We start from the raw sequence: 288358 nt of genomic DNA on the forward strand, positions 1-288358 counted from the left end.
TATTTTTTTTCCCCCCCCACAAATGCAATATTTTTTGTACATTGCATTGGAAAAGTAGAAAATGCGCCCCATATTTTATTACACTGTTCGTCCCGTGTTCGGTAATACCCCCGCTTAGGCCATATTTGGTTGCATGGCCACATGGTGGGACCCAAAAGGAGAGGAGCCCCATTTGGCTTTCAGGATATCATTGTACAAATTCTGACCCCCGGCTGCCCAGGTAACCAGCAGCACCCCACAATCGTTGTGGGGTGCTACAGGAGAAAGGCAAAGGGAGCCCCCTCTGTCAAAATTCCTTACAGCTCGCGGTCTCTTCCGACTGTGGCTGTAAGGGTTAAACTGCAGGGACCGAAGTTTTCTCCGGTCCCAGCAGTGCGGCAGGCTCCCGCCTGCCAGGGATCACACATAGCGCGCTGCGGGGTGCTGCAGGGGTGACAGAGGGAGCTCCCTCCCTCTCTCATAATACTTACAGCCTGTGGTCACTTCCGACCGCGGCTGTAAGGGTTAAACTGCCGGGACCGAAGTTTACTTCGGTCCCAGCAGTACGGCAGGGTCCCGGCTGTGTGTTACAGCCGAGTCCCTGCGGCGATCTTGTGAGGGATACCGGGCAGCACCCACGAGAACCATGGACGAGTATAGACGTCCTAATGGCCGAACGTGCAACCACACTGGACGTGATTCATCCTCATCGTTCAACATTATGATTGTTTTCTTGTGTTGTTCTACAAAGAACAAAATGGTCCAGAGAGGATATGTGCAAAAAAAATTATACATTCTCTGTTCAAAAAGCCAGCATATCACAGGAAAGGTGACACGTTTCAAGTGCTAGTGTGCACTCTTGTACAACTAAATACTGCACACTAGCACTTGAAATGTGTCACCTTTCCTGTGAGTTTTTAAACAATAGAGACTAGATCATTATTTTCTGATATCTGGGCTGAAACGTTTTGTTCTTTGTATCCTGTTCGAGTGCCACCAAGCACTGCTCTGAGTCGCGGACGGGTTTACACAGTGAGCTGTAGTGAATCCATATTTGCATTCATTGTGTTATTTTGGTCCTTGTAGTTCTATAGGCAATGTCTCATACTGTGAATTCCATTCACAAGAGGATGCGTCTTTTCCCATGATGTTTTATAGAGGGGATTGTGCAGTGTGTGTGTGTGTTAAAAAACAAACAAAAGAAAAAACCCTGTCCCCTAGTACGGGCTGCATATTCCATTATGTTGAAGCCAATCAATCCTGTTGGGGTGTGTGGCCTCGCTATGTGGGAACAGCAGCAGGAAGAGCTTGGCAGGCATATGCCACAAATTTGACATTTATAATAAGACTGGGCAGTCTAAAAATACAGAAAAAAGTGGACTGTCCCTTTTAACCCCTTAACGACGCAGGACGTATATTGACTTCCTGCGCCGGCTCCCGCGATATGAAGCGGGATCCCGCATCATATCGCGTCGGTCCCGGCGCTCATCAACGGCCGGGACCCGCGGCTAATACCACACATCGCCGATCGCGGCGATGAGCGGTATTAACCCTTTAGAAGCGGCGGTCAAAGCTGACCGCCGCTTCTAAAGTGAAAGTGACCCGGCTGCTCAGTCGGGCTGTTCGGGACCGCCGCGGTGAAATCACGGCGTCCCAAACAGCTGACAGGACACCGGGAGGGCCCTTACCTGCCTCCTCGGTGTCCGATCGGCGAATGACTGCTCCGTGCCTGAGATCCAGGCAGGAGCAGTCAAGCGCCGATAACACTGATCACAGGCGTGTTAATACACGCCTGTGATCTGTGTAAAAGATCAGTGTGTGCAGTGTTAAAGGTCCCTATGGGACCTATAACACTGCAAAAAAAAATGTAAAAAAAAGTGTTAATAAAGGTCATTTAACCCCTTCCCTAATAAAAGTTTGAATCACCCCCCTTTTCCCATAAAAAAAATAAAACAGTGTAAAAAAAAATAAACATATGTGGTATCGCCGCGTGCGTAAATGTACGAACTATAAAAATATATAATTAATTAAACCGCACGGTCAATGGCGTACGTGCAAAAAAATTCCAAAGTCCAAAAAAACGTATTTTGGTCACTTTTTATACCATTAAAAAATGAATAAAAAGTGACCAAAAAGTCCGATCAAAACAAAAATCATACCAATAAAAACTTCAGATCACGGTGCAAAAAATGAGTCCTCATACCGCCCTGTAGGTGGAAAAATAAAAAAGTTATAGGGGTCAGAAGATTACATTTTTAAACGTATACATTTTCCTGCATGTAGTTATGATTTTTTCCAGAAGTGCGACCGTTTTTCCGTTTCGCTGTGCATTTTTGGGTAAAATGACTAATGTCACAGCAAAGTAGAATTGGCGACGCAAAAAATAAGCCATAATATGGATTTTTAGGTGGAAAATTGAAAGGGTTATGATTTTTAAAAGGTAAAGAGGAAAAAACGAAAGTGCAAAAACGGAAAAACCCTGAGTCCTTAAGGGGTTAAAGGATGTATGGTTAGCCTAACAATAAACCAGGCCCATAAGCCACACCCCTCATTGTTAAAGCAGACTTGTTCCTGGAAAATATTTTCAAATGTTTGCAACTATGCATATATACAAAGACTCTGTGATCCATGTGGTTTTTTTTTTTCTCCTTCGTCTTTCCTTTCAATGTTGCTTTAGTCCATGGATGAGTGTACGTTTGCAGGAGTTGTGCTGTCCTCTGCTCCATCCTCTGTGCCAGACCGGCACCATCTAGGCCAAAAATGCACTCACTGAGCAGATTGCAGTTGCATGCAGATGTCTGGCTCTGTGGCTTTGCAACATGTGATGGACCCCTGGTCAGAAAACACTGGTTTATTGCATTGAAGGGATAACAGGTGTGTTTCAGTAGGTGGGTTGGCTGATGTGTGGGAGGGAGAAAGGTGACCTCACACTTACAAACCAAGGTTTTACAAATTTTTACATTTTACGTTACAGACAACATAACACATATAGACTATGCTAAACTGGATGTGATGGAGATCTGGCTGCGATATTTGTCACATTGTTTACAGCTAGACAGGAGTAGCTGTTCTCCATTACAGATCCAGGTCCACCTGTCAAGAAGGTAGACACTTAATTAAAGGGAGTTGCTTAAACAGAACCCTTTTTCCCTGCAAGAACCTCCAAATGGCCTCCACTGCACTTAAATTTATGGATTCATCATTATGACATAAGCAACTGTCCCAGCCGCCTTTGGACATGGGATAAGATTTATAGGGGTAGAATACCCCTTTAAATAAAAAATATATTAGGAAACTTCCCTCCGGGTTGGCATCCCCACGTTTTGAACTTTTACGTTCAGTCCGCCGAGTTTGGGCGGCCGTGGTTGTAAAGCCATGCCTCCTCCATTCATGTTTATAGTAGGGGCGTGACTGCTGTGGTTGCTGTTCACTCCATCTCCGATAAACATAAATGGAGTTGACATGGCATGACTACCACGGCCGCCCGAACCCGGGGTTCTGAACATAAATGTTCAGAAAGCCAGGGTGCCAAACCCGATCAGACATCTTTTTCCCTATGCTTTTGGATAGGGGATAAGATATCTAGGGGTAGAGTTCCCATTTAAGTGGCATTCCTATCATATACACCATATGCTAGAAATTTGTGATCGGTGCAGGTCCCACATCTAGGACAAATGACCATGGCAGCTTGTAGAGAATTTTGGGGATAAAGTGCATTGCTATTATCAGACAACAGATGCCAAACCCAGTTTTTCTACGTCTGGTCAGGCCTATAACCGCTCCTTTAGATATGTAAACCTCATTGACCCAGAAAACTGTCTAAGGCTGGGTTCACACTACGTTTTGTCCCATACGGGAGCGCATACGGCAGGGGTGAGCTAAAAGCTCGCGCTCCCGTATGTGACCGTATGCGCTCCCGTATGTCATTCATTTCAATGAGCCGACCGGAGTGAAACGTTCGGTCCGGTCGGCTCATTTTTGCGCCGTATGCGCTTTTACAACCGGACCTAAAACTGTGGTCAACCACGGTTTTAGGTCCGGTTGTAAAAGCGCATACGGCGCAAAAATGAGCCGACCGGACCGAACGTTTCACTCCGGTCGGCTCATTGAAATGAATGACATACGGGAGCGCATACGGTCACATACGGGAGCGCGAGCTTTTAGCTCCCCCCTGCCGTATGCGCTCCCGTATGGGACAAAACGTAGTGTGAACCCAGCCTTATTTTCACATAGCAACCAATCTCTGACATTTCTCGAAATACTCTGGTAAAATGGAAGCTGACCTTTGTTTGGTTGGGCAAATCAGTTGTGACAGTTGTACACAGAGTATAATCATGCTGCATCATATACCATGGAATACAGTACTTATGAAACATCAGAAGATGTATTTTATTTATTTTTTTGTTACTGATGTTTGACTGGCCCACAAAGGGCACAATGTTGTCATCAGTTGCGTCCAGTGTAATGGAATTCCATGCGCCCTGGACGATTTTGTTTTGTACCTCCCCACAGTTCTCTTGATATTGCCGGACACACAGCCAAACTGAGGAGACACACCTCCCTCAGTGAAGGGAGGAGTGAGCAGGTAGTACATGTGGGCAATTGTGGTTGACAGTATGACCCTATTCATGTTCTCACTTATGTACTGACCCCTCAGACTATTGGTTACAGGAGGGATCAAAAGCAGTTGCTGGGAACACAATTGGAAAGGACACTTTTTTTTTATTCTCTCATCATGAGACACGTTTCGCTGGATATTGGCTTTATCAGGCATGTTAAAGTGGGTTAAACAATAGGTATATAGACAGAACAACATTAACCCTTTATGTGCCCTTAAAGCAACATTCACACAAAAAATACATGGTCCCTTCATTATATCTCTTCTCTGTATGCCTCACTGATAGCCCTACTCAATACTCTGGGTTTCCTCTCATCCCCCTTTGCCCCCCAGAAAGGCATGCAACAAGGATGCCCACTGTCCCCATTGCTATTCAATTCAGCTATAGAGCCCCTGTCCAGATTCTTAGTTGCTGAACCCAGGATAGAAGGGAAAGCTGTGGGATTCTCTTCTGTGAAGCATGCTCTATTTGCAGATGACCTGCTTTTATATCCCTCTAATCCTACCACGGACCTTGGCCTGGTTTTTGACCTTTCATTTGATTTAGGGAAGGCATCTGGTTTTCAGGTTAATGTGTCGAAGAATATATTGTTAGATCTAGCATCGTCAGGGAATGCGATCTCCCCTGATGCCTTCCTTTCCCTCTCACGTGTACTAGAGAATCTTTTAGAGTATTTGGGGATATTGATTGGGCGTACCCCCACAGTCTTTATATTCCCTCAATTATCCTCCCCTTTTCCAGAAACTTTACACGGATTTGACTAGATGTAATTCTGTCTTGTTGCCTTTCTTAGGTAGGGGCCTTCTCAAGATGCTGGAATTTTCTAGGTTGCTGTACCCTTTGTCCTTTGTTACTTATGAATAAAGATTTTTTTCAGTTGCAAACTGCTTTAACAAAATTTATGTGTGCCAATAAATGACCCTGTATTGCCTTACGAAAACTGATGTTACCGCGGGAGAATGGCGGCATAAACTTTCCGGTTGTATGATTACAACCTGGCATGCTTGTATAGACATAGTATTGATTGGCTGCGAGGCTCTAGCCAATACTCCTAATGCGGCCTTGGAATCAGATATGGTTTAAAGGGTACCTCTCATCAAAAAAACTTTTGATATATTATGGATTAATGTATGCAGAATAACTTTACAATTGCATGTTATTAAAAAATATGCCTCTTTCTATTTAATTTTCCACTTTGAAGAAATGACCACTAGGGGTCTCCCTACCAGTCCTGGCAGCAAGCATTTCAGACTCATGCTGGAGTCCTAAACACTACGAGCTGCCAGTCTGCTTTGTTCACAAAGGAGAACACTCAGAGCTGCCAGCATGCTTTGTTCACAGCCTGTTTGGCTGTGAACAAAGCAGGCTGGCAGCTCTGAGTGTTTAGGACTCCAGCATGAGTCAGAAATGCTTGCTGACAGGACTGATCGGGAAAAATACAATAGAAAGAAGCATATTTCTCATTAAAGGAGATGTCCCACGGAGAAAAATTGTACAGGTTTAGGTGCATAAATTAAAGTTATATAAGTTTGTAAATCACTTACATCACCCATCCTGCATGGAAATTATGTTTTCAGCGATTCTTTTGTCAGTCAGGAAGCTCAGCAGTTACGGTTTCTGGTGACTTTCGACCCCCCATTCACCTCCGTTATACTGGGGGCCGTGACGCAACACATTCCCACGATACCCCACGCAGCCTTCAGTTCGGCTGCCCGCCCCGTGCACGGCCTCTGCCCGCCCCATCTCATAAATAATCATTTTCCCCCCTCCCCTCCTACGTGGTTGGCTGAGCAGCTATGAATATGTAATAGCTGCTTCAGCCAATTAGAGGAGCCCCTGCGCACACTTTCACTTTCATTCTTATCCCACGGCAGGTTAGAGCAGGAACTGGCAGTGTTCTGCCCTGCCTCAGTCAAAAAAACCTGTAATCACCCTCATTTGTGCCCTGTATTTGTCCCCCTGCACTCTCCCCTGTCCAGTTTAGCGCTGTGTCCTCCTGGCAGCACTATATTACCGAGGACTCAGCGCTGATTGGAACAAGAATACAGACTTCTATAGCCCAGGAGCGCACTCCCCTGCATCTGGGCTATAGAAGTATATGTCCCTGCTTTGATCAGGGCTGAAGCAGCAGTCATATAGTGCTACAGGTCAGGAGAGGGCATGAGATATATATCTTTTCTAAAGAGTTGAAAATAAATCGTGTGTGCAGAGGCAGGAAGGCACACACCCCCCCCCCCCCCCCCCCCCCCCCTGCTTGTAGTACCATTTTTTTGCAAACCAGTGTGCCTTCAGCTGTCCGGGCATGCTGGGAGTTGTAGTTTTGCAACAGCTGGGGGCACCCTGGTTGGGAAACACTGTTCTAGGCTATATAAAGTATTTTCCCCTAGGCCAGTGTTTCCCAACCAGTGTGCCTCCTGCTGTTGCAAAACTACAACTCCCAGCATGCACAGACAGCCTTCAGCTGTCCGGGCATGCTGGGAGTTGTAGTTTTGCAACAGCTGGAGGCACCCTGGTTAGGAAAAACACTGTTCTAGGCTATATAAAGCATTGTTCTCTGCTTCTATTCCAGTGTTTTCAAATCAGGGTGCCTCCTGCTGTTGCAAAACTACAACTCCCACCTTGCCCGTATAGCCTTCAGCTGTCCGGGCATGCTGGGAGTTGTAGTTTTGCAACAGCTGGGGGCACCCTGGTTGGGAAACACTGTTCTAGGCTATATAAAGTATTTTCCCCTAGGCCAGTGTTTCCCAACCAGTGTGCCTTCAGCTGTCCGGGCATGCTGGGAGTTGTAGTTTTGCAACAGCTGGGGGCACCCTGGTTGGGAAACACTGTTCTAGGCTATATAAAGTATTTTCCCCTAGGCCAGTGTTTCCCAACCAGTGTGCCTCCTGCTGTTGCAAAACTACAACTCCCAGCATGCACAGACAGCCTTCAGCTGTCCGGGCATGCTGGGAGTTGTAGTTTTGCAACAGCTGGAGGCACCCTGGTTAGGAAAAACACTGTTCTAGGCTATATAAAGCATTGTTCTCTGCTTCTATTCCAGTGTTTTCAAATCAGGGTGCCTCCTGCTGTTGCAAAACTACAACTCCCACCTTGCCCGTATAGCCTTCAGCTGTCCGGGCATGCTGGGAGTTGTAGTTTTGCAACAGCTGGGGGCACCCTGGTTGGGAAACACTGTTCTAGGCTATATAAAGTATTTTCCCCTAGGCCAGTGTTTCCCAACCAGTGTGCCTTCAGCTGTCCGGGCATGCTGGGAGTTGTAGTTTTGCAACAGCTGGGGGCACCCTGGTTGGGAAACACTGTTCTAGGCTATATAAAGTATTTTCCCCTAGGCCAGTGTTTCCCAACCAGTGTGCCTCCTGCTGTTGCAAAACTACAACTCCCAGCATGCACAGACAGCCTTCAGCTGTCCGGGCATGCTGGGAGTTGTAGTTTTGCAACAGCTGGAGGCACCCTGGTTAGGAAAAACACTGTTCTAGGCTATATAAAGCATTGTTCTCTGCTTCTATTCCAGTGTTTTCAAATCAGGGTGCCTCCTGCTGTTGCAAAACTACAACTCCCACCTTGCCCGTATAGCCTTCAGCTGTCCGGGCATGCTGGGAGTTGTAGTTTTGCAACAGCTGGGGGCACCCTGGTTGGGAAACACTGTTCTAGGCTATATAAAGTATTTTCCCCTAGGCCAGTGTTTCCCAACCAGTGTGCCTTCAGCTGTCCGGGCATGCTGGGAGTTGTAGTTTTGCAACAGCTGGGGGCACCCTGGTTGGGAAACACTGTTCTAGGCTATATAAAGTATTTTCCCCTAGGCCAGTGTTTCCCAACCAGTGTGCCTCCTGCTGTTGCAAAACTACAACTCCCAGCATGCACAGACAGCCTTCAGCTGTCCGGGCATGCTGGGAGTTGTAGTTTTGCAACAGCTGGAGGCACCCTGGTTAGGAAAAACACTGTTCTAGGCTATATAAAGCATTGTTCTCTGCTTCTATTCCAGTGTTTTCAAATCAGGGTGCCTCCTGCTGTTGCAAAACTACAACTCCCACCTTGCCCGTATAGCCTTCAGCTGTCCGGGCATGCTGGGAGTTGTAGTTTTGCAACAGCTGGGGGCACCCTGGTTGGGAAACACTGTTCTAGGCTATATAAAGTATTTTCCCCTAGGCCAGTGTTTCCCAACCAGTGTGCCTTCAGCTGTCCGGGCATGCTGGGAGTTGTAGTTTTGCAACAGCTGGGGGCACCCTGGTTGGGAAACACTGTTCTAGGCTATATAAAGTATTTTCCCCTAGGCCAGTGTTTCCCAACCAGTGTGCCTCCTGCTGTTGCAAAACTACAACTCCCAGCATGCACAGACAGCCTTCAGCTGTCCGGGCATGCTGGGAGTTGTAGTTTTGCAACAGCTGGAGGCACCCTGGTTAGGAAAAACACTGTTCTAGGCTATATAAAGCATTGTTCTCTGCTTCTATTCCAGTGTTTTCAAATCAGGGTGCCTCCTGCTGTTGCAAAACTACAACTCCCACCTTGCCCGTATAGCCTTCAGCTGTCCGGGCATGCTGGGAGTTGTAGTTTTGCAACAGCTGGGGGCACCCTGGTTGGGAAACACTGTTCTAGGCTATATAAAGTATTTTCCCCTAGGCCAGTGTTTCCCAACCAGTGTGCCTTCAGCTGTCCGGGCATGCTGGGAGTTGTAGTTTTGCAACAGCTGGGGGCACCCTGGTTGGGAAACACTGTTCTAGGCTATATAAAGTATTTTCCCCTAGGCCAGTGTTTCCCAACCAGTGTGCCTCCTGCTGTTGCAAAACTACAACTCCCAGCATGCACAGACAGCCTTCAGCTGTCCGGGCATGCTGGGAGTTGTAGTTTTGCAACAGCTGGAGGCATCCTGGTTGGGAAACACTGTTCTAGGCTATATAAAGCATTTTCCGATGCTTCTAGGCCAGTGTTCCCCAACCAGTGTGCCTCCTGCTGTTGCAAAACTACAACTCCCTGCATGCACAGACAGCCTTTGGCTGTCTGGGCATGCTGGGAGTTGTAGTTTTGCAACAGCTGGAGGCACACTGGTTGGGAAACCCTGGCACATTTGGAGGGTGCAAAAGAGAAATGTTGTATCATTCTTACTGTAATTAAAAAATAAGACATCCCCTAAAAATAAGCCATAGTGGTAGATGTGTTTTATTGAAAGTAATGAATAGGGACCCCCCTACTCATCTGCCCCAGGTACCTCAGGGATGTCACCATGTCATGAAGCGGTGGCGTCCTTATATGCCCGTGTTTTTTCCAAACCAGTGTGCCTCCAGCTGTTGCAATACTACAACTCCCAGCATGCCCGGACAGCTGAAGGCTGTCCGGGCATGCTGGGAGTTGTAGTTTTGAAACAGCTGGAGGCACACTGGTTGGGAAACACTGGCATATAAGGAGGGTGCAAAAGAGAAATGTATATATATATATATAAACACACACATGCACATACAGACACACATGTGTAAGTGTGTGTGTGTGTGTGTGTATATGCACATGCAGACATACACATGTGCAAATGTATGTATGTGTATAATATATATATATATATATATATATATATAGATAGATAGATATACACAAACATACATGGGTTAATATATATTTGTTTTCTTTGTATTGCATGTTTCACTTGTGCACATTGATTTACCATGATGGGGCTTTCTTCCTCCGACACTAGTGATGAAAGCTAGATAAGGCTGGGTTCACACTACGTTTTTCAACTACGGTTCCCGCATACGTTTTCTATCAAAAACCGTATGGGGGAAAAAACGGATTGAACAGTATGGGAAAAAGTAAACCTTATGGGTTTTTAAACAGTATACTGTTTTTAAAAGTGCATACAGTTCCGTCAGTTTTCGTAGAAAAAAAACCCATACGTTTTTGAAAATTTTGTCCATTTTTAATGGGAGGGGTCTTGGGTGGGGACTTCAGGATTCAAAAGCGCATGTGCAAAGTAAAAACGTATACGTCTTTCCCGTATGGAACCGTATACATGTGCGTTTCCCATTGACGTCCATGTTTAAAAAAACGTATGCAGTTGCAGTACGGTTTTTAAACCGGAGACAAAATCGTGGTCAACCACGGTTTTGATTCCGGTTTAAAAACCGTACTGCAACCGCGTACGTTTTTTTTAACATGGACGTCAATGGGAAATGCACATGTATACGGTTCCATACAGGAAAAACGTATACGTTTTTACTTTGCACATGCGCATTTGAATCCTAAAGTCCCCACCCAAGACCCCTCCCATTAAAAATGGACAAAATTTTCAAAAACGTATGGGTTTTTTTTTCTACAAAAACGGACGGAACAGTATGCACTTTTAAAAACAGTATACTGTTTAAAAACCCATACGGTTTACTTTTTCCCATACTGTCCCATCCGTTTTTTTTCCCCATACGGTTTTTGATAGAAAACGTATGCGGGAACCGTAGTTGAAAAACGTAGTGTGAACCCAGCCTAAGCAAACTGCTTACATAGCTGGATCACTAGCCGGGGAACACGTGCATGAGTGGGGATTGGATGACACAGGCTGCCACCTGTGCTGGGGAAGCTAGGGGGATAGCAGAACGGGGGAGGGTGGGGGAGAAGAGAAATGTGTGGGCGTTATTACATTAATGAGGGGGTGGAGAAGTAAGGCAGTGTAGGCTGGGCTGGAGCCCTGCTAGAAACGAAAGGAACTGTGGGAACCCATGTGCAGACCGGAAGACAGAGAGGTACATGAAGCAGGAAGTAACGGAGTTTCAGCTGGGATTGCGGGCGAACGGAATGGGCAATTTGGACGGGGACCAGGTCATTATGAAGGTAAGAACATGTACTTTAATATGAGCTTTTTTTGTTTTTTAAATTGGGGCATGGGATTTCTTCTTTAAGGGGTTAAGGACTCAGGGTTTTTCAGTTTTTGCACTTTCGTTTTTTCCTCCTTACCTTTTAAAAATCATAACCCTTTCAATTTTCCACCTAAAAATCCATATAATGGCTTAATTTTTTGCGTCACCAATTCTACTTTGCAATGACATTAGTCATTTTACCCAAAAATTCACGGCAAAACGGGAAAAAAAATAATTGTGCGACAAAATCGAAGAAAAAACGCTACTTTGTAAATTTTGGGGGCTTCCATTTCTTCGCAGTGCATATTTCGGTAAAAATGACACCTTATCATTATTCTGTAGGTCCATACGGTTAAAATGATACCCTACTTATATAGGTTTGATTTTGTCGTACTTCTGGAAAAAAATCAAAACTACATGCAGGAAAATGTATACGTTTAAAAAATGTCATCTTCTGACCCCTATAACTTTTTTAATTTTCCACGTACAGGGCGGTATGAGGACTCATTTTTTGCGCCGTGATCTGAAGTTTTTATCGGTACGATTTTTGTTTTGATCTGACTTTTTGATCACTTTTTAGTCATTTTTTAATGGTATAAAAAGTGACCCAAAATACGCTTTTTTGGACTTTGGAATTTTTTTGATTGCGCCTGGACCGATGAGCGCCTGGACCGACGCGATGTGATGCGGGGTCGCAGTGCGACCCTGCTTCATATCGCGGGAGCCGGCACAGGACATAAATATACGTCCTGCGTCGTTAAGTCATGAGTCTGCTCCCGATCTATAATGCGTGGCCCCGCGTCATAGCGGGTCGGGCCCGACCTCTAACAACAGCCGGGACCCGTGGCTAATAGCGCGCGGCACTGATTGCAGTGTGGCGCGCTATTAACCCTTCAGACGCGGCGATCAAAGTTGATCGCCGCGTCTGAAAACTAAAGTAAACCGTTCCCGGCAGCTCTGTCGGGCTGATCGGGACATCGCGATAAAATCGCGATGTTCCGATCAGCTGGGACGCAGGCGGAGGTCTCCTTACCTCTCTCCGCGGCGTCCGATCGTCGATTGATTGCTCCAAGCCTGAGCTACAGGCTTGAGCAATCGACCGCCTATCTGACTGATCCCTGCAAAGCTATGGCTTTGCAGGGATCAGCATAGGAGATCAGTGTGTTATCAAAGGTCATTTAACCCCTTCCCTATTAAAAGTTTAAATCACCCCCCTTTTCCCATAAAAAAAAAATAAACTGTGTAAATAAAAAAAAACATGTGGTATTACCGCGTGCGAAAATGTCCGAACTATAAAAATAAATGGTTAATTAAATCGCACGGTCAATGGCGTGTGCGCAAAAAAATTCCAAAGTCCAAAATAGTGTATTTTTGGTCACTTTTTATATCATGAAAAAATGAATAAAAAACTATCAAAAAGTCCGATCAATACAGAAATGGTACCGATAAAAACTTCAGAACACAGTGCAAAAAAGGAGTCCTCATACCGTCCCGTACGCGGAAAAAAAAAGTTATAGGGGTTAGAAGATGAGAATTTTTAACATATAAATTTTCCTGCATGTAATTATGATTTTTTTCTGAAGTACGACAAAATCAAACCTATATAAGTAGGGTATCATTTTAACCGTATGGACCTACAGAATAAAGATAATGTGTTATTTTTACCGAAAAATGCACGGCGTAGAAACGGAAGCCCCCAAAATGAAATTTTTTCTTCAATTTTGTCGCACAATGAATTTTTTTTCTGTTTCGCCGTGGATTTTTTGGTAAAATTACTAATGTCACTGCAAAGTAAAATTGGTGGCGCAAAAAATAAGACATAATATGGATTTTTAGGTGCAAAATTGAAAGCGTTATGATTTTTGGAAGGTGATGAGGAAAAAATGAAAATGCAAAAACGGAAATACGCTGAGTCCTTAAGGGGTTAAGGCCAAAATGGGCCTGGTCCTTAAGGGGTTAAAGTTTACATGTTCCTATGTGATTAAAGCCCACATAGGCTCGAATCATGTTAGCACTCATATGCATATTGGGTACATAGGTACATAGGTTATATGCTACTACCATCCCTCTCTTTTATCAGATAATAAGATATTTATATTTACTTGTGTAGAGTCATTTGATCATGAGCATTTTAACTGTTAGGTATTATTTTAACATTATTGTTTACTTATCACTAATATTTCTAGTCTTACATAATTGGAGGGTGCATATTAGAAGAGCATTACTTGCCTCTCCAATGGTCCAATTTGAAAGAACTGTTCATTAACCATTGATAGCCAAAATACATTTCTTATCATTTGTTTCTCTGTAATGTGTTTTTGATGTGCAGTGCAATAATAAATCCGCAATGTTACCCACATCTTCACATTTATTCAATATGTTTGCTTTAACATTGTTCTTACAGTATGGTCAGCAAAAAAATAAATACTTTTAGGAAAACACAGAATGTGCAACATCAACATATGTTTCTTATTCATTGAAGTCATTTCTGACCTGAAAAATATAAATATAAAAAATGTTTAAGTGATTAATCGCATGCAATTACACATACTAAAATTCATGGATGCTACATATGAACCTACTGTTGATGTGTAGAAGAACTTGAATAGTAGTCAATCCACGTGGTGGCCACAGGATAATATTATTAACTACTTACCAAAGTTCCAACTACCAATTAAATATATTTTAAAATCATTTGAAATTAATGAATCTGCACAAATGTAGTAATTATTTTATACCTGGTGATACATTAACCATACAAAAGCAGAGCAGAAAGTAGTAGCAAGACCACATGGACAAACAGGTAATTATAGTAGCTGACGGCAAGAGAAGATGACTGTGAATATTATTATATGTAGGTAAGATCAGAAATTTGTTGTCAGCCATAAATTATATAGTTGTAAAGAAATACATATTGGTCTCACATTATGCAAATTAACCCTCTTTACTGTACTCCAGCAGCAAAATAGTTATAGGGGTGCTCCGCTGGAAACATCTTATCCCCTATCCAAAGGCGATCTCTGCTGTGGCCCCCTGTCATTCGGAGCACGGAGCAAACTCTGCTCCGTGCCCAATGACTGGCAAAGCACGCCACGTCCATTCATGTCTATGGGAGGTGTACTAGCCGTCACGCCTCCTCCCATAGACATGAATGAAGTGGGCATGGTGTAATGTCACCAACGTGGTGGGACCCCCACGATATTACATAGTTAGTATGGTTGAAAAAAGACATACGTCCATCAAGTTCAACCAGGGAATTGAAGGGTAGGGGTGTGGCGCGATATTGGGGAAGGGATAGGATTTTATATTTCTTCATAAGCATTAATGTTATTTTGTTCCAGGAATGTATCTAATCCTTTTTTAAAGCTGTTAATTTTTCCTGCTGTGACCAGTTCCTGAGGTAGACTGTTCCATAAGTTCATAGTTCTCATGGTAAAGAAGGCGTGTCGCCCCTTGAGACTAAACTTTTTCTTCTCCAGATGGAGGGAGTGCCCCCTCGTCCTTTGGGGGGGGGGGGGGTTAACCTGGAACAGTTTTTCTCCATATTTTTTATATGGGCCATTAATATACTTATATACATTTATCATATCCCCCCTTAAACGTCTCTTCTCAAGACTAAACAATTGTAACTCCTTTAATCACTCCTCATAGCTAAGATGTTCCATGCCCCATATTAGTTTAGTCGCGCGTCTCTGCACCCTATCCAGCTCCACAGTGTCCCTTTTATGGACTGGTGGCCAAAACTGAACAGCATATTCCAGGTGAGGCCGTACCAATGCTTTATAAAGGGGGTGTATTATGTCCCTGTCCCTTGAGTCCATGCCTCTTTTGATACATGACAATATCCTGCCGGCTTTGGAAGCAGCAGCCTGACATTGCATGCTATTCTGAAGTCTGTGATCTACAAGTACACCCAGATCCTTCTCTACCAGTGACTCTGCCAGTTTTATCCCCCTAAGACATACAACGCATGCAGGTTATTAGTACCCAGATGCATAACTTTACATTTATCCACATTAAACCTCATTTGCCAAGTGGATGCCCAGACACTTAGTCTATCCAAGTCATCTTGTAACCTATACACCTCCCTCTATAGACTGTACTGTGCTACAAAGCTTGGTGTCATCTGCAAAGATAGAAACAGAGCTGTTAATGCCATCCTCTATATCATTGATAGATAAATTAAACAACAGCGGTCCCAGTACTGAACCTTGGGGCACAACACTAATAACCGGGGACCAGTTCCAGAGTAGGAATCATTGACCACCACTCTCTGGGTACGATCCATGAGCCAGTGTTCAATCCAGTTACAAACTAAAATTTCCAAACCCAAAGACCTTAACTTACCTGTCAGACGTCTATGAGGGACAGATCTAACGATCTAACATCTCATCACCCTATCCAAAGGATAGGGGATGTTTCCAATGGAGTACCTCTTTAATACACTTTAACAGAAATACAGAGAGGAACTTTGTCATTTTCATTATTTTTTTTCTTCATTTTTATTATTTCACTAGGGTTTTTTTTTTTTCTAGATGCAAAATCAAAAAATGTTGCAGTATCTTGTAATACCTTTTTTATTGGACTAACAGGATTTTGTAGATCCAAGCTTTCGGATTCCTCCCTTTTTCAAGTCAAAAGCAAATCTAAGCTCGCAAGCAGAAGACATCGGTTACGTCTCACAAATACGCAGGGGTTAAGACAAATAGATGCGATGAATTCACACTATGGTAGTCCAAAGATTGTCCAGTTATAGGAACATAGAAATTGTCTATTGTCTTAACCCCTGCATATTTGTGAGATGTAACCTGTGTGTTCTGCTTGTGAGCTTAGATTTGCTTTTGAATTGCAAAAAGGAGGAATCCCGAAAGCTCGTCTATACAAAATCCTGTTAGTCCAGTAAAAAAAGGTATTACAAGACTCTGCAACATTTTTTTGAGTTTGCATCTGCATTATTTTTGCATCTGCATTATTGGACTAATATGACCACTCAAAATTATTATTCTATATTCTTTAAGTTTTTCCTTATTTCCTACCTTTTCATAGGCTCCTGACCCCTTTCCCACTGTTATCGGCGCTGTTGTCCTTCACTTGTTAGTGACCCAGCTCTAATTCAATTGTTTCGCGAGTTCTCGGCTCAGTTGGTAACCAACTGAGCCGTTCGTGCCTTATTCCTGTCAGATGCGGCGGTCTCCTCCTGTCACATCATGGCTCCGTTTAGCTCTGCTTCAGATTAGCTTTGGCTCTCTAATTACCTACTCTGGTCTCATTTTATGGTCTCATACTGACACCCAGTGTGAATGTGAATATTTATCTGGTGACCAGATACAAGATCTAGTGGATCAATCTGTGTCACGTTCCGTTCAATCGGCTGTAAAAAAAAATTAATAAATGCTATGGCCTCCATGCACGAGTCCATAGCCAAATCGGTGGCCATGGCAATTTCACAGTCCACCACCCAGAAATAGTCTCAAAAATTGAAACAGCGACAAGAACACTCTCTAACCCCTTAAGGAGCAAGCTCATTTTGACCTTAAGGACCAGAGCATTTTTTGCACATCTGACCACTGTCACTTTAAGCGTTAATAACCTTGGGATGCTTTTACTTATAATTTGATTCCGAGAGTTTTTTTCGTGACATATTCTACTTCCCCTCAAAGTGTACAAAATGATATTCAGAATGTTTGTTAACCCTTTAGGTGTTTCACAGGAATAGCAGCAAAGGGAAGGAGAAAATTCAAAATCTCCCATTTTCTTTTTTTACACTCGCATGTTCTTGTAGACCCAGTTTTTGAATTTTTACAAGGGGTAAAAGTAGAAAATGCCCCCCAAAATGTGTAACCCAATTTTTCTCAAGTAAGGAAATACCTCATATGTGAACGTTAAGTACTCTCTGGATGCACTAGAGGGCTGAGAAGCGAAGGAGTGACAATGAGATTTTGGAGAGTGAATATTGCTGAAATGTTTTTTAGGGGGCATGTCGCATTTAGGAAGCCCCTATGGTTTGATTAACAGAAAAAAACTCACATGGCATACTTTTTTGGAAACTACACCCCTCAAGGCACGTAACAAGGGGTACAGTGAGCCTTAACACCCCACAGGTGTTTGACGACTTTTCGTTAAAGTCGGATGTGTAAATGACATTTTTTTTTCTTTCACTATAATGCAGTTTTTTTCACTAAATTAACCATTTTTGACAAGAGGCTATAGGAGAAAATGCCCCCCAAAATTTGTAGCCCAATTTCTTCTGAGTATGGAAATACCCCATGTGTGGATGTAAAGTGCTATGCAGGCGAACTACAATGCTCAGAAGAGGAGGAGCGCCATTGAGCTTTTGGAGAGAGAATTTGTTTGGAATGGAAGTGGAGGGTCATGTGCGTTTACAAAGCTCCCATGCTACCAGAACAATGGACCCCCCCCCACATGTGACCCCATTTTGGAAACTACACCCCTCATGAAATGTAATAAGGGGTGCAGTGAGCATTTACACCCCACCGGCATTTAACAAACTTTTGGAACAGTGGGCTGTGCAAATGAAACATAACATTTTTCATGGACCACGGTTCCAAAAATCTGTCAGACACCTGTGGGATGTAAATGCTCACTGCACCCCTTATTACATTCTGTGAGGGGTGTAGTTTCCAAAATGGGTTCACATGTAGGGGGGGTCTACCGTTCTGGCACCATGGGCACTTTGTAAATGCCAATTCCAGCCAAATTCTCTCTCCAAAAGCCCAATGGTGCTCCTTCTCTTCTGAGCTCTGTAGTGTACCAGCAGAGCACTTTACATCCACATATGGGGTATTTCCTTACTGAAGAAATGGTGTTACAAATTATGGGCTTTTTTCCTATTACCCCTTGTGAAAATGAAAAGTATGGGGCAACACCAGCATGTTAATATACAAAATTTTATTGTTTTTACAATAACATGCTGGAGTAAACCCCAACTTTATCTTAAATTTTTTAAGCAATTTTTCTCGAGTACGGAAATACCCCATATGTGGCCTTAAACTGTTGCCTTTGAAATACGACAGGGCTCCAAAGTGAGAGAGCGCCATGCGTATTTGAGGCCTAAATTAGGGATTTGCATAGGGGTGGACCTAGGGGTATTCTACGCCAGTGATTCCCAAACTGGGTGCCTCCAGCTATTGCAAAACTCCCAGCATGCCTGGACAGTCAATGGCTGTCTGGCAATACTGGGAGTTGTTTTGCAACAGCTGGAGGCTCCGTTTTGGAAACAGTGCCGTACCATATGTTTTTCATTTTTATTGGGGGGGGGGCGCAGCGCTGTGCTGCGTAAGGGTATATATAGTTTTTTACCCTTTATTTTGTGAAGTGTAGTGTTTTTTGGGTACGTTCACACGGGCGAGTTCACAAAGAGTTTACCCCGCCCATGTGACTGTACCCTGTTCATTCACATGGGGGTGGGACGGGGCAAACCTCCAGCTGTTGCCAAACTACAACTCTCAGCATGCAGTGACAGCAGAAGGGCATGCTGGGACTTGTAGTCATGCAACAGCTGGAGGCATGCTACAACTTCCAGCATGCCCATGTAACTTAAATCAGTGTTTCCCAACCCGTGTGCGTCCAGCTGTTGCAAAACAACTCCCACCATGCATGGTCTGTCAGTGCATGCTAGGGGTTATAGTTTTGCAACAGCAGGAGGCACACTGGTTGGGAAACGCTGAGTTAGGAAATAGACAATGTTTCCCAACCAGTGTGCCTCCAGTTGAAAAACTGCAACTCCCAGCATGCACAGACAGCCGAAGAGCATGCTGGGAGTTGTAGTTTTGCAACAACTGGAGGAGAACAGTTTGGAGACCACTGTGTAGTGGTCTCCAAACTGTGCCCTGCCAGATGTTGCAAAACTCCAAGACTGCCCAGGCATGCTGGGAGTTATAGTTCAGCAACATCTGAAGGGCCGGATGTTACAAAACTACAACTCCAGCATGTCTGAACTGTCTGGGCAAGCTGTGAGTTGTAGTTTTGCAACATCTGGAAGACTGCTGCACAGTCGCCTCCAAACTGTGGCCCTCTAGATGTTGCAAAACTACAACTCCCAGCATGCCCGAACAGCCAAAGGCAGCTTGGGCATGCTGGGAGTTGTGGTTTTGAAACTCCTTGAAGCAGCAGTGAAGATCACTTTACAGCGATCTTCACTGCTGCCTCTGATGCAGACTTCCCCACTGCCTCCTCCCACTTGCCTGCTGCCGGTCCCCATTGCCTGCGTGGGTCCCAAGTATGTGCTGTATGTCCCCCCCCCCCCCCCCCCCCCCCACCACCACATTGGCCCCTGCAGCTCTTGGGGTCATCTTCCTACACTCTGCCCAGACTTCTAGGGGCGGGCAGACCGGGGGATCTGAACTTTTACCCCACCAGTCAGCTGAGATACTGTAATAGGTACACAGGGAGCAATCACAGTGATCGCTGACCAGGGCCATTCACAGATGGTCCTGGCGGGGCTTGCAGAAGTTTTCTCCTGCCGGTAACAGAGGGACTTCTCCCTGTTAATTCGTGCGATGCTGCGCATCGCTGTGTTAACTGAATGACTTATATAAATGTCAGGTTAAGCAGCTAGTTCACGCATCCTGACATTTATATAAGTCAATCTGAGGGAAGGGGTTGAAGAGGCATTTATTTGGTGATGAACAGACGTTCACTAAACACAAAGAGAGTTCCTATTGGAGCAGGTCAAGAATTTTGGTGAAGGCTCACATCCATGCTGCAGCCATGATACAGGTGCCCAACAGTTCCACTCAGTACCCTCTTCCCAAGACGAAGTCTTGTAATCGGTAGAGATGAGCGAACTTTGGAAAAATTTGATTTGGCCGATTCGCTGAATTTTTCGAAAACATTCAGTTTGATCCGAATTTATCCGCGGCAAAGCTATATTAAAAATGGCTATTTTTGGCCTACAGAGAGCCTCAATAGGGGTGTAGAACATTTTTCTGTGCTCTAACACGCATATGGATTGTGCTGGGGTAGGGAAATAATTATGTTATTCAGAATAACATGAAGATTACCGGCATCGCTTTTAGAATCACTTCCGCAGAGCGTCACAATGACAGAGCCTGGAGGTAGCATAAGTATGAGGATACCATATAGTGGCTGAATGACACAGCTTGGATGAGGCTGAAGCATGAGGAGACCAAATAGACTGAATGACACAGATTGGATGAGGCTGAAGCATGAGGAGACCATATAGTGGCTGAATGACACAGCGTGGAGGCCATATAGTGGCTGAATGACACAGGTGTTGGTGTTGGCAGCATGAGGAGACCATATAGTGGCTGAATTAAAATGATTAGGTAGTGTGTTGGGGCACTATGGATTTCAGCCCACTAGGTGGTGCTGTTGTACAGGTTCCAGCCTATGTTGCTGGTTATTTTCAATATACCGATAGCTCATTGGTTTAGGAGGATCGTTTTGTGTCCTAATTCACACTCCTGGCTAAAATTAGCACACCCTGCCTCAAAGTTTCGCCAGATAACCTAGTTTTATCAAGAGTTCAGTGGAACACCTAAAGGGTTTGTTAACCCTTTAGGTGTTTCACAGGAATAGCAGCAAAGTGAAAGAGAAAATTCAAAATCGTCATTTTTTACACTCGCATGTTCTTGTAGACCCAGTTTTTTAATTTTTACAAGTGGTAATTGGAGAAAAAGCCCCCCAAAATTTGTAACCCAATTTCTCTCGATTAAGGAAATACCTCACTTGTGTATGTGAAGTGTTCGGCGGGCGCAGTAGAGGGCTCAGAAGGGAAGGAGGGACTATGGGATTTTGGAGAGTGGATTTTGCAGAAATGGTTTTTGGGGGGCATGTCACCTTTTAGGAAGCTCCTATGGTGCCAGAACAGCAGAAAAACACCCACATGACATACAATTTTGGAAACTTGAGGCACATAACAAGGGGTCCAGTGAGCCTTAACACCTCACAGGTGTTTTACAACTTTCCGTTAAAATTGGATGTGTAAATGAAAAAAAAAAATTTTTCACTAAAGTGCAGTTTTTTCCCCAAATTTACCATTTTTACAAAAGGTAATGGGAGAAAATGCCCCCCAACATCTGTAACCCCATCTCTTCTGAGTATGGAAATACCCCATGTTAGGACGTAAAATGCTCTGCTGGCGCACTACAATGCTCAGAAGAGAAGGAGCGCCATTGGGCTTTTGGAAAGTGAATTCGTTTGGAATGGTAGTCCGGGGCCATGTGTGTTTACAAAGCCCCCCGTGGTGTCAGAACAGTGGACCCCCCCACACGTGACCCCATTTTGGTAACTACACCCCTCACAGTATTTAATAAGGGGTGCAGTCAGTATTTACACCCCACTGGCGTTTGACAGATCTTTGGAACAGTGGGCTGTGCAAATGAAAAATAAAATCTGTCAGACACCTGTGGGGCGTAAATGCTCACTGCACCCCTTAATACATTACATGAGGGGTGTAGTTTCCAAAATGGGGTCACATGTGGGTATTTATGTTTTTGCGTTTGTCAGAACCGCTGTAAAATCAGCCACCCCTGTGCAAATCACCAATTTAGGCCTCAAATGTACATGGTGCGCTTTCACTCCTGAGCCTTGTTGTGTGCCCACAGATCATTTTACGCCCACATATGGGGTATTTCCGTACTCAGGAGAAATTCCGTTACAAATTTTGGGGGTCTTTTTTTCCTTTTACTGCTTGTGAAAATAAAAAGTATGGGGCACACCAGCAAAAAAAATTTTTTTTAACCTAACAGGCTGGTGTAGCCCCCAACTTTTCCTTTTCATAAGGGGTAAAAGGAGAAAAAGCCCCCCAAAATTTGTAGTGCAATTTCTCCCGATTACGGAAATGCCCCATATGTGGCCCTTAACTGTTTCCTTGAAATACGACAGGGCTCTGAAGTGAGAGAGCGCCATGCGCATTTGAGGACTAAATTAGGGATTGCATAGGGGGGGACATCGGGGTATTCTACGCCAGTGATTCCCAAACAGGGTGCCTCCAGATGTTGCTAAATTCCCAGCATGCCTGGACAGTCAGTGGCTGTCCAGAAATGCTAGGAATTGTTGTTTTGCAACAGCTGGAGCGCTCAGTTTTGGAAACATTGCCGCACGATACGTTTTTCATTTTTATTGGGGGGGGGGGGGGCAGTGTAAGGGGGGTGTATATGTAGTGTTTTACTCTTTATTATGTGTTAGTGTAGTGTCTTTAGGGTACATTCGCACTGGCGGGTTACGGTGAGTTTCCCGCTAAGAGTTTCCGCTGTGGCAAAAAATTTACCACAGCCCAAACTTAAAGCAGGAAACTTACTGTAAACCTGCCCGTGTGAATGTACCCTGTACGTTCATATGGGGGGGGGGGAAACCTCCAGCTGTTTCGAAACTGCAACTCCCAGCATGTACTGACTGAGGAGTTGTACTTTTGCAACAGCTGGAGGCACACTGGTTGGAAAACCTTCAGTTAGGTTCTTTTACCTAACTCAGTATTTTCCAACCAGTGTGCATCCAGCTGTTGCAAAACTACAACTCCCAGCATGTACTGACAGACCAAGCATGCTGGGAGTTGTAGTTTTGCAACAGCTGGAGGCACACTGGTTGGAAAACCTTCAGTTAGGTTCTGTTACCTAACTCAGTATTTTCCAACCAGTGTGCCTCCAGCTGTTGCAAAACTACAACTCCCAGCATGTACTGATCGCTGAAGGGCATGCTGGGAGATGTAGTAATGCAATAGCTGGTGGTAGACAACTACAACTCCCAGCATGCCGAGACAGCTGTTTGCTGTTTGGGCATGCTGGGATTAGCAATTTTGCAACATCTGGAGGGCTACAGTTTATAGACCACTGCCAGTGATCTCCAAACTGTGACCCTCCAGATGTTGCAAAACTACAAATCACAGCATGGCCAGACAGCAAAGAGCTGTTTGAGCATGCTAGGAGTTGTAGTTTTGCAAGATCTGGAGGGATACAGTTTAGAGACCACTGTATAGTGGTCTCAAACTGCAGTCCTCCAGCTGTTGCAAAACTACATATTCCAGCATGCCCAAACAGCAAACAGCTGTCTGGGCATGCTGGGAGATGTAGTTTTGCAACAGCTGGAGGGCTACAGGTTAGAGACCACCGTATAATGGTCTCAGACTGTAGCCCCCCAAATGTTGCTAGGCAACTTACCATCTTCCGTCGGATCCAGGGAGCCGTCCTCTTCTGCCGCATGCCGCCCGCCGATCAGTCGCTCCGCTGCCTCCGGACAGGTAATTGATCTTCGGCGCCCGGTCCTCTTCGTTTTCCACGTTCTGCCCTGCCTATTGTGGGTGGGCAGGATGGCGAAAACAAAAGTAACCCCCCCCCCCCCCCCCCCCGATCTGCTATTGGTGGTCACATCTAGATCACCAATAGCAGGGACAACCGCGATCCCCCTTATATTGCGGGTCACCATAGACCCGTAATGACCCGGCATCGGCGCGAATCACAAGTGTGAATTCACTTGCGATTTGCGCCGATTGCCGGCACGCGGCGGGGACCAAAATTCCCACGGGCGTATGTATAAGCCCTTCGTCCCCAACAGGTTAACCCAGAGATCCACCGGGACAATTTTTTATGTGATTCATATAATGGCTGAATGACACAGATTGGATGAGGCTGAAGCATGAGGAGACCATATAGTGGCTGAATGACACAGTGTGGAGGTGTTGGCAGTATGAGGAGACCATATAGTGGCTAAATGACACAGTGTGGAGGTGTTGGCAGTATGAGGAGACCATATAGTGGCTGAATGGCACAGCCAGGAATTGGCAGCAGCATGAGCAGACACTAGGCCTTCATAATCTCTAAGATTCTAAGATGAATTCTGAATTTTAAACCGAAGATTTTGGGTAGCTAGTGCTACCATAACAACATTTTTATTCCCGGGCCCAGCAGGAGTACACAAGAGGGTTTCATAACCCCTAAGATTGAAAGATAAACATTAAAATCTCAATGAAGCATGTAAGTAAGCTAGTGCTATCATCCAAAAGTTTAAGGCTCAAGCCCAGCAGCATCAGTAAGCCAAGTAGTTCCTGAAACACACAGTCAGGAGCAGGCATCAGCAGTACACCAGAGGGTTTCATAACCCCTAAGATTGAAAGATCAATGTTGAAATTTCTATTAAGCATGTACAGTGGTCCCTCAACATACGATGCTAATTTGTTCCAAATGAACCATCGTTAGTTAAAACCATTGTATGTATCCATGCAATGAAAAGAATAGGAAGTTATACTCACCTGTCCCCGCCGCTCCGGACCGTCACCGCTGCCCTGGATATCGCCTTCCATCACTGTCACCGCGTCCCCGGGTGTCCCCGCCGCTCCGGACCGTCTCTGCTGCCTGGGATCGTCGCTCTTCATCGCCGTCATCATGACGCTGCGCACGCCGCTCCTTTTAGATGACGGGACCGCGTGCGTGACGATGTGATGATGACGAAGGAGAGCGACGGCGATTCAGGGGAACCTGAAGAGAATGGTCTGGAGCGCCAAGGACAGGTGAGTGACCGTTACCAGAGCACACAGGGCACCTTAAACGGCTATCCGACAGCAGCTGAAGCAGTCTGCGCTGCCGGATAGCCGTTTATGCGATGGCCCCAACATACAAAAGCATCGTATGTTGATGCCGCCATCAACATGCGATGGCCCCTGAGAAGCCATTGTGTGTTGAAATTATCATATGTCGGGGCCATCGTAGGTCGGGGATCACTGTATTTAGCTAGTGCTAAACATCCACAAATTTAAGGCCCAAGCCCAGAAGCATCAGTAAGCCAAGTAGTTTCGGAATGACATAGGAGCAGTCAGGAGAAGGCATTAGCATTACACCCAAGGGTTTCATAACCCCTTACATTGAAAGATCAATGTTGAAATTTTTATTAAACATGTATTTAGCTAGTGCTAAACATCCAAAAATGTAAGGCCCAAGCCCAGAAGCATCAATAAGCCAAGTAGTTCCTGAAACACAGTCAGGAGCAGGCAGCAGCAGTACTCAAGAGGGTTTCATAACCCCTTATATTGAAAGATCAATGCTGAAATCTCTATTTAAGAGGTATGTTACCTTGTGCTATCATCAAAGAATTTAATGCCCAAGCCCAACAGCATCACTAAACCATATAGTTGCTGTAACACACAGCCTGGAGCAGGCATCAGCATGAGTTTACAAGAGAGCTTCACAACCCTTAACATTAAAATGTTAATGTTGAAATCTGTATACAAGATGAATGTTAGCTACTGCTAACATCCAAAAATTTTAGGCACAGGCCCAGCAGCATCAGTAAGCCAAGTCGTTCCTGAAACACATATCCTGGATCAGGCAGCAGGATGCGTACATAAGAGGGCTTCACAACACCAACATTAAAAGATCAATATTGAAATCTTGATTGAGCATGTATGTTTGCTAGTGCTAACATTAAAAAATGTTTTAGGTGATATCCTAGACAGTCCCAGCAGCATCATAAAAACAATATAGCCTGGAGGTGGGGAAAGCATAAGGAGCCCATATAGTGTATGAATGGTACAGCCTGGAGTTGGCCGAAGCATGAGGAGACCATATAGTGGCTGAATGGCACAGCCTGGAGTTGGCAGAAGCATAAGGAGACAAAATAGTGGCTGAATAAAAGCCTGGAAGTGGCAGCAGCATCAGGAGTCCTGAAAGTGTGTGGTGCGGTGGGTGGCAATACCAGTACCCAGTGATGAAGGTGGCTGGAATGTTTGTAACTGGGGAGCAGTGCCTTAAATCTGTTTGGCACTATCCATATTTGTGAAGTGTTGGTGTAGCACCATGGTTAATCTACAGGGTGGGCCATTTATATGGATACACCTTAATAAAATGGGAATGGTTGGTGATATTAACTTCCTGTTTGTGGCACATTAGTATATGTGAGGGGGGAAACTTTTCAAGATGATGGTGGCCATTTTGAAGTCGGACATTTTGAATCCAACTTTTGTTTTTTCAATACTTTCAAACTTATTGGGAATGTCACAAGAAAAACAATGATGTGCTTGGTTTTAATGTAACTTTATTCTTTCATGAGTTATTTACAAGTTTCTGACCACTTATAAAATGTGTTCAATGTGCTGCCCATTGTGTTGGATTGTCAATGCAATGCTCTTCTCCCACTCTTCTCACACTGATAGCAACACCGCAGGAGAAATGCTAGCACAGGCTTCCAGTATCCGTAGTTTCAGGTGCTGCACATCTCGTATCTTCACAGCATAGACAATTGCCTTCAGATGACCCCAAAGATAAAAGTCTAAAGGGGTCAGATCGGGAGACCTTTGGGGCCATTCAACTGGCCCACGACGACCAATCCATTTTCCAGAAAACTGTTCATCTAGGAATGCTCGGACCTGACACCCATAATGTGGTGGTGCACCAACTTTCTGGAAAAACTCAGGGAACGTGCCAGCTTCAGTGCATAAAGAGAGAAACACATCATCATGTAGCAATTTCGCATATACAGTGGCCTTGAGGTTTCCATTGATGAAAAATGGCCTCACTATCCTTGTACCCCATATACCACACCATACCATCAATTTTTGTGTTCCAACAGTTTGGAGGGATATATCCAATGTTGGTTAGTGTCAGACCAATAGCGGTGGTTTTGTTTGTTAAAAGGGTATTCCAGGCCAAAACCTTTTTTATATATCAACTGGCTCCGGAAAGTTAAACAGATTTGTAAATTACTTCTATTAAAAAATCTTAATCATTCCAATAGTTATTAGCTTCTGAAGTTGAGTTTCTGTTTTCTGTCTAACTGCTTTCTGAAGACTCACGTCCCGGGAGCTGTCCAGCTCCTATGGGGATATGCTTCCATCATGCACAGCTCCCGGGACGTGACATCATCATTGAGCAGTTAGACAGAAAACTTCAGAAGCTAATAACTATTGGAAGGATTAAGATTTTTTAATAGAAGTAATTTACAAATCTGTTTAACTTTCCGGAGCCAGTTGATATATATAAAAAAAAAGTTTTTGCTTGCATTACCCCTTTAACTTCACCATTCACATAAAAGTTTGCCTCATCACTGAACAAAATCTGCGTAAACTGAGGGTCCTGGTCCAATTTTTGTTTTGCCCATTCTGCAGCACCCGAAACTACAGATACTGGAAGCCTGTTCTAGCATTTCTTCTGCGGTGTTGCTATCAGTGGGAGAAGAGGGTTGCATTGACAATCCAACACAATGGGCAGCACATTGAACACATTTTATAAGTGGTCAGAAACTTGTAAATAACTCATGAAATAATAAAGTTACGTTAAAACCAAACACACAATTGTTTTTATTGTGAAATTCTCAATAAGTTTGATGTGTCACATGACCCTTTTCCTATTGAAAAAGACAAAAGTTGGATTCAAAATGGCCGACTTCAAAATGGCCAGCATGGTCACCACCCATCTTGAAAAGTTTCCCCCCTCACATATACTAATGTGCCACAAACAGGAAGTTAATATCAACAACCATTCCCATTTTATTAAGGTGTATCCATATAAATCGCCTACCCTGTACTCTGATACATCTGGCATTGGTGGGTGGAAAGTCTGGCTGATCCATGCCTGATTCATCTTCACAAAGGTCAGTCTCTCCACATCTTTCGTGGGCAGATGAGTTCTCCTTGGGGTGATTATGGCCCCCCGCCGCACTAAACACCCGCTCTGATGCCACACTACTGGCTGGGCAGGACAGCTTTTCCAGGCAAACTCTGCTGCTAGTTGCGGCCATAGATCAAGTTTGTCTGCCCAGAAGGCCACTGGATCTTCAGTGTTTGTTTGGCATGGCCATCACCTACTGGTTCAGGTCGTGCTCCATGTCTACCTGCTGCTGAGTTCCTTCACCATGCGGGTGAAGAAAGGTACTCACCAGCAACTGTAGCTGCTGATGGAGCTGGTACTTCTCCTGCCACCCCACCCATCCCCAGCAGCCATGGCAGTGGAAGGTGAGCGCAGAGGCCCCCCCCCGAGTAAGACCTGCTAGTGGATGGACGATGGCGCCGATAGGCATTGGCCAACTGACTACGTAGGATCTCTCTGTAGTAGGTCAGTTTGTCTTCCCTCTCAGTGGGTGTAAAAAAAGGCCCCATTTTGTGCCGATAGCGAGGGTCCACTAAGGGAGAGAGCCAGAAGTCATCCCGCTGTCGAATGGTGACAATTCGTCTGTCACTACGCAAGCAAGTGAGCATGCATCGTGCAATTTGTGCAAGTGACTCAGAGGGACTCCCTGCCTCCATCTCCACTGCATACTGCCACGGTGTTTCTGGATTCTCTGTCTCACCTTCCTCATAACCCTCTAGCTCCTCTAGTTGATCATGCTCCTCCTCTTCTGTCAGATGACTAGAAACACTGCCCATCTCATGAAACCTAAACTGTGCTCCACTGTGCCCTCATCCTCCTCCAATTCAGCCCCCACAGGGCTCATGTGGCCATGAGATGTAGCGTCTCCATTGCCCTGACCAGCCATCGTTTCCAACACTTGTAGGAAATGAAGCAGTGGAATGATGTTGTTCATCCCGTAATCCTGGCGACTTACTTATAATGTGGCTTCCTCAAGGGGCCTGTGCAAACAGCAGGTTTCATGTATGAGCTGCCACTGGTTCACATTGAAGTTACACAGGGGAGTACCCGTATCCGCTTTGATCTTCAAGAAATCGGTGATGGCTTTTCTCTGTTCGTACAATCTGTCCAACATATGGAGGGTGGAATTCGAACATGTGGCAATGTCACAAATCAGACTATGTTGGGGGATACCATTTTGACGTTGCAGCTGAAGGAGGGTGTGCTTTGCGGTTTACGGGTGGCTGAAGTGCATGCAAAGTTAACTTCCCATTCTTAGGATGTCTCGCAAATGGGGGGAACACTTCAGCAACTGCTTGACAACCAGATTTAACACGTGTGCCATGCAGGGGGCATGTTTCACCCTTCCTTGTCGCAGCACGGCCAAGGTGTTCTTCCCGTTGTCGGTCACCATGGTTCCCATTTCCAGATTTTGTGGAGTAAGCCATGCTCCGATTTCTTTACGAATGACTTTTAGTAGTTCATACCCTGTGTGACTCTTTTCGCCAAACCATGTAAAAAACAGTGTGACACTGCCATGCGGAGGCTGAGGAAATGGATGAGGAGGCGGAGTCGCACACTATCACAGGACCAATGGGCTGACAGCGTGGAGGAAATCAGCATGACCTGTCCAAATTGGGGTTGTGGCTGTGCAGGAACCACATTCACCCAGTGAGCCGTAAAGGACATGTATTGTCCCTGACCGTAGTCACATCTCCAGCTGTCGGCACTGCCGTGCACTTTGGTACACACCGACAGGCTCAAGGACTGGCCCACCTTCTCTTCCACGAAATTGTGCATGGCTGGTACTGCCTTCTTTGCAAAGGAATGACAGCTTGGCAGTCTCCACCTCGGCTCGGCACAAGCCATCAGTTCTCTGAAAGGTGCAGAGTCTACCACTTGAAAAGGGAGGGACTGCAGCACCAGCAACTCAGGAGCACATTCAGCTTCTGTGCTGTTGGATGAGTGGGCACATACTGTTGTCTCTCAGACATGGCTTTGCAGATGGATTGTTGGCGGAATGGCTGTGTAAACGTGGGAGAAACAGGAGCGACAGAAGGAGGGTATGACACACAGCTCCTTTCGGCTGAGGTGGTGGAGCCTTGGCTGGCTGAAACAGGGAGTGGCGTGCCACTGAGTGATGCAGCAGGCTGGACCACTACATCGGAGCCACAGTTCTCCCAGGCTGCTTTATGGTGGCGAAGAATGTGTTGACGCAGGGCCGTGGTGCCAACATTGGCACCCTGGCCACGCTTCACCTTCTGCCGACATATCTTGCATGTGGCTATGTGAACCTCCTCAGGAAGCTTGAAGGAGATGTCCGGTGCTCATTTTTCTTATTGTATCCGTTCCGGGCTGCAAAAAAAAGAAAATAAGCTTTCTCTTGCCTGCCTACGCTCCCCCGGTGTTCCGGTACAGGCGTTTGGTCCCCGGGCTGTATTCTTCTTACTTACTGTTAGCCCGGCACGTCACACGGAACTTCAGCCTATCACTGGCCGTGGCGGGACATTGCTGCGGCCGGTGATAGGTTGAAGCTCCGTGTGACGTGCTGGGCTAACAGGAAGTAAGAAGAATACAGCCCGGGGACCCAACACCTGTACTGAAGCACCGGGAGAGCCTAGGCAGGTAAGAGAAAATTTGTTTTCTTTTATTTTTCAGCCCGGAATGGATAAAATAAGAAAAGTGAGCACCGGACATCTCCTTTGATGAAAAACTGCCACACCGCCGAGTAGCTGATTTTAACACCAACAGTCTGCACTAATTGACTGCTACTGCCGCTGTCTCCAGGAACCCCGGGAAGGTAGACTGCTGCGAAGCAGGTGGTCTCCCCCGGGCACATTTGGCTTCAGAATTTCCACTTCTGCCACCACGGTGACTGCCAACCATGCTACCGCCTTGCTGGCTCAGCTGCTGCCTCAAGGGCAACCTGCAGCTCTCTTCTCCTGATGATGATGAAGCCCCTTCTGCACCCAGCTCCCAGTTGCGATCGGCTTCATCATCAACAAGTGTCTGCACATCACTGATGTCCTCCTCAGGTTCCTCAACAGTGTCTGCTTCAGGACTCTGAACCCTGGCAACACCGCCTCCCACATCACTCTCCTCATCACTACTTGCCCGCCTAGCGGAGGAAGTGGAAGATGTCTCCTCCACTCCTTGGCTGGGAAGTAGCTGCTGACTGTCCTCTATTATATCATCCTCTGTGAATAGTGGAGCTGAACCCACAGCATAAGATACTTCTGTAGGAGAGGGAACAGCATTGGACAGAGGAAATGGGAGGACAGGGACTGCTCCCGGGCCATGCCAACTGAGGGTTGTGTCTTCATCAGATGTACAGGCACCATACTGCCTGTACATCTGATGAAGAGGGTCTAAACCCTCGCAACGCGTTATGTTTGGCAAATAAATATAATTTTATCCAAGACCTAGTCTACTGAATGATGGATCGCGCTGTACCTACATGGATTTTTCCTCCATTACCTCTGCTTGTCACTTCGGCCAGGATCCCTGCCGCCGACTCCAGGAAGCTGCACCACCACTGGAATTCTTGATTCATGCATATACTTCTGTTGTGTCATCATACACAACAGAACAAGGTGAGCAAGGTTTCATTATTGGATAATGACGCTCACCCTCGCATTACCATCTGTGCAGACAATATTGCCTTATGAGGAGCTCTGCTGTTTTCGTTTTCTTCATAGAATATACTCCTCTGTGCATGTCCTGGCACTTCTCTGCCTGACATACTTAGTTCATATATGAGGGGAGTACAATACGCTTCACTACACTTAAAACAGTACGGTCGCCACATCACACATGACTACTTGACTATTTCACACATCTCTACGGTCGCCGTACCGAGAGCAATTGACTTGGTCTGTTATACCTTGCGGTCGCAGCACCGGGTTCATTTACCTACTATTGCACATTGTATTCAGTGCTTTTCATCTACTGACCTTGTTATGAATTACATTTATGAATTATTTTAACTGTTTTATATGCATTGGAAAGTATAAGCGCTAGGGCCCAGCGTTTTTTCCTGTTTTATATTATTAAATTACAAATAAATTACGCTTTTATCTATCCAAGTAAGAGCCTTTTCTTTTATTTTCACCATCCTCTATCTCTCTTTCACCATCCCCCTTCTCCTTTAATCATTTCCTTCTCCCTTATACTTTTCTCTCCCATATATACCGATCAATATATACACACACATCCTGCAGTTTATACAGAAACACCTATCATCACAAATATTCATTATATACATGCATAGTCTCCAATTTATACAGTAACACTTACCATCACCCTCTCCAATCATTCACAAACACCTATCAAGATACTTTTCTCCCCCATACTTTTCCCTCTCTCCCATATACACCGATCATTATATACAGATTCTCCAGTTTATACAGGAACACCTATCACCCTCTTTAATTATTCATTATATATATATATACATACCCTCAAGTTTATACAAACACCCATCATCACCCTCTTTAATTATTCATAAACACCACTATCATCATTACATATTCACAGAAAAAACCATATAACACATTTCCATCACACTCAAGACCTTGAGAACCAGTCACCCCCATTTATCTTTACTTAAAACAGTATATGTCTAGAACAGCAGCAGGTGTGCACTTTTGGCTGCCCTTTCACAGTATCTAGGCCCTTCACAGATTAACAGGAACAAAATAGTACACTACTTAGATGTAGGTATGTGGCATGCACTAAAGGGCAGAAAAGTGCTCTACAGTACACTTAACAACACCAGCCGATGAGTACTTTTGGCTGGACTTTAACAGTATGTAGGTCCTTGACAGATTAACAGGTATAAAATAGTACACTAGTACAATAGTACGTATGCAGTATGCACTTATGAGGGCAGAAAAATGCGCTACAATGCACCTAAAAACTATGTAATTTTTTTAAAACACCAGCTGGTTACATAGTTACATAGTTAGTATGGTTGAAAAAAGACATACGTCCATCAAGTCCAACCAGGGAATTGAAGTTAAGGGTGTAAGGGAATAAGGGAAAGGGATGTAGTTTTATAATTCTGCATAAACATTAATGTTATTTTGTTCCAGGAATGTATCTAACCCTGTTTTAAAGCTGTTAATTGTTCCTGCTGTGACCAGTTCCTGAGGTAGACCGTTCCATAAATTCACAGTCCTCACGGTAAAGAAGGCGTGTCGCCCCTTTAGACTAAACCTTTTCTTCTCCAGACGGAGGGAGTGCCCCCTTGTCCTTTGGGGGGGGGGGTTAACCGTTTTTCTCCATATTTTTTGTATGGGCCATTTATATACTTATATACGTTTATCATATCCCCCCTTAAACGTCTCTTCTCAAGACTAAACAATTGTAACTCCTTTAATCGCTCCTCATAGCTAAGATGTTCCAAGCCCCATATTAGTTTAGTCGTGCGTCTCTGCACCCTTTCCAACTCCGCAGTGTCCCTTTTATGAACAGGCGACCAAAACTGAACAGCATATTCCAGGTGAGGCCGTACCAATGCTTTATAAAGGGGGAGTATTATGGTGATTTTTTTTGGCTGTCCTTTCACAGTATGTAGGCCCATGACAGATTAACAGGTACACAATAGTACACTACTTAGATGTAGGTATGTGGTATGCACGTACGAGGGCAAAAAAATGCGCTACAGTACACTTGGAAAATGTATTTTCATAAAACAGCCTGTGATTACTTTTCCCTGTCCTTTCACTGTATGTAGGCTTGTAACAGATTAACAGGTACCAAAAAGTGGGCTACTTAGCTGTAGGTATGTGGTAGGCACATATGAGGGCAGAAAAAATGCACTGTAGTCTGCTGAAAAAAGTATTTTTGCACAACAGCAGCAGTATACAACAGTGCAGCACCACACAAAAAAATGTATTAAACGCAAAATTGCACTCTGTCAAAGAGTATTAAGAATGGAGTGAACTGCTGGTTATTATACAGTCTACAGACTAGTATAAGCAGCAGATGATTTCTTGTGGAAAAAATACACAGAATTGCACTGAAAAATCATTCGTGCCTCCTCTGCTAAAGTTGAGGCAGCTTGTTGAAATGTATGAGGCAACGAAAAGCTATCTGCCCCTCTCTGATAAAATGCTGAATAAAGTGACTTGGAGGTTAATGGTTGGTGTAAAAATCATCTCTTTCCACAACGCTGATGTGACTAGCAGTTGGAAGTGGAACGCTGTGGTATGACCATTTCAGCCTGTGTAACACACAGACACGCAGTCCGTCCCATCCCTCTGCAGTGTATGGCATGAAATGAGCTGCCGCAAAATGGCTGCCGATTATATAGGACTGTGACATCCCAGGGGTGACTGAATGCTGATAGGCTGCATCCTGCATGTGATTCAGGGTTATCCCGCCTACCTCCCTTCCCACCTTCCCAGCATCCCCTGCCTTATGTACTGACATGTGGATCTGCCATTTTGCGTGTCCGGGAGTCTGGAACGCTGTAAAATGGAGTTTAGTGAAGCGATTTGCGGCAATATTCGCATTCGCTCATATCTAGTAATCGGGCTCAGAAACCCTAAAAAAGAACAAAACCTAATCCTTTTGTTGAATGCTCTAAAGCGTCTTCTACACATGACTCTGATTATTCGGTTGTAGATGACCCCTCTTATTATCCTGAGGATAGTGATACTTTTTATGACAAATCTTATTCTAAAGATTCCTTAGTTGTAGGTCCCCTTTTTCGACCCATCCCAAATTAAACACCCCAGATCAGGCAAAAGGACCCCTAATCCCTAAGTGGCTAAATATATTAGTTTCTGAATTAAGAAGGGTCTAGATAGAATGGCCAGAAATAAAGGGCTAAATGCCTACGACCTTCTGTACCTTTTAATGCTTCCCAAACACCCGATCTCGACCCTATACTAATGAAGTATCTTCTTAAGTCAGGCAAGAATTCTAAAAAAGGTATAGACCGAACATTTAAGGCCTGCAAAGATAAGTTTTTAGACTTATTGGGTCCATTAACTAAAATCTTGGATTTATCTGAAGAGGCCAGCGCTACATGCAACACTGTCAATGTAAATTTCCTCAGGGCTTGGGCTCAAAGAGCCGTTTACCTTTGGTCATCACCGTTCGGTGCTTATGAAGCTGGACCGCCAGCTTTCACATTAAACCGTCCGCACCTACTGAGTGCCTTTCATTTTTTTCGATTAATTTATAAAGGAAATAAGTAAATACTTATTTTGCTTACTTGATAAGGCACAAGCCTCCTTTTAAAAAAGTGTTTTCAAGTAAGGTTTTTCGGAATTGCTGGGAAAGGTCAGGGACTCTTTCCCAGCCTGGCTCCCCATTACAGGTCTCAACACAGATGTCCCTTCCAACCTGATAGGTCAGTATACACAGCTCCTCCCACTCATGGAAACCCTTTCTTCCCCTATCCTGGATGCCCCTGGAGAACCAGAGGTCAACGGGGATCGACACGTTCCAGACCTCATCAGATAAGCTGGTCATGCCTTTCCATCTTTCAGTAGGCGTAAGACTCATATATTTTTCCCACAATTGAAATATATCCTCTTCCGACCACTGGATTCTCAATACCAGAAGTAGGTTACCAAATAGAATTCGTATCCATTGCCATTCAATCTCACCCTCCTCAACCCATACATTTTTCAAAGGAAAATTAGATACTAATAGAATCAGAAAACAAGGAACTTCGTTCCAAGATTATTTCAGTCCCTTTACATTCCTCCGGTTTTATCAGCAGCCTCTTCTTTGTTAAAAAGAGAGACTGAGGTTACAGACCAGTTATAAATCTGATAATTTTGAACAACTTTGACACCAACATTTCAAAATGGAAGGAATCCATCTTTTGAGAAATGTCTTTAGGGAGATTGGTTAATAAAAATCGATCTCAAGGATGCTTATCTCACAATTCCCGTCCATCCCTCTTCTCAGTCCTACCTCCAGTTCGTTTAGAACTATCTAAAATTACATTTCACTTGCCTTCCATTTAGACTTTCGTCAGCTCCGTGGTGTTTCACAAAACTGCTGAAACCAGTGGTGGCTGCTCTTCATTCTTGCGGCATTCAGCTTATAATTTATCTAGATTATATCCTTTTTATGGCTCCTTCAATTCAAATAACCCATATTCATATGGAATGGACGCCGTCTCTATTAACCAATCTCAAATTTTTTAATCAACCACAACAAATCTATCCCGATTCCTTCACAAGAACAGGAGTTTTTTGGATTCTTAGTCAACACTCGCACAGTTTTACTAAGTCTCATTTACAAGAAATCAAAAGTGATTTGGAAAGAGATTAGGTCTCTCCGCAACAAGGATTAGATATCTTTGCGATTAGTCGCTTGAATCTTAGGCCTATTTTTGGCCTTGATTCAAGCAATTTTTCAAGCTCCTACATTACAGAGCCCTTCAAAGGTTGAAAATGGAACATTTGAAGGAAGGATTAGGTTATTTGGAGGAGATTCATCTTTCTTCAGAAGCCAGAGAAGAGCTTATTTTGGTGGTTACATCATGTACAAGAATAGAATGGCAAAACAATATTTAATTCCAGTCTGGATCTTGTCTTAGAATCCGACACAAGCCTCAATGGATTGGGCGCTTGCTGCAGATCCCTTTCCACAGGGGACAAATGGTCCCCCTTCAGAATCTCAACTTTACATCAATTGCATGGAACTCTTGGCTGTCTTTTTTACTTTTAACCCCTTAAGAACATGCGCCGTAAATGTACAGCGCTGCATAGCACCTCTTAGCGCACAGCGCCATACATCTACGGCACAGCTGTGATACGAGCACAGGAGCTGCACTTGCTTCATTCCCTGTCAGCAGCCGCGGACCCACCGGTAATGGTGGACATCAACAATCATGCTGATGTCTGCCATTAACCCCTCAGGTGCTGTGATCAATACAGATCACGGCATATGTGGCAGTGCGGCACTTAAAATGGCTGATCTGATTGCCGCGGGGATCAGATCAGCCAAGATTGCGGATGGAGGTCCCCTCACCTGCCTCCGTCCATCTCCTAGGGTCTTCTGCACTGATTTGCCTTCCAGCAGACCAGAGCAGAAGATCACCGATAATACTGATCAGTATTAGAAATCTAATGATTGCTATAAATAGTTTCCTATGGGGACTAGAAAAAAAGTTAAATAAATGTAAAAAAAAGTTTTAAAAAAATGTTAAAAATCCCCTCCCTTAATAAAGTTTTAAATCACCCTTTTTCCCCATATTAATACATAAAAGCATTTAAAAAAAATATGAATAATAAACATATTTGGTATTGTTGCGTGCGTAAAAGTCTGATCTATAAAAATATAATGTTAATGATCCACTACGGCAAACGGCGTAAACGTAAATTTTTTTTTTTAAGTCAATTTTTTTTAAATAAAAAGCGATTAAAAAATATACATATACGCAAATCTGGTAACAAAACAAACTACAGATCATGTTGCAAAAAATTAGCCCTCACACATCCCTGAATACGGTAAAATAAAGTTAGATTTGGTGAAAATAGGGCAATTTTAAACATACTGATTTTGTACGAAAAAGTTTGAGATTTTCTAAAAGCAGTACAATAATAGAAATGTATGTAAGCATGGGTATCATTTTAATCGTATTGACCTGGAGAATAAAGAAAACATGTATTTGTTGCCATAAAATGTACAGCGCATAAATGAAACCCCCCAAATTTGCAAAATTATGATTTTTGTTTAAATTTCCTTACACAAAAAATAAGTTTTTTAGGTTTACCATGTATTTTAAGGTAAAATTAATGATGTCATTACAAAATACAACTGGTCATGCAAAAAAAAAGCCCTCATATGGGTCTGGGAATGGAAATATAAAAGAGTTATGAATTTTAGAAGGCGAGGAGGAAAAAATAAAATGCAAAAATAAAATTGTCTGGATCCTTAAGGTGAAAATGGGCTGAGTCCTTAAGGGGTTAAAAGCTTTGCAAAGACATGTCCATTCAAAGAAGTAGGCAACAATGCAACAACATCTCTCTGGTTCAGTACATCGACTGTTTAGGTGGCACAAAATCGGAACTCCCAGCCAATATAACCAAAGAACCAATTCTGGTAATCTGTGAACTCTTCTCAAAGTCCCGTTTGGGAACTCTCACCCACTAATTTCTTGAAGCAACTTCCTCTGGTTGCTTGGCTAATCTTGGGTCAATAACATTTGATTCAGGATTTTCTCAATCAACTAGAGACATCCTTACAAAAGCCTGAGCTCCAGGTACCAGGACTGCTTACCAATAAGCCTATAAATTTTGGACTGATTGGTACACACAACAGGATTTGGATCCCATACATGCATCTATTACTCACATCTTTGAATTTTCTTTCTGCTTCTTTTGATACTGGGAGAGTTTACCAGACTTTCAATTTATATCGTTCTGCTATCTCCTTTTACCATGCTCCCATTAATTCCATTCCTATCGTCAAACATCCTTTAATCTGTAAACTTCTCAACTTCGTTTCAAATGACCACCTTTACAAATATTATTCAATTTGGGATGTCAACATGCTTATTTTTTTATTTACTTCATGGGAAGACAATGATTCTTTATATTACTTTTTTTTGTAGTTTAAACTGACAGCTCTTCTTTGTCTCATTTCTATCAAGAGAATTTCTGATATTAAAGCATTAGATATCTTTCACAGACAATATTCCCCTCAAGGAGTAATTTTTACCATTTATAGATGTACTAAAACTTATCTACACTTTTTTTTCCCCTCATCATGATAAACTGTGTGGTTCGCTGTCTCAAATCCTATGAATCCAAAACGGAATCTCTGTCTTCCATCTTGTTCCCGCCTTCTTATTTGTAAACCTCATTTACCCGTCTCCTCAGCGACTTTGGCTAGATGGATCAGATAATCTGACTCTTGCTGGCATTGACATATCTGCTTACGAGGCTCACTCTACTAGAGGAGCTATGTCTACAAAACTTATACAAGCTGGAGTTTCTCTTTCTGATCTTCTCAAAGCAGCCAATTGGTCATCAGAATTTTTTTTTAAAAATATTTTCCTTTAGACCCCAACCTCACGTTTCTATGACCCTTATTTAACTATGTTGAATGTCTTGTAATATTATTTATATATGTTTTGTGCTTTATTGTTTAAGCTTGAAACTTGAATAATGTGAGGCCTCCTTCCTTGATATAAAATTAAAGATTTTCCTACCCTAGGTGGCTGAAAATATAGATTGGATGAAAGACAGGAGGCAAACATTATCCCATCCCTTTTAACCCATCCTTAAATTTTCATGATTTCTTGTTTTTTCTCATTTAGCTTTCTAATTTCTGCTGGACAGTTCATCCTCTTCAGGATTATACTTATAAATGTTTTTCTAGTTCTGATGGACGGTTCATCATCTTTCTATATTTTCTATGGATCTTTGGTTAATTCAAGTCTTCGTTTCTGTTCAAGGCAGAGGTTCCTTATTCCTGTTGTGGATTTCTACTTCTCTACAACACATTTAGAAAAATTTTAACATACCAATAATAGTTTTTATTACCTGCCAAAGAAAGAGGAGGAATACCAGGAAGCAACTCCTTATATCACCTGGGCTCCGACTTCATTGGTTAATTTATGAAGTGTAGCATACTTGGTTGCCCCTAGACAAGTTTTTCTCTCTGTATTTCTGTTAAACTGTATTAACTACTTTACTGCTGGAGTACAGTAAAGAGTTAATTTGCATAATGTTTGCCTCCTGTCTTAAAATCTATATTTCCAGTTGCCTAGGGTAGGAAAATCTTGAATTACAACCCTTAATGATATTAATAATCATATAATCTCTGTGATGCTGGTGCAGGAAATGGCTGCTTAGTCTAACTAGATTAAACACAACCTTAAGGGCTCATTTACGCTATGGAATTCAGCCAGGAACATGTCCTTGTTTAATTCTTTAACCAGAATTTGGATCCTAGCCAGAAATGGCACAAGTTTACTCTGTGTAAACAGAGTTGCCGTAATCCCAAAGAAAGAAGCGTAATGCAAGGTAGAATATGTGCGTAATTTTTTTCTCACTTTTCTATCGTGTAAACACACACTAATACTGAACCTGTCACTGTACCAGGGCAGATTTGCTGACTGTCCTGGATTCACTAGCTGCAGAGCAAGTAAGGATTGGATTCTCCACCTTGTTGACAGTAAATTGAACTATAGTAATGAAAACTGCAGCATACCATTTTTGGGTACATATATTAAAAAAACTAATTCTACCAAAGTTTTTCCTTGATGTTTATTGTGCAGGTAAAAATAAATTATCTTTATTCTGTGGGTATAAATGCAGCAATTAAAAATAAGTATTGTTTATTTATATTTTTGTATTGCAAAAAAAATACACTTAATAAAAAATTATATATTTTTAAAAGAATTAATGATGTGAAGGGGGAAAAAAATCAGTATCCCAAGACCTCTGTGTATGAAAGCATTATTGTTTGTCAATGTGACACTGCCAAGCAATGTATTGTGCTAAAGGCATTTAAACCCTTAAGGACCAGGCCAATTTTCACTGTAGGACCAGAGCGTTTTTTGCACATCTGACCACTTTCACTTTAAGCATTAATAACTCTGGGATGCTTTTACCTATCATTCTGATTCCGAGATAGTTTTTTCGTGACATATTCTACTTTATGTTATTGGTAAAATGTTGTCAATTCTTGGTGAAAAATTCCAAAATTTGATGAAAAAATTGAAAATGTTGCATTTTTCTAACTTTGAAGCGGTCTGCTTGTAAGGAAAATAAACATTCTAAATAAATAATATTTTGATTCACATATACAATATGTCTACTTTATGTTTGCATCATAAAGTTGACATGGTTTTACTTTTGGAAGACATCAGAGGGCTTGAAAGTTCAGCAGCAATTTTCTAATTTTTCACCAAATTTTCAAAATCTGAATTTTTCATGGACCAGTTCAGGTTTGAAGTGGATTCGAAGGGCCTTCATATTAGAAATACCCCACAAATGACCCCATTATAAAAACGGCACCCCTCAAAGTATTCAAAATGACATTCAGTAAGTGTGTTAACCCTTTAGGTGTTTCACAGGAATAGCAGCAAAGTGAAGGAGAAAATTCAAAATCTTCATTTTTTACACTCGCATGTTCTTGTAGACCCAGTTTTTGAATTTTTACAAGCTGTAACAGGAAAAAAATCCTCTCAAAATTTGTAACCCAATTTCTCTCGAGTAAGAAAATACCTTATATATGTGTATGTCAAGTGTTCGGCAGGCGCTGTAGAGGGCTCAGAAGGGAAGGAGCGACAATGGGAATTTGGAGAGTGAGTTTTTCTGAAATGGTTTTTGGGGGGCATGTCACATTTAGGAAGCCCCTATGGTTCCAGAACACCAAAAAAAAAAAAACACATGGCATACTATTTTGGAAACTACACCCCTAAAGGAATGTAACGAGGGGTACAGGGAGCCTTAACACCTCACAGGTATTTCACGACTTTTTGTTAAAGTCGGATGTGTAAATGAAAAAAAAAAATTTTCACTAAAATGCTGGTTTTTCCCCAAATTTTACATTTTTACAAGGGGTAATAGGAGAAAATTACCCCCAAAATTTGTAACCCCATTTCTTCTGAGTATGGAAATACCTCACGTGTGGACGTCAAGTGCTCTGCTGGTGCACTACAATGCTCAGAAGAGAAGGAGCGCCATTAACCCCTAAAGGACGCAGGACGTAAATGTACGTCCTGGTGCGGTGGTACTTAACGCACCAGGACGTACATTTATGTCCTGTTTATAACCGCGGGCATCGGAGCGATGCCCGTGTCATGCGCTGCTGATCCCGGCTGCTGATCGCAGCCAGGGACCCGCCGGCAATGGCCGACACCCGTGATCTCGCGGGCGTCCGCCATTAACCCCTCAGGTGCCGGGATCAATACAGATCCCGGCATCTGCGGCAGTGCGCGATTTGAATGAATGATCGGATCGCCCGCAGCGCTGCTGCGGGGATCCGATCATTCAGAACGCCGCACGGAGGTCCCCTCACCTTCCTCCTTCCGGCTCCCGGCGTCTCCTGCTCTGGTCTGAGATCGAGCAGACCAGAGCAGAAGATAGCCGATAACACTGATCTGTTCTATGTCCTATACATAAAACAGAACAGTATTAGCAATCATGGTATTGCTATGAATAGTCCCCTATGGGGACTATTCAAGTGTAAAAAAAAAAATGTTAAAAAATTTAAAAGTAAAAAAAAAGTGAAAAATCCCCTCCCCCAATAAAAAAGTAAAACGTCCGTTTTTTCCTATTTTACCCCCAAAAAGCGTAAAAAATAAATTTTATAGACATATTTGGTATCGCCGCGTGCATAAATGTCCGAACTAAAATAAAATGTTAATGATCCCGTACAGTGAACGTCGTGAACGAGAAAAAAAAAAGTCAAAAATTGCTACTTTTTTAAATACATTTTATTAAAAAAAAATTATAAAAAATGTATTAAAAGTTTTTTATATGCAAATGTGCTATCAAAAAAAAGTACAGATCATGACGCAAAAAATGAGCCCCCATACCGCCGCTTATACGGAAAAATAAAAAAGTTAGAGGTCATCAAAATAAAGGGATTATAAACGTACTAATTTGGTTAAAAAGTTTGTGATTTTTTTTTTAAACACAACAATAATAGAAAAGTATGTAATAATGGGTATCATTTTAATCGTATTGACCCTCAGAATAAAGAACACACGTCATTTTTACCATAAATTGTACGGCGTGAAAACGAAACCTTCCAAAATTAGCAAAATTGCGTTTTTGTTTTCCCCACAAAAATTGTGTTTTTTTGGTTGCGCCATACATTTTATGATATAATGAGTTATGTCATTACAACGTACAACTGGTCCTGCAAAAAACAAGCCCTCATACTAGTCTGTGGATGAAAATATAAAAGAGTTATGATTTTTAGAAGGCGAGGAGGAAAAAATGAAAACGTAAAAATTAAATTGTCTTTAAGGCCAAAATGGGCTGAGTCCTTAAGGGGTTAAATGGGCACTGTCATGAAAACAAAAAATTGGTATGTTGCAGTACTTAAGTACTACAACATATCTCTAATATAGTTTAATTAAAAAAAGTGATTTTGAAACAGTTTAAAATCACTTTTAAATTCGGTCACTAGATGTCGCCCTCCTAGTGGCCGAATGCATTCTGCAGTGACGTCACTACAGAATTTCGACTCATTTCAGCCTGGCAAATGAGTTGAAATTCATTCACTGCGCGATGGCTTCCTGTCTGTCAATCAAACAGGCAGGAAGCCAGCACAGTAAAGTCCAGGAGCAGCCGCCCTGGCTGCAGCAGGCTTGCAGCCTGTACCTCAGCCCAGTTGGAGTCTGCACTCTCTCTGCAGACTCCGGTAACTGAATTGGATTCTCCGTAACGTCCTGCATCCGGATTCCCCGTTTCTCCGCAGCTAGCCGCGCAGCGCAGAGTTCGCTGTCCCGGCTTATTCTCCCCATCTGAGCGACCGGAGGGGAGGGGGGTGGGGGCAGGAGGTTGGTATGAATGGGTGCCTCCAGTTGTTTCCCCACTACAACTGCCAGCATGCCCTGTAAGCCAATAGATGTCAGGGCATGCTGGGAGTTGTAGTTGTGAAACAGCTGGAGGCACCCTGTTAGAACTAAGGACGGAAGTCGCCTCCAGCAGGCATCAGTGACTTGGTGCCTGCTGGGGAAGTCTGCCTGGTAGTGAGCACACTACCAGGCAGACAAAATGGCATTTATTAGTCAATAAATATAAAAATAAAGGCAGGGAGGGGGTTAGGGATAGAAGGGCAATAGGCAGGGACAGAAAAAAAAAGAGGGTTGGTGGGAGCTACCCTTTAAGCTTTTGAAAAGATAATTTGTTTGGATTGGAAGTCAGGGGCCATGTGCGTTTACAAAGCCCCCCGTGGTGCCAGAACAGTGGACCCCCCCACATGTGACCCCATTTTGGAAACTACACCCCTCACATAATTTAACCCCTTAAGGACTCAGCCCATTTTGGCCTTAAGGACTCAGACAATTAAATTTTTACGTTTTCATTTTTTCCTCCTCGCCTTCTAAAAATCATAACTCTTTTATATTTTCATCCACAGACTAGTATGAGGGCTTTTTTTTTGCGCGACCAGTTGTCCTTTGTAATGACATCACTCATTATATCATAAAATGTATGGCGCAACCAAAAAACACTATTTTTGTGGGGAAATTAAAACGAAATAAATTTTGGAAGGTTTTGTTTTCACGCCGTACAATTTATGGTAAAAATGACGTGTTTTCTTTATTCTGAGGGTCAATACGATTAAAATGATACCCATTATTATATACTTTAATATTATTGTTGCGCTTAAAAAAAATCACAAACTTTTTAACTAAATTAGTACGTTTATAATCCCATTATTTTGATGACCTCTAACTTTTTTATTTTTCCGTAAAAGCGGCGGTATGGGGGCTCATTTTTTGCGCCATGATCTGTACTTTTTTTTGATACCACATTTGCATATAAAAAACTTTTAATATATTTTTTATAATTTTTTTTTAAATAAAATGTATTAAAAAAGTAGGAATTTTGGACTTTTTAAATTTTTTTTCGTTCACGCCGTTCACCGTACGGGATCATTAACATTTTATTTTAATAGTTCGGACATTTACGCACGCGGCGATACCAAATATGTCTATAAAAAATGTTTTTTACGCTTTTTGGGGGTAAAACAGGAAAAAACGGACGTTTTACTTTTTTATTGGGGGAGGGGATTTTTCACTTTTTTTTTACTTTTACAATTTTTTACATTTTTTTTTACACTTGAATAGTCCCCATAGGGGACTATTCATAGCAATACCATGATTGCTAATACTGATCTGTTCTACGTATAGGACATAGAACAGATCAGTATTATCGGTCATCTCCTGCTCTGGTCTGCTCGATCACAGACCAGAGCAGGAGGCCGCACGGAGGAAGGAGAGGGGACCTCCGTGCGGCGTTATGAATGATCGGATCCCCGCAGCAGCGCTGCGGGCGATCCGATCGTTCATTTAAATCGCGAACTGCCGCAGATGCCGGGATCTGTATTGATCCCGGCACCTGAGGGGTTAATCCCGGCACCGAGATCGCGGGCGTCGGCCATTGCCGGCGGGTCCCTGGCTGCGATCAGCAGCCGGGATCAGCCGCGCATGACACGGGCATCGCTCCGATGCCCGCGGTTATGCTTAGGACGTAAATGTACGTCCTGGTGCGTTAAGTACCACCTCACCAGGACGTACATTTACGTCCTGCGTCCTTAAGGGGTTAATAAGGGGTGCAGTGAGCATTTACACCCCACTGGCGTTTGACAGATCTTTGGAACAGTGGGCTGAGCAAATGAAAAATTAAAATTTTCATTTTCACGGACCACTGTTCCAAAAATCTGTCAGACCCCTGTGGGGCATAAATGCTCACTGTACCCCTTATTACATTACATGAGGGATGTAGTTTCCAAAATGGGGTCACATGTGGGTATTTATTGTTTTGCGTTTATGTCAGAACCACTGTAAAAATCAGCCACCCCTGTGCAAATCACCAATTTAGGCCTTAAATGTACATAGTGCGCTCTCACTCCTGAGCCTTGTTGTGCTCCCCCCGAGCATTTTACGCCCACATATGGGGTATTTCCGTACTCAGGAGAAATTGCGTTACAAATTTTGGGGGTCTTTTTTTTCCTTTTACCTCTTGTGAAAATAAAAAGTAAAGTATGTTAGTGTAAAAAAAATTTTTTTTTTACACTAACAGGCTGTTGTAGACCCCAAATTTTCTTTTCATAAGGGGTAAAAGGAGAAAAAGCCCCCCAAAATTTGTAGTGCAATTTCTTCCGAGTATGGAAATACCCCATATGTGGCCCTAAACTGTTTCCTTGAAATACTACAGGGCTCCGAAGTGAGAGAGCGCCATGCGCATTTGAGGACTTAATTAGGGATTGCATAGGGGTGGACATAGGGGTATTCTACGCAAGTGATTCCCAAACAGGGTGCCTCCAGCTGTTACTAAACTCCCAGCATGCCTGGACAATCAGTGGCTGTCCGGAAATGCTGTGAGTTGTTGTTTTGCAACAGCTGGAGGCTCCGTTTTGAAAACACTGCCGTACAATAAGTTTTTCATTTTTATTGGGGGGGACAGTGCAAGGGGGTGTACATGTTGTGTTTTACCCTTTATTTTGTGTTAGTGTAGAGTAGCGTTTTTAGGGTACATTCTCACTGACGGCGGTTTACAGTGAGCTTACCGCTAGGAGTATGCGCTGCGTGGAAAAATTTGCCGCAGCTCATACTTGAAGCAGTAAACTTACTGTAAACCTGCCTGTGTGAATGTACCCTGTACAAACCTCCAGCTGTTTCAAAACTACAACTCCCAGCATGCACTGACAGACAGTGCATGCTGGGAGTTGCACTTTTGCAACAGCTGGAGGCACACTGGTTGGAAAACCTTCAGTTAGGTTCTGTTACCTAACTCAGTATTTACCAACCAGTGTGCCTCCAGCTGTTGCAAAACTACAACTCCCAGCATGTACTGATCGTCGAAGGGCATGCTGGGAGATGTAGTTATGCAACAGCTGGAGGTACACAACTACAACTCCCAGCATGCCGAGACAGCTGTTTGCTGTTAGGGCATGCAGGGATTTGCAGTTTTGCAACATCTGGAGGGCTACAATTTAGACATCTCCAAACTGTGGACCTCCAGCTGTTGCAAAACTACAAATCCCTGCATGCCCTAACAGCTGTCTGGGCATGCTGGGAGTTGTAGTTTTGCAACATCTGGAGGTTTACAGTTTAGAGACCACTGTATAGTGGTCTCAAACTGTACCCTCCAGATGTTGCTAGGCAACTTACCGCCTTCCGTCGGATCCAGGGAGCCTGCCGCACGACATCGCCGGACTCCGATCTCCTCCACCGATGGTCGCCCGCAGCCTCACCCGCGGGGTAAGTGGACGTCGGCGTCGATCCTCTGTCGGTTCCCCGTTCTGCCCCCCCTATTGTGGGTGGGCAGAACGGGGAAACCGAAAGTAAAGCCCCCCGCCGCCGATCTGCTATTTGTGGTCGCGTCTAGACCACCAATAGCAGGGATAGGAGGGGTGGCCTCTGCCACCTCACTCCTATGCCTTCAGGGGGATCGTGGGTGTCTTGAACAACCGCGATCCCCATTATATTCCGGGTGACCGGGTCCCCATAGACCCGTATGACCCGGAATAGCCGCAAATTGCAAGTGTGAATTCACTTGCGATTTGCGACGATCGCCGACATGGGGGGGTCTGATGACCCCCCCTGGGCCTTTGCGCGGTGTGCCTGCTGATAGATATCAGCAGTCACCCCCGTCCGGTCCCCGCCGGTGCGCGGCAGGGACCGAAATTCCCACGGGCGTACAGGTACGCCCTTGGTCCTTAAGGGAGCAAAGGCGTACCTGTACGCCCTTGATCCTTAAGGGGTTATAGGGGTACGTTTGTAAAGAAGAAAAAATATGTTTTCAAATCAACTAGTGCTCGAAAGTTCTTCAGATTTGTAAATTGCCCGATATTTAAAAATCTTAATCATTCCAGTACTTATCAGCTGCAGTATGGTCCATTGGAAGTTGTGTAGTTCTTTCCAGTCTGACCCCAGTGCTCTGCTGACACCTGTGTCTCAGTGTCAGGAACTGTCAAGTGCAGGAGGTTTACAGTGGGGTTTGCTCCTGCTCTGGACAGTTCCTGACATGGACAGAGGTAGCAGCAGAGAGCACGGGGGTCAGACTAGAAAGAGCTACACAACTTCCTCTAGAGCATACAGCAAATGATAAGTACTGGAAGGATTAATAATTTTATTTAGAACTAATTTATGAATCTAAAGAGGAGAAGAAAATGTGCAAGTGCAGCTCACAATTATTGTATAACACTAACCGAGGTCAAAACAGGGCATGCAACTATACCCCAGTTGCAAAAATAGAAAATACAAGCGAAAAAATTTTACCCGGACCTTCCAGGATAGTGTAAATAGTGTGTAAAAGGTAATATAAAATGGATTATTGGGTCGTGCTTCAATAATAATTTGTGTGTTTTATTAAAACGACCTAATCTAAAAATAGTAACAGTACGTTACTCCTCAACAGGTCCCGTGTGAGAAGAACACATAAAATGTAGACAATCTTATAATATAAGTAAAATAGATAAATCAATCACTGGTACATATGAATGGCTTAATATATGAATGGCTTAATAGATAGTTCCTATAACTGAATTCTCAATAGGATCCTGATAGAAATAGAAGGCAGAGTGGTTCCCGTGCCTGAGTGGATAACGGCACAAAAAATGTATGAATCTGTTTAACCCCTTAAGGACTCAGCCCATTTGGACCTTAACCCCTTAAGGACCCAGCCATTTTACACCTTAGGACCCGGCCATTTTTTGCACATCTGACCACTGTCACTTTAAACATTAATAACTCTGGAATGCTTTTAGTTATCATTCTGATTCCAAGATTGTTTTTTCGTGACATATTCTACTTTAACATAGTGGTAAAATGTTTTTGGTAATTTGCATCCTTCCTTGGTGATAAATCCCAAAATTTGATGAAAAATTTGAAGATTTCGCATTTTTCTTACTTTGAAGCTCTCTGCTTGTAAGGAAAATGGATATTCCAAATAAAAATAAAAGTTTTTACTTTTGGAAGACATCAGAGGGCTTCAAAGTTCAGCAGCAATTTTCCAATTTTTCACAAAATTTCCAAACTCACTATTTTTCAGGGACCAGTTCAGGTTTGAAGTGGATTTGAAGGGTCTTCATCTTAGAAATACCCCACAAATGACTCCATTATAAAAAACTGCACCCCCAAAGTATTCAATATGACATTCAGTCAGCGTTTTAACCCTTTAGGTGTTTCACAGGAATAGCAGCAAAGTGAAGGAGAAAATTCACAATCTTCATTTTTTACACTCGCATGTTCTTGTAGACCCATTTTTTGAATCTTTACAAGAGGTAAAAGGAGGAAATTTATACTTGTATTTGTAGCCCAATTTCTCTCCAGTAATCACATACCTTATATGCCTATGTAAATTGTTGCCGCAGTAGAGGGCTCAGAAGCGAAGGAGCGACAAGGGGATTTTGGAGAGTACGTTTTTCTGAAATGGTTTTTGGGGGACATGTTGCATTTAGGAAGCCCCTATGGTGCCAGAACAGCAAAAAAAACACATGCCATACCATTTTGGAAACTAGACCCCTCGGGGAACGTAACAAGGAATTAAGTGAGCCGACTTTTGCATATGTAAAAAAAAAAAAAAAAAAATTCACTAAAATGTGTGTTTCCCCCCAAATTTTGCATTTTTGCAAGGGTTAATAGCAGAAAATACCCCCCAAAATTTGTAACCCCATCTCTTCTGAGTATGGAGGTACCCCATAAGTTTACCTGAAGTGCACTACGGGCGAACTACAATGCTCAGAAGAGAAGGAGTCATATTTGGCTTTTTGAGATCAAATTTTGCTTGGTGGGCATGTTGCATTTAGGAAGCCCCTATGGTGCCAGAACAGCAAAAAAAATCAGATGGCATACCATTTTGGAAACTAGACCCCTTGAGGAACGTAACAAGGAATTAAGTGAGCCTTAATACCCCACAGGAGTTTCACGACTTTTCCATATGTAACATTTTTTACATTTTTTTTTTCACTAAAATGTGTGTTTCCCCCCAAATTTCACATTTTTGCAAGGGTTAATAGCAGAAAATACCCCCCAACATTTGTAACCCCATCTCTTCTGAGTATGGAGGTACCCCATAAGTGGAGCTGAAGTGTACTGTGGGCGAACTACAATGCTCAGAAGAGAAGAAGTCACATTTGCAAACTTTGCTGAAATGGGGGGGGGGGGGGGCATGTCACATTTAGGAAGCCCCTATGGTGCCAGGACAGCAAAAAAAAAAAACACATGGCATACCATTTTGGAAACTAGACCCCTTGAGGAACGTAATAAGGGGTAAAGTAAGCCTTAATACCCGACAGGGGTTTCACAATTTTTGCATATGTAAAATAAATTTTAAAAAATTCACAAAAAGTGGGTTTTCCCCAAAATTTTACATTTTTACAAGGGTTAATAGCAGAAAAGACCCCCACAAAATTTGTAAATACATTTCTTTGGAGTAAGGACATACCTTAATTTTTTATGATTTTCGCTCCTCGGGTGCACACCAGGTCTTGGAGTGGGAGGTCAGTCAGGGGCCTTGAGCTTAATATAGCAGCCAGGATGTGGGACCCCCCCCTCAAGGAGCATTAATGGGGGGAGCACTGAGCCCTAAAATAGGGGAACACTATGGGGACAACGCGCCATAACTGGGGTAGACAGGTGGGGTACAGAGGCCCGTAATATGGGGTACAGTGGGCCAGAAAACTATAAATCATAAAATAATAAAACAGAATATGTTCCCAGAATGATGACCCAGAGCATAGCCAAAACTAAAAAAAAATATGCCCGCCCCAAACCCTATGCTCTGAGTCATCATTCTGGGAATGTGATGTGTGTTGCCGTCCCTAACCTGTTGCCTCAAATGCGCACCCGCTCAGGTGGAGAGAGAGCGCTGCACATTTGAGACAACATAAAAAAGTCCCCGATGATAGTGACTCAGTGACCTATGACCCATTTTTGAAAAAACACCCCCAGAGGTCTTATCAGGTTTTTTTTTTTTTTTCAGGCTTTTTTTGGGCAATTTAGTGATTTATGGGGGTTATATTTTGGAATGTACTCTGGACTTGGTACATTGGTCAAATTATGGAAAATTCAAATGAAAGGGAAAATTTAGTGCTCCATGGAAGTGTGATACTCCCTGAAGCAGCCTATGCAGAGGCCCAGATTATCTGGGCAAGTGTCACACTGATACCTGGTGTCCCTCCGAATCCCACTCCTGTAACACACTCTGCATTTTTTCTGGGATCGCCCCTTCTTTCAACTGTGGGGGACCTCACCTGGAAAGTGTTAGCCTGGGACGATCCTGGCGCCTATAACTCCAGACCCTTGGGAAGTCCGGCCTGATCTTTCCCGGTCAGCAAAGATTAAGAACCTTAGTACTTCTTCTTGGTACTGGAGGAATGTCCCTGTGTTGCCAGCGTACTGGGATAGTACAAAAGCGTTGTACATGGCAACCTGTACCAAGTAGACTGCAACTTTTTTTGTACCATACCCGTGTTTTCCGCATGGCGTTATATGGCTTAAGGACTTGATCTGAGAGATCAACTCCCCCCATATACCGATTGTAGTCCAGAATACAATGGGGCTTGAGGACCGGTCCCACGGTACCTCGCACAGGGACAGGGGTGCTGCCGTTCCCATGAATAGTGGTAAGCATAAGGACATCCCTCTTATCCTTATACTTCACCAACAACAGGTTATCATGGGTGAGGGCACGGGACTCACCATTGGGGATAGGCGTCTTAACAAAATTTAGAGGGAAGCCTCTCTGGTTTTTCCGCATGGTCCCACAAGCGGACATGGATCTGGTGGAAAGGGATTTGAACAGAGGGATGCTGGTATAAAAGTTATCCACGTACACGTGGAAACCCTTATCCAGCAATGGGTGCACAAGGTCCCAAACGATTTTCCCACTAACACATAGAGTGGGGGAGCAATCTGGGGGTTCAATACGGGAATCCCGTCCCTCATATACCCTAAACCTGCAAGTGTACCCAGAGGTACTCTCGCAGAGTTTATAGAGCTTCACGCCATACCGTGCCCGCTTCGAGGGAATATGCTGGCAGAAGATGAGTCTCCCCTTAAAACTGATAAGAGAGTCATCTACCGAGAGGTCCCTGAGCGGTATGTAGGCCTCCAAAAATTTGACCCCAAAGTGATCGATGACTGGCCTCACTTTGTAAAGTCGGTCACGGGCGGGATCACCTCGGGGCGGACATGCCTCATTATCTGCATAATGCAGGCATTTCCGAATCGCCTCGTACCGCTTCCGTGTCATCGCCATACTGTAAAGCGGGGTCTGGTAGAGGATGTCCCCGCTCCAGTAATGACGAGCACTTGTTTTTTTTGTCCAGGCCCATATGCAGCGTGAGGCCCCAAAATGTCCTCATTTCGGCTGCATCAATGGCGCGTCATTCATTGGACCTGGCCAAAAAGGAATCTAGGTGGTGGGCAATGAACTGCTGGGCGTACAAGTTCGTTTGCTCCACCATGTGAATGACCAGGCTGTCACTGAAAAAAAACTTTAAAAAGTCCAGATCAGTGAAGCCAGCCGTGTCAATCCGGATTCCTAAGTCGCCAACAAACTCAGGAATCCGTGGCTGATAACCCTCTGGGGGGCTCCAGACAGGGTCACCGGAAGGGGGCTCCGGTGCACTGGTCTGGGGGGCCGGACTCCTATTACGAGTGGCATTGCCACTCGTACTAGTGTCGGCCACTGAGTCACTCTCATGGGGGGTGCGTGGCCTCGCCTGACGGCGTCTCCGCCGCCATACAGGGTACTCATCATTACTGCTAGATGATGAGGAGGGCGAGGAAGAACACAAAAAAGTTGGATCTTCCTCGTCCTCACTGGCAGATTCGGAGTCGGAGGGTAAAAAAGCGTAAGCCTCCGCTGCCGAAAATGCCTGGCGAGCCATCGCCTTTTTTCTATGGTGGCGGGGTGGGGGGGGCAGTGGCGGGGGGTAGGGTGTGTGTGTGGGGGGGGGGGCGGGGAAGTATGTAGTGTGTGGTGCTTGGTGTAAAAAGTGTAATACAGTAATAGAAAAGAAAAAAAAAGCTGCGGCCATAAAAATAAAAAAGGGGTGGCGCACGCAGCTCCCTGAACCCCTAATAGGACTCGGGGTCAGGGATCAGACCCTAATAGGACCCTTGGGGACCTATTAGGGGGTCAGGGGAGGGGGGGTACTTTTTTTAAAACTTTTTTTTAACTTTCATTTCACTTTTTAACTGATTTACTCCTACCTGGCCCTGCAATCAGCTCTCCCTATTCTACGGCTCCTGAGGGGGCTCCGGAGCTCTGAGGGGGGATCCACGGTCCTCTTCCTGCTGCTGCACCCCCTGACTGAATGAAGAGAGCGGGTGCAGCAGCGGGAAGGGACCATTAACCCCTCCTCTGCCCCTCTGCTATTGGCTGGACGATCGCCAGCCAATAGCAGCGTTGCTGGGGTGGGGACAGTATTGTCACCGCTCCCCAGCAACGGCAGGTGATAGGCGGTGTACTGTACACCGCCAATCACCATTTATTTCCAGGTCATCTGGTCACAAGTGACCCGAATGACCCGAATCGCCAAAGATCTCTTGCGTGATTTCGCAAGCGATCTCCGGCGATCGCCGACATGTGGGGGTCCCGCATGAAGGATATCAGCAGACATGCCGTTCCGATCTCTGCCCGGCGCTCGGCAGGGACCGGAAAACGCCAGGACGTACGGGGACGTCCTGGGTCCTTTAAAGCCCAGGGTGTGGGGACGTCCCCGTACGTCCTGGGTCCTTAACCCCTTCAGGACCAAGCCCATTTTGGCCTTAAGGACCAGTGCGTTTTTTGCACATCTGACCACTGTCACTTTAAACATTAATAACTCTGGAATGCTTTTAGTTATCATTCTGATTCCGAGATTGTTTTTCGTGACATATTCTACTTTAACATAGTGGTAACATTTTATGGTAACTTGCATCCTTTCTTGGTGAAAAATCCGTAAATTTTATGAAAAATTAGAAAATTTAGCATTTTTCTAACTTTGAAGCTTTCTGCTTGTAAGGAAAATGTATATTCACAAAATTTTCAAACTCAATATTTTTCAGGGACCAGTTCAGTTTTGAAGTGGATTTGAAGGGTCTTCATATTAGAAATACCCCATAAATTACCCCATTATAAAAACTACACCCCCCAAAGTATTCAAAATGACATTCAGTAAGTGTTTTAACCCTTTAGGTGTTTCACAGGAATAGCAGCAAAGTGAAGGAGAAAATTCAAAATCTTCATTTTTTACACTCACATGTTTTTGTAGACCCAATTTTTGAATTTTTGCAAGTGGTAAAAGGAGAAAATTTTTACTTGTATTTGTAGCCAAATTTCTCTCGAGTAAGCACATACCTCATATGTCTATGTAAAGTGTTCGGCGGGTGCAGTAGAGGGCTCAGAAGGGAAGGAGCGACAAGGGGATTTTGGAGAGTACATTTTTCTGAAATGGTTTTTGGGGGGCATGTTGCATTTAGGAAGCCCCTATGGTGCCAGAACAGCAAAAAAAAAAAACACATGGCATACCATTTTGGAAACTAGACCCCTCAGGGAACGTAACATGGGATAAAGTGAGCCTTAATACCCCATAGGTGTTTCATGACTTTTGCAAATGTAAAAAAAAATAAAAAATTTTTACATAAAATGCTTGTTTTCCCCAAAATTTTACATTTTTAAAAAAGGTAATAGCAGAAAATACCCCTCAAAATTTGAAGCCCAATTTCTCCCGATTCAGAAAACACCCCATATGGGGGTGAAAAGTGCTCTGCTGGCGCACTACAGGTCTCAGAAGTGGAGTAGTCACATTTGGCTTTTTGGAAGCAAATTTTGCTCTGGGGGGCATGCCGCATTTAGGAAGCCCCTATGGTGCCAGGACAGCAAAAAAAAAAACACATGGCATACCATTTTGGAAACTAGACCCCTCAGGGAACATAACAAGGGGTTAAGTGAACCTTTATACCCCACAGGTGTTTCACGACTTTTGAAAAAAAAAAAAATATATTTTGTTACCTAAAATGCTTGTTTTCCCAAAAATTTTACATTTTTAAAAAGAGTAAAAGCAGAAAATACCCCCCAAAATTTGTAACACAATTTCTCCCGAGTACGGCGATACCCCATATGTGACCCTAAACTGTTGCCTTGAAATACGACAGGGCTCCAAAATGAGAGCGCCATGCGCATTTGAGGCCTAAATTAGGGACTTGCATAGGGGTGGACATAGGGGAATTCTACGCCAGTGATTCCCAAACAGGGTGCCTCATGCTGTTGCAAAACTCCCAGCATGCCTGGACAGTCAACGGCTGTCCGACAATACTGGGAGTTGTTGTTTTGCAACAGCTGGAGGCTCCGTTTTGGAAACTGGCGTACCAGACGTTTGTCATTTTTATTGGGGAGGGGGGCTGTGTAGGGGTATGTGTATATGTAGTGTTTTTTACTTTTTATTTTATTTTGTGGTAGTGTAGTGTTTTTAGGGTACAGTCGCACGGGCGGGGGTTCACAGTAGTTTCTCGCTGGCAGTTTGGGCTGCGGCAGAAAATTTGCCGCAGCTCAAACTTGCAGCCGGATACGTACTGTAGACCTCCACCCATGTGAGTGTACCCTGTACGTTCACATTGGGGGGGGGGGGGGGACATTCAGCTGTTGCAAAACTACAACTCCCAGCATGAGCTAACAGACTGTACATGCTGAGAGTTTTAGTTTTGCAACAGCTGTAGGCACACTGGTTATGTATCACTGAGTTTGTGACCTAACTCAGTGTTTCACAACCAGTGTGCCTCCAGCTGTTGCAAAACTACAACTCCCAGCATGTACGGTGCATGGTGTACGGTGACTGCTGAGAGTTGTAGTTTGCAACAGCTGGAGGCACACTGGTCGTGAAACACTGAGTTAGGTAAAAAAAAAATGAGTTTCACAACCATTGTGCCTTCAGCTGTTGCAAAACTACAACTCTCAGCAGTCACCGACAGCCAACAGGCATGCTGGGAGTTGTAGTTATGCAACCTGCAGATGCACCACTACAACTCCCAGCATGCACTTTAGCTGTTTGTGCAAGCTGGGAGTTGTAGTTATACAACAGCTGAAGGTACACTTTTCCATAGAAAAAATGTGCCTCCAGCTGTTGCAAAACCACAAGTCCCAGCATGCTCAAAAGGGAATGCTGGGAGTTGTGGTTGTCTGCCTCCTGCTGTTGCATAACTACAGCTCCCAGCATGCCCTTTTTGCATGCTGGGAGCTGTTGCTAAGCAACAGCATGAGGCTGTCACTCACCCAACTCCTGATCCACGCTGCAGGTCAGTCCCTCGCCGCCGCTGCTCCTGGGGCCCCGATCCCAACATTGACGCCGGGGATCGGGGTCCCCAGCTCCCGGGGTCTTCTTCCCGCTCACGTCCTCCGGAAGAGGGGCGGAGCGGGTTGCGGGAGTGACACCCGAAGCAGGTGCCCTGATTGGTCGGCCGGTAAACCGGCCGACGAATCAGGGCGATCGTGAGGTGGCACCAGTGCCACCTCACCCCTGCTGGCTATGGCTGTTCGGGGCCGTCAGAGAGACCCGATTGACCCGGAATCCGCCGCAGATCGCTGGACTGAATTGTCCAGCGATCTGCGGCCATCGCTGACATGGGGGGTCATCACGACCCCCTGGGCGATATGCCCCGATGCCTGCTGAACGATTTCAGCAGGCATCGGGCACCGGCTCCGCTCCAGATGGCTGCGGGGGGCCGGGAAAGCACATGACGTTCTCATACGTCATGTGTCCTTAAGGACTCGGAAATGGAGACATATGAGAACCCCTTAAGCGGTTAAAGGGGAACTCCAGGCAAAAACTTTATTTTTTTTATATATCAACTGGCTCCAGAATGTTAGACAGATTTGTAAATTACTTCTATTAAAAAATCTTAATCCTTCCAATAGTTATTAGCTTCTGAAGTTGAGTTGCTGTTTTCTGTCTAACTGTTTTCTGATGACTCACGTCCCAAGAGCTGTCCAGCTCCTATGGGGATATTCTCCCATCATGCAAGGGATATTCTCCCATCATGTACAGCTCCCGTGACGTGACATCATCATTGAGCAGTTAGACAGAAAACTTCAGAAGCTAATAACTATTGGTAGGATTAAGATTTTTTAATAGACGTAATTTACAAATCTGTTTAACTTTCCGGAGCCAGTTGATAAAAAGTTTTTGCCTGGAATACCCCTTTAAGGACTCAGACAATTTAAATTTTACGCTTTCGTTTTTTCCTCCTCCCCTTCAAAAAATCATAACTCTTTTATATTTTCATCCACAGACTAGTATGAGGGCTTGTTTTTTGCGTGACCAGTTGTCCGTTGTAATGCCATCACTCACTTTACCATAAAATGTATGGCGCAACCAAAAAAATACTATTTGTGTGGGGAAATTAAAAAGAAAACCGCCATTTTGCTAATTTTGGAAGTTTTTATTTTCACGCCGTACAATTTATGGTAAAAATTACGTGTTTTTTATTCTCTGGGTCAATACGATTAAAATGATACCCATGATTATACACTTTTCTATTACTGTTGTGCTTAAAAAAAATCGCAAACTTTTTAACCAAATTAGTAAGTTTAAAATCCCCCTATGTTGAAGACCTATAACTTTTTCATTTTTCCGCATAAGCAGTGGTATGAGGGCTCATTTTTTGCGCCGTGATCTGTACTTTTTATTAATACCATATTTGCTTATACAAAACTTTTATTACATTTTTTATTAATTGTTTTTTTTGAATAAAATGTTATAAAAAAGCAGCTATTTTTGACTTTTTTTTTTACTTTCACCGTAAGGGATCATTTACATTTTATTTTAATAGTTCGGATATTTACGCATGCGGCGATACCAAATATGTATATAAAATAAAAAAAATTTACACTTTTTGGGTGTAAAATAGGGAAAATGGGACAATATAAGTTTTTATTGGGGGAGGGGGTTTTTCACATTTTTTTTTACTTTATTTTTTTACTTTTTTACTTTTATTTTTACACTCTTATAGTCCCCATAGGGGACTATTTGTAGCAACCATTCGATTGCTAATCCTGCTCAGTGCTATGTATAGGACATAGCACTGATCAGGTTTATCGGTCATCTTCTGCTCTGGTCTGCGGGAGGTCTGCCGTGCAGGATGATCGAATCGCCGCGGCAGTGGTGCGGGCGATCCGATCATCCTGTTAAGTGACCGCGATGCTGCAGATGCCGTGATCTGTATTGATCATGGCATCTGAGGGGTTAATGGCGGACATCCGCGGGATCGCGGGTGTCCGCCATTACCGGCGGGTCCCTGGCTGCGATCCACAGCCGGGACCTGTCGTCCATGATGCCGGCATCGCTCCGATGCCCGCGGTTATGCTCAGGACGTAAATGTACGTCCTGGTGCGTTAAGTACCACATCACCAGGACGTACATTTACGTCCTGCGTCGTTAAGGGGTTAACTTTCTTGCACCAGTTCATTTGAAAAATAATAGATTTCCCCCTGAGTACCCCTTTAGGGCTAGATTAATATTGAAGAATATTAAGATGGAAATATTGTGGCTGGAGAATGAGTCAATGCTAGGACCACATTGCCAACCCCATAGAAAGCAATGTATTCTGCAAGGATTCTGCTGAACGAATGAGCCAGATCACTCTTTCATTGTAGGAATTTAGGCGGTGGAAGCTTTGCCACTGAAATTCTAAAGTGTGAACTTTGCAGTGGAATTCAATTGACAGCAATGGGTTTCTGATGAACTTTAATTTCTGTGCATAATTTCTGAGCGGAATTACATTTATGAACAGATTCATCTCTGTTTATGGCAGTTGTAGCAAGGTCATAGCTGTGTATTACCCCCAGGCACCTGCTGCTTGATAACAGGGGTAGAGTCACAGTGTCTATGTGAACAGCCCAGGCTCTGATTTAGCTAAACTGTATTGGCCATGTCCATTATTAATGCAAGGATATGTTCCATGGTTGTGGCTTTCACGCAGCTGAAATTACACCAGCATGATTTGACCATTGACTGAACAATGTTGCTGTTCCCCAGCAAATTGTGACACCAATGACCACCACATGCAGGTATGATTTTGCACCCTTTCTCTACACAGGTCTTACAAGTATAAATGTACCTGGGGGTGGAGCGGAGGGAGGGGTTAGAATAGTTAATAGGAATAGGCTTCATAGGAAATAAAATTTACACCCTTGAATCCCATTAACCCCAATAACATAAAGGATGGAAATGTAAAGTGTATGTTCACAAATGCCTAGCAAATAAAATGGGGGAGCTTGAGGCCTTGATACTGGAGGAACATATTGATATAGTTGGGGTCACTGAGACATGGCTGGACTCCTCGCATGACTGGGCTGTTAATCTGCAGGGGTTTACATTGTTTCGCAAGGATAGAATGAACAGAAAAGGTGGTGGAGTCTGTCTGTATGTAAGAAGTGGTATGAAAGTCAGTGTGAACGATGCCATAGTGTGTGATGATTCTGAGGATGTGGAATCACTGTGGGTAGAATTACAAAAGGAGGGAAATACTGAAAAAATAATATTTGGGGTAATCTACAGACCCCCTAATATCACTGAAGAGATAGAAGTTCGGCTTCATAAACAAATAGAGAGGGCCGCCCGGGCAGGTACAGTGGTAATAATGGGAGATTTTAACTATCCAGATATAGATTGGGGTCCGGGGTTGGCTAAAACTACTAAGGGGCGACAATTCCTAAATTTATTGCAGGATAATTTTATGGGCCAGTTTGTGGAGGACCCAACAAGAAGTGATGCCTTGTTGGATCTGATCATTTCCAACAACGCAGAGCTGGTTGGTAATGTAACTGTGCGGGAAAACCTTGGTAATAGCGACCACAATATAGTAACTTTTGACTTAAAATGTAGAAAACAAAGACAGGCGGGGAAGGCAAAAACATATAACTTTAAAAAGGCAAACTTCCCTGGGCTGAGGGCTGCACTACAGGACATAGACTGGGGGGAGGTGTTCTCAAATACTGATACAGAAGGTAAATGGGACATCTTTAAATCAACTCTAAATAACTATACATCTAAATATATACCAAAGGGGAACAAATATAAACGATTAAAACTAAATCCTACATGGCTGACACATGATGTTAAAAGAGCAATAAACAACAAAAAAATAGCCTTCAAAAAATACAAATCTGATGGGTCAGCGATAACATTTAAACAGTACAAAGAGCTTAATAAAATCTGTAAAAATGTAATAAAAACAGCAAAAATTCAAAACGAGAGACAGGTGGCCAAAGAAAGCAAAACTAATCCTAAATATTTTTTTAGATATATAAATGCAAAAAAAACAAGGACAGAGCATGTAGGACCCCTTAATAATGATAATGGGGAGGTTGTCACAGGCGATCAAGAGAAAGCGGAGCTACTGAATGGGTTCTTTAGTTCTGTATACACTATGGAAAAAGGAGCTGACATTGGCCAGGTCAGTGCTGGTAACACATCATATAATGTATTGAACTGGCTTAATGTAGAAATGGTACAAGGTAAGTTAAGTGATATAAATGTAAGCAAATCCCCAGGGCTGGATGGACTACACCCAAGAGTTCTTAGAGAGGTAAGTTCAGTAATATCTGTACCCCTGTTCATGATATTTAGAGATTCTCTGGTGTCTGGTATTGTGCCAAGGGACTGGCGCAAGGCGAATGTGGTGCCAATCTTCAAAAAGGGCTCTAGGTCTTCCCCAGGAAACTATAGACCGGTAAGTTTAACGTGCATTGTGGGTAAATTGTTTGAAGGACTTATAAGGGATTACATACAGGAATACATAGGGGATAATTGTATTATAAGTGATAGCCAGCATGGGTTTACTAAGGATAGAAGTTGTCAAACCAATCTAATTTGCTTTTATGAAGAGGTGAGTAGAAGCCTTGACAGAGGAATGGCTGTGGATATAGTGTTTCTGGATTTTGCTAAAGCGTTTGATACTGTCCCTCATAGACGTCTGACAGGTAAGTTAAGGTCTTTGGGTTTGGAAATTTTAGTTTGTAACTGGATTGAACACTGGCTCATGGATCGTACCCAGAGAGTGGTGGTCAATGATTCGTACTCTGATTGGTCCCCGGTTATTAGTGGTGTACCCCAAGGTTCAGTACTGGGCCTGCTGTTGTTTAATTTATTTATCAATGATATAGAGGATGGTATTAACAGCTCTGTTTCTATCTTTGCAGATGACACCAAGCTTTGTAGCACGGTACAGTCTATAGAGGATGTGCATAAGTTACAAGATGACTTGGATAGACTAAGTGTCTGGGCATCCACTTGGCAAATGAGGTTCAATGTGGATAAATGTAAAGTTATTCATCTGGGTACTAATAACCTGCATGCATCGTATGTCTTAGGGGGGATTAAACTGTCAGAGTCACTGGTAGAGAAGGATCTGGGTGTACTTGTAGATCACAGACTACAGAATAGCATGCAATGTCAGGCTGCTGCTTCCAAAGCCGGCAGGATATTGTCATGTATCAAAAGAGGCATGGACTCAAGGGACAGGGACATAATACTCCCCCTTTATAAAGCATTGGTACGGCCTCAACTGGAATATGCTGTTCAGTTTTGGGCACCTGTCCATAAAAGGGACACTGCGGAGTTGGAAAGGGTGCAGAGACGCGCGACTAAACTAATATGGGGCATGGAACATCTTAGCTATGAGGAGCGATTAAAGGAGTTACAATTGTTTAGTCTTGAGAAGAGACATTTAAGGGGGGATATGATAAACGTATATAAGTATATTAATGTCCCATACAAAAAATATGGAGAAAAACTGTTCCAGGTTAAACCCCCCAAAGGACGAGGGGGCACTCCCTCCGTCTGGAGAAGAAAAAGTTTAGTCTCAAGGGGCGACACGCCTTCTTTACCGTGAGGACTGTGAATTTATGGAACGGTCTACCTCAGGAACTGGTCACAGCAGGAACAATTAACAGCTTTAAAACAGGATTAGATACATTCATGGAACAAAATAACATTAATGCTTATGAAGAAATATAAAATCCCATCCCTTCCCCAATCACACCCCTACCCCTTAATTCCCTGGTTGAACTTGATGGACATATGTCTTTTTTTGACCGTACTAACTATGTAACTATGTAACTTGGGAGTCCACAGAGCACAAACCTCAACCCTATTAAAACATCTTTAGGCCGGGTTCACATGGCTGAAAATTTGCGGAATGTTTGTCTGGAAAACACAACTGATACGGCGGGTGCTAGGAACACTTGGAAATGTCTATTCTTTCTGCAGATTCTGCTCGGAAATGTCTATTTTCTATGGACACCAGAATTTGGATTCTGCTACGGAATGCACTAGAGACTCGGCTGTGGAATTCCACTGTTTGAACATACCCTTGGGATGAATTAGAATGCCTAATGCAAGTCTGACCTTCTGGAGCAACATCAGTACTTGACCTCATAAATGCTCTTTTGGCTAAATAGATACAGTCCAAAATTATGCAGAAAGCCTTCACAGTCATGTAGTGTATGGCTAAGAAGAAATGAACATTTATATGACCTAATCTAAATAAAAACAGAAATAATTCATAAGAGCATGTTACCATAAAAGACCAAACCCTTACCATAAAATATCTTAATTTTTTCCATCTTCTGCCATAAGGAGTTCAGTGGCCAGTTCTTCAATATACTTCCAGGCAAACACAATGTGACTGGATTCGACAGTTCGAGCACACACAGCAAATCGTAAAAGAAACTTGTCCCCTAAGCAGCATGGCACTAAATGTATCTTCTTTAAATGATTTATCTTTTGGAGAAGTGACTTGTTCAATGTGTTGGATCCCTAAATAAAAAAGTGCAAAACATTGAAAAAGTTTATAGTTTCTGAAATTTCATTTATTTAATTATTTATATAACCCCTTAAGGACATAGCCCATTTTGACCTTAAGGACAGCCATTTTTTTACAAATCTGACCACCTTCACTTTATGCATTAATAACCCTGAGATGCTTTTACTTATGAATTTGATTCAGAGATAGTTTTTTCGTGACATACAGTTATGGCTGTAAATGTTGGCACCCCTGAAATGTTTTTAGAAAATGAAGTATTTCTCACAGAAAAGGATTGCAGTAACACACATTTTGCTATACACATGTTTATTAACTTTGTGTGTATTGGAACTAAACCAAAAAAGAAGGGGAAAAAAGCAAATTTGACATAATGTCACACCAAACTCCAAAAATGGTGTGGACAAAATTATTGGCAACCTTTAAAAATTGTGGAAAAATAAGATTGTTTAAAGCATGTGATGCTCCTTTTAAACTCACCTGGGACAAGTAACAGGTGAGGGCAATATAACAATCACACCTGAATGCAGATAAAAATGAGAGAAGTTAACTTAGTCTTTGCATTGTGTGTCTGAGGCCTTGAGAACCACAATTGTGGAAAAATATCCACAATCTCAAGGTTACAAGTCCATCTCTAGAGATCTAGATTTGCCTTTGTTCACAGTGAGCAATATTATCAAGAAGTTGGCAACTCATGGCATTGTAGCTAATCTCCCTGGGCGTGGATGGAAGAGAAAAATTGATGAAGGGTGTCAATGCAGGATAGTCCTGATGGTGGATAAGCAGCCCCAAACAAGTTCCAAAGATATTCAAGCTGTCCTGCAGGCTCAGGGAGCACAAGTGCCAGCGCAAACTATCCATCGACATTTAAATTAAATGAAACGCTATGGCAGGAGACCCAGGAGGACCCCACTGCTGACACAGAGGCATAAAAAAGCAAGACTACATTTTGCCAAAATGAACTTGAGTAAGCCAAAATCCTTCTGGGAAAACATCTCGTGGACAGATGAGATCAAGATAGAGCTTTTTGGTAAAGCACATTATTCTACGGTTTACCAAAATCGGAATGAGGTCTACAAAGAAAAGAACACAGTACCTACAGTGAAATTGGGGTTGTTTTACTGCCTCTGGCTCTGGGTGCCTTGAACGTGTGCAGGGCATCATGTAATCTGAGGATTACCAAGGGATTTTGGGTCGCACTGTACAGCCCAGTGTCAGAAAGCTGGGTTTGCATCCGAGATCTTGGGTCTTCCAGCAGGACAATGACCCCAAATATACTTAAAAAAGCACCCAGAAATGGATGGCAACAAAGCACTGGAGAGTTCTGAAGTGGCCAGCAATGAGTCCAGATCTAAATCCCATTGGACACCTGTGGAGAGATCTTAAAATTGCTGTTGGGAAAAGGCGCCCTTCCAATAAGAGAGACCTGGAGCAGTTTGCAAAGGAAGAGTGGTCCAACATTCCGGCTGAGAGGTGTAAGAAGCTTATTGATGGTTATAGGAAGCGACTGATTTCAGTTATTTTTTCCAAAGGGTGTGCAACCAAATATTAATTTAAGGATGGCAATAAGTTGGTCCAGCCCTTTTTTGGAGTTTGGTGTGACATTATGTCCAATTAGCTTTTTTTCCTCCCTTTTTTTGGTTTAGTTCCAATACACACAAAGGGAATAAACATGTGTATAGCAAAACATGTTACTGCAATCCTTTTCTGTGAGAAATATTTCATTTTCTTGAAAAATTTCAGGGGTGCCAACATTTACAGCCATGACTGTATTCTACTTTAATATAGTGCTAAATTTTCGTTGATACTTGCATCATTTCTTGCTGAAAAACTCCAAGATTTCATGAAAATTTTGCATTTTTCTAACTTTGAAACTCTCTGTTTGTAAGGAAAATGGACATGCCAAATTTTATATTCATTCACATATACAATATGTCTACTTTATGTTGGCATCATAAAGTTGACATGTTACTTTTTGAAGACATTAAAGGGCTTCAAAGTTTAGCAGCAATTTTCCAAATGTTCTCAAAATTCATGAATTACTGTGAGAAATCCCCCATAAATTGCCCCATTATAGAAACTGCACCCCTCAAAGTATTTAAAATTACATTAAAAAATGTTGTTAACCCTTTAGGTGTTCCCATGGTGACAGAACAGCAAAGAAAAAAAACAAACAAACACATGGCGCACTATTTGGGAAACTATACTCCTCCAGGAATGTAACAAGTGGTAAAGTGAGCCTTAACACCCCACAGGTGTTTGACAAATTTTCATTAAATTGAAAATGAAAAATTAGATTTTTTTTAACAAAAATGCTGGGGTTACCCCAAATTTTTCATTTTCACAAGGAGTAATAGGATAAAAACTCCCCCCAATTTTTTTACTCCATTTCAATGAATGAGTATGAAAATACCCCATATGTAGATGTAAATTGCTCTGTGGGCGCACAACAGGGTGCATAAGAGAAGAAACGCCATTGGGCTTTTGGAGTGAGAATTTGGCTGGAATTCAGGTCGGGGGCTTTTTGAGTTTATAAAGCCCCCATGGTGTGGACCCCCCACATGTGACCCCATTTTGGAAATTATACCCATCACGGAATGTAATAAGGGGTGCAGTGAGCATTTACACCCCACTGGCATTTGACAGATTTTTGGAACAGTGGGCTGTGCAAATGAAAAATAAAATTTTTCATTTTCACGGACAACTGTTCCAAATATCAGACAACTGTGGGGTGTAAATGCTCACTGAACCCCTTGTTACATTCCTTGATGGGTGTAGTTTCCAAAATTGGGTCACGTGGGTTTTTTACTTTTTTTTGTTTTAGCATTTATGTCAAAACCTCTGGTACGATAAGCCACCCCTGTGCAAATCCCGAATTTAGGCCTCTAATGTACATGGTGCTCTCTTTCCTGAGCCATGTTTTCCACCCTCACAGCAATTTACGCCCACATATGGGGTATTTCCGTATTCGGGAGAAATTGCGTTTCTTATTTTGAAATGCTTTTTTTCTCCTTTTACCTCTTGTGAAAATGAAAAATGAAGGAGAAATCCAGCATGTTAGTGTAAAATGTTTTTTTTCTTTTAAACGAACATGCTGGTGTAGCCCCAATTTTTTCTCATTTTCAGGAGTAGTAAAAGGAAAGAAAGCCCCCTAAAATAAGTAACGCAATTTCTTCCGAATATGGGTTAATCAAATGGGGTCCTGGGGTATAAGGCGGGAGTGGTCTCCCGCCGGACACCCCGGGACTTTAACTAATTAACCTTATCTGCACCTCGGGAGCGCATATTTCATAAATGCCGTATATATGGCGGAATGCGCAAAGGTATCGCGTCATCTACCGTATATATATGGCGTTCTGCGGAAAGGGGTTAATCAACCAACTAAATATGATTTAGCCTATCAACGTTTATATATTTTGCATTCATGCTCTTTTAGACAGTTCATATTATTATATACTTTTCATGTAATTTTCTCCCTGATCCACAGTTACTTTTATAACTATTCTTAGTGTTGATCAGTGTCATAGTTTCATAGTTTCCTTTCAATTAGGGCAGCAAAACAGCACAAACTACAGTAGGCTGTATGCAACCACATGACCTCTCTTTGCAGTAGCACTTGTTGTCTTGTCTTAAAGGGATTCCGCATAAACAACAATCCTTCCTCCAAACAGCGGGATGAATCAAGCGCTGAGACCAAGTAAAAGGTAAGTGAGATTTATTAGCCACAATTCAACGCGTTTTGTGGATTAGCTGCTTCTGCAGGCATGTAGGGTGGAGGTAGACACAAAAATATTATAGGGTTATTTTAACCCCATGTGGGCACAAATGAATCTTTTAGTCATCCTAAAAGACACATTAAATATGCATTTTATATAGTTTTGTTTAATCCATCAGGAAATAAAGTTACCAGGGTAAACATCCAAAATGCTTCTCTATTATTTAATCTCTGAATGCGTTTAGAAATATAAAATTGAATAGTTTCAAGAATAGTTAGTTTTAGGTTTTCTATACATCAATCATGTTTTATAAGGAGGTGGCGGGACCATTTTTTATATTCATACGGGACCGCACTGTCTGTATTGAAGTCCACAAGCACAGGTCAAAATATAAACTGCAAAAGAACTATCGCAAGTATAATAGGAAACTTTTTGTTTGTTTGTTTTTTTGTAATATGAAGAGTGGGTTGGATCACTAATCATTGAGCAACACATGCACCTAGTTCGTCCACAGGCAAAAGTTCCTGGCGCCCCCTTAGATCGCCCATTAACAATATCAGGGGAATGGGATTTTAATCTGATGGGTGCTACCATATTGCGCAAATTAGGGGATCGACTGAATGTATTCCCTGATTGGTGAGGTAATAAATCTTTCATACTCGGGTCATCTTTCAAAATTGACCAATATTTACACAGAATTCCTCTTATATTTTTAGTGGCACAATAAACCCTTTCAGGACTGAGCGTTTTTCCACTTTAATTTTTTTCCTCCTTACCTTAAAAATCATAACCCTTTCAATTTTGCACCTACAGACCCATATTATGGCTTGCTTTTTGGATCACCAATTGTACTTTGCAATGACAGTCATTTTACCCAAAAATGTATCGTGAATCCCCAAAAAAAATTATGGGACAAAATTGGAAAAAAAAAAGCCATTTTGTAACTTTTGGGGGCTTCTGTCTCTATGATAGGAGATAGGAGGTCGGGATAGGAGGCCGGGATAGGAGGAAGGGGTAGGAGGACGGGATAGGAGGTTGGGATAGGAGGTCAAGATATGAGGATGGGAAAGGAGGTCAGGATAGGAGGTCGGGATATGAGGACGGGATATGGGGTATGTCCCAAACAGTGTACCTCCAGCTCTTGCAAAACTACAACTCCCAGCATGTACTGATCGCCAAAGGGCATGCTGGGAGATGTAGTTATACAACAGCTTGAGGTACGCAACTACAACTCCCAGCATGGCGAGACAGACGTTTGCTGTCCGTGCATGCTGGGAGTTGTAGTTTTGCAAGATTTAGAGGGCCACGGTTTAGAAACCACCGCACAGTGATCTCCAAACTGTGGCCCTCTAGATGTTGCAGAACTACAAATCCCAGCATGCCCAGACAGCAAACTGCTGTTTGGGCATGCTGGGAGTTGTAGTTTTTCAAGATCTAGAGGGCCACAGTTTAGAGACCACTGCACAGTGATCTCCAAACTGTAGCCCTCCAGCTGTTGCAAAACTAAAAATCCCAGCATGCCCACACAACAGTTTGCTGTCTGGTCATGCTGGGATTTGTAGTTTTGCAACATCTGGAGGGCTACAGTTGAGAGACCACTGTATAGTGGTCTCCAAATTGTAGCCCTCCAGATGTTGCTAGAAAACTCACTGGCTTCCGTAGGATGGCCGCACTAGGGGGGAGAGAGTATCGCCACCCACCGACGATCGCTGGTAAGGGACCTCCACAGCCGTCGGCCACAGGACAGTTACCCCTTTCTGCCCAGATTACCGTGGGTGGGAAGAACGGGGGAACTGAACTTTATCTTCTGATCGACCAATAGCAGGGATAGGAGGGGTGTCACCCCTGCCACCTCACTCCTATCCCTTCAGGGGGACTGGGGGTGTCCTGGACACCCTCGATCCCCCATATTTTCCGGGTCACTGGAGACCCGTATGATTGGAATCGCCGCAGATAACAGGAGCCGTCCCACACGATCACAGTGTCCAGTGACTTGGCGATCCCAGAACACTGCACCGTACATTTACGGCGCTGTGCACTAAGGTACATTTACGGCGCATGTCTTGAGGGTTTAAGGGCAGAAGGCGGAGTGTTAGGAGCAGTAAGGGAAAGTTATCTGAGTTAGTTTAGAAAATATGGTTTGATGACAGGTACTCTTTAAATGATAGGTGTGAAGGTGTGGGATGACCAAGAGCTACTGTGATTAGAGGCTTACATTTAGTGGAACTGCAGTAATAACGATATACAGCAAATTGTTAAAAAGTAGCTTGACCAGTCCTAGTATAGCAACTCCAAAATAGAACTACTTTACATAACAGATTCTAAAGTGTATCAGGCAATCGAGCACCAAACAACAAGTAATGCACCAACTACCAATCCCTAGCAGTCGGGGTGGAGAGCAGTAGTTCATTGGTTAGCAATGTTGCATTGTTAGGATTAAGTCTGACCAAAGGCAACATATGCATAAAGTTTGTATGTTTCCATGCATAGTTACATAGTTAGTACGGTTGAAAAAGACATGTGTCCATCACGTAGGCTTGTGCAATTTGTTTCGGACGTAATTCGTTTTTGTCCGAATTGTTCATCTTTCCTACATTCGGATTGATCCAAATGTACGAAATATTTGCATCCGGATGGATCCGAATTCATAACAAAACGAATTGTACATGCCTACGAAATTGTGAAAAACCAATTTTATTCATTTAGAAGCAAGGGACCATTTAATAAAGTGTGTGTGCTTTACTTTTTTATCTACATTTTTTACATTTTTTAGGTAGTACTACTACTTTCAGCATGTAACAGACTGTTCCATGATGGGAGTAGTAGTACCTGTACTTATAGAAATATCGCCCCGGGTATCAGTCTGACACCCGATGCGATCGTCCATAATATAGTAGAGATGCGGAGCGGCTCTATACAGCACTCCCATCTCTGCTCTGCACTCCGGCCAGTGATGTGAATAGAACATCATTCATTCATATTTTCCGCCCAGAGTAGGGATTGGCCGGATGGTTTCAGCCAATCACATCTCTGAGGGAAATATGAATGAGTGAGTGGGCGGCTGGAGTATAGTGCAGAGATGCGAGCGCTGTATACAGCCGCTCCGCATCTCTGCAATAGACAGGACGATCACATTGGGTGTCAGCAGTGTTACCTGCTGTGATCTGTTCTTACCTGCAGATACTTCTCCCATCATGGAGCACACTCTTCTCCATGCTGGGAGCTGTAGTACCTGCATTAATAGACAGATCGCAGCGAGTATAACTTCTGACACCTGTTGCGATCGGTCTATTAATGCAGGTACTACAGCTCCCAGCATGGAGCAGAGTGTGCGCCATGTTGGGAGTAGTAGTACCTGCAGTTAAGGAAAGATCACAGCGGATGTCACTACTGACACCTGCTGTGATCCTCCTGTATAATGTATAGATGTGGCCGGACGCTCTTCTATGTTCCCCTTCACTGACGTATATATACACATATTCATATATCCCACAGAGAGTTGTGATTGGCTGGAACCATCTGGCCAATCACAGCTTTCTGCGGGAAATACGAATAGGGGTATATATACGGCAGTGCAGGGGACCATGGAAGAGCAGCCGGCCGCATATATATGTTATACAGGAGGATCGCAACGAACCCCGGCGATCTGTCAATTAGTACAGGTACTACTAATACTAATAAAAGTAATTTACAAATCTGTTTAACTTTTGGAACCAGGTGATATGAAAAAAAAATTTTTTCCACCTGAGTGCCCCTTGAAATCTGTTACATTTCACACATCTAACTACTTCTATAAACAAACAAAAAACAACAGATCTCCCATTCATTGTTTTCGGTATATAAGGATCATGGGGGTAATTTAAGTGTGGTGTAGATGAATGATTTTTCTATACTTTTAATTTGAGTGGGGGTAATGTGTACATGTGCTAAATTTATTGCATGGCATGTGATAAATATTGTGCTAGTACACTTTTTTTTTATTATTATTACACTTCAGTGCATCACTTTGTATGGTTCCACCTCTGCAACTTTTTCTGGGCCTTTTTAACCAATTGTGCCAAAATGTGACTGTACTAATGCTCTCCATTCTTGTAAGCCAGGTCAGGGCTGGTGTATATTTGAGACAAATTAAGGGCTTTGTGATGTACAGATTTTCTCCAAATGTCTCATAAGATAAAGTTATGACAACTGCAAAAAAGTTAACTTAATCATGAAAAAACTATGTACTAAAAAAGCGTACAGTTGCAAAAAGTTACAGCGCCACATAAGAGATAAATTTAGAGCAACAATATGGTCTTCATACGATGATAAATCCCCGCCTCATGTTTTTGCTGTCACTTACATGAATAGAAAATACATTCATGTCATAGCTATGCAAATATATTTTACAAAATTCTTACCTTTAAACGAAAGCATACAAGACCCAAAATAACCGGTGCACATATTTCAAAACGGTCATCCTTTTGAACTAATTCCAGAAATTCCTTTGCTAATCGTATATGCTGTGTTATATAAAAAAAAAAAAAAAAGGCAATACATTAGTATTTTCAAGTGTCATGTTTTATACAAATGCTAAAACTCATGCTCAGCAGAAATGGATTTTACTGGTACTTACGGCTCTTTACTCAAAAGCTATTCACATGCCTTCTGCTAGCGGATATGGTGCTTTACCATGGTACCTTAACAGGGCGCCAGTTACCATGACAGCCAGATACTATTCAGTTCTGACAGCTAAATTAAATGGGCAGGACTTCCAGACCCTTGTATAAGTATCAGACTCTAGGCTGCTATGTAATCTGCGTGACTGTCTTTATTTACTCCCTTTACTACAGCAGTTAGCAGAACACTGTCTAACAATCTTTTTAGCAGCTGTTTTATCATTAAATACTAAAATCTTCAATTTAAGGCAGACTTGACACTGAGCATATTTTTCTCTACTCTAGTGTATCTAAATACACTTAGATGAAAGGTGTATTTAAAGTGTAAAAAATACAGTAAACAGTATGCTAAATAGCACAACAACCTTTTCTAAAATGTTTACAATGGTTCTATGGCTATGCTTCTTACCCTGAGAAAGACATCACTGTTATGATGTGTTACACTGTTGCACAAGTAAGCTGATTGTTATAATCCTCTTAGGTGTGTTTTTATGATACTAGGTAAAGTGTTTTTCCATGAATGAGAGAGGGTAAAATAGTGTGGGGTCTGGGTCAAAGCAAATAATAAGAAAAGTATGTAATGCCTAACTTGTAATGAAGAATGCTATCAGTAATCCCCTTTATTAAGCCACGCTATAGTGGTGAAACATTTAGGGGTTGACAGGCTTAGATTTTAGCAGCAGTCTCTATAAGGATCACTGAACAGTGAATAGGGGAGCAAGTGTGTGTCTTCAGGCATGGTACAACCACAACCTCTGGTGCACCACAGAACTGTGGTTTTATTATTAGTGTTCATTAATTAACATTTAAGAAAGTGTATATAACCAAACACTGTACATATAATATCCACATTTATACCCTTGTGAGGAGGATAAAAATAGTTGTCCTACAGAAGAAACCTTGTCCCTGGGGGGTGTAAATAAACCCACATAGGTCATTATATGGGATGCAATGAGCACCGGGATTAAAACGTGGTATTGAGGATATTACCAGTGGACATCATTAAGTGTTTTATATTGGTCATAATTTCATTAGTGGATGATATGAATAGCATGTACATTAAGTGTATTGTGTACAAAAACATCCTGCTCTTCTACTGAACTAGACCAGGGGGAAAAAATAAACAATTGTCACTGTAGTTTTAATATTTTGTTTTCCTACCCACCTGATCACAATTATTTTTCTAATGTTTTATACATCATAATAAAAGTTACATTTTATTCTACTATAGACACAGGATACTGGAGATTTTTTTTGGAACTCCTCTAGGGGTTCTTTCGGTAATTAATATATAACTTCGAAAATAATTTTTTTTAGTCATATAGAGCTCTGCCTGCCCTCCACAGTTTTAGTTTCCAACACTGTCCTTTTCTAGGTCACAACAGGAAGCTTGTGCTCGATAAGACATCACAGCTGGGTAGCACTGTCATGTCTACATGGCTGACCCACCTTTTAGCTGTGATAGCCTAAAGTCATAAAGTTTAGTTCTTAGAATTTCCTCACAGCTGAGTTATGTAACTATATGGTCTTTCTAGCATACACTACCTAATAATATTCTCAATGAGGTTGCAAATTAGCATTTCCCCAGCACCTGATGTATTAGGCTCGTAGCTTAATAGAAAGTTTTGTGTGGCACTCCAAAAGCCCTAGGGGAGTTTTGCAACATCTGGAGGTCCACAGGTTGAAGACAACTGAGGGATTGACAAGCGGTGATGATGAAGGGGGGGATGATGACGGGGGTGTTAATGACGGGGTCTGGATGATGACAGGGGGGGAAGATGACATGGGGGGGGGATGATGTATTTCCCACCGACCGCTTGTAGTCGAGTCAATAACTTTTCCTGGGTTTTTGGGGTGAAATTAGGGGCCTCGGCTTATATTCGGGTCGGCTTATACTCGAGTATATACAGTAATATAAAAAGCTCTATTGGGTATCACCATAAATGTACTGACCCACAGAATAAAGATAAAACATTTTTATGGTGTTCACTGTGCAGTAAAAATTTTCACACAAATGCTGCATGTATCAACAAAGATTTACTATTAAGTACAATATGTCACGGAAAACCTTTTAGAATCACTTCGTTCAGTAAAAGCATACGTTTTTACCACTTATTATAACTTTCAGAGACACATGCCTGATTTAAAAAGAAAAAAAAAAATGGGTAAAAGCAGGCTGCATCCTTAACCCCTTAAGGACGCAGCTCATTTTCACCTTAAAGGGGTACTCCAGTGGAAAACTTTTTTTTTTTAAATCAACTGGTGCCAGAAAGTTAAACAGATTTGTAAATTAGACAGAATTTATAAAATGGTGCAGCTCACAATTACGCACTCTTTGAGGTGGATTGGGCAATACACCTATACCCCAGGTGTGTAAATTTTGGAAAAAGTAGAAAAGAGAAAGTCCCACACCTCAAGGACAATGATGTTTTATATAATTATAATAGAATTGGCTGAGACCATGCCTCAATTATAAAGAATAATAACATTTATTAAAATATCAAATACATATAAATTCCCCTCACAGGGCCCTTGTGGGAGGAATAACTACATTAATAAAGTAAAATTCAATGGCAATTCATTCAAAGTTTTCAGTAATAGCTGCCAAAAAGTCCTGCAGTGTGACCAATTCTCCGGCACTACTCATAATCTGATAGTCCAGGAAAAAAGCTGATTTTGAGTCCAACAATGGATTGTATGGCAAATGTTAAATGGAAATGTCCAGATTCAAGTATTAAGGCCACTGATGTGAAAAAAATTATTTATATTACCAGTTGGATTTTGTCGTCTCCTCTCGCTTGGTGTACAGGTGGATTTTCTGACCTGTATGCATTTGCATGCACTGCCATCGGCTGGTCTAGATGGCGCTGGACCCGGTGTTTGCCGTGCAGTTGCTCCGAGGGGCTGTGCAGGCAGACTGGTGGTATTCCCTCGTGGAAGAAGCGTCTGATGTCAGAATCTGCGATTGTAGCAAATACAGGGAGTCCAGAAGCGGCAGGAGATTCGGCAGGTGGAAATTCAAATGCAGTAGGTAGATTTCCTTGTAGATGGTAATTCCCAGAACTGGTTAGCAGATTCCAGTGTATTGAAACTGGGACTAAGTCTGTAGTGGGGTCACACTGCGTCTTTTGGCACTGGGCTAAAAAAAGACGCAGTGTGAACCCACTACAGACTTTGAGCCACCTTAGTCCCAGTATCAACACACTGGGATCTGCTAACCAGTTCTGGGAATTACCATCTACATATTGCATTTGGATTTCCACCTGCCAAATCTCCTGTCGCTTCTGGACTCCCTGTATTTGCTCCCATCGCAGATTCTGACGTCAGATGCCTCTTCCACGCGGTAATACCACCAGTCTGCCTGCAGAGCCCCTCGGAGCAACTGCATGGCAAACACTGGGTCCAGCGCCGTCTAGACCAGCCGATCGCAGCGAATGCAAACGCATACAGGTCAGAAAATCCACCAGTACACGAAGCAAGTGGAGACGGCAAAATCCTCTGTTCTAGATTTGTAAATTACTATAAAAAATCTTAATCCTTCCAATACATTTTATGGGCTGTATACTACAGAGGAAATGCTTTTCTTTTTGGATTTCACTGATGTCACGACCACAGTGTTCTCTGCTGACCTCTGCTGTCCATTTTAGGAACTGTCCTGAGCAGCATATGTTTGCTATGGGGATTTTCTCCTGCTATGGACAGTTCCAAAAATGGACAGCAGATGTCCGCAGAGAGCACTGTGGTCGTGACATAAGATAAATCCAAAAAGAAAAGCATTTCTTCTGTAGTATATAGCCCCTAAAAAGTACTGGAAGGATTAAAAAATTTTAATAGAAGTAATTTACAAATCTGTTTAAATTTCTGGCACCAGTTGAAAATCCCAAAATGTCATAAAAATGTTGAACATTTACCATTTTTCAAATAAATTATATATTGATTCACAAATACAATATGTCTACTTCATGTTGACATCATAAAGTTGACATATCTTAACTTTTTGAAGACATTAGAGGGCTTCAAAGTATAGCAGCAATTTTCAAAATTTTCACGAAAATTTCAAAATCAGAATTTTTGAGGGACCAGTTAAGTTTGAAGTGAATTTGAGGAGCCTTTCTGTGAGAAATACCCCATAAATTACCCCATTGTAGAAACTACAGCCCTCAAAGTATTCAAAATGACATTCAGAAAGTTTGTTAACCCTTTAGATGTTTCACAAGAATAGCAGCAAAGTGGAGAAAAATCTAAATCTGCATTTTTTTACACTACACCCCTCAAGGAATGTAACAAGGGGTATAGTGAGCCTTAACACCTCACTTAACACTAAAATGATGGTGTTACCTCAAATTGTTCTTTTTCTCAAGGGGTAATAGGAGAAAATGGACCCCAAAATATAAAGCCCAATTTCTCCCGATTGCGCAAACACTCCATATGTGGACATTAAGTGCTCTGCTGGCGCACTACAATGCTCAGAAGACATGGAGCAAAATTTGGCTTTTTGAAAGAGAATTTTGCTGAAATCGTTTTTGGGGGCATGTTGCATTTAGGAAGCCCCCATGGTGCCAGAACAGCAAAAAAAAAAAAAAACACATGGCATACTATTTTGGAAACTAAACCCCTCAAGGAATGTAACAAGGGTATAGTGAGCCTTACCACCCCCCCACAGGTGTTTGTCGAATTTTTGGTAAAGTTGGACATGAAAATGAAAAATGTGATTTTTTTTTTCACTAACATGCTGGTGTTAACACAAATTTTTCATTTCTACAAGGAGTAATAGGAGAAGAAGCCCCCTCAAAATTTGTAACCCCATTTATTCTGAGTATGAAAATACCCCATATGTGGACGTAAAGTGATCTACGGGTGCATTACAGGGCTTTTGGAGAGAGAATTTTGCTGAAATGGTTTTTGGGGGGCCTTGTTGCATTTAGGAAGCCCCCATGGTGCCAGAACAGCATAAAAAAAAACACATGGCACACTATTTGGAAAACTACACTCCTCAAGGGGTGCAGTGAGCCTCAACACCCCACAGGTGTTTGCCAAATATTTGTTAAAGTTGGACGTGAAAATGAAAAATTAGATTTTTTTCACTAAAATGCGGGTGTTACCCCAAATTTTTTATTTTCACTAGGGATAATGGGAGAAATTGGGTTACAAATTTTGGAAGGCTTTTTCTTCTGAGTATAGAAACACCCCATATGTGGACGTAAAGTGCTCTGTGGGTGCACAATAGGGCTCATAATAGAAGGTGTGCCATTGGGTTTTTGGATAGAGAATTTGGCTGGAATTAAAGTTAGGGGCCATATGCATTTACAAATCCCCCATAGTGCCAGAACAGTGGACATCCCCCACATGTGACTTCATTTTGGAAACTACACTCCTCAAGGAATGTAACAGGGTGTACAGTAAGCATTTTCACTGCATGGGAGTTTGACAGATTTGTGGAACAGTGGGCTGTGCATATGAAAAATAACATTTTTCATTTACATGGAACACTGTTCCAAAAATCTGTCAGACCACCTGTGGGGTGTAAAAGCTCACTGCACCCCTTATTACATTCCTTGAGGAGTGTAGTTTCCAAAATGGGGTGACATGTGGGTGTTGTTTTGGTGGGGTTTATGTCAGAAACGCTACAAATATTAGCCACCCCTTTGCAAATCACCAATTTAGGCCTAAAATGTACATGGTGCGCTCTCACTCATGAGCCCTGTTGTGTGCCTGCAGAGCACTTTACGTACACATATGGGGTATTTATGTACTCCGGAGAAAATGTTTTATACATTTTGGGGGTCTTGAAAGTTAAATGTCCCTGTGTTGCCAATCCATTGGAAAAGCGCAGTACATAGCCGTGGTCTCAAGCTCATGTACAACGTCACCAACACATTGGAAAAGAGCAAAAGCATTTGTACAATGCCGAATGGCTCGTGTACAAAGCACAGTTAATTTGGGGGAAGGATAAAAAATGGGGTAAATCATAAATTTAATACTCCATAGACTTATGATACACCTTGAAGCATTCTTTGATGATGAGGCCTGGTTTTTCAGGACAGGTGTCACAGGGGAAAATGGTTTCCTTTCTTTTCCCTTTTTTAGAACAGACTTGGCATCTTCTTTGGGATCGTCCCTTTTTTCCAGTGTGGGGGACCTCCCCTGGAAAATGTTGCCCTGGTACAATACGGGGGCCTTCAGTTCCAGAGGTACTTGGGCCCGCTCCTTCCTGGTCCCCAAAGATCAGGGCCTTGATGACTACCTCCTGGAAATGAAGGAATGTCTCCGTGTTGCCAGCTCTCCGGAATAGTACAAAAGCGCTGTACAATGCCGTCTGGACCATGTACACCGCTACTTTTTTCACCATCTTCTGGTTTTGCGCATGGCGCTATATGGTCTGAGAGATCAATTCCTCCCATATACTGATTGTAATCCAGGAAACAATCAGGTTTGAGGACCGGTGTTGCGGTACCCCGTACAGTGACAAGGGTGGTGCTATTACTGTGAATTGTGATCAGCATAAGGACATCCATCTTGTCCTTATACCTGACCAGCAACATATTGTCACTAGTGAGGGCCCTACTTTCACCCCTAGGGATTGGCGTTTTTATAGGATGTTTTGGAAGGCCTCTCTGATTTTTCCGCACAGTGCCACAAGTGACAGTGGCTCTGGCGGGAAAGGGACTTAAAGAGAGGGATGCTTGTATAGAAGTTATCCACGTAGAGGTGGTAACCTTTATCCAGCAGTGGGTACATCAGTTCCCACACAATTTTCCTGCTAACTCCCAGGATGGGGGGCATTCTGGGGGTTCAGTGCGGGAATCCTTCCCTTCGTACACCCTAAATCTGTAAGTGTACCCTGAGGTACTCTCACAGAGCTTGTATACTTTCACGCCATACCTTGCCCTTTTATTGGGAATGTACTGGTGGAAATGGAGCCTTCCTTTCAAACTAATAAGGGACTCGTCAATGGTAATATATTTTTGGACAACATAGTGGTAAACTGATTTTGTGGGAAAATGATCTATGACCGGCCGTATTTTGAAAAGGCGATCATAGGTGGGATCATCTCTAGGCAGACATGCTGCATTATCTGCATAATGCAAACATTTCCGGATAGATTCAAAGCGATCCCTTTTCATGGCCATATGGTAAAGTGGGGTAAGGAACATCCACGCTCCAATATTGCCGAATGGTCGGATTTTTCACTAGGCCCATATGCAGAACAAGGCCCCAAAATGTCCTCATCTCATCTGCATTGATGGGGGTCCATCTATTGGGCCTAGCCAAAAAACAGTCAGGGTTTTGGGTCAAAAATTGTTGGGCATAAAGATTTGTTTCTGCAACCATTAAACTGACAAAGTCCTCACTGCAAAAAACATTAAAAAAATTATATTTCAGTGAGATCAATTTGGATTCCTGGATGTCCCACAAACCCAGGAATCCGTGGCTCATAATTGTCCCGAACTGTGGTTGAGACGGGGTCATCTGTAAGGGGGACAGGGTCACTAGAATGGGGGACTGGGTCACTAGAATGGGGGACAGGGAAACTGGTACTGGGAAGAGGGACGCTAGTTTAAGAGGCCTCTACAGGCGTTGCCCTGTGGCGCTGCCTTCTATGGGGCTCATCATCACTTGATGATGAGGGGGAAGAGGTAGAAAGAAGGAAAGAGGCGTCTTCCTTTTCTCCTTCACTAGCGGATTCAGAGTTGGAGGCAATAAACGCGTATGCCTCCTCCACTGAATATACCCTCTGAGACATTGTAATGGGAAGGGGTTAATGTAGGTATCTACCAGTATGTGTGTTTTGCACTTTATTTCAAAGAGTGTAGTGTAGTGTTGTGTTTTTAGTTTTTTTGTTTTACTGTTAAAAACTTTAAAAACGCCAAAAAACGGAAAAAAACGCAAAAAAAATTATAAAACACCCCCCCCCAAAAAGCTGATCAGTAAAAAAGATTACTGATCAGCAAGCAGGGTCTGGCCACGCAATACCAAACCATTATTGGTGGCACGGACCACGGTCGCCCAAAAAAAATTGAAAAAGAAAACTGAAAAAAAAAAAAACGCTACCCCCCTCCCCTAAAAAAAAAAAAATGAAGTGAGGCAGCAGACAGTACAGGGGTGAAGCTGCAAACTGACTTTTTTTTTATCCCTGCCTAACCTCTCCCTGCCTCCTGTAACCTGTCCCTCACCAACAATCACGCCGGCGCACTACAAGTCCCAGCGTGCCCGCAGCAGGTCGGGGTCCCGTAGCTCCGCTCTGCTCACTGTGCCGAACTGCAATGAGTGAGCAGAGCGGAGGAACAGGATTTCATATTCCCCACAGATGCAGTGATTGGATGGTCGATCGGGACCATCCAATCACATTGATCGGGAGGTGGCATCCATGCCACCTCCCTCCTTGAGCTCAAGGGTGATTGGCGCTGTCTCAGACCGCGTCAGTCCCCCTTATCTTCCAGGTTGCCAGAGACCCGATTGGCCGGAAGATCGCTGATTCGCCGGTCAGAAATGACCAGCGAATCACGGCGATCGCCGATATGGGGGGGGGGGGGGTTCTCGGGACCTCCCTGGATGATATGCCGGGATGGCTGCTGTTAGATAACAGCAGCCATCCCGACCCAATCACTGTGTTCGGTGATGTGGTGATCCTGGAAAACTGCGCCGTAAATGTACGGCGCTGTGCGCTAAGATGTGCTTAGCAGCGTACATTTACGGCGCATGTCCTTAACCCCTTCACGACGAGCAACGTACAAGTACAGCGCCGCGAAGTGTCACTTGGCGAGCGGCGACGTACATGTACGTCGCGGGGTTCCGGGAGCGCCGCGTCACCGGTAGCGGTGATCGGGCCGGGATGACTGCTGTTATCTAACAGCAGGCATCCCGGCACATCCCCGAGGGGGGTCTTGAGACCCCCCCATTACCGCGATGTGCGCAAATCGCAGGTCAATTCAGACCTGCGATCTGCGCTATTCCGGGGCATACGGGTCACTGGTGACCTGGTGACCTGGAAAATAAGAGGGATCGGGGGTGTCCGAGACACCCTCGATCCCCCTAAAGGGATAGGAGTTTGGTGGCAGGGGTGCCACCCCTCTTATCCCTGCTATTGGTCGGCCGAGCGACCGACCGATAGCAGACCGGGGGAGGGGGGGTTAAACTTCGGTTCCCCCCGCTTTGCCCACCTATCGGTGTCCGGGCAAAACGGGGGAACCGTCCAAGGAAGGTCGGCGCCGAAGGTCCCTACCTGGATCCCGGATCCCCGTTCGCAATCCTCCCCCACGTGCGGCGGCGGCAGCGGCAGCAATACTTCCGGGTCCTCTAGGTGAGTTGTTGCCTAGCAACATCCGGAGGGGCACAGTTTACAGTGGTCTCTAAACCGTGGCCCTCCAGATGTTGCAAAACTACAACTCCCAGCATGCCCAGACAGCTGTTTGCTGTGTGGGCATGCTGGGACTTGTAGTTTTGCAATATTTAGAGGGGTTCAGGTTGTAGATCACTAAGTGGTCTCAAACTGTAGCCCTCCAGATGTTGCAAAACTACAACTCTCAGCATGCCCAGACAGCAGTTTGCTGTCTGGGCATGCTGCGAGTTGTAGTTTTGCAACATCTGGAGGGCCACAGTTTTGAGACCACTGGACAGTGATTTACAACTTGAACCCCTCTAAATCTTGCAAAACTACAACTCCCAGCATTCAGGAACAGCATAAGGCTGTCTTGGCATGCTGGGAGTTGTACTTGCGTGCCTCCAGCCATTGCATAACTACATCTCCCAGCATGCCCTTCCGCAATCAGTACATGCTGGGAGTTGTAGTTTTGCAACAGCTGGAGGCACACTGGTTGGAAAATACTGAGTTAGGTCATAGAACCTAACTCAAGGTTTTCCAGCCAGTGTGCCTCCAGCTGTTGCAAAACTACAACTCCCAGCATGCATGGTCTGTCAGTGCATGCTGGGAGTTGTAGTTTTGACCCCCCCTCCCGTGTGAATGTACAGGCTACATTCACACTGGCGGCAGATTACAGTGAGTTCCCTGCTACAAATTTGAGCTGCGGGAAATTTTTCGCCGCAGCTCAAACTCCTAGCGGGAGACTCAGTGTAATCTGCCGCCAGTGTGAATGTAACCTAAAAACACTACACTACACTAACATAAAATAAAGAGTAAAACACTACATATACACACGTACACTGACCCCCCACCACCCCCCTCCCCAATAAAAATGAAAAATGTATTGTACGGCAGTGTTTCTAAGATGGAGCCTCCAGCTGTTGCAAAACAAAAACTCCCAGCATTTCTGGACAGCAATTGACTGCCCAAGCATGCTGGGAGTTTAGCAACAGCTGGAGGCACCCTGTTTGGGAATCACTGGCTTAGAATACCCCTATGTCCACCCCTATGCAAGTCCCTAATTCAGGCCTCAAATGCGCATGGCGCTCTCTCACTTTGGAGCCCTGTCGTATTTCAAGGCAACAGAATAGGGTCACATATGGGGTATCGCCGTACTCAGGAGAAAAAGCCCCCCAAAATTTGTTAGGCAATGTCTCCCTTTACCCCTTATGAAAAGGAACATTTGGGGTCTACACCAGCATGTTACTGTAAAAAAAAAATTTTTACACTAACATGCTGGTGTTGCCCTATACTTTTCATTTTCACAAGAGGTAAAAGGGAAAAACGCCCCCCAAAATTTGTAATGCAATTTCTCCCGAGTACGGAGATACCCCATATGTGGGCGCAAAGTGCTCTGGGGGCGCACAACAAGGCCCAGAAGGGAGAGTGCGCCATGTACATTTGAGGTGATTTGCACAGGGGTGGCTGATTGTTACAGCGGTTCTGACAAACGCAAAAAAAAACCACACCCACATGTGACCCCATTTTGGAAACTACACCCCTCACGGAATGTAATAAGGGGTGCAGTGAGAATTTACACCCCACAGGTATCTGACGGATCTTTGGAACAGTGGTCCGTGAAAATGAAAAATGTTGCACAGCCCACTGTTCCAAAGATCTGTCAGACACCAGTGGGGGGTAAATGCTCACTGTACCCCTTGTTACGTTCCTCAAGGGGTCTAGTTTCCAAAATGGTATGCCATGTGTTTTTTTTTTTTTTGCTGTTCTGGCACCATAGGGGCTTCCTAAATGCGACATGCCCCCCAAAAACCATTTCAGAAAAACATACTCTCTAAAATCCCCTTGTCGCTCCTTCGCTTCTGAGCCCTCTACTGCGCCCGCCGAACAATTTACATAGACATATGAGGTATGTGCTTACTCGAGAGAAATTGGGCTACAAATATAAGTATACATTTTCTCCTTTTACCCCTTGTAAAAATTCAAAAATTGGGTCTACAAGAACATGCGAGTGTAAAAAATGAAGATTTAGAATTTTCTCCTTCACTTTGCTGCTTTTCCTGTGAAACACCTAAAGGGTTAAAACATTCACTGAATGTCATTTTGAATACTTTGGGGGGTGCAGTTTTTATAATGGGGTCATTTATGGGGTATTTCTAATATGAAGACCCTTCAAATCCACTTCAAACCTGAACTGGTCCCTGAAAAATTGCGAGTTTGAAAATTTTGGAAAATTGCTGCTGAACTTTGAAGCCCTCTGGTGTCTTCCAAAAGTAAAAACTCGTCAATTTTATGATGCTAACATAAAGTAGACATATTGCATATGTAAATCCCCCAAAAAAAATTATTTGGAATATCCATTTTCCTTACAAGCAGAGAGCTTCAAAGTTAGAAAAATGCAAAATTTTAAATTTTTTCATCAAATTTTGGGATTTTTCACCAAGAAAGGATGCAAGTTACCATAAAATTTTACCACTATGTTAAAGTAGAATATGTCACGAAAAAACAATCTCAGAATCAGAATGATAACTAAAAGCATTCCAGAGTTATTAATGTTTAAAGTGACAGTGGTCAGATTTGCAAAAAAGGGCTTCGTCCTAGAGGTGAAAATGGGCTCCGTCCTTAAGGGGTTAAGGGGGTTAAAGATAAAAATGGTATTAAAAATGTTGCATCTTTTTACCTTTCGTATGTAATCCTGAAGTCCTTTTACACCATACATTCTTAAAACAAACCACAGTTTTAGAGAGCGAAACCTTCTTCCTAGTGGGATCTGCCAGTGCTTTTCCAGAAAAAAAAAGAAGACTCTTTAACCAAGGTAAAAAAAAACATAATCACAGCTTTACAGAATACTTATATTTCAGTCTGTATACTATCACTGATTTTGTCTTAGAAAAATGTCAGATGTTTCAATTGAACCTCCATATATGTGGAAGTAGACTGATTCAAAGTTATGTAGAGTCTGGTATGAATGCTTTCCTCACGACTGACAGTTTTCAGTTTGGGATGTGGCCTAATTTATTGCAAGGGCAGATTTTTAATACCTCAACTATAAGAGACATAATGAGAAAAAAAAACATAAAATCACATTGTCTGATTTTTAAAGAATATATTTGCAAATTATGGTGGAAAATAAGTATTTGGTCAATAACAAAAGTCCATCTTAATACTTTGTTATATACCCTTTGTTGGCAATGACAGAGGTCTAAAGTTTTCGGTAAGTCTTCACAAGGTTTTCACACACTGTTGCTGGTATTTTGGCCCATTCCTCCATGAAGATCTCCTCTAGAGCAGTGATGTTTTGGGGCTGTCGCTGGGCAACATGGACTTTCAATTCCCTCCAAAGGTTTTCTATGGGGTTGAGATCTGGAGACTGGTTAGGCCACTCCAGGACCTTGAAATGGTTCTTACGAATCCACTTGTTTGTTGCCTGGGCGGTGTGTTTGGGATCATTGTCATGCTGAAAGACCCAGCCACGTTTCATCTTCAATGCCCTTGCTGATGGAAGGAGGTTTTGACTCAAAATCTTACGAAACATGGCCCCATTCATTCTTTCCTTTACATGGATCAGTCGTCTTGGTCCCTGAGCAGAAAAACAGCTGCAAAGCATGATGTTTCCACCTCCATTCTTGACAGTAGTTATGGTGTTCTTTGGATGCAACTCAGCATTCTTTTTCCTCCAAACACGACAAGTTAAGTTTTTACCAATAAGTTCTACTTTGGTTTCATCTGAACATATGTAATTCTCCCAATACTCTTCTGGATCATCCAAATGCTTTCTAGCAAACTTCAGACGGGCCTGCACATGTACTGGTTTAAGCATTTTCTATTGTGAGCCATCCAGCTTAAGGTAAGACTAAGTGTAGACAAGGCTATCTGTATGGCAAAATGGCAAGGTTGTAATGTAATTTCATTAGTTAAATATATTTCTAATTTAAGTGGTTATATTCCAAAATACTGCACAGGGCACAAGGTTTAGTAAAAAAGGCAGCATGCTCACATGTTAACCATGGAGAGTTTCGGAATCCTGTGGTAGTAATATCTAAATCTACAGTAAATGTGACTTTACAGAAATATGAAGACTGGAGCTGAAGATTTATATACATTATCAAATGGGCTTTCCCATCTAATAAAGCAAATATTTCAGTCCGCTCTGTGGGATCACTTTCAAACATAGAGGGGGAGATTTATCAAAACCTGTGCAAAGGAAAAGTTGCCCAGTTGCCCATAGCAACCAATCAGATCCCTTCTTTCATTTTGCAGAGGCCTTGTTAAAAATGAAAGAAGTGAGCTGATTGGTTGCTATGGGCAACTGGACAACTTTTCCTTTGCACAGGTTTTGATAAATCTCTCCCAGAATTATTAGAGTAGCATCTGGAATGTTTTTCCCCTGTTTTATGCATTACCCAGTCAGGTCACCAACATTTTTGGGGAGAATGTAAAGTTCCATGGGAGTTTTTGTCTGGAGCTTCACTTCAATTACACTGCATAGATAAAGACATACTTCATATAAATGCGGACTGTTCTTGTGTATTTATTAGTTATAAATAAATAGGTTATGGCAAGGTTCAATAGTGTATACATCTATTGTGTAATCAGATTTTATATACATTAAAATAAATATATATATTTTACTCTTACAAAGCAAAGTATAATAAAGGTCAGAGATTTAAATAGCTTACCCTATAGTCTGTCACTAGTCCTGAAAGAGACAAGCCAAAATAGAATTACTAAAAATAATAAATGATTAATGTTATATGTATGTGCCAAAATAATGTGGTAATCTATGCCTACAAGGGTATATATAAAGGCTAGTAATCGCTTGTTGGGAGAGAGATCAATCTGCAACTAATGCAAAAGCTGTAGGCACCCTGATCGAAAACCACAGGTCTTTTGAATGAATGCAGCTCATTTATGTTTCAATAAGGTGGCTGAAGTGTGGGAGGGAGGAAAATGGAATTATGGGATTTGTAGGCAAAGAAGAAAACTCAAACAGGAAATACCAGTTCACAAAATGCTAGCCACAGTGTTATGGTAATCTCACAAGATAGCCATTTAGCCCCAAGACAAGTGTAGACCCTTCCTAAGCATGTCTATTGCTGCCTGGCAGCACCTTATGGTGGATAACCCTTTTAAGGAAACCAAATAAATTTAGCTAAGAACGTGCAAAATGTCTTATTCAGATAAACAGTATAAAGATATCTTCACAAGGTGGAATGTCTGCCCAAAACATTCTGCAGGCTGCATGTTCTGCCGGGGCTAGGATTTATCAGAAATACACCATTTCCATAGACAGTAATGCATTTGTAAGCAGATTTTGCAGAAAGAATTGGCATGTCAATTCTGCCTGCAAAGTCTGGAATCGGAATTTTCCACCATGTGTAGAGTGCAGCAGAATCCCATTGAAATCAATGAGAGTTTTTTGCAACAGAATTTCCAAGCAGAAATTTTCTGCTGGATTTAGTTTGGAAATTCCACTGTGTGAACAAGAACTAAGGATATATTGACTATTTTTGCTGCATACATTTCAGCTACTAAAAATTTGTCTCACAAATCTAAATGGTGTAAATTCTGCTGCAAGTGCATGAAATTTCTGCAACAAATCTGTGTTGAGTGAATTATCCTTTAGCTAGGTTCAAATAACACATCATATTTTAGTCAGTATTATGGTCATTAGTTTAAGTTAAATGATGCAGTGATTCGTCATTTTTGCATTTTTATTTTATAGCATTTTAATTTTCAATCTACAGACTCATATAAGGGCTTGTTTAACCCCTTAAGGACCAGGCCATTTTACACCTTAGGACCAGAGCGTTTTTTGCACATCTGACCACCGTCACTTTAAGCATTAATAACTCAAAGATGCTTTTACCGAATATTCTGATTCTGAGATAGTTTATTCTACTTTATTTTGGTGGTAAATTTTCGGGATCTCCGGTGAATATCTGCGATGATTGCCGGGCCCCACGAGTCTTCTCCTCCAGGTACCAGCCTCCATGTTCTCCCCCCATTCTGCCTGACATCCAGGGGTGGGCAGAACGGGGGGTTTCCATGGCAACCCACCGTCCTGCTCTGCCATTAGGTCAGAATCAATTCTGACCAATGTCAGGGGATGGGAGGAGATCGCAGCATTGCGACCTCACTCCTACCCTGCAGGATGCTGGGGCCTGTCACTGATAGGTCCCAGCATCCCTATTTTCCGGGTGATCGGGTCACCAGAGATCCGATCAGCCCGGAATAGGAGAAAATCGCATGTCTGAATTGACATGCGATTTTCTGCGATCGCCGACATACGGGGGTCCCGGGACCCCCTAGGCATTTGCACGGCATGCCTGCTGAACGATTTCAGCAGGCATGCCGTTCCGATCTCTGCCCGGCGAGCGGCAGGGACCGGAAAACGCCATGACGTTGTGGGACGTCATTGGTCCTTAAAGCCCAGGGTGCCATGACGTTCCACAACGTCATTGGTCCTTAAGAGGTTAATGCATGACTAATTTTACAGTATATTAGCAAAAAATTTTTTGTTTGTTTCTACATAGTACACCTAACAGTTAAAAAGATCTTTATTCTGTAGGACAATGTGATTCCAATGATACCCAATTTATATAGGTTTTGTTTTATTTTACTACTTAAAAAAAAAAGTATAACTTTTTGTAAAAAAAATTTGTATGCGTAACATTGTCCTAATTTGACCCCTATAACACAATTTTTTTCCAATGGGGGTGTTTGAGGACTTTTTGCGCCATAATCTGTAGTTTTCATCTATACCCTTTTGGTTTATATTGGACTTTTTGCTCACTTTCTATAATTTTTTTCTGATATATAGTAACAAAAAATTCAGTAATTAGACTTTTTTTTCCGGTCACGTCAATCAAGTGTGGTTTTATTGTTTATTTTTGTTTACATGTTTTATGAGAGAAATGGAAAAAGAAGGGCATTTAAACTTTTATGAGGGAAGGTGCTTATTAACATTTATTAACACATATATTTTTACTATTTTTTTAGTCCTCATAGGGGACTATTAACCCCTTAACGACGCAGGACGTATATTTACGTCCTGCGCCGGCTCCCGCGATATGAAGCATCATATCGCGTCAGTCCCGGCGGTCATCAACGGCCGGGACCCGCGGCTAATACCACACATTGCCGATCGCGGCGATGTGCTGTACTAACCCTTTAGAAGCGGCGGTCAAAGCTGACCGCCGCTTCTAAAGTGAAAGTGAAAGTGACCCGGCTGCTCAGTCGGGCTGTTCGGGACCGCCGCGGTGAAATCGCGGCGTCCCGAACAGCTGACCGGACACCGGGAGGGCCCTTACCTGCCTCCTCGGTGTCCGATCGGCGAATGACTGCTCCGTGCCTGAGATCCAGGCAGGAGCAGTTAAGCGCCGATAACACTGATCACAGGCGTGTTAATACACGCCTGTGATCTGTGTAAAAGATCAGTGTGTGCAGTGTTATAGGTCCCTATGGGACCTATAACACTGCAAAAAAAAATGTAAAAAAAAGTGTTAATAAAGGTCATTTAACCCCTTCCCTAATAAAAGTTTGAATCACCCCCCTTTTCCCATAAAAAAATAAAAGTGTAAAAAAATAAAATAAACATATGTAGTATCGCCGCGTGCGTAAATGTCCGAACTATAAAAATATATCATTAATTAAACCGTACGGTCAATGGCGTACGCGCAAAAAAATTCCAAAGTCCAAAAAAGCGTATTTTGGTCACTTTTTATACCATTAAAAAGTGATCAAAAAGTCAGATCAAAACAAAAATCATACCGATAAAAACTTCAGATCACGGCGCAAAAAATGAGTCCTCATACCGCCCTGTACGTGGAAAAATAAAAAAGTTATAGGGGTCAGAAGATGACATTTTTAAACGTATAAATTTTCCTGCATGTAGTTATGATTTTTTCCAGAAGTGCGACAAAATAAAACCTATATAAGTAGGGTATCATTTTAACCGTATGGACCTACAGAATAATGATAAGGTGTAATTTTTACCAAAATATGCACTGCATAGAAACGGAAGCCCCCAAAAGTTACAAAATGGCGTTTGTTTTTTTTATTTTGCCGCACAATGATTTTTTTTTCCGTTTCGCCGTGCATTTTTGGGTAAAATGACTAATGTCACTGCAAAGTAGAATTGGCGACGCAAAAAATAAGCCATAATATGGATTTTTAGGTGGAAAATTGAAAGGGTTATGATTTGATTTTTAAAAGGTAAGGAGGAAAAAACGAAAGTGCAAAAACGGAAAAACCCTGAGTCCTTAAGGGGTTAAATGCAATCTTCTTATTACAAACACTGCCCAATGCTGTGTTGTAGAATAGCATTGATCAGTGTTATCAGTGCTCTGCTTCTCCACGCTGCTTTGGTAGGCTGGAGACCAGTGCACTGATAACAGTGATCAATCAGAGAGATGTGCAGACGATAAGGAGGCAGGTAAGGTTTCTCTGGACATCACATCAGCTGATCAGTAAGCCTGGATACTTGCCTGGTATGAAGCCACTACATTTATGAGCACTTCATACACCTGGACCACAGTCATACACTCTGTGTCATTAAGGAGTAAACCAGGAAGTCTGTCTAAAATACTGATAAAGGTGCATATCTTTTATAGTTTTTCTCTCAAAGCTACACTCCAGGATTTTGCCTAAAAATACTGACCAAAATACTAAGTATGAACCCAGCCTTAAAGGGATATTTCAGGCCAAAACTTTTTTTTATATATCAACTGGCTCCGTAAAGTTAAACAGATTTGTAAATTACTTCTATTAAAAAATCTTAATCCTTCCAATAGTTATTAGCTTCTGAAGTTAAGTTGCTGTTTTCTGTCTAACTGCTCTCTGATGATTCGCGTCCCGGGAGCTGTGCAGTTCGTATGGGGATATTCTCCCATCATGCACAGCTCCAGGGACGTGACATCATCATTGAGCAGTTAGACAGAAAACTTCAGAAGCTAATAACTATTGGAAGGATTAAGATTTTTTAATAGAAGTAATTTACAAATTTGTTTAACTTTCCGGAGCCAGTTGATATATATAAAAAAAGGTTTTGCCTGGAATACCCCTTTAATCTACACCTGGAATACATAACTTTTTTTTGTGTGTCAGCACAGATTAAGAAGTCCAGAAGTAAAGATCCTGTGAAACGAAAATTCACCATTCGCTTTTAAAAATGCAGACTATTAAAAGTTTTATGATATTGTCCATATTAGAGAGCTATACAAACTGGAGAATAGGCTAATGTTCTTTTCTAAGCATCACTTTAAAAACTGAAGTAGAGTCTAAACAAAAAATATTTGTAAAAAAGAAATGTACAGCGCTGAACTGAATATTAACATTACTTATTCATTCGCATCATAAATAACCCAAGCTTTATAGGAGAGAACATTAAATATCACCCACTGGCCTACAATTATGTTAATCATACAGTAAATCCAGGTTAGTTTAGCTGTGGGAGCCTTCTATGACCTTTAATTGAATGCTGCATTGAATAGGCAGCTTCTAATGACCCTTTTGTTCTAACCAGCGAGGAATAATGTAGGCTTGGTGACTGTTGTGTGGCATTGATTATATCCTTCATGTCTGCAGCTGTGTTAGACCAATGAGAATGTGTCATGTTTTCTATCATGTAAACTGAATTTTTCTCTTTGAACCATACAATTCAACCTTCTTCTTGTAAGGATGTTGCTGTCATGAAAGTTTCACCTAACACTGTTATGGAGAAGCTAAACAGCAGGTGAATCAGATCCAACTACTGGATTTCTGGTTGTAGGACAATGAAATAACTGTGTTACTGTTGTATTTTGCTGGTAACTTGTGATTGAGTAATAAGTATTAAATATAGGTTATAGAATACAATAATGGGATACACATCTGTATAATAATCTAAGGTAAATGTATTTTTAACTTTTCCATTTTAGGCCTAAGGTCTGCTCCTGTCCCATGCCCCATGAAGCAAATAATTGTATATTTGCTCTCCTGAAGCATCTGACTGACTACTTGATGAAACATATCTATTTATGCCATGTTTCCTTTCCTTTGGTGCCTTAGAGGGAGAACAATGTGTATATAAGACCATAATGATGATTTGTAGATCCTGAATTTACTGATTTGTTAAATGTAAATTGACATGTGCATTCATCAAAAGAATACATAGCTCATTCAGGAAAAAGTATTTGATGCAAGACAGTACAATGACTGTTCTAAAGAAGTATGTGAATAATTTCATGAACTACTACAAACATTATTACTACAATTTTTACCAGAATTAATGACACACTGGGCATATCTATGAATTTATTCATCTACTTATATGAACTTAAAATTATATATGATCACTACAGGAGTTCTATGCAACTTACTTGCAAGCTTTACTGTTTTATATGATTTATTGTACTGTATGTAAACTTGGGGGGGGGAAGAAGTATTTGCGTTTTTGTTTTTAGCTTTTTTTCATTGTTGTTACGCATGTAGTTTTTGCTCAGAATTCATAAAAATGTGCCAGCTACTTCATATGTTTTTCTCAAAAAAATTCACCTGGCCTGGACAGGTTTCTGGACAGTAATAACATTACAGGTTATAGATAGGTTTAAAGGGACAGAACATTGATGCAGGGACTTATTATCATCGTCACATTGGAGCCTGCAAGGAATTTTTCCACTAGTATGGAGCAATAGGCATCAGCCTCATAAGGTTTTTTTTTTTTTGCCTTCCTCTGGATTAACTTAGTAGGGACACAATACAGATTGAACTTGATGGACTCGATCACTGCTCTTCAAGAAAGGTTGAATTATTGAAGTCCATACACAAAGAAACCAGGACATCAAATAAAAAAATTTAAAAAAAGGATTAATAAAAATTAATTTCCTTTTATTTGTTTGTTTCCTGAAGTATCAACTATTTAACAAATGATGTTTTGTGTGATATCTGTGATTTGTACTTTATCTACAGATTTAAAAAAAAAAAAAAAAGCTCTGTGACCATCCTTTAAGTATGATGAGTCTGAATTATAATACCACTACACTAATTGAGTTATTAAAAGATACACTTGACTGTCTGAGCCTGGCCAATCAGTGACATTAGTTACATGTACACGTTAAAGCTACATTTACACTGCCGGTTGTCTCCGGCAGTGTGAAGCACGTTATTTCAGGATTAGCTGAAGAAAAATAGTGCTTGCACCGTCTTTTTCTCCTGCTATCCTCTTCAAAAATAACGGTGCCCGACGGACTCCCATTTACTATAATGGGGTCCATCGGGACCCGTTTTTGGCCGTTATGACCTGTCAAAATTACAACAGTCAAACTGCAAAAAAGGAGTTTGATGGACGAATTTGACTGGGGGATACTGGCAGTGTGAAAGGGGCCACTTTCAACCACCCTCTTGATAATATTGTGTTTAGAACTTTTGAAATTATATATAATTTTTTTTAAATGGTCTAAAGGTGTATTCACACGTACAGTATCCTGCGCATATTTGATATGCAGGATTTTAAGCTGCAGATTTTATGTTGCAGTGTTCAATGTAAACTAAATGACTGAACTCAACGTCAAATCTGCAGCATAAAATCCTGTACATCAAATATGTGCTGGATACTGTATGTGTGTATATACCCTAAAAGTGGAAAAATGGCAAGGTGGATGGCAGTATTTTACTGTATATAAAGTTTCACTATTCTCTGTGGCACGCTTTGTAATTTACAATTGAAACCACTAGATTGCAAAGTGCTAGCAATATACATCCACTGATTTACTCACCTGATTCTTGTTGCTCATATTGAAGGTAAACAGGATCAATTTTGAAGGCACCAATTAAATCCAATCTTTTTTTTACCCTGTTTTATACAGTGAGATTAGTTAGTAGAGAATCACATTTTGAATTAAAATGTATAAAGAAGTACATTGTTGCAGAGTGCAGACATACAATAAAAATATTCATAGCCTAAAATACATAAAAAAGGAAGTTCACCTTAAGTACCATTTTGTTTTTAAATCTAAATAAGTTAAAATGTTGTCATAAATTCTATATCTTTAGAGTGGTGAGAACTTCATAATTCCAACCTTTGACATATGTGCAGCACTGTTGGTAAGGCCTTCCGGTCAGCTGCCGTATGGTGTCGGGCAATGATGGTGTGGGCTTAGGAGCTGAACTCTAGTGCATTAGTGAGGGGTGTCAGCTGTAATATAGATGACTGAGGTAAACCCAATTCTGTAAAACCCCTTAGATGCCATGGTAAATAGCAATCACAGCATGCAAGTGGTTAGTCACCAGGAGGGGTGAACATATTTCCTTGAGACAAAAACTGGACATTTGGATAGCAAAAACTGGACATATATAGTTCTAGGCCCCTGGCTCTGCCCCCATATATTGTATAGTATATATAAATATAAGAAGTTTATAGGCCTCTGGGTGGCTCTGTGCCTCCATTTAGTTGAAGGCAGCACATGTAGGCACCCTCTCCAGACTATATGCCTGAATATAATATAGTTTTGTTACGCCGAGCGCTCCGGGTCCCCGCTCCTCCCCGGAGCGCTCGCAGCATCCTCGCATTTGCAGCGCCCCGGTCAGACCTGCTGACCGGGTGCGCTGCAATATCCCTCTCAGCTGGGATGCGATTCGCGATGCGGGAGGCGCCCGCTCGCGATGCGCATCCCGGCTCCCGTACCTGACTCGTTCCCCGTCTGTCTTGTCCCGGCGCGCGCGGCCCCGCTCCTTAGGGCGCGCGCGTGCCGGGTCTCTGCAATTTAAAGGGCCACTGCGCCACTGATTGGCGCAGCAGGCTTAATCAGTGTGTTCACCTGTGCACTCCCTACTTATACCTCACTTCCCCTGCACTCCCTCGCCGGATCTTGTTGCCATTGTGCCAGTGAAAGCGTTTCCTTGTGTGTTCCTAGCCTGTGTTCCAGACCTCCTGCCGTTGCCCCTGACTACGATCCTTGCTGCCTGCCCTGACCTTCTGCTACGTCCGACCTTGCTCTTGTCTACTCCCTTGTACCGCGCCTATCTTCAGCAGTCAGAGAGGTTGAGCCATTGCTGGTGGATACGACCTGGTTGCTACCGCCGCTGCAAGACCATCCCGCTTTGCGGCGGGCTCTGGTGAATACCAGTAGCAACTTAGAACCGGTCCACCAACACGGTCCACGCCAATCCTTCTCTGGCACAGAGGATCCACCTCCAGCCAGCCGAATCGTGACAGTAGATCCGGCCATGGATCCCGCTGAAGTCCCACTGCCAGTTGTCGCCGACCTCACCACGGTGGTAGCCCAGCAGTCGCAACAGATAGCGCAACAAGGCCACCAGCTGTCTCAACTGACTGTGATGCTACAGCAGCTATTACCTCAGCTCCAGCAACCATCTCCTCCGCCAGCTCCTGCACCTCCTCCGCAGCGAGTGGCCACTTCCGGCCTACGATTATCCTTGCCGGATAAATTTGATGGGGACTCTAAGTTTTGCCGTGGTTTTCTTTCGCAATGTTCCCTGCACTTGGAGATGATGTCGGACCAGTTTCCTACTGAAAGGTCTAAGGTGGCTTTCGTAGTCAGCCTTCTGTCTGGGAAAGCTCTGTCATGGGCCACACCGCTCTGGGACCGCAATGACCCTGTCACTGCCTCTGTACACTCCTTCTTCACGGAGATCTGAAGTGTCTTTGAGGAACCTGCCCGAGCCTCTTCTGCTGAGACTGCCCTGCTGAACCTGGTCCAGGGTAATTCTTCTGTTGGCGAGTACGCCATCCAATTCCGTACTCTTGCCTCCGAATTATCCTGGAATAATGAGGCCCTCTGCGCGACCTTTAAAAAAGGCCTATCCAGCAACATTAAAGATGTGCTGGCCGCACGAGAAATTCCTGCTAACCTGCATGAACTTATTCATCTTGCCACCCGCATTGACATGCGTTTTTCCGAAAGGCGTCAGGAGCTCCGCCAGGATATGGACTTTGTTCGCACGAGGCGGTTTCTCTCCTCGGCTCCTCTCTCCTCTGGTCCTCTGCAATCCGTTCCTGTGCCTCCCGCAGTGGAGGCTATGCAAGTTGACCGGTCTCGCTTGACACCTCAAGAGAGGACACGACGCCGCATGGAGAATCTATGCCTGTACTGTGCCGGTACCGAACACTTCTTGAAAGATTGTCCTATCCGTCCTCCCCGCCTGGAAAGACGTATGCTGACTCCGCACAAAGGTGACACAGTTCTTGATGTCAACTCTGCTTCTCCACGCCTTACTGTGCCTGTGCGGATATCTTCCTCTACCTTCTCCTTCTCTGCTATGGCCTTCTTGGATTCCGGATCTGCAGGAAATTTTATTTTGGCCTCTCTCATCAACAGGTTCAACATTCCGGTGACCAGTCTCGCCAGACCCCTCTACATCAATTCTGTTAACAACGAAAGATTGGACTGTACCGTGCGTTACCGCACGGAACCTCTCCTAATGTGCATCGGACCTCATCACGAAAAAATTTAATTTTTGGTCCTCTCCAACTGCACTTCTGAAATTCTTCTTGGATTACCGTGGCTTCAACGCCATTCCCCAACCCATGATTGGTCCACAGGAGAAATCAAGAACTGGGGTACTTCTTGTCACAAGGACTGTCTTAAACCGGTTCCCAGTACTCCTTGCCGTGACCCTGTGGTTCCCCCTGTATCCGGTCTTCCTAAGGCTTATATGGACTATGCTGACGTTTTTTGCAAAAAGCAAGCTGAGACTATACCTCCTCACAGGCCTTATGACTGTCCTATTGACCTCCTCCCGGGTACTACTCCACCCCGGGGCAGAATCTATCCTCTGTCTGCTCCAGAGACTCTTGCCATGTCGGAGTACATCCAGGAGAATTTAAAAAAGGGGTTAATCCGCAAGTCCTCCTCCCCTGCCGGAGCTGGATTTTTTTTTGTGTCCAAAAAAGATGGCTCCCTACGTCCTTGCATTGATTACCGCGGACTTAATAAAATCACGGTAAAAAACGCTACCCCTTACCTCTCATCTCGGAACTCTTTGATCGCTTACAAGGTGCCCACATCTTTACCAAACTGGACTTAAGAGGTGCTTATAATCTCATCCGCATCAGGGAGGGGGACGAATGGAAGACTGCATTTAACACCAGAGATGGACACTTTGAGTATCTGGTCATGCCCTTTGGCCTTTGCAACGCCCCTGCCGTCTTCCAAGACTTTGTTAATGAAATTTTTCGTGATCTCCTATATTCCTGTGTTGTGGTTTATCTGGACGATATTCTGATTTTTTCTGCCAACTTAGAAGAACACCGCCAGCATGTACGCATGGTTCTTCAGAGACTTCGGGACAATCAACTTTATGCCAAAATGGAGAAATGTCTCTTTGAATGTCAATCTCTTCCTTTCCTAGGATACTTGGTCTCTGGCCAGGGACTACAAATGGACCCAGATAAACTCTTTGCCGTCTTAGATTGGCCACGCCCCTCCGGACTCCGTGCTATCCAACGTTTTTTGTGGTTCGCCAATTATTACAGACAGTTTATTCCACACTTTTCCACTATTGTGGCTCCTATCATGGCTTTAACCAAGAAAAATGCCAATCCTAAGTCCTGGTCTCCCCAAGCGGAAGACGCATTTAAACATCTCAAGTCTGCCTTTTCTTCTGCTCCCGTGCTCTCCAGACCTGACCCAGCTAAACCTTTCCTATTGGAGGTAGATGCCTCCTCAGTGGGAGCTGGAGCTGTCCTTCTACAAAAAAATTCTTCCGGGCATGCTGTGACTTGTGGTTTTTATTCTAGGACCTTCTCCCTGGCGGAGAGAAATTACTCCATCGGGGATCGAGAACTACTGGCCATTAAATTGGCGCTTGAGGAATGGAGGCACCTGCTGGAGGGATCAAAATTTCCAGTTATCATATACACTGATCACAAGAATCTCTCCTATCTCCAGTCTGCCCAACGACTGAACCCTCGCCAGGCCAGGTGGTCGTTATTCTTTGCCCGTTTTGACTTTGAAATTCATTTTCGCCCTGCTGACAAGAACATTAGGGCCGATGCCTCTGAAGTAGAGGTCTCTCCGCAACACATCATTCCTCCTGACTGTCTGATCTCCACATCTCCAGCCTCCATCAGGCAAACTCCTCCAGGGAAGACCTTCGTTTCTCCACGCCAGCGTCTCGGGATTCTCAAATGGGGACACTCCTCACACCTCGCAGGCCATGCGGGCATCAAAAAATCCTTGCAACTCATCTCTCGTTTTTATTGGTGGCCGACTCTGGAGACTGATGTTGTTGATTTTGTGCGGGCCTGTACTGTCTGTGCCCGGGATAAGACTCCTCGCCAGAAGCCTGCTGGCCTCCTTCATCCTCTGCCTGTCCCCGAACAGCCTTGGTCACAGATTGGTATGGACTTTATTACGGACTTACCCTCATCCCGTGGCAACACAGTTGTTTGGGTGGTCGTTGATCGATTTTCCAAGATGGCACATTTTATTCCTCTTCCTGGTCTTCCTTCAGCGCCTCAGTTGGCAAAGCAATTTTTTGCACACATTTTTCGCCTTCACGGTTTGCCCACGCATATCGTCTCGTATAGAGGCGTCCAATTCGTGTCTAAATTCTGGAGGGCCCTCTGTAAACAGCTCAAGATCAAATTAAACTTCTCTTCTTCTTATCATCCCCAATCCAATGGGCAAGTAGAAAGAATTAATCAGGTCCTGGGTGACTATTTACGGCATTTTGTTTCCTCCCGCCAGGATGACTGGGCAGATCTTCTACCATGGGCCGAATTCTCATACAACTTCAGAGTCTCCGAATCTTCTGCTAAATCCCCATTTTTCGTGGTGTACGGCCGTCACCCTCTTCCCCCCCTCCCTACTCCCTTGCCCTCTGGTTTGCCCGCTGTGGATGAAGTGACTCGTGATCTTTCCACCATATGGAAAGAGACCCAAAATTCTCTTTTACAGGCTTCATCCCGGATGAAAAGATTTGCCGATAAGAAAAGAAGAACTCCCCCCATTTTTGCTCCCGGAGACAAGGTATGGCTCTCCGCTAAATATGTCCGCTTTCGTGTCCCCAGTTACAAACTGGGACCACGCTATCTTGGCCCTTTCAAAGTCTTGTGCCAGATCAACCCTGTCTCTTACAAACTCCTTCTTCCTCCTTCTCTTCGTATTCCCAATGCCTTCCATGTCTCTCTCCTTAAACCACTCGTCATTAACCGCTTCTCTCCCACTCCTGTTTCCGGTTCTTCTGACGTCTTCTCCGTGAAGGAGATTCTGGCCTCCAAGACTGTCAGAAAGAAAAATTTTTTTTGGGTGGATTGGGAAGGCTGTGGCCCAGAAGAGAGATCCTGGGAACCTGAGGACAACATTCTAGACAAAAGTCTTGTCCTCAGGTTCTCAGGCTCCAAGAAGAGGGGGAGACCCAAGGGGGGGGGGTACTGTTACGCCGAGCGCTCCGGGTCCCCGCTCCTCCCCGGAGCGCTCGCAGCATCCTCGCATTTGCAGCTCCCCGGTCAGACCTGCTGACCGGGTGCGCTGCAATATCCCTCTCAGCCGGGATGCGATTCGCGATGCGGGAGGCGCCCGCTCGCGATGCGCATCCCGGCTCCCGTACCTGACTCGTTCCCCGTCTGTCTTGTCCCGGCGCGCGCGGCCCCGCTCCTTAGGGTGCGCGCGCGCCGGGTCTCTGCAATTTAAAGGGCCACTGTGCCACTGATTGGCGCAGCAGGCTTAATCAGTGTGTTCACCTGTGCACTCCCTACTTATACCTCACTTCCCCTGCACTCCCTCGCCGGATCTTGTTGCCATTGTGCCAGTGAAAGCGTTTCCTTGTGTGTTCCTAGCCTGTGTTCCAGACCTCCTGCCGTTGCCCCTGACTACGATCCTTGCTGCCTGCCCTGACCTTCTGCTATGTCCGACCTTGCTCTTGTCTACTCCCTTGTACCGCGCCTATCTTCAGCAGTCAGAGAGGTTGAGCCGTTGCTGGTGGATACGACCTGGTTGCTACCGCCGCTGCAAGACCATCCCGCTTTACGGCGGGCTCTGGTGAATACCAGTAGCAACTTAGAACCGGTCCACCAACACGGTCCACGCCAATCCCTCTCTGGCACAGAGGATCCACCTCCAGCCAGCCGAATCGTGACAAGTTTATTATAGTCTATAGCTGGTCTATAGCAGTAGGTCCCTGGAGGAGCAGTGAAACAATAAAGGCAGACATGGGCAGTAGTTTAGTTACTGTCCCGAGCACTCTCAAGCACTATAGGGCCCACAGACCATGTCAGGGTGCAGACTTGGGTCACACTCTTCTGACTATTCCGCCATCCTCCTGCTCTGCTCCTTAGGATGTGATCACTAGTCGAAAGTCTTGGCAGCCACTGCTCACTGACTTAAAGTAGGCATGGCGCCGGCTACCACTGGAGAACAGGTAACACTGGCTAAGGCCATTTAAAGAGTACCTCTCATTATTAGATTAATTAGAATAGATTATATAATCCTCCCAGTTGACTGCCCCATGATAAACCACCCCCTGCCTTTGTTTTTATTCTTTGTTACTTTTCTACCTTGATATTGCTCTGTATTTTCTGCTCAGTCTCACAAACTGGGAAGGGGAGTTACCCAGCAGGCTGTGACATCATCTGAAGCCATACAGGGGAGAACTTCATCCCTCACTCTGCTACACACAGCCCATTGCAGTTCAGTGTGTGAGATGAGCTAAGATTGAATAAGGCTGTACACACCACCCTCAGAATTTCCTGCTTTTGGGCTTCTGCCAGGCCAGTAGTAGTCCAAAGTCTGTGCAAGAGATGTGGGAAAATGTGCTCTGGACAAGTAGGGAGACACCTAGTGGTAGCTTTTTTAAACACAAATAAAACATAGAAAACTTTATTTTTTTAAACAAAGTATCCATATCTTGGTGATCAATGACCTTATGTGAAAACGGACAGAACGTGGTTGGAGCAAACTTCCCCTCGTGTTCACATCACAAACGTCCTACGGACCTGCATGGAAGGTTAACCTGACAACAGCGGCTAAAACTGTGCCCATAGAAGCGACCGAGGGCAGGCCTTTAAAGGGCAAAAACACCAGAATAGACCAGCCCTAACTCTATACCATGCTAGGATACAAGTTAAACACACTGACGTGTGTCATTAAGCCGAGAGAACGGATAGCTGCCTATCAGGCCTAAACTACACTATCCGATGCCTATTTTTGAGGCTAAACCCAAACTGTTGGCCAATTGACACACAGTAACTTGACCCTATGACAGACTTTTACCATGATGTGCACATTTACCCATGACCAGAACTAAGCTCGAGAAACTTACCTGAAGACTACCCGAACTGTCCGACAGCCATACCATGCATTACCCACCCACTGTACTCCGAAGCATTGGCCTATTACGAGTAATCGAACCTTGCATCGCCATCGTACCTGTAGACAGGCCAGGACTATGCGTAGACAATGTGCCATCAATTATACTCAAATAACCCCATCCTGAACACCGACCCAACGCTAAACTACCAAACTTCTGCCTCAAAACAGAAACTCGGGGATGACGTGCTGCCGCGATTGACAGATAACGTCATATCCATTGTGCATGTAACCGTGACAGTGCCTTCCGTAACCCTCGAACCTTTAGTTCTATTCGAGAACCATCATGCCTGACCTTTACCAGGTCTTTTGGTAACCGTTGTGCCTGTAGACGGGTCAGGTCTTTTCATCGTACGTGTGTGACAGTTCCTTGCGTACCCTCGTGCCTGTACACGCGACAGATACGGCATAACCATTGATTCCTTTTTTATTTTTTTTATTTTATGTGTCATGAAACTATAACTTAGAAAGCATGTTAGTGACAATAGCTACGCAGTGTATGCCACTTCCAATGTGGCAGGTATGAAGGGACTACATCCCTTATGCACCATCCTGTTGTTACTCTGACCGCGTGACATTAACAACAACTCTGCAGTGCATCCTCCTCCAGCCGTGTTAGATACAAAGAGTATACAGTCACCTGTATGTCATGCTGTTGTTGCCCAGAAGACCTGTCAGTGACAACAACTGCGCAGTGTATTCCTGTGCACACGTGTCAGATATGATCTGTATACCATCTATGTCTACCGTCTATGAGTCGTGATATTGTTGCTCTGAAAATGTATCGGTAACAGCAACTATGCAGCAACTATCCCCTGCAGACGTGGCAGGTATGATGGGTATACCACCACCTGTGTGTTGTGATGTTGTTGTACTGGAGATGTGACCATAACAACAACTGCTCAGCCAATTCCCCTGCAGCCGTGTCGCGTGTGGTCGATATGACAACCTCCTATGTGTAATGATGTTGTCGCTCCAAGAAAGATGACCGCATGCAAATGCTCAGCCACAACACCCAAATGTTGGTCAAATGCTTATCATGTTGGATGATAAGCTATTGATTGCATTTCCTAGACACATCTATATACATTGGCTTTAAAAAGTCTACCATATCTGATGGTTTGGATATTTTTTCTTAATTTTACAGTTAAAAAAAAAACGGCAGCGGGCATCTCCTGGTTATGACCCGGACAGAACTTTTTCCACCATTAATGTGACCTATTACATGAACAATTCTTTCAGAAAACAAACTGAAATCTTTGAGGGGGGGGAAGAAAGAAAAAAATCACACACTATAACCTGGTTGCATAAGTATGCACACCCTTTTATAACTGGGGATGTCTCTGTGTTCAGAATCAATCAATCACATTCAAACTCATGTTAAAGTGACTCAATAATAACTCACCGAGAATAAATCATAAACTACCAATAGCGTACTCGTAAAGAAAAATCACAGAAACAGTAAAACTTAACATTTATTATATAATTCCATGTAATGACATTGTATAATAAATGTTAAGTTTTAGTGTTTCTGTGATTTGACTCTGAATATGAATAATCACAAATTATAATCATAAATAAATGTTCCTAAGCATCAGCGGGATTCAGTCAGGAGAAGGATACAAAAGAATCCAAACCATCAGATATGGTAGACTTTTTATAGCCAATGTATATAGATGTGTCTAGGAAATGCAATCAATAGCTTTATCATCATCCAACATGATAAGCATTTGACCAACATTTGGGTGTTGTGGCTGAGCATTTGCATGCGGTCATCTTTCTTACTTTTTGAACAGAATGAAGTTCAACAGAGAAGGTAACAATCACTGTAAATGCAGGGCCATAATTTTTGTAAGAATCTTAGTCTTAGAAACTTTAAAAACAGAACCATCAGATGTCATGTCACCCCCTATACACATAAGCAAAAGTTTAATCTCATAACAGAAATGAAACCACCCCAGCCTATAGCATCCCCTCACAGATTGGTACCCAGATCTATAGAAATTTCCAACTGATAAAACTGTATATTCACCCTATTTGGTCAACACTTAAAGGGGTATTCCAGGCAAAACCTTTTTTTATATATATATATATATATATATATATATATATATATCAACTGGCTCCGGAAAGTTAAACAGATTTGTAAATTACTTCTATTAAAAAATCTTAATCCTTCCAATAGTTATTAGCTTCTGAAGTTTTCTGTCTGACTGCTCAATGATGATGTCACGTCCCGGGAGCTGTGCATGATGGGAGAATATCCTCATAGGAACTGCACAGCTCCCGGGACGTGAGTCATCAGAGAGCAGTTAGACAGAAAACAACAACTGAACTTCAGAAGTTAATAACTATTGGAAGGATTAAGATTTTTTAATAGAAGTAATTTACAAATCTGTTCAACTTTCCGGAGCCAGTTGATATATAAAAAAAAAATGTTTTGGTCTGGAATACCCCTTTAATTTCCAGAAAAGCAAAATTAATTATACTAATAAATTCATAATTAAGCTAATAATTTTAATTAACAATTAAACTGATAAAATTATTAGTCATCCCTAATAAACCACATGAAAAGAATACTGTGTCTTGAGGTCATTGCAAAGATACAATGAAAAATAGAGAAACCAATAAACAAATAAATACCGTATATACTCGAGTATAAGCCGAGTTTTTCAGCACGATTTTTCGTTCTGAAAACGCCCCCCTCGGCTTGTACTCGAGTGAACTCTCCGCATGTCAATCCCTTCTCAGTGGTCTTCAACCTGCAGACCTCTAGATATTGCAAAACTACAACTCCCAGCATGCCCGGACAGCAATTGGCTGTCCGGGTATGCTGGGAGTTGTAGTTTTGAAACATCTGGACGTCTACAGGTTGAAGACCACTGCAGCTTTCATCATCATCCAGACCCCCCCCCCTTTTAGTTTTCTACTCAACTCCCCTTGGTGGGAAGGAAGGGTGAGCTGCTCCGGGCCATCTATGCTGCAGGGACCGTCCGGTGGGGAGGGTTAGTCATTCCAGGCTATCCATTTTCACCAGGAGGCCCTCCGGGCCGGCCCCGGCCTAGTGACGTTGCCTTGACGACGACGCACAGGGACGTTCATACGCAGGGACGGACATCCCTATGCGTCGTCGTCAAGGCATTCGTCACTAGTCCGGGGCCATCCCGGAGAGGTGAAGATGGACAGCCCAGAACGACTAACCCTCCCCACCGGATGGTCCCTGCAGCATAGATGGCCCAGACCAGCTCACCCTTCCTTCCCATCGAGGGGAGGTGAGTAGAAAACTAAAGGGGGTCTGGATGATGACGAAGGCCGATGGCTGTCCGGGCATGCTGGGAATTGTAGTTTTGCAACATCCGGAGGTCCGCAGGGTGAAGACCACTGAAAAGGATTGACAGGCGGTGATGATGAAGGAGGGGGGATGATGACGGGGGTCTGGATGATGACGGGGGGATGATGACGGGGTTGAAAATGACAGGGTGATGACGGGGGTGATAATGATGGGGGTCTGGATGATGACGGGGGGGATGATGACATGGGGGATGATGTATTTCCCACCCTAGGCTTATAGTCGAGTCAATAACTTTTCCTGGGTTTTTGGGGTGAAATTAGGGGCCTCGGCTTATATTCGGGTCAGCTTATACTTGAGTATATACGGTACATGACATGCATATTCTTATACACCTAATGATCATGCATAAAACATTCCAATCATTGTCTACCTTGACAAATAGTAATAATCAATATGTAACAGGCATCAAATGTCCCAATAAATGTACTAGAAATATAAAGATAATGAGAAAGCAATGTAACATAAAATACAGCGTGTTTCAAAATGAATATTTTCAAAACCTTAACCATTCAGTAACTTACAGGTGTTTAGCTGCAATGGGCGTGGCCTAAAGTTTTGGATGATTGCCGCTAGATGTCATTCTGAGCATTGACCATGAATGTACAGGATAAAAACAGGATATCAGCAGCAGTAGCTTCAGTTGAACAGGACACCTTGCATAAAGTTTGCTATGAATTCAGCTATTGCCTAGATGTCATCCATACAGCTAGTGGAGGGCACATAGAACATCTTAAACTCCATGGGGGAGATTTATTAAAACCTGTGCAGGGGAAAAAATTGACCAGTTGCCCGTAGCAACCAATCAAATTGCTCCTTTCATTTATTAGAGACCTTTTAAAAAATGAAAGAAGCAATCTCATTGGTTGCTGTGGGCAACTGGTCAACGTTTCCTTTGCAGAAGTTTTAATAAATCCCCCCCCCCCCCCCCCCCATGATTTTGTATTTGTGCTATTTTTTGTTTGTGTACTACATTTTCTTTATCAAATATAGCCGTTTGAAATTGGGTCATTCTTTTTGAAACACACTGTATATCAGGGGAAATTTATGCAAGTCTGTGCACAATGGCAAGTAGGCAGGGCTTAGAACCGAGGCGGTGTGGCCTCCATTGTGTATCAAATTTATAACATTTTACTTTTGCTGGAAAGTGTAAACTGTAGTTGAAAGCTACTCCAGATTTACCTAAAGGGGTTGTCCAACCTTGCTCTTCAGCCAGCCAGAAGCAGCCAAAGCAGATTTGCGTAACTCCCATTGCCTATGATGGGAGTTACGTGAACAGTGTAGCTTGCTTAGCAACGCTGTTTGTGTAACCCCAATAAAAGTCAATTGGAGTTTCACAAATTATGTAATTTCCCCGCTTCGGCTGCTTTGAGCTTTTCCCACCACCTTCTGTAGCTGCAGACAGACAGGAGCTGCTTGAAAACTGAAAGAGTCAGGTCAGACAACCACTTTATGACCGCTGTATGAAACACCAGTCTTAGTAAATTCCCCCCATTTATAAATAGTAAGGTATCCAAGGGGAATTAGCTCTGGAATCATCCTAATTTTGTACAGGACACTTTTTCGTGCAGGAGTAATAACACCACAGCAGCTGCCTTGTGAAGAACTGGCTCCATTCCAGGTTTATTATGTTGCAGGTATAACCAAACTAAACAAATCCCCGGCACTTGCTACACTTTAATAGCTTGCCCTTTCTATGCCACCGGAGGGATTATCCAAGCCAGTTTAAAACACATGTACCCTGCAACCTCTTTATATACTGTCACACTTAGCTTATCTCGTGTTTCTCAGCCAGCTAATCTGACAGTCCCTCTCCTGAAGAATGAACACTCCTCTTGTTTTCCACGACAATGTCACCATGCACACTGGTGCGACTTTGGGGGCCACTGCAGCCACCTGCTGTGTGCCCACCCGGCAAAGGGACACAATGTCTCCCCCCTTGCATTAATCTGTGATCTAGGAAAGAGCTCAGACTACACTGTCTGGCTTCCTTATAACACACTTCCCCTTCTCTGCTGCCCCCTAACAAAATGTTTAACATATAAATATATAATATTATTATTATTATTATTATTATTATTGGAAGTTACAATACTTTAATGATCTTTGTCAGATTTGCGTTACATTTTTACCAATTTACAAATCACCCTATTGTAACTTACCAAAATGCAGAACAGTCAAAGTTGACCAGAAGCCACTTATGAGGATTAAAGTTAAAAGAGTCTGCAAACTAAATTGACAATAAACATAAGAAAATGTGTTAACAAAAGTTAAAAGAAATGAACAATTGTAACATTATTTGATGTTTATAGCAAAATCAATCTAATAAAAAAAACACAAAGTTCACTGAATACATACCTATGTGTTTCTTTGGTAGCACATCAAATGATCATTGCAAAGGAGGAGACTATACAGGTAGTACTAAAAGCTTTGAGATGACTGGGAAGCTATTGAATTTTTACACAGCTGACAGATGCTCTGGAAAACCTATAGTAGGTGCATTCATTTCCTTCAGTAACCAATACACTTAATGAAAATAAAGAAAGATCAGGAAATTGAAGCTGGCTAAAGCGTATGGGCCCTATTTTTTTAAATCAGATAATATATTGTCACCACGCAGGTTATCTCTGCTTCATTGCCTGAACTACTTTCATTGCTGGATTTGCTGATAGCAGTGACAAAACATCTATGCTTATCAGACAAACTAAAGCTTACTCAGGATATTAAAGTTTTATATTACCAAACACACAAATGCCGCAACAGAAACTAAATGGGGTTTATATGGATTTGCCCTGGAAGTATAAGTTATCAGCACAGTCTTCTGCAGCATGGACAACACCAACATTGAAAAAAAAATGAAAGAGCAGGTGTGGGGGTCTGGGTACTCTTAACCCCTTAACAACGAGCACCATAAATGTACGTCCTGGTGAGGGGGTACTAACACACCAGTATGTACATTTACGTCCTAAGCATAACCGCGAGCATCGGAGCGATGCCCGGATCATGCGTGGCAGGTCCCGGCTGCTGATCGCAGCCAGGGACCCGCCCGTAATGGCGGACACCCATGATCCCGCGGATGTCCGCCATTAACCCCTCAGATGCCGTGAACAATACAGATCACGGCATCTGCAGCAACGCGGTCACTAAAATGGATGATGATGGTCACTAAAATGGATGATCAGCGATCCAATCATCCAGCACGGCAGACGGAGGTCCCCTCACCTGGCTCCACTGCCTTCCCGGCATCTTCTGATCTGCCTACCCGCAGACCAGAGCAGAAGATGACCGATAACCCTGATCAGTGCTATGTCCTATAGATAGCACTGAACAGGATTAGCAATCGAGTGATTCCTATAAATAGTCCCCTATGGGGACTATTAAAGTGTATATATAAAAGTGAAAAAAAAAGAAAGTTAAAAAATTGTGAAAAACCCCCTCCCCCAATAAAAATGTAAATTGTCCCATTTTCCCTATTTCACCCCCAAAAAGTGTTAAAAAAATATTTTATATACTTATTTGGTATTGCCACGTGCGTAAATATCTGAACTATTAAAATAAATAGTTAATGATACCGTACGTTGAACGGCGTGAACGTAAAAATAAAAAAAGTCCAAAATAGATGCTTTTTTATAACATTTTATTCCCAAAATTTTTTATAAATAATGGATTAAAAGTTCTATATAAGCAAATATGGTATCAATAAAAGTGTGGATCACAGCGCAAAAAATGAGCCCTCATACCGCCGCTTATACAGAAAAATTAAAAAGTTATAGGTCTTCAAAATAGGGGGATTTTAAACGTACTAATTTGGTTAAAAAGTTTGCGATTTGTTTTAAGCGCAAAAGTAATAGAAAAGTATGTTATCATGTGTATCATTTTAATCATATTGACCCAAAGAATAAAGAACACATGTAATTTTTACCATAAAACAAAACCTTCCAAAATTAGCAAAATTGCAGTTTTCTTTTTAATTTCACCACACAAATAGTATTTTTTTGGGTGGGCCATAAATTTAATGGTAAAGTGACTGATGTCATTACAACAGACAACTGGTCGCGCAAAAAACAAGCCCTCATACTAGTCTGTGGATGAAAATATAAAAGAGTTATGACTTTTTGAAGGCGAGGAGGAAAAAACAAAAACTTAAAAATTGAATTGTCTGTGTCCTTAAGGCCCAAATGGTCTGCATCCTTAAGGGGTTAAGGGGGTGCTAGGGTCTTAATAAATGACCAGCCTACTTTCTAATTTGCATAGTGTCCCAAAGCTGCACGGTGCCCTTAATGTTGAGGTGCTCCAGAAGACAGAAATAAACAGTGGTGAGACTTTCCTATTATTTTCTGATTGTCCAACATGCAGACTGCATTATGTAACGTGTATTTTTTGTGTGATGTACTTTTTAAGGTCATGTCAGTTAGTCCTTGTCCAGAAAAAAAAAATACACAGTAATTTACATGTCTGCTTGTTTTGTGAACTTTTTGCCAACAATTGTGCTAGCCTTTTTCATAAGTAAGTTTACTGGGAAAACATACATTCACTTGACATATCTTTTTCAGGCAAAACTTTTAAAGACACGAACATGTCTTTAAAAGTTTAGCTTGAGCAGCCTACAATAATAGTAGGGCCACTGTCAGGGGGATACAGCCAGTACTCCAGTAGGGGGCCTGAGCTCCCAAGGAGGCCTGGGCCCCTGCTGTTTCCCCGTGCCGCAGCCCCAGCATGGAAGCAGAAGACCACTATATAAACAGCGGTCTCCTGCTTCCAGGGCCTCATTTAACTATAAGCGCATCTTATAGATGCGCCTATAGTTAAATGCGGTGCTCATCTGATTGACAAATCGAAGAGCCATTGGCTCCTCGCCCTCTTAATCACTCTTCTGGCTGCCCACAATATGCAGGCAACCACAAGAGTACCTGTGGTGGCCCAGTACAGGAGTTGCACCCCTGTCAGTCAGTGTGGCCATGCATCAAATTGTCCAAGTCCACTATAAGTCCCAGCAAGCCCTGTGGTCTCTGAAGTCACTAGTCACCTCTTTGGGCCTAGCCAAGCTGTATAGACTGTTACACCTGTCTGACTTGTTGCCATTGTTCCTTAACTTGGCATCGGAGTCATTATTTGCCCCCGTGCCTAGCCCAGGATCCAGCGGTATTCCTTCGGGTGGTGGAGGATAAACCACGCCCTGGCATCATGAACACAAGGGGTTAATGCCATCTGCCCCTAGGGTAATTACATCTGCCCTCATCATACCCTCACCACATACCCAGCATCCTTCCTGTGCGTTCCGGTGCATGATTGACCTCATCATGCGCCAAAGCACAGACTGGAGGTGAAGGGAAGCAGAGAAGCCATGCTACTCTGGAGCCAGGTCCCCCCAGGTGAGTTTTTTTTTTTACTACCTAAAGGGCTACTGTTCATATCCAAAGGGGGCTACTATTCATAACTAAAGGGGGTTATTAGCACTACATAAAGGGGGCTACTCTACCACCTAAAGGGGCTGCTGCTACTACTACCTAAAGGGGACTGCTGCTAATAATACCTAAAGGGGGCTGTTGCTATTACTACCTAAAGGGAGCTTTTAATATTACTCGCTGCTGCTAATAAAACCTAAAGGCGGTTACTGCTAATATTACCTAAAGGGGGCTACTGCTAATAGTGCCTTAAAGGGGTTCTCCGGTGCTTACACATCTTATCCCCTATCCAAAGGATAGGGGATAAGATGCCTGATCGCCAGAGTCCCGCCGCGGGGGACGCCCGCGATCATGCACGCGGCACCCCGTTTGTAATCAGTCCCCGGAGCGTGTTCGCTCCAGGTCTGATTATGGGCGATTATAGGGCCGCCGGCGTGTGACGTCACGCCTCCGCCCAGTGTGATGTCACGCTCTGCCCCTCAATGCAAGCCTATGGGAGGGGGCGTGACAGCTATCACGCCCCCTCCCGTCAGCTTGCATTGAGGGGCGGAGCGTGACATCACACAGGGGCGGAGCGTGACGTCACACGCCGCCGGCCCTGTAGTCGCCCGTAATCAGACCCGGAGCGAACATGCTCCGAGGACTGATTACAAACGGGGTGCCGCGTGCATGATCGCGGGGGTCCCCAGCGGCGGGACTCCCGCGGTGAGGCATCTTATCCCCTATCCTTTGGATAGGGGATAAGATGTGTAAGCACCGGAGAACCCCTTTAAGGGGACTGCTGCTAATAGTACCTAAAGGGGGCTAGGGGACTGCTCTTACTACTACTACCTATAGGGGACTCCTGCTGCTGCTACTACCTAAGGGGCTGCTACTACTACTTCCTAAAGGGAGCTGCTGCTACTACTGACTAACTAGGGAACCTACTTCTCTTCCCCAACCCACTTATCTACCCATTCCATTATTACTGTATGGAGGTGCAGGAAAAGTAAGGAGCCTAAAATGATTGTCTGGCAGTAACTGTATGTAATCACTGCAGAGCCTGTGTAGAGCTGATGTATCACTGTTTGCGGGAATATTTCCTCCTTGTATACTAATATTAATGGTAATATTGTTATTAGTATACAGGATTTGGTCAGTAACAGTATAATGGTAGTGTGTATGATGATAATATTCCTGTATACTGGTATTATTGGTAATATTGGCCTAAGTATGCAGGATTTGGTCAGTAACAGCATGATGGTAATATGTATGATGATAATATCCCCCGCCCCCCCTGTTTACTGATATTATTGGAAAAATTGATCTCAGTAAACAGGATGTGATCAGTAACAGTATGATGGTAATATGTATGTGGAAAATATTCCTCCTTTTATTCTTGTTATTTTAAGTAATATTGGTCTCAGTATACAGGATCTGGTCAGTAACAGTATGATGTATGGTGTCAAAATTTCTGATGAATGACATGTACCTGCCATGCCCCAGACTTTAGTGCCTGACAGGACAAAATGCAGTGCATGAGGAATAGTAAATTTCTCCCAGTATTTACAACTCATCTCCATTTTTCATCTTTGCATCTTTTATGTTTGCATCAAAGCATTATATCTGGTCTTATTTTTTGCAAGAGGTTTTCTATCTTTTTGAAGTACGATTCATCGATTTTTGAAGGGACAAGCAAAGAAAAGCATGATGCTTTTTTTATTGTGTCTAGTCCAATAGTAAAAGTATATATTTGGAGCATAGTCCGATAAGGGCCTTTAATTTTTCACTCATTATGCATATGTTCCCATGTACATAAAGGGCTACACTGGGAGCTTCCAGTGCATATTCTGCCATTTTTGACAGGAAGGAAAGTGCTCTTTATGCTATAATACAAAAGAACATTAGTTTGAGGAAATATCCCTTTAAATTTCAAATGTATTTTTAGTTGTACTCACCTCCACACCTTTCATAAGATATCTGAATTCTGGACAAATAAAGGCACTTCCTGCATATGCAGCATCAACATGCAGCCACATATTTTCTTTGTTACCTGTAGGTGATAAAATGTTGAGGTCAATTTATTTGGATAAAACCTATAAGTATATGGCTGTGTTCAAATTTGTTTCTGAAATAGTGTCCAAAATGAAGCCAGTTTCAAAGCCATATACCAGGCTAAAACTAAGGCTTTGTGCACACAGCAGAATTTCTGTGCGACATTCCACAGAAGAATTCTGCACAGATATTCGCAGCAGCAGAGTCCCATTGATTTCAGTAAGATTCTGCTGCACTGTTCACACGGCCGAATTTCCGCAGCAGATGTTTCTGGTGTGGAAATTCAGATTCCAGCAGCAGAAAAAATAGACATGTCTATTCTTTCTGCGGAGTCCACACGGAAATGCATTGCCATCTATGAGACTAGGAGTGCATTTCCAATCGGACCATCTGAACATAGCCTAACACAGCAAGTGATATGTATGTAATCCTGATGGCAAAGAATGCGGCCAGGGGAAATCAATAAAAATTGAGCGCTGCAGGATCCGTCACCCATGCACTGGTGCGCCAATGCAAATCACAAAAAACTTCTAATTTCCTGCCATCCGTCACTCAATCATAGCCAATAAGTTCAAAATACAGTTAAATACAGTTGCAGGTAACTAGAGAGTTTAGAAATTTCATCCACATCCTACAGAATTTTTTACAAGAAAATGGACTTGCATTGCAGATTTTTACCTTTGCAGCATGTCACTGTCTGCCAAGTATTGATTGCAATATTGTTGCGGATCTTTTCTCACATATCTGCAATAAAATGTATTGTTGCATATTCTGTTGTAGATTATCTGTATATATGCAGCAAAATCCACAGGGAGCAAACACTGTTGATTTTAAAGGGGTATTTCAGGCAAAAACTTTTTTTTATATATCAACTGGCTCCGGAAAGTTAAACAGATTTGTAAATTACTTTCTATTAAAAAATCTTAATCCTTCCAATAGTTATTAGCTTCTGAAGTTTTCTGTCTAACTGCTCAATGATGATGTCACGTCACGGGAGCTGTGCATGATGGGAGAATATCCCTTGCATGATGGGAGAATATCCCCATAGGAGCTGGACAGCTCCCGGGACGTGAGTCATCAGAAAGCAGTTAGACAGAAAACAGCAACTCAACTTCAGAAGCTAATAACTATTGGAAGGATTAAGATTTTTTAATAGAAGTAATTTACAAATCTGTTTAACTTTCCGGAGCCAGTTGATATATAAAAGAAAGTTTTTACCTGGAATACCCCTTTAATGTGGGATTTCCCCCTGTGGATTCAAATAGCTGATTGTCAAAAATATAAAAGGATAGAGTATACTTAAAGGGGCACCCTGATGGAAAACAATATTTTCATATCAACTTGCTCCAGAAAGTTAAACAGATTTGTATATTACTTCTATTAAAAAATCTTAACCCTTCCAGTACTTAATATTGTACTGGAAAGGTTAAGATTTTTAAATATAAGTAATTTACAAATCTGTTTAACTTTCTGGCAACAGTTGAAAAAAAAAATGTTTTCCACCAGAGCACCCCTTTAACCCCTTAAGGACGCAGCTCATTTTCACCTTAAGGACGCAGCCCTTTTTTGCAAATCTGATCACAGTCACTTTAAGCATTAATAACTCTGGGATGCTTTTACTTTTCATTCTGATTCCGAGACTGTTTTTTCGTGACATATTCTACTTCATGTTAGGGGTAAATTTTTGTCGATACTTCCATCCTTTTTTAGTGAAAAATTTCGAAAATTTCATGAAAAATTTGAAGATTTAGCTTTTTTTTTTACTTTAAAACTCTCTGCTTATAAGGAAAATGGACATCCCAAATAAATGATATATTGATTCACATAAACAATATGTCTACTTTATGTTTCCATCATAAAGTTGAGATGTTTTTACTTTTGGAAGACATCAGAGGGCTTCAAAGTTCAGCAGCAATTTTCCAATTTATCACAAAACTTTAAAAATCTGAATTTTTCAGGGACCAGTTCAGTTTTGAAGTGAATTTGAAGGGCCTTCATATGAGAAATACCCCATAAATGACCCCATTATAAAAACTGCACCTCTCAAAGTATTCAAAATTACATTCAGTAAGTGTGTTAACCCTTTAGGTGTTTCACACTTGCTGATTTTACACTTGCATGTTCTTGTAGACCCAGTTTTTGAATTATTACAAGGGGTAAATAGAGAGAAATCTTCCTAAAATGTATAACCCAATTTCCCTCTCGAGTAAGGAAATACCTCATATGCGTATGTCAAGTGCTCTGTGGGTGCACTAGAGGGCTCAAAAGGGAAGGAGCGACAATGGGATTTTGGAGAGTGAGTTTTTCTGAAATTGTTTTTGGGGGGCATGTCACAACCAAGATATTACCTCTGCAGGGTGCCAAAACTTTTGCAGATGCCATTTTTTGTTTTCTGTTATTTTGAAAGTGTATATGATGGAAATAAAATCTAACTTTTGTTGACATATTATAAGAATGTTTAACCTGTAATTTGATGCCTTTTGGAGATTTTTCCATCTTTCTTTGGCTTCTTTATGCACATTAACCCCTTAACGACGCATCATATCGCGTCGGTCCCGGCGCTAATCAACGGCCGGGACCCGCGGCTAATACCACACATCGCCGATCGCGGCGATATGCGGTATTAACCCTTTAGAAGCGGCGGTCAAAGCTGACCGCCGCTTCTAAAGTGAAAGTGAAAGTGACCCGGCTGCTCAGTCGGGCTGTTCGGGACCGCCGCGGTGAAATCGCGGCGTCCCGAACAGCTGATCGGACACCGGGAGGGCTCTTACCTGCCTCCCCGGTGTCCGATCGACGAATGACTGCTCCGTGCCTGAGATCCAGGCAGGAGCAGTCAAGCGCCGATAATGCTGATCACAGGCGTGTTAATGCACGCCAGTGATCAGCATTAGAGATCAGTGTGTGCAGTGTTATAGGTCCCTATGGGACCTATAACACTGCAAAAAAAATGTAAAAAAAAAGTGTTAATAAAGGTCATTTAACCCCTTCCCTAATAAAAGTTTGAATCACCCCCCTTTTCCCATAAAAAAAATAAAACAGTGTAAAAAAAATAAAAAATAAACATATGTGGTATCGCTGCGTGCGTAAATGTCCGAACTATAAAAATATATCATTAATTAAGCCGTACGGTCAATGGCGTACGCGCAAAAAAATTCCAAAGTCCAAAAAAGCGTATTTTGGTCACTTTTTATATCATTAAAAAATGAATAAAAAGTGATCAAAAAGTCCGATCAAAACAAAAATCATACCGATAAAAACTTCAGATCACGGCGCAAAAAATGAGTCCTCATACCGCCCTGAATGTGGAAAAATAAAAAAGTTATAGGGGTCAGAAGATGACATTTTTAAACGTATAAATTTTCCTGCATGTAGTTATGATTTTTTCCAGAAGTGTGACAAAATCAAACCTATATAAGTAGGGTATCATTTTAACCGTATGGACCTACAGAATAATGATAAGGTGTAATTTTTACCGAAATATGCACTGCGTAGAAACGAAAGCCCCCAAAAGTTACAAAATGGCGTTTTTTTTTCGATTTTGTCGCACAATGATTTTTTTTTCCGTTTCGCTGTGCATTTTTGGGTAAAATGACTAATGTCACTGCAAAGTAGAATTGGCGACGCAAAAAATAAGCCATAATATGGATTTTTAGGTGGAAAATTTAAAGGGTTATGATTTTTAAAAGGTAAGGAGGAAAAAACGAAAGTGCAAAAACGGAAAAACCCTGAGTCCTTAAGGGGTTAATACAAAATTTTACCTGGGGTGCCCAAACTTTTGATGCCCACTGTATTTCTTTTTTTTGCGTTTGTGTCAGAACTGCTGAAAAATCAGCCACACCTCTGCAAATCACCAATTTAGGCCTCAAATGTACATGTTGCGCTCTCACTCCTGAGCCTTGGTGTGCGTCCGCAGAGCATTTTACGCCCACATATGGGGTATTTCCGTACTCAGGAGAAATTGCGTCACAAATTTTGGGGGTCTTTTTTTCCTTTTACCTCTTGTGAAAATAAAAAGTGTGGGGCAACACCAGCATGTTAGTGTAAAATGTTTTAGACCCCAACTTTTCCTTTTCATAAGGGGTAAAAGGAGAAAAAGCCCCCCAAAATTTGTAACTCAATTGTTCCCGAGTACAAAAATACTCCATATGTGGCTAAACTGTTTCCTTGAAATCTGACAAGGCTTCAAAGTGAGAGAGCACCATGCGCATTTGAGGACTATATTAGGGATTACATAGGGGTGGACATAGGAGTATTCTACGTGAGTGATTCCCAAACAGGGTGCCTCCAGCTGTTGATAAACTCCCAGCATGCCTGGACAGTCAGTGGCTGTCCGGAAATACTGGGAGTTGTTCCTTTGCAACCGCTGGAGGCTGCGTTTTGGAAACACTGCCGCACGATAAGTTTTTCACTTTTATCGGGGGGGGGGGGGGGCAGTGTAGGGGGGTGTATATGTAGTGTTTTACCCTTTATTTTGTGTTAGTGTAGTGATTTTAGGGTACATTCGCACTGGCGGGGGTTTATGGTGAGTTTCCGGCTAGGAGTTTGCACTGACGTCTGACAGGTTAGTTAAGGTCCTTGGGCTTGGAAACTTTAGTTTGTAACTGGATTGAACACTGGCTCATGGATCGTACCCAGAGAGTGGTGGTCAATGATTCGTACTCTGATTGGTCCCCGGTAATTAGTGGTGTACCCCAAGGTTCAGTACTGGGCCCGCTGCTGTTTAATTTATTTATCAATGATATAGAGGATGGTATTAACAGCTCTGTTTCTATCTTTGCAGATGACACCAAGCTTTGTAGCACGGTACAGGCTATAGAGGATGTGCATAAGTTACAAGATGACTTGGATAGACTAAGTGTCTGGGCATCCACTTGGCAAATGAGGTTCAATGTGGATAAATGTAAAGTTATGCATCTGGGTACTAATAACCTGCATGCGTCGTATTTCTTAGGGGGGATTAAACTAGCAGAGTCACTGCTAGAGAAGGATCTGGGTGTACTTGTAGATCACAGACTACATAATAGCATGCAATGTCAGGCTGCTACTTCCTGCCCGGCAGGATATTGTCATGTATAAAAAGAGGCATGGACTCGAGGGACAGGGACATAATACTCCCCCTTTATAACGCATTGGTACGGCCTCACCTGGAATATGCTGTTCAGTTTTGGTCGCCTGTTCATAAAAGGGACACTGCGGAGTTGGAAAGGGTGCAGAGACGCGCGACTAAACTAATATGGGGCATGGAACATCTTAGCTATGAGGAGCGATTAAAGTTACAATTGTTTAGTCTTGAGAAGAGACGTTTAAGGGGGGATATGATAAACGTATATAAGTATATAAATGGCCCATACAAAAAATATGGAGAAATACTGTTCCAGGTTAAACCCCCCCAAAGGACGAGGGGGCACTCCCTACGTCTGGAGAAGAAAAGGTTTAGTCTAAAGGGGCGACACGCCTTCTTTACCATGAGAACTGTGAATTTATGGATCGGTCTACCTCAGGAACTGGTCACAGCAGGAACAATTAACAGCTTTAAAACAGGGTTAGATACATTCCTAGAACAAAATAACATTAATGCTTATGCAGAATTATAAAACTACATCCCTTCCCCTTATCCCCTTACACCCTTCACTTCAATTCCCTGGTTGGACTTGATGGACGTATGTCTTTTTTCAACCATACTAACTATGTAACTATGTAATGTATGTATTGTTCCTTTTGTAATTATAAGACACTTTGCTATTTACTTGCTGTTAAAATTCTCAACCTTTATATGTTTTAAATGTGATTGAAAAAACGGTCACTAGGTGGCTCTGTTCTGTTCCCTGCCGCAAGTCAAACAGTTAATTTAGTCTCCACTTAGACTTGCAAAAGGGATAAGATGTTAGATCGCTGGAGTACCGCCGCTTGGCTGGGATCTCTGGGCTTGCAGCTTCTACGTTCATGATGTCACACTGTGCCCGCTCCATTCCTGTCTATGGGAGCGGGCGTGATGGCTAGTACATAGCCGTCATGCCTCCTCCCATAGATGTGAATGACGGGGGGCTTGATGGCCGGCATTGCCAGTCATCGGGTATGGAGCAGAGTTTGCTCTGTACACTGAATGACAGGGGTGCCGCAGCGGAGATCGTGGGGGTCCCTAGCGCCGGGACCCCTGCGATCTAACGTCACTAACGTATACCCTATACTTTGGATGGGGGATAAGATGTTTACAGTGGAGTACCCCTTTAATATCAACTTTTCACGTGCCGAAAGTTGTTAATTGCACCAGGTCTCAGTCCCGAGATCTGCTGCAATTGTTATTAGCTAGGGAAGCGGGCAACATTGCTGTCTGCTCCCCCGGCAGGTCAGGTGATCCATTTCTCTACATAGATATCTTGACCATGAGTCCATGAGATCCCTCGCTGTCCGTTGGCCTCTATTTGCCCATATGGCCAGTAGCTGGGAAGAGTCCTCCTGGGGCAGTTTTGTATGTCCCTGAAGAGAAAGATGTTTGGATACTAAGAAAGAGGAGGTGGTACAGTTTCCGAACCTCCTTTCACGCAACCATAGTGTTGTTCCGTAGCAAAACAGAATGTTTCACTGGGGGGAGGCAATTTCATGTAAGACGTGTGCAAGACGTCAAGATGTTCAATTCATCCTATATCTTGCCAAATAAGAGCTGGTAATTTAAATGATAAAGTGTATTAGGGAAGTATTATTTTTGTATATTTTTTGATGATCTGCTGTTTGAATCTGCAGATAGAAACATGCACCAAAATCCACCTGATTTAGTGCTAATTTTTTTTCTGAATAATTTTTTTTTGTTTCTTGATCCAATTTGCTGTGAAATTATTCCTCAGGTCAATTTCAGATGAGCATACTACATCCTAGACTGACAGCAGGTCTCCTAACCAGAATAGACAGTATCATAGTCATCTATGATGCTGTCAGTTTGGGTCAATAGATCTGCAGTCAGACTGTGACCAAATGCCATCAAATTGGACTTATGGTGCAGTGTTCAATTCGACTCCTGCATGGACCGCTCTCCTAAATGTTACAATGTAGTTATCATCGTTACAATGTTGTTATACTGTCCACACAGTCATATAGTCCAACATTGAAGAAGTATATACTGGATTCATAAAAATGAAAGAAGCAATCTGATTGGTTGCTATGGGCAACTGCACCACTCTTCCTCTGCACAGGTTTTGATTTATCTCCCCCTATGTAATAATGTCTTGCACAAAAATAACCAAATGATAAAATTAGAATTCTGAAATTATACACACAAATGGTGCCTAGGGCAAGCAGTATCGATAGGGCAAGCAGTATTGATAGATATAATGAAGATCCAGCTCCATGTGGCCTGGTGATATCGGTATGGGTCAGAACTACTGCAAAATTTCCTTGCAGCCACGGCTTGCTGATTAAGTTGTAGGTTTGATATGTATTTCACCACTTTCTGGGCATTCATGGTGAATCTCTACCAAAATCCACATTTAACTTTTATGGTTTTTGCCATATATTTGTGACAGATCTGCATTAAAAAAAATTCTGACGCTTGTGGAATCACCCTTATGGGGTGTATGCAGTCTAAGTGCCTAGGGCAGGAGCCTTGCCAACAGCACCTCCTGGGTTATACATTTGCATCCACAGAAAAGGTTTTAGTACAAAGTGTTCCATTCCAGGTAAACAGTAACCATTTGTCCAATTTGCCATACATCCTTGATACAAAAGTGATCTATTTAATCATAAAAACACAAACTACAGTAATAATATTGTGTTGATACTTACAAATAGGCCCCAGTTCCATTAAGTTGTCAAAAGAACATGATGATGTTGTTCCCAAGGTGGCACATGCCTGCAAAAATACCAAATGACATGTATATTAAGGTAAGATTTCATTGAGTGACGAAAGGTTTTGTATTCAGTATATTTTATGTTTGTGTACAGTAATTTGGGTAACACATCCATAGTGGGAGTCAGGGAAACACAAACATTTTAAAGGGGTATTCCGGACAAAAACATTTTATCCGCTGCTGAGACCTACGCCCCCCCCCCCCCCCCCCCCCCCCCCCCGCGATCTCCCTGCAGCACCCGCATTTTATGCGGGGGCTGCATCTCCAGTTTCGGAAACCTCCGGGTTTCCGGGACTTGGGACGTGACGTCACTCCATGACCCATCCATTCATGTCTATGGGAGGGGGCGTGATGCTCGTCACGCCCCCTCCCATAGACATGAATGGAGGGGGCTTGGCGTGACGTCATGTCCCCAGTCCCGGAGAGCCGGAGGTTTCCGAAACTGGAGATGCAGAACTTAAAGTACACAAACATCCAGCTATATAGCAGATGCCGACACAAAATTCCTGCATGTACATCTTTCAGATTTTCTCCTTTTCCTGGGATGTTACCACTCTCAGCAGTCCTGACCCGTGTTTTTAAATGCTGCACATCCTTTTCCTGCCTCTGCTCCCAGCATGTCTGGTCTTCACTCTGGGATCTGCCCACTACCCCTGTGTCCCTGTCTCATACTTCAATTCCTACTAGTGTACTTGCTTAAGACTTCTCCTAGTACCTTAGACACCTCCTAGTACACTTCCATGTCAGTGTAGGGTATTTTCACATTCTGCAGGTCTGCTGCAGAAAATATTGAGTGTACCTACACCAAAACAAACAAAAACCCCAAATATTTATTTAATTATTTATTTAATGGAGTTGTTAAAGGGTAGCTCACACCATCCTATTTTTTTTTTTTTTTTGCTAGCCCGTTCCCCCCCCCCCCCCCACTACGGCACTAGCCCGTTCCCTCCTCAACCCCCCCCCCCCCGCCCCACATACCCCGCTCCCTCATTACACTTGCAGTTACTGCAGAGTCCGGCAGCGGGCGTGCAGGGACAGCGGCGGCAACGAGGCAGTGGCGGCGATGTGCGGGAGGAATGGCCTCCCAGCCAGTGGCCGGGGAGCCAATGCGCTCGCTCCCGCCTGTCTGATTGACAGGCAGGGAGCGAGGGCAGCCTAACTGAAAAAGGACTGATTGCCACTCCAAATTCAGTCCTTTTTCAGTGGCCGGTTTTTAAATGTAAATTAAACCTTTTTAATGAAAAAAATTATAATAAAAGTATATTAGAGATATGTTGTAGTACATAAGTACTACAACATATCAAAAAATAAAGTTGGTGACAGTGCCCATTTAAGGTATGAAAAGGGCTAATAACTGGTATGGAGCCATTTCTGCTGCCGGCTGATAACAATTTAGAAGCTGCTGTCAAAGCTGGCAGCTGCCTTTAAATCGCAATTCTACTATTTAAAGCAGATCGGTGTCCAAGAGCTGTGCTAGGCCTCCGTGGTTGTTGGGACTTGAGCATTCAAATGAGCTTGCTTTATAGCTGCTGAGTGTTGGATGCTATCAGCAGTCGGTGATACAAAGAAAAAAAACTGTGACCTGTAGCCGAATGTGACCTCAGCTCAGTGCTCTCAGCCCTTCTCAGAGCTGATCGCTGTTAAGGGTTAGGATTAGTGTTAGGGGTTAGGGTTAGAGGTAAGGGTTAGTATTAGGGTTAGGAATTAGGGTTAAAGAGTGAGAGGGAGCCAGCTGTTAAGCAGAAAACAGTGTCCCTGTGCAGAGGGTCACATTCCACTACAGGGACACAGTTTTCTTCATTACACCGGCACTCATTGAAAATTATTGACATCAGTGACCATGCAGATGTCCATTATTTAACCCTTTAAATGCCGTGATCAATATCAATTATGTCCAAGTGACAGCAGCTGCAACTTTGGGGGTCCCAAACAGCACCTCCACAGCGAGAGCTGGTGGCGCCAATCAGTTATAATGGTGGATGGAGGCTTTCTAAAGACAAAAAAAAATGGAGATATGCTTCTTCTTAATGATACTGTTTGGGATGATGTTAAAGCTTTTGCTACAGTTTTTATTAGTGAATTTTGATTAACAAAATATTGTGCCATTTGGCTAAGGATAATTTCACACGTTCAGGTACTTGTTACATCCATCTAAAAACAATATAAGCAAAATTAATGTACAATAATTTTGATGCCATTTTATTGAACATTTATTAACACTCTACATCTCCATCTTCATACACATGGCATATACTTGTGAACTGATGAGCCTATTCCCATTGAAAACAATGGGAGCATATTAAATGCATTTTTTTACACCAAAAAACAGGCCAAAAACTTTGTGTGAACATAGCCCAATAATCACTTCAGAATATTTCTTCCACTTCTCTAGAGTCAGTGACTGTATACTTCATGCCACTCCAGCCATCCACAGGCATTCCGTAAGTTTTGCACCCATCCATGAAACTCCCAAAAAAAAAAACTTCTTGTACTGATGTTACTTCCATGCACAGTTTGGAACATAATTACTGCAATAGTCTATCAGTTGAAATACAGTAGGAGTGTGTGGGCTAACACTTGGTAACTTGACAACTGACTTTCTGGAGAGGTGATATGTAGAAAGTCAGTAACCTATTCTGTTGCTAATGTGTGTCTGGGAAGATTGAAATTGATAACCCTATGTTTTCCACATAAGGATGGATTGGATGGGATAAAATAAGAATTACACTTACAAATACTGGGATGAGGCCTTCTGCTCTGTCTTCCTCTAAAGCCTTCTTGAGAGCCTGTCCACGAATGGCAAAGTTCTCATCTGACGGAATCTTCTTCATTCTCACCCCACTGATCAGTCCAGCTCTTTCTACAGATGAGTGAGCCTTAGTTTTTCAATTAAAAAACAAACACACACGTGGGTTAATTGGGAAAAGTAAACCTTTTTATTGAGAAATTTCCTTCAAATAGCTATTAATTACTAACTGCTGATCTTAATTCACATGTATATGGTGATAAAATACGACGGGCATGCTCTATTGCTGGTGTTGCAGTCCTATCTACTGGTTGTTTTGGGTCAGAGAGGTTCCAGTAAGGCTGGGTTCACATCATTTGAGCCTTTGATGCGCAGATATGTGACTACTATCAGGTCATTTTCTCAGTCATTTTTTCCGATTTTTGACACAGACTGAAAATCGTGGTCTGCCACGATTTTCAGTCCGTGTCAAAAATCAGATTCCCTGAGAAAATAACCCGATCATAGTCACTAGCTGATTGCAATCTGGTCCACAGCCCCATAGAAGTTAATGGGTTAATAGTTAATAGCTTCCGAAATTGTATCTGTGCATCGAAGGGTCAAATTGTGATGTGAACCCAGCCTACGCAAGTGGAAAAAAATATTTTCAGCTAGTTATTTTAAACCTGAAAACCCCTTTAAAGGGGTACTCCGGGGAAAACCTTTTTTCTTTTAAATCAACTGGTGGCAGAAAGTTAAACATATTTGTAAATTACTTCTATTAAAAAATCTTAATCCTTCCTGTACTTATTAGCTGCTGAATACTACAGAGGAAATTCTTTTCTTTTTGGAATGCTCTCTGATGACATCACAACCACAGTTCTCTCTGCTGACGTTATTATAATAATAATAACACTTTATTTATTGTTGTCCTTAGTGGGATTTGAACCCAAGTCCCCAGCACTGCAAGGCAGCAGTGCTAACCACTGAGCCACCATGCTACCCTTAGCATACATCTGCTATGCATCTGCTATGCATGGTTGCTAAAATGGACAGATATGTCAGCAGAGAGCACTGTGTTCGTGATGTCATCAGTGTTCCAAAAAGAAAGGAATTTCCTCTGTAGCATTCAGCAGCTAATAAGTACTGGAAGGATTAAGATTTTTTAATAGAAGTAATTTACAAATATGTTTAACTTTCTGCCACCAGTTGATTTAAAAGAAAAAAGGTTTTCACCGGAGTACCACTTTAAGGGTGCATTCACAAATGGGTATTTTCTGAGGCAGATCTGCTGTAGCAACATTTGCTACTCTTTGAAGTCAATTGGTACCAAAATCTGCAGCAGCACATCTGCAGCAAAAATATGGACGTGGGAACGTATTTTACGCTGCGGATCTGCCGACGATGGACCCCTACAAGTGTGCCTCAGAAGTGTCTGCTCGTAGTGGCAGATTGCACACTGCGATGTGAGAATCGCCGCACGAATGGGCAGTATACCCGAACACATCATGGCTGCTCTCAGCATAGCTCAGGGAGCAGGGAAAATGGCCGTGATGTGTGTGAGTACGCCACTCATGCGTGCGGCAACTTGTACATCGCAACAGTGTGTCTGCTCATAGTGGCAGATTGCTGCTCCGAGCAGGCACATCTGGAGGCACACCTTAGGGCTCCATTCACACACACATACGGGATCCGCTGCGGATTTGAATGAGTAAAATCTGCAGTTGCGGAATTGTATTTGTAAAACACGCAATTGGGGATCCGCATCTGTGAATTTTACAAGGCAATTATTATGTACTTCTGACTGCTTTGTAAAATCTGCAACTATGGATCCACAACTGCGAATTGGGGGGGGTGTGAATATATACTATAAGGAGTGGTTCAGACTACGGAATTTCCGCCGGAATTTTTGCTTTGAAATTTCTGGCAGAAATTCCGCTTACTATAATGCATAGTGTAGTGAATGGTTTTCCGTTCACAAATTCACACTTCGGAATTTGTGAAGCGGAAAATCCGGATGAAAAATCCTCTAGAAAATTTCCGCCTGAAGAAAGGGGTTGCTCTTTCTTCAGGCGGAAATCCTAGCGGAACACATAGCAGTCTATAGGAGACTGCAGTGTCCGCGTGGTCCTAGCGCTGACTAATTCAGTCGGCGCAGGCGGAACTCGGAATCTCCGGGCGGAAATTTTCTGCCCGGAGATTCCGTAGTCTGAACCTAGCCTAAGAGCACCTTCAACACCTTCAAATCAAAGATTTTAATGTAACATCAGCCTAAAAAAGAAAAAAGATCACAAAAATGATGTGAAAAGGCCATCAAAAAATGATTGCTGTGTGTGTAACCAGCTGTATATGGAGCAGTATAAAGCAAATCATATGGATTGTTGACAAAAAAAACATTCAGAAAAAAAAATGTATAAACCTATCTGCAAACCTTTTTGTTTTCTTCTATTTGTAAGCACCACTAAATATTTTGCTCATGTGTCACTGGTATAGGATTATGGGACTCGACCCTTACAAGCATCTCATTTCTAATGTGACTTCCCTGACATTCTGCAGTCAGTATGAGCTGTCATGTTCCATCTCTTATCAGAGTATCTGTACAAAGACCAATTCCCTCAACAAGTGCCCTGCAGCTAGATGGAGGACGCATGGGGCAGCTGCCCTTTCAGGAAATAAAACCAAAGCAATCTCTCACGCCTCTTATGGCCTTAAGCAGTGTAAATATACCCAGCTTAATGCTACTTGTTATTACACAGGAAGTCTGCGGGACCTAATGTACTTTACTTCATCCCCACATCATAGCTTTTATATTTGACTAGTGTCAGTAGAATAGACTTTAATAAGCTGCTGACATTTTAGGAGCACATTTATTTTTATTTGAATAAATATTACAGAATAGTGACTGACAAGCTAAGATCCACATGAAAGGAAAGTGTGTACTTCAAAAATAAAATGTTACTTTGTAGAATCTACAATGTATATCACTTCTGAATTTACATTTAAATGTGGCAGCAAATGTAGAATAACACAATTTCAAGCATTTTTCATAATGTTTTTGACAATAATTTTTTGCCCACTTTTTATTTTGGAACAAATCATGTAAAAAATTACATGTATTGCTTCAGCATTTTTCAAGCCATATATAGAACCCTATGAGAGAAACACTAGAAAAAATGCCATATCTAGAGCTTGCTGCATCTTAAAAGAAGTCATTGACCCGTAACACATGCAACTGAGTAAAATTGACTTTTTTTCAACAGTAGAACCCTCCTAAAACTGCTGTAAAAATCAGCAGACTATATTAAAGGAGTTGTCCGATGAAACCTTATTTTCCTATTGCTTCCAGCTTGCCTAATAAAATAACAAACATTTTAACTCAGTATGCCCTGTCTTCGGATGGTCTTGGTCAGTGATTGCGGAGCAGCACGGTCAGTTCCCCAGCTGTAGACATAATGCTTTGCAGAGTCACCAGCCATGGGCGGGGTGCCTCAATATTGGAGCAATGAAGCAGCGGAGAAAGGTGAGTTAAAGTGTTTGTTATTTTATTAGGCAGGCTGGTGAAAATAGGAAAATAATACATTTTACCAGACAATGTATTTCATTGCTGTCAATGAAAAATCATCTTTTAGTGCATACAGGAGGTGAAAAATTGGCCATTATTTCAACAGCTGTTAAATTAAAAACAAACAAAATTTCCAAAAGGCATATATATATATATATATATATATATATATATATTACTCAATTTTGTAAATAGCTTTTTACAAAAATGGATAATTTTTCATGGCTAGAAAAAAAATAAAAAAAGCTGTGTGTATACAAGAAAACTAAAATCCAAAAGCTGTTTTTGCAAAATGCTGCATGTAAAGCCAACCTTTAAACGGAAGTCCGGGATACAATTTTTTTTCCAACTTGTCCAGAATGCTGGTATTTAAATGGGTATTTTTTTTTCTCCAAATCAAATGGTGCCAGAACATTAACCCGTTCAGGACCCATGACGTAACGGTACGTCCCGACACCCTGGGTCTTAAGGACCCATGACGTACAGTTACGTCATGGGCAGTTCCGGTCCCTGCCGTGCGGGGATCGAAGCGGGATGGCTGCTGAAATCATTCAGCAGGCATCCCGTGCAAATGCCCAGGGGGGGTCATTAGACCCCCCCATGTCGGCGATCGCGACAAATCGCAAGTGAATTCACACTTGCGATTTGCGCGATTCCGGGTCATTACGGGTCTATAGTGACCCGGAATGTAAGGGGGATCGCGGGTGTCTAAGACACCCACGATCCCCCTGTAGCGATAGGAGTGAGGTGGCACGGGTGCCACCCCTCCTATCCCTGCTATTGGTGGTCTAGACGCGACCACCAATAGCAGATCGGGGGCGGGGGGGTTTACTTTTGTTTTCCCCGTCCTGCCCTCCCAGAATAGGCGGGGCAGGACGGGGGAAACGACGGGGACCGGCGCCGAAGATCCACTTACCGATCCGGGCGGGCGACGGAGGCTGCGGGCGACGGAGATCGGCGGGCGGCGATGACGTGCGGCTGGATCCGACAGAAGCCGGTGAGTTGCCTAGCAACCATACAGTGGTCTCTAACTGTAGCCCTCCAGATGTTGCAAAACTACAACTCCCAGCATGCCCAGACAGCTGTTTGGGCATGCTGGAATATGTAGTTTTGCAACAGCTGGAGGGCTACAGTTTGAGACCACTATATAGTGGTCCCTAAACTGTAGCCCTCCAGATCTTGCAAAACTACAACTCCTAGCATTCCCAAACAACTGTTTGCTGTCAGGGCATGCTGGGAATTTTAGTTTTGCAACAGCTGGAGGACCACAGTTTGGAGATCACTTTGCAGTGTTCTCTAAAACTGTAGCCCTCCAGATGTTGCAAAACTGCAAATCCCAGCATGTCCAAACAGCAATCAGCTGTCTCGGCATGCTGAGAGTTGTAGTTGCGTACCTCCAGCTATTGCATAACTACATCTCCCAGCATGCCCGTCGGCGATCAGTACATGCTGGGAGTTGTAGTTTTGCAACAGCTGGAGGCACACTGGTTAGAAAATGCTGAGTTATGTAACAGAACCTAACTGAAGGTTTTCCAACCAGTGTGCCTCCAGCTGTTGCAAAAGTACAACTCCCAGCATGCACGGTCTGTCAGTACATGCTGGGAGTTGTAGTTTTGAAACAGCTGGAGGTTTGCCCACCCATGTGAACGTACAGGGTACATTCACACGGGCAGGCTTACAGTAAGTTTCCTGCTTCAAGTTTGGGCAGCGGCAAATTTTTCGCCGCAGCTCAAACTCCTTGCAGGAAACTCACCGTAACACGCCAGTGTGAACGTACCCTAAAAACACTACACTACACTACCACATAATAAAGAGTAAAACACTACATATACACCCCCTTACACTGTCCCCTCCCCCCCAATAAAAATGAAAACCGTATTATATGGCAGTGTTTCCAAAACGGAGCCTCCAGCTGTTGCAAAACAACAACTCCCAGCATTTCCGGACAGCCACTGACTGTCCAGGCATGCTGGGAATTTAGCAACAGCTGGAGGCACCCTGTTTGGGAATCACTGGCGTAGAATACCCCTGTGTCCACCCCTATGCGATCCCTAATTTAGTCCTCAAATGCGCATGGCGCTTTCTCACCTGTCGTATTTCAAGGAAACAGTTTAGGGCCACATATGGGGTATCTCCGTTCTTCGGGAGAAATTGCACTACAAATTTTGGGGGGCTTTTTCTCCTTTTACCCCTTATGAAAAAGAAAAGTTGGGGCTACACCAGCGTGTTAGTGTAAAAAAAATTAAAAAAATTTACACTAACATGCTGGTGTTGCCCTATACTTTTTATTTTCACAAGCGTTAAAAGGAAAAAAAGACCCCCAAAATTTGTAACGCAATTTCTCCTGAGTACAGAAATACCCCAGATGTGGGCGCACAACAAGGCTCAGGAGTGAGAGCACACAATGTACATTTGAGGCCTAAATTGGTGATTTGCACAGGGGTGGATGATTTTACAGCGGTTCTGACATAAACGCAAAAATATAAATACCCACATGTGACCCCATTTTGGAAACTACACCTCTCACGGAAAGTAATAAGGGGTACAATGAGCATTTACGCCCCACAGGTGTCTGACAGATTTTTGGAACAGTGGTCCGTGAAAATGAAAAATTTAATTTTTCATTTGCACAGCCCACTGTTCCAAAGATCTGTCAAACGCCAGTGGGGTGTAAATACTCACTGCACCCCTTATTAAATTCTGTGAGGGGTGTAGTTTCCAAAATAGGGTCACATGTGGGGGGGGTCCACTGTTCTGGCACCACGGGGGGCTTTGTAAACGCACATGGCCCCTGACTTCCATTCCAAACAATTTTTTTCCCAAAAGCTCAATGGCGCTCCTTCTCTTCTGAGCATTGTAGTGCGCCAGCAGAGCACTTGACGTACACATGGGGTATTTCCATACTCAGAAGAGATGGGGTTACAAATTTTGGGGGGTATTTTCTGCTATTAACCCTTGCAAAAATGTGAAATTTGGGGGGAAGCGAACATTTTAGTGAAACATTTTATTTTAATTTTTTTACATATACAAAAGTCGTGAAACCCCTGTGGGGTATTAAGGCTCACTTTATTCCTTGTTACGTTCCTCAAGGGGTCTAGTTTCCAAAATGGTATGCCATGTGGGGTTTTATTGCTGTTCTGGCACCATAGGGACTTCCTAAATGCGACATGCGCCCCCCCCCCCCCCCCCGAGCAAAATTTGCTCTCAAAAAGCAAAATATGACTCCTTCTCTTCTGAGCATTGTTGTTCACCCGTAGTGCACTTCAGGTCAACTTATGGGGTACCTCCATACTCAGAAGAGATGGGGTTACACATTTTGGGAGGTCTTTTCTGCTATTAACCCTTGCAAAAAAGTGAAATTTGGGGGGAAACACACTTTTTTGTGAAAATTATTATTTTTTCTTTACATATGCAAAAGTCGTGAAACAGCTGTGGGGTATTAAGGCTCACTTTATTCCTTGTTACGTTCCTCAAGGGGTCTAGTTTCCAAAATGGTATGGCATGTGTTTTTTTTTGCTGTTCTAGCACCATAGGGGCTTCCTAAAGGCAACATGCCCCCCAAAAACGATTTCAGAAAAACGTACTCTCCAAAATCCCCTTGTCGCTCCTTTGCTTCTGAGCCCTCTACTGCGCCCGCCGAACAATTTACATAGGCATATGAGGTATGTGCTTACTCGAGAGAAATTGGGCTACAAACATAAGTATAAATTTGCTCCTTTTACCCCTTGTAAAAATTCAAAAATTGGGTCTACAAGAACATGCGAGTGTAAAAAATGAAGATTGTGAATTTTCTCCTTCACTTTGCTGCTATTCCTGTGAAATACCTAAAGGGTTAAAACACTTACTGAATGTCATTTTGAATAGTTTTTATAATTGGGTCATTTGTGGGGTATTTCTAATATGAAGACCCTTCAAATCCACTTCAAACCTGAACTGGTCCCTGAAAAATTGTGAGTTTGAAAATTTTGTGAAAAATTTGAAAATTGCTGCTGAACTTTGAAGCCCTCTGGTGTCTTCCAAAAGTAAAAACACGTCAATTTTATGATGCAAACATAAAGTAGACATATTGTATATGTGAATCAAAAATTATTTTTATTTGGAATATCCATTTTCCTTACAAGCAGAGAGCTTCAAAGTTAGAAAAATGCAAAATTTAGAAATTTTTTCATCAAATTTTGGGACTTTTCACCAAGAAATGATGCAAGTTACCATAAAATGTTACCACTATGTTAACCCGATAACGACCATGGACGAGTATAGACGTCCAGGTTGGCGGCCGTTCCCGCACCTGGACGTCTATACTCGTCCATTATTCTCGTGGGTGCTGCCCAGTGCACCCACGGGATCGCGGCAGGGACTCGGCTGTATCACACAGCCGGGACCCTGCTGCACTGCCAGGACCGAAGAAAACTTCGGTACCAGCAGTTTTAACCCTTACAGCCGCGGTCGGAAATGACCGCGGGCTGTAAGTGTTATGACAGAGGGAGGGGACTCCCTCTGTCTCCTCTGCAGCACCCCGCATCGCGATCGCGGGGTGCTGTGTGTAATACGCGGCTGGCCGGGGCCTGCCGCACTGCCGGGAGTGAAGTTCACTTCACTCCCGACAGTTTAACCCTTACAGCCGCGGTCAGAAGTGACCGCGCGCTGTAAGGCGTTCTGACAGAGGGAGGGGGCTCCCTCTGTCTCTCCTGCAGCACCCCGGAGCATCGCGGGATGCTGCTGCATACCTGGGCAGCCGGGGGTCCTACAAAGACCCCCAGGTCTGCCCTGGGTATTGCCTGAAAGGACGTGCCAGAGGCACGTCCTAATACAGTGACCCCCCGACTTATGATGGCCCCGACATATGATCATTTCAACATATGATGACCTCTCAGAGCCCATCATATGTTGAAGGCAGCATCGACATATGATGCTGCTGTGTGTCGGGGCCATCGTACAAACAGCTATCTGAGAGCGCTGACAACTTCAGCAACTGACAGATAGTTGTTTAATGTGCCCCGTTCTGCCTCCTGTTACTCACATGCTGTCCTGCTAACTCTTGCAGGCTTCCACTGTGAGCTCTGTGTAAGCCCCGCCCCCCCCCCCCCCCCAGTGCAGCCATAGCCAATTGCCTGCAGCATCTTGCTGCAGGCATCCAATGAGCTGCTGGCTGCCCTCCCCTTCCTTTCCTATAGAGCTGTAGTCGGCAGGATCATAATGGAGGACATTCTGTCCCCCCTGAAGGTATTTAAAGAACTGTACAGTACTTGTATGCGATGTCACACATCACATACAATACATATACACACAATACACCCCATACATCAATGTTTCCCTATCAGTGTGCCTCCAGCTGTTGCAAAACTATAACTCCCAGCATGCCCAGACAGTCAATGGCTGTACATACATGCTGGGAGTTGTAGTTGTGCAACAGCTGGAGGCACCCTGGTTTGTTAAACACTCCACATACAATGGTCATCCCAGAACCAATTGGCAGTTTCCCATAGAGATATGTATTCAACATACAATGGTTCCGAGGCCCTAGAACCAATTACCATTTTTACATAGACATATGTACTCGACATATGATGGTTTCAACATATGATGGTTCTCCTGGAACCAATTAATATCATACGTTGAGGGACCACTGTATGCTGCCTGCTAGTGAAAACTGTCAGGCAGCATATAACTGCAATGCTTTGGAATACTAAGTATTCCAAAGCATTAAAAAGTGTAAAAATAAATAAATAAATAAAATAAAAGTGTAAAAATGTAATAAAAGTGTAAAAAAAAAATATTAAAAATACATTTATTAAATGAATCTAATAAAAAAAAATGCATAACGTGTAGGATCGCATTGGTGGACATCCGCAGCATGTAATATGCTGCGGATGTCCACCATGTGATCCTACACATTATGCAGCAGTCACGGTAATGAGCTCCCTGCGGCGGCTGGGTAGCTTCGTGTGTCCACTCATAGCGGCGGATTTCTCGCCAGCAGTCATGAGCGGACACACTGAGCTACCCAGCCACAGCAGTGATGGATATATTCGCCATGAGCGGGTGCTTATTCCCACAACATGGCGGATATATCCATCAGGAGCCTTAACTGTCACAGACAGATGCGTTATACTGCCAGCCGACCAAGGACCAATCAGAGAGGTCCCTGGTGCAGCTAATAACTTGTAGGGGTGCGGTATATAAATGGGGTCACTTGTGGGGATGGGGGTACTATCCTGCCCTGAAAGCCAAATGGCGCTCCTCTCCTTCTGAGTCCTACCACGCGGCCAAGGAACCATATATGGCCTAAGCGAGTGTATTTCCGAACATGGGACAAGCAGCTAAATAAAATATAGGGTGCATTTCTTTCAATATCAGAAGTGATGTACAAAAAATATGTCCCCCAAATGATGCATTTGTGAAAAATTGCAAATTTCGAATTTTTAACCCCTTAAGGACCCAGCCATTTTACACCTTAGGACCCGGCCATTTTTTGCACATCTGACCACTGTCACTTTAAACATTAATAACTCTGGAATGCTTTTAGTTATCATTCTGATTCCGAGATAGTTTTTTCGTGACATATTCTACTTTAACTTAGTGGTAAAATTTTTTGGTAACTTGCATCCTTTCTTGGTGAAAAATCCCAAAATTTGATGAAAAATTTGAAAATTTAGCATTTTTCTAACTTTGAAGCTCTCTGCTTGTAATGAAAATGGATATTCCAAATATTATTTTATTTTATTCACATATACAATATGTCTACTTTATGTGTGCATCATAAAATTGACGAGTTTTTACTTTTGGAAGACACCAGAGGGCTTCAAAGTTCAGCGGCAATTTTCAAATTTTTCACAAAATTTCCAAAATCACAATTTTTCAGGGACCAGTTCAGGTTTGAAGTGGATTTGAAGGGTCTTCATCTTAGAAATACCCCACAAATGACCCCATTATAAAAACTGCACCCCCCAAAATATTCAAAATGACATTCAGTCAGCATTTTAACCCTTTAGGTGTTTCACAGGAATAGCAGCAAAGTGAAGGAGAAAATTCACAATTTCCATTTTTTACACTCGCATGTTCTTGTAGACCCAATTTTTGAATTTTTACAAGGGGTAAAAGGAGAAAATGTATACTTCTATTTGTAGCCCAATTTCTCTTGACTAAGCACATACCTCATATGTCTATGTAAAGTGTTCGGCGGGCGCAGTAGAGGGCTCAGAAAGGAAGGAGCGACAAGGGGATTTTGGAGCGTACGTTTTTCTGAAATGGTTTTTGGGGGGCATGTCCCATATAGGAAGCCCCTATGGTGCCAGGACAGCAAAAAATACCCACATGGCATACCATTTTGGAAACTAGACCCCTTGAGGAATGTAACAAGGAATAAAGTGAACCTTAATACCCCACAGGTGTTTCACGACTTTTGCATATGTAAAAAAAAATTTAAAAAATTTCAATAAAATGTGTGCTTCCCCCCAAATTTCACATTTTTGCAAGGGTTAATAGCAGAAAATAGCCCCCAAAATTTGTAACCCCATCTCTTCTGAGTATGGAGGTACCCCATAAGTTGACATGAAGTGCACTATGGGCGAACTACAATGCTCAGAAGAGAAGGAGTCATATTTGGCTTTTTGAGAGCAAATTTTGCTCGGGGGCATGTCGCATTTAGGAAGCCCCTATGGTGCCAGGACAACAAAAAATACCCACATGCCATACCACATTGGAAACTAGACCCCTTGAGGAACGTAACAAGGGGTACAGTGAGCATTTACCCCCCACTGGTGTCTGTCAGATCTTTGGAACAGTGGGCTGTACAAAATTTTTAATTTGCGCAGCCCACTGTTCCAAAGATCTGTCAGACACCAGTGGGGTGTAAATTCTCACTGCACCCCTCATTACATTCCGTGAGGGGTGTAGTTTCCGAAATGGGGTCACATGTGGGTTTTTTTTTTTGCGTTTGTCAAAACCGCTGTAACAATCAGCCACCCCTGTGCAAATCACCTCAAATGTACATGGCGCACTCTCCCTTCTGAGCCTTGTTGTGCGCCCCCAGAGCACTTTGCGCCCACATATGGAGTATCTGCGTAGTCGGGAGAAGTTGCATTACAAATTGTGGGGGGCTTTTTTCCCTTTTACCTCTTGTCAAAATGAAAAGTATGGGGCAACACCAGCATGTTAGTGTAAAAAAAAATTTTTTTTTACACTGACATGCTGGTGTAGACCCCAATTTCACCTTTTCATAAGGGGTGAAAGGAGAAAAAGCCCCCCAAAATTTGTAAGGCAATTTCTCCTGAGTACGGCGATACCCCGTATGTGACCCTAAACTGTTGCCTTGAAATACGACAGGGCTCCAAAGTGAGAGCGCCATGTGCATTTGAGGCCTGAATTAGGGATTTGCATTGGGATGGACATAGGGGTATTCTACGCCAGTGATTCCCAAACAGGGTGCCTCCAGCTGTTGCAAAACTCCCAGCATGCTTGGACAGTCAACGGCTGTCCGGCAATACTGGGAGTTGTTGTTTTGCAACAGCTGGAGGCTCCATTTTGAAAACAGTGGCGTACCAGACGTTTTTCATTTTTATTGGGGAAGGAGGGGGGCTGTGTAGGGGTATGTGTATATGTAGTGTTTTTTACTTTTTATTTTATTTTGTGTTAGTGTAGTGTAGTGTTTTTAGGGTACAGTCACACGGGCGGGGGGTTACAGCGAGTTTGAGCTGCCGCGCAAAATTTGCTGCATCGCAAACTTGCAGCCTGATACTCACTGTAAGCCCCCTGCCCATGTGAATGCACCCTGTACATTCACAGGGGGGGGGGGACCTCCAGCTGTTGCAAAACTACAACTCCCAGCATGCACAGTCTATCAGTGCATGCTGGTAGTTATAGTTTTGCAACAGCTGGAGGCACACGGGTTGGGAAACACTGAGTTAGGAAACAGACAATGTTTCCCAACCAGTGTGCCTCCTGTTGTTGCAAAACCACAACTCCCAAACATTCTCAGGCATGCTGGGAGTAGTAGTTCGGCAACATCTTTAGAGCCAGATGTTGCCGAACTACAACTCCCAGCATGCTTGGAGTTGTAGTTTGCAACATCTAGAGGACTACAGTTTGCAGACCACTACTACAGTGGTTCCCAATCTGTGCCCTTCCAGATGTTGCAAAACTACAACTCCCAGTATGCCAAAACTGTCCAGGCATGCTGGGAGTTGTAGTTCTGCAATGAAGGGCCAGATGTTACAGAACTACAACTCCCAGCATGCCTGGACAGTAAGGGCATGCTGAGAATGTGTAGTTTTGCAACATCTGGAAGGGCACAGTGGTCTCCAAACTGTGGACCTCCAGATGTTGCAAAACTGTAACTCCCAGCATGCCCAGACGCCAAGGGCTGTCTGGGCATGCTGGGAGTTGTAGTATATAGGGTCCCAATACAGCAATGCATGTCGCTTTATGGCGACGTGCATTGCTGTAAAGGGCCCGACCGCGGCTGAAGATCTACTGACCTGTCGCCGCCGCCACCATCTTCCTCGCCGGGATCCGGGTCTTCAGGGACGAGGTAAGTACCGGGGCCGGTCCCCAGCACTCCCCCGTCCCCCGCCGCATCCTCCGGTCTTCCTCTCGTCCTCTCCGGACTTCAAGGGGCCGGGCAGGACGGGAGGAAGTAACCGCCCCCCCTCCTGCGATTGGTCGGTTAACTAACCGACAGATCGCAGGGGATAGGAGGAGGTGGCCGGCTTGCCACCTCGCTCCTAGGCTCCAGCATGGTCCTGGCTGTCTGTGACAGCCGGGATCATGCGAAATTACCGGGCGGTCGGGTCCCAGAGACCCGATCAGCCCGGTATCGCCGCAGATCGCAAGGGCGATTTCCCTTGCGATTTGCGGCGATCGCCGACATGGGGGGCATACATGGCCCCCCTCGGCGTTTGCCCTGGATCCCTGCTGAAGGATTTCAGCAGGGATCCGCTTCCGATCTCCGCCGGGTGAGCGGCGGAGACCAGGAAAAGACCATGACGTATGCATACGTCATGGGTCCTTAAGACCCAGGGTGTGATGGCGTATGCATACGTCATGGGTCCTGAAGAGGTTAACACTGACTTTGTAATAATTCCTGCCAAAAAACGATGGTGTTAAAATACTCACTGTACCCCCTAGCGAATACCTTGAGGGGTCTAGTTTTTAAAATGGGGTAATTTGGGGGGGTGTTCCTATGTTCTACTACCTTTTAATTTCTGCAAACCTTGCATAGCACATAAAAAAAGATGTACTTTTCACATTTTCAAAATTTTCAAAATTTCAAGTTAAATTGTTAGGCTTCTAACTAATTTAAAATGTTAATTAAAAACAAAAAAAAATGACGTCAAAATAAAGTAAACATCTGAAAGTATAAGTTTCATAAACTATTTGGTCAGTAATTATAAATATATGCAACCAATTAGTGTTAAAATAGCAAAAAATCAAAATTTTTTGTAAAAATTTCATGATTTTTTGCATTGTAAAAAAAAACTACAAATGATATCGGCTTACTTTTACTATGTACATGAAGGACAACTTGTGACAAAAAAACAATGTCAGAATTATCGTGATTGGCAAAACTTTACCAGAGTTATTCTCTAATAAAGACAGACATCCCCGTTTTGAAAAAATAGGCCTGGTCTTTCAGGGGCGTACAGGTTTATTTGCATTGGTCCTTAAGGGGTTAAAGTAGAATATGTCACGAAAAAACAATCTCGGAATCAGAATGATAACTAAAAGCATTCCAGAGTTATTAATGTTTAAAGTGACAGTGGTCAGATGTTCAAAAAATGGCCGGGTCCTACAGTGAAAATTGGCTGAGTCCTTAAAGGGTTAAACATATTTGTAAATTACTTCTATTTAAAAACCTTAATCCTTACAGTACTTATCAGCTGCTATATGCTCCACAGGAAGTTATTTTCTTTTTGAATTTCCTTTCTGTCTGACCACAGTGCTCTCTGCTGATACCTGTGGTGACACTGTGGTCAGACAGAAAATAAATTCAAAAAGAAAAGAACTTCCTCTGTAGTATACACCAGCTGATAAGTCCTGGAAAGATTAAGATTCTTTCTGGCACAACAAGATAAAAAAAAATTTCCACACTAGATTACCCCTTTAAAAAAAAAAGAAGAAAACTGGACGTAGCTCCCGTCGCTTCCATGGTACTTCCAGTATTCTGCTAATAGCCTCCACAGCAATCCTTTTTGTGCTTCCTATGGTTGACTTGTCACACTGCAGCTCAGTTAATTGCTGGTCGCAGGGATGTCCTGTCAGCCAGTGAAAGGCTGAGCAGCAGTGTGATGTATTGAGCCCCGGCACCATGAAAAAGACCAAGGCTGGGGATCAATACATCACACTGCCTCTCAGCCTATCTCCAGGCGAGACATTACCATGGCCGACGATTAGCTAAGCCGCAGTGTGACGAGTTGATCACAAGAAGCAGAAAAAAGATCACTGCGGAGGCTGGGAGCGGAATACCATATGCACAGTAAGTACAGTTTGTTTTTTAAATGCTGGCATTCTGGGAAAAGTTATATGCCAGGATACCCCTGAATGCATTCATTTTCACTGGAATTGCAGAACAAAAAGCCATGATTGTGAAGGGAACTAATAATTAGATTTAAAAAAATCCTAAAGGCTACACCTGTTCGTATTAAATATAACAAAATACCTCAAGGCATTGCTATTAAGTGAACAGATTGGATTTTCTAGTAACACAATGATCCTCTTATCACTTAATAACATTAACAATGATTGCATTAATAGTGTTGTGAAAGGTAAATAATACTGATATGCTGAAAGTGTCTTCTTATGGATGCCTCAAAGATGCCTGTATCAAAACAACAAAGAATAGCTAGTTCTGTTCCAAAAGCAATGCAGATTTATGGAACATAATAACAGAGTCCATGGCGTTCTGTACACCATAGTTCTTTTTCTTGAAGAGGTTGTCCTGTTTTGGATTTACCAGTGAAGTCTTCTTAATTTATTTTTCAGACAGCTTTTATCACCTCTAGAGCTAATATATATTCTTTACTGACGGCAGTCACAAGCTGACACACATTGACCCTGCCCTAACACGGAAAATGAATTATCTCACAGCATTCACTGATCAATTGGGTCTATGGGTTGGTTATCGAACATTGGTGCCTTATATTTATGTGTATTTGTGCTTTTGTTCCATGTTGCAGTATTGTTGTGTTGTTCTGAGGTTTCATCCACTTTTAGCTGTAAGTGAGAAGAAAGCTGTACAAAGGCCCATAGATTTTTTATTGGTAAAAGATGAATCTGTGGGAGTGGCTTGCTCTAGCTCTGTCCCTCTTTCAGTAAAGCAGTGAGGTTCATCTGATTTGTAAGAAGTAGAAGTTGTAGAGTGAGGGAGGAAAAGAAAGATCCTATCTCCCTTCCAGAATCAGGCTTAAAATTTAAGATTGCTTGGGACTTAAAGGGGTACTCCACCCCTAGACATCTTATCCCCCCATCGAAAGGATAGGGGATAAGATGTCAGATCGCTGGTGTCCCGCCGCTGGGGACCCCCGGGATCTTGGCTGCAGCACCCACCTTTTGAGGGACCCCCGCGATCTGAAATCTTATCCCCTATCTTTTGGATAGGGAATAAGATGTCTAGGGGCGGAGTACCCCTTTAAGAGCTCCTGTGGAGTCAGAATCACATCCTGGGCACATTTTTCCAGTCCATGGGAGAGATTTATCAAAATCTGCGCATAGGAAAAGTTGAGCAGTTGCCCATAACAACCAATCAGATTGTTTCTTATATTTTTAAAAGAGCTTCTGAAAAATGAAAGAAGCACTGCAACACTTTTCCTTTGTACAGGTTTTGATATATCCCCCTCATATCCTGAGAAAGAAGATAGGACATGAATGTGCAATTACAGAGAGACTGTGCGGAGAGGTTGAACATGTTCCTTACAGCTCACTAGGGCCCTTGTCTGGCTTCATGTCAGGCCTAGGCATCTAGAGGCTGTGACATTTTTCTCCCATAGACTTGCAATTGCTGTTGAAATTACATTAACACCACATATGTAAATGTGTGATACATTTGTGTTTCATTTTTATAAAAATCACATGGTTTGCATTGTGAGAAATAACACACAGAAATCATTGAGTCACATGACCTATGAATTACGTGATCTGCAATGTGAAAAAAGACATTTCAGAAAACAAATTGTACTAAACACACACCATTTTAGAAAAACACATAAAACTGAAAAATAAGCTAGTGCTTTTAGCTAGGTCTTTTTTAAGCCAATAAAACTAAATGTAAAAAGTGTTTATTGTACTTGTTTCTTGTCTTACCTTATTCCTATATACAGCACACTGGAAGAAATGGCTTTTTCAAATAAATAAAAATGATCTTGTATTAATATATCTATTATGTTTAGAACAAACCTGATCTGAAGAATAAGCTACCATACGACTAACAATTTCTGCTTCACTTAAATCAGGGTTTTCAGCCTGGAGTCGCCTTGTAACTTTGGTCCTGGATGCTAGCAGAGCCATTAATGTTGCTTCACTTGCAGTTCCCTAAGAAAGAAACAACATCATTTATTGTTTTATGCCATAGTGTCCACTGGCAAGGTGTAGACATGCCATGAGTAAAACAAAAATATAAGTAAAAAACTAAATACAACTACTGATTACCATTGGGGAAACATGTCTGATCATGTAGAAATGTATCATTGCAGGGCAGCCATTCCAGTGAATGATGTCTAATGACCATGTATGTAATTCTTGAATGTCCTGGCTCCATAAAGAAGTATCTTTAGCAGGGGACCCCTACCCCACCCACCCCTCTACCATATAATGTAGATCTGGCATATTTTGGATCTGCATTAGCAATTTTGTTTCACTTATACATTTTAATTACTGTGAAATGACCACCTAAAACTGCACAAAAATGGTCTTCTAGTAGGCTAGTCTTCTCAATCAATATCCTGATGTAATATAATGTGCTAGGTCACTGCAGGATGATCACTAGACTGTGAGCCCTTTACATCTTTATTATTAACCTGTTTACGCCTAACTGCAGCTGACACGCGCTGATAATACCCGTCATCAGAGATCACTCTGATGCCAATAATTAAACTGTTTAAAGGGGTACTCCGGTGGAAAACATTTTTTTTTTTTAATCAACTGGTGCCAGAAAGTTAAACAGATTTGTAAATGACTTCTATTAAATAATCTTTACCCTTCCTGTTCTTTTTAGCGGCTATATGCTGTCCACAGTGCTCTCTGCTGAACCTTTGTCCATGTCAGGAACTGTCCAGAGCAGCATAGGTTTGAAATGGGGATTTTCTCTTGCTCTGGACAGTTCCTGATATGGGCATCAGGTGTCAGCAGAGAGAACTGTGGACAAGACAAAAAAGAAATTCAAAAAGAAAAAAATTTCCTCTGTAGCATACAGCTGCTAAAAAGTACTGGAAGGTCAAAGATTTTTTTAATAGAAGTCATTTACAAATCTGTTTAACTTTCTGGCACCAGTTGATTTAAAAAAAAAAAAAAAATATGTTTTCCACTGGAATACTACTTTAACCCGATAACGATAACGGACGAGTATAGACGTCCAGGTTGGCGGCCGTTCCCGCACCTGGACGTCTATACTCGTCCATTATTCTCGTGGGTGCTGCCCAGTGCACCCACGAGATCGCGGCAGGGACTCGGCTGTATCACACAGCCGGGACCCTGCTGCACTGCCGGGACCGAAGTAAACTTCGGTCCCGGCAGTTTTAACCCTTACAGCCGCGGTCGGAAGTGACCGCGGGCTGTAAGTGTTATGACAGAGGGAGGGGGCTCCCTCTGTCTCCTCTGCAGCACCCCGCATCGCGATCGCGGGGTGCTGTGTGTGGCCGCGGCTGGCCGGGGCCTGCCGCACTGCCGGGAGTGAAGTTCACTTCGCTCCCGACAGTTTAACCCTTAGAGCCGCGGTCAGAAGTGCTCCCTCTGTCTCTCCTGCAGCACCCCGGAGCATCGCGGGGTGCTGCTGCATACCTGGGCAGCCGGGGGTCCTACAAAAAACCCCAGGTCTGCCCTGGGTATTGCCTGAAAGAATGTGCCAGAGGCACGTCCTAATATGCTGCCTGCTAGTGAAAACTGGCAGGCAGAATATAACTGCAATGCTTTGAAATACTAAGTATTCCAAAGCATTAAAAAGTGTATAAATAAATAAAATAAAAGTGTAAAAATAAATAAAAATGTCATAAAAGTGTAAAAAAATAAATAATTATATATATATATATATATATATATATATATATATATATATATTAAAAATACATTTATTAAATGAATCTAATAAAAAAAATGCATAATGTGTAGGATCGCATTGGCGGACATCCGCAGCATGTAATATGCTGCGGATGTCCACCATCTGATCCTACACATTATGCAGAAGTCACGGTAATGAGCTCCCTGCTGCGGCTGAGTAGCTTTGTGTGTCCACTCATAGCGGCGGATTTCCCGCCAGCAGTCAGGAGCGGACACACTGAGCTACCCAGCCGCAGCAGTGATGGATATATTCGCCATGAGCGGGTGCTTATTCCCACAACATGGCGGATATATCCATCAGGAGCCTTAACTGTCACAGACAGACGCGTTATACTGCCAGCCGACCAAGGACCAATCAGAGAGGTCCCTGGTCCAGCCAATAACTTGTAGGGGTGCGGCATATAAATGGGGTCACTTGTGGGGATGGGGGTACTGTTCTGCCCTGAAAGGCAAATGGCGCTCCTCTCCTTCTGAGTCCTACCACGCAGCCAAGGAACCATATATGGCCAAAGCGGGGGTATTTCCGAACATGGGACAAGCAGCTAAATAAAATATAGGGTGCATTTCTTTCAATATCAGAAGTGATGTACAAAAAATATGTCCCCCAAATGATGCATTTGTGAAAAATTGCAAATTTTGAATTTTTAACACTGACTTTGTAATAATTCCTGCCAAAAAATTATGGTGTTAAAATACTCACTGTACCCCCTAGCGAATACCTTGAGGGGTCTAGTTTTTAAAATAGGGTCATTTGGGGGGATGTTCCTATGTTCTACTACCTTTTAATGTCTGCAAACCTTGCATAGCACACAAAAAAAGGTGTACTTTTCAAATTTTCAAAATTTCAAGTTAAATTGTTAGGCTTCAAACTACCGTATTTATCGGCGTATAACACGCACTTTTTAGGCTAAAACTTTTAGCCTAAAGTCTATGTGCGTGTTATACGCCGATACACCCCCAAGAAAGGCAGGGGGAGAGAGGCCGTCGCTGCCCGCTTCTCTCATCTGCCTTTCCTGGGGTCTAGAGCCCTGCTGCCGGCCCTTCTCTCCCTCTGGCTATCAGCGCCGCTGCCCGTTCTGTCCCCCTGACTATCGATGCCGGCGTCCCATTGCCAGCGTCGATAGCCAGGGGGAGAGAAGCGGCGCCGACAGCCAGGGGGAGAGAAGGGGCAGCGGAACCCATTGCCGGCGCTGCTGCCCCGTTGCCTCCCCCCATCCCCGGTGGCATAATTACCTGTTGCCGGGGTCGGGTCCGCGCTGCTGCAGGCCTCCGGCATGCGTCCCCTGCGTCGTTGCTATGCGCTGCACGGCGCATGACGTCAGTGCGCTGCGCCGTGCATAGCAATGACGCAGGGGACGCACGCCAGAGACCTGCAGCAGCGCGGACCCGACCCCGGCAACAGGTAATTATGCCACCGGGGATGGGGGGAGGCAGCGGCGCCGGCAATGGGTGCCGCTGCCCCTTCTCTCCCCCATACTTTTACTATGTACATGAAGGGCAACTTGTGACAAAAAAAACAATGTCAGAATTATCGTGATTGGCAAAACGTTACCAGAGTTATTCTCTAATAAAGACAGACATCCCCGATTTGAAAAAACAGGCCTGGTCTTTCAGGGGCGTACGGGTTTATTTGTATTGGTCCTTAACCCCTTAAGGACCAAGGCCGTACAGGTACGCCCTTGGTCCTGCTCTCCTGATATAAAGCGGGGTTACACAGTAACCCCGCTTCATATCACGGCGGGCCCGGCGTCATAGTGAAGCCGGGACCCACCTCTAATAGCGTGCAGCGCCGATCACGGCGCCGCGCGCTATTAACCCTTTAGCCGCGCGCTCAGAGCTGAGCCACGCGGCTAAAAGCGAAACCGAAAGTGGCCGGCTAGCTCAGTCGGGCTGTTTGGGATAGCCACGGCTAATCGCGGCATCCCGAACAGCTGACAGGACAGCGGGAGGGCCCCTACCTGCCTCCTCGCTGTCCGATCGCCGAATGACTGCTCAGTGCCTGAGATCCAGGCATGAGCAGTCATGCGGCAGAATCGTTGATCACTGGTTTCTTATGAGAAACCAGTGATCAATGATGAAGATCAGTGTGTGCAGTGTTATTGGTCCCTATGGGACCTATAACACTGCAAAGAAAAAGTGGGAAAAAAAAGTGAATAAAGATCATTTAACTCCTCCCCTATTAAAAGTTTGAATCACCCCCCTTTTCCAATAAAAAAAAAAAAAAAACACAGTGTAAATAAAAATAAACATATATGGTATCACCGTGTGCGGAAATGTCCGAATTATAAAAATATATAATTAATTAAACCGCTCGGTCAAAGGCGTGCGCGCAAAAAAATTCCAAAGTCCAAAATAGTGCATTTTTGGTCACTTTTTATATCATTTAAAAATGAATAAAAAGCGATCAATAAGTCCTATCAATGCAAAAATGGTACCGTTAAAAACTTCAGATCACGGCGCAAAAAATTAGCCCTCATACCGCCCCATACACGGAAAAATAAAAAAGTTATAGGGGTCAGAAGATGACAATTTTAAACGTATTAATTTTCCTGCATGTAGTTATGATTTTTTCCAGAAGTCCGACAAAATCATACCAATATAAGTAGGGTATCATTTTAACCGTATGGACATACTGAATAAAGATAAGGTGTCATTTTTACCGAAAAATGTACTACGTAGAAACGGAAGCCCCCAAAAGTTACAAAACAGCGGGTTTTTTTTCAATTTTGTCACACAATGATTTTTTTTCCCGTTTCACCGTAGATTTTTGGCCAAAATGACTGAGGTCATTACAAAGTAGAATTGGTGGCGCAAAAAATAAGCCAACATACGGATTTTTAGGTGCAAAATTGAAAGAGTTATGATTTTTTAAAGGCAAGGAGCAAAAAACGAAAATGCAAAAACGGAAAACCCCCCGGTCCTTAAGGGGTTAAGTACCACGACTGATTTTCATGGTACTGATTGTCGATTGCAGCATTTAAAATTTTGCTGGTGTTTTTTGCCACAATATTTGATCAAAAAATCTCATCTACCCAAATGTAACCAATAAAAATACAGATCCACAGATCCAAGCACACCAATAAAATTTAAAAATTAGAATATGAATTTTGTTTAAATCTTCTTTTTAACAAATAAAACACAAGATAAACCCCTTAAAAATATGCAGAATTTCATTTTTTTTTCAATTTTGTCCCAAAAATATTTGTTTTGCATTATATTTGATTGTAGAATGAACGATACTATTACAAAATACCATTTATTAAGCATAAAACAATGGCCCCATCAATGAAAAAATAAAATAGTTATGGCTCTTAGAAAGCAAATAAAAGTATGGACAGTTGCATAGTAATGAAAGGGTTAAAGGTTCACCTTTAATAAATCCCACATACTGTGTGTGCATATATTTGCTTTTTTTTACACTTTGTTTATTACTCTGGATTCAGTACATCAGCGTGCTGGCTTTTTCACCTCTCATCAATGTATTAGTATGGCGGGACCACGGGTGTAGCGGTGTGAGTGGTGGGATCAGATAGTCTTAACCCCGGGGGCAAGATGTTGTTAACCCCAGTGTTCATGACGCCAGTGTGGTTTTAGGTTTCTGGAACACCACACCCCTGGTTCCTCCACTATCCAAGTTGCTAGTAGTGAAATAAGAGTCCACAACCAGTTATGGTCAAACGGAGGCTTTACTGACTATAAGACAGATGGAATTATCTTCACAGCTAAGGCCAGATTTCCCAGAGAGGTGGCCAGAACCCAGAAGGACCTCGCAACTTGCTGGACCAATATACTTGTAATTAACTTGACTCGAGATTGGACTTGACTATATTTAGGACTTGGCTAGTTTCAGTGACAGCAGACATAGACTTGAGACTTACTGGAATGACTAGATTTTAAGGTCTTCCAGATGCTGATCACTTGCACTGAGATCTCTAGTGGTTGCTGTGCTCAGTCTCAAACTTTATATAATGGGGGACTGGACTAAAGCCCATTGGTTAAGCTGGTGCTCTCTGGGAGAACATGTGACAACAAATCATGTGACTGCATAACATAACATGTGACAGACTTACACAGGACCTTTTTACTACCTATACATAAGGATTCTCTCTAAGCATTAAAGTGATATACACAGCATTCTGGAAACAACAGGAAACCTCAGTGACCTGGGGGCTCCCCTGCAAGGCCTCCCCCAGGTCACTGAGGGTCTCAACCTGACAGGGCCTAAGGGAAGTACAGGACCATGTCCTGTACTGGGACATTACACATGTGAGATGTGCTAACCAATTCAGTATCATAAAACAGAGCTGCAGAGGGGAGGGACGGGCCAATTATGAGACAGGAGGTGTCAGACTACCTCAGGCTTACTGTAGACACTGTAGCTAGCTGTAGTCATAGATCGCAGCTCTGTCCTTATGGGGCTGAGTTAAATGAGGAGGCAGATCTGACTTACATAGCATGTTCATTGGATTTCACACTGCTATGTATGGTCTAATAACATGAAACTGTGGTTACCCAGTAGTGTTGCTCGCGAATATTCGCAATTCGAATATTATTCGCGAATATCGCATATTCGCGAATTCGCGAATTTCGCGAATATAGCGCTATATATTCGTAATTACGAATATTCGTTTTTTTTTTTTTTTTTTCTTCACAGTACACATCACAGTGATCACCCCTCTCTGCTTCCAGCTCGTGTGGTGTAAAGAAGACTCCAATACTACTGTGTGAGACTGGCGCGCGGAAATTCGCATATGCGAATATTAGTATATGCTAAGTTTCGCATATGCGAATATTACTATATGCAAATATTCGCATATGCGAATATTCACATATGTTAATTTTCGTATACGCGTATTTTCGCGTGCGCGAAAATAAAACGAGAATATAACGAATATGCGAATATTCGCGAATATATGACGAATATTCGTCCGTATATTCGCGAATATTCGCGAATTCGAATATGGCCTATGCTGCTCAACACTATTACCCAGTACAAAATCAAGTGCTCTCCTGTATTTCTGCCCACCCTGTGTGGCAGATGCTGCTTCAATGTCAGTCATGGGACCACTCTCCTCAGAACTCTCTTTATCTCATAGTTTAATGTAATGTTATAGAAGGGTTAATGTATTGGTATTTTCTATGCCCTTGCTACCTTAAGAAACCTGTTGTTATGGACCTTGTTGTTAGAGGAGTATGCAGAGGTGAATCAGGTGACTTATCCAGCCAATGGGATCTAAATTTCTCCCATATAAAGTGAGGTCAGAGTTCAGCTCTCTCTTGCTCTCTTTCTGAGGTACAGTTTGGTGAAGTGTGAAGTCTGTTTGTGAGGTATTTCTGAAGTAGGCCTAAGGCCTAGTCCAGCAACCATGCATCAACTACCAGTTAACCCCAGTACCCAGGTGAAATGTAAAGCCTTGCGGTAAGCCTTACAGTCCGGGGATATATTCAGGTCAAGTAGTAAAGTCCAAGTAACTCCAGTGTAGCGTGGACTGCACTCAAGTGAAGTCAGTCATATACAGCACAATCAACTAAAAGTCCCAGCAAGCTGATAGGCTTCCCAAAGTTCACCCTGCATCTCCTTCATGCTAATCTGAGCTGTAACGGATTGTACCATCTTTCCAACCTCAGTAAAGCATACCAGTTATCCGTAACCTTGCGTCAGAGTGATTATTTGCCCTGTGCCTCGCACAGGAGAAGCTGGTCCACCTCGGGTGGTGTATAGGTCAACCACACCCTGGCATCACGAAACAGTTAATTACACATTACCCTGTCCAACACCACAAAACCAACATCATTTTGATTACAACAGAATCTTTGGCAAACAAATTAAATTTCTCCCCCCGCACTAACCAGTGGTACTGGCTGGTAGTGCGGGGGACGCTGATAAGTTTGATGCCTAACGTGCCTGGATCCGCTGCACCGTTCGCCCCTAATCTTCTATTTTCGGGATATGCTAATGGAGTGCTAACTGGCACTGGCCGGGCTAACTGGCACTCTGACGTCAGTGCCACCTGCCGCAGTGCCGCCCAGCTCAATATTCCTCAACTCCCTCTGCCTCTCCCTCTTCTGCCCGTTCTGTAATGAAGAGAGAGGGGAGGAATATTGATGAGCTGGGCGCTGACATCAGAGTGCCAGTTAGCCCGGCCGGTGCCAGATAGCACCTCATTAGCATATCCCAAAAATAGAAGATTAGGGCCGAACGGTGCGGTGGATTCGGGCACGGTAAGCATCAAACTGATCAACGTCCCCCGCACTATAAGCCAGTACCGCTGGTTAGTGCGGGGGAGGGGGGGGGGAGAAAGCTGACAGTTTTCCTTTAACTTATTAATTTATGTGGAAAATATTATCCACAAGCAGAGATATACTGTGTGTTAAGCATGATGCAGTATCAACACACTGTTAACTAAGAACAATTTTTTCCCCCATATTTACTCTGCTAATAGCAAACCCTATGCGCCACTGGGAGACAATGTTGAGCATTATCTGCGGATATTAGTATCAGGTTTATCAAGCAGTGACATCAGCTCCATGATAATCTTATGTCTACTGACGGCAGCATGAGAGGATTGGAGATATTTAATAAAATACTATCATGATTCCTCACTAAGATCTTTCTAAGACATAACAACTGTGAATCAATATATTATTGCAAGCAATCTATTCATGTATGTTGGAAAGAGTCCAGAGCAGCCTTTGTATGCTTTAGTGCTCTTGTGTTTGCACTGTATACACAGCTTTGAGAGATAAACAAGACATTTTAAAAAAGGAGGAAACTAGCTTGGTTTTATAAGACAGTAAAATCATAAAATGAATGGTAATTTAAAACCAGCATATTGTGTGTGTGCCTAGTGGGTGGCTTGATAAGGCTATATTGACATAGGGCTTAAGCTCTCTGACTGTGATGTATGTGATGATGTAGAGTCATACAGTAATATATGTCGTCAACAGGCATCTATGTTAATAAATGTATATTGTGCTGTATGTTTTTTTTTTTTTTTTCCAGGCTGCTTTGGTATAGAAATGAGTAGTTGGCTGCACTTGTCTTAATAATTAAACATGTTTTTTTGATCAAATAGATTTTTTTTTACCAATATGTGCTACAGTAGGTCTGTATTGGTTATCCTTCCCTTTCCACATACATGCATGATCCTTTAGCACCCATGACTGTGTGCCAATTCACTGGTTGTGCCAACTTGGACAGCTTTTATTTAGTGACTAACCACCACATACCAGGAACATCCCACAAGACCTGCTGCTTTGAAGATGCTCTAACCAGTAGTTTAATCATTACAACTTGGCCCTTGCCTAGATCCTTAATCATATTTTCTGCTTCCAACTCATCACCTTCAAGAACTAACTCTTCACTTGCTGCCTTATTTATCCCATGTCTTCGTACCATTGTTTTAATCTTATTCACTAGTCAGTGGTTTAAAGGGATACTCTGGAGAAGTGTCTGATACGGGAGTCTGACAGCTTGGACCCTTTGCAATATCCAGAAGGGGGCCCAGCAACTTACCAGTCTGTAAATCATGGTAGGTATTGAGTACCTATGGTCAGACCCCCCGGCAATCAGACACTTTACTTCCCCAAAGTATCCCTTTAAGGCAAGAGCTATATGTCAATTTTTGATAACACTACCATGAAATCCCTGAGTTGTGCTGCTGTAATCATGCAGCGTTGCAACCTATTCAAGTGAACAGGTGATCTCACATGGATTTCTTTGCTCCCCACAGACCCCTAGGGTGATATTTTTTCAGTTTGGAAAAATTGTGATTGTTCGGTTGTTGCAATCATGATGCATATACAGTGGGGCAAAAAAATATTTAGTCAGCCACCAATTGTGCAAGTTCTCCCACTTAAAAAGATGAGAGAGGCCTGTAATTTTCATCATAGGTTTACCTCAACTATGAGAGACATAATGAAAAAAAAAAAAAAAAACAACATAAAATCACATTGTTTGATTTTTAAAGAATTTATTTGCAAATTATGGTGGAAAATAAGTATTTGGTCAGTAACAAAAGTTCATCTCAATACTTTGTTATATAGCCTTTGTTGGCAATGACAGAGGTCTAACGTTTTCTGTAAGTCTTCACAAGGTTTTCACACACTGTTGCTGGTATTTTGGCCATTTCCTCCATGCAGATCTCCTCTAGAGCAGTGATGTTTTGGGGCTGTCGCTGGACTTTCAACTCCCTCCAAATGTTTTCTATGGGGCTGAGATCTAGAGACTGGTTAGGCCACTCCAGGACCTTGAAATGCTTCTTACGAAGCCAATCATTCGTTGCCTGGTGTGTTTGGGATCATTTTCATGCTGAAAGACCCAGCCATGTTTCATCTTCAATGCCCTTGCTGATGGAAGGGGGTTTTCACGCAAAATCTCATGATTCATTCTTTCTTTTTCACGAATCAGTCGTCCTGGTCCCTTAGCAGAAAAACAGCCCCAAAGCATGATGTTTCCACCCCCATGCTTCACAGTAGGTATGGTGTTCTTTGGATGCAACTCAGCATTCTTTTTCCTCCAAACACAACGAGTTGAGTTTTTACCAAAAAGTTCTACTTTGGTTTCATCTGACCATATGACATTCTCCCAATACTCTTCTGGTTCATCCAAATGCTCTCTAGCATAAGTCAGATGGGCCCGGACATGTACTGGATTAAGCAAGGGGACACGTCTGGCAATGCATGATTCGAGTCCCTGGCGGAGTAGTGTGTTACTGATGGTAGCCTTTGTTACTTTGGTCCCAGCTCCCTGCAGGTCATTCACTATGTCCCCGCGTATGGTTCTGGGATTGTTGCTCACTGTTCTTGTGATCATTTTAACACCACAGGGTGTGGTCATGCGTGGAGCCCCAGATCGTGGGAGATTATCAGGGGTCTTGTATGTCTTCCATTTTCTAATAATTGCTCCCACAGTTGATTTCTTCACACCAAGCTGCTTGCCTATTGCAGATTCAGTCTTCCCAGCCTGGTGCAGGTCTACAATTTTGTTTCTGGTGTCCTTCGACAGCTCTTTGGTCTTGGCCATAGTGGAGTTTAAAGTGTTACTGTTTGAGTTTGTGGACAGTTGTCCTTTATACTGATAACAAGTTCAAACAGGAGCCATTAATACAGGTAATGAGTCGAGGACAGAGGAGACTCTTAAAGATGAAGTTACAGGTCTGTGAGAACCAGATATCTTGCTTGTTAGTGGTGACCAAATACTTATTTTCCCCCATAATTTGCAAATAAATTCTTTAAAAATCAGATAATGTGATATTATGGATTTTTTTTCTCATTATGTCTCTCATAGTTGAGGTTTACCTATGATGAAAATTACAGGCCTCTCTCATCTTGCACAACTTGCACAATTGGTGGCTGACTAAAAAAATTGTTGCCCCTCTGTACTAAAATGTGGCTGTGTTACACAATGGGCCTAAATGTTATACCATTATTGCACCATTGTTAACCAATGATATTACATGTAATTCCTTCTTTTACTTCAATGTAGTTAAAAAGAGAAGCAAAATCTCTAGTTCATTATATTATTATAGAAAAACAATACAGTTCATTGAAATGACATTTCTCATTCCTACACCTGTTATGCTCCATTTAGTGTAGTCTTAAAATAATTAATGGTGAGATTCGTCAAACCCTGTGCAGAGGAAAAGTTGAGTAGTTGCATATAACAACTAATCTGATCGCTTCTTTCATTTTACAAAGGCCTCTGAAAAATTAAAACGATCTGATTTGTTGCTATGGGCAACTATTCAGCTTTTCTTATGGCATAGAGACTGCTAAATGTATTATGTACTTTTCTTGTTGCTATCCTTGTTTAGCCTACAAACTAAATGAGCATTTTACGCAACTTCATATTAGTCTCCATTTAAAGGCCAATAAAGTTGAAATGTTTTCTTTAAATAGTATTGCCAATAAATTATAAAAAAAATCAAAAAGAAACAAAGAGTTAATTGTGGTTGCTATGGTTTTGCCAGCAGCTGTAAAATGATGATGAGTGCTTTCTTTCATCTCTCATTTCAAGAGTTGCCTCAGACCCGGCAGCTGGTAATAATGCCTCGGAAAGATGCAGGTTTATAAATGCAATTACATGGCAATTTTCTCAGGCAATAGTTTACAAACAGTGCAATTACAGCCGGCACGGTAATAGGCTTTTAGCCTTCTCCAGTCACACAGCGTTTAGGATTTGTGCCCTCTTGTAAGTTCAGGGGAGATAGAAAATCAATAATATAAAATGTCTTACAACACATTGCATCACGTTGAAGACACACTTGTTTTCCTAAATGTCAGTTGTTGCTACAGGATTTATTGATAATCGATGAGTAGAGCAATAACACATTTGTCTTTATTGCGAACATGATAACATTAAAATCCCTTTGTACTGATATTAACAATTGCATAGAAAATGATTGTGTACTTTAGTCCGGCTGTTGAACTTGGTTGCAGAATATGACCATATAGTAAAAAAGCCTTGTATTTTTTTCACCATGTAAGGCTAGGTTCACACTTGCTTCATGTCTAGAGATGAGCGAGCAGAATCCAACGAACCCAGATTCGACCCAAACTTTGGGTTTTTCTGGCACTCATGCTTTTACTGGTTCGGCTTGTGCGAACCTGTAAATAGCGCGAAAAACAAGAAAGCATGCTTTTTTGGCAGGCAAAACAAGCAGGATAGGGGGCAGTGAGATGACGTAGGGAAAGCAGCAGATCATATGATAACCTAGGTCTATCATGTGATTTGCTGCTTACTGTGTCAATCAAGCACAAAGGCCAATCGGACACAGCCAGGGACACAGAGCGCTCAGGAACTTCTGCAGAGAGGAGACAGAGAAAGAGGGAGAGAGCCAGACATAGGGACAGTTAGTAGTCAGAAATATAGGGATACAGATTACAAAGAGAGACCGTGTGTGTGTGTTAACGGAAGTCAAGACCCATACAAGAAACCTATAGGGGGTAGCTAGCCTGTAGTGTTAATACAGGTCTGTTGCATTTCATATAGTTCTGCAAACACTGTCAGTACACGCTGTGTAGTCATCTCTGCCTGTCAAAAAGCGTGTTCAATTTATACGTAGCTAGCCTGTAGTGTTTATACAGGTCTGTTGCATTCCACATAGTTCTGCAAACACAGTCAGTACTCATTGTGCTGTCATCTCTCGCACGCAAAAGCATGTTCCAGACATGTATCTGGCCTGTTAACAGTTTTGTTGAATTTCATATTTTTCTGCAAACACACCTTAAATCTTTTTAGTTGTGTACATGCAAACATGCATTATACTAAAAGGCCTGTGCATTCCAAACACTTTAGGCTTCTAAAGTGACTGTATGTTATTGTCTTATTAAACTTGCCTTATACGTACAGTGACCCCCCCTACCTACGATGGCCCCGACATATGATGAAATCGACATACGATGGCCTCTCAGAGGCCATCGCATGTCGATGTCAGCATCGACATACAATGCTTTTTTATGTCGGGGCCATCGCATTAAGTGCTATCCGGCAGCGCCAAATGCTTAAGCTGCTGCCGGATAGCAGCTTAATGTTCCCCGTGTGGTGCGGTAAGTATTACTTACTCCTCCACAATGCTCCGGGGTGCCCTCCGGGTCCAGCGCTGGTCTTCCGGCGTCTTCTCGGCCCTCTCCGATGACGTCAATACGCTGCTGCGCACGCCATCCAATAGGAATGGCGTATGCAGCGGCGTAATAACGTCGCTACGCAGGCCCAGTAAGGCCTTGCGGAAGACAGAAGAGGACCGGAGAATACAGCGGAGGACCGGAGAAGACAGCGGAGAGCCCAGCGGAGGCCCGGGATCACCATCGGGAGCGGCGGGGACACCATCTCGAGCGGCGGGGACAGGCGAGTACAGCTTCCTATACTTTACATTGCACGGATCCCTCAACATACGATGGATTCGACAAACGATGGGTTGTTTGGAACGAATGACCATCGTATGTTGAGGGACCACTGTACCTTGTTGTAAGATAAACACAGTTCAAAGCTTTGAAACCTAAAGTTGAAAAGTAGGTTGGTGAATAATCACCCCAAAAAAAGATAAAACGATCCTTTAAAAAATATGTGTCTGTAAAGGAATTGTCCGTCCTAGAGGGTCTGTTTCCTCATCTCTATCTTTGATCCTGCCCCCCCCCCCTCTACTGCTGTGCAGAAGGATAGCACTAGCCACAAGGAGGAGTTGGGTCACAGTCAGCCTTTGGAGCATGTTGCTGAGGTGGGGGAAGGGGCTACAGGGGCCAAGAATAGCACTAATGGGACTGGTGGTAGTCATGGTGAGCATTCTGGAAGGCATCATGGTGGATGTGGTGCAGGGGAACAAGGAGGCTGTGATGACACACCAGAAGTGCTTAGTAAGAGGAGTGGTGGGGATGATGAAGAGGAATTTAAAGAGGAGGACGTCAGCGGGCCTTGTGATCCAAACAGCTCAGGAGCAAATGACGGTGACACTGATGCTGGATCAGAAGTAGAAAAAAACACATTCTAGAACAGGGGCACAGTCGGGTGTTAATGTACCTAGCTATTTATGGTATCCTGCCGTGTGAAAATTGTTTACTTAACCCCTTAACGACGCAGGACGTATATTTACGTCCTGCGCCGGCTCCCGCGATATGAAGCGGGATCGCGCCGGTCCCGGCGCTCATCAACGGCCGGGACCCGCGACTAATACCACACATCGCCGATCGCGGCGATGTGCGGTATTAACCCTTTAGAAGCGGCGGTCAAAGCTGACCGCCGCTTCTAAAGCAAAAGTGAAAGTGACCCGGCTGCTCAGTCAGGCTGTTCGGGACCGCCGCTGTGAAATCGCGGCGTCCCGAACAGCTGACCGGACACCGGGAGGGCCCTTACCTGCCTCCTCGGTGTCCGATCTGCGAATGACTGCTCCGTGCCTGAGATCCAGGCAGGAGCAGTCAAGCGCCAATAACACTGATCACAGGCGTGTTAATGCACGCCTGTGATCAGGATGAGAGATCAGTGTGTGCAGTGTTATAGGTCCCTATGGGACCTATAACACTGCAAAAAAAATGTGAAAAAAAAGTGTTAATAAAGGTCATTTAACCCCTTCCCTAATAAAAGTTTGAATCACCCCCCTTTTCCCATAAAATAAATAAAACAGTGTAAAAAAAAATTAAAATAAACATATGTGGTATCGCCGCGTGCGTAAATGTCCGAACTATAAAAATATATCATTAATTAAACCGCACGGTCAATGGCGTACGCGCAAAAAATTCCAAATTCCAAAAAAGCGTATTTTGGTCACTTTTTATACCATTCAAAAATGAATAAAAAGTGATCAAAAAGTCCGATCAAAACAAAAATCATACCGATAAAAACTTCTGATCACAGCGCTAAAAAAATGAGTCCTCATACCGCCCTTTATGTGGAAAAATAAAAAAGTTATAGGGGTCAGAAGATGACATTTTTAAACATATACATTTTCCTGCATGTAGTTATGATTTTTTCCAGAAGTGCGACAAAATCAAACCTATATAAGTAGGGTATCATTTTAACCGTATGGACCTACAGAATAATGATAAGGCGTAATTTTTACCAAAATATGCACTGCGTAGAAACGGAAGCCCCCAAAAGTTACAAAATGGCATTTTTTCTTCGATTTTGTCGCACAATGATTTTTTTTTCCGTTTCGCCGTGCATTTTTGGGTAAAATGACTAATGTCACTGCAAAGTAGAATTGGCGACGCAAAAAATAAGCCATAATATAGATTTTTAGGTGGAAAATTGAAAGGGTTATGATTTTTAAAAAGTAAGGAGGAAAAAACGAAAGTGCAAAAACGGAAAAACCCTGAGTCCTTAAGGTGTTAATGCTACCAGATGCAGGAAAGTAGGCATGGTGCCATCTCTACAGAGAAAAAGTGATGCACAAGCAGGGTCCAGATTTAGGAATTATGACTTTTATTAAAATGAATCAGGCAGTGATCAGTGAGGAATGTAAACCTCCTGTGCCAGATGTCACTGTTTAGGCAGTACTACCACCACTCCTGCTGGATGCTAGTGACATCAGTCCGCCATCCCATGCTGCACGCTAGTAACATCTGTCTGCAATCTTATGCTGTACGCTAGCGACATCTGTCCGCCATCTCATGCTGTACGCTAGTGACATTAGTCAGCCATCTCATGCCGTATGCTAGTTACATCTGTCCGCCATCTCATACTGTATGCTAGAGACATCTCTCCACCATCTCATGCTGTACAATAGTAACATCAGTTAGCCATCTTGTGTTGTACGCTATAAACACCTGTCTCCCATCTCATGCTGTATGCTATTAACATCAGTCAGCCACCACCTGCTGTACGCGGACTTCTACTACTACCACCAATCCACAATCACCCTAGTTCCAGCCAGGCCTACACATACACAACCCATCATCCCCAGAAAAGGGATTTTTTCGGCTTTTCATAGAAGAGCTATTTCTTCTTCAGTCTTCACTATTTTAGAAGGCTAATTATGTTACTACTCCCAAAAAAAGGGATCATTTTTGTCACGCTGGGATAAAGCCATGGCAAATCTTTCCAGTACAGTTTTTAATATGTTTACGTCCCACTCCTAGCTTTGTCTTACAAATATGCCATAAAATACTAACCTTAATAATACTGCTCTCTTGCAGTGACTTTTACGTTTTCCGTTTAGGATACACCTTGTGTTTAGCTAAATAAGTTGTATCACAGTCACCCAGAGCAACCAATCAGATCCATGCTTTCATTTTTCATAGGCCTTTATAAAAAAGAAAGATGCAAGCTGATTGTAAGCAATCTTTTATCTGTCTCTAGGTCGCTTGTGGTTCTGCAGCTCAGTTCCATTGAAGTGAATGAAGCAAAGTTGTAATAGCACACCCAAAGTGGAGACAGATAGGGTGCGGTCTTTGAAAGAAATTAGGTCTGTTATTTAATTCCTGGATAACCCCTTTCAGTGCCCAACACACATAAATCCCCAATAGGAACAATACTGCAACGATACTAACAAAAATGAAAAAATTGAACAGGTTAGTCACTTATAGAAATATTTTAAATACATTGTTATTGTCTCACAAATATTAACCATTGCCGTGGTTCATTGCCATGTTCTGACCCCTAAAACTTTTTTATTTATCTATCTACGGAGCTGTGTTATGGTTTACTTTTGGCACCATCAGCTTTAGTTTTTAACGATACCACTGTGCAATTTGTGTAGTTCAAACTGAACTGCAGCATGGTGTGCAAGATCATACAGTGGTTTCAAAGGACAGGATGCACTCAGGACAGGCCTTGTCGTGGTCGACCAAAGTGCAAATGCATAGCGTCATATCCAAAGACTGTCTTTAGGAAATAGACGTTTGAGTGCTGAAAGGATTGCTTCAGAGTTTGAAGGGGTGAGGGGGGCCAGCCTGTTAGTTCTCAGACCATGCGCCACACAAATTGGTCTGCATGGCTGTCATCCTAAAAGGAAGCCTCTTCTAAAAATGAGGCACAAGAAAGCAAACAGTCTCCTAAAGACAAGGAGGACTAAGGGCATGGATTGCTCGAACCATGTCCTGTGGTCAGATGAGACAAAGATAAACTTATTTGGTTTAGATGATGTCAAGCATGTGATGGCAACCAGATGTGAAGTACAAAGATAAGTGTGTGTGTTTCCTACAGTCAAGCATGGTGGTGGGAGTGCAATGATCTGGGCCTGCATGACTGCTACTAGCACTAGGGAGCTACAGTTTATTGAGGAAACCATGAATGCCAACATGTACTGAGACAAACTGAAGCAGAGCATGATCACCTCCCCTCAAAGACTGGGCCACATGGCAATATTCTAACATAATAATGACCCCAAACACACCTCCAAGATGACCACTGCCTTGCTAAAAAAGCTGATGGATTGGACAAGCATGTCTCCAGACCTATACCCTATTGAATATCTGGACGGCATCCTCAAACAGAAGGTTGGGAAGCGCACTATCCTTATGAGGAAGTTAAAGAGGACTTCAGTAGCAACTTGTGAAGCTCTGGTAAACTTTAAGCCCCAAGAAGCTTAAGGCATTACTTGGAAATAATGGTAGGCACTAAAAATATTGACACTTTGGGCCTAATATGGACATTTCCACTTAGAGGTGTACTTACTTTTGTTGCCAAGGTTTAGACATCAACGGATGTGTGTTGAGTTGTTTTGATAGGACAGCAACATTAAACACTGTTATACAGACTGGCCCTCATTTACAAAGACTGGAGTGTCGGTTAGGTTTTTTTTCCAGTGTACTCATCTTTTTTTCCCTTGTGATTTACTAATCTGTCGCATGTGTCGTTTTTTTTTTTTTTGTGTCGCACAATATTAAATTCTGTCGCACGGGAATAAAAAGTGTTGCACTGGAAAAATAAAAATTAAACCAAATAAATAAAGTTACTCTGCACAAAGATGTAACTTTACATTCATGATTGTTAATGGATTAACAACCCAAAAGTTTTTAAAAAAAATATATATATATGTAAAAAAAAAATAAATAAAAATAAAATACAATATATATATATATATATTAGGGGTGTGAATCGCCAAGAATTTGGCGATTCGATTCGAATCGCGATACCAGTGTGGCGATTCGATATATCGCGATATATCGCGATACCGTCTAGGTGACGATACATCGCGATATATCGCCCACCTGGGAGCATTCATAGATCCCAATAGACGCCGCTGTCAGCTTTGACAGCGGCGATCTAGTACTCCGGTGCTGCAAAATAAAATAAAACACACTTTATCTTACCTGCCAACGAGCCCCCGGAGCTCCAGTACAGGTGTTCGGTCCCCGGGCTGTATTCTTCTTACTTCCTGTTAGTTCGGCACGTCACATGGAGCTTCAGCCTATCACCAGCGGAGGCGGGACATCGCTGCGGCTGGTGATAGGCTGAAGCTCCATGTGACGTGCTGGACTAACAGGAAGTAAGAAGAATACAGCCCGGGGACCCAACACCTGTACCGGAGCTCCGCGGGCTCGTTGGCAGGTAAGAAAAGTGCGTTTTATTAAAAATTCCACATCCCTAAAAGAATCGATTCAAAAATATTTTGAATCGATTCTGTATCGGCAAATGAAAAATCGCGATTATCGCGAGAATCGATTTTTTCTTACATCCCTAATATATATATATATATATATAAATTTAAAAAATCTATTACATAATTTAATCATGAAAGCGTTGAGGGGTTAAAAATGCTTTTCAAGTATAAAACAAGTAATTTAATCATGAACCACAATGGTCAGCTGTCCCTTCCTCAAAAACACTCCATTTTTCCATTTTCACTCGACCCCTGGGCTGTCGGTTTTTCAGAGTTGAGAAATCACACTTTTTTCAGAGTGATTTCACAATTACTCCGAGTGATTTTTCCATTTTGTTGGGTTAACGCCCATTTTTTTGTAAACCACACCCATTTTTTAGGTTAAATTAAACTCTCCGAGTGCTTTTGAAAATGTAGGTTGTGCGCAAAAATTTTGGGCGCAGATTTGGTCCCACGCGGGATGCAACCAAATTTTGGCCGCAATAACCGAGAAAAAACGTTGGTTCTCCTTTAGTAAATGAGGGCCACTGTGTACTCACTACTTTACATTGTAGCAGAGTATCCTTCAGTGTTGTCAAACAAAAAGATATAATAAAATATTTACAAAAATGTGAGGGGTGTACTCACTTATGTAGTGCTGCTATGATATCTCTGATGCCACTAGTGCTTGACAGTATATGCAGTTGTCATCTTCTGGGGAACAACATGCCGGGGACTAGAAAGGCACATGTAGCTACTGCGTCACTGGTTACGGAATACTTTAGGGCAATGCATCCTGGTTCCCTTTTTAATGAATTTAATGAGTCAACTTTCAGGATCCTAGTTGTATTTTTCATTATTTTATTGAAAGAAATTAAATAAAGAAACTTTTGGGATTTCTTACCTGAATAACTCCTCCGCCTTCACCTTTACTGCCAGCTAAAAACTGTTCAGGTAAACCAATCATCTTCCCCAGCCAATCCAGCATTACCGTTTCCAACTCTGTGCATGCTGGACTTGAAGCCTTAAAATAATTGGACAAATACATGGGAAATCTGAAATGTCTCTCTCTTGTACATATAAAATAAAAAATATAGGATGCTTTTTATGAAACATCGACTTTTCATCTAGCATCACATAGCCCGGGACATCTTTAGTTTAGTAGGTACAGTAGGAACACAAAACATTTCAAGGAAAGCAGTCATCAAACCTACCCAAGAGAAGCCAACGCATCCTATTGCCCCACACAACATATCAGCAAGCATTGCTGGGTATGAACTCCCAGCTGGAAAATAAGCAAAAAAGTATGGGCTGTGCCAGTGAGTAACCTAAAAGAAAATGTTGAAAGAGGAACAATGTACCATTAAATGTGCTTCATTTTGCGATGTATCAGGTAAACACTTACCGATAAAGCTAGGGCTAAATAGTGATTTTGGCCATCACACAGGTTGACCTGCCAAAGACCACTGTATTGCTCTTACGTGATGGTGTTACAAAATTTCAGTCAAATCAGGATGTAGCATTAGGCAAAAGTAACATGAAACAAATTGGGCAAAGTAAAACAAAACTATCTAATACTGTATAATTTTTATTTTATTACTTGCTAATCAGATACTTCTAGAAGTTCTAGATTTCATCAGACAATGCTGGATCTACTTATTCACCTACATACATATATATATTTTCATTCTTTAGGATCATTTATATATTAGATATATGAGCTTAGATCTCAGTTGGAAGAATCAGTTTGGAGATCCTTCATGTTAATGCACATGCAATCAATGCTTCTAAGCTTCCTAAACATTAGAATAATTACGGTGCATTGGGAAAGTTTTCAGACCCTTTCACTTTTTTCACATTTTGTTAAGTTGTGATCATGTGCAAAGATAAAATAAGAAAAACCTCCCCCTTTAATCTACACTCAATACCCCATAATGACAAAGTAAAAACTGAATTTCTAATTTTTTGCAATTTATTTAAAAATATAAATAAAAAAAGGAAAGACTATAGTTTTGCTAGAAATTTAGCTTTGGGTGCCTTCTATTTCTCTTGATCATCTTTGAGATGTTTCTATACCTTGAGTAAAAAAAACAAACACCTTTGGTAAATGTAGTAACTGGACATGATTGAAAAATACATAACCCTGTTTATATATGTTTTCACAGCCTACAATTACAAAACAACGGCCTGTAGAGCTCAGATATAGGACTGGAAGGAGCCACAGATGTGCAGAGGGTTACAAAAAAAATTCTGCAGCACTGATAGTTCCCAAGACCTGACTTAAAGGGGTACTCCCGTGGAAAATTATTATTTTTTTTTTTTTTAAATCAACTGGTGCCAGAAAGTTAAACAGGTTTGTAAATCACTTCTATTAAAAAAATCTTAATCCTTCCAGTACTTTTTAGGGGCTGTATACTAAAGAGAAATCCAAAAAGAAATGCATTTCCTGTGCTGACCTCTGCTGTCCATTTTAGGAACTGTCCAGCGAAGAAGAAAATCCCCATAGCAAACATATGCTTCCCCGGACAGTCCCTAAAATGGACAGCAGAGGTCAGCAGAGGGCACTGTGGTCAGGACGTCACAGGAAATGCATTTCTTTTTGGATTTCTCCTTAGTATACAGCCCCTAAAAAGTACTGGAAGGATTAATATTTTTAATAGAAGTGATTTACAAATCTGTTTAACTTTCTGGCACCAGTTGATTTAAAAAAAAAAAAGTTTTCCACGGGAGTACCCCATTAAATCCCAGTCGAACACCTCTGCAACCTGATGGAGCTTAAAAGAATCTGCAGAATGTCAGAAAATCTGAAAATCCAGGTGGCAAATCTTGTGGCATCATACTCAAGAAGACCATAGGCTGTAATGGCTGCCATGGGGCTTCAACTAAGTACTGAGTAAAGGTTCTGAATACTTACCGTATTTTTTGCCGTATAAGACGCACTTTTTCTTTCCCAAAACTGGGGGGGAAAAGTCGGTGCGTCTTATACGGCGAATACACCCCTATCGCGGCGGTCCCTGCGGCCATCAACGGCCGGGACCCGCGACTAATACAGGACATCACCGATCGCGGTGATGCCCTGTATTAACCCTTCAGACGCGGCGATCAAAGCTGACCGCCGCGTCTGAAGGGAAAGTAACACTAACCCGGCTGTTCAGTCGGGCTGTTCGGGACCGCCGCGATTTCACCGCGGCGGTCCCGAACAGCCCGACTGAGTAGCCGGGTTAGTGCTTACAGGACACTGGGAGGGACCTTACCTGCCTCCTCGGTGTCTTCTCCATTCAGGGATCCCCTATATGGCCGGCGCTCTCCTTCCTCGTCATCGCGTACGTGCGTCGGCGTGCGTAACGACGTGATGGCGGCGACGGAGAGCGAGGATACCCGGCCGGCAGCAGAGACGTTCCGGAGCGACGGGGACACGGCGACAGCGATGGAGCGACATCCAGGGCAGCGGTGACGGGTCCGGAGCGGCGGGGACACGTGAGTATTACCATCTCCTGCAGTGGTCTTCAATCTGCGGACCTCCAGATGTTGCAAAACTACAACTCCCAGCATGCCCAGACAGCCAACGGCTGTCCGGGCATGCTGGGAGTTGTAGTTTTGCAACATCTGGAGGTCCGCAGGTTGAAGACCACTATTGGGATTAAAATCTTAATTTTTTTAGATTTTGGCCCTAAAAATTGGGTGCGTCTTATACGCCGGTGCGTCCTATAGGACGAAAAATACGGTATGTCCTTGCAGAATTATATATATTTTTTTTAATTAGCAAAAATTTCTATAATTCTGTTTTTTACATTCTTACATTAAAATTTTGTTATTTTTAGCACAAGGCTGAAACATAATAAAATGTAAAAAAAAAAGTGAGAGGGTCTGAAACTTTTCCGAATGCAGCCCATATACTTAAAGAAGTTATCCAGGAATAGAAAAACAGGGCTCATTTATCCTAAAAACAGCAGAACACAAGAACGGTCCTCGGGTTATGTGTGGTTTTAAAACTGTGCTCCATTCACTTTAATGGAACTGAGCTGTAATACTACACACAACCTGAGGACAGGTGTGGTGCTGTTTTTGGAAGAAATCAACACAGATTTCTAATCCCTTTAATTTATATTGATAACTAATGTTAGTAGTAAGGAAGTAAAGTACATTTTAAATATTGCAGTCTGTTGGGTATTTAACTAACAGAGGGTTATTCTAAGATAAAAAATTATGCCAAGCTGGACCCCCCACGATCATGAGATTAAGGGTGCATTCATACCATGTTTTTGCAATACAGTTCCAGTATCAGGTTTTTGATGGAAAAGGAATTCCTCAAAACCGGCCTAAACTGTATCAAAATGTGTGTACAAATTTTAACTTGTATACAAGCTGGACCCCCCACAATCATGAGGTTAAGGCTCCCTTGCGCTGATGTGAATAGAGCACCCAACTCAATGGATACACCCACCTATCAGCTGCATATCACCTATCCTCTGTTTAAGTGATACATTCTAATCTTGGAATAACACCTTTAAAGGGTAACACACATTCAAGAAACTTTTAACTTAGTAACATGTCAGAAATTTTCATTGGTGTATCCTGAGACCCTGATTACCCTTTGGCTGTGATTGATTTTCCCATCTACCACTGGAGACATGAACAGAGTGGTATTCTTTCCATACTTAACATCTTTCAATTCATACACTGCTATGCTTATGTCTCTAAGGAAAGCCTAAAAAGCCAATTACATCTGAAGGAACACAGCTTAATGCTATTGGCCCTTTGTTTAAATCACTAAATGTCTGACAATCACTATGACATATTAGAAGTTCTTTTTAAGGGTAAGGTCACACTTAGCGCATATGCAGCGTATTTAATGCTGCAAGAAATCTGCCAGGCAGTGGGAAATACACTATGCATTTTGCTATGAGCAGACACACGGGGTTTCCTCACCACAGCCCTGTGTGTGCAGTAAGGTTTGGAGCCAAGAGCGCTGACATGACTGACGTACGTGTCCACCTCCAGACCTCACTGGCCACACACGGTTGCAGCAACAAAGCCCTGTGTGTCTGCTCAGCAAAATGCTTAGCATATTTCCTGCTGCCCGGCAGATTTCTTGCAACATGAAACCCACTGAGTATGCACTATGCATGACTGTGACCCTACCCTTAATGTTAGTTGCCCTTTAATGTAAGTACTTTCATGTTGTAGTTATACTCAGAGTTGCTTGCAGCAAGTATATGTCAGTCTCCATCATAATAATATACAATAAAGTACACATTATTATTTCCTTTCAATTATTATCAAAAATTCTGTAAAATTACAAGATACTCTTTGAAACTTTGGAATACATGGGAAATCAGTTACCAAACCTTTATCTAAAAAAATAAAAGCACAATACTAAGTTTTAGATACATAAAGTTATCTCTTCTCTGAAAAGCCAGCCCAGTGAAATACCATAATATACCAAAGTAAAGTTATAGTAAAGTGTAGTAATTATTATTAGTGACCTATATGGGTATTTCTTACCCCAGGCATGATAACTCTCTCAACATCTTTCATTATATCTTCATATGTCTCTCCTTCTTCTGGAGCTGAATCTGGGATCATGGGTCTCAAGTATCCAGGTTCAACATCAGGAAAAACTTGTCTTGATTCAATCTGCTCTAGGTAATTTGCAATGTAGTCCACCATATCCCTTCCTCTCTTCCTGAATTCTGCAGAGTTCATGGTAGTGTATTCTTTTTGTAGGTTTATATGTGACCTTAAGAGATAATCACATTATATTTTATTTGTAGTCAGGTATTGTATTTTAGAAATGTAGTTTTCATTACAATCACAAGTTCGTGATACCATGAATAGACATCAAATGATGTTTTATTTTATACCCCTTTTGAAATAAAAAATAAAACTCTCAATGTTAAAAACAATGCATGTATCGGTTTAAAGCAAACGTAAAGTAAAGCCTTATTCTTCAAGTAAAATTAAAGGAAAACTGTCAGATATTTTCTCCCCCACTCTCCGGGAGACGCTGATTAAAATGAGCCCTACCTTACCCGGATCCGCCCGTCTTTTCGCCCGCAATTGTAGTTTTATTCTATGTATATATCTTTGAAAAATAGGAAGTAAAGGATTGGAGAGGTTCTCAAGGACTGTGGATGAGTCTGTGTATAGTGTATGAGAATTAGTACATAGGGGTAGGGCCTAGAAGGTGATGTTTAATTGTGAAAAATGGTAGTGTTATTCAGATATAAAGCAAGTACTATGTAAAATGTGTAATGTCGCTTTGGGATATGTAATGTAACTGTGTCAGACTGAGCAAAATATATCAGGTGCATAGATAACTGTGTGATAAGCGCTGTGTGTTGTAGCTGATGGCAATGGGTGTAAGATAGATGTAACTGAATGAAACTAAAACTAAAGGTTCAAGGTCGAGGAATATTTATTTGGATATATAATCAGAAAACAGTGTGGAGAGAGAGATGCAGGGCCCTTGCACTCTTCTCCTAAACACAATACAAATAATTAGGATAAAAAAAAATAATAATTAAGATAATAAAAAAATTGCAAACAATATAAAATTGTGAATGATGCCACAAAAATGCCACAAAAAATGGTCCAATAAGTATGGTATGCCTCAGTTCTTGAGTGAGAAATGTATAAAGTCTTAATGGTAGAACTACAATTTGCAACCTCTGGAGCTACATGAAAATAGCCCACTGTTGCTAGAATGTCGCACGGCGGCGGTAGATAAGTGAACAGATAAATCCTCCAATGTGGTAACTGGGTTCAATGGTGGTGCAGTGGTATTTCCCCTTAGGCTAGGTTCAGACTACGGTATCTCCAGGCAGAAAATTTCCGCCCGGAGATTCCAAGTGCGGCCAGCGCCGGCTGAATCCAATAGAGTGCAATGTGTTCCGCGTGGATTTCCGCCTGAAGAAAGAGCACAGTTCCTCCCAATATAGAAAACGTTTCAATCATCAAGCTTGAAAATGGTCCTATAGTAGGGCAGAAACATTGCTTTGCTGCCACTAAACCCACTTTTTTCACTTTAAGGAGGTGTGCTGCGCAATTGTGTTGTCTATATATACAGTATACATTAACCGTATATATATATATATATATATATATATATATATATATATAACACCAAAGAATTTTCAGCAGCACACCTGTAAATTCCAGTGAAGCAGTGGGATTTTTATTAACCAATATCAAATACAACATTTCAACTGCATCACGCAGTCTTTTTCAAGCATAGTGCACAGATTACAATTCTCACAATATATCAGGTGTCTAATTAACAATCCATTTATAAAATTCATCATAAAAATGATCAAATACAATATACATGACAATCAAAGTGCATATGCCATTGTGCAAACCGCAATATACATCATACAATAACATGATCCTTCAATAATATACAAAACACCATTATATTCTATACATGCATTATCCCCTGTGTTAAAATCTCGGGTGTAAGGTGTCTTGTGCTGATTAAAAACAAATTAAAAACAAATCTCTACCTGGAGACAGATCCACGTTCTCTTGTGTACTCTTTAGTCGCCATTACGGCGTCCCATACTTCCTGGTCGGCATCTCAGAGTCATGTGACTGTCATGTGATCACCAAGCGTCACATGATCGTAGCTCTCTGGCCGGCGAGCTCAGCGCCTGCGCACATGACATCTGAATGCCGACCCTATTAGAAATCTCATATTTTAAAGTAGATTAAAGTAACGACCCATATATTATATATATATTATTAGAGTATGAAGAACCATTTATAGGCTATGTGTATAGTTGGCGCTATACAGAGTGTAAACTAACAAGTGTATATTTATGTCAAACTGTAGATACTATTATATAATTAGACATTTAGAACTATATACTACTATAATATTGGTGTGTTCAAAATGTGAGTATGATTAAACAAATATATGTGCTATAAAATAAAGTTTAGAAAAGCGCATCAATAGCGTGTCAAAATCTTGTCTAGTGTGAATAGTGTTGTACAACTAATTATGTGATGAGAGATATATACCTCTCTCTCAACCTTAGTACTATGTGAATATAAACTATGTGACATCATTTGTGTGTAGTATGTGAAAAAACGTGTACAAATATATCAATAAAAATAAATAAAAAATAATGATAAAAAGTGTAAGAATGTGAGAGTAATAAATGATTAGTGAATTATAAATATTGTAAAAATTAACATACTGTAAAAATCTTTCTACTATAAAAAAAAATACATTTTTTTTTTAAATTCCAACAAAAACATATATAGTAACTATACATTTTATTTCCTATAGTTATATGACATACCGTATTTAAAAACACATTACATAAGAGTGGAGTCAAGTAGATTTTGTGGATTTGTCTTTTTGGTATGATAAATGCTTTGAATCTAGAAGAAAAAGAAAAACATTTATAAATAAATATTCTGTCTACAGGACAAAATTTTTCCATGTATATATGTACACATATAATCACTGCCTAAATATCAGTGCACTGTTTTCTACATAAGAACAAAAAAGGTTTAGGCCTTGTAAATAGAAGGAGTTACCACAAAATCAACATTCAAACCCTGAGGGCGTAGGGTACCTAGCTTATAAATCCAAAATAATTCCCTCTTCTTCAAACGACTTATTCTGTCCCCTCCACGTTTTGATGTTGGAATGTGATCTATTAATGTGTAGCGTAGATCATTTTCCGTATGACCCGCCTCAACGAAATGTTTCGACACCGGTAGATCCATCTGGGCTTTCCTGATGGAGTACCTGTGTTGGCTGAGGCGGGTGCGGAAATCGAGGGTTGTTTCCCCCACGTACAGAAGGTGACAGGGGCAAGTTAATACATAGATAACATAACTTGAAGTACATGTTAAATAGTATTTAATCTTGTACTCACAATTAGTTTTGGGATGGATAAATGTTGGACCCTTGTTCATGCGGGGGCAGTTAATACAGCCCCTGCATGGAAACGAACCTGTTTGCTTAATTGTCAGATACCTCTGATGATCAGCCGGTTTCAAAGATACATCAGTTTTCACCAATTTGTCCCTTAAACTGGGTGACTTGCGATATGACATTAGGGGCATTGTCTGAAATTCTGGGACCATCGGATGACAGTCCTTAATAATGGACCAGCGCCTGCGAATCACATTTGCGATTTTCCCAGAGCTGGAATTGTATGTAGAGATAAAAGATACTCTAGAGGGCCTGTCTTCCTTATGTGTCTGATGTATAAGATTCTTTCTATCCAAGCCAATTACTTTCTGTTTACTCTTGTTCAAAAGGTCTAAAGGATAACCCCTATTTGAAAAGTTAGAGATCATTTTGTCCAAGGCCGTTTCCAGTTTTTCATCAGCCCTCACCACACGGCGGACCCTCATTATCTGACTAGATGGGAGGGACCGAACCATGGGACGGGGGTGATGACTGTCATACCTTAAAATTGAGTTGCTGTCTGTTGGTTTTACATACAGGTCAGTAGTTAAGTGGTCACTCTCGATGATAACTAATGTGTCTACAAATTGTACCGACACTGGGGAGAAAGTCAAAGTGAATTTAATGTGATTATTGATCTGGTTTAAATAACAAAAAAATTCCTGGAGTTGTGTTTCAGTGCCTGACCAGATGAGGAAGATGTAGTCAATGTAGATGCACTCCTTGGATTGATATATCTATATCTATCTATTATATATATATATATATATATATATATATATATATACATACACACAGTCATGGCCGTAAATGTTGGCACCCCTGAAATTTTTCAAGAAATTTTGTATTTCTCACAGAAAAGGATTGCAGTAACACATGTTTTGCTATACACATGTTTATTCCCTGAGGGGGAGATATATCAAAACCTTTTGAAAGGAAAAGTTGATCCGTTTCCCATAACAAACAATCAGAACGCTTCTTTCATTTTGCAGAGGCCTTGTTAAAAAGCAAAGAAGTGAGCTGATTGGTTGCTATGGGCAACTTTTCCTCTGGACATGTTTTGATAAATCTCCCCCTTCGTGTGTATTCGAACTAAACCAAAAAAGGGAGGAAAAAAAGCAAATTGGACATAACGTCACATCAAACTCCAAAAATGGGCTGGACAAAATTATTGGCACCCTTAACTTAATATTTGGCTGCACACCCTTTGGAAAAAATAACTGAAATCAGTCGCTTCTTATAACCATCAATAAGCTTCTTACACCTCTCAGCCAGAATTTTGGACCTTTTCCTCCAGGTCTCTCTGATTGGAAGGGTGCCATTTCCCAACAGCAATTTTAAGATCTCTCCATAGGTGTTCAATGGGATTTAGATCTGGACTCATTGCTGGCCACTTCAGAACTCTCCAGCGCTTTGTTGCCATGCATTTCTTGGGTGCTTTTTGAAGTATGTTTGGGGTCATTGTCCTGCTGGAAGACCTAAGATCTCGGACGCAAACCCAGCTTTCTGACACTGGGCTGTACAGTGCGACCCAAAATCCATTGGTAATCCTCAGATTTCACGATGCCTTGCACACATTCAAGGCACTCAGTGCCAGAGGCAGCAAAACAACCCCAAAACATAATTGAACCTCCACCTTATTTCACTGTAGGTACTGTGTTGTTTTCTTTGTAGGCCTCATTCCGTTTTTAATAAACAGTAGAATGATGTGTTTTTACCAAAAAGCTCTATCTTGGCCTCATCTGTCCACAAGACGTTTTCCCAGAAGGATTTGGTCTTACTCAAGTTCATTTTGGCAAAATGTGGTCTTGCTTTTTTATGTCTCTGTGTCAGCAGTGGGGTCCTCCTGGGTCTCCTGCCATAGCGTTTCATTTCATTTAAATGTCGACAGTTCACGCTGACACTGATGCTCCCTGAGCCTGCAGGACAGCTTGTATATCTTTGGAACTTGTTTGGGGCTGCTTATCCAACATCCGGACTATAATGCGTTGACACCTTTCATCAATTTTTCTCTTCTATCAACGCCCAGAGAGATTAGCTACAGTGCCATGGGTTGCAAACTTCTTGATAATGTTTAACACTGTGGATAAAGGCAAATCTAGATCTCTGGAGATGGACTTGTAACCTTGAGATTGTTGATATTTTTCCACAATTTTGGTTCTCAAGTCCTCAGACAGTTCTCTTCTCCTCTTTCTGTTGTCCATGCTTAGTGTGGCACACACAGACACAGAATTCAAAGACTAAGTGAACTTCTCTCCTTTTTATCAGCTTTCAGGTGTGATTTTTATATTGCCCACACCTGTTACTTGCCCCAGGTGAGTTTAAAGGAGCCTCACATGCTTGAATCTTATTTTTCCACAATTTTAAAAGGGTGCCAATAATTTTGTCCAGACCATTTTTGGAGTTTGGTGTGACATTATATCCAATTAGCTTTTTTTTCCTCGCTTTTTTGATTTAGTTCCAATACACACAAAGGGAATCAGCATGTGCACAGCAAAACATGTGTTACTGCAATTCTTTTCTGTGAGAAATACTTCACTTTCTAGAAAAATTTCAGGGGTGTTAACTTTTACGGCCATGACTGTATATACATTGCTCAAAAAAAAAAAATAAAGGGAACACTTAAACAACACAATGTAACTCCAAGTCAATCACACTGTCCACTCAGGAAGCAACACTGATTGACAATCAATTTCACATGCTGTTGTGCAAATGGAACAGACAACAGGTGGAAATTATAGGCAATTAGCTAAACACCCCTAATAATGAAGTGGTTCTGCAGGTGGTGACCACATACTACTTTTCAATTCCTATGCTTCCTGGTTGATGTTCTGGTCACTTTTTGATGCTGGCAGTGCTTTCACTCTAGTGGTAGCATGAGACCGAGTCTACAACCCACACAAGTGGATCAGGTAGTGTAGCTCATCCAAGATGGCTCATCAATGTGAACAGTGGCAAGAAGGTTTGCTGTGTCTGTCAGCATAGTGTCCAGAGCATGGAGGTGTTACCAGGAGACATGCCAGTACATCAAGAGAGGTGGAGGAGGCCGTAGGAAGGCAACAACCCAGCAGCAGGACCGCTACCTCCACCTTCATGCAAAGAGGAGCAGGAGGAGCATTGCCAGAGCCCTGCTAAATGACCTCCAGCAGGCCACAAATGGGCATGTGTCCACTCAAAAGGTCAGAAACAGACTCCATGAGGGTGGTATGAGGGCCCCACGTCTACAGGTGGTGGTTGTACTTACAGCCCAACACCGTGCAAGACATTTGGCATTTGCCAGAGAACACCAAGATTGGCAAATTCGCCACTGGCACCCTGTGTTCTTCACAGATGAAAGCAGGTTCAAACTGAGCACGTGACAGAGTCTGGAGACGACATGGGGAACGTTCTGCTGCCTGCAATATCCTCCAACATTACCGGTTTGGTAGTGGGTCAGTATTGGGGTGGGGTGGAATTTCTTTGGGGGGGCCGCACAGCCCTCCATGTGCTTGCCAGAGGTAGCCTGACTGCCATTAGGTACCAAGATGAGATCCTCAAACCCCTTGTGAGACTATATGCTGGTGTGGTTGGCCCTGGATTCCTCCTAATGCAATACAATGGTAGATCTCATGTGGCTGGAGTGTGTCAGCAGTTCCTGCAAGAGGAAGGCATTGATGCTATGGACTGGCCCATTCCCCAGACCTGAATCCGATTGAGCACATCTGGACATCACGTCTCGCTCCATCCACCAGCGCCACATTGCACCACAGACTTCCAGGAGTTGGTGGATGCTTTAGTCCAGGTCTGGGAGGACATCTCTCAGGATACACCTCATCAGGAGCCACCTCATCAGGAGCATGTCCAGGCATTGTAGGGAGGTCATACAGGCACATGGACGCTACACACACTACTGAGCCTCATTTTGACTTGTTTTAAGGACATTACATCAAAGTTGGATCAGCCTGTAGTGTGGTTTTCCACTTTGATTTTGAGTGTGTCTCCATATCCAGACCTCCATGCGTTGATAAATTAGATTTCCATTGATAATTTTGTGTGATTTTGTTGTCAGCACATTCAACTATGTAAAGACGAAAGTATTACAGGACAGGACACCAGGGAGGGAAAATGGCTAATTGGGCATAATTTGGAAATTTTTACTCAGAAATGTACTCACTTTTATGGCCAAGGTTTAGATATTAATGACTGTGTGTTGAGTTATTTTAGGGGAACACAACATTAAACACTGTTATACAGGCTGTGCAGTCATTACTTTACATTGTAGCAGAATGTAATTTCTTCAGTGTTTTCGCATTAAAAGATATAATAAAATATTTACAAATATGTGAGGGGTGTACTGTAACTGTTTATTTAAGAATGTTGCTATTTAAGAATGTTGCTTTTTTTGTAACAACATAAAGTCAGCCAACAATGGAACAGTTCAAGAGGAAAAAGCATGAGGGATGCACAGCATACAAATGGAATCACAACAAAGTGATCAGCAAAGAAACAAATGCTCATAGGGAAAGTATGATAACAGATAATACACATGGAATAAACCAACATGAATGCAACAAAACAAAAGATTGCCTGAAATAACATATGAAAACAAGGTGAAATCTCCATTGACTAGAACAACATGCAGGAATGCACAATACAAACCAGTTCTATGTAAACTCTAGTAGAACTATAAGGCTATAACTAGCAGATTCTAGAGATTATGCCATAACCTATGCATACTACATTATGAAAAAGGGCCATACACACACTGGACCTGATTTACTAAGAGTGGAGTGTAGTTTTCTTTGAGGGTTTTAATTCCCTTCCATTTTATTTTCCACGGTATTTACTAAGGTTTCCCTACATTTTGCACTTTTCCCTACATTTTGCTTTTTTTTTTTTACACAAGTTCTGATCTGTCAGGTTTTCCTCAGCTCAAATCCACTACATTTTCTGTAGAAACCTTTAGTAAATATGTTGGGATTTAGTGGAAATGTCGGGGACATGCCCACGCCCACTTCTCCCGATGGTCATGCCCTTTTTTCAGGTTTTCTCAGTAAAATGGAGAGTTAGTCAGGTTTTTTTTTTTATTCTGGCGCAAATTCTGGCACAGACAGAATGTCTGGTGCAGACAGAATGTCTGGCGCACAAGCAGACAAAACATGTCAGGTTTACAATAGTAAATCAGGGCCACTGTATGGACAAACAAAATGAGGAAAAAAAAAAAAAAAGGAAAGAAGACATTTGCTCATGGACCGCTCACTGAACCAACAGAAATCTTACAGTGTTAGCAGTTTAACAAAAGCAAATTCTAATAAAGTGTTTATAGTATTTTTGAATTGGTAGTTTTGCCATTCAGGAGTCCCACACAGAAGGCCCAAACAGTAATTAATAAGTAATAGTTGAACATAGCTACATGCATTTATTGCGTCATTCCCTGATACCCTCTTACAACATTTTTGTAGTAAATCTCTCTTAACCACTTTGTCAATTAAAAATGTCTTATCAGACATAAAAAGTAAGCTGAATGACTGTATTTGCAATAGAAACAGAATACACCAGCACTACCCACTCCTTATATGGTTTAAACAATGCTTCTTGCAAACTAAAATGGACCTTCCACATTAAGCAGTCAAGTTTAAATTGATCCACAGAGCAATCCAATTTTCATAAAGGTGAAACAAACTGCGGCACTCACCACAAGGGAAAGTAAAGGTGTTTAATCAGGTCACATAGTACGGAACACAGCTGATAGAAATGACAGCCTTTTCATGAAGCTGATAGGAATGACAACACACCTCATGAGGCCTCTTCCTACTCTCAAGTCCTTCCCCTCTAAATAGTAAGTACTTTAATCAGATTAATTCACGTCAAAACCAACAATAGTAACAGGAAGTAGAATAAAGCAACACACACAGGGCATCACCTGATGAATCACCTGCATAATATACATACTGTAGTATACAACAATATCAAACATCTTCTGATATTTTTAACTGTGAGCTCAACTCTGAATGTTTCTTCAGACCTAATGGGTCCTCCGATTCAAACCTCAGCATCATCTCAGTATATTTCTTTAGGAGTCTACCTAATTTTTTTCAGCCACATCTTCTTCAGGAGAGTCTGTAGCCCCCCCCGCCCCCCCCGAACATTATTGGCTCCTCACTTTGTCAGCAGATCCTCATCCTTATTATCATCATAACCCTTCCAAACACTGTTCTTCGTGAATAAAATCCTGCCATTCACTGTGCCCACTGAATATAATCCTGCCACACACTGTGCCCCTGAATACAACAGTTAGAGATGAGTGAACTTTTAAAAAATTTTATTCAGCCGATTCGCCAAATTTTCCGAAAAAAATTGGTGCGATCTGAATTTATTCGTGGTGAATCTATATTAAAAATGTTTAATAGGAGTGTAGAACACATATAATGGCTAAATGACACATTGTGGAGGTGTTGGCAGCATGAGGAGACCATATAGTGGCTGAATGACACAGCTTGGATGTGGCTAAAGCATGGAAAGACCATATAGTGGCTGAATGACACAGCATGGAGGTGTTGGCAGCATGAGGAGACCATATAGTTGCTGAATGACAAAGCCTGGAGCTGGCAGCAGCATGCTTAGATGCTAGGGCTTCACAATCCCTAAGATTAAAAGATGATGTTGAAATTTAAATTGAAGATTTATGGTAGCTAGTGCTTTTAGGCCCAGGCCCAGCAGCATCAGTAAACCATATATTGGCTGAATGACACAGCCTGGAGGTGGCTGAAGCATGAGGAGACCATATAGTGGCTGAATGACACAGCCTGGAGGAGGCTGAAGCATGAGAAGACCATATAGTGTCTGAGTGGCACAGCCTGAAGTTGGCAGAAGCATGAGGAGGCCATTGAAATTTAAGATTTTTAAATAGAAATTTAAGATTTCTTAAACTGGGGACAGCTCCTTAATTATGTTTTGCAGTATCCATGTCAGCACAATGAGAGAGCCTGGATGTGGTAGCATAAGCATGAGGAGACCATAAAGCAGCACAATTAGAGAGCCTGGAGGTGGTAACATGAGCATGAGGAGACCATATGGTGGCACAATGACAGAGCGTGGAGGTGGTAGCATTAGCATGAGGAGACCATAGAGCAGCACAATGAGAGAGCCTGGAAGTGGCAGCATCAGCATGAGGAGACCATATGGCAGCACAATGACAGAGCCTTGATGTGGTAGCATTAGCATGAGGAGACCATAGATCAGCACAATTACAGAGCCTTGAGGTGGCAGCAGCAGCATGAGGGCCATGTCAACTGAGGAATCCACGGACTGTTGACTGGGGGTTTTGGATGTCACTTGGGGTGAAGTGGATGTCTGAGTGAACTGATCAATCACGGCAACTGGGTTGCTGGACGAGACACGACTGCTAGCTGACACCGGGAGCTCATACCTCTCGCTGCGACTCCGGCTGCCACGCGCCCCTACTCTGCAGCGGCCTCTGCCTGCGCCTGAGGAATTTAGGCCTCTGCCACTCCACTGTGCACATCCTGGCACTACTCTGCCTGACATACTTATTGCGTATATGAGGGGAGTACAATACGCTTCACTACGCTTAAAATAGTATTTGTCTAGAACAGCAGCAGGTGTGTACTATTGGCTGTATTTTCACAGTATATAGGCCCTTGACAGATTAACAGGTACAAAATAGTACACTACTTAGAAGTAGGTATGTAGTATGCACTTATAAGGGCAGAAATATGTGCTACAGTACACTTAAAAAACGTACTTTATTAAAACACCAGCCGGTGATTACCTTTGCCTGGACTTTCACAGTATCTAGACCCTTGACAGATTAACAGGTACAAAATAGTACACTACTTAGATGTAGGTATGTGATATGCATTTATAAGGGCAGAAAAATGCGGTACAGTATGCTTAATAAACGTATTGGAGTAAAACACCAGACAGTGATTACTTTTGGCTGTCCTTTCACTGTATGTAAGCCCTTGACAGATTAACAGGTACAAAATAGTACACCACTTAGATGTAGGTATGTGGTATGCACTTATGAGGGCATAAGAATGTAATACAATGCTGTTCACAGTGACTGAGGGGTTAATTGCTGCAGTAAGAATTAATTTCTGTGCAAATACGCTGTGCTCTGTGTCCTACAGAAGGCTGAGGTGACTAAGAGGTGAAACGCTTCTGCAACAAACTTTTCTGTGTAACACACACACAGCAATGTCAGGGCCACTGTATGGACAAACAAAATCAGAAGAGAAAAAAAGAAAGACAAAGAAAAGAACCAGCAATCACCAACAGCAATCTTACAGTGTTAGCAGTTTGGAAAATGTATTTCAGTAGACAGATTCCCTTTAAATACTTTTTTAGTTATTTCTGTTTTAAGTGTTTTTTTTCCCCAAGTTTAACAAAAGCAAATTCTTATAAAGTGCTAATAGTATTTTTGAATTGGTAGTTTTGTCATTCAGGATTCCCACACAGAAGGCCCAAACAGTAATTAAGTAATTGAACATAGCTAGATGCATTTATTGCGTCAATCTCCGATACCCTCTTACATTTTTGTAATAAATCACGCTTAACAACTTTTTCAATAAAAATTTTTCTTATCAGACATAAAAAGTAAGCTAATTGACTGTATTTGCAATAGAAACAGAAGACACCAGCACTGCCCACTCCTTATCTGGTTTAAACAATGCTTCTTGCAAACTAAAATGGACCTTCCACATTAAGCAGTCCTTAACGGGGTAAAGTTAAAATTGATCCACACAGCAATCCAATTTTCATAAAGGTGAAACAAACAGCGGCACTCACCACAAGGGAAAGTAAAGGTGTTTAATCAGGTCACAAAGTCCGGAACACAGCTGATAGAAATGACAGCCTTTTCATGAGGCTGATAGGAATGACAACACACCTCATGAGGCCTCTTCCTACTTTCAAGTCCTTCCCCTCTGAATAGTAAGAACTTTAATCAGATTAATTCATGTCAAAACCAACAATAGTAACAGGACTTAGAATAAAGCAACACACACAGGGCATCACCTGATGAATCACCTGCATAATATACATACTGTAGTATACAACAATATTAAACATCTTCTGATATTTTTAATTGTGAGTTCAACTCTGAATGATTCTTCATACCTAATGGGTCCTGCGATTCAAACCTCAGCATCATCTCAGTATATTTCTTTAGGAGTAATCTACCTAAATTTTTTCAGCCACACCTTCTTCTGGATAGTCTGAAGCCCCCCCCGAACTTTATTGGCTCCTCACTTTGTCAGCAGATCCTCATCCTTATTATCATTATATCCCTGCCAAATACTGTTCTTCGTGACTAAAATCCTGCCATTCACTGTGTCCACTGAATATAATCCTGCCACACACTGTGCCCCTGAATATAACAATTAGAGATGAGTGAACTTTTAAAAAAATTCGATTCAGCCAATTTGCCAAATTGTCCGAAAAAAATTGGTTTGATCAGAATTTATTTGTGGCGAATCTATATTAAAAATGTTTATTTCTGGCCTATAGAGAGCCTCAATAGGGGTGTAGAACACATATACCGCACCTCGTGCAGGTAAACAGGGTAACTTTGTGTGTAGATAGTGATAAATGGGCCAGCAGGGTGGTCCCTTACCTTACGGTGTTATGCTCAGAGCATAACACCTGCAGTGACTTAGAGTTTGGAGAGGGAGGTCGCAGCATCCAGGTTCCTCTGGGCTCTGGGTACAGAGTCCAGTGCATCAATGGAGAAGTGTAACGGATGATCCGATCACGAAAAAAAGGGGAACATCTGAAGGAGCTCAGACCTCTAGACGCTGTTGTGTAATGGTGCTGAGCCGCCGCCTGCTGGCAGGCGGCAGCTCAGTACCATTACACAACAGCCTCTAGAGGTCTGCGCTCCTTAAAATTGAAATTGAGGATTTTGAAATTGGAATTTTAACTCCCAAGTTTTAGTGTCCCAGGCCCCGGCATGTGGGTAGAAGGGACCAAATATAACAAGGAGTCACATGGCAGCTCAATGAAAGAGCCTGGAGGTGGGATTAGTATGAGGAGACCATATAGTGGCTGAATGACTGCCTGGAGTTTGTGGCAGCATGGGGAGACCATATAGTGTCTGAATGGCACAGCCGGGAGTTGGCTGAACCAGATTTATGGTAGCTAGTGCTAACATAAATCTTTTTAGGTCCAGCAGCATCAGTAAACCATATATTGGCTGAATGGAAAAGCCTGGAAGTGGCTGAAGCATGAGGAGACCATATAGTGCCTGAATGAGACAGCCTGGAGGTGGCAGCAGCAGCATCAGGAGTCCTGAAAGTGACCCTAATGCAGAGGAATTTCTTAAACTGGGGACCAGCACCTTAATTATGTTTTGCCGTATCCATGGCAGCACAATGAGAGAGCATGGAGGTGGTAGCACCAGCATGAGGAGACCATAAATCAGCACAAGTAGAGAGCCTGGAGGTGGCAGCATCAGAATAAGGAGACCATATGGTGACACAATGACAGAGCGTGGAGGTGGCAGCATTAGCATGAGGAGACCATAGAGCAGCACAATGAGAGAGCCTGGAAGTGGCAGCATCAGCATGAGGAGACCATATGGCGGAACAATGACAGAGCCAGGATGTATTAGCATGAGGAGACCATAGAGCAGAACAATTACAGAGCCTTGAGGTGGCAGCAGCAGCATGAGGGCCATGCCAACTGAGGAACCCACCGACTGTTGACTGGGGGTTTTGGATATCACTTGGGATGAAGTGGATGACCGAGTGAACCGATCAATCACGGCTGCTAGGTTGCTGGACGAGACACGACTGCTAGCTGACACCGGGAGCTCAGACCTCTTGCTGCAACTTTGGCTGCCACACGCCCCTACTCTGCAGCGACCTCTGCCTGGGTCTGAGGAATTTAGGCCTCTGCCACTCCACTGTGCACATCCTGGCACTACTCTGCCTGACATACTTATTGCGTATATGCGGGGAGTACAATACGCTTCACTATGCGTAAAATAGTATTTGTCTAGAACAGCAGCAGGTGTGTACTATTGGCTGTCCTTTCACAGTATATAGGCCCTTGACAGATTAAAAGGTACAAAATAGAACACTACTTAGATGTAGGTATGTGGCATGCACTTATGAGGGCAGAAAAATGCACTACAATATGCTTAACCCCTTAAGGACGCAGGACGTAAATGTACGTCCTGGTGAGGTGGTACTTAACGCACCAGGACGTACATTTACGTCCTAAGCATAACCGCGGGCATCGGAGCGATGCCCGTGTCATGCGCGGCTGATCCCGGCTGCTGATCGCAGCCAGGGACCCGCCGGCAATGGCCGACGCCCGCGATCTCGCGGGCGTCCGCCATTAACCCCTCAGGTGCCGGGATCAATACAGATCCCGGCATCTGCGGGAGTTCGCGATTAAAATGAACGATCGGATCGCCCGCAGCGCTGCTGCGGGGATCCGATCATTCATAACGCCGCACGGAGGTCCCCTCACCTTCCTCCGTGCGGCTCCCGGCGTCTCCTGCTCTGGTCTGTGATCGAGCAGACCAGAGCAGGAGATGACAGATAATACTGATCTGTTCTATGTCCTATACATAGAACAGATCAGTATTAGCAATCATGGTATTGCTATGAATAGTCCCCTATGGGGACTATTCAAGTGTAAAAAAAAATGTAAAAAAATGTAAAAGTAAAAGTAAAAAAAAAGTGAAAAATCCCCTCCCCCAATAAAAAAGTAAAACGTCCGTTTTTTCCTATTTTACCCCCAAAAAGCGTAAAAAAACATTTTTTATAGACATATTTGGTATCGCCGCGTGCGTAAATGTCCGAACTATTAAAATAAAATGTTAATGATCCCGTACGGTGAACGGCGTGAACGAAAAAAAATTAAAAAAGTCCAAAATTCCTACTTTTTTAATACATTTTATTAAAAAAAAAATTATAAAAAATGTATTAAAAGTTTTTTATATACAAATGTGGTATCAAAAAAAGTACAGATCATGGCGCAAAAAATGAGCCCCCATACCGCCACTTATACGGAAAAATAAAAAAGTTAGAGGTCATCAAAATAAAGGGATTATAAACGTACTAATTTGGTTAAAAAGTTTGTGATTTTTTTTAAGCGCAACAATAATATAAAAGTATATAATAATGGGTATCATTTTAATCGTATTGACCCTCAGAATAAAGAACACATGTCATGTTTACCATAAATTGTACGGCGTGAAAACAAAACCTTCCAAAATTAGCAAAATTGCGTTTTTCGTTTTAATTTCCCCACAAAAATAGTGTTTTTTGGTTGCGCCATACATTTTATGATATAATGAGTGATGTCATTACAAAGGACAACTGGTCGCGCAAAAAACAAGCCCTCATACTAGTCTGTGGATGAAAATATAAAAGAGTTATGATTTTTAGAAGGCGAGGAGGAAAAAATGAAAACGTAAAAATTAAATTGTCTGAGTCCTTAAGGCCAAAATGGGCTGAGTCCTTAAGGGGTTAATAAACGTATTGGAGTAAAACACCAGATGGTAATTACTTTTGGCTGTCCTTTCACAGTATGTAGGCCCTTGACAGATTAACAGGTACAAAATAGTACACCACTTAGATGTAGGTACGTGGTATGCACTTATGAGGGCATAACAATGTAATACAATGCTGTTCACAGTAACTGAGGGGTTAATTGCTGCAGTAAGAATTAATTTCTGTGCAAATACGCTGTGCTCTGTGTCCTACAGAAGCCTGAGGTGACTAAGAGGTGAAACGCTGCTGCAACAAGCTTTTCTGTGTAACACACACACTGCGATGTCTGTCCTATCTCTATGCAGTGTAATTAATTATATGACATGCTGCAAAATGGCTGCTGAATATATAGGGCTGTGACATCACAGTGGTGACAGGCTGCTGATAGGCTGCGTCCTGCATGTGATTCAGGCTACTTCCCTTCCCACCTTGCCAGCGTTCCTTGCCCCATGTACTGACATGTGGATCCACCATTTAAGATGCCATGGAGCCTGGACTGCAGTAAATGGGGTTTAATGATAGAATTGCGTCGATATTCGCATTTGTTGCAAATTGAATATTTCATTTATAAAAAGTAAAAAGTCCCATTAAAACTAAAAATGGTACCGATTAAAACTACAAAACAGGATGTAGGAAATGAGCCTTCACATAGCCCCATATATGGAAAAATAAAAAAGTTATAGGGGTCAGAAAATGAAAAGTTCAGGCGCATTTTATTTAAAAAAGTCTATTGATGTAGTACAATAATAGATAAACTATATAAATTGGGTATTGCATTGACTTACTCTTTATTTTGTATGTGTCATTTTTACCAAAAAGGGCACTACGTAAAAACAAAAAAGTTGCAAACTTGCTTTTTTTTTTTTTCAATTTAGATTCAGTGTAACAATGTCTCCAACAAATCATTTTAGAATCCAGAAGCCTTACTACACATTTTCCTAACATTTTTGGAATTGGAGATCACATACCTGTTCAATGCACACAGCCTTGCCAGTCCAAGTTCATAAAATTTAACTTCACGTCTTTAGTTTTCTTTGCAATGTATGTTATCTCTTAACTAAAGTGAACTTTGTTTTCTCAAATGGAGTTTGCTCATTGGCAGCTGTATCTAGCAAACGTTGCCTTTTACTGAATCAGTATTCCAGAAAGCATTTTCCTTAGTTTGCAGAATTACTCCTGTACTACAAGCTTTAACAAACAGGAATATAAAATATAAATTTCTTAGCAAAAAACTACTATAATCAGCACAATTAGATTAACCAACCAGACTTCGCTGAGGTTTATTGATTGTATCATGAAAAATGATGCACATTTATTCAGTATTTGTATGCAAGGGGGAGATTTATCAAAACCTGTGCAGAGGAAAAGTTGCCCAGTTGCCCATAGCAACCAATCAGATCACTTCTTTCATTTTTAACAAGGCCTCTGCAAAATGAAAGAAGCAATCTGATTGGTTGCTATGGGCAACTCAGCAAGTTGTCCTCTGGACAAGTTTTGATAAACCTCCACCATAGTATGTATCAATGGGCAGGAAAACAGGCTACTCCAGCTCCACAAAAATAGGATAAAGTCACTTGTTTATTTATGGAAAAACAACACAAAAGTGAAAAGTGCAGTAAAACCTCAAGCCCACGCAATAGTATGTATCAATACTATTGCAGGAAGTTCCAACACAAAGTAGAAACTGTAATTTATGTGACTTACTGTAAATAATAATCATAAATATTAATATTTTGTACAGTCCATGACAAACATCTGTACAGTCCATGTTCAGCTGTTCAGCACAGCTACAGTGCCCAGATGTAAACACAGCGTAGAGTGAAAGGTATCAGCTCAATAGATTTTGTAGTGATGGCACCAGGTAACTGCAATACAGCTCTTATTCACTTCAATGGGAGCTGCGCTACAGTAACCAACCCGACTACTACACATGTATGTATGGAGTAGAGGCTTCTAGCTCTTACATTGTTTACATCTAGATGTCGCAGGTGTTCTGAACAGCTGATCAGTAGAGGTGTCAGGTGTTGGCACCTCACCTCTCGTTATTAAGGGACAGGGAGCGGTTTTTGAAATAAATTATGTTTTTTATTCCTGGATAACCCTGGCCCATCTAACTGTGCTCGGCTGGGCTAGAGCGATTCTCAAGGGGTGGTGATGGGAGGGATAAAAACAACAGTCCAGCGGGCCCCCCTGGCTATGAGGCCCGGTTGCAATGGCGACCTTAGCAACCTCTATAGCTACGCCACTGACCAAAGGTCCTTCAACAACTCTCCTATAATGCATGTTGAAGCTCTGCCCCATCATGTAACATGATTAGGAAATCATCAAAAGATCCTTTACCTTAAAGGGGTACTCCCGTGGAAAACTGGTGCCAGAAAGTTAAACAGATTTGTAAATTACTTCTATTAAAAAATCTTAATCCTTCCAGTACTTTTTCGGGGCTGTATACCACAGAGGAAATGCTTTTCTTTTTGGATTTCTCTTCTCTCACAACCACAGTGCTCTCTGCTGACCTCTGCTGTACATTTTAAAACTGTCCAGAGCAGCATATGTTTGCTATGGGGATTTTCTCCTGCTCTGAACAGTTTCTAAAATGGACAGCCTAGGTCAGCAGATGGCACTGTGGTCGTGACATCAGAGAAATCCAAAAAGAAAAGCATTTCCTCTGTAGTATACAGCCCCTAAAAAGTACTGGAAGGATTAAGATTTTTTAATAGAAGTAATTTACAAATCTGTTTAACTTTCTGGCACCAGTTGATTTAAAAAAATGTTTCCACAGGAGTACCCCTTTAAGGTAAAGGATCTTTTGATGAGTTCCTAATCATGTTACATGATGGAGCAGAGCTTCAACATGCATTATAGGAGAGGTGTTGAAGGACCTTTGGTCAGTGGCGTAGTTGTTGAGGTCGCAAAGGTCACCATCGCAACCGGGCCTCATAGCCAGGGGAGCCCGCAGGGCTGTTGTTATTATCCCTCCCATCACCACCCCTACAAGGCCCCCGTCTCTTGAGACTCGCTCTAGCCCGGCTGAGCACAGTTTGATGGGGCAGGGACAGGGGCTGCTGGGGCACGCACATCTGCTCTAAGCCCCTAATGTTTCCCCGCCTCTGACCACCGTTACATGGACACACATCCACCCCCAGTGCCTCCTGCCTCTGACGCTTTCTCCGGGACCTGATCTCCACTCATGGATGCATTTGAGGAGGCCAAGGACTGGGGTGGGGTGTTGTGTTTATGTGTGATGTGTATGTATGTATGATGTGTGTCTATGATGTGTATGCATGTATGATGTATGTGTGTATGTATGCATGTATGTATGATGATTGTATGTATGATAGATGTGTGTAAGCTAGATGTACACTGCTCAAAAAAATAAAGGGAACACTAAGATAACACATCCTAGATCTGAATGAATTAACTAATCATATGAAATACTTTCGTCTTTACATAGTTGAATGTGTTGACAAAAAAATCAGACACAAATTATCAAAGGAAATCAAATTTATCAACCCATGGAGGTCTGAATATGTAGTCACACTCAAAATCAAAGTGGAAAACCACATTACAAGGCTGATCCAACTTTGATGTAATGTCTATAAAACAAGTCAAAATGAGGCTCAGTAGTGTGTGTGGCCTCCATGTGCCCGTATGACCTGCCTACAATGCCTGGGCATGCTCCTGATGAGGTGGCAGATGGTCTCCTGAGGGATGTCCTACCAGACCTGGACTAAAGCATCCAACAACTCCTGGACAGTCTATTGTGCAACGTGGATGGTGGATGGAGCGAGACAGGATGTCCCAGATGTGTTCAATTGGATTCAGGTCTGGGGAACGGGTGGGCCACTCCATAACATCAATGCCTTCCTCTTGCAGGAACTGCTAACACACTCCAGCCACATGATATCTAGCATTGTATTGCATTAGGAGGAACCCAGGGCCAACTGCACCAGCATATGGTCTCACAAGGGGTCTGAGGATCTCATCTCGGTACCTAATGGCAGTCAGGCTACCTCTGGCAAGCACATGGAGGGCTGTGCGGCCCCCCCAAAGAAATGCCACCCCACACCATTACTGACCCACCACCAAACCGGTCATGCTGGAGGATGTTGCAGGCAGCAGAACATTCTCCACGGCATCACCAAACTCTGTTTTCATCGGTGAATCACCAAACTCTGTTTTCGGTGAATCGGTGAATCACCAAACTCTGTTTTCATCTGTGAAAAGCACAGGGCGGCGGTGGTGAATTTGCCAATCTTGGTGTTCTCTGGCAAATGCCAAACATCCTGCACGGTGTTGGGCTGTAAGCACAACCCCCACCTGTGGATGTTGGGCCCTCATACTACCCTCATGGAGTCTGTTTCAGACCGTTTAAGGCCTGCTGGAGGTCATTTTACAGGGCTCTGGCAGTGTTCCTCCTGCTCTGCACTGCCTTGCACAAAGGAGGGGGTAGTCCTGCTGCTGGGTTGTTGACCTCCTACGGCCTCCTCCACATCTCCTGATGTACTGTCCTGTCTCCTGGTAGCGCCTCTATGCTCTGGACACTACGCTAACAAACACAGCAAACTTTCTTGCTACAGCTCGCATTGATGTGCCATCCTGGATGAGCTGCACTACCTGAGCCACTTGTGTGGGTTGTAGACTCCGTCTCATGCTACCACTAGAGTGAAAGCACCGCCAGCATTCAAAATTAGTAAGTACAGTTGGTTTCATTTTGCTTTAAATAATCATCCTTAGGCCTCGTTGTCCCTGGAGAGCGAGAGGCTCCGAGGGAACAGGAGAAATACCTAGAAGCATGTGTGTATGTGAATATGTAAAAAAAAATCTTGTGTAGCCCAGATTTGTTATATTGGAACTTAAATAATATAATCAGTGTGTGAAACATACTACCTATTGGAGGGTTTGTGAATAAGCCATAAAAACTACCTGCTGGGAGTAATATGGGCCACGGAACTTGTATAAACTGTTAAATGTCACTTTCATCCTTTGGGAAAAGCATTAATTGTGGATGGTAGCCCACTGACAAGTAGTAAGAGTACTGGATGTGATAAGAACTGTATACGGGAAATAAGCAGTGACATAACTATCGAGCATTAACATCGCTGGGGTCTAATATCTGGACGGCGTATATAAAATTCTCTCATTTGTTACCACGCTATCCTGGATAAAAAGTCTACTTCCAGTACTCTTGTTTAAAGGGGTTCTCCGGTGCTTACACATCTTTTCCCCTATCCAGAGGATAGGGGATAAGATGCCTGATCGCGGGAGTCCCGCCGCTTGGGACCCCCGTGATCTTGCATGCGGCACCCCGTTTGTAATCAGTCCCCGGAGCGTGTTCGCTCCAGGTCTGATTACCGGCGACCACAGGGCGGGCGGCGTGTGACGTCACGCCTCCGCCCCTCAATGCAAGCCTACGGGAGGGGGCGTGATAGCTGAAATGAATTTTGTGGGGCATGTCACATGTAAGAAGCCCCTATGGTGCAAGAACAGCAAAAAAAAAAAAGCACATGGCATACTATTTTGGAAATTACACCCCTCAAGTAACGTAACAAGGGGTACATTGAGCCTTCACATCCCACAGGTGTTTGAAAAATTTCCGCTAAAGTTGGACGTGAAAATTTTTTTTTTTTTCACTAAAATGTTGTGTTACCCCAAATTCTTAATTTTCACAAGGGGTAATAGGAGAAAAAGCCTCCCAAAATTTGTAACCCCATTTTCTTCTGAGTATTGGAAATACCCCATATGTGGATGTAAAGTGCTCTGCGGGTGAACTACAATGCTCAGAAGAGAAGGAGCGCCATTGAACTTTTGGAGAGAGAATTTGATTGGAACAGAAGTCCGGGGCCATGTGCGTTTACAAAGCCCCTCCCCGTGGTGCCAGAACAGTGGACCCCTCCCATGTGACCCCATTTTGGAAACTACACCCCTCACAGAATTTAATAAGTGGTACAGTGAGCATTTACACCACATTGGGTTTGACAGATCTTTGGAACAGTGGGCTGTGCAAATCATAAATTACATTTTTAATTTTCACGGACCATTATTCCAAAAATCTGTCAGACAACTGTGGGGTGTAAAGGCTCACTGTACCCCTTATTAAATTCTGTGAGGGGTGTAGTTTCCAAAATGGGGTCACATGGGGGGGGCACTGTTCTAGCACTATGGGGGCTTTGTAAACACACATGGCCTTCAATTTCGGACACATTCTCTCTCCAAAATCCCAATGGCATTCTCTTCTGGGCATTGTAGTGTGCCCGCTGAGCACTTTACATCCACATATGGTGTATGTTCTTACTCAGAAGAAATGGGGTTACAAGATTTTTTTTTTTTTTATTCCCTCTTGTGAAAATGAAAAATTTAGAATAACCAGCATTTTAGTGAAATATGTTTTTTTTTTTACATTTTCACATCCAACTTGAACGAAAATTTGTCAAACACCTATAGGGTGTTAAGGCTCACTATACCCCTTGTTACATTCCGTGAGGGATCTAGTTTCCAAAATGGGGTCACATGTGGGTATTTTTTTTTCTTGCATTTATGTCATAACCACTGTAAAATCAGCCACCCCTGTGCAAATCACCAATTTAGACCTCAAATGTACATATGCGCTCTCACTCCTGAGCCTTGTTGTGCACCTGCAGAGCACTTTACACCCACATATGGGGTATTTTCGTACTCAGGAGAAATTGCGTTACAAATTTTGGGGGTCTTTTTTTCCTTTTACCGCTTGTGAAAATTAAAAGTATGGGTCAACACCAGCATGTTTGTGTAAAAAATTAAATTTTTTTAAACTAACATGCTGGTGTAGACCCCAACTTTACCTTTTCATAAGGGGTAAAAGGAGAAGAAAAAAAACAAAGTTTGTAACGCAATTTCACCCGAGTACGGAAATATCCCATATGTGGCCCTAAACAATTTCCTTGAAATACGACAGGGTTCCAAAGCGAGAAAGTACCATGCGCATTTGAGGCCTATTTTGGGGTTTGCATCCGCCACCAAAATACCCTACGGCAGTGTTTCCCAAACAGGGTGTCTCCAACTGTTGCAAAACTCCAAGCATGCCTTGACAGTCAGTGGCTGTCCGGCAATACTGGGAATTGTTGTTTTTCAACAGCTGGAGGCTACGTTTTGGAAACAGTGCCGCACAAGAGTTTTTTTTTAATTTTTTTATTGGGGGGGGGGGTTGGAACTGTGTAGGGGTATATGTATATGCAGTCTTTTTACTTTTTATTTTGTGTAGTGTAGTGTAGTGTTTTTAGGGTACATTGACACAGCAAGTTTCTCGATGGGAGTTTGAGCTGCGGCGTAAAATTTGCCGCATATGAAACTTGCAGCAGAAAACCCACAGGTGTGAATTTACCATTCACATGGGGGGGGGGGGGGCAAACCTCCAACTACCATGAACTGACAGACCATACATACTACTGGGAGTTGTAGTTATGCAACAACTGGAGGCACATTGGTTGCGCAACACAGTGAGTTTGTTACTTAACTCAGTGTTTTGCAACCAGTGTGCCTCCAGCTGTCTCTCAGTGCATGCTGGGAGTTGTATTTTTGACACAGCTGGCGGCACACTGGTTGCAAAACACTGAGTTAGGACACAACCAATGTGTCTCCAGCTGTTGCAAAACTACAACACTCAGCATGCATTGACAGTCGAAGGGCATGCTGAGAGTTGTAGTTTTGCAACAGCTGGAGGCACACTTCTGCAGCTCCCAGCATGCCCTTTGGTAGTCTGTGCATGCTGGGTGTTGTAGTTATGCAACAGCTGTATGCACACTTTTTCATAGAAAAAATGTGCCTCCAGCTGTTGCATAACTACAACCCCCAACATGCACAGACTACCAAAGGGCATGCTGGGAGTTGTAGTTGGAACTCCAGCTGTTGCAAAACTACAACTCTCACTATGCCCTTTGGCTGTGCATGCTGAGAGTTGTTGCTAAGCAGCAGGAGGAGGTGAACAGGCCTGCTGCCGGGACCATCTCCGCTGCTGCCGCCGCCGCTGCTGCCGCCGCTGCTGCCGCCGCTCCTGGGGGGACCACCGCCGGACCAGGGAAAGGTAGGAGACCCCCGCCAGCCCCAATTGCCACCCAGCTGGACAGTGATTGATCGTTTGTTCCGACCGATCAATCATGTGATCTCGAGGGGGCACCAGTGCCACCTCACTGCTGCTGGTTAAAGGTGAATGGGGCTGTCTCGGACAGCCCCATTCACCCTTTTTCTCCGGGTCACCAGATACCAGACTGACCCGGAATCGCTGCAAATCGCCGGTCTGAATTGACCCCCCTGGAGTCTCAGGACCACCCCCCCCCCCCCGGGCATTTGCGCGGGATGCCTGCTGAATGATTTCAGCAGGCATCCCGGTCCAGTCCCCGCCCTGCGCGCGGGGGGTCCGGAATTCCAACTGGCGTACAGGTAAGCCCTGGGTCCTTAACTACCAGGAAGCCAGGGTGTAGCCTTATGCCCTGGGTCCTTAAGGGGTTAAAGGTGAGAAGGAACGTGCACTGTTGTTATTGAGCACTGGATGGGATAAGAACTTAACATCAGTGATAAGTATTGAGCATTGGAGGCCAGAATTGTGTAATATCTATGAGTTCTGTACATTGGAATTGAAAAGGTTTATATATAGGTGATAACTACCAAGTGCTAATATTGATAAGAATTAATATCTGAACGGTATTTATAAAATCTCTTTACCCGTTAACCCGTGGTGAAGTTATATATTTGAGACTCAGGTTAGAAGTGAAGGTTTACAGACGGAAGGAAGATAAAAAAATGGGCCCCAAAAGAAATTCTCCTAGTCCAGTGAAGGAAAAAAACAGGACAAAAAAATGTATAAGTACTTAAACCATGTTGCAAAAAAATCCAGGCACAGTATGGGTGGAAAGGAGGAAATGCAGGCTGAGGGGACTCCCCCCTGGCTTGCAGGAGTTACAGTATGTCAGCCATTGAGAAATGCAATACCTCTGTGGGGGGAGGGGGGGTCTCCATAAACAAATCAGGGCTATTATTTTTGAAATTTCTCTTCTCAGGAACGATTTATCTAATATCCGGTCAAGATGTGGAGAAGCAGAAGAGAGAATAAGTTTGGTGGAGGACGAGGTGGTAAATAAAAAGAAATGAAAAGCTTGCAAGTTGAAAACCTATGGTTAAGAAATAAAGTAACAGACTTAAAAGATAGGTCAAGGCGGTGTAACTTGAGAATCTTGGGTATCCCTGAGGGGTTGGAAAAAAATGATATGAGAGACTTTATTCAAACCTGGCTAACTGAGACTGTGGGGAAAGAACTCCTGTCTCCACAGGCCCATCTCCAAAACTCACTTCACCCATAGGGCTGCTGCCGGAAAGCCCTGTGTATATAGTGAGCGTGGAATATGCAGCGTATTTCCCGCTACGGTAGTAAATTTTACGCAGCGTGAAATACGCCAGGTGGGAACGCACCCTTAAACTGAATTTTTTTCCTCTTCCTTTCTCCCTTCTTGTAGTTTTGGGACACTAAATACACTACATAAATGTCACATAATGAAATGTTGAAACACAGTGCAAATAAGTGAGGTAGGGATGAGAGTAACATTTTTGCTCTCACTATAGTTTTTTTTATTTATGACAATATATAAACAATACACAAGGTAACGTCTAATCGAATAATTGCATGGAACATACATGGTTTAGGGGAAAGGGTTAAGAGAGTTGCAGTAATGAGTTATGTTAAGAGATACATGCCTGGTATAGTATGTCTGATAGAGGCTCACTTCATGAAGGACACAATTAGGGTCGCACATAATAATTGGTGGGGTTATCAATATCATTTGACGTATTCGTCGTATTCAAGGGCGGTATCGCTTTTTGTACATAGGGGGGTTAAATGGAAGGAGAGGGAGGTCAGGATTGATAAAGATGGTAGATTTATTTTTATTCAGGTAATGTGGGATGGAATTGAATATCTGATGGCATTCCTGTATAATCCTCCCCCTTTTTCTATAAAAATTATGTCTGAATTTGTGAATTTCTGTAAAGGAAAAGAGGAAAACCCTACACTGGTAATTGGAGACTTTAATGGGGTAATGGATAAAAATGTTGACAGAGTAGGGAGACCTAATCCTAAAACGGGCTCAACCCCCTTGGCGATATTTAGTGAGGAATTAGTTTTGATCAATTTATGGAGGGTACGTAACCCGGATGGTCAAGCCTTTTCTTGCTGGAATAAAAGTCACCAGATATTCTCGAGGATAGATTTGGCCCTAGGAACATCTACACTCAATAAAAAAATAGCCGAAATCTAAACCGCAGTATATCGGACCATCACCCGCTTTTGGTGGAATTAAAAAGGGAAAGTATAAGAAGAAGGACAGAAAGTAAAATAAACGCCCATTGGTTCAATTTGACGGGTATTACTAGTGATTTTGAAGGCAGTCTGAAAACTATGATGGCAATGATGGATTCCCATATGAACTATACCGGAGATATAAGGAACTTATTCATTGCCTTTTTGGAGTGTTGACTGCTGCACTGGAAAAAGGGTCCCTCCCAAAATCAATGCTTAAAGCTAAGATAATACTAATTTTGAAACCTGATAAGAACCCTTGGGAAATCGAATCGTATAGGCCGATTTCACTTCTTAATACTGATAATAAAATTTATGCTAGGTTGCTAGCAAATTGGCTTCAAAAAAGAATTAGTAAAATAATTCATAAAGATCAGAATGGCTTCATTCCAGAACATATGGGTAAATTTAATCTTAGGAGGCTATACACTGATATGCAACTAATTGAAGGAAACTGACCCCACTCCATCCTGTCTTTAGATGCGGCGAAAGCATTTGACAGGGGGGAGTTGGAATATCTGTGGGGGGCAATGAGATTGTTTGGCATAGGGGAAATTGTTATCAGTATGGTAAAATTATTATCTAAAAATGCAGAAGCATATGTGGAGGTGAATGGAGATTTTTCAAGAGGGTTCTTCCTCTCCCGGTGGACCCGGCAGGGATGCCCATTATCCCCCCCTTCTATTTGCATTGTTTATTGAACCCCTAGTAATCCAGATAAGAGCAGATACAAACATAGAAGATTTCGGAGCAGAAGGTGAAAGGGAGAAAATATTCCTATATACGAGTGATTTCCTGCTCTACCTTATAGATCCCCATATTTCTTTTCCTTTGGTAATGAAAAAATTTTAATTTTTGGAAATTACTCAGGTTTGGTAATAAATTGTGGGAAATCAACTAAGATGCCATTAGGATTGGGGATAGATTTGGGTATCTCCGAAGTTAAAATTGTACAGGTGAATGAGAAATATAAGTATTTTGGGATACAGATCTCGAGAAGTATCCAAGAGTTTCATCAAATAAATACCTTCCCTTTAATCAAGTAAATGGAAAGGAAAGCTAACGCCTGGAATAATTTACCAATCTCCAAATTAGACAAGATAGTGCTTATAAAATCTATTTTTGTTCCAAAACTGCTGAACTTGTTTTGTGGGACGCCTATATGGATTGGTGATCAAATATTTAAGCGTATTATTGCAATTTTTTATTCTCTAATCGGGGCCAGGAAGCATACAAGGATAATGCTGGAATTTCTTTGTTTACATAAAGATAAAGGAGAAATATAATTTCCAGATATTAAAAATGACTTTTTAGCCACTCAGCTGTCCTGGTTAGTAGATTGGTGGAATGGGATTGTTGGGGTATATACAGTATTTGAAGGTTTTCGGGGGAAGTTAAAGAATGTATTTGAAATTCTGGAATCTGGTTTAATGGAGGAGGGGGAATATAGAAAACTTCCAGGGCTGGAGTCTGTGACCAAGGTTTGGTCAAGGTTTAAAAAGATTGAGGGAGTTTATTATATGCTGGAAATAGCCCCGCTATGGCATAATAAAAGGTTAGAAGAATTTTAATTAGGATCACTAAACAATATATCAGAGAAGGGAATTTGGAAAATCACTGATTTGATGGGGATTCAAATGGGCTGACTTAAAAGAAAAGTATTACTTAGAAGGAAAAGCCTGGTTTGAATATGCTAAAATTAGGAATGCATTTCTTGTCACTTAAGAAAAAGAAATCTTTAAAGTTGAGGAAATTAGGAGCCTCCTGGAAAAAAATGCTAACAATAAAATAGGAAAGAACAAAAAGGTTTCAAGTACAGGGTGGGCCATTTATATGGATACACCTTAATAAAATGGGAATGGTTGGTGATATTAACTTCCTGTTTGTGGCACATTAGTATATGTGAGGGGGGAAACTTTTCAAGATGGGTGGTGACCATGGTGGCCATTTTGAATACAACTTTAGTTTTTCAATAGGAAGAGGGTCATGTGACACATCAAACTTATTGGGAATTTCACAAGAAAAACAATGATGTGCTTGGTTTTAACGTAACTTTATTCTTTCATGAGTTATTTACAAGTTTCTGACCACTTATAAAATGTGTTCAATGTGCTGCCCATTGTGTTGGATTGTCAATGCAACCCTCTTCTCCCACTCTTCACACACTGATGGCAACACTGCAGGAGAAATGCTAGCACAGGCTTCCAGTATCCGTAGTTTCAGGTGCTGCACATCTCGTATCTTCACAGCATAGACAATTGCCTTCAGATGACCCCAAAGATAAAAGTCTAAGGGGGTCAGATCGGGAGACCTTGGGGGCCATTCAACTAGCCCATGACGACCAATCCACTTTCCAGGAAACTGTTCATCTAGGAGTTGTAGTTCTGTAACATCTGACCCTTCAAATGTTGCTGAACTACAACTACAAGCTTGGGTAGTCTGGGCATGCTTGGTGTTGAAGTTTTGCAACATCTGGAGGGCTACAGTTTGGAGACCACTACACAGTGGTCTCCAAACTGTTCTCCTCCAGTTGTTGCAAAACTACAACTCCCAGCATGCCCGGCGCCTGTCTGGGCATGCTGGGAGTTGTAGTTTTGCAACAACTGGAGGCTGGGAAACATTGTCTGTTTCCTAACTCAGTGTTTCCCAACCCGTGTGCCTCCAGCTGTTGCAAAACTATAACTCCCAGCATGCACTGGCAGACCATGCATGCTGGGAGTTGTAGTTTTGCAACAGCTGGAGGCACACGGGTTGGGAAACACTGAGTTAAGTAACAAACTCTCAGTGTTTTGCAACCAGTGTGCCACCAGCTGTTCTATAACAACAACTGCCAGCATGCACAGACAGCCAAAGGGCATGCTGGAAGTTGTAGTATTGGGCCTCCATCTGTTGCATAACTACAAGTCCCAACATGCCCTTCTGCTGTCACTGCATGCTGAGAGTCTTAGTTTTGCAACAGCTGGTTTTGCCCCCCCCCCCATGTTAATGTACTGGGTACATTCACCCAGCCGGGGTTTACAGCGAGTTTCTCACTGCAAGTTTGGGATGCAGCAAATTTTCTGCGGCAGCTCAAACTCCCAGCGGGAAACTCGCTATGAACCCCTGCCCTTGTGAATGTAAACTAAAAACACTACACTACACAAAATAAAGGGTAAAACACTACATATACACATACCCCCACATTGTCTGCTCCCCAATAATAATGAAAAACATCTGGTACGGCACTGTTTCCAAAACGGAGCCTCCAGTTTCAAACAACAACAGTATTGCGGGAAAGCCATTGACTGTCCAGGCATGCTGGGAGTTTTGCACTAGCTGGAGGCACCCAGTTTGGGAATCACTGGCATAGAATACCCCTATGTCCACACCTATGCAAACCCCTAACTTAGGCCTCAAATACGCATGGTGCTTTCTCAGAGCCCTGTCGTATCTCAAGGCAACAGTTTAGGGTCACATATAGGGTATTTCCGTACTCAGGAGAAATTGCCTAACAAATTTTGGGGGTCTTTTTCTCCTTTTACCCCTCAAAAGGTAAAGTGGTCTACACCTCACGGTTGTTTTATTGCTCAGCAGTGCCTGGACGCTATCTATTCTTTGTAAAGTGTTCCATAATAGTATGTATGTGTTTATTTATTTATTTTTTGCTGTTATGGAACCATAGGGGCTTCCTAAATGCGACATGCGTCCTAAAAGCCATTTCAGCAAAATTTACTCTCCAAAATCCCATTGTTGCTTCTTTGCTTCTGAGCCCTCTAGTGCACCCATAGAGCACTCTACTTTCACATATGAGGTATTTCCTTACTCGAGAGAAATTGAGTTAAACATTTTGGGAGGCATTTTCTCTTTTCACCCCTTGTAAAAATTCAAAACCTGGTTCTACAAGAACACATTAGTGTAAAAAATTGAGATTTAGAATTTTCTCCTTCACTTTACTGCTATTCCTGTGAAACACCTAAAGGGTTGACAAACATTCTGAGTATCATTTTATATACTTTGACGGGTGCCGTTTTTATAATGGGGTCATTTATGGGGTATTTCTAATATGAAGACCCCTCAAATCCACTTGAACTGGTCCCTGAGAAATTCAGATTTTGAAAATTTGTCAAAAATTTATTTGGAATGTCTATTTTCCTCACAAGCAGAGAGATTCAAAGTTAAAAAAAATGCTAAATTTTCAAATTTTTCATATAATTTTGGAATTTTTCACCAAGAAAAGATGCAAGTATCGATGAAAATTTATATGATAAAATAGAATATGTCAAGAAAAACTATTTCAGAATAAAATTCATAAGTAAAAGCATCCCAGAGTAATTAATGCTTAAATGGTCACTCTCATTTAAACTAATTTTTGATATTGCACTCCTTAGGGTAAATGAAAAATATTTCAAATATACTTTGTTTAAAAAAAACAAAACAAAAAAAAAGACGTTTAATATTTAATATGTTTTAATTGTGCTTTAAAAAGCTCAAGAGCACATTTTCCCCCATCTCATCCACAGTCTTTCGACTGAAGCCCAAACACAGGAGGTGCAGCCTAGAGTGCTGGGGGGGGGGGGGGGGGTAGTGTCCAACCAACAGCATATGGCAGTTAAGTGTGAGGGGAGCTATGATTGGATGAGGCTGGACACCCCCCCTCAGCACTCCAGACTGCACTTTCTGTGTTTGGACTTCAGTCCAAAGTCTGTGTATGAGTTGGGGGAAAATGTGCTCTTGATCTTTTTTAAGCACAAATAAAACATAGAAAACTTTTTTTTTTTTAACAAAGTATATAAGAAATCATGTTTATTTACCATAAGGAGTGCAATAGCAAAAAATTTTTTAATGAGAGTGACCATTTAAAGTGACAGTGGTCAGATGTGCAAAAAAAATGCTCTGGTCCTTACGGTCAAAATGGGCTCGGTCCTTAAGGGGTTAATAGTAGTCATAGGCTAACAAAAATATGGATTCTTAATATAATTTATTATTGTCCTAAAATATTACACAAGATGAGAAAACAATTGGACTCTAGCTGTCCAAGGTGTGGGGAACAAGGGCACTGATCTATATCATATGTGGTGGGGATGTATTGAAATTAGAAAATATTGGAATGGGGTATTTATGAAAATTGGTAAGAAGGTGGGTAAGGAGATTAAAATATGTCCCAGGATGGTAATTTTAGGTGGGGATGGGGAAATTGAGATTCAAAAAAATATTAGTCACAAGGTATCTAGATATCTCTTTTATGCCAGATTGCTGATAGCTAAGCCTCCGGATGTTAGAGTCTGGCTTGAAACAACGGCTTATTTTGAAAAATTCATAATTGGAAGGGACAGAAAGGGAAAAAAAGGTTTTATTTATTTCTTTATCTTATAATTTTTTTTCTCTCTTCTGCAGTTGGGGGAGGTGCTTTGGTTGGGGGAGAGGGAAGGGGTGGGGATGCAATTATAGGAAGGTTTTTTTGCATGAATTTGTATTGTTGGGAAAAGCAAGATAGTTAAAAAAAATAATTCTAACCAAGCAGCATGGGAACAATGTCAAATTTAATATTCATAATGTGTATGTTTTGAATGTGTATTTATGAAGTGTGCATGTGTGTAAGTATGGTGTGTGTATGATGTGTATGTATGATGTGTGTGCTTGTATAAAGGGGGAGATTTATTATTAGGTGTCTATTGTAGTCACAGATCTACCCCTTTACACTGCTTGTCTATTGTACACTCTTGCTCAGAATTTACAAAGGTTGTGCACATCCTTTGATAAATTTTGTGCAAATATAGAAACGCCCCCCTCGCTCTACCGTGCACTCCATCTCTACCTCACAGAAAAAGTGGACGTAGGGATTTTGTTCTATTGCTTTGAGGCCAGGATTCCATTGAGGTTTTTTGTCCATCATCAAAAACTGTCCCAGCGTTTTGTCAGTTTTTCTTGCGTTTTTGCTGTTGTGTGGAAATAAAAAAATGTACTAAACTTTTTGTTGTTTTTTTTTTCTTCGAAATTTAGATACGTGAATGCGGAGGACTATTTCAGATTTGGTTGATTGCGACGATGAACATCGTTTTTTTTTTTTTTAATGTCAATAAAAAGGGTTAACGAGGACTCTGGGGGAGTGTTTTTCTTTAAATAAAATTTTTTCTTCAATGTGTTGTGTTTTTTATTATTGAATTTTCAGGCTTAGTAGTGGAAGGCGTCTAGTAGACAGAATCCATTACTAAGCTGGGGCTTAGCGTTAGCCCCCAAAACACCTAGCGCTAACCCCCAATTATAACCACAGTACCCACTGCCACAGGGGTGCTGGGAAGAGCCAGTACCAACAGGTCCGGAGTGTCAAAAATGGCGCTCCTGGGCCTAGGCTGGCGTTATTTAGGCTGGGGAGGGCCAGTAAAAATGGTCCTCGCCCACCCTGGTAACGTCAGGTTGTTGCTGCTTGGTTGGTATTTGGCTGATACTGAAAAAATGAGGGAACCACACACTTTTTAAAAAAAATTTATTTATTTATGATTGCATAGGGTTCCCCCTATTTTCAGTATCAGCCAGATACCAACCAAGCAGAAACAGCCTGACGTTACCAGGGTGGGCGAGGACCATTGTTACTGACCCTCCCCAGCCTAAATAATGCCAGCCTGTTACCGCCTAGGCCCAGGAGCGCCATTTTTGATGGCGGTGGGTACCGGGGTAATAATTGGAGGTTAGCGCTAGTTGAACTTGGGGCTAACGCTAAGCCCCTGCTTAGTAATGGATTCCGTCTATAAGACAGCTTCCACTACTAACCATGAAAATTTAATGATAAAAAACACAACACATTGGAAAAAAATGTATTTAAAAAAAACACTCCCCCACATTCCTTGTTAATCATTTTATTGAAAAAAAAAACGCTGGTCATCGTCGCAGTCCACCGAATTTGACGTAGTCCTCCGTTGTTCCTAAACAGGGATCCTTCATTTGTTGCTATACTACAACTCCCATCATGGGGGGGCTGTAGTTAAGCAACAGCTGGAGTCTCCCTGTTTGGGAACACACTGCTCTGTTCCCATTATGCAAAACGCATAATGTGAACAGAGATCTGTCCCTCTGCCCTTGAACTACTACTCCTATCATGGGACAGAGTCTATCCCATGATGGGAGTAGTTGTAGTACTGCTGCGCTGTTGAGGGATGGAACTTGCACATCCCCCGGCAGCAGGACTTTTAGGACTGCTACTCCCATCATGGACAGACAGGAATATTGGTGAATAGCTATTGACCAATCAGAGCTCCCGTCTCCCGGCGGCAGGGATTATGAATTAGGTAAGTGTATATAGAAGCCGGCGGGGAGTGCGATGTAGCCGCATGTACAGCCGGCTTGTTAACAAATGCGGATCACAGCGGGTCTCGGCAGAATGACCTGGTGCGATCTGCACCTCAGCCCCTGGACTACAACTCCCATCATGGGCAGAGTCTGTCTGTGATGGGAGTAGTAGTCCTGTAAAGTCCCGCAGCCAGGAGAAGTGCAAGTGCCATCCCTCAGCAGTGCCGCGGTACTACAACAACTCCCATCATGGGACAGACTCTGTCCCATGATGGAGTAGTAGTCCAAGGGCAGAGGGGCAGATCATTCTCTGGAGATCCGCTGCGATCCGCATTTATTAACTATACAAGCCGGCAGCACATGCGGCTGCACTGCGCTGCCCGCTGGCTCCTATATATACAGTTCTTATAATTCACAATCCCCGCCAGGAGACGGGAGCTCTTATTGGTTAATAGCTTTTCACCAATCAGAGCTCCCTTCTTCCGGCAGCGGGGATTATGAATTATGACAGTGCAGAGAGGAGCCTGGAGCCGGCGTGCAGTGCAGTGTAGCCGCATGTGCCGCCGGCTTTTACAGTTAATAAATGCGGATCGCAGCGGGTCTCTGGATAATGACCAGCTGCAATCTGCACCTCAGCCCCTGGACTACAACTTCCATCATGGGCATGATGGGAGTAGCAGTCCTTACTGTCCCAAAATAGACACTTTGGTACGTGTCCTCCGAGGTGGTGTACATTTGCGCAAGAAAAGTGCAAAACGCAGTTAATAAATTAGATTCTATAGTAGAAAGTGCTCTATGATAAACTCTTGCGCAAATTTTTGCGTTAAAAAATACACCAAAAAAAGCTCTTTATACAATGATGAATTCCCCTCAATGTGTGTATTTATGTGTGTATGTATGATGTGTGTAGGATGTGTGTGTTTGTATGTAATGTAGGATGTGTATGTATGATGCGTGTGTTGGTATTATGTATGTGTATGTATGATGTGGGGGCAGCAACTGTGTGTGTGTATGTATGAATATACGTATGATGTGTGTGTAGAATGTGTGTATGTATGATGTGTGTATGTATGTAATGGAACTTTCCAGACATGATGGGAGTTGTAGCTTTGCAACAGCTGGAGAGCCACTTGAACCAAGGTAATTGGCGGGGGTCCCAGCAGTTAGTCACTGATATCATTGTGTATCAGCACTGGCTGTGTCCTATCAGTGCTATCAGTGTAGTGCTGTAGTCACTGATATGTGTCTGCTGAGGCTGGGTAAGCGGGTTGTCCAAGAAGGGTGGGGTAGGGGGGGCCCTGAGTATTTTCTTTTTTTGCATTGGGGACCTGTGGTTTCTAGCTACTCCCCTGCCTTTGGTGATGCTGTGGAGTAGGTGGGGCTGAGTTAAAGAAAATGTCACATGATTCTTGGGCAGCCACGACTATCCTGTTCTGTGTAAAGAAAACTGCACCTCAGTGTTACCCCAGAAGTAAGGTAATTACATAAGGAGGAGGTTTGTTACATTGTGTAACCCCAGATGTATGATAATTACATGAGTGAGGTTTTTTTTACAGTGTGTTACCCCAGTAGTTAGTAGATTACATGAGGAGGAGGTTTGTTGCAGTATGTCACCCCGTAGCAAGGTGGGGTGTGTCAATGGGCAGAGCTAATGGGCAGGGTCAAAGGGCGGCAAAATAAGCTTTTGCCTAGGGTGGCAAAAATCCTTGCATCAGCCCTGCTGTGGATAGGCCATTAATGTCTCTACTAAAGGATAATAACATTACTAGTGAAGTAATGCTACTTGCTAATAGCTACTGTATTCCTGATGTGCTCAGAATTCTGTGTGTCAGTCAAGGAGGGTCTGAGAGGTGGGTGCAAGCGAGAAGGTGTGTCATAGTGTGACACTTAAAGGGGTACTCCGGTGAAAACCTTTTTTCTTTTAAATCAACTGGTGGCAGAAAGTTAAACATATTTGTAAATTACTTCTTTTACAAAATCTTAATCCTTCCTGTACTTATTAGCTGCTGAATGCTACAGCAGAAATTCCTTTCTTTTTGGAACACTGATGACATCACAAGCACAGTGCTCTCTGCTGACATCTCTGTCCATTTTAGCAACCATGCATAGCAGATGCATAGCAGATGTATGCTAAGGGCAGCATGGTGCCTTGCAGTGCTGGGGACTTGGGTTCAAATCCCACTAAGGACAACAATAAATAAAGCGTTATTATTATTATAATAACATCAGCAGAGAGAACTGTGCTCATGATGTCATCAGAGAGCATTCCAAAAAGAAAAGAATTTCCTCTGTAGTATTCAGCAGCTAATAAGTACAGGAAGGATTAAGATTTTTTAATAAAAGTAATTTACAAATATGTTTAACTTTCTGCCACCAGTTGATTTAAAAGAAAAAAGGTTTTCACCGGAGCACCCCTTTAAGCTCAGAAATGTTTTATTTATACAGTTATCGCTTGCCTGGGCACTAGTAGCCATGGGATATTTCGTGAGATATTTCATGTTTCCACCAGAATTTTCATGGATGTAAAAGTTGGTGCATAAATCGAAAATTTTGGCGCAAAAAAAAAAAAAAAAACAATATGGCTGCAACAAAAAAAATATTTGGTGCAAAAAAAAGTGGCGCGAAAATGAGTTTTCACATATTTTCAAAGCAGCAAAAGAGACCTTTGAAAATGTGAGGAGAAAAAAAAATGGTGTAAATAATATTGTTGGAACAGAAATGACAGTAGTTTTTGAGAATCTCCCCCAGATTGTATGGGTTTAAATTGCCTAGGGCCCCCATCCCCCAGGGTGCCCCCTGCCGGCTGCTCAGTAGGGGGGGGGGCAACTGTTTTAAAGTGTCCGCAACGCCGGCTGCCTGTTAAAGATAAGCAACCCGGCCGCGGTCACTTTAAAACGGCGGGTTTGCGGGCTGTGTGAATAATATGACGAGTGACGTGTCCTGCCGGGTCCTCTATGCGGCGTCAAGGATGTCACTCCTCATTTCCTGCAGTGCCCGTATAGTGAAAAAAACTGTGTCGTGAAGCGTTCTGTGTCCGGCTGCAGGAAAGGAGGAGTGACGTCCCTGACGCAGCATAGAGGACCCGGCAGGAGACGTCACTCGTCATATTATCCCCACAGCCCACAAGACCCACCACATTACCTGAGCCTGCGGAGCGCGGCCAGGTAAGGAAATGTGAAAAATAGAAAAACTGGGGGGGAAGAGGGGAACTATACTGCCAACCTAATGTGGGGGAACATACTGCCAACCTAATGGGGGGGGGGCTGCAACCTAATGTGGGGGAACATACTGTCAACCTAATGGGAGGGGGGCTGAGACCTAATGTGGGGGAACATACTGCTAACCTAATGGGGGGGGGGACTGCAACCTTATGTGGGGGGAGCATACTGCCAACCTAATGGGGGGGGAACTATACTGCCAGCCTAATGTGGGGGAACATACTGCACCTAATGTGGGGAAATTATACTGCCTACCTAATGTGGGGTAACATACTGCCAACCTAATGGGGGGGGGGACTGCAACCTAATGTGGGGGAACATACTGCCTACCTAATGGGGGGGGGCTGCAACCTAATGTGGGGGAACTATACTGCCAGCCTAATGTGGGGGAACATACTGCACCTAATGTGGGGACACTATACTGCCTACCTAATGGGGGGGGGACATACTGCCAACATAATGGGGGGGGAACTGCAACCTAATGTGGGGGAACATACTGCCTACCTAATGGGGGGGGGACTGCAACCTAATGTGGGGGAACTATACTGCCAGCCTAATGTGGGGGAACATACTGCACCTAATGTGGGGAAACTATACTGCCCACCTAATGTGGGAGAACATACTGCCAACCTAATGGGGGTGGGGGGGAACTGCAACCTAATGTTGGAGAACATACTGCATACCTAATGGGGGGGGGGGCTGCAGCCTAATGTGGGGGAACATACTGCCTATCTAATGTGGGGGAACATACTGCACCAAATGTGAGGAAACTATACTGCCTACCTAATGTGGGGGAACATACTGCATCTAATGTGGGGAAACTATACTACCTACCTAATGGGGGGAACATACTGCCAACCTAATGTGGGGGAACTATACTGCCAACCTAATGTGGGGGGCATATACTGTCTACCTAATGTGGGGGAACTACAACCTAATGTGGGAGAACTACAACCGAATGTGGGGGAACTATACTGCCAACCTAATGGGGGGGGGAACTACAACCTAATGTGTGTGTGGGGGGGGGGGGGGTGAGGGAACTATACTGCCAACCTAATGTGGGGGGAACTATACTGCCAACCTAATGTGGGGGGAACTATACTGCAAACCTAATATGGGGGAACAAACTGCCAACCTAATTAGGGGGAACTGCAACCTAATGTGGGGGAACTATACTGCCAACCTCATGTGGGGGATCTATACTGCCAACCTAATGTGGGGGGAACTATACTGCCAACCTAATGTGGGGGAACTATACTGCCTATCTAATGTGGGGGAACTATACTGCCAACCTAATGTGGGGGAACTATACAAAAATATACAATTTTACTATTCTGATCCCTATAACTTTTATTTTTCTGTATATGGGGATGTATAAGGGTAATTTTTTGCGCTGTGATTTGTAGTTTTTATCGGTACCATTTTTGTTTTGATCAGACTTTTCAATTGCTTTTTTAGATATTTTTTATGGTATTTGAAGTGACCAAAAATGTGCAAATCTGGTTAGTGCACTATTACGACTTTTGGGGCCCCTCTTTTGATTTTGCCTAGGGCCACGCTAAGCCTAAAACCGCCCGTGTGGGGCGTATGCATACGCCCTGCATCCCGAGTCCTTAAGGACGTAGGGTGTATGCATACGCCCGTGGGAATTCCGTTCCCCGCCGCTAGCCGGTTGGGGACCGGACCGGGAGCTGCCCAGCCAGAAGATAAAGCTTGAAATCAGGGAGGGCCGCCCCATCCAGGTCCTTAGGGCACTGCATAGTAGAAAGCTGCAGTATAGATCTATTTGCCCCCAAAATAAAAGATGGTAGAAGAGAGTCCAGGGACAGGAGGCCGGTACCAGGTTAGAGGAGGGCTCCAGTAAATAGAGAAACTTTGGTAGAATTATAATTTAAAGAGGTAAGGCGCTCCCACACACTGTTCCTAACATAACAGAAAAAGGACAGAATATTAACGGAGAAATCCTGGTGTGCATTCCTATAAGTAACAATTCCCAGGTATTTAAAATGTGTAACTACCAATAGTCCCTGGAAAAAATCCCTGAAGCAATCAATCAAAGCTATAGCATGAGGGAGCATAACAAGCGGCTGGGACATAAACAGGACAATATCATCCGCATACAGATTGAGACGTTCCTTCCTCTCACCCAGGACTATACCTTGGCAGACAGGATCTTGCCCGGGGGAGAAGAGCCAGGGGCTCCCTCACCACCGCAAACAGGAGTGGCGACAGGGGGCAAGTTACATCCTTTATTGTACTGCAGAGCTGTACTCACTGTTCTGCTAGTGAGGTCATTGTGTAAACACACTACATTTCTTATCCTGTACTGATCCTTAGTTATATCCTGTATTATGCTGCAGAGCTGCACTCACTATTCTGCTAGTGAAGGGACTGTATACATACATTAATTATCCTGTACTGAACCTGAGTTATATCCTGTATTATGCTGCAGAGCTGCACTCACTATTCTGCTAGTGAAGGGACTGTATACATACATTAATTATCCTGTACTGAACCTGAGTTATATCCTGTATTATGCTGCAGAGCTGCACTCACTATTCTGCTGGTGAGATCACTGTATACATACATTACTTATCCTGTACTGAACCTGAGTTATATCCTGTATTATGCTGCAGAGCTGCACTCACTATTCTGCTAGTGAAGGGACTGTATACATACATTACTTATCCTGTACTGAACCTGAGTTATATCCTGTATTATGCTGCAGAGCTGCACTCACTATTCTGCTAGTGAAGGGACTGTATACATACATTAATTATCCTGTACTGAACCTGAGTTATATCCTGTATTATGCTGCAGAGCTGCACTCACTTTTCTGCTAGTGAAGGGACTGTATACATACATTAATTATCCTGTACTGAACCTGAGTTATATCCTGTATTATTCTGCAGAGCTGCACTCACTATTCTGCTAGTGAAGGGACTGTATACATACATTACTTATCCTGTACTGAACCTGAGTTATATCATGTATTATGCTGCAGAGCTGCACTCACTATTCTGCTAGTAAAGGGACTGTATACATACATTACTTATCCTGTACTGAACCTGAGTTATATCCTGTATTATGCTGCAGAGCTGCACTCACTATTCTGCTAGTGAAGGGACTGTATACATACATTAATTATCCTGTACTGAACCTGAGTTATATCCTGTATTATGCTGCAGAGCTGCACTCACTATTCTGCTGGTGAGATCACTGTATACATACATTACTTATCCTGTACTGAACCTGAGTTATATCCTGTATTATGCTGCAGAGCTGCACTCACTATTCTGCTAGTGAAGGGACTGTATACATACATTACTTATCCTGTACTGAACCTGAGTTATATCCTGTATTATGCTGCAGAGCTGCACTCACTATTCTGCTAGTGAAGGGACTGTATACATACATTAATTATCCTGTACTGAACCTGAGTTATATCCTGTATTATTCTGCAGAGCTGCACTCACTATTCTTCTAGTGAAGGGACTGTATACATACATTACTTATCCTGTACTGAACCTGAGTTATATCCTGTATTATGCTGCAGAGCTGCACTCACTATTCTGCTAGTGAAGGGACTGTATACATACATTACTTATCCTGTACGGAACCTGAGTTATATCCTGTATTATGCTGCAGAGCTGCACTCACTATTCTGCTAGTGAAGGGACTGTATACATACATTAATTATCCTGTACTGAACCTGAGTTATATATCAGACAGGAGGCTCATATCTTATGCATTAATCTTTCTTTATTAATGCCCATAGCAGAAAACTATCTTTCTTTATATAATTCAAACAGAAAAAACTTTTCTTCTTTGAAAACGATGAAACAGACTACATATCCCAGCAGTCCTTGCAATCCTGATAGCCACTCCTATCCCAGTGACTCTATATAAAGGACTGCCTTAGTAACACTCCACCTCTTTCTTTCTGCTCATGGCAGAGATAAGATAAGTATTACTTCAATTCATGTATAAATTACTTCTTAAATTGTTCATACCTGTGCAGTGTATTCAGAATTGTTTTGTGTTTACACTTAACAATATCTTACTACTCTCTCTTTAAATATTTAATTCTTTCTTTTCTATTCATTCTCTTTTTCCTCTGGGCTTCTGCCCCTGTTATATCGTAGGGAGAAGAGAGCCGCTGTCCGCACGTTCGGACGCTCTTCTCCTCCCTCCTAATCCTGTTTTTCTTTTCCCCCTTTTTTGCCTCATACTCTTACCTTTAGACGCCATCTTGTGAGCGTCCTTTACCCTTCCCCCTTCTTCTTCTCCTTTTTCCCGCCGCGGCTCCGACTCGCGCGCGCGGTCAGGGAAGGGGGCGGGCCCTCCGTGAGGCGCGGTCATTTACTGACCAATCATTGGGTTTTTCAGCCGTAACATCGCGAGATTACGGCTGAGAACACCCTAGTTCTGTACCTCCTCTTCACCGCATCGCCAGTCTGCTGCGAGCGGTGAGGAGAGCGGTACCTACAGATTTGTCCCTGTATAGTGAGTTCAGCCTTGTTCTGTGCTGCCCTGAGAACTTAGTTTGCTCAGTGCAGTGCGCTTAATAGTTACTCTGTTGCTCTAGATTATAGTACATATACATTACTATAGCCTTAATTAGTACTATTATAGAATTATCATGGCAGAAGGAGCTAATTCCTTACCCAGGGAGATGACAGTGGATGATTTTCCATCTGATTCACCTCAGCTTCTCACAGCTGCTCAAATTCAGGACCTCATCAACAGGTCTGTGCAGGCTGCACTGTCCTCTGCTGTTAACCCTTCCACCTCCCAGGTTACAGTGAGTAATGTTAAGAAAGGGAAAGTTCCTTTCAAACGCAGACACCTTACTGCGTATTCCGACTCCCCGGCAGGGGAAGTAGAATTGATGCATAAGACCGGACCCAACACGGCCGGTCAACCCAGCCTTCCTGAACAGAATCCTCAACGACCCTTGACTCACAAGGAGATACCACATAAACGCCTTAAGTCCCTTAGGCGAGCAAAGCCGAACTCCTTTAATGATACGTCTAATGACGAATCTTCAGAAGGATCCGAGGTGACAGTGACCACAGATTCTGATTCGGAGATTGAGGAAGCTGGGCTTATGTCTGACTTAAAAGAAGTCGACCCTGACTTGCCTTCTGAGGCCATCTTAGACTCCCTAGGGGAACCATTCTTCAACCCGGATGCAATATCGCATCCGCGGTCAGGTGACTGGGCACCCCTACCGCAAGTATCACAATATGTAGAATACTGGACAAGGAGGACCCTGGACAGGGTCAATAGGAACAAACTGAGGGCAGAATGCCCCAGGCCATTTGTCCCCAAAAAGGTGGCCCATACACCTGAAATTGATCCAGTACTGTTAAAGTACCTACTAAAAAATGACAAGTATACCAAAAAAGGTATCGAGCGCTCATTTAAGGCGATACAAGATCGCATTTTAGACTTGTTGGGCCCTCTGACAAAAATATTAAATTTATCAGAACAAGCGGCTTCCACAGATGACCCCGTGGACTTGACCCAATTAAGAGGTTGGGCACAGAGGGCCATCTGCCTCCTGGGTTCGGCCAATACTACATGCTCTACTGAGCGACGCAGGTCGATATTAATGAGACTCGACCCCCAGTTGTCTCATTTGGCTGAGACTGAGCCGGGACCTTCAGCCGAAGGCCTCCTATTTGGAGAGGATTTGATCAAAAACATAAACAAATTCGTTAGTCTGTTCACCAGCCTTGACAAGGCTCAATCCTCTCTTAAAAAGCCTGGTACTGAGACTAAGGTTTTTCACAAGGCCGGCAGAGGTAGGGGTCGCTCTGCCGGCCGTAACAATTATTACAGAGCTTATTCCAGACCCCCCGCTCAACCTTACGCTACCGCTCAACAGCAATATCCAATCCCTGTGGCACAACCGACCCCTTTCTTTCCCCCACGAGGACGCCCCTGGAGGGGACGCGGAGGCAGAGGATTCCCTAGATCTCGTCCGCCCACTGGTGAGTATGATGCCACATTACCACACACACATACCTGTGGGGGGCAGGCTGCAGTATTTTACCCACGTCTGGTCCACGATTACAGCAGACGCGTGGATACTGGCAGCGGTAACGGGTTATCACATAGATTTCCTCTCTCAACCGGTCATGAACATCAGACCGCACCCCATTCATTTTTCTCCTCCAAATGTACGCCTCATAGACTTGGAACTAGAAGAACTCATATCAAAACAGGCGGTAGTAGAAGTCGATCCCTGGTCACCCGGGTTCGTAAGCACTCTCTTCTTAGTCAAGAAGAAAGACGGAGGTTATCGGCCGGTGATAAACTTAAGACAGTTAAACCAACATGTGACGTATCGTCACTTCAAAATGGAGGGGATACACTTACTGCGAGACCTCCTGATCCCGGGAGATTGGATGGTCAAGATAGACCTAAAGGATGCATATCTAACAATTCCCATGCATCCTGCCTCTCAGCAATTTCTAAGATTTCTATTGAGGGACAGAATGTGGCAATTTACTTGCCCACCCTTCGGTCTTTCATCAGCTCCATGGTGCTTCACCAAGATAATGAAGCCCGTCGTAGCCGCATTGCGATGCAGAGGCGTACGCCTGATAATATATCTGGACGACTTACTAATAATGGCACGTTCCAGAGAGCAAGCCAGTCTGCACAAAATGTGGACAGTGACATTACTGGAGGACCTAGGTTTCCTCATCAACCACAAAAAGTCAGTACTCTCTCCAGGTCAGGAGATAGAGTTTTTGGGGTTCTTAGTGGACACCAGACAGGCGGTACTACGTTTACCCAAGTCCAAACTGGCCTTGATTCGCAAGGAAATCAGGGCAGTCTTGCGAAAAGGCCGAGTATCGTTGAGAGTGATCTCACGTATAGTCGGTCTGCTAGCGGCCTCCATTCAGGCCATTTTTCCGGCCCCGCTTCATTATCGGGCTCTGCAACGCCTCAAGACCCTACACTTACGGCAGGGTCTGCGTTATGCGGACGAGGTCACTCTTTGTCCAGAATCGGAGGAAGAGTTACGGTGGTGGCTTCGGCATGCTGTCGAATGGAACGGCAAGACGATCTTCAATTCCAGCCCAGGCGTCGTTTTGGAGTCGGATGCGAGCCGACAGGGCTGGGGGGCCCGGTGTGGCCACTCCACCACAGGAGGGACATGGTCCGTCGAAGAATCTTCCCTCCATATCAATGCATTGGAACTCCTGGCGGCCTTTTTCGCCCTCAGGAGCTTCCTCTCTCAGAGATCCAACTGTTGCGTATTACTACGCATGGACAATGTGGCGGCGGTGCAATACATCAACCGCCTAGGGGGCACGAAATCCAAACTGTTAGCGGACATCGCGTCCGAATTTTGGCATTTCTGCCTTTCTCGCAACATTATTCCGATAGCGGAGTATATTCCAGGTGTGTCCAACTCCGTGGCAGACTGGAATTCCCGATACCTTACAGATTCCAGCGACTGGACGCTGGAACGATCTGTGTTTCTAACGCTTCAGGGTCTCTGGGGTCCGTTCCACACGGATCTTTTCGCCTCACGCCTCAACCGACAGTTATTCCGCTTTTACAGCTGGAGGCCGGATCCAGAGGCAGTAGCAGTGGATGCATTTCGCCAGACTTGGCCGACAGGGACGCATTATGCGTTTCCCTCCTTTCCGCTGATCACCAGACTTCTCCTTCAAATAGTCAACCAGAAGGCGAGGGTTGTTCTGGTCACTCCTTGGTGGCCGACGCAACCGTGGTTCCCTCTGATTCTGGGGATTTCGATGGACTATCCCAGACTACTTCCCCACTTACCACATCTTTTGACGAATCCAACCAAGGGTCAACACCCGTTGGTGCTGGAGGGCAAACTACCTCTCCTGGCGTGGTTGGTTTCGGGGTGCCAGACCCAAGTGGAGTCCTTTCACAATCGGCTAGAGATCTCCTCGCCTTGGCCTGGGCCCCAGGGACTAGATCGGCATATCGATCTGCCTGGGGATTGTGGGTTCGTTGGTGTGATCAACGACAAGTTAATCCCGTTCAGGCACCTGTTTCATTAGTAGTGAACTACCTGACGGAATCATGTGAATCGGGAAAATCATATAGTTCCCTCAATGTATACAGGTCCGCCATCTCGGCATACCATTCTCCGGTGGACTCTTTGCCTGTAGGCAAACATCCTTTGGTGTGCCGTCTCCTACGCGGCGTAAAATGTAAACGTCCTCCGCGACCGCGTTATCAGACCACTTGGGACGTTGCCAAAGTGTTACAGATGTTTTCCTCGTGGGAAGACAATGATTCTCTTTCCTTGAAGGTTTTATCCTTCAAGCTCACGACTCTATTATGTCTGGTTTCCATTAAAAGGGTATCAGATGTGAGAGCCCTCGATATTTCCACGCGACAATTTTCGCCAGAAGGAGTTAATTTCTCAGTGGTTCGTAGAACCAAAACCAGATTGCACTCGGTTTTCTACCCCTTTTTTCCGTCGCATCCACGACTTTGTGTCGTCCGATGCCTGCAGGCATACGAGAGGCGCACGGCACCTTTGCGTTCCCCCGACTATTCCCAATTACTTGTTTCATATGTCCAACCACACCATCCAGTCTCCTCGGCCACTCTGGCCAGATGGGTGAGATCAGTGATGGAAATGTCAGGGATTGATATTTCCCTTTTTGGCACCCACTCTACTAGGGGAGCTATGGCCACTAAAGTGGTTACTTCAGGGGGTATGCTGTCAGACCTTCTATTGGCAGCAGATTGGTCTTCAGAGTCGACCTTTCGTCAATTTTACTTTAGACCGGAGGATCATGTCTCTATGTCTGTCCTTTGACCTGAATCATTCTTAAATTGATGTCTATTTTATGATGCAGCTTTAAACTTGCATAAGATATGAGCCTACTGTCTGATATATAAATCGAGATTTTCCTAGCTTGTGACGGAAAATATTAGTTATATGAAGACAGGAGGCGAGTATCTTCCCTCCCGACCCACCCTGTTACGAGTTTTCTTCTCTTTTTCTACAGGGTATTGAACTACGGTGGAGAATTCCTGTTTGCGGATAATCTATTGGTTCCTGAGTCCCCGTTGGGACGAAGTTCGATTTCAGGACATCCCTGTTGGAGTGTCGTTTGTGGCAAGGTTCCACAAGCCCGTGTTATGGCTCCGGAGTCGGAAGGTGTTGGCCGGCTGGCCGAAGAATCGAGTTGCGGTACCGAGTTCTACATGGAGTTCGTGATTCTTAGGAGTCTGCACTTCGCTTCAAGAAAGAGGAGGAGTGTTACTAAGGCAGTCCTTTATATAGAGTCACTGGGATAGGAGTGGCTATCAGGATTGCAAGGACTGCTGGGATATGTAGTCTGTTTCATCGTTTTCAAAGAAGAAAAGTTTTTTCTGTTTGAATTATATAAAGAAAGATAGTTTTCTGCTATGGGCATTAATAAAGAAAGATTAATGCATAAGATACTCGCCTCCTGTCTTCATATAACTAATATTTTCCGTCACAAGCTAGGAAAATCTCGATTTATATCCTGTATTTATCTTCAGAGCTGCACTTACTATTCAGTTGGTGAAGTCACTCTTTACATACATTATGCTCAGTCACCAAGCCACCAGGCCCTGCAAAATCTGCATACTGGATGTTTGAGTAGCAAATGTATGTACTTCGCACAGGCATATGTGCTAAAAGGAAGCAAGATGTCAATGACCGGATACAGAGGTCCCATGCAAGTCAATGGAATTATGGGATGTCTGGCAAATCGGTATCCTGATCGTTGGCGCTTTAGCTTCAGGCAATGAAGTTGAGATCTAAACAGGCATTCTGCTGCCATACCAACATCGGAGTTACGCTTTAAATAATATGCAATTTTCTGATTATACATTCCTTTAACTGTTTGAAGTCCAGGGTATTTTAAGCCTTTAGACTAATAAATATTTCCCCCTTGATGTTCCCATCAAATAGGTAATTTAATAACACTGCCAGAATGCATCACATGACTGTCATCAACTCTTTATTCCAGTGAAGTCTCGTGTTCTGCAGGTCCCTACCCCATAAGCTTTGTAGACAGGTCATCACTGGAAGGAAAAATTGGTCACATCACATGTAACGTGATACTGGCAGTCAAGAGGTGCATTTTGTAAGTCTAAATAAATTACTTGATATAAAGAGTGAGGGGAAGATTATCCTATCAAAGCTGGCAATGTCAGAGTGCAATACACATGTTCCAAACTGATAACACACAGCTTGTTATAAATTTGGACATACATTTCTAGTAAGAATAACAGAGAAGCAGCACAACACATAGGTATAAGATAAGGTATGTGTTGGTCCACCGGGTTGACAGCCTGTCCCATGCAATATTTTTTTTCAAAGAAAATGTTTACAACCCGGGCCACACACGCCACTCCATGCCCCTGATGTGCTCCTGTCATGGCTGTTTCACTCCAAGCAGAAGGAAAGCCTTGATGACCTTACCTCAGACACAGAAGTTAATTAGAAAGGAAATATAAGGGTCTATGATGGAACAGAGGAGTCTGAAGGAGGAAGAGTCCTCGGGGAACCGAGAGGAGCCTGGAGGTGGACTTAATAATCTGGGGGAGCAGAGAAGTCTAAAGAAGAATTTAGGGTTCTTAGGGGGGGTTAAAAGGAGCCGGGGGAAGACTTATAGGTCCAGAGCTTGAAGGAGGAGTAGGACTTAAAGGGGTACTCCGCCCCTAGACATCTTATCCCCAACCAAAGGATAGGGGATAAGATGTCAGATCGCCGCGGTCCCGCTGCTGGGGACCCCCGGGATCGCCGCTGCGGCACCCCGCTGTCATTACTGCACAGAGTGAGTTTGCACTGCACGTAATGACGGGCAGTACAGGGGCCGGAACATCGTTATATCACGGCTCCGCCCCCCGTGATGTCACGGCCTGCCCCCCTCAATACGAGTCTATGGGATGGGGTGTGGCGGTCGTCACACCCCTGCCATAGACTTGTATTAAGGGGGCGGGCCGTGATGTCACGAGGGGCGGAGCCATGACGTCACGCTGCTCCGTCCCATGTATCGCCCGTCATTACGTACAGAGCGAACTCGCTCTGTGCAGTAATGACAGCAGGGTGCCGCAGCGGCAATCCTGGGGGTCCCCAGCAGCGGGACCCCGGTGATCTGACATCTTATCCCCTATCCTTTGGATAGGGGATAAGATATTTAGGAGCGGAGTACCCCTTTAAGGCTATGGGGTGGGGGGGGGCACAGAGGCCTGGAGGGGAACTTAGATGTCTAGCAGGGAGGAGGAGGTCTTAAAGGGTCAGGAGGGAGATGAGGTTTTTAGGGGAGGACTTTTTAGGGGAGTCTGGGGATGGGCTAAGAAGCCAGACAGGGAAGGACATAGAGGTCTGAAGGATGAGGACAGAAGAAGCCTGAATTAAGGAGAACTTAGGGGTCTGGGGGAAGGGGTGCAGAAGAGCCTGGAAGAGGATTTAGGAGTCTGGAGGGCAGAGGAGACTGGAGGATGACTTTGGGTGGGGGGCAGAGGAGACTGGAGGAGGACAGTGAGGTCTGGATGAGGAGGACAGTGGATCTAGAGGAGAAGACAGAGGGACCGAAAAGAAGAGGACAGAGGAAGCCTGAAGGAGAACCTAGGAGTCAGGGGGGGGGGGGTGGCTTTAGGTGTCTGGAGGAGGATTTAGAGGTCTGGTGAAGGACAGACTTGGGAGGACAGTAAAGCTTGGAGGAGGACAGAGGGGTCTGAAGGAGGAGGACAGTGCAGAGGTGGGTTTTAGTCAAACTGAGAAGAAACAGTGTGTGTGACAGAATTATTATTAGGGGCACAGTTTATGGCATAAATATATTGAGATGCAGTGTCTGGCAGGGATTTATTTAGAGAATACAGTGTGAGGCAGTGTTCTATTCATAGGGTAAAATGTGTGGCAGGGTTATAATGAATATTGTCTTAATATAAAAAAAAGGAGACCTTAGGTGTATGGGGGTAGTGCAAAGGAGCCTGGAGGAGGACCTAGGGGTCTTGTGGGGGACAGAGAAATCTGTTATAGAATGTAGGCATCTGGGGAGCACAGTAAAGCTTGGAGGTGGACACAGGGGTCTGAAGGAGAAGGACAGTGCAGAGGTGGGTTTCAGCCAAACGGGGAAGAAACAGTGTGTGACAGAATTATTATAAGGGGCACAGTTTATGGCAGGGATATATTTAGAGGGTACAGTCTGAGGCAGTGTTATATTCATAGGGTAAAGTGTGTAGCAGGGTTATAATGAATATTGTCTTCATATAAAAAAGGTGGATCTGCTGACAGTGAGGAGCCAATGATATCTGAGCATTAAATTCTGCAGAGAGAAGATGTAGCTGGAAGACAGCCTGTCATCTGGACCATACGAGCAAAGTGTGTCCCATCAGTGCTGTGCAGTGATGATGGGTGACACTGTACCCTAATCTGGCTCTCCAGCTGTTGCAAAACTACAACTCTCCAACATCTGGAGAGCCACACGAACCAAGGTGTTCAGTGGGGGTCCCAGCTATTGGACCAGAACAAAAATAAATAAATCATATGCTTAATCTAAAATGTCCAGGCCTATTTTTGGTATCATGCCGACCCTGAGAGAAGGTGTTGCAGAATTTATTACTTCATAGGGAACACAAGTATTTGTTAAAACAGGCATGTCAGGAAAGGCCACATGTCCTTTATTTATAGTATGTGTTAGTATAATGGTTATAACTTATTGATTTGTTGAACTATTTTAGCTGCATTTTATTATGACCAATGCTCTTTTTTATTGGTTTTATGCACACAATTATCACTTAGCTTTTTTTAGAAATTTTAAGGATATAATTTAAAAAACTTTACTATTATGCTTTATCACATTCTAGTTAATTTTGCTAGTAATCATATAGTTTTACTGTAAAATAGACTTTTTTTTTTTTTATCTGAGCAGGGAGGCTAGTGAAGCAGTTAGACTGTACTTGAGTGGCTGGCTGGGGGCATATGCCCCCTGGGTTTGTTTCCCAGAAGTCTATTTAGGGCCATACAGAGCAGACAAGTGACGTGCCATCCCCCTCAGTGTCTCTTCTCATATACCATGCTGTCTGCCCTGGAAATGATGGGACTTTTTATTCGCTTTTCTGGAATATAATATGACCAAACATCAGAAATACTGGCATTTGGTTTTTCTGTTTCGTTTATGGCATTTTCCATATGTTCAACATTATATTTTAATCATTTGCACAGGCTGAGTTAGGCGCTAGGGTACCTGTATAAGCAATCATTTGATTGCTTATACAATTAATTGAAGTGCATTAAATTGTGTAGTTCGCACTCTGCTAGTATTAGCAGATCCGTTCTAGCAGAGTCCTTCAGAAGGGTGCTGAACAGGGCCCTGAACCACCAATGACAGATCATATAACTGTAGAAGCTGCAATTACTATTGATCACATCATCTATACAGTTAAATGGCTGACATCGGACAGACCTTCAATGCCAATCATTATTGGTGGGTGTCAATTGCAGATAGCTACTGGCACCTCCTGTGTATGGAACTGGCTCTGTCCCCAAGCCCCCTTCATACTTTTACAATCCACAACGTAATTGTACGTCATGGGTCGGGAAGTGGTTAAAGAATATGCTGTTACCCTCATTTGCGGGATACCACATGCGACCTTTAGAGATCTTGTGGAGTCCATACCTCAAAGGGTCAGAATTATTTTGTCAGCATGATGTATACTTAAAGGGGTATTCCAGGAAAAAATCTTTTTTTATATCAACTGGCTCCAGAAAGTTAAACAGATTTGTAAATTACTTCTATTAAAAAATCTTAATCCTTTCAATAATTATCAGCTGCTGAAGCTGAGTTGTTGTTTTCTGTTGCAACAGTGCTCTCTGCTGACATCTCAGCTTGTCTCGGGACCTGCACAGAGTAGAAGAGGTTTGCTATGGGGATTTGCTTCTAAACTGGGCGGTTCCCGAGACACGTGTCATTAGAGAGCACTTAGACAGAAAATAACAACTCAACTTCAGCAGCTCATAAGTACTGAAAGGATTATGATTTTTTAATAGAAGTAATTTACAAATCTGTGTAACTTTCTGGAGCCAGTTGATTATATATATATATATATATATATATATATATATATATATATATATATATCAAAGTTTTTTTTCCTGGATAACCCCTTTAATGTTATAATATTAGGTAGGTGGTTTTACTGATATGGCTGGTGTGTAGATAGATATACAAACTTGTGTCTTGCTCATTATTATGGATTGTCACAGAAAAGTACAAATTACAAAATTTGCTGTGAAATTTTATTCAGCATTTATAATATGGCATTTGTCTCCAACAAAGCTGCATGAGGGTGGTTTCACACACAGTGTTTATTTTTATATGTATCAACTGGCTCCAGAAAGTTAAACAGATTTGTAAATTACTTCTATTAAAAAATCTTAATCCTTTCAGTACTTATGAGCTTCTGAAGTTAACCACTTAAGGACATAGGACGTTCTCTAACGTCATCACTACCTGGGCTTTAATGCCCAAGGACGTTAGAGAACGTCCTGTTGTATTTCCGGTCTCTGCCGCTCACCGGGCAGAGATCGGAACTGGATGCCTGCTGAAATCCTTCAGCAGGCATCCAGGGCAAACGCCCCCCATGTCGGCGATTGCCGCAAATCGCAAGGGAAATCGCCCTTGCGATCTGCGGCGATACCAGGCTGATCGGGTCTCTGGGACCCGATCGCCCGGTAATTTCGCATGATCCCGGCTGTCACAGACAGCCAGGACCATGCTGAAGACTAGGAGCGAGGTGGCAAGCCTGCCACCTCCTCCTATCCCCCGCGATCCGTCGGTTAGTTAACCGACCAATCGCAGGGGGGGGGGGGGGGTTACTTCCTCCCGCCCTGCCCGGCCCCTAAAGCGACATGCATTGCTGTATTGGGACCCTGTAAACTACAATTCCCAGCATGCCCAGACAGCCCTTGGCGTCTGGGCATGCTGGGAGTTGCAGTTTTGCAACATCTGGAGGTCCACAGTTTTGGGACCACTGTGCCCTTCCAGATGTTGCAAAACTACACATCCTCAGCATGCCCTTACTGTCCAGGCATGCTGGGAGTTGTAGTTCTGTAACATCTGGCCCTTCAGATGTTGCAGAACTACAACTCCCAGCATGCCTGGACAGTTTTGGCATACTGGGAGTTGTAGTTTTGCAACATCTGGAAGGGCACAGATTGGGAACCACTGTATTAGTGGTCTGCAAACTGTAGTCCTCCAGATGTTGCAAAACTACAACTCCAAGCATGCTGGGAGTAGTAGTTCGGCAACATCTGGCTCTAAAGATGTTGCCGAACTACTACTCCCAGCATGCCTGAGAATGCTGAGAGTTGTGGTTTTGCAACAACTGGAGGCACACTGGTTGGGAAACATTGTCTGTTTCCTAACTCAGTGTTTCCCAACCCGTGTGCCTCCAGCTGTTGCAAAACTATAACTACCAGCATGCACTGATAAACTGTGCATGCTGGGAGTTGTAGTTTTGCAACAGCTGGAGGTCCCCCCCTGTGAATGTACAAGGTACATTCACATGGGCAGGGGGCTTACAGTGAGTATCAGGCTACAAGTTTGCGATGCAGCAAATTTTGCGCGGCAGCTCAAACTCGCAGCGGGAAACTCGCTGTAATCCCCCGTCCGTGTGACTGTACCCTAAAAACACTACACTACACTACACTACTACAAAATAAAATAAAAAGTAAAAAAACACTACATATACACATACCCCTACACAGCTCCCCTCCCCTCCCCAATAAAAATGAAAAACGTCTGGTACGCCACTGTTTCCAAAATGGAGCCTCCAGCTGTTGCAAAACAGCAACTCCCAGTATTGCCGGACAGCCGTTGACTGTCCAAGCATGCTGGGAGTTTTGCAACAGCTGGAGGCACCCTGTTTGGGAATCACTGGCGTAGAATACCCCTATGTCCACCCCTATGCAAATCCCTAATTCAGGCCTCAAATGCGCATGGCGCTCTCACTTTGGAGCCCTGTCTTATTTCAGGGCAACAGTTTAGGGCCACATATGGTGTATCGCCGAACTCGGGAGAAATTGCCTAACAAATTTTGGGGGGCTTTTTCTCCTTTAACCCCTTATGAAAAGTTGAAGTTGGGGTCTACAACAGCATGTTAGTGTAAAAAAATACATTTTTTACACTAACATGCTGGTGTTGCCCTATACTGTTCATTTTGACAAGAGGTAAAAGGGAAAAAAGCCCCCCAAAATTTGTAATGCAACTTCTCCCGACTAGGGAGATACCCCATAAGTGGGCGCAAAGTGCTCTGGGGCCAACAAGGCCCAGAAGGGAGAGTGCACCATGTACATTTGAGGTGATTTGCACAGGGGTGGCTGATTGTTACAGCGGTTTTAACAAAAGCAAAAAAAAAAAAAACCACATGTGACCCCATTTCGGAAACTACACCCCTCACGGAATGTAATGAGAGGTGCAGTGAGAATTTACACCCCACTGGTGTCTGACAGATCTTTGGAACAGTGGGCTGTGCAAATTAAACATTTTGTACAGCCCACTGTTCCAAAGATCTGACAGACACCAGTGGGGGGTAAATGCTCACTGTACCCCTTGTTACGTTCCTCGAGGGGTCTAGTTTCCAAAATGGTATGCCATGTGGGGGTTATTTTGCAGTCCTGGCACCATAGGGGCTTCCTAAATGCGACATGCCCCCCCGAGCAAAATTTGCTCTCCAAAAGCCAAATATGACTCCTTCTCTTCTGAGCATTGTAGTTCGCCTGTAGTGCACTTCAGGTCCACTTATGGGGTACCTTCATACTCAGAAGAGATGGGGTTACAAATTTTGGGGGGTATTTTCTGCTATTAACCCTTGCAAAAATGTGAAATTTGGGGGGAAACACACATTTTAGTGAAAAAAAAAAGATATTTTTTTACATATGCAAAAGTCGTGAAACACCTGTGGGGTATTAAGGTTCACTTTACCCCTTGTTACGTTCCCCAAGGGGTCTAGTTTCTAAAATGGTATGCCATGTGGGGATTTTTTGCTGTTCTGGTACCATAGGGGCTTCCTAAATGCAACATGCCCCCCAAAAACCATTTCAGAAAAACGTACTCTCCAAAATCCCCTTGTCGCTCCTTCCCTTCTGAGCCCTCTACTGCGGCCGCCGAACACTTTACATGGACATATGAGGTATGTGCTTACTCGAGAAAAATTGGGCTACAAATATAAGTATACATTTTCTCCTTCTACCCCTTGTAAAAAGAAAAAAATTGGGTCTACAAGAACATGCGAATTTAAAAAATGAAGATTGTGAATTTTCTCCTTCACTTTGCTGCTATTCCTGTGAAACACCTAAAGGGTTAAAACGCTGACTGAATGTCATTTTGAATACTTTTGGGGGTGCAGTTTTTATAATGGGGTCATTTGTGGGGTATTTCTAATATGAAGACCCTTCAAATCCACTTCAAACCTGAACTGGTCCCTGAAAAATAGTGAGTTTGAAAATTTTGTGAAAAATTGGAAAATTGCTGCTGAACTTTGAAACCCTTTGGTGTCTTCCAAAAGTAAAATCACGTCAATTTTATGATGCAAACATAAAGTGGACATATTGAATTTGTGAATAAAATAGTTTTTTATTTGGAATATCCATTTTCCTTACAAGCAGAGAGCTTCAAAGTTAGAAAAATGCAAAATTTTAAATTTTTTCAGCAAATTTTTGAATTTTTCACTAAGAAACTATGCAAGTATCGACAAAATTTTAACAATAACATAAAGTAGAATATGTCACGAAAAAACAATCTAGGAATCAGAATGATAGATAAAAGCATCCCAGAGTTATTAAGGTTTAAAGTGACAGTGGTCAGATGTTCAAAAAATGCTCCGGTCCTAAGGTGTAAAATGGCCTGGTCCTTAAGGGGTTAAAGGGGTATTCCAGGCAAAAACTTATATATATATATATATATATATATATATATATATCAACTGGCTCCGGAAAGTTAAACAGATTTGTAAATTACTTCTATTAAAAAATCTTAATCCTTCCAATAGTTATTAGCTTCTGAAGTTTTCTGTCTAACTGCTCAATGATGATGTCACGTCCCGGGAGCTGTGCATGATGGGAGAATATCCCCATAGGAGCTGGACAGCTCACGGGACGTGAGTCATCAGAGAGCAGTTAGACAGAAGACAACAACTCAACTTCAGAAGCTAATAACTATTTGAAGGATTAAGATTTTTTAATAGAAGTAATTTACAAATCTGTTTAACTTTCCGGAGCCAGTTGATATATAAAAAAAAGTTTTTGCCTGGAATATCCCTTTAACCCCTTCATGACCCAGCCCATTTTCACCTTCAGGACCTGGGCATTTTTTGAAAATCTGACCACTGTCACTTTAAACCTTAATAACTCTGGGATACTTTAACTTATCATTCTGATTCCGAGATTGTTTTTTCGTGACATATTCTACTTTATGTTATTGGTAAAATTTCACTGATATTTGCATCCTTTCTTGGTAAAAAATCTAAAAATTTCATGAAAATTTTGAAATTTTGCATTTTTCTAACTTTGAAAGTCTCTGCTTGTAAGGAAAATGGATATTCCAAACAAATTACATATTGATTCACATATACAACTTTATGTCTACTTTATGTTTGCATCAAAAAATTGACGTGTTTTTACTTTTGGAAGACACCAGAGGGCTTCAAAGTTCAGCAGCAATTTTCCAATTTTTCTCAAGATTTTCAAAATCGTACTTTTTCAGGGACCAGTTCAGGTTGGAAGCGGATTTTAAGGGTCTTCATATTAGAAATACCCCATACATGACCCCATTATAAAAACTGCACCCCCCAAAGTATTCAAAATGACATTCAGTAAGTGTTTTAACCCTTTAGGTGTTTCACAGGAATAGCAGCAAAGTGAAGGAGAAAATTCTAAATCTTCATTTTTTACACTCGCATGTTCTTGTAGACCCCATTTTAGAATTTTTACAAGGGGTAAAAGGAGAGAAATCACCCTACAATTTGTAACCCAATTTCTCTCAAGTAAGGAAATACCTCATATGTGTATGTCAAGTGTTCGGCGGGCGCAGTAGAGGGCTCAGAAGGGAAGGAGCGACAATGGGATTTTGGAGAGTGAGTTTTTCTGAAAGGGTTTTTGGGGGGCATGTCCCATTTAGGAAGCCCCTATGGTGCCAGAATAGTGGACCCCCCCACATGTGACCCCATTTTGGAAACTACACCCCTCATGGAATTTAATAAGGGGTGCAGTGAGCATTTACACCCCACTGGCGTTTGACAGATATTTGAAACAGTGGACTGTGCAAAGGAAAAATTGTATTTTTCATTTTCACAGACCACTGTTCCAAAAATCTATCATACACCAGTGGGGTGTAAATTCTCACTGCACCCCTTATTAAATTCCATGAGGGGTGTAGTTTCCAAAATGGGGTCACATATGGATATTTATTGTTTTGCGTTTATGTCAGAACTGCTGTAACAATCAGCCACCCCTGTGCAAATCACCTCAAATGTACATGGTGCACACTCCCTTCTGGGCCTTGTTGTGCGCCCCCAGAGCACTTTGCGCCCACATATGGGGTATCTCCGTACTCGGGAGATATTGCATTACAAATTTTGAGGGTCTTTTTTCCCTTTTACCTCTTGTGAAAATGAAAAGTATAGGGCAACACCAGCATGTCAGTGTAAAAAATTTAATTTTTATACACTAACATGTTGGTGTAGACCCCAACTTCACCTTTTCATAAGGGGTTAAAGAAGAAAAAGCCCCCAAAATTTGTAAGGCAATTTCTCCCGAGTACGGAGATACCCCATATGTGACCCAAAACTGTTGCCCTGAAATACGACAGGGCTCCGAAGGGAGAGAGCGCCATGCGCATTTGAGACCTAAATTAGGGATTTGCATAGGGGTATTCTATGCCAATGATTCCCAAACAGGGTGCCTCCAGCTGTTGCAAAACTCCCAGCATGCCTGGACAGTCAATGGCTGTCCGGCAATACTGGGAGTTGTTGTTTTGCAACAGCTGGAGGCTCCGTTTTGGAAACTGTAGCGTACCAAACGGGGGGCTGTGTAGTGGTATATGTATATGTAGTGTTTTTTACTTTTTATTTTAAGTTAGTGTAAGTGTAGTGTAGTGTTTTTAGGGTACAGTCACATGGGCAGAGGTTCACAGCAAGTTTACCGCTGGGAGTTTGAGCTGCAGCGCAAAATTTGCGCCATCTCAAACTTGCAGCACTCACTGTAAACCTCCGCCCATGTGAGTGTACCCTGTACATTCACATTGGGGGGAGGGGGCAAACATCCAGCTGTTGCAATCTCCGAGCATGCCCTTTGGCTGTCCGTGCATGCTGGGAGTTGTAGTTTTGCAACAGCTGGAGGCACACTGGTTTGGAAACACTAAGTTAAAGGGGTAGTCCAGTGGTGAAAAACTTATCCCCTATCCTAAGGATAGGGGATAAGTTTGAGATCGCGGGGGGTCCGACCGCTGGGGCCCCCTGCGATCTCTCTGTACGGGGCCCCGGCTCTCAGCCGAGATAGCGGGTGTCGACCCCCGCACGAGGCGGCGGCCGACACGCCCCCTCAATACATCTCTATGGCAGAGCCGGAGATTGCCGAAGGCAGCGCTTCGGCTCTGCCATAGAGTTGTATTGAGGGGGCGTGTCGGCCGCCGCCTCGTGCGGAGGTCGACACGCCCCCTTCCCACGGGCTGTCGGGGCTCCTTACAGGAGATCGCAGGGGGCCCCAGCGGTCGGACCCCCGCGATCTGCAACTTATCCCCTATCCTTAGGATAGGGTATAAGTTGCTCACCACTGAATCACCACTGGACTACTCCTTTAAGTAATAAACTTTCAAGTGTTTTGCAACCAAACTTAGTGTTTCCAAACCAGTGTGCCTCCAGCTGTTGCAAAACTACAACTCCCAGCATGCATGGTCTGTCAGTGCATGCTGGGAGTTATAGTTTTGCAACAATTGCAACAGCTGGAGGCACTGAGGTAGGAAACGGACAATGTTTCCCAACTAGTGTGCCTCCAGTTGTTGCAAAACTACAACTCCCAGCATGCCCAGACTGCCCAGGCATGCTGGAAGTTGTAGTTCGGCAATATCTGAAGGATCTGATGTTGCCAAACTACAACTTCCAGCATGCTTGGGCAGTCGGGTATGCTGGGAGTTGTAGTTTTGCAACATCTGGAGGTCCACAGTTTGGAGACCACTGTATGATGATCTCCAATCTGTGCTCTTCCAGATGTTACATAACTACAACTCCCAGCATGCCTGGACAGACTGAGCATGCTGAGATTTGTAGTTTTGCAACATCTGGAAGAGCACAGATTGGAGACCATTATACAGTGGTCTCCAAACTGTGGACCTCCAGATGTTGCAAAACTACAACTCCCAGCATACACAGAAAGCCAAAGGCTGTCTGGGTATGCTGGGAGTTGCAGTTTTGAAACTCCCAGAGGCAGCAGTGAGATCGCTTTACGGCGATCTCACTGCTGCCAATGAAGATGCTGCCCTGCTGCCGGAAATTCACCGCCGGGACGCACCACCACTGCTCACACCGGGACCGCTCGGGACACCGCATGGCCGGGTAAGTGACGCCGGGGGACGAGTAAGGGACACTTAGCAGAGTGGTGTGTGTCCCGATCCCCGTGATCCGGACTCACACACCGCGCTGCTAAGTATTCTCATAGCGAAACGCTGCTATCAGCTAGTCAGATTTGACTAGCTGATAGCAGCGATCGCTGGGGGTGGCGGTGGGGGATGAACCCCCCCGTGGTCACATGGTAAGATGGCTAGCTATCAGTGATAGCCACCATCTTACCGGGCGCTGCGGGATGCCGCGAGTAGCGGCAAAAATTTTCATGACGTGCCTGTATGTCATGGGTTCGTAACACCTTCCCACTCATGACGTACAAGTATGTCATAGGTCGGGAAGGGGTTAAGGTTGTTATTTTCTGTCTAAGTGCTCTCTGATGACACGTGTCTCGGGAACCGCCCAATTTAAAAGCAAATCCCCATAGCAAACCTCTTCTAAACTGAGCGGTTCCCGAGACACGTGAGCACTTAGACAGAAAAGAACAACCTTATCTTCAGAAGCTCATAAGTACTGAAAGGATTAAGATTTTTTAATAGAAGTAATTTACAAATCTGTTTAACTTTCTGGAGCCAGTTCATATAGCCAGTTATATATATATATATATATATATATATATATATATATAAAAGTTTTTTCCTGGATAACCCCTTTAAAAAACAGTAAGGCAATATCTGAGTCCATAGGAAAATACAATTTGCTTTTTCTGTTTGCTTTTTCATTTTTGTTTTTTTACATTCTTCAATAAAAATCCCCAAATGATATTATAAAATAAAATAAAAAATCATGACTTGTAAAGAGATATATTCTACCAAAAAAAAAACACATGCAAAAAGTCCGAATCAGCTCAGCCCTATAGCCCACTGTGGCACAGACTGATGTGGACCATCATCATGTAGTATGCAGGAAAAAAGAAAGTGTGAGCCGAGCTGCACTGGACATTTTCCATTTTTCCTGTAATTTTTTTTATGTACTGATACCCACTATTTATGGGGGTTGGAGGAGACACAAAAACTACTTTATGACGCACCAAAGAAATTAAGCTGCATTTGTTTTGCCTTTTTTCTAAGTAAAAAACAGGGAGCCCAATAATCTTGTAATACTAGCACGTATCAGGACCAGTAGACAGTGCAGATAAACACTGACAGAAAGTGAAGGTAACATTTTATTTTTGTCTGTCTTCACTTAGGCACTCTTCATTACAAATTTTTTTTTTTTCAAGGAACAATGGCCATAATGCGTAAATTGTTTTTACAAATTATCCCTGAACTGAACATAGCAAAATGAAACAAAAGGTACAGCACCAAAAATAAAATAGCAGCAGAAAAAGGGTTAAACAGTAACCAAAGCAACGATTTGTGTAATGAACAAGGCTGCATTTCACACTCTGTGAGAAAGGGGGAAAAAATAACAAAACACAGAGTCAAAGACCTAACAAATGGGCAGGCAAAAGGGAAAATAATCTTAATCAGATTACATATATGGATTTAAAGAGCAATATGTACCTTATTTTAGTGAGGAAGCATATAGATGGAGGTGATACATATTTTAGTTTTAGAACAAAGAGTTATAATAAAGACTGATGTGACTATTGACAATAGTTGTCATCAGTTACATTAGTTTTCCACCTGTTGTTCAATTTACTTTAACATATAGAAATCCTTGTTAAAGTTAAAAGGAAAAAGTTTAATTTCCGCATCTATTGTTATCTATATTGAAATCAGTACAATGATGAGTGGAAAAAATGCTTTTTGTAGCAGTTGTTTTATATTTTTTTTTAAATCAAATTTACTGTCCTTTGTTGATAAATGGACCTGCACTCTTCTGTAGTAATATAAAGACAGTCACCCACATAGTATTCACACATAGTATGTTGGTCAATATTTAATCAGTATTTTAGCCAAAACCAGGCATCCATAACACAGAAGAGGTACAAATGTTTATAAGGCTAGGTTTCCTCTTGTTTTTAGCAAAAATGCCAATAAAAATGCCCATTTTGCCGCAACAGCGTTTTTTTCTGTGAAATAACGCTTTGGCCAGATGTTAGCTGCAAGTCAATAGGGAACTGCAAAATGCCATACCCAGTTTTTTAATTCCTTTTGGTGTTTTTTTGTTTTTTTTGCAATTTTGGGCTCCCTGGCAGTTTTTGAAATACAACCTCATGTTGAGACTTTGGCATTTTTTTCGGGAAAATATTGGTATTTCACTCCCATAGAAGTCTATGGGAGTGAAAAAACTCCACAAAAAAAGCCATGTGAGTTTTCACATTGGCGTTTTTTCTTCTTCTTTTTTTTTTACTTTAGCCATTCAAAAAAAGGGATTGGGGTTTTTTTTAATAAAATTTTGCAGGTTACCAAAAAAACAGAAACAAAGAAAGAGAAAAAAAGTGGCGCACGCCCCTTGTGAAGACAAACTAATTTGAGTATGAGAGATACTGGGACAGAATCACATTCACCAGATTATTTTGCACTAACAGCACAACATCTATATAGATGACACGGGTATGTAGATCACACAGGTAGAACTACAGCCTCGATCTTGCCTGAGTCTAGAGATAGCCACCTGGCATGGTTAGCACAAAAGAAAGGCAAGGGAGTTCTGCCTAGGAACAGTCTAGGTCTAGAAACAGACCCCTTGCCATGTTGCACTAACATTCTGCTCCAGTCCCCAACCCACTTTATCAATCACAATCAATGGCTCTACCCTCTCTCTCTCTCTCTCTGGCTCAATTAAACAATTGGTACATGCCCTCACCATCTTCTGCTTGGACTACTGAAATATCCTCCTCTGTGGCCTTCCAATAAAAACACTTGCTCCCCTCCAATCCATCCTCAACTCTGCTGCTCGAATAATCCACCTCTCACCTTGCTTCTCCTCTACCTGACCCCTGTGCCAATTCCTTCACTGGCTTCCTGTTGCCCAACTAATTCAATTTAAACTGTTCACCATGACATATAAGGCCATCTGCAACCTGTGCCCTCCATACATCTCTGACCTGATCTCCCTATACCGCCTCGCACGTGATCTCCAATCGTCATAAGACATCCGCTCCCCTCTCACTACCCCAGCACATCCGGCTCTCACCATCAAGACCTTCAAAAGCAACCACAAGACCCAATTATTCAAGCAAGCCTACAACCTTCAATAATCCTGCTGTCACTGCACCACCAATGGCTACTTTACCTCCTGTTCACAGATGATTTTTTGTCTCCTTCACCTACTGTGTCCTTCCCCTCTCCTTGTAGATTGTGAGCCCTTGCGGGTAGGGCCCTCTCCTTCTCTATGTCAGTTGGCAAGTTAATCTGTGTAATTCCCAAAGGTCCCATGTTAGTGTTATGATAAAAGTAACAGTACATATGTAAAGTGCCCTGGCACTAAGGGCACTATATAAATAAATAAGAATAATAATTATAAACCTGAATTATAAACCTGAAGGGTCTGTTCCTATACCAGAAACTTGTTTTTCTGTGGGTTAAATAAATGATCTATTTGGATGATAAACGGCTTTATTAATAAATAAGGCTAGTTTTTAGCTGAAACGTGTTGGTTTTATCCATCCTGTTATTAGACTTGTGATTTTGCTTCTGTAATGGCTGTGACTGATTTTATTGGCATTCAGTAAAGGACTACCTCTTATTACTGCAGAAGAGTACCAGCCCATTTATATACAAAGGGGCACTATATAGTGGATCAGGTGACAGAGCACCTACAAGGGGTGAGCTGCTGTACATCTACATTGAGCCACATTTATTATCCCGTTAACTACCTGATGGAACATTGGACTTTATTGGAAGTGCAGAGGAAATCAATAATGCCTGTGATACATGAGAAATTCAGAGTTAACAGAACCGATTGTTGCAAACCAAGTCCACACCTTCATAGCAATGAAATTCCCTAATGGCAGTGACCTTTTTTAGCAGGATAATGCACCATGCCACCCTGACAAAACTTCTTCAGGAATGGTTTAGGGAACATTGTAAAGAGGTATTAACTTGGCCTCCATATTCCCCACATCTCCAATTAAGCATCTGTAGGAAAAAAGGTCTACACTGTAGTCAAAAGAGAACATTGGCTCCCCTGCTCCCTGGCCTCGCACACCGGCCCCGCCTCCCGGCATCCCATCGCTGCTGCCGGTATCCACCTCACACCGGACTGTCCTGCACTTTGGTATGGGGGAGAGCGGTTTGCACGGCGGGGTTCGGGTAGCGGTGTTCGTGTGAATAGAATCTTTGAGCCTTAGTGTAGTACTGCTTTTATATTTTCCAAATATCACTAACTTTCATGCCAGTCTACATATTGCTGAGTGCTCTGTTTCCACTTAAAAGCATGCAAGTAATTTCTGTTCTAAAACAGTGATTGATAACGTGTGTTCTGAAACTCACGCACATAGTAGATCTTTTAGAATATGAATTTAATGACATATAGTTTTATAAGTAGAACCTTCTCAGAAATAAATGTGATGCTTATGAATTAGATCTTTAACACAGAGTTAGATTGTATTAAGTGTTTGATGGTTTGATATATTTTTTTTTTTTACATGTATAGTATTCTTTGCCCATATGGAAATAATAAAAAGCAGTAAAATGGGGCACAGCCTCATCAGACATGTGATAGTAATTATGATTGCAACATCATCCGGTTTAAAATGGAAGACATTTTAGTAATTACACCTACAAATAGATGTATAGCTATCATCTAAAAAATATAAATATTTAATAATATATATGTCTTTGGAATATTGAATTTAAATCATCATTATCTGTATTAATCTCTCATTTCTTCTAGTTTTGTTAAAACTAAATATGAGAGATAAGCTACAGTATGAGTAGTAGTTTAATGGAAAGTTTTACATTAAATATACAGTCCAATCTGCAGGCATCCTCTTATAGAGCAGGAGGAGAATGAAAAATAACTTCAATTGCCACGAGCCAAGACGGCTGGATGGCTGAAGTCTACTTTTGACTAAAACTGCACTGCAGAGTCCGAATTCCTTAATAAAAACCCTATGTCTGGGAATCAAGCGGTGACTGTGGTATGGAGTTGCTATCTGTTACCACTTTTTTTTTGTCCCACATGCTTTCCAACAAAACTGCCATAAATACACAAAAAATCTGCAGCACTATTAACTTCATGTGATTTGCAGTGTTTAAATTTCCAATTTAAGAAATATGCTTTTCTAACACCCTTTTATAGAAAATACAGCTCTTAAATGGGCACTGTCACCAACTTTTTTTTTAGATATGTTGTAGTACTTATTTACTACAACATATCTCTAACATAGTAACATTTTTTTTTTTATTAAAAAAATAATTTACCTTTGAAAACCGGCCACTAGGGGGTCTCCATCCTAGTGGCCGGCTGCAGCCTGGCATGACGGCCGGGCAATCGGTCCGAATTCAGTCAGGCTGCGCTCGCTCCCTGCCTGTCAATCAAACAGGCGGGAGCGAGCGCTGAGAACAGATGCGCGCATTGGCTGCCCTGCTCCCTGGCCTCGCACGCCGGCTCCGCCTCCCGGCATCCCGTCATTGCTGCCGGTATCCACCTCACACCGGACTATCCTGCACTTTGGTATGGGGGATAGCGGGTTGCACGGCGGGGATCGGGTAGCGGTGTTTGTGGTGGGGGGGGCGTTTGGGTTTCGGGTTGCCCCGCGACCATGGAAAGATATTGTTTTTAACACAGGGTGCCTCCAGCTGTTTCACCACTACAACTCCCAGCATGCCCTGACAGCCAATAGATGTCAGGGCAAGCTGGGAGTTGTAGTGGTGAAGCAGCTGGAGGCATCCTGTGTAGGGCAGAAGTGTCGGCCCCAGCAGGCATCAGTGATGTTGCGCCTGCTGGGGAAGTCTGCCTGGTAGTGAGCACACTACCAGGCAGACAAAAAGGCTTTTTTAATATAGTAAACAAAAATTTAAAGGCAGGGAGGGGATTAGGTATAGATGGGCAATAGGCAGGGACAGATTAAAAAAAAGGATGGTGGGAGCTACTCTTTAACCACTTAAGGACCTAGGTCGTATGGATACGCCTTGACTTCCTGGTACTTAAGGACCCAGGGCGTATCCGGTGGGGACCGGACCGGGATGCCTACTGATATCGTTCAGCAGGCATCCCGCGCAAATGCCCAGGGGGGTCATCAGACCCCCCCCCCCGTGTCAGCGATCGCGGCAGATCATTGGTGAATTCATACTAACGATCTGCCGCGATTCAGGTCATACGGGTCACATGTGACCCGCTGACCTGAAGATACAAGGTGATCAGGGGTGTATCACCCACTGTATCTATGGGGAGGTGGCGATTTCATCACCCCCCCAGGAGCGCTGCTATTGGCTGGATCGTCCAGCCAATAGCAGCCGGCGGGGGAGGGGTTAACTGCATCTTCTCAGCCCGTTAGCTGAGTTCAGTCAGCGGGCAAAGCTGCTCGAAGGTGCCAGGGACCCCCCCTGTGAGGATTGGAGCCCCCTCAGGACCGACGATCCCCCATAGAGCAGGGACAGAAAAACCCCCAGGGAAAGGTAGGAAAAAATTGTGTAAAACAGTAAAATAAAAGTAAAAAAAAAAATCCCCCCCCCCCTGACCCCCTAATAGGTCCCCAAGGGTCGGCCTGAGATTTTTTAGCTTGACCCGGGCCCTAGTAGGGGTTCAGGGTGCTGCATTTGGCCCCCCATTTTTTTTTGGCCACAGCTTTTTATTTTTGTTCATATAACGGTGTGTGATTTCTAATCACACACCGTTATATATAGTATACACCAAGCACACACTATTTTGGCTATGCTCTGGGTCATCATTCTGGGAACATAACCTGTTTTATCCTTTTATGTCCCACTGTACTCCTTGTTAGTTATAAGTGTACCCCATATAATGCCCCTTAATGTCCCACTGTTCTGGCTCCATAGGCAGAAGCTCAAGGCCCCTGACTGCCCTCCTGTTCCTCCGTGACCAGTGTGCACCCGGAGATCCGTTTTACGCCCAGATATGAGGTGTCCTTTTTCCAAAGAAATGTATTTACAAATGTAAAATTTTTTTGCTTTTCTGGCAGTAAATGCGACATGCCCCCCCCCCCCCCCATTTCAGCAAAATGAGCAAATGTGACTCCTTCTCTTCTGAGCATTGTAGCGCTCCTGCAGTGCATTTGACGTCCACTTATGGGGTACCTACATACTCAGAAGAGATGGGGTTCCAAATTTTGGGGGGTATTTTCTGCTATTAACCCTTGCAAAAATGTGAAATTTGGGGGGAAACACACATTTTAGTGAAAAAAATATAAATTTTTTTTACATATGCAAAAGTCGTGAAACCCCTGTGGGGTATTAAGGCTCACTTTATTCTTTGTTACGTTCCTCAAGGGGTCTAGTTTCCAAAATAGTATGCCATGTGTTTTTTTTTTTTTTGCTGTTCTGGCACCATAGGGGCTTCTTAAATACGACATGCCCCCCCAGCAAAATTTGCTCTCAAAAAGCCAAATATGACTCCTTCTCTTCTTTAGTTCGCCCGTAGTGCACTTCAGGTCAACTTATGGGGTACCTCCATACTCAGAAGAGATGGGGTTACAAATTTTGGGGGGTATTTTCTGCTATTAACCCTTGCAAAAATGTGAAATTTGGGGGGGAAACACACATTTTAGTGAAAACATTTTTTTATACATATGCAAAAGTCGTAAAACCCCTGTGGGGCATTAAGGCTCACTTTATTCCTTGTTATGTTCCTCAAGGGGTCTAGTTTCCAAAATGGTATGCCATGTGTTTTTTTTTTGTTTTTTTTTTTGCTGTTCTGGCACCATAGGGGCTTCCTAAATGTGACATGCCCCCCAAAAACCATTTCAGAAAAACTCACTCTCCAAAATCCCACTGTCACTCCTTCACTTCTGAGCCCTCTACTGCGCCCGCCGAACACTTGACATACACATATGAGGTATTTCCTTACTTGAGAGAAATTGGGTTACACATTTTAAGAAAATTTCTCTCTTTTTACCCCTTGTAAAAATGCAAAAACTGGGTTTACAAGAACATGTGAGTGTAAAAAATGAAGATTTTGAATTTTCTCCTTCAACTTGTGGCTATTCCTGCGAAACACCAAAAGGGTTAACAAACCTTTTGAATGTCATTTTGAATACTTTGAGGGATGCAGTTTTTTATAATGGTGTCATTTATGGGGTATTTCTAATAAGAAGGCCCCTCAAATCCACTTCTAAACAGAACTGGGCCCTGAAAAAATATGATTTAGAAAATTTTCTGAAAAATTGGAAAATTGCTGCTGAACTTTGAAGCCCTCTGATGTCTTTCAAAAGTAAAAACATGTCAACTTTATGATGCAAACATAAAGTAGACATATTGTAAATGTGAATCAATATTTAATTTATTTGTAATATTAATTTTCCTTATAAGCAGAGAGCTTCAAAGTTAAAAAAAAAATTCAAAATGTTCAATTTTTTCATCAAATTTTGGAATTTTTCACCAAGAAATGATACAAGCATCGACAAAATTTTACCGCTAACATAAAGTAGAATATGTCACGAAAAAACTATCTCGGAATCAGAATGAAAGGTAAAAGCATCCCAGAGTTATTAATGCTTGAAGTGACAGTGGTCAGATGTTAAAAAAAGGGCCGGGTCCTTAAGGTATATTTGGGTTGGGTCCTTAAGGGGTTAATGACATAAAACAATGTGAAAAAAAAAAGGTTTGAACATACATCGAAACTGACAATGAGAACCCACATAGCCATAGTTTTCTCACTTTGAAGGTGTATTGTTTCCTACCTTGTGCAATAGACTGGGGCTATGGAAGTGAAGTATTTTCTTGTAGTACAGACATGAGCAGAGTAATCACAGATACATTTCTATTATCAGTGTCAAATTAAGATGCAACCATACAGCAGTCACACAGCTTTATGTAGGAGACATACATATTTTGAGAGAAGAATTCTACTTTTTATTGTAATTTTGAAGACATAACCAGGTACTGAAGACTGGAGAGCTGCATACATTCAGAAATGAGCTTCATAAGAGATGAGCTTGAAGTAGTTCTGTGACACTAGTCCAGCAGTGTATAATCAACACCATTTTCTACTAACTCCAGCCACAATCAGTGATCACAAGGACCTTATCATAACAAAAATTCCCTTCTGTCTACAATACTGCAGTTAAATCTTTATGATAGGCACAACATACAGTCGAATAAGTTACTTATGACCACAAGGAAATGTATTAGAATAATCCATTAACTTGTTTGTTGTTTTAATAAAATGTTTAAAGAACTATTTAAGCAACTATACACACACACATAAATATATATATATCTATATATATATATATATATATATATATATATATATATATGAGGAATCACATGTAAAAACATACCTATTGTCTATATTTAAAGTAAGCCTCAATATGTTATTTCTACTAAAAACCATATATGATATGGTAAATATTGAGTTCAACCTGTTTTGTCATATAAAAGGTATAGAAGCCATTCAAATGAACAATAAGGATCAGAGCTGCATAATCCCGTTATTTATCGTCTTGGGATTAGGTAGACACAAAGCCTGTAGAGGAGAATGTTACTTACAGTTTACAGTGTAAATCCCCTGGATCTCCAGTAGCTGCACTCTCACATATGATACACTGAACAAGCTGTTCACTCTATATAGTCGGCATATCCACCTCCCTCCGACCAATCACAGAAACTTGCATGTCACTCAACAGTCAGCTGCATCTCTAAAAACAGGAGCAGTCTATTTACATTGCCTATTGTACTGTAGAATCCAAAAGAGATGATTAGAGAACACTCAGAGCTCACAATGAAATGGAAAGGGTATGAAAAGCAACATTCATTACATTCACCTCACAGTCCAATATTCGATAGATGTTCTTTGACACTTTAAGACTGGGTACTGGAGCACGTTTACCAAATGAAATGCTCCAGAAAATGTGACTTGTGCCGTATTTGTTAAATATACCCCTATTGTATAGTTACATAGTATGGTTAAAAAAAGACATGTCCATTAAGGTCAACTGCTAGAACAGTTTAGTTTTTTTGTCCTTTCAATAGAAAATTTATTTTTAAAAAAACTGCTGAAAACAGCACATCTACAAAAAAAATTGTACCAATAAAAAACTGCAGTTTTTCCTGCAAAACACAAAGCTCTATTGATGAATTTTTTTTTTTAAAGTTATACGTGTCAAAATATGGGATAAAGAGCTATCTTTTTATTAAAATAAAAAATATAAGATTCTACAAAAAAAAGCCCTTATGTGTCTATAAAAAAAAAGTAAGAGCAGTCACATGTAGAGGAGGCTCTTCGCATTCACTGCACGCTCTCCGCCTTCCAAAGCTCAGATGACTCAGAACTGAGTTTGTTAACACAAGAGGACTTGCACAAAATATTCAGACCTGGTATCGCAAAGACATTGACAATAAAGGTGGCTAAAATGATCATGCCTGATATAACTGCCTTTCTAGAGAAATCAGTGCCTACCACTTCAACTCAGACATAAAAAGAGGTAGCAAGCACCCAAAGCAAAGAGTTTTAGTCGTGCAAGAGGAGTTAACAAAAACTTAAGTGCAGTTACAATAAGTAGTTAAGGCTACGCTGCATTGCTTGACAACAGAGGATCTACAAAATAGGTCCAGCAGGAGTGACCCCACGATAGTGGGACTGCTAGAAATGATTGCACACTCAGTGGTCTACCATCTGTTCTCAGGATATTCCACATGCACTGGGCCTGCCTGCAGTATGTGACGGGGAGAGGGCTTATGGAATAGGCCTGCGTAAAACCGAGACCTGAATGTGATTGAGCACATCTGGGACATCATGTCTCACTCCGTCCACCAACGTCACGTTGCACCGCGGACTGTCCAGGAGTTGGCGGATGCTTTAGTCCAGGTCTGGGAGGACATCCCTCAGGAGACCATCTCATCACCTCATCAGGAGCATGCCCAGGCATTGTAGGGAGGTCATGCGGGCACGTGGAGGCCACACACACTACTGAGCCTCATTTTGACTTTTTTTAAGGACATTACATCAAAGTTGGATCAGCCTGTAGTGTGGTTTTCCACTTTGATTTTGAGTGTGACTCCATATCCAGCCCCCCATGGGTTGATAAATTTGATTTCCATTGATAATTTTTGTGTGATTTTGTTGTCAGCACATTCAACTATGTAAAGATGATAGTATTACAGGACAGGACCAGGGAGGGAAAATGGCTAATTGGGCATAATTTGGACATTTTTACTCACTTTTGTTGCTAAGGTTTAGATATTAATGGCTGTGTTGAGTTATTTTAGGGGGACACAATATTAAACACTGTAAGGACAAAAGTATTTCATACAATTAGTTCATTCATTCAGATCTAGGATGTGTTATCTTATTGTTACCTTTATTTTTTTGAGCAGTGTATTTTACATAATACCCCTGTTTGGATCCCCATGAGATATTTTATTAGAATTCAGTCATTATATAAGGAACTTATCTGGAATGGCAAACCAGCTAGGATAAGTCTTGAATCATTACAGCGTAGTTGTCACGATGCCGGCTGGCAGGAGGTGGATCCTCTGTGCCAGAGAGGGATAGCGAGGACCGTGCTAGTGGACCGGTTCTAAGACACTACAGGTTTTCACCAGAGCCCGCCGCAAAGCGGGATGGTCTTGCTGCGGCGGTAGTGACCAGGTCGTATCCACTAGCAACGGCTCACCTCTCTGGCTGCTGAAGATAGGCGAGGTACAAGGGAGTAGGCAGAAGCAAAGTCGGACGTAGCAGAAGGTCGGGGGCAGGCGGCAAGGTTCGTAGTCAGGGGAGATAGCAAAGTTCTGGTACACAGGGTATAAACACACAAAAACGCTTTCACTAGGCTCTAGGGCAACAAGATCCGGCAAGGAAGTGCAAGGGAGGAGACTAGATATAGCCAGGAAACAGATGGGAACCAATTAAGCTAATTGGGCCAGGCACCAATCATTGGTGCACTGGCCCTTTAAGTCTCAGGGAGCTGGCGCGCGCGCGCCCTAGAGAGCGGAGCCGCGCGCGCCAGCACATGACCGCAGGAGACGGGAACGGGTAAGTGACCTGGGATGCGATTCGCGAGCGGGCGCGTCCCGCTGTGCGAATCGCATCCCCAACGGCCATGACAGGGCAGCGCTCCCGGTCAGCGCTGACCGGGGAGCTGCAGGGAGAAAGGCGCCGTGAGCGCTCCGGGGAGGAGCGGGGACCCGGAGCGCTAGGCGTAACAGTACCCCCCCCCTTAGGTCTCCCCTTCTCTTTATCGGGTAACTGCCTCCCCTGGGATGAGGACACCGGGAAAGGAAGGAGGGATTCCTCAACGGCAGGCAGAACCGCAGGAGTAGGAATGGGGAGAGAGGGCAGAGGGCGAGACCTGGCACGGGGCAGTGTGACACCAGGACGAGGGCCATGAGGGGACACAGAAGCTTGCCTGGGAGGGGGGGAGGGGCATTTCCTGTGGCAGGCAGAGTCCTTAATGACCTTAGGGGGACCGGATACAGGAGGAACCACAGAGTTACGGCAAGGGTTACTGGGAACCGGTTTTAGACAGTTCTTGGCACAAGAGGACCCCCAACTCTTGATCTCCCCAGTGGACCAATCCAGGGTTGGGGAATGAAGTTGAAGCCAGGGAAGTCCAAGGAGAATTTCCGAGGTGCAATTGGGGAGGACCAAAAGTTCAATCCTCTCGTGATGAGATCCGATGCTCATAAGAAGGGACTCCGTGCGGAAACGTATGGTACAGTCCAACCTGGCTCCGTTGACCGCGGAGATGCGGAGTGGCTTGACAAGACGGGTCACCGGAATATGGAATTTATTCACAAAGGACTCCCGAATAAAATTCCCAGAAGCTCCAGAGTCCAGACAGGCCACGGCTGAGAGGGGAGAGCTGGCTGAAGTGGAAATCCGAACAGGTACCTTGAGACGTGGAGAAGCCGACTTGGCATCAAGAGACGCCACACCCACGAGAGCTGAGTGTGAGCGTGCGTTTCCCAAACGTGGAGGACGGATTGGGCAATCCACCAGAAAATGTTCAGTACTGGCACAGTACAAACAAAGATTCTCTTCCTTACGGCGATTCCTCTCTTCCAGGGTCAGGCGAGACCGATCCACTTGCATGGCCTCCTCGGCGGGAGGCCTAGGCGCAGATTGCAGTGGAGACTGTGGGAGAGGTGGCCAGAGATCTAAGTCTTTTTCCTGGCGGAGCTCTTGATGCCTCTCAGAAAAACGCATGTCAATGCGAGTGGCTAGATGAATGAGTTCATGCAGGCTAGCAGGAGTCTCTCGTGCGGCCAGAACATCTTTAATGTTGCTGGATAGGCCTTTTTTAAAGGTCGCGCAGAGAGCCTCATTATTCCAGGAAAGTTCAGAAGCAAGAGTACGGAATTGTATGGCGTACTCGCCAACGGAGGAATTACCCTGGACCAGGTTCAGCAGGGCAGTCTCAGCAGAAGAGGCTCGGGCAGGTTCCTCAAAGACACTTCGAATTTCCGAGAAGAAGGAGTGTACAGAGGCAGTGACGGGGTCATCACGGTCCCAGAGCGGTGTGGCCCATGACAGGGCTTTTCCAGACAGAAGGCTGACTACGAAAGCCACCTTAGACCTTTCAGTAGGAAACTGATCCGACATCATCTCCAGATGCAGGGAACATTGGGAAAGAAAGCCACGGCAAAACTTAGAGTCCCCATTAAATTTGTCCGGCAAAGACAGGCGGAGGCTAGGAGTGGCCACTCGCTGCGGAAGAGGTGCAGGAGCTGGCGGAGGAGATGGTTGCTGCTGCTGTAGCTGAGACTGAATCTGCTGTAGCTGCGACTGGAGTTGCTGAGTCATGGTGGTCAAGTACGACAGCTGGTGATCTTGTTGGGCAATCTGTCGGGCTTGCTGGGCGACCAGTGTGGGGAGGTCGGCGACAACAGGCAGAGGAACTTCAGCGGGATCCATGGCCGGATCTACTGTCACGATGCCGGCTGGCAGGAGGTGGATCCTCTGTGCCAGAGAGGGATAGCGAGGACCGTGCTAGTGGACCGGTTCTAAGACACTACAGGTTTTCACCAGAGCCCGCCGCAAAGCGGGATGGTCTTGCTGCGGCGGTAGTGACCAGGTCGTATCCACTAGCAACGGCTCACCTCTCTGGCTGCTGAAGATAGGCGAGGTACAAGGGAGTAGGCAGAAGCAAAGTCGGACGTAGCAGAAGGTCGGGGGCAGGCGGCAAGGTTCGTAGTCAGGGGAGATAGCAAAGTTCTGGTACACAGGGTATAAACACACAAAAACGCTTTCACTAGGCTCTAGGGCAACAAGATCCGGCAAGGAAGTGCAAGGGAGGAGACTAGATATAGCCAGGAAACAGATGGGAACCAATTAAGCTAATTGGGCCAGGCACCAATCATTGGTGCACTGGCCCTTTAAGTCTCAGGGAGCTGGCGCGCGCGCGCCCTAGAGAGCGGAGCCGCGCGCGCCAGCACATGACCGCAGGAGACGGGAACGGGTAAGTGACCTGGGATGCGATTCGCGAGCGGGCGCGTCCCGCTGTGCGAATCGCATCCCCAACGGCCATGACAGGGCAGCGCTCCCGGTCAGCGCTGACCGGGGAGCTGCAGGGAGAAAGGCGCCGTGAGCGCTCCGGGGAGGAGCGGGGACCCGGAGCGCTAGGCGTAACAGTAGTAAAGAGGCGGGGGGTTTATCTATCACGAATACTTGGTTGTACATTCTGGTTTTGCAAGTTCAGCAACTGAAGGGGTGGGCGCAGTTTGTCACTATGAGGCACACAAGTGATTTGATGTTGAGGCGTGGTGACTCCCAAATACTTGCTGGAGATGGCTGCACAGATACTACCCCCAGACCAGCCTCCCACTTTTGTACTTATTCGTAAGGTGTGGATGAAATTTAGGGCCCTTATGCACTTTTACCTTTGTCACCTATTCTCCTTTGTGGTATAATCCCGGTCTGTCTGAATTGTGTTCATTGCCTGATATATATCTTTGGGTTGCCCATGGGATTCTGTATCTCTCCCAAATGTATGATGGGCCAATTTTGAAATCATTTGCTCAATTGCAAGAGGAATTTTCTCTACCTCACACTTTTTTTTTTATTGCTATCTTTAATTAAGACATGCTCTTGATGTGCAATCTTGCGCTTGTGATTTGACTGTCGGTTCATCATTAGTGGTCAGTGATCTTTTTACCCAGGTCTCTACTAAGGGTGGGATTTCTGTGTTGTATAGAGAGCTGCTGTCCTCTTACCATAAGGCCTATCCATTGACTATAAGGGATAAATGGGAGTTGGATGTGAGTCCCGTATCAGATGAGCATTGGGCACAGACTATGACTATGACCCCACGACTTGCAGTGTCAGAAGCTAACCGGGTGTATCGAACTCCAGCCTTCCTACACAGAATTGGGTTCAGTCAGACTCCTGCTGTCACCATTGATCTTTGCCTGATGCCCACCTGCTTCATGTGATGTGGGCGTACACTGATCTTGCGCACTTTTAGGAATGAGGTGGGACAATTGGTTAAGCGGGTGGATAGTTGCCCATTTAATGGTCTGCCCTGACGTGTGTGTTGGGATATCTGGATGGGCTGGATGAAGATAGTGGCTTATATCTTGATATTAGTAGGATTTTGAACCAAGCTTGTAAATTGATAGCACAGCATTGGTTGCGGGCTTCCCCACTTACCATCTCCAAACTTATAGTAAAACTGAACCATATTATCAGACAGGAGAAGGATGTATATCTTAAGAGGGAAGCTATGCGTAAGTTTGAGTCCATATGGAGGCCGTGGATAGATACCCCTGGTTTGCCGTCCACATACTTACGGATAAATCCGATTGAGGTGTTTTTTTTTTGGGGGGGGGGGGTTTGAGAGGGTCTACTAACTGATATTGTATGTGATTTGCTTACAGACTACTCTAATCTCCTTTAATTTGTTGTTTTGTATTAGTTTCTGTGAGTTGTCCACTCTCTGTGTCTCCGTTCTGTTTGCTGCGGTCATGTATACAGCTGTCTCCTTTCCTGTATTGCCTAAGACTGCCCCTCTTTCGTCTTGTTTCTCTGGAATTACTGAATAGTATTTGGTTCTGCATTTTGACCTCCTTATGCCTTCTGCCCAGGGGCTGTTTATCCATATTGCACTGTGTTATTTCTATTGTGGTTTTTATTGCATTACTTGCTGTGAAGGAAAGGCAGGAGTTGGGGGAGGGGGGAGGGTTTCTGTGTGGGTGGGTTGGGTTTTATGTATTTGTACCCTTTTTTGTGTTTGCATGTTTTAAAGCAAAAAAGTTCAATAAAAATTCTCTGAAAAAAAAAAAGAAGTGTTTATTCACATTTCTTGCATTATCATTCTGTGTGGTCATGCATAGACTACTTATTGGCTTCAACAGATCTGTTGCTTAACCCCTTCAGGACCAAGCCCATTTTGGCCTTAAGGACCGGAGCGTTTTTTTGCACATCTGACCACTGTCACTTTAAACATTAATAACTCTGGAATGCTTTTAGTTATCATTCTGATTCCGAGATTGTTTTTTCGTGACATATTCTACTTTAACATAGTGGTAAATTTTTGTCAATACTTGCATCCTTTCTTGGTGAAAAATCCGTAAATTTTATGAAAAATTTGAAAATTTTGCATTTTTCTAACTTTGAAGCTTTCTGCTTGTAAGGAAAATGGATATTACGAATACATTTTTTTTGGTTCACATATACAATATGTCTACTTTATGTTTGCATCATAAAATTGATAAGTTTTTACTTTTTTTTTTTAAACAGTTTTTATTGCAATGTAAGTGCTCAACACAATAAATACAGAAGGAGAATATCAAAAGCTTGTGATGAGACATTCAGATATCATCCGACACCATGCCGGAAAAAGGAGTGTCAATCATCAGCATGACACGAGCAGATACATCAGCAATGAACCAAACTAAAACACAGGAAACATTGAAACCAACCACCATATGGTGGGAACGCAGGAACTACGGAAAGGGAAACAAAGACAAACACAAAGACAAGACACTACAAACACAGAACACCACACAAATCCGTCCAGGTCAGGGTGAAGGGGAAGAGGGAGATGGGAGAGAAGAAAAAGAAGAACAAGAGAAAATAAGGGGAAAGAAAAAGAAAGAAGGGGAAGGAGAGAGGGAGACGAGGAAGGGGGGGGGGGTATCAGCATAGGTCAAACAAGAAAAGAGGAATCAAGTAGCCGGGGGAGAAGACTGTGATAGAAGGAGGTATCTTGCAGCCAAGAACCTGGAGACTGTGTATTGGGCATGGGGGGAGGCACACCAGGTCGCCCATATTTTATAGAATTTGGCAGGGTTCTTAAGATGCTTATAAACCAGATACTCATAGTTCACTGAGGTGTTCACAAGGGTTTTCCAACCAGCAACTGTGGGAGTCCTAGGGTCCATCCAACGCAAAGCTATGGCCTTGCGTGCAAGGAAAAGAACTTCCCTGAGGAAGATAATCTCAGCTGGCATCCACAGTTCCTCATCAAAAAGACCCAGAAGGCAGTGCCTCGGGAGGAGCGGCACCGGGTGCCAAATTAAGGTATTGAGAAAATGTATCACCTCGGACCAGAACAATGTTATATAATGGCAGGACCACATCATGTGCATAAAGTCAGAGTCAGGGTTCCTACAACGGTGACAAGAGGAGTCAGGGCGCCTACCCATTTTAGCCAAGCGTATCGGGGTAAGGTACGACTGGTGGAACATGTACAGCTGAATCAGTCGGTTGTTAATAGAAGGTGAGACATAGAGATGCGATGAGAGGGCATCATCCCACTCCTCATCGGTCATGTCAGCTACACAGCTCCTCCAGCGCGCCTCAACCGATAACGGCTCCCCCCCCCCAACTAAGCATTCAAAAGGGCAGTATATAGAGCCGATATAAGGCCCCGAGGCCCCTGAGTGGTGAAAACCCCAATAACCGGGAAATGGGAGAATGGAGCACTAGACCTAGGGAATTGTACTTGGAAGGCGTGTCTAAGCTGGAGGTATCGGTAAAATGAGTGCCTGGGGACAGACTTAACATCAATGAAGTATTGGAAGTCCCGAAAGGCACTACCATCATATACATCACTAATGGAGATCACACCATAGGACCTCCAAAAGTGCGGATCCAGTTGGTCAGAGAAGTGTGGCAACGTAGGATCATACCACAGTTGTCGATCCAACATGTTGTCCGTAAAGACAAATAGACGTTTAGCATAGGCCCAGAGTTTCAGGGCCAGTCTGTGCAAAGGAAGCCAAGGGCCCCCCAAACCAATCCTACCCTCCAAGACAGGCCATAAGTGAGAGAGGTGTAAACTATGGGCAAGGTGATGCTCACTATTGGGGAGGGGCTGCAAAGATACCCAGTGTCTAAGATACCTGAGCTGGCCAGCCATGTAATATAACTGTAGGTCGGGAAGTGACATACCTCCCCGAGTTCTAGGTCTTTGCAATGTGGTCAGTTTTAGCTTGGATCTATTACAGCCCCATATAAACGGGGGAAAGAGAGAATGCAGCTGCTTAAAAAAGGAGACTGGTACTATGGCCGAAGCGTGCTCTAACAGGTAAAGACACTTGGGGAGGACCACCATTTTGATGAGATTAATTCGGCCCGCCACAGAAAGGGGTAAGGCAGCCCAGGTCCGGAATTTGGTGCGGACATAGGGTAGAAGAGGTAGAATGTTCGTCTGGTGATCCCCCCCAAACCGCCAATTGATGTTGATGCCTAAATATTTGAACTGATCTACGACCCGCAGGCAGTGTAAGTAGGTCCCTACCTGAGAATCTCTGATGGGCATATACACCGACTTGCTCCAGTTGATCCTAAGACCTGAATAGACCCCAAAGCTGTCAATAAGGCCGATCCCCAAAGCCAGAGTGCACGCAGGATCAGACATGAATAAGATCATGTCATCAGCATACAGGCCTACCCTATCCTCCCTCGAGCCAATGCATATACCAGCGTACCCTGGATGTTGACGGATCAGGAGGGCCAAAGGTTCAATAGCAATAGCAAATAAAAGGGGAGAGATAGGGCAGCCCTGTCGCGTGTCCCTGCCCAGGGAAAAATAAGGTGAAAGAGCACCGTTGATGGACATACGTGCCCTCAGGGATCTATATAAAAGAGAAATCCATTTTATAAAGTTAGGTCCGAAGCCAAATCTCCGGAGGGTTTCCAGCAGAAAAGACCACTCAACGGAGTGGAATGCTTTAGCAGTATCTAAAGAGGCCAGCGCCCAATCCCTCCCCCCATGGCGCCTATCTGGGTGAGTGTCTGGACCCTCCTAATGTTATCAGATGTGGACCTCCCAGGCATAAAGCCTGACTGATCTGCATGAATGATTTCCAAAATAACGCGATTCAGCCGAAGGGAAAGTATTTTAGCGAGCAACTTATAATCTAAATTGAGGAGGGAAATGGGTCTGTATGAGGAACATTCTAAGGGGTCCTTATCCGGCTTCAAAATAACTACTATAGTAGCATCATAAAAGGACTCGGGCAACACATCAGAGGCAAAAGCGTAATTATACATGGCCAGCAATACCGGAGCCAGCTGCTCCTTGTATTGCTGGTAAACCTCCACTGGAATGCCATCAGGGCCCGGCGACTTACCTCTCGCCAGGGCACTCAAGGCATCTTCCAATTCCTCCATAGTTAACTCCGACTCCAGAGAGGAAGCGCTGACAGCGGACAGTCGAGGGAATATGATGTCGTCCAGGTAGTCAGACAGTTCCTGTGGGGAGTAGGCGGCCTGAGAGGTGTATAAATCAGAGTAGAAGGAGACAAATCTGTCAGAGATCTGGGAAGTAGTGGTCAACACAGTCCCATCCACCGAACGGACCTGTAGAACCGCCGGAGACTGGGAATTCTGGTGAATAAGGTGGGCCAGCAATCTACTGGACTGATTTCCCACCTCAAAGGCCTTTTGTTGGGTAAAGAAAAGCTTACGAGCCGCTTTCTCCTGCAGACAATGTAGGTACTGTCGCCCCGCCTGCAGCCATACAGTTTTATTGTCATCGGTCGGATCAGTGATGTAAGCCCTCTCCAGGTCAGCACAACGATCCCCCAGCTCAGACTCCTCCCTCATCGCCTCCCGCTTAATATAAGATATGGCCGACTGTAAACACCCCCGTAGAAATGCTTTAGTGGTTTCCCACACTAAGATTCGGTCGTCAACCCCGTTATGATCTACAAAGAACATGGAAAGTTGCACAGGTATACCATCATGAGGGCCAAATAAGGATAACCAATAGGGATTTAATTTCCAGCATCGGATATTAGAGGGGCCATTGGCCAGCAGGGTCAGCAGGAGAGGGGAGTGATCGGAGACCCCCCTAGTGACATACGCTACAGCCTGAACCATAGGGAGGACAGACGGGTTACCCAACCCCATATCAATGCGTGAAAGGAAGTTGCCACTAGCAGCCTGACAGGAATAAACTCGGGCATGTGGATGTAAGTGCCGAAAGATGTCCCTCCAACCTAGTTCCTGAACCAGGGCACTCAGCGGAGTCGGGGAAGAGGAGGGGACAATGCCAACCCCTCTCCTATCCATAACCGGGTCCAACACATTATTGAAGTCACCCATGCAGAGAACTCTAGCCCCTGGAAAAGAGGCAGCGAAAACTGCAGCTTGGTGTAGAACCTCCAGGGCACCAGGAGGAGGGACATAAATACCCAAGAGGACGTAGGGGGAATTATCAATAAGTGAGAAAATAAACACATACCTGCCCTCAGAGTCGACCCGGGTATGCCTCGCCTCCCACCTCAGGGATTTGTGTATCATAAAAGAGACTCCCCTGGAATGTGAGGTATGGCAAGACTGTAGCGTCCATTGCACCCAGGGCGATGATAACCACCGGGTATTAGGAGCAATCAAGTGTGTCTCCTGCAAACAGACCACAGTTGGTTGGTACTTACGTATCGTTGCATACACCAGAGACCGCTTACGAGGACAGCCGAGACCCCTCACATTCCGCGAAAGGTACCTAACATTTGCCAAGTGGAGAGAGTAAAGCTGAAAATAATGGAGTGGTGAGAGAAGAGAAACAGGGGTAAAGCAAGTACCCAATGTGTAAGTAGAAGAAGGGGCAGGGAGGGAGATGACAGAGGAAGGCAGAGGAGCAGGGAAACCACAGAGAAGGAGGGAAGGAAAGAGGGAGGAAGGGCAGGCAACCCGACCGGGACGTACACAGAACGAGACAAACACAGGACACTAGACAAAGACAAAACAAGAGGGTCATAAACAAATGCCACATGCATAAGGCCATTAGCCTAAGGCCCAGAAAAGGTGTGCAATACGGGGGAACCGTGTTAGTCGGGGTCGCAGGGGAAAGAGACCCCACAATCGGCCATCAGGGACAAACAGCAGTGCCATCAAATAACTAGGGTACATAAATAGAAGTAAGTACGGGTGGTCTATAACCCGGGCAATACACCGCACAGTATAGTAAGTACAAACAGTGCAGAACAACATGCAGTCCAGGGGTATCAACCAGGCATTAAGTCCCATCAGCAAAGTATTAACGGGCCATCAGGACTGCTTCAATCACAGGTAGATGGCGACATTCGTCAGTGGAGTACCAGATCTCCTGTGGGGAAGTCCAGCGTAGGGGAGAGGGTTAAGCGGCACAGGGAGAGTGCAGGATCCGCTGGGCACAGATCAGCTTGAGGAGAGAGTCTGCATGGGTCCGGCATGAGATGGAGCATACAGTCTCTGAGGGGCAGTCCATGGGGGGGGGGGAACGGGGGGGGGTAGGACAGCGAGACCGGCCTGAGGTGGGGTATGCAGGCACGGAGGACGAAAGTCCACGGGTGAAGGTGGCAGTTGGGTGCAGCCCAGAATGTGCATGTACATGGGGGAGTAGACCATGAGGGGACCGGGAGATGGGTACAGGGGGGCACACCAGGGGTCTCAGAAGCAAAGTCATTGTAGGCAGCAGTACTCACAGTTCACTGGCAGTCCAGGAGTTCCAGGCAGAGCGAAAAGTGACAGGGCCCGGCCGGGCCCAGATGGCGCACAAGACCTCAGTGCCTCACATTGCGCCTCCTTGAGGCCCACTCGTCAGCCTCCTGCGGGGTAATGAAGAAGATGGCCCTCTCACCGTCCACGACCCTCAGTCGAGCCGGGTACACCATAGAATAAGGGAATCGCCATATCTCTCAGCTTCCGCTTCACCGCTTGGAAGGTGGCACGCTTCTTCTGCAGGTCTGGGAGAAGTCAGGGAATATCGACACCGGAGATCCATTGAAGGTAAGCTCTGGCAGACGACGGAGCAGTCGTAAGGCGATGTCTCTGTCATTACAATTCAGCATCCTAGCCAGGAGCGGCCTCGGCAGGGCCCCGGCCGTGAGGGGACGAGTCGGGACCCGGTGTGCTCTCTCTACCGCGAAGGTGGTAGTGAACGGAGCGTCAGGCAACAGCTCCCGCAGCCACTTTTCAACGAAGGAGCCAGGGTCCTGAGCCTCAGAGTGTTCCGGTAGGCCAACAATCCGGAGGTTGTTCCTCCGTAACCGGTTCTCCAGGTCGTCTGCCTTCTCCTTCCATTGCGACGCGGTGCGCTCCAGGTCTGATATCGCAGCAGGTAAGGGCGCCACCGAGTCCTCGACTGAGGAGATACGATCCTCAGCCTGTCTCACCCGGTCCCGGAGATTGTGCAGGTCCTGCCTGATTAGGCCAATATCAATTTACACTTCTTCCAGCATACTTGTCAGGGAAGTTTTGCACATGGTAATGGCGGCCAGGAGTTGCGCAGACACCTCACTTAGGGTCACCTCTCCTGAGGCAGCGACCAGTGTAGAGGGAGTCTCCGGGCGGGAGTCAGCGACCGCCTCAGCAGGAGCGGAGGAAGAGGGCCCGGCGCCTTCTTGGTCAGGGCCGGGCGCGAAACTCTGCAACTTCGCGGCTGCCGCCACATCGCTCTTATTAGCTGGCATGATGGACCCCACCGATCCACTGCGGTTCCGAAGTCTCTGAGGCAAAATTCTGAGGTCCAGGATCAAGACAGGATGCTAAATAACACGGTTCAGAGCGGAGCTAGTTCAGCATAGCGTCTAGGCCACGCCCCCATGAGTTTTTACTTTTGGAAGACACCAGAGGGCTTCAAAGTTCAGCAGCAATTTTCCGATTTTTCACAAAATTTTCAAACTCGATATTTTTCAGGGACTAGTTCAGGATTGAAGTGGATTTGAAGGGTCTTCATATTAGAAATACCCCATAAATGACCCCATTATAAAAACTACACCCCCCAAAGTATTCAAAATGACATTCAGTCAGCGTTTTAACCCTTTAGGTGTTTCACACGAATAGCAGCAAAGTGAAGGAGAAAATTCAGAATCTTCATTTTTTACACTCACATGTTCTTGTAGACCCAATTTTTTTATTTTTACAAGGGGTAAAAGGAGAAAATTTTTACTTGGATTTGTAGCCCAATTTCTCTCGAGTAAGCACATACCTCATATGTCTATGTAAAGTGTTCGGCGGGCGCAGTAGAGGGCTCAGAATGGAAGGAGCGACAAGGGGATTTCGGAGAGTATGTTTTTCTGAAATGGTTTTTGGGGGGCATGTTGCATTTAGGAAGCCCCTATGGCGCCAGAACAGCAAAAATAAAAAAAATAAAAACACATGGCATACCATTTTGGAAACTAGACCCCTCGGGGAAATGTAACATGGGATAAAGTGAACCTTAATACCCCACAGGTGTTTCACGACTTTTGCAAATATAAAAAAATAATAATAATTTTTACCTAAAATGTTTGTTTTCCCAAAAATTTTACATTTTTAAAAAGGGTAATAGCAGAAAATACCCCTAAAATTTGAAGCCCAATTTCTCCCGATTCAGAAAACATGCCATATGGGGGTGAAAAGTGCTCTGCTGGCGCACTACAGGACTCGGAAGAGAAGGAGTCACATTTGGCTTTTTGGTGCCAGGACAGCAAAAAAAAAAAAACCCACATGGCATACCATTTTGGAAACTAGAGCCCTCGGGGAATGTAACAAGGGGTTAAGTGAACCTTTATACCCCACAGGTGTTTCACGACTTTTGCATATGTAAAAAAATTTTTTTTACATTTTTAAAAAGGGTAAAAGCAGAAAATACCCTTCAAAATTTGTAACACAATTTCTCCCGAGTACGGCGATACCCCATATGTGACCCTTAACTGTTGCCTTGAAATACGACAGGGCTCCAAAGTGAGAGCGCCATGCACATTTGAGGCCTAAATTAGGGACTTGCATAGGGGTGGACATAGGGGAATTCTACGCCAGTGATTCCCAAACAGGGTGCCTCCAGCTGTTGCAAAACTCCCAGCATGCCTGGACAGTCAACGGCTGTCCGACAATACTGGGAGTTGTTGTTTTGCAACAGCTGGAGGCTCTGTTTTGGAAACAGTGGCGTACCAGACGTTTGTCATTTTTATTGGGGAGGGAAGGGGGGCTGTGTAGGGGTATGTGTATATGTAGTGTTTTTTACTTTTTATTTTATTTTTTGTTAGTGTAGTGGTGTTTTTAGGGTACAGTCACACGGGCAGGGGTTCACAGTAGTTTCTAGCTGGCAGTTTGAGCTGCGGCAGAAAATTTGCCGCAGCTCAAACTTGCAGCCAGATACTTGCTGTAAACCTCCGCCCATGTGAGTGTACCCTGTACATTCACATTGGGGGGGGGGGGACATCCAGCTGTTGCAAAACTACAACTCCCAGCATGCGCTAACAGACTGTACATGCTGAGAGTTTTAGTTTTGCAACAGCTGTAGGCACACTGGTTATGTATCACTGAGTTTGTGACCTAACTCGGTGTTTCACAACCAGTGTGCCTCCAGCTGTTGCAAAACTAAAACTGCAACTCCCAGCATGTACGGTGCATGGTGTACATTGACTGCTGAGAGTTGGAGTTTGCAACAGCTGGAGGCACACCGGTCGTGAAACACATAGTTAGGTAAAAAAAAAAAACTCTGAGTTTCACAACCAGTGTGCCTTCAGCTGTTGCAAAACTACAACTCTCAGCAGTCACCGACAGCCAACGGGCATGCTGGGAGTTGTAGTTATGCGACCAGCAGATGCACCACTACAACTCCCAGCATGCACTTTAGCTGTTTGTGCAAGCTGGGAGTTGTAGTCATACAACAGCTGAAGGTACACTTTTCCATAGAAAAAATGTGCCTCCAGCTGTCGCAAAACCATAAGTCCCAGCATTCCCATAAGGGAATGCTGGGAGTTGTGGTGGTCTGCCTCCTGCTGTTGCATAACTACAGCTCCCAGCATGCCCTTTTTGCATGCTGGGAGCTGTTGCTAAGCAACAGCAGGAGGCTGTCACTCACCTCCAACGATCCACGCTGCGCAGGTCAGTCCCTCGTCGTCGCCGCCGCTGCTCCTGGGGCCCCGATCCCAATATTGACGCTGGGGATCGGGGTCCCCAGCACCCGGGGTGCACGTCCCGCACCCGCTCACGTCCTCCGGAAGAGGGGCGGAGCGGGTTGCGGGAGTGACACCCGTAGCAGGCGCCCTGATTGGTCGCCCGAATTAGGGCGATCGTGAGGTGGCACCAGTGCCACCACACCCCTGCAGACTCTGGCTGTTCGGGGCCATCAGAGACGGCCCTGATCAGCCAGTAATTCCAGGTCACCGGGTCAATGGAGACCCGATTGACCTGGAATCGCCGCCGACATGGGGGGGCATAATGACCCCCCTGGGCGATATGCCGGGATAGCGGTGGGGACCGGAATTCCCACGGGCGTATGGATACGCCCTCGGTCCTTAAGGACTCGGAATGCAGGGCATATCCATACGCCCTATGTCCTGAAGAGGTTAAAGCGTACCCGTCAGATCCAACAGAAATATTTTTTTTTATATATCACTCAGTACCTAATCCTGACCATGTACATCAATTTTTTTTGTGTCTAGCACCTTTATTTATTTTTTTATTACACTTAATTTAGCTCACTAGTCTGAACTCCTCTCAAAGGGAGGGGGCGTGGCCTCACTGTGCAGGTCTCCGCCCCCTATGCTGACTGCTCACATCTCCCCTAGCATTAGCATAACTATAACTCCCAGCTTGTCCTCACTGACAGTAGTGGGACACAAGCTGACAGTGGGAGGATTTTTCCTCCAGGTGTGAGCCCTGCGCTCACAGCTGTCAATCAAGGAAGTGTGTCCATGACAGAGGTGATGATGCATGGACACAGCAGGACTTAAATGTGTCCAAGCAGGCAGGGGGAGCAGTTGTTTGACTTGCTTTTTCAGTATGAAATACTGTAAATTTTCTTATGAAAGCAATTGCAAAAGCTATTGGTTTTGCATGCTTTACAACATACCAAAAATTTTTGTATCCGACAGTGTCCATTTAAGATTAAAAAAATAAAAAAAACAAGTAATGTTTATTCACATTTCTTGCATGTTCATTCTGTATGGTCATGCATAAAGACTACTTATTGGCTTCAACAGATCTATTGCTTAAGATTAAAGACATCACTATAGGAGCTCTAGTCATCGCCACACTATCACACACTCACCAAATGGAAAAAGATTATCTATGGCAGTTCCCATCCGACTTAGCAAGTGATGATCATTTTGTGGCCCTCCTAAAGGGCTGGAGGATTGAATACCAAGCAAAAACATGCCTATCATTCCCAGCTACATCTTTAGTGGCAAATAGCTAAGGCAGTTTTGATAGATCTTATTCTTGCATACATTGCCACTATAAAAAAAGAAATAAAAAAAACCTCTGCAGCATATCAACAGGCCAGCCACACCCTATAATTGGCATATGCAGCCTTTCAAGAAAATATATCAGAGGCAACTAAGGAAAAATAGGTGTCGGCTAAATCTAAATATGAGATGTGGCTGGAGAAGCAGGAGAGGTTCATATAAAGTAGGCTTTCTACTAGCTAGGATGGCGTAAGGTCAATATAGACCTACCTATATATACAAATGCTAAAGAACTTGCCAGGCAACCAAATCACTCACCAACTTTATTTAGCATCAACATTTATTTTTGCATCAATATTAATGTGATATATATATATATATATATATATATACACACACACACACACACACACACACACACACACAGAATAGGATTTCTAGGGGCAGAGTACCCCTTTAAGGACCTGAGTCACATGATTTGCAGGTCCTTAAGCCTTACTGCACAGAGGAAAATCAAAACAGGGTGACCGTAAGTTCAGGAGTTAGTCCGGCGCAGAGAGGAACCATCAGGGAGCCAGATAAAATCAATGGATCTAATAAATCCATTGATTTTATCTGGCTCCCTGATGGTTCCTCTCTGCGCCGGACTAACTCCTGAACTTACGGTCACCCTGTTTTGATTCTACTTCTACCCAGGAGGGCTGCAGTGGACCTTTACTTATATTCATTCTACACTTTACCTTGTTGTGTGTGGGCGCACAACCAACTTTGGTAAGCGGCTTGGGAATTACCGTCCCCCACCCCCACTAACAAGATCTGCTGATCCCGCACATGAGGCGCCTTCCTTCCTCTCTCTAGATTGCACAGAGGAAAATGACAGATACAAGTAAAGTATGTGTGTGTGCACTTACCATTTTGCTGTTACATCACATCTCATCCTCCTGTCACCTCCAGAGCTGTACTCACTATTCTGCTGTTACATCATGTCTTATCCTCCTGTCACCTCCTGAGCTGCAGTCACTATTTTTCTGTTACATCATGTCTTATCCTCCAGTCACTTCCAGAGTTGCAGCCACTATTCCGCTGTTACATTGTCTTTTTCTTCTGTCACCTCCTGATGCTCTTGCATCATACATTATACTTGAGTCACTTTCAGAGCTGCATTCACTGTTTTGCTGTTACACTATGCCTCATCCTTTAGTCACCTCCAGAGCTGCACTTACTATTATGCTCTTTCATTATGTCTTATCCTACTGTCACCTCCAGAAATGCAGCCACTGTTCCGCTGTTACATCATGTGTTATCCTTCTGTCACCTCAAGAACTGCACTCCCTTTTCCGTTCTTGCATATATGTTATACTCTAATCACCTCCAAAGCTGTAGTTATGATTTTGTTACATCAAGTTACATCATGCCTTATCCTCCAATAACCCCAAGTACTGCAGTCGCTATTCTGCTGTTACATCATATCTTATCTGACAGTCCTCTCCAGAGCTGCAGTCACTATTTTGCTGTTACATTTTGACTTATCCTCCAGTCACCTCTAGAACTGCAGTCACTGATGTTACCTCATGTCTTATCCTCCTGTCACCTACTTAGTTGCATCGGCTGTCTGAGGGTGATAGAAGTGGGATTGCTGTAATCACACTCCTATCACTCTTAGGCAGGAGGGTTGGGGAAGTCTGCCCCAGGTGCCACCTGCTGGGGGACCCATCTCACAATTAACAGCTCTACAACTTACAGGCTGTAACTGTAAGTCACACTGTATTGTACAGGGCCACTGCACAAACATATACTTAGAGCCTGTGCTCACTGCTGTGCTGCCTACACTTACTGGGGGGCAAGGAGTTAGTGCAGCCAAGCTTCAAGCAGTAGAGGAAGCCTGCCTGTTTAGTGCCGAAACCTTTTCACCTCTCTCTATAAGTGTATGTCAGTGAAGCAGGCAGAACCAGCTTTCCAACCCCCTTCTGGACATCAATTACCGGAGCAATGATTTAATTCACCTCACTCACATTCCTATCACTTTGAAATCTCGGCATTTACAAGCTGCCTTAGGGTATGTTCATACTATGTAATTCCCACGGAATTCCATGAGCGGAATTCCGCAATCGGAATTACGCGCTGTGAACATTACCATCAGTGTGAATGGGTCTTCTGCGAGACCCGTTTACATTGCAGAATTTCAGCGGCGGACAATTCCGCTGCTGAAATTGTTCCACGCAAAGAAAGAATATGTTCATTCTTTGCGCGGAAGTCCGCAAACACTGCATAGCCATCAATGGTGACAGCGCAGTGCCGCGCAGTCCTACCGCCGGCAGTGGCCGCCAGAATGGAATCACCACTCGCGAAATTGTGCGAGCGGAGATTCCATTCACACTCCGTAGTGTGAACATATCCTTAGAGTTACAGGAGTGTGATGGAGGCAACCACAGTACTATCACCCCCCCCCCAGCAGACTATACAGGAGGAGAAATGTATTATACTGTATTTGGGCGGGCACTTGGGGGCCCCATGATCTATTGCCCGGGAGCCCCATAAACTGTCAGCCTTGATGATTTGTACTCTCTCATATTTTATAAGGGAGACTTTTTATTCTCAAGTACGCACATGTCTTATCTATTAAACAACTCATCTTAGCGGTGTATATTTTCACGGCAAACTGCAATAGTCGGTGCGTTGTTAATAATGTGTAAAACTTTTACAGGGAATTCTAGACCTATATTGCATCGGCTGATGACATGTAGTTTCTACTTATTAAATGTTTTTTTAAACTTACAAAATCAAAGTAAAAAAATAAAAAATAAATAAAGTTTGGATTTAAAAAAATGTAAATGTTGCCAAAACATGCAGTGTCTGAAAGAGGTAAAAATACTAGAAGATAGAATATTTTGATTAATATACATGGTTATCTGATTCTTGTTAACATAATTTTGTTACCCAGAATTCCAAAGTGCAGGACTAGGTGGGTAAATGTTTGACTAGTTATGATTGGGGAGGGCCTGTCAGTGAACTTATCTTCACTAACTTTTTATTTTATTTAGGTGTCTGTGGTGTACAAATGACATGTTGACAGTTATAGGAAATGTGAAAGCTTTTTTATGCTGCCAAAATCACGAGCAACGTGAAGAGATGCAGGGAGTGTGATCCCAACACACTATGATTTACTCTGAAATGCTTGGGCATTTCTGAAAGATCATAATTTTAAAAAGCTGCTAACTCGTTGTTTAGGCGGATCCTGGCAAATGCTCTCTGCCCCGCCAATTTTTTAAAAACTATTGTGGAAGGGCAGGCTAAGATGGCGTGTTTTAATATGTGTGCAGTGTGGCAATAAGAACTAACAGTTTGTGACCGCAGGGTAGTGTTGACCCTTATGCTCCAAGGGTAGTAGCTTCCTGGGCTAAGTGCTGTGGTAATAACAACCACAGATACAGGGTTAGGGGAAATCACAATTTTTTTATTCAGGGACTTGCAAAAATATACAGGAACAGTTCAACAGTAGTGGAAAGTTCACTAGGGTTTGCTGCAGGGATCATAGTTGCTTCAGGGCACTATGTGACTTTTAGTCCTTGCTGACTAACTGGCTTCTTGCTTGCTTAATTATTTCAGGCTGTTCTGGATTGGGTTGTTTAACATATAGGAGACTTGGGAGGTGACAGACACTGACTCTACTCTCCACATAGGAATCTGGAATTAGGGCTTATAAACCAGGAGAAAACTGTAGATTTATGGACCGGAGTTCCCTGAGGCTTTCAATCTCCTGTTATCCTCTTCTTTGCTAATGGGGTCCATGGGCTCTCTTGGCTCTTCTCCCCACTGCAGACTTGCTTCTGACTGGAATAGATGTCCTGGTCGGCGGCATCCTGTGAAGGGTGCTGTAGCTCTGGAACAATTTGTGCAGCAACTGGAATTTCTTTAGGCCTGTCCTCATGTGGTGAGGTACATGTCCACAGCAGAGATCTAGAGGTGACCTCCACTCTCCTCAACTCCTCACTAGACACTGACTAACTCCTTCCAGTCTAGAAGAATTTGGGGAGGTAGGGCAGCAGCCCTGTTTGGCTAAAGTAAGCATGTGATCCCCTTAGCATCCTCCTGCACAGACAGGTTAACCCCTTAGGGTATAATAAAGCATATCAGTACATCTACAATATATCGCAAGGTATTAAATAACACATTTAAACCTGGGCCCAGAACAGACACACTAGGTGACATCCACCTGACAGGTCAGGAAGACAGGTGTGTTCCTCACCAGGACACCTAGTTATTTCTTCTTTTCTTTTTTTTCTTTATTTTCAACACCAAAAAATATAAATGAGAAATAAGTGGCCTACAAAGAACACAGTGGTGTAAGGCCTCTATTCTCTAATGAAGGTATGGAAAAACAAACAAAAAGGTTATAAAGAGAACACTATAGTCATGTAAACAGCATAATGTCTAGTACCATTAAATACACTGCTCAAAAAAGGGAATACTTAAACAACACAATGTAACTCCAAGTCAATCACACTGATTGACAATCAATTTCACATGCTGTTGTGAAAATGGAACAGACAACAGTTGTAAATTATAGGCACTTAGCAAGACACCACCAATAAAGGAGTGGTTCTGCAGGTGGTGACCACAGACCACTTCTCAGTTCATATGCTCATATGGCTGATGTTTTGGTCACTCTTGAATGCTGGCATTGCTTTCACATCAGTGCAAGCTGTGGCAAGAAGGTTTGCTGTGTCTGTCAACGTAGTGTCCAGAGCATCGAGGTGCTACCAGGAGACAGACCAGTACATCAGGAGACGTGGGGGAGGCCATAGGAGGGCAACAACCCGGCAGCAGGACCGCTACCTCCGCCTTTGTGCAAGGAGGAGCAGGAGGAGCACTGCCAGAGCCCTGACCTCCAGCAGGCCACAAATGTGCATGTGTCCACTCAAACGGTCAGAACCAGACTCCATGGGGGTGGTATGAGTGCCCAACATCCACAAGTGGGAGTTGTACTTACACCACAACACTGTGCAAGATGTTTGGCATTTGCCAGAGAACAACAAGATTGGCCACTGGCACCCTGTGCTCTTCACAGATGAAAGCAGGTTCTCACTGAGCACATGTGACAGACGTGACAGAGTGTGGAGATGCCGTGTAGGACGTTCTGCTACCTACAACATCCTCCAGCATGACCAGTTTGGGGTGGGTGAGTAATGGTGTGGGGTGGCATTTCTTTGGGGGGCTGCACAGCCCTCCATGTGCTTGCCAGAGGTAGCCTAACTGCCATTGGGTACAGAGATGAGATCCTCAGACCCCTTGTGAGACCATGTGCTGGTGTGCAAAATATAGATACAGCGATTGGCACTACCTTATTCAGCCTAGCAATGGTACATAGGAAGATGAGGGCAAATATAAGCAGTCCTCTAGAGTGGTTCACTGCGAAGCGGTGCACCATTCACCGATCTTCGGTGCTCTAACCCCTTCCCGGACAGCTTAAACCAATGAACAAGTGGAGCAATGGAAAATAAGAAATAAGGGGAGCACTCACAAAGACCCGGTCTCTGTTGCGGTGCAAGGTATTCTTTATTCAGGTGCGGGTAAAACCAAGCTGGACGCCAGGAACGCCGGTATTACTCGGTATTACTCATTTTGTGAGTGCTCCCCTTATTTCTTCTTTTCCATTGCTCGACTTGTTCACCATATGCTGGGGTGCTTGGCCCTGGGTTCCTCCTAATGCAAGACAATGCTATAAACCTCATGTGACTGGAGTGTGTCAGCAGTTCCTGCAAGACAAAGGCATTGATGCGACTGGCCCACCCATTCCCCAGACCTGAATCCGATTGAGCACATCTGGGACATCATGTCTTGCTCCATCCACCAACGTCATGTTGCACCACAGACTTTTCAGGAGTTAGCGTATGCTTTAGTCCAAGTCTTGGAGGACATCCCTCAGGAGCCACCTCATCAGGAACATGCCCAGGCGTTGTAGGGAGGTCATATGGGCACATGTAGGCCACACACACACTACTGAACCTCATTTTGACTTGTTTTAAGGATATTACATGAAAGTTGGATCAGCCTGAAGTCTGGTTTTCCACTTTGATTTCGAGTGTGACTCCATATCCAGACCTCCATGGGTTGATACATTTGATTTCCATTGATAATTTTTGTGTGATTTTGCTGTCAGCACATTCAAGTATGTAAAATCGAAAGGATTTCATACAATTAGTTAATTTATCCAGATCTAGGATGTGTTATCTTAGTGTTCCCTTTTTTTGAGCAGTGTAGAACTGACACGTTCCAGGGAAAGCAATATGAAAGTGCAGTGTCCTAAATAATCAGAAAACTACCCTAAAGTAGGCAAATCAAACAAAGAAGGAAAGAAAAAAAGGAGTCTGGCAATTCCTCCCAGGGAACACAACACACAGGGGGAAGCAACATGAAGACAAAGAAAAGAAATACACAAAAGTACAGATAGAGCTGGGTCATTGGCGCCCCCATTACTAAAAACCTCAAAAACAAAAAGGAATTGCCCTATAGTTACACTAATTGGCAAAAAACTAAAATAATGCACCCAGATCAAAATGTCGGATTACTGCAAAAATTTGTCAGGCAGATATGTAAATAGCAAGAAAAAGTAGTACAGTTCATGATATTACTCAAAGTAAACCAAATAAAAAGTGGTAGAAAGAAGGATAAATGAGTGACACATGAATATGACAATTTAAAGGGGTGTTCTGGCTTTATACAGCATATCCCCTATCCAAAGGATAGGGGATAAGATGTATGATCACAGGGGTACCGCTGCTGGTGCAGCCGTCACGCCCCCTCCCACAGACATGAATGGAGGGGGAGTGGTGTGATGTCACTAGAGTCGTGGCTGTGACATCATGTCCCCGTCTCCGATGCAGGGCCCGGCGCAGAATGCCGGGGGGCTGCACTGAGATCCTGGGGGTCCCCAGCGGCGGGACCCCTGTGATCACACATTTTATCCCCTATCCTTTGGAGAGGGGATAAGATGTATAAAGCCGGAATACCCCTTTAAAAGATTATGTTATTTATTGTGAAAAGGTGGATAGAAATAAAATAAATATGAATACCAGTGAAAATGTAATTGGTATTGTCCTGTCACGCCACAGGGACCTTTTGGGTACATGATAAAATAAATGTATAAACGTAGTGTGAGGAATGTGAAGAGTGTGATTGAATCCTGGCCAATCAAAGACATACAGGAAGACAAATGACACAAAGACAATCGGGAGGGGGAGAAAGGAAAGAGGAGAGAGAAAGAAGAAAAAGAAAAAGGAAAGAAGAGGTCCAGGTCTAGAAAAAGAAAGAGAAGGGGAGTCAAGGGGGCTGCCTATGAGTGAATCTGTCCCAGGTGTCCCAGACAAAGAAAAACTTGGGGATGGTGTTATTTAGGGAGGCAGTAAGGGATTCAAGTGAGCGTATCTCACGCACTCTAGCCACCAACTCATCTAATGACGGGGGCAGGGACCGTTTCCAGTGCTTGGCAATGAGAGTCTTGGCTCCAAGGACAACATGTAGAAAGAGCTTAAATGGGTTCTTGGCCAAAGCCCTGGTCAATAAATGTAAGAGAAAGACCATAGGGTCCAGGGGGACCCTTACCCCCAGAACTGAAGAAACTAAGCCCTGAACCTGCATCCAGAAAGGCACTACAAGAGGACAGGACCAAAATATGTGGAAAACGTCACGCAAACCCACACCACATGGCCAGCATTGGGGAGGGATATCAGGGTTCAATCGATTAAGTAAGACAGGCTTGTGGTACCAAACCCATAAGCATTTTGTATTGGGTCTCCTTATAAGCCATGCAAATAGATGCCTTGGCGGCCCGCTCCCAGATCACTCGCCACTGAGGAATGGAGATGGGGGCGTTAAGGGCTTCTTCCCAGCGGACCATGTAGCGATGGGAGGGAGGGGGACCATTTGGGGGAGACAGTAAGAAAGAGTAGATACTAGAGAGCAATCTCCCCATCTGAGGTCCACTCCTGCACAACCTCTCAAAGTCCGTAGGCAAGGATACAGTCAGTGAGCTCTGTGAGGATGACAAGTAGTGTCTAAGCTGTATGTAGTGTACTATCTCAGAGGGTAGTGTACTATCTCCAATGGGTAGCCAACTCAGCAAAGGGCAAAAGCGAGTGGGAGACAGGGTTCACTATGTCAGCCCAGCAAAAGAGGCCTCTATACCCCCATTCTCAGACCATATCAGAAGTCAGACCAGGAGAGAAGTTCGGACGATAGAGAAAAGATTGCAGAGGGGAGAAAGAGGACAGAAGACTAAATTGCCGAGAACAATAGGTCCAGACATAGCGAGAGAACAATATTGGCCCTAAGAGGGGGGAGGTGGGGGAGAGGAGAGGGAACGACCACAGGAAGGAATTAGGGTGGATGGGAACCAACCAGAGCTTTTCCAATTCCATCCATTTACTATAGGCATGATAGGTGGACCACGCCGCAAGATGACGTAAGTGAGCAGCCCAGTAGTATTTGGTCACATCCCTGCTATGAAGAGAGACACCTGAAATGTTCAGATCCCCCCGGATCAGGGCAGCAAGCAGTTCAATACACAGAGCAAAAATCAGGAGGGACAACTGACATCCCTGCCTATTACCATTGCGGAGAGTAAAGGTCGGGAAGGAGGTGGGGGGGGGGAGCTTGAGGGATGCAGTAGGAGAGGAGTAAAGAGGCCGCAGTGCTGTAAGGAAATTGTCCATGATACTAAATTTTTTGAAGGGTGGCAAACATAAAAGGCCAACCCAGCCTATCAAAGGCATTTTCAGCATCCAGACTTAAGAGCAAAGCCTGTTGCGACCTCCGATTAACTATGTCTACAACCCTCCTCGTATTATCAACCCCCTGACGACAGGGGATAAAGCCAACCTGGTCCTTATGTATGAGGGCAGGCAAAAAGCTATAGAGGCGGTTCGCCAAGATCTTGGAGAACAGCTTCAGGTCTAAATTGAGGAGGGCAATGGGCTGATAGCTAGAGCAATCATGAGGATCTTTGCCAGGCTTGGAAATCAGGGTAATCGAGGAATGTAGAAAGTACTGCGGGATCCCCTCCACCACCAAAAAGGAGTTAAACAGGGAAGAAGTCTCAGAAGGAATGGTATGTGTTACGCCGAGCTTTCCGGGTTCCTGCTCCTCCCCGGAGCGCTAGCGGCATTCACCTCCATGCAGCACCCCGGTCAGACCCGCTGACCGGGAGCGCTGCATTAGTGTCATCGGCGGGGATGCGACCCGTGTAGCGGGACGTGCCCGCCCGCGGCTCGTATCCCAATCCCCTCACCTGTCCCGTCCTCCGTCGGCTCAGTCCCGGCGCGCGCGGCCCCGCTCCCTAGGGCGCACGCCGGCTCTCTGAGATTTAAAGGGCCATTGATTGGCGCCTGGCCCAATCAGTACATTCACCTGTGTCCTCATTATAAAAACCCACTTGCCCTTCCTGGTATTGCCGGATCTTGTTGCCTCAGTGCCAGTGAAAGCGTTCTTGTGTATGTTCCAAGCCAGTGTTCCAGACCCTTTGCTGTTACCCTGACTACGATCCTTGCTGCCTGCCCTGACCTTCTGCTATGTCCGACCATGCTCTTGCCTTATCCCTTGTACTGCGCCTGTCTCAGCCGTCAGCTGGGGTTGAGTCACTATCGGGTGGAACGACCTGGGGGTTACCTGCCGCTGCAAGTCCATCCTGCTTTGCGGCGGGCTCTGGTGAAAACCAGTAATCCCTTAGACTCCGTTCCCCTCGTACGGCCAACGTCTTCACTCCACTGACACAGAGGATCCACCACCTGTATCCTCACTGCATACCCATCCGGATCCTGACAGTATGTGAAACCATCAGGGCCCAGAGAACACCCCGCAGGAATGGATTTGAGGACTTCCAGGAGTTCCTCAAATGTAACAGGAGCGTTAAGGGTCTCCCGGTCAACCGCCGAGAGAGCCGGAAGGCTGGACTTGGAAAGAAAGGAATCAAGTGCAGCAGCTCTCCAGGGTCTGAGGGGAGTTGTGAGGGAAGAGAGTAGAGCTTGGAATAGTAGTCATGAAAAAGACGGGAGATAGAGATAGTGCAGAGTGCCCGAGGGGTCTTTCAGAGCAGAGGGGGCCTGAGCAGCAGTGCAATCCCTCAATCGCCGAGCAAGCATAGTATGGGCTTTGTTGCCTTTCTCGTGTACACATTGCTTAGCAGAAAGGAGTTGTCGTTCCACCTTTTGGAGAGCTCACTCACCAGGAATCAGACCGCAACCAGGCGCCTCAGATATGATCAGACCAAATGATAGGTTCCAAAGAGGCAGAAGAGAGCATGCGAACCATAGGGAGATTACCAAAAAAAATTATCAATACGGGTGTGAAGTTTATGAGTGTGGGGAAAAAAAGAGAAAGAGCGATCCGAGGGGTGATTAATGCGCCAAAGGTCGTAAAGCGACGCTGAGCTTATCATTTGCCAAAAAAGGGTAGATAAACGCTGTTGGGAAGAGAGGGCAACACACCTACTGTCGAATGATGGTCCATAGAGGGAGAGAAAACTAAATTAAAATTGCCACCCAGAAGCCAGGCAGACAGAGACTATTTGTGTAGGCGAGTGAGGACCCGATGCAAAAATGGGATTTGAGAGGTGTTGGGGATGTAAACATTACAATGGAGCAGTTGTTTATCCCCCAGGGAACCCTGCACAATAACAAACCGACCATAAGGGTCAGTATAGGTAGAGGATACCTGTAGAGGGCATGTTCTAGATATCAAAATTGCTACTCCCGCCACTTTCCTATCAGAAGATGCAGAGTACGTCTGAGGGTAGAGATGGTTTAAAAAGAGGAAGGAGCCAGTCGTGTCGAAGTGCGTATCCTGAAGGAAGACCATGTCCGCCTTCAAGGCAATCAATTCCCTCTGCAGCAGACGCCGCTTAGTCGGGGAGTTCAAACCCTTCATGTTCAAGGATACACACTTGGTCATGATAAGGCAGGAAAGGGGGAGGGAGCGTGTGTGTGTGGGTACTCACTCAGACCGACTATAGTGCCACAGGAAATCCGGCACGGAGGGAGGAGCCAGGAAAGTCTCCACGACTGAGTACTGGACCTGAGAAAAAGAATAGCCAGTAGAAAAGACAGACAAGGGTGAAGAGCAGCAGGGTCAGGAAGGAGAGAGAGCGACAAAAAACAGACTAACGGGAACAAAAGGAAAGAGACAAAAGGGGGACACAATTGTAAATAAACCAGTAGCCCGAAGGCCAGAGAGGAGACCTTGCAAAAGAATGTAAACTAAGCATAAAAAAACAGTAGTATCAGATCATCGTTTGCCATGGTCTCAAAGGGGGAGGTGGAAGAACACTCCAGATGGGATCACTCACACCAATGTAAGTCCCGCTCAGAACCCAGGCAAAGGAACAGCCCTACAACCATACCCTGGAGGAAAGCAAATGGTCAAATAATTAAACACAGGGTAAACAATGCAAAAATTTAGCAAACAATGAAGAAGGGTGGTAGTACGACAATCCCACAGACTAATAGTAAACCCCTTCTCAGGGAGGGGTCACCACCCTGCCAGCCCTGTGACGCTTGGCCGGCAAAGGAGGAGGCGGAGGAGTAAGGCCCCAGTCCTGGAGTTGAGGGACATGGAGGTCCAGCGTAGCACAAAACCCTGGAAGGTCGGCAAGGGATCGGAGAACAGTAGAGCATCCATCATGTCGGGCTTGCAGGGCAAATGGGAAGGACCAGCCAGAGGGCACTTGGGCAGATCGCAGAACAGACAGGAGTGGTTGCAGCAGCCGCCGTTTATGTAAGGTGATCCAAGACAAGTCCTGGTACAGCTGGATAGGGGCTCCATCATAATCAAAGTTCCTGAGTGAGTGCGATTTGGCTATTATCCTCTCCTTCAACTGAAAGTCTGCCACATAGCAGATGACATTCCGAGGGGGACCATTGGTAGGGTAAGGCCCGGCGAGCATGGTCCAGCTTAATTTTGTGGGATGTGGGCTCCCCTAGTATCATGTTGAAGACAGCTTCCAGGGTGACATGGAGATCCTCAGCCTGGGTAGCCTCGGGAAGACCACGGACGCGAATGTCATTGCGCCTGCCCCTATTGTCCAGGTCCTCCACATGAGAGTGCATATCAGTGAGTTAGTCAGACTGCGCTGAGATGGTATGCTGAAGCTGAGCGACATATGACCATGTAGAGTCGTGCACCACCTCAAAGTCCTTGACCCTGTGAGAAACATGCTGAAGATCTTATCGCATCACCGCAATCTCGGCTCGGCAGGCATCTTTGACCTCAAAAATGAGGGCTTTAAAGTCTTCCTTGGTGGGAATTTGGAAAAACAGTTGACAGAAATCCGGTGGCAGCGGGATGGAAGCAGGGATCCCTGAGCAGGGCAAGTCAGAGTCAAGCCCAGTGTCCCAGGACGGGTGGTCTGTGGCCGGGCGAGCTTCCCTCCCCTCCCCTCCGGGTCCTATGGCAGAGGAGGGACCCTGCAAAGGGGGGCCCTAGGGGATCCCCAGGCATGCTGGGGCGAGGACATAATGCAGAGCTGTGGAGGGGGGTCACCAGGAGGATGACATGGAAAGCTCCCAGGACAGCCACTCCCAAAGGTAGAAGGGGGGGGGGAGGTAGAGGTAGTAGGACCAGCTGCTGGGAACCCAGATGTTATAACAGTAGGAAAAGAGCGGTGGAGGTGAGGAGGCACAGGGGTCGTCACTGCTGCCGGAAGGGAGCCCCCGACCAGTGCAGCCCAGGTAGCCGGCACACTTCCGGATGGTGAGGGAGCCTAGGAGGGTTGTGGAGGCTGAGAGGAGCCCGGCCGTGGGGAGCTGAGCTCAGGCAGCAGCAGGGTAGGTGAAGCACTGACCTATAGAGCACTGCGGCCGGCCGGAGTGGTCCAGGCAGCATGTTCCTGCAGCTGTGTCGGGAAGAGCAAGGCAGCAGCACACGTGAGGCAGGAAATGGCGATCCCGCTGCAGCGCCGCTCTGAATCCGGGGACCGGAGGTCGAGACCGGCGATGGGGACAGTGAAGGCAGTGCGTCAGCGACTTCGGCCGGCTCTTCTTGCAGGGAGAGGCTGTGGCAGGTACCCCTAGAGATGGCATCCACAGAGTGAGAGCGGAGGCAACATGCAGGGCCAGGGGAGGCCGGAGGAGAGCCCGGGGCAGATGAGGAGTGCGTGCTCAGGTAGTGGGTAATGCTGCTAGTGGGGATCTGAGAGGTCAGACAGGTGGACGGGTTCCTCCTGCGGCGGCGGGCACCCCTCGTCATGGAGCTGAGGGCTGGGAGAAGCAAGTTAAGCTGACATAACGGCTATGAGGTGCAGGAGTTCAGGGATCAAGCGGCCATCTTCGGCAGCTGCAAGCCACGCCCTCCCCTTTAGTAAGTTTTTATATTGCATCATATGATTACTAGATTTTTTATAACATGTGTACTATAAGCTAATGGCAGACAATAAAATGTGATCACAACCAATTTGGTTATCTAATTCAATCAATATGGCTGGGGAGTACACAGCTTATATGAACCAACACCGACACAATGTTTTGGATAACCAAGCATATAGCTCCTGGGTCGTTTTGCCAACATGTGGGGGATATTTATCAATATCCAGAGGAAAAGTTGCCCATATTATCCAATCAGATTGCTTCTTTCATTTTTCAAAAATGATAGAAGCAATCTGATTTGTTGCTATGGGCAACTCAGCATTTTTTTTCCTCTAAACAGGTTTTGATAAATCTCCCCCACTGTTTCTGGCACTGACATTTGATGATATAAACCACAAAGCTCTATTGATAGTTGAGATACAACTTAATGGGAAAACATTTGTCTGTTGGTGTACTGGAAAAATATTATTACTGAATACAGATGGTCATGCCGCATTTATAAACACCCCAGCTGTGCTCTTTTTGACAGCCTTTTTATGGGACTTTTGATGTTGTTTGAAATAAGTAGGGGTTCTTCAGAGTAAGTGCTCTTCTAAATGTTACAACCAGTCTTTCTGGAAGTGCAGGTTTGAGGAATAGGCCCAGAAGCAGTATATGCCAATGTTCCTGTATGACTTGTCTAATATGGCGGTGTGGGCTATTGTAAGTAGTGATGGAATTATGCTTGGAATGTCTATTTGGTTTGATGGTGGAAGAAGAAGCAGCAAGGCACTCCTTTTGGGTTAGGTTGATGGTTCTTTGGTGTGCCCATTTAAAAAGATATTCAGAGTAACCTTTTGCTCTAAAGCTATGCCAGTGTGTGTTTTGATGGTGTGATCTTCCGTGCAATTCTTCCTTATCCTTTTATATTTCTCAAACAGCACATTAATCTCTCATCCTTTATTCAAAATATTTTATTGTTTCAAAATATTACAGGAAATAACATAACAATAAAGTATTAATTCGCAATCATATAATCCACAATGGGAAGAAAGCGGTGAACAGCTGGTTAAGTCAAATAGACATACTAAACTATACAGTCTTCAACTGAGGTCTAAATCATCATAACTAATATAGGGAGCAAAGAATGGTGGACAAGCGAGAGAGCGTAAGGCACTGAGAAACAAGTGCTCTCTCAACAATCACAGTAGAATTCTACTTAAACTACTTCGAACTGTAAGGGTAGTGAGGAGTTGACATCCATGTATCCCAACGTTTGAGGAATTTTTCATGTGTGCCCATAGACAGTGCATAGGTTCGTTCATAGTCACATATGAGATTTAGCAGGTTAATAATTTCGCATAGGGAGGGAATTTTGGTTGATTTCCAATTTCGGACTATTTGCAGCTTGGCTGCCATATAGAGATGGGCAAGAGGGTGCCGTAATTCAGGAGGTATCAAATCAAGATCCATAAGTAGGAGAACAGTTTCCGGACGTAAGGTGACCGGAGATTGCAGCAGCTTGTTGGTCAATAAGCCTACGCCCCTCCTGAGCTCCTGGAGGCGAGGGCATTCCAATAGGGTGTGAAGGAAAGTACCCACCTCGCCACAACCCCGCCAGCATAAGTTCTAACATGTGGGATCTAATAGGTGTAATCTAGATGGCGTGTAATACCATCTGTAAATCGTTTTAGCAACTGCCTCTTGGTGATTGGTAGATCTGAACAGTGTGCGGGTATGTGCTATAGTGCCAGACCACTGTTCCAGTGTGATCTCTTTTCTCAAGTCAGATTCCTATTTTGACATGTAATGGTGATTTGAAATATTAGTTTTATCGTGTAAAATATTATAGAAGAAGGTAATTCCCCTCTTGGAGTCACCATTTAGGAATGTAAGTACATCTCGTGGGATCGGATGCTGCGAGGAAAAGTCTCTAGTCAGTAGGCTGCGTAATTGAAGACTTTTAATAAACTCTCTGTGGGGTAACTGGTAGGTAGCATGAAGTGTTGGGAAATGGACATCACCCACTGGGCATATCAGGTCTTGAGCATTGAATATACCATGTAACTCCCAGGTTTGGATGTGTAGATCTGGGATTAGGCACTCTAGGTAGTCTAAGGTAAAATGTTTAAGAGGGCAAGGTACACTGAACAAATTTAGTTTTAGGGCATATTTCCAAGCTTTGTCAGAAGATGTTATGGACACTAAATACGATGCAGGTGGATGTTGACACCTCATCTGTAAGAACATTCGGGATCTCAATGAGGTAGGGAGAGAGGAGTGGGTCTCCACTTCCACCCACAGCTTTTCTGTGTTCCGGAACCACCAATGGGTCAGCTGATCCAGAAGACATGCCATGTGGTAATCTTCTAAATGAGGGAGACCGAGTCCTCCACCCCTTTTGTGTAATGTCATAATGCGCCTGGCTATTCTAGGCCTTCTTTTCTGCCAAACAAATTGTGAAAGATGGCGATTCAGAGTAGTGAGGTAAGTTTTAGGTAGAATGATCGGAATAGTCCTAAACAAATACAGTAGTTTTGGGAGTAACATCATCTTAAATGTGGCTAGCCTACCAAACCAAGATGGAACGGATTTGGAGTAGTCTTGCATAGAATTAATCAGTGATTTGGAGAGCGGCAGGAAGTTGTCATGGAACAACTTAGTAGAAGGGTACAAAAGACGTATGCCTAAATATGCCAGAGAGGAGGTTTGCCAATCTAGTGGAAACTTATTACGGAGTGAGGCGACAAGTAGGGGATTCAGAGATATGGGCATTATCTGTGATTTGGACGTGTTTAGTTTGTAATAAGAGATTGCACTAAACTTTTCTATGGTGTCGAATAAATGATGTAGCGAATGTGGACCATCCGTCAGGGTCAACAACACGTTGTCGGCAAACAGCGCCAACTTATGTTCAGTTGGTCCCACCCGGATTCCCCTAATACCGTCATTTAATCTAATGGCCTGGGCCAAGGGTTCGATGGAAAGAATGAACAACAGAGGAGAGAACGGGCAGCCCTGCCGCGTTCCATTCGACAGGGTGAACTGGTTAGACAAGGCTCCATTGGTGAATACCTGCGCTGTCGGATTGGAGTACAGGGCATCAATTGCGGACACAATGGAGCCAGACAGTCCGTATGAACTGCGTACAGTGAAAGCATATTTCCAGTTCACCCTCTCGAATGCCTTCTCAGCATCAAGTGTCAGAAAGGCAGACTGCACACTATTACGCTCACAATGTTGGAGCAGGGAGATCACTCTCTGCGTGTTATCGGGGGCTTGTTGGCCTTGTGTGAAGCCTACTTTGTCTCTGTTTAGTAATCGTGGTATGATTGGTTGTAATCGGGCTGCAAGTATCTTTGCGTATATTTTAACATCGCCGTTTAACAGCGAAATGGGGCGAGAATTAGAGGCTAGGTCTGTAGATTTCCCCAGTTTGGGAATAGTTGTGATAAGGGCAGTTAACACATCTCGGGGCAGACTCCCCGACTCCATCGCTTCACCAAACACTGTCAGCATGTGTGGGACCAAGATGTCGGTAATATTAATTCAGGTGACCATCGGGGCCGGGAGTTTTATTCAACGGCAGCGGATCAATTGCTTTTGAAATTTCTGCTGAGGCGATGGGTAAATTGAGAGAGTTGAGCATGGGCTTAGTAACCTGCGGCAGATTTAAGGCCGACAGGAAGTCATCTATGGCTTCCTGTGTGGGTTGGAGGGTATCTGCATCTGCGCGCAGATTATACAATTTCGCGTAGTAGTCACGAAATGCATTCGCAATGTCACTAGGGGATAGGACCGTCTTTCCCGATGTTGGATGGATCATGGAGGCAATACGCAGCTTAAGATGGGCTGATTTCAGTCTCCGCGCCAAAAAGGCGCTCGGCTTATTATCCTGGGAATAGTACGCTAATCTCGTTTTTTTAAAGCTCTTTTCGCATTGGTACAGCAAAAGCTTACGGAGCTGTAAATGCTCATTTGGTAAGTCCATCAGGGTTTGCTGGGAGAGAACTTTTTTATGGATAGCCTCTAGTGCAGCAATGCGATTGATAGCTTCAGTGATGAGGGCAGTACGTTGACGCTTAAGGAGAGTCCCCAACTGTATGAAAGTGCCCCTAATGACAGGTTTATGGGCAAACCAGAGGGTGTCAGGAGTAATGTTTGGGGTGGTGTTAAATGCAAAGTAATCTTTTAAGGCAGACTCAATTTTGCCAGTGTGTTCAGAGTGTGCTATTATGTGAGTGTTAGCTCTCCACACAAAATCACTGTGTTTTGGGGAGGAGTCAGAGAGGGTTATCTGGACGGGGGCGTGATCGCTCCAAGTGATCGTGCCTATCTTGGAGGAGAGAGTAGCATCAATTAAAGATCTACTAATCAGTATCATGTCAATTCTAAAGTATGGTGTCTATGGGAGAAGTACGAGTAATCTCTCTCAGTGGCATGCTGCAATCTCCAGATATCAAACAGATCCTGATCTCCAATTACATTTTTAAGGTAAAAAGTCCTACCAGACGCCTGGTCAGAGAGGTCTAGAGCAGGGTCTGAGACATAGTTAAAGTCCCCACAAATTATAATCTCACCTCTCTCGTGCACGTCAATGAGCTTGAAAATTTTCCCCAGGAATCGACTTTGTCTGGAATTAGGAGCATACAGGTTAACAATTGTGAATGCAACACCATCTACAGAACAGGTTAATAAAATGAATCTACTCTGTGGATCAATGATTTGCGAGGTGATCTGAAAAGCTACATTATCCCTTACCACAATCATAACCCCTCTTTTATTTTTAGCATAGGTGCTATATACAATATGTGGGTATTTCCTGTGGCGCAGTTGAGGAGTATTAGAAGAGGACAGGTGCGTTTCTTAGATGCAAGCAATGGTTGCATTACTCCTTTCCAACTCCCTCCACAGAAACTGCCTCTTAAATGGGCTATTAAGCCCATACACATCAAGGGAAAGTATGTCAATCCCCATTTCGCAATTCAGAACTATGTACCAACGAGCTATGGGTAGGATGTCTCCTCCTCACCAATTAAAAACCCGACCGGGTACCGGACAGACATGTCACACTAACTACAAGTGGGCACAGAATCAGTATGCAATCAGTAATAATAACAGTTCAAAGTGCAATCAGAACAAAATAATGGTAGAAAAAAAAACAGGTGAAATCCAATTAGGAGCGCAGAATGTCCATGCCCTCATCAACAGTGGCAAAAGCAAAAGTCTTTCCCTGTCTCACAATCAGTAATTTGGTAGGGTAGCCCCACCTATAGGGGATCCTGAGGTCTCTAAGCAGTCCTGTCAGAGGGCCAAATTCTCTCCTAGCTTGTAGAGTCGCCGCGGATAAATCTGCATACATTTTAATATCTATGTATGGTTCAGGGAGCGATGCATGTCTCCTGGAATACTACAATAGTCTATCCTTTGTCTAAAAGAACGTGTATCTCGCTAATACATCTCTCGTTAGTTCATCTGGCAGGGCGCGAGGTTTGGGCACTCTGTGTGAGCGATCTATGCTATACTCGTACATGTCCATATCAGGTAGCAGGTTTTTAGTAAGTTCCTTGACGAATTGCATAAGTTGAGAACCAGTCACCCACTCTGGGATTCCGCGAAATTTAACATTGTTGTGGCGATTCAGGTCTTCCGAGTCTATGAACTTAGCTTGCAACACCGCTACTTTCTCCTCCAAATTATCATGGGCATCCGCAAGGACATTGGGAATATCGGCAAAAGCCGCCATGTTATTTTCAGTGTGCGCCATTTTGTGCTCCAACACCTGCACTGATGCCCTTAAAGGGTGTATGATTTGGCTTAAGTCCTTATGCAGTGAATTGCGGAACATCAGGAGCATTTCTTTTAATGTGGTATCTGACACTACAGTGTCTGAGGTAGGATATGAGGTAAAGAGATCAGGGTCAGGCTGCTTCGTTGGGTCTGAGAGTGCCTGTGAGAAGGGGTTAACAACATCATCATCTGGGGGCTGCAGTCTAGGACGTTGCTTCAGTGGGCTGACATGGGGAGAGTTATCAAAATCAGGCCCCGTGTCTGCAGCGCTACGTCCCTCTGCTCTCTCCCCTCGGGCTTTATGGAAACGGCCTCCCCCTTCCCCTGTGTTTAACTCACCGGGCGGCATTGCAGGTAAGTTGTCTGGGGAGCTCCAGTGTTCGGGTATCTCAAAAGACAGTTTATGAGACAGCCTCTGGTGTCCTGTCTTGCTGTGAAAGCCCGTCTTTCCAGAAGCTCCCGGCGGCAGCGTGTGCTGATGAGAGCGCGCTACGGCGCCATCTTTGTTGTATCTCTGGCGCTGAGGGCCGGCCGAGAAGAAGAGCTGTAGCGGCTTGAAATTGCCCGTTTTAGAGTCCCGCTTTCTGCCTGAGGTAGCCATAAAGTTCCCCCACAAGTATAGGGTGCTGTGAGTCGCTGGTGGCAGATTAGAACGCTAGTGGTGGGTGCTTATGCAGGAGCGCACTGTTCAGGCAGCCATCTCAGTCGGCGTCCAAGCCACGCCCCCATCTTTCATCCTTTATGATGTCCACTATGGAAGTGAAGGTAGCTATTTCATCCTTTATGATGTCCACTATAGAAGGGTGGAGGAGTGTTTAAACTAGGGACTTGGGGGGAGGGAACCTACAGCAAAGAGGGGGAAGATAGTGTAGATAGAGAGGTGGGAATTATAAATGTACCTGGGGGTGGAGCGGAGGGAGGGGTTAGAATAGTTAATAGGAATAAGCTTCATAGGAAAATAAAACTTACACCCTTGAATCCCATTAACCCCAATAACATAAAGGATGGAAATGTAAAGTGTATGTTCACAAATGCCAGAAGCCTAGCAAATAAAATGGGGGAGCTTGAGGCCTTGATACTGGAGGAACATATTGATATAGTTGGGGTCACTGAGACATGGCTGGACTCCTCGCATGACTGGGCTGTCAATCTGCAGGGGTTTACATTGTTTCGCAAGGATAGAATGAACAGAAAAGGTGGTGGAGTCTGTCTGTATGTAAGAAGTGGTATGAAAGTCAGTGTGAACGATGCCATAGTGTGTGATGATTCTGAGGATGTGGAATCATTGTGGGTAGAATTACAAAAGGAGGGAAATACTGAAAAAATAGTATTTGGTGTAATCTACAGACCCCCTAATATCACTGAAGAGATAGAAGTTCGGCTTCATAAACAAATAGAGAGGGCCGCCCGGGCAGGTACAGTGGTAATAATGGGAAATTTTAACTATCCAGATATAGATTGGGGTCCGGGGTTGGCTAAAACTACAAAGGGGCGACAATTCCTAAATTTATTGCAGGATAATTTTATGGGCCAGTTTGTGGAGGACCCAACAAGAAGTGATGCCTTGTTGGATCTGATCATTTCCAACAACGCAGAGCTGGTTGGTAATGTAACTGTGCGGGAAAACCTTGGTAATAGCGACCACAATATAGTTACTTTTGACTTAAAATGTAGAAAACAAAGACAGGCGGGGAAGGCAAAAACATATAACTTTAAAAAGGCAAATTTCCCTAGGCTGAGGGCTGCACTACAGGACATAGACTGGGGGGAGGTGTTGTCAAATACTGATACAGAAGGTAAATGGGACATCTTTAAATCAACTCTAAATAACTATACAGCTAAATATACACCAAAGGGGAACAAATCTAAACGATTAAAACTAAATCCTACATGGCTGACACATGATGTTAAAAGAGCAATAAACAACAAAAAAATTGCCTTCAAAAAATACAAATCTGATGGGTCAGCTATAACATTTAAACAGTACAAGGAGCTTAATAAAATCTGTAAAAATGTAATAAAAACAGCAAAAATTCAAAATGAGAGACAGGTGGCCAAAGAATGCAAAACTAATCCTAAATATTTTTTTAGATATATAAATGCAAAAAAACCAAGGACAGAGCATGTAGGACCCCTTAATAATGATAATGGGGAGGTTGTCACAGGCGATCAAGAGAAGGCGGAGCTACTGAATGGGTTCTTTAGTTCTGTATACACTATGGAAGAAGGAGCTGACATTGGCCAGGTCAGTGCTGGTAACACATCATGTAATGTACTGAACTGGCTTAATGTAGAGATGGTACAAGGTAAGTTAAGTGATATAAATGTAAGCAAATCCCCAGGACCGGATGGACTACACCCAAGAGTTCTTAGAGAGGTAAGTTCAGTAATATCTGTACCCCTGTTCATGATATTTAGAGATTCTCTGGTGTCTGGTATTGTGCCAAGGGACTGGCGCAAGGCGAATGTGGTGCCAATCTTCAAAAAGGGCTCTAGGTCTTCCCCAGGAAACTATAGACCGGTAAGTTTAACATGCATTGTGGGTAAATTGTTTGAAGGACTTATAAGGGATTACATACAGGAATACATAGGGGATAATTGTATTATAAGTGATAGCCAGCATGGGTTTACTAAGGATAGAAGTTGTCAAACCAATCTAATTTGCTTTTATGAAGATGTGAGTAGAAGCCTTGACAGAGGAATGGCTGTGGATATAGTGCTTCTGGATTTTGCTAAAGCATTTGATACTGTCCCTCATAGACGTTTGACAGGTAAGTTAAGGTCTTTGGGTTTGGAAATTTTAGTTTGTAACTGGATTGAACACTGGCTCATGGATCGTACCCAGAGAGTGGTGGTCAATGATTCGTACTCTGATTGGTCCCCGGTTATTAGTGGTGTACCCCAAGGTTCAGTTCTGGGACCGCTGTTGTTTAATTTATTTATCAATGATATAGAGGATGGTATTAACAGCTCTGTTTCTATCTTTGCAGATGACACCAAGCTTTGTAGCACAGTACAGTCTATAGAGGATGTGCATAAGTTACAAGATGACTTGGATAGACTAAGTGTCTGGGCATCCACTTGGCAAATGAGGTTCAATGTGGATAAATGTAAAGTTATGCATCTGGGTACTAATAACCTGCATGCATCGTATGTCTTAGGGGGGATTAAACTGGCAGAGTCACTGGTAGAGAAGGATCTGGGTGTACTTGTAGATCCCAGACTACAGAATAGCATGCAATGTCAGGCTGCTGCTTCCAAAGCCGGCAGGATATTGTCATGTATCAAAAGAGGCATGGACTCAAGGGACAGGGACATAATACTCCCCCTTTATAAATCATTGGTACGGCCTTACCTGGAATATGCTGTTCAGTTTTGGGCACCTGTCCATAAAAGGGACACTGCGGAGTTGGAAAGGGTGCAGAGACGCGCGACTAAACTAATATGGGGCATGGAGCATCTTAGCTATGAGGAGCGATTAAAGGAGTTACAATTGTTTAGTCTTGAGAAGAGACGTTTAAGGGGGGATATGATAAACGTATATAAGTATATTAATGGCCCATACAAAAAAAATGGAGAAAAACTGTTCCAGGTTAAACCCCCCCCCCCAAAGGACGAGGGGGCACTCCCTCCGTCTGGAGAAGAAAAAGTTTAGTCTCAAGGGGCGACACGCCTTCTTTACCGTGAGGACTGTGAATTTATGGAACGGTCTACCTCAGGAACTGGTCACAGCAGGAACAATTAACAGCTTTAAAACAGGATTAGATACATTCCTGGAACAAAATAACATTAATGCTTATGAAGAAATATAAAATCTCATCCCTTCACCAATATCGCGCCACACCCCTACCCCTTAATTCCCTGGTTGAACTTGATGGACATATGTCTTTTTTCGACCGTACTAACTATGTAACTATGTAACTATGTAACTATTTAATTTACTAGGACAAGCCCTGGCAGCCTCCAACATCTCATCTGTAAATATTACAAGCAACAGTGTTGTGCTTGGACCACAACATCAAGAGGTAAGTGCATAATAAGCATACATACACTTACCAATCCTGCTTAAGATAATGGCACCTAGAGCACCCCTTCCACTGTGTTCTCTTTGCATATTACATGGAAATATGGGCACCCTTAGAAGCTTTGAAAAAAAAAACACAGAGCTGTTTAATTTTGTTAAAGAAATAAAATTTCCCTCAAACTTCACAGTAACAACAATACCAGATTTATCCCTAACAACAACAACAGAGGGAAATCTACATTAACCCCTTAAGGACCAAGGACGTACAGGTACGTCCTTGGTCCTGCTCCGGTGATATAACGCGGGGTTACACGGTAACCCCGCATCATATCACGGTGGGCCCGGCGTCATAGTGAAGCCGCGCCATTAACCCTTTAGCCGCGCGGCTAAAAGCGAAAGTAAAAAGTGGCGGTTAACTCAGTGGGCTGTTCGGGATAGCCGCGGCGAAATCGCAGCATCCTGAACAGCTTACAGGACAGCGGGAGGGCCCCTACCTGCCTCCTCACTGTCCGATCGCCGAATGACTGCTCAGTGCCTGAGATCCAGGCATGAGCAGTCAAGCAGCAGAATCATCGATCACTGGTTTCCTATGAGAAACCAGTGATCAATGATGAAGATCAGTGTGTGCAGTGTTATAGGTCCCCATGGGAGCTATAACACTGCAAAAAAAAGTGGAAAAAAAAAGTGAATAAAGATCATTTACCCCCTCCCCTATTAAAAGTTTGAATCACTCCCCAGTGTAAATAAAAATAAACATATATGGTATCACCGTGTCCGAATTATAAAAATATATCGTTAATTAAACCGCTCGGTCAATGGCGTACGCGCAAAAAAATTCAAAAGTCCAAAATAGTGCATTTTTTGGTCATTTTTTATATTATTTAAAAATGAATAAAAATCGATCAATAAGTCCTATCAATGCAAAAATGGTACCGTTAAAACTTCAGATCACAGCGCAAAAAATGAGCGCTCATACCGCCCCATACACGGAAAAATGAAAAAGTTATAGGGGTCAGAAGATGACAGAAACGGAAACGGAACGTAGAAACGGAAGCCCCCAAAAGTTACAAAACGGCGATTTTTTTTTAATTTCGTCGCACAATGATTTTTTTTTTCTGTTTCACCGTAGATTTTTGGGGAAAATGACTGACGTCATTACAAAGTAGAATTGGTGGCGCAAAAAATAAGCAATCATATGGATTTTTAGGTGCAAAATTGAAAGAGTTATGATTTTTTAAAGGCAAGGAGCAAAAAACGAAAATACAAAAACGGAAAAAACCCCGGTCCTTAAGGGGTTAAAGGAGCAAGCACAGACCTTAGGTAAATTGGTTATAGAAAGAAGAAAACAACTACTAACTGAATTAGATTTAGGAATAAACCAGCTCAAATCAGAACTAGAAAATACAAGAAGAATGAGGAATTCCTGAAGTACTAGGACACTTTGTGCAAAAAAAAAAAAAACTAGAGAAACTCATAACTGAAATTATGGACAAAAAAAAAAAAAACAACTGAAATTATTAAAATAATTAATGAATAACTAAAATAAACACCAGGAATAATTGATTTAACTCCCAACAGAAAGAGCGGACGTCAACTAAATCCTCATTAAGATACCAACAGATATACCATGCAATATCCCACTTACAATAGCTATACATCGCTGTTATGACTAACTTTTTTAGATATTATATATATATTCATTATCTTCGACTTCACGTCCTAGTGATGTGAAGTCACCGGTCACATGAGTATGCGCCTGAAGATTGCATACAGCTCTCACGTCCTGATGACGTGAGAGCTCTCCCTGCTGCGACCACTCTGCACAGTATCACTGGGCATGTGCCGCACTGGCAGAGCGCCAGTGCTCTTGTGACCAGTGACTCCACGTTATTAGGACGTGGAGTCGAAGATAATGAATATGCAAATTGCGGGGGCAGTATTATGAGCTGACCAACAGAGGCAGAGGTGACCAGTCAGCGGGGCCCACCTCCAGAGCGCAAATTACTGGACTAAACAAAGGACCTTTTAAAGCCCATATGTCCGTAACCAGTGGACCAAATTTAGTATGTGACCCCTCTGTGCACTCCTGGTCACCCACTATATAACCCAGTGTTCTAGGTTTAGGGTGGGTGATCGGGCTGACAGTTTTCCTTTAAGTCAGTGTTTCCCAACCTTTTTGGGCTCGGGGAACCCCTCAGAAATTTTTTTTTGTGGGAAACCGTTACTGACATTGACGAGCAAAAAAAAAAAAGGGGGGGGGGGGGGGGGAAATAGCCGCAATGCAACTCACAATATCAATTTATCTGTGGGTATGTTGAATACAGTCCTGCTTTATAAAGCAACTCACAAGTGACGTCTTCTAAAATCACCATCTGATCCAGGCCATCATGATGATTTCTTCCAGCAAAAATTTTTCACTGTTAAATGGGTACTCTCATTAAACAAAATTTTTTTCATTAAATAGCTTATGCCTAAATAAAAATCTTTCTAATAAATGTCATAAAAAAAAATCTCTCTTTCACATCCTGGCCACTAGATGTCACCCTATATGGTCCAGAAATCATCCCCCCCCCCCCCCCCCTCACGTTGGGCACAATCGGACCACTGCTGGCTGGGCAAGATGCACATCCTCAGCTTGCTCTCACGAACACAGCGCTCGTGCACACACAGCGCGCTTAATTTAAATATCCCTGCCCCCTGCATCTCCCTCTTCCCATTGCAGTGCACAAGCTGCATTCTATCAGATACAGGAGAGAGAGAGAGAAAGAGAGAGACGAGAGAGAGGAGACGGAGAGAGGTTTTTCAGCACCATCCAGGAGGATATTCATATTTAGGTAAGTTTGTAAAATGATGGCATATGTGTCTGATGGACCTAATATAATTCATCATTATACATGCAAATAAAACTATCCATGGGAAGCTTATTTCTTGCATAATAATGATTTATATCTATGGGAGGCAGTTTTTTGGGCTTGAATTCTGAGTATTTTCCATTTATGATCATTATGTACTAATTGTGTGTGTATATATATATATATATATATATATATATATATATATATATATATATATGAATAGATAGATAGATATATAGATATATAGATAGAAGAGATGTGTGAGACAGCACCGGGGTTCGACCTCTGTGCCTGTGCTTGCCCAGGCCGCCAGCCCAGGAAAATTGTACACAAAATCCAAAAAACACAGCACCAGTCAGGTCACGGATCTTTAAAAAGCTGGGTTGTCTTTATTGTCCCAAAATCAGAGCAACGTTTCGGCAGTAGTAGCCTTTATCAAGCATAACATAGTTGTGAACAATGTGCATTTATATATAACAGATACAAATCATTGGATGTGACACAAGTGATACAAGTGATACAAATGTGTGATTAAAGAGACCACACCTCTGCTATAATTTCATTGGTGTAATCATCTGTCAGTACTAGTGATGTCAGGTTGGCATGGTAACTCTACATATACAATGTAATAAATATTCATATAAAGTGCCCAGTGCTAAAATACATATAGTGTAAAACATTATTTTGTAGGTACCTTCAGCATCAGCCATATGTCCACAGCGATCATCTCCACAACAATACCGATCGTCATATTCACATAGTCTGCGCTTGTTTGTAAACATACTCACTGCGCATGTGACAAGCGGGTTCCCACGTCAGCAGGTGTCACTTTTGCTTTTCATCATACGTTCTAGAGTATGTCAATCATATGTCCATCATACCCACTATATCCTGCGGTCTGTGCGGCTGCGCGGATTATATCCCGAGATCACGTGGTTCTATGCCACATATCGCGATCATTCCGGATAGCTGCGCAGGCGCACTCAACACATGTAAAGGATGTTTGTGAGACTGCGCGGACAAGGTCGTCGATCGCACCGTTCTGTAGAACATATTGCGATCGCAACAGCTAGCCGCGCATGCGCACCCACTCTCCTGTGATTCACTGATAGTTGATTACTTGGCACTAACTGCAATTGACACAAAATGATGATGTTAACTTGTTTTTATTTAGGATTCTATAGAATAAACATGTGTATAAGGAAAAAGACTTATTTTCAATTCAATATAATACATATAAAGTGGCTGTGATGACTGTGTATTCGGCTGCGCTGAAGGACCTTCACAGTAATAGGTGTGTCCCATGACAGAATGGTGATCTACAAATAATCAAATAGACAACATTAAAATCACAAAAAACCAATGTAATAGCATTATGTACTGAAAAGGAGACAAAAATTAAAATAAAAATAAGCATAAATGAAAAAAATATAAATAAAAATAAAATTGAAAATAAAAATATGAAAAGTTAAAAATAAAAAAATAAATATAAAAATAAAATATGGAGAAAAAAACAATAAAATAAAAAATGAAAAATAAACAATGTATGTGAAAAATAAAAATTGAAAAATGAATAGGATAAGAGTGCAAAAAAGAGAAAACAGAAAGAATGAAAAAATAATAAAAGGAATGATTTACTGGATGTAGAAAAAAAGAGGATAAGCATGAAATAAAGTTGTGAAGAAGAATGAGAAAAAGAAAAAAAGGGGGGGAGAAGGGAAAAGAAAGAAGAAGTCTTAAAGAGAAGAAAAGGAGAAGACCAAAAAATTTAAAGGAAAAAATGTAAAAGCATACATAGAATAATGAATACCTTACATAAAGGGTTTTAGATTGAAATCTATATTTAAACCTTTGGGAGACATAGTGTCAAACAAATGGATCCATTTTAGTTCTTTTTGGTGAAATAATTTCTCCCGGTCACCGCCACGACATAGTGGAGGGACATGATCAATTATACGGAACCGAATTTGACTTATGTTGTGCCCCATTTCCAGATAGTGCTTGGGGATGGGTAAATCTCTCCTACCAGTTCTAATGAAGGACTTGTGTCCGTTCAGACGGATCCTACATTCGTTAATTGTCTCACCAACATAATACAGCCCACAAGGACACTGTATTAAATAAATTATGTAGCTTGAACGACAAGTATAATGGCCTCTGATGTTGAAGGATTGCCCTGTATAAGGATGGTGAAAGGTATCCCCCTTCACCATACTGTTACAGTGGCTACAGGATCTGCAAGGAAAATTTCCATTTTTGAGATCACTGAGAAGGGTCTGTCCTGTTTTTTGTTTGCGGCTACCTATATCAAATGTTATTAATCTGTCCTTTAGTGTTTTGCCTCTCCTATAAGCCATCATAGGGAATTCTTTAACCTTTAATGTTTTGCTTACCAATGTCCAATTCTTTCGTAGAATGTTCGCTATTTTGGAACTATTCTTATTGAAAGTGGACACAAATGGAATTCTTTCAGAAGGTGTTTTAATTTGAGGCTGTAATAGGGTATCTCTATCTACAGAGGATAGTTTCGATCTATGGATGTCTAGTAATCGTTGTGGGTAACCCCTATGGTGGAATTTGGTACACATTTGATTTAACCTGGTTTCTGTTTTGACTGGATTAGAAGTAATACGTTTTACTCAGAGAAACTTACTCCAAGGGAGTGATTTAATAGTAGATCGTGGATGAAAACTGTCATACGATAGAATACTGTTCCTGTCTGTTTCTTTAACAAATAAATCAGTAGATAATGTAGAGTTCTCTAGTTCCACAAGTGTGTCCAAGAATTGTATGGCACAATCCGAGACTACCATCGTGAACTGTAGTTCAGGGTAAACACCATTCAATTCTTCAAAAAATGAATTTAATTGAGATCTTGTACCCTTCCATATTACAAAAGTATCATCAATATATCGGAACCATGTTCCGACATATTGAAACCACTGGGATGTGGTTTCCTAAAATTCCATCATGTAAATGTTTGCATACGTTGGGGCCACATTGGACCTCATGGCCGTTCCCCTGTTCTGGACATAGAAGTCATCCCCAAGCAGAAAATAATTCTGCCTGAGGATGACCCCCAACAAGTCCAGAACAGACTATGTGGTCTCCTCATGCTGCCGCCAATTCTAGGCTGTGTCATTCAGGCACTATATGGTCTCCTCATGCTGCTGCCAAATGCACGCTGTATCATTCAGTCACTATATGGTCCCCTCATACTAATGCCACCTCCAGGCTCTGTCATTGTGCCACCCTGCGACAGTGATTCTAATAGCGACGCCTCTGATCTGCATGTCATACTGAATAACAGTATTATTTCACTAACCCATCACACACCCTATGCGTGTTACAGCAAGGCAAAGTGTTCCACACCCCTATTGAGGCTCTCTGTAGGCCAGAAATAGCTGTTTTTTGCCACAAAAAAATTCGGATCAAACCGAATTGTTTCGGAAATTCAACGAATTGGCCAAATCTATTTTTTCTAAAATTCGCTCATCTCTAGTGGCCGCATATGATACTAGAGCCAGAAGAACAAAGGCACATAGTGTGAGCGGTACAAAGTACCATAAATATTTTGTACATAAGACTTTTTGTTCGCACTTGTAGAGCCATGGATGCATAAGCATATTGAGAGAGCAATACATACACTGTAGTACCATAACCTTCTTCCATAAAAGGCTGACTTGGCTGCATTTGCTCTATATTCCATTACCAGTCATTGACAGAAGACTGCATTATATTATGACCACTTTACAGGACATCAGAACTGAACATTAGGTAAATAGCACCAAAAATACACCTTTAACTATTTACAGAAAGTTTATGGACTTTGTTATAATTTGTTAGAATTTTTTACATTCTAAGAAGCAAGGAACCTATAAAATCCTTTTCTCCAATGTAGGCTCCAGCACAAAATATATAGAAATGGAGGTTTATCAGAAAGACTGAATATGAACACCTACAGTATGTGCACAAGGCACAAGAAAAAACCTCCAAACAATAAACAATTCGAAAATATTAATTTTATTGATATGAAAAGCAACATTAAAAAAGTACATATAAAGAATCACACATAGGGACAATATAATGGAAAAAACGGGATACTGGGGTGAAGGTCCTGATCACAGTGAACTGTATGTCTGAATATAATGTAATGCTTCAAGAATAGATCACCACTGTGCATGTATGGTATATATATGAATAGTAAGAGGTAAATACCAGCAAAGGGTTAAATGTATAAAGTGCCACAGTGTACACATAAATAGTAAGAGGCAAATACCAACAAAGGGTTAAATGTATAAAGTGCCACAGTGCAAACAGCATATCATTTCAAGGCTAAAAAAGCTCCCATGGTTAAACATATACAGAGGACTGAGGCTAGAGAGACAGAATAGAGCACATTAATGCAAGTAAGAGAAACCACTCTGTGAGAGAGATGTAGCAGCAGACACATACAGTGAAAACAGGAGTCACCCCAGCTCCACACCACACCTCCGACACGTTTCGCCAGGATAGGCTTTATCCAGGAGTAAAGCCTATCCTTGTACCTGTTAATCTGTCAAGGGCCTACATACTGTGAAAGTCCAAGCAAAAGTACTCACCGGCTGGTGTTTTAAAAAAAAGTACTGAGTTTTTAGGCATATTGTAGCGCATTTTTCTGCCCTCATCAGTGCATACCGCATACGTACATCTAAGTAGTGTACCATTTTGTACCGGTTAATCTGTAAAGGGCCTACATACTGTGAAAGTCCAAGCAAAAGTAATCACCTGCTGCTGTTCTAGACAAATACTGTTTTAAGAGTAGTGAAGCGTATTGTACTCCCCTCATATACGCACTAAGAATGTCAGGCAGAGAAGTGCCAGAATGTGCACAGAAGAGTGGCAGAGGCCTAAATCCTTCAGACAGAGGTTGCAGCAGACTAGGGGCGAGTGGCAGCAGGAGTCTCAGCGAGAGGCCTGAGCTCCCGTTATCAGCTAGCGACCGTGTCTCGACCAGCAACCCATCTGCTGTCGTCGATTGGTTAACACTGTCATCCACTTCATCACAAGTGACATCTGACACCCCTAGTCAACAGTCCTTGGGTTCCTCAGCAACAACCCTCAATTGGCATGGCCCGGGAGCCGTCCCTGTCCTCCCATTGCATCTGTCCTATGCTGTTCCCTCTCCTACAGAAGTATCTTATGCTGTGGGTTCAGCTCCACTATTCATGGAGGACAATTTAATAGAGGACAGTCAGCAGCTACTGCTCAGCCAAGAAGGGGAGGAGACATGTGCCGCTTCCTCTGCTAGGCGGCCAAGTAGTGATCAGAAGAGTGACGTGGGAGGGGGTGTTGCCAGGGTTCAGGGTCCTGAAGCAGACACTGTTGAGAAACCTGAGGAGGACATCAGTGACGTGCAGACAACTCGATCATAATGAAGCCGATCGCAATTAGGAGCCGAGTGCAGAAGGGGCTTCATCATCATCAGGAGAAGAGAGTTGCAGGTTGCCCGTGAGGCAGCAGCTGAGCCAGCAAGGCAGTAGCATGGTTGGTAGTCAGCATGGTGGCAGAAGTGGAAATTCTGGAGCCTAAAGTGCCCGGGGGAGACCACCATTTTTGGGGCAGCCTACCTTTCCGGGAGGTAGTCGTCCGTCTCCAGGAACAGGGGTTCCAGGAGACGGCGGCAGTAGCAGTCAATTAGTGTGGACTGTTGGTGGGAAAATCAGCTACTCGGTGGTGTGGCACTTTTTCATCAAGCATCCGGAGGAGGTTCACATAGCCACATGCAAGATATGTCGGCAGAAGGTGAAGCGTGGCCAGGGTCCCAATGTTGGCACCACGGCCCTGCATCAACACATGCTTTGCCACCATAAAGCAGCCTGAGAGAACCATGGCTCTGATGTAGTGCTCCAGCCTGCTGCATCACCCAGTGGCCTCTCCCTCCCTCAGCCAGCCACGGCTCCACCACCTCAGCCGAAGGGAGCTGTGTGTCATACCCTCCTTCTGTCGCTCCAGATGCTCCTGCTTCTCCCACTTTTAGTCAGCTATTCCACCAACAATCCATCCGCGTAGCCATGTCCAAGAGACAACACTATGTGTCCACACATCCAACGGCGCAGAAGCTGAATATCCTCCTGTCTAAGTTGCTGGTGCTGCAGTCCCTCCCTTTTCAAGTGGTGGACTCTGCACCTTTCAGAGAACTGATGGCTTGTGCCGAGCCAAGGTGGAGGGTAACAAGCCGTCATTTCTTTGCGAAGAAGGCAGTACCAGCCCTGCACAATTTTGAAGGTGGGCCAGTCATTGAGCCAGTCGGTGTGTACCAAAGTGCATGGCAGCGCCGACGTCTGGAGCTGTAACTACGGTCAGGGACAATACATGTCGTTTACGGCTTACTGGGTGAATGTAGTTCTGGCACAGCCACAACCCCAACTTGGACAGGTCACGTCGCTTCCTCCTCCATGCTGTCAGCCCGTTGGTCCTGTGACAGTGTGTGACTCCGCCTCATCCTCGTAAAGAAATCGGAGCATGGCTTACTCCATGAAAACTGGAAATGGGAACCATGGTGACCGACAACACGAAGAACATCATGGACGCATCATGGCACATGTGTTCAATCTGGTTGTCAAGCAGTCCCTGAAGTGTTCCCCCCATTTGCAAGACATCCTAAGAATGGGAAGGAAACTTTGCATGCACTTCAGCCACTCTTACACTGCAAAGCACACCCTCCTTGAGCTGCAGCATCAGAATGGTATCCCCCAACATAGTCGGATTTGTGACGTTGCCACACGTTGGAATTCCACCCTGCATATGTTGGACTGACTATACGAACAGAGAAAAGCCATCACCAATTTCTCTATGATCCAAGCGGATAGGGGTAATTTCGTGTGTAACTTCAATGTGAACCATTGGCAGCTCATACGTGACACCTGCCATTTGCTCAGGCCCTTTGAGGAAACCACATTATACTTAAGTCGCCAGGTTTACGGGATGAACAACGTCATTCCACTGCTTCATATCCAACAACAAGTGTTGGAAATGATGGTTGGTCAGGGCAATGGAGACGTTGCACCAACATCTTACGGCCACATGATCCCTGTGGGGGGCTGAATTGGAGGAGGAGGAGGATGAGGGGCACAGTGGAGTAGTTTAGGTTTGATGAGATGGCTGGTGTTTCTAGTCATGTGACAGGAGAGGAGGAGCATGATGAACTAGAGGAGCTAGAGGGTTATGAGGAAGGCGAGACAGAGGACCCAGACACAACGTGGCAGTATGCAGTGGAGATGGAGGCAGGGAGTCCGTCCGAGTCACTTGCACAAATGGAACGATGCATGCTCACTTGCTTGAGTAGTATATCAACAAAGCACAGAAAAAACTTTTCGGGAGCGGTCCAAGAATTTTTCAACAAAAAACGCAGACTTAAAAAAGCAGAGTGTGAACCAGAACTTACACTTAGTGAGTGGTTCTTGACAAACCACTCACAATCTTAAAACGCCTTTTTCACTATCCCCTGTGGTTCCTTGTCCGCTGCAATCCACTTCGGTCGGTGCAGAAGCCCCTCCGAATACAGCAATAGGAAGAAGAAAAAAACTCAAAATAGGAGAGCGGACATGTTCCACTATAAAATGTATACATAAAATATGATATTCCAAATGCACTTACTTCACTGAGGAGGGTTCTTACATCCTAAACCCTCCTCAATCCTGCATGCCTTCAAACACTAGGCCTGAACACCGTTTTATGAAGCCGGGTGTTTCCCTTGTTTTCTCTTTCTTTCAACCCCAAAGGTCTTTTTTGAAGAGATTTCAAATGCAACCGAAAATTCAGAAATTCTCATTCCTTTATCAAATACGAATTATTATACTAAAACATGCATAAAAATATAAGAGAGTACTAGTACAAACATCCGATGCGTTGTGGGGATCATTCCCCTTCCTCAGGGATATACTTAAATAACTCAGTGAGTTCTGTATATACTCCTTAACTTCCAGGTTACCCCGGATACGGATTCCTATTGGGCCACACCAACACCTGATTTTTTAACCAATACATTTTAAAAAAAAACATTCAAAAGAAAAATTAATAAAATTTTAAATTGATTCTTTCATATTCTAAGGACTTTCAATATTTGTATTAAAACCATTCGGGGATAACGTGTTCAATTTAAAAATATAAAAGCTTTCTTGTTTACATAAAGTAGCAAATCGCCGGAGCCCTTCTGTTATTTGTTCTACGGGAGTAACCCGTAGCAACTCAGGATCTGAATTATGATATAGGGCAAAATGCCGAGATACACTGGGGGAGATTTATCAAAAACTGTCCAGAGGAAAACTTGCCCAGTTGCCCATAGCAACCAATTAGCTTGCTTCTTTCATTATTAACAAGGCCTCTGCTAAATGAAAGAAGCTATCTGATTGGTTGCTATGGGCAACTGGGCAACTTTCCTTTGCACAGGTTTTGATAAATCTCCCCCACTATGTTTTGGATATTTATGCTTTATATTGAACCTATGCAAATTAACACATAGAATACGTAACTACTAGCACAATTCAGATGTGTTTTAATGGGTATTAACCCTCATTTTGCCGCACACACAATATTCTGTTTTCCATCTTCTATGTGTGAACATGTACCACATCTTTTTTGATTGCACTTATATGAACCTTTCTGTTTAATTATCTCTTTTTTCTTTTCAGTTAATTTCGGATATGAAGGTGCTATCTCTTGTGCAATATTTTTCGCTCGTCGATAAATGAATTTAGGTTTAAAGTTACTAGTGCCTAGTGCCTTATTTAAATATGGATCCTGCTTTAATATATCCCAATTTTTTCTGACTATGGTTTCCACTTTTTTTTGCATCTCCCGAATATCGGGATTTAAATGCTGTGCAAAATTCTGCATTAGTAAAATTATTTTTGTCCTTTTTTTGATTATATTTTCTGCTTTGTTTCTTTGTTCGCTTCTCACTATAGCATTTGCTTTTTTCTTTGCTCCTTGTACTACAGCATAAGGATACCCTTTATCTAAAAACCTATTTTGTATTATTTGGGCTTGGTTTTCATAATTATCAATTTTAGAACAGTTTCTTTTTATTCTGTTCAGTTGCCTGAACGGTATATTAACTTTCCAGTTCTTTAGGTGGCTACTTTTGAAATGTAAATACCCATTAGCATCTATGGATTTAAAAAACATTTTCGTGTTGATTTTACTATCTTTGATATATAGCTCTAGATCTAAAAAAGTTACTGTTTTTTTTATCAATGTGTTCTGTAAATTTCATACCCTTTATATTATTGTTTAATTCATTAAAAAAAATTCATTAAAACATTTTTTTACTACCCTCCCAAATTAAGATCAAGTCGTCTATATAACGTTTATAAAATTTTATAAAATTTTAAAATGACGGCTCTCTTCTATACACATTTTTTTGACTGCCCTCGTATATAGGTTTGCGAAAACTGGTGCGCATTTCGTGCCTATCGCGGTTCCATGGTATTGAATATAAAATTGATCTTCAAAAATAAAATAATTATGACTTAATAAAAATCTAAAACTTTTTAGTATAAAATCTTTTTGCTATTCGGGCATCAAAATATCTGTGGATATCGTATCCTTAATAGCCTCTACTCCTTTTTCTTGAGGGATATTGGAATAGAGGGACACTACATGTCCAGCCATAGATGTTACCAGCCATAGATTTTCATTCCATTTAATGTCCTCCAACAATTCTCCCGAATCCCTCAAATATGGGCTATAATGTAATTCTGTAAGATACGATCCAGATATTCACCAAGACGGCTAGACAGGGAGTCTACTCCTGCTATTATAGGTCTCCCTGGAGGGCAAATAGGATTCTTTTGTAATTTTGGGAGAAAATAAAATATGGGGTAGCTGGATTATCAATTAATAAATATTCTTTTTCTTTTTTATTCAGAACACCTTTCTCAAAACCTTCTTTTATTAAAATTTCACACATAGAAGATGGAAAACAGAATATTGTGTGTGTGGCAACAGGAGAGGTAATACCCATTTAAACACATCTGAATTGTGCTAGTAGTTACGTAGTCTATGTGTTGGAGTGTCTGTGCGGAACCCAATCTGTGGGATGTACGTCTAAAACCCTTCGCAAACGTATTCATTTGCATAGGTTCAATAGAAAGCATAAATATCCAAAACATAGTATATCTCGGCATTTTGCCCTATATCATAATTCAGATCCTGAGTTGCTACGGGTTACTCCCGTAGAACAAATAACAGAAGGGCTCCGGCGATTTGCTACTTTATGTAAACGAGAAAGCTTTTATATTTTTTAATTGAACACGTTATCCCCGAATGGTTTTAATGAAAATATTGAACGTCCTTAGAATATGAAAGAATCAATTTTCCATTTTATTAATTTTTCTTTTGAATGGTTTTTTAAAAATAGATTGGTTAAAAAAATCAGGTGTTGGTGTGGCCCAATAGGAATCTGTATCCGGGGTAACCTAGAAGTTAAGGAGTATATAAGGAACTCACTGAGTTATTTAAGTATATCCCTGAGGAAGGGGAATGATCCCTGCAACGTGTCAGATGTTTGCACTAGTACTCTTTTATATTTTTATGGATGTTTTAGTATAATAAATTCGTATTTGATAAAGGAATGAGAATTTCAGAATTTTCGGCTGCATTTGAAATCTCTTCAAAAAAGACCTTTGGAGTGAAAAGAAAGAGAAAACAAGGGAAACACCCGGCTTCATAAAACGGTGTTCAGACCTAGTGTTTGAAGGCATGCAGGATTGAGGAGGGTTTAGGACATAAGAACCCTCCTCAGTGAGGTAAGTGCATTTGGAATATCGTATTTTTTGTATGCACTTTATAGTGGAACATGTCCACTCTCCTATTTTGAGTTTTTTTTTTCTTTTCCCCATTGCTTGCGTAGTGACAGCCAAATGGTCACCATTTGGAAGTGGGATGACTTCTGGGTCTCCATCAGCAGCAGACTGATGAGTACCTTTCTTCACCCGCATAGTGAAGCAACTCATCAGCAGCAGGTAGACATGGAGCAGGACCTGAACCAGCAGGGGGTGGCATATCTTGACATGCCCATGCCAACACACCTTGACTTCTGGGCAGCCAAACTTGATTTGTAGCCGCAACTTGCAGAGTTTGCCCTGAAAAAGCTGTCCTGCCTGGCCAGTAGTGTGGCATCAGAGTGGGTGTTTAGTGCGGCGGGGGCCATAGTCACCCCAAGGAGAACTCGTCTGTCCACAAAAAATGTGGAGAGACTGACCTTTGTGAAGATGAATCAGGCATAGATCAGCCAGGATTTCCACCCACCAATGCCAGATGCATCAGAGTAGATTGACCATGGTGCTACACCAACACTGAACAAATATGGATAGTGCCAAACAGATTTAAGGCACTGCTCCCCAGTTACAAACATTCTAGCCACCTTCATCACCAGGTACTGGTAGTGCCACCCACCGCACCACTCTGTCACCGGGTCACTTTCAGCTGCTGCTGCCACCTCTAGGCTGTTTCATTCAGCCACTATTTTGTCTCTCTATGCTTCTGCCAACTCCAGGCTATGCCATTCAGCCACTATATGGTCTCCTCATGCTTCGGCCAACTCCAGGTTGTACCATTCAGACATTATATGGGCCCCTTATGCTTTCCCCACCTCCAGACTGTGTCATTTCACCAATATATTGTAGTCTGATGCTGCTGGGACTGTCTTGGATATTACAGTTTTTTAATGTTCTGCAAACAAGGAGAATTGCACGCTCCAAACCAACGACCAATAAGTTCCACCTGCGCAATCGGACCCGCCGGTCCCGCCCCGGCTTCACAGCGAAAATCCAACAAGGAAAGATTGAGTCTACGATTAAGCAACTGAGAGTGAGAAACGCGTCAGACATTCTTTTACCTGTAACTGTGACTCCAGTCAAGCAATAAAGCAAGCTTTTAAGTGCATGTGTGTTTCAGCAACTATATGGTTTAGTGATGCTGCTGGGCCTGTGCCTAACATTTATAGATGTGTTAGCACTAGCTAACATACATCTTCTATACAGATTTCAACATTAACCTAATGTTAGGGTTGTAAAGCCCTCTTGTAAACTCATGCTGATGCCTGCTCCAGGCTGTTTGTTTCAGGAACTACTTGGCTTAGTGATGCTGCTTGGTTTGGGCCTTATATTTTTGGATGTTAGCACTAGCTTACAATCATGCTGAATTGAGATTTCAACATTGATCTTTCAATCTTAGGGGATATGAGACCCTCTTGTGCACTCCTGCTGCAGACTGCTCATGTCTGTGTCATTCAGCAACTACATGGTTTAGTTATACTGCTAGGCCTAGGACATTACCTATATTTGTTTATGGTAGCACTAGGTACCATACATCTTCAACGTAAATTTCAAAATTCATCTTTTATTCTGAGAGATTTTGAGGCCCTATTGTCTCCTCATCTGCCGCTAACTCCAGGCTGTGCCATTTAGACACTATATGGTCTCCTCATGCTTCAGCCACCTCCAGGAGCTGTGTCATTCAGCCACTATATGGTCTCCATATATTGACTGTGTATTGTAGGAAACATGTGGCTATCCTTGAGTTACTCTCCCAGCATTATTGCCACGTTGACACCAGACCAAATAATAATAAATAAAAGGAATATTGCCAAGGACTAGCAGAAACAGGGAACTGTGGATACTGACCACTGGCTGTTAGAATTGACTGATTATCCCAGGTGGTAGATTAACCATTTTGAAGTTCCTCAGTTCCCGTAGGCTTTAAGTCGTTCATTACTTGGCTTATTGATGCTTTTGGGCTTGGGCCTTACATTTTTGGATGTTTAGCACTAGCTAAATACATGCTTAATAGAAATTTCAACATTGATCTTTCAATCTTAGGGGTTATGAAATCCTCTTGTGTACTGCTGATGCTTTTCCTGACTGTGTCTTTCAGGAACTACTTGGCTTACTGATGCTTCTGGGCTTGGGCCTTACATTTTTGGATGGTAACACTACCTAACATGCATCTTCAATACAGATTTCAACATTCACCTTTTAATTTTAGGGGTTGTGAATCCCTCTTGTGTACTCATGCTGCTTCCTGCTCCCCTCTGTCAGCCCATTGGTCCTGTGACAGTGTGCGACTCCGCCTTCTCATCCTCCACCGTGTCTCAATGGCCCTTCAGCATACCATGTGTGCAGGGCACGGCAGTGTCACGCTGTTCTTCACATGGTTTGCCCTGGCGAAATGTGTTGGAAACCATGGTCAGGGCAATGGAGACGTTGCGCCTACATCTCACGGCCATATGAGCCCTGTGGGGGCTTGTTAAATGTGGCCCTTTGTACCCACATGCTGCGGTCCGGGACACTAAAACTTGGGAGTTAAAAGTTCAATTTCAAAATCTTAAATTTAAATAAAAAAAATCATACATTTCAATGGTCTCCTCATGCTTCAGCCAACTCCAGGCTGTGTCATTCAGGCAATATATGGTTTACTGATACCGCTGCTGGGCCTGGGCCTGGGAATAAAAATTTTGTTATGGTAGGTAGCACTAGCTATGCAAAATCTTCGGTTTAAATTTCTGAATTCATCTTTTAATCTTAGGGATTGTGAAGGCCTAGTGTCTACTCATGCTGCTGCCAACTCCTGGCTGTGTCATTCAGCCACTATATGGTCACCTCATGCTTCGAACTCCTCCACGCTGTGTCCTTCAGCCACTATATGGTCTCCGAATGCTTCAGCCAACTTCAGGCTGTACCATTCAGACACTATATGTGTCTTTCAGGAACTACTTGGCTTACTGATGCTTCTGGGCTTGGGACTTAAATTTTTGGATGGTAGCACTAGGTAACATGCATCTTCAATAGAGATTCAAACATTCACTTTTTAATATTAGGGGTGGTGAATCCCTCTTGTGTACTTATGCTGCTTCCTGCTCCACTCTGTGTGTTTCAGGAACTACTTGGTTTACTGTTGCTGCTGGGCCTGGGCCAAAAAAATGTTTTGATGGTAGCACTAGCTAACATACATCTTCAATAGAGATTTCAACATTCATCTATTAATCTTAGGGGTTGTAATTTTTTCAAGACGGAGGCCCTTTGGCCCTCGACATCATATGACCTGTGGAATTATCACAAGAATCCAATGAAACATGTTAGAGCAATAGCAATGAACCATAATTGATTAAATTAAACATTCGTACTTTCAGGGGCGCACTGAGAGGCAGGGGTTGGAACAGGTGGTATCCCGTCTGGCGAGAATGGGTAATGTAATAAAGTTTCGCCGCAAATTTATTCGACCCGAAACTAACTTTTGGAAAAATGTGGCCGAACCGAATTTCTTAAACATTCGCTCATCTCTATATAAGAGCATTGATTCTATTAGTAGGCTATCACTGAAGCTCTGCATTGAACTATCTTGCATACAGATATATGTATACTACAGAATCTATCCATAGGTGATTGTTTTATGATTTTCTAATTGTTTTTATTATGCATTTTATGTACCAGTACACTGATTTATTTATCCTGTACCCACAAGGGCCCTGTGGAGTGACAGGACAATACCAATTACATTTGCATGGGTATTCATATTTATTTTATTAGTATCCTGTGTGTGTTGCATAAGGGCACACACACAGCAAAAAGGGAAGATCCTTTGATCCAACTATAAGCATGAACAGCTCCCGCTGTTTTGTTGTCCACCATCGAGACACAGGTGGAACCTTTATTTTACACCCTTGCCTCGGCCCAGACCATGTACAGGCCCCTTAGCAGTAGGGAATTTGGTGTCACAGTGCCTATTATGTGTTTTGCCATTGACAGCCAGTAACCATTGCCTTAACCCCTTAAGTTTTTCAGTTTTTGCATATTCCTTTTTTCCTCTTTAACTTTTAAAAATCATAACCCTTTCAATTTTTCACCTACAAATCCATTTGATGGCTTAATTTTTGTGCCACCAATTCTATTTTGTAATGACATCAGTCATTTTCCCCAAAAATCCACGGCGAAAGCGAAGAAAAAATGATTGTGCAAAAAAATTGAAAAAACAAAACGCCATTTTGTAACTTTTGGGGGCTTTCGTTTCTACGCAGTGCATTTTTCGTACAAATGACACCTTCTCTTTATTCTGTAGGTCCATAGGATTAAAAAATAATACCCTACTTATATAGGTTTGATTTTGTCTTACTTCTGGAAAAAATCTTAACTACATGCCCGAAAATTTATATGTTTAAAAATGTCCTCTTCTGACCCCTATAACTTTTTTATTTTTCCGCATATGGGAATGCATG

At 43.3% G+C, this 288358-nt stretch overlaps 1 protein-coding gene across 6 annotated transcripts; it reads right to left on the bottom strand.

Annotated features, from left to right (window-relative positions):
• Window positions 1–13787: 13787 nt before the first annotated feature.
• DDC (dopa decarboxylase) lies at window positions 13788–230136 on the bottom strand. 6 transcript variants are annotated; one of them, XM_056520319.1, is made up of 16 exons: window positions 230045–230100; window positions 164945–165026; window positions 162144–162378; window positions 157853–157966; window positions 157543–157662; window positions 137749–137883; window positions 120805–120948; window positions 118008–118074; window positions 110135–110229; window positions 104955–105022; window positions 91890–91966; window positions 84813–84832; window positions 82814–82912; window positions 70557–70658; window positions 62219–62436; window positions 13788–13924 (listed from the first exon to the last, which is right to left on the bottom strand). In XM_056520319.1, exons 3-15 carry the CDS (start codon window positions 162342–162344, stop codon window positions 62230–62232), a joined length of 1449 nt encoding a protein of 482 aa, XP_056376294.1. In that variant the 5' UTR covers window positions 162345–162378; window positions 164945–165026; window positions 230045–230100; the 3' UTR covers window positions 13788–13924; window positions 62219–62229. The 6 variants fall into 6 exon arrangements, with proteins under 6 accessions (XP_056376294.1, XP_056376295.1, XP_056376293.1 ...); XM_056520320.1 differs by lacking the exon at window positions 230045–230100 and adding an exon at window positions 179778–179799; XM_056520318.1 differs by lacking the exon at window positions 230045–230100 and adding an exon at window positions 179042–179433.
• Between the last annotated feature and the right edge of the window lie 58222 nt (window positions 230137–288358).

This window comes from Hyla sarda, chromosome 5 (assembly GCF_029499605.1).
Source record: "Hyla sarda isolate aHylSar1 chromosome 5, aHylSar1.hap1, whole genome shotgun sequence".
In the NCBI taxonomy this organism is placed as follows: domain Eukaryota; kingdom Metazoa; phylum Chordata; class Amphibia; order Anura; family Hylidae; genus Hyla; species Hyla sarda.

Coding starts and splice junctions, on each gene's coding strand:
- DDC (XM_056520323.1), bottom strand. CDS start 162,344: ATGAACTCTGCAGAATTCAGGAAGAGAGGAAGGGATATGGTGGACTAC. Junction 110,230..118,007: donor AATGGAACTGGGGCCTATTT/GTAAGTATCAAC, acceptor TATCACCTACAG/GTAACAAAGAAAATATGTGG. Junction 82,913..84,812: donor GACTAGTGACAGACTATAGG/GTAAGCTATTTA, acceptor TTTCTGGAAAAG/CACTGGCAGATCCCACTAGG.